Below are 232,416 nucleotides of genomic sequence, written 5' to 3' on the forward strand. Positions count from 1 at the left end.
GAATGCTGTATTTTAAGTGGTTGTATGCTTCTTTTTCTTGAATAACAAATGCATGCAAAACTGCTTTGCCTAGATCAGATCTGTGGTCTATGTGGAGTCTTTCAAGTGTTCTTGGTTGCTGCAATCTATTGGATGTTCGTGGAGAAGCTTGATTCTCTGAGTTACAGCTGTATACCTTTGCTTCTCCGTCTGCTTTTCTCTCTTCCACAGTTGAGGCTGGGTATATTTCTTCAGAGAAATAGCCATGTATATGCATAAATATACTTTAAAAACTTGGCTTTCCTAAACTATTGAGAGTTCTTTCTGCCTCTTGAGGACCGAACTCTGGGAGAGAGGCCCATCTGTCTGCACGAGCATTTAGCTTGTTCAGATCTCTGCATTTTATAAATGCTTCCTACTAAGAAAGCATTTTTTAAGTTACTGCTTGTAACCAGGTAATTTTTGCTGGGAATGGGAAAGGGCTGGGTTTTTTGGTGGGGGTCGGGTGGGTGGGTATTTCCTTGCTGATGCTTTATGCGAGGGTCTGTCCTGAGGCAATAACAATAAGTGGCTGTGAAAACAGCATGTGCTGCTGCTGCTGCCTTTGTGACTGCATGGAAACTTTTCACACGGACGTTTCTCTAGATTGATGCAGAAATGTAAACTGGGGGATTTGAATATAATATTTTTTAAAAGTTCGTGAAATTAAGTTATTAAAATAACAAAAAAGTAACAAGATTTAATTCAATGCTATATAATCCTAGAATTAGCCTTGTTTACAAACCTTTAAAATATATTTTAGAAGTCAAAGTTGACATGTGTAGCTATCTTTTGATTAATAAAAGCTTTCTTAAAGTCCCATACCTTTGGACCATGGCAGCTAATTTTGTAATTCAAGCATTCATATGAACTACCTATGGATATACATTAAACTAATTAACAAAATCTCAGAGTGCCGCCTTTACTTTTCTGGGGTTCTCCTGCAAGAGTATAAACCCACAGGAATGTTCCTTCTTTCTGTTGAATAAAAGTCAGCACTGAGGGAGTTTCTTTTTGTATTCTTCCCAATTTAAATGCATTTCTTTCAAAACAATTGGTCTTGAATGTATTCACTTTGTTACTACCAGTTATCGTTTTTAGAATGTTTTATATGTTTTGTTTTTAGAGCCCCATGTGTTAGTCCCCGTTTAAGTCAGCATTATCTCTCTCATGAATGCGAGGAAACAGTGGAGAATGTCGTCTGCTGTTGCACACTGGAAAACCGCTGAACCCTCCAATCTCGTCTGCATTGCCTGTAGCCACCTAGCAGTGCTAAACAAGCATTAGTCTGGAAGACATGGATCCAGATTTTAGTGCTAGCAAAACCAGTTGCTAATCCTTTGACTTTGGGTAAGTACTAACCTCTTTGAGTCTCTTTTCCAGTCTTCATTATATAAAATGAGCACAGTAATTATTTTCCCTACCTACCTCACAGGGCTGAAGTCAACATCAAGAGATAATATATGTAAGCTATTACAATAAGCAGTTTACAAATGTATCATCTAGGACTGTTGTCCAAGTGATGTGTTTTTGCTTTACTCTCTTTTGTTTTCCCATCTCCCATTGAAAACCAAACAGATCTTTCAGAGTTCTCAGACTTTATCCACAAAAACTGACAGGGTATTTTTTGGGGGTGAGAGAAGTAGCTTAAGTATTTTTTTTTCTTCAGTAATAGGAAACCTTTCCCTGTCAAGCCCCAGATACGAAACTTCTTTCTTTGGATGAGACTTACACCAGACAAAAACATTTGTTGGTATTCTTGTTCTACCATCCAGAAGGAAACCAGCCTTGTCCCCCTCTCAGGAATTGGCAATGTGAAAATCGACTGTATAAAGCACTACTGTCCAAGGATCTACTAGGTTTGGTGGGGAGGGGTGAGATACTGTGCTTTATCATCCCAGGCTCTCTTCCCTTACTGTTCCTACCGCCACTCATTTTGAATGATGTGAAAGGATATAAGAGGAAGAAGACGGTTTTATCCACAGGAATGGCTTCTGTTACTGACTGCTAAAACAATAGCAAAAAAATATTACTTTTCTTGATTTCTGTTTGGTAACCAGTAAGATTTATTTGCATATGGAAGAAAGTAATGTTTTTATCTTTCCACAAATGGGATTCCATCTCAGCTCCATGAGCTGAGAAGTAATACCAATTTCAGAAGAAAACTGGCTAATTTTTTTCTCCAAGGGAAAACCTTGTGTTGTGCTACTATACCACTTTTAAACGGGTATCAGTATCTACTGGTGCAGTGCAATGTATCCCTTTTGTGTGATCTTTCTTGCCATGGTTTTATAACTCCCACCCAGTGATTGGATGGGATTGTGCAAATAGGGTAATTGTGGCTCACCAAGGGGATTAGTCAGTTTTGCCATCCCATTGGGCTTGAAATGAGCTGCCCCAGAGGCAAGAAAGAGGATCCCACCATCGCCAAGGAAGAATAGGCAGGAGCGGAGCACAGCCTTAGAACCCAGGATCCCTGTGCCGAGAAGCTCCTGGAACCAGGAGAGACAGACAGAAAGCTGTAACACTGAAGACTATGAGAAACAGTGGCAGAGAAATGGCAGCAGGAAAGACCAGCAGGAGATGGTGTGGTGGGTTTCCCAGCACACTGACTGAGAAAGATGAGAGCCTCAGGGCAGGGAGCTTGCTGGCAGAGTAAGGTGCTTCCGGGCAGTTGGTGGAGCTAGGTTTGCTGACCATGGAGCTAGAGCTGAGAGCCTTCAGGCCAAGGCTTGCTGACGGATTGGAAGGCCTTGGGGTACTTACCAGCAGAGCTAAAAGAGCTTTGTAACACTTGCCTGAGAGGGCAGAGGCTGAGGGACAGGGAGAGGTGTGCCTGTGGCTTGGCAGCGAAGAGGCCGTCCTGTTGGAAGAGCTGTATCCTGAGCATTCCTGAACCTGAATTATAACCTGTTACTTTCCTAATAAACCCCATAATCGTGAGTGTGGTCTGTGAGTTCTGTATGGCTGTTGCAATGAATTATCAAACTCAGAAGATGAGTAGAGATTGCTGTGGGAGAGACGGCTAGTGTCAAAACTGGTAAAGATAGCAGAGAGAGGAGGCATGTCTGACCTCCACTTCACAGGAATCAGCCTTGGGCTGTTGATCTTGATTCTCCTTCCCCCTTGTGCAGTTACAAGGAGGTCAGGCTCTGCCCCCACACCATTTTTATAACTGGATACCTTGTTGTACATCTTTTAAGAATAACTGTCCTCTTTAATTTCACCTAATTGATTCTACCCAAATAGAGCAACTTTGTTTATTTAAAAGATACCCAGGCTTTTCAAGTATTCAGTTCCATGGGAGTACTTTGCAAATCAATCTGCCTAGGTTGTTGCATCAACTTCTTGAGGGAGTACTCTCATAACTGCTTTTTTTTTATCAATAAACCACAGTTTAAACTCAAATTACTTAAATAGCTTTCTTCTGCCTTTTTTTTTTTTTTTTTTTAGCATGGTTGCAGCAAAGCTAAAATTGAAGCCAGCCTCTGCTTCAGGAAAGAACTCTGAATTTGTAGGCAGGGACCTGGGTTCTGTCCTAGTTCTGTTAACAGATCTGTTTCCTCACATACAAATAGGCATTACCTTCTCCTAAAATGCCTGCTCAGAGGAGCATACGAGATAATATCTATGAAAGTGCTTGGAGAAATATAAAATACAAACTAAATAATTCTGCTGAAATACCTCATAAGCATTTCTCTCTCCCTTGAGTGTGGTTATAGGCAACTGATTACACTTTATCCTAATTTATGTGGTATCTTTTGAATAGATCAGCATACTTAGTTTAAATTAGATGCTCACTTAAAAAAAAATCAGTGAGAATCTCCAGTCTGTCTCCATTACTCTAGGCTTTAAGCCATTTTCTGACAGCTCCAGAAATCTTGGAGAGTCCTGACCCTTTTTATAAGCAAGTGAAAAGCACTAGGGAGCTTGTACATCCCAGGATTCCTGAAAAGTCAAAAGCAAAGAAGGAAAAGACAACTCACTTTGTAAACTCTGAAATTTGACCTTTTGTTACACTGCTTGCTGTAAGTTACCTGCATTGGTAGATGGGAGGCCCTGTCATAAGGAAAACTAAAACTAATAGAAATTTGCTCCTTCAAATAGTCATGAGAGGGTCTGGGCCAAAGGGTTCTCCAAATAGCTTTTGTGGGCAGTCATGAAGATGGTCGCTATGAGTCGGAATGGACTCAACAGCAGTGGGTTATGAAGATGGTAAGATCTCTTAGCCTCCTTGGCAAACAGATACAAGTTATGACATCCAGTGAGAAAACGACATCACAGCAACTAGGCTAGGCATTAGAACACAGGAAATGTATGTTTAAACACCCCATTGTAATGCTGCATAAATTTAGCATCTTTCAGGCACTGTCTTTAGTACCCGCAATTTCAAAGACCACATGTGGTCAATAGAACATCGCCAGATATTTAACTTCAGTTTCTCCTATCTTGCTTTGTGAATGTATCAAGTTTGCTCCCAAGAGACATCTTATTTTGAGAATGAGAGAAGAGTGAGGGTTGTTTTTGCGTGCCGTCCAGTGTATTCTTACAGCAACCCTATAGTACAGTGTAGAACTGTTCCATAGGGTTTCCAAGGAAGGAGCCCTGGTGGTACTGTAGTTAAGCACTTGGTTAGCAGCTGCTCCGAAGGAGAAAGATGTGGCAGTCTGCTTCCTCAAAGATTCCAGCCTTAGAAAACTTAGGGGGCAGTTCTACTCTGTCTTATAGGGTTGCTGTGAGCCAGAATCGACTTGAGGGCAATGGGGTTTTGAATCTTTAAGGAACCACACTGCCACATCTTTCTCCCACATAATGAGGGTAGTACTTTGAAATGTTAAAGTACTAAATAAGATCAAAGTAATGTAAGAAAAACTGAATGAGACTCTCAGATAGTATGGCAAAGTCCACTATCAGTTTTAGCATCTTATTCCATCAGACCTTGTTTGAATGTAGCTGAATTTCTCTCCCGACCAGTCTGGCCAAGTATCAATCTGTGTCAAGGGTCAGAGCCAGGAAGAGTGAGTGTTCATTACTTGATGGGATATATATACATATATATACACACATACTTAAAAAACATATATCTACTTAAAAAAATTTTTTTTTAATTTCGCCCTCCCCCCATGGACGAAGTAAGTAACTGAAAACAGTCTTACAGAAGGGAGTTTTGCTTCATCACTTACTTGATTGCTCCATCACTTCTCAAGCCCTGTATGTCTCAGCTTGGGCAAGCTTACCCATTAGGTCAAACCCTATCATGTTGTTGCGTTTAGGTGCCGTCAAGTGGCTTCCGACTCATAGCGACCCTGTGCACAACAGAACGAAACACTGCCCGGTCCTGAGCCATCCTTACAACGGCTGTCATGTTTGAGCTCATTGTTGCAGCCACTGTGTCAATCCGCCTCGTTGAAGGTCTTCCCTCTTTTCCCCTGACCCTGTACTCTGCCAAGCATGATGTCTTTCTCCAGGGACTGATCCCTCCTGACAACATATCATAGGTTTCTGCAAACAGGATGTCTTTCAGAGTTGTGATGAAGGAGAGTCCAGGGACAAAAAGATCTGGGAGGGAGAAAAATATTTCCCCTTTGTAGCTTGTCAGTCTGGTGCCCGAGAGGCCAAAGTGAGAGCCATTTCAGACGTCTTCAAAAAAAAGTGCAGACTAGGTTTTTCCACTGAAATTCTACCACTCGGGAAAAGAATTTAAAAAATCTTCCAAGTGGCCACGCCAGCACCCAGTACTGGTTTATTTGCCTTTCCCTAGTCCCGTCGACACTTCATTGTTGAAATCACCCTACTGCCCTTCCTGCACCCGCAGACTGTCCCGATGGCAAGCTGGGTCTTTGGCTTCCGCAATTTTCTTGGGGGAAATGGGGCCCCTCCGTTCGAGAACTGCCCTCGGGTAGACTTTGCGCCGAACGAGAGAACAGAGCGTCTAGCGAACCACCACCCTCTGCGCCTCTGCTCCGGGGCCGCAGCGCCCTGGGGCAGGCGGGGCGGGGGCGGGGCTCGCCTCTACGGGCCCTCCCCGCGTCGCTCTACTGCGCATGGCACGTTGCGTCTCTCCCTCCCAGCAACGGGCCTGGCGGCAAAGCGGCCATAAACTCAGGAGGCGGAGCCGAGACGGAGTCTGGACTGAGCGCTAACTCCAGGACCAGGTACGGGCTGGCGGGCCGCCTGGCGCGCTCCAGGGCTCAGCCCCTCCCTGCCCTGATGCGGATTCCATCTCTTCAGGGTCAGGTCTTCGTCACAGCGGCCATCCCGGGCCCAGCCTCGTCCTCCTCCATCCCCGCAAGAAGGGGCCGCAGCCCGAGAGCACAATAGGCCGGGACCGGACCGGGGACACCAGAGCGGGGCTGCCTGGCGGAGAGGCGAGCTCCTGCTTTCCGGGAGCCTGGGGCCCAGGTGTCAGTTTGTCCTAAAGCCAAGAGACGGCAGATTGCAGTGCTCCCCACACCCCAACCACATCCCCAGGCTGGACCGGCCGCAGCTCGAGCCCCGTCAGGACACAGGATCCAGGTCACTCCCCAAATCAGCCAAAGCAAAGAGCTTCTAACAATCGTTTTGTCCTTCAAGAATGTTTAAGTGCCCACAATAGATTTGGGGCGGAGATGGGGGTTAGAGGTCGGGAAGAGAGCGCGAGAGAAGGGTAGTGATTAATAAAATTGTTCATAGTTTTCAGTTTTTAAGGAACCAACCTCTCAGCCCAGCCTTCTGCTAACGTTAACTTGGCTTCTCTCATTCTTTGCTGAAAAAGGAAGAGCCGTTCGAATTGGTCCTTTTTAAAGTGTAGTATCTGTTGAAGTGGAATTATGTTTGAATATGTATTTGTGGCATCACAAGAGTTCTTCATTCACTGATACTTTGTAGAGACACCCAAGACTGTTTCTTGTCTCTGAGAGCTGAAAAAACAGTCTGATCTGAATACCTGCTTCAAGCCAGGAGCCTATTAATTCAGTCCTTAAGAAGGCAGTGTCGCTCCCCCCGCCTCCCCGCCCACCCCGGGTTACTTACAGTGGTCAGATCTCTTCCCCACCCTTTAGCCAGGTTTCTTAAAGGTAGTTTGGAACCCAGACATGAAGGAAGTTTAGGAAACCAGTGACAAAAAGGAAAAAAAAATCGTGGTAAATGAATTCTCTTTCTGTGGCATTTGACACCCAGTTGACAGCATTGGCAAATCAAGTGATGCCTTCTCAGTCATTTTATCTTTGCACACCCAGTGTTGAAACTTCTTCGTAGACTTATCTCTTATCACTCTGTCAGAGTTCTGGAGCTTTGGAACCAAGCTAATCAGTCCTCTACCACTTGGCTGTATGAACTTAGGCATTTAACTTCCTGAGCCTCAATTTCCTGGTCTGTAAAACAGGGATGATAATACTTATTGTGAATTGATTTCTGTCACATAGTAAGCTCACAGTTAATATCTGTTGTTTTAATTATTTCTACTATTAATTTAACAGATAAGTGAGTGCCCTTATTATGTGTTGGGTGTGTTAAACCGAAAACCCAAACCCGTTGCCATAGAGTAGATTCCAAATCATAGCAACCCCATGTATTACAGAGTAGAATTGAGTTCCATAGGATTTTCTTGGCTGTAATCATTAAGGAAGCAGACTGCCAGGCCTTTCTATCATGGTCACTGGGTGGATTTGAGGAACCTCAACCTTTCCAGATTGGGCATATCAGCCCCTGGGAATGCAACGATGAAGGAGATGTATTTCCTGCCCTCAAGAAATCTATTCTAGTGGAGGAGACAGGTAAACAGGCAAATAAGAGTATGGTAGGTGCTGAGGTTTGAATACATGGTATGAGTCGGAATCGACTCGACAGCACTGGGTTCTGGGTAACATAGGCGGGTGGGGGGGTGTCAGGGAGGACTTTGTCTAGCACAGGACACCTGAGTTGAGTACTGAGGGACAGGTCAAAAGTTAGCTAGGTTGCGGGAGGGGGGTTGGAGCAGGCAGAGGGTGCATGAGCTTTGAAGTTTTCCCTCTGTGTTCCTTTTCCTGACTTTCAAGCTCCATCCCCTAAATGTGAACCTCTCCCAAGGCTGGCTTCCCAGCCTTCTGCTTTTCTCTCATCATTTTTGTCTTTAGTGAATTTCTTTCGCTCTAATAGCGTTAACTGCTAACTCCCAAGTCCACCTTGCCATTTCTAACCTCTCTCTTAAGCATCAGTACTACTTTTCTAACTGAATGCTGTGTGCCTGTGTGTGTCCTTGGTGGCACAGTGGTTAAGCACTAGCCTGCTAGCTGAAAGGTTGGCAGTTGAAACCCACCCCCAGTGGCTCAAAGGGAGAAAAGACCTGGCGATCTGCTCCCGTAAAGATTATATGTATATCATTTCCACTTGGGATATATAACTACCTTCTCAACCTTGATAGGATTTTAAAACTCAAACTCATCTTTTCTCCAAAACCAGTTCCACCTCTGAGCTTTCCTGTTTGTCTTTGACACATTGCTATTCTCCCATCACTCTGGCACAAAAAATTAAGGATCACCAGAGTTGTGGAATGGGCTCCTTGATGAAGCAGTGACTCTTCGGCACTGGGTGTTTTCAAGCAGAGACTATAAAACCATATATCCAGGAGTTTGAAAAAGATACTCTTCCAAAGGAAAAGGATGGGCTAGCATTACTGCTGCCATAGGCTCTTATCACCACAAATGTGGTCCACAATAATTGTATTCTAAATGGTTTTTCTTTCTCTGGGTTCTTTTCATCCCCACCCCTTTACAGATTAATATTGTTTAGAATGTCCCCTAGAACAGTGCTTCTCCAGCGTTAGTATGATGGTCCACAGATTAGCTGCATTACCATTACCTGGGAATTTGTTCGAAATATCAATACTATAGGGTTGCTATGAGTTGGAGTTGATTCGACGGCAGTGGGTTTGGTTTTTGGTTTTTAAGGAGCCCTGATGGCACAGAAGTTAAGCTCTTGGCTGCTAAACGAAAGGCTGGCTGTTTGAACCCACCCAGCCACTCTGTGGGAGAGACTTGGTGATTTGCTCCTGTGAAGATTACAGTGTAGAAAACCCAATGGGGCAGTTCTGCTCTGTCATATGGGGTCACCTAACAACAAGAAGACATACCAGGCCCCACTCCAGACCTTCTGAATCAAAATCTTCATTTTAACTAGTTCCTCAAGTGATTTGTATGCACAGTAAGTTTTGAGAGAGACACTGACTTAGACCACTGGTTTGTGTTTGCCACCTTTGTGTTCAAAACCTGCAGTGGCTTCCTACTGCCCATTGACTAAAATCCGTATTTTAGCTTGTATTTAAGCCTATTCATTGTTCTCACATACACAGGGTTCTGCTCCTTTAACTACCCTCATTGTAATTGGAAAGTATATGCAAAATGCTTAACAAACTTCTCAGCATGTTTGGTCAGTCATTCAATATTTTTTGGTGCCTATTTTTACTATGTGGCAGGCATTATTATAGGAGCCGAGGGATACACCTGTGAACAAGACAAAACCCATTGTCATAGAGTCAATTCCGACCCATAACAACCCTGTGGGACAGAGTAGAACTATGGTTTCCAAGGAGTGGCTGATGGTTTTGAACTGCTGACCTTTTGGTTAGCAGCTGTATCTCTGAACCACTGCAGCACCAGGGCTCCGTGAACAAGACAAAACCAAAAACCAAACCTATTGCTGTCGAGTCAATTCCGACTCATAGTGACCCTATAGTATGGGGTAGAACTGCCCCCATAAAGTTTCCAAGGAGTGCCTGGTGGGTTTGAACTGCCCACCTTTTGGTTAGCAGCTGTAGCACTTAACCATTACACCACCAGGGTTTCCAAACAAGAAAAAGTAAGCACTAGATAATCAGTAGCTATTATTACTTCCTGCTTGAAATTCCTATTTTCTTTAGTCTTATTTGACTGTCAAGCCCCACCCCTTCCATGAAACGATGCAGCACCACCCCAGCTCATAGCCATCATTCCCTTTGCTAAACTCTATAAGTAGTACTCGTTCATCTCCTCTTGTTGTGTTACGACTTATCTTATGTGTTCTGCATCCACAACTAGATTGTAAATACTTTACTTTCCAGGAATCTCTTTTACACGTTTTTGTATCCTTCAGGCCAGCATCAGGGCCCTGTCAGATAAGATTCAGTTTGAAACTAGAAAAGTCGTTCAAAATGTACATAGTATATCCCTCTAATTACACCAGATAGAGCTACTCTAAACCATCTCAGATGAATATGTTTTTTTTTAATTAATTAACAAAATTTTATCAGAAATACCAGCATGCAGTTTTTAAAGTAGTGATTCAGAGGGCTAATAATGAAAAGCAGCAGACCCTCCTCTCCACCTGTCTCCATCCCAGGTCTGCTCCCCATTAACCATGGCTGTTCTTAGTTCTTGTGGTGGACTTCCATAATTCTGAACAACATGCAGAGACTTTCTGCTCTTACATGAGGGTTTAACTCACGCTACCTTCTCCTCTCCTCCTCCCAGTTGCCCATAGTTGAATCACTCTATTTTTAGTTATTCTGTTGGTTACCTCTTATTGGTTATCTATTGGCTGCTGTGATGCTGAACAGGTTTCAACAGAGCTTGCAGACTAAGATGGACTAAGAAGAAAGGCCTAGCAATCTACTTCTGAAAATCAGCCAGCAAAAACCCTATGCATCACAACAGTCCGATGTGCAACCAATCCTGGGGACGGCTCAGGACTGGGCAGTGTTTCCTTCAGTTGTACTTGGGGTCAGAGTGAGTTGGGGGAGAGGAGGCTATTCAAAGGTAGCTAACAACAACAATTGGTTACCTTTGTGACTTTAAGTAAAGGTACATTCCATAAATCTCTTACCTGTCAACTTTCAGCATTACCTTTACCTTCTTTGGAAGATGAGGATATTAGCTTCGATGGTCATTCCTCTGTATCTCCTTCCTCCTCTGCTTCCCACCTTCTGCCAGCTGAACCTTTACTTCCATAAATGTAAATTTGATGACATTCACATTCTTTTCTAGAACCATAATTAAGTCTATGTGTTTTGTCTATAGTTCCATTCTACAACTTGAAAGCTGAGAACATTTACATTATAATCTTGTAAGCATTGTTCATTAAAGAGCCAAGTGGTATGTTTCTGTATAGTTCACTGTCTTCTCTGTCATTCAAGATCAAGTGGATTCTTTCACATTCATTGCTCAACTGCTCAAAATTACACCACCTATAAGTTTGTTTCAAATTCAAACTTTTACTTTTTTTTATATGATTTTTTGGGGGGGAGTTTATGTTTGCCTTTCTGTTGTTTTTTTAAGAAACAAGCTACTTTATACTTTGTTCCTGTTGATTTTCATATTTTTCACTCATTTTATATATTTTACAAAATCATTTCATTTTCTTTAGCCCCACCAACTTTGTGTTCTAATTTTGACTGATTTCTCTCTTGTTCTGCTTCATCACTGTCATCCTGAGATTTTTCAATGAACTCATCATTTTTTGTTTTTTTTTTGTGTCTCATATATTTCTTTTCTTAGATTTTAGCCCGATTTGGCTAGAGTACATCCTCAAGTAATTTCATTAAAAACCTTATGTGGGATGTAAGGCTTTTTTTAGTCCTTTCATGTCTGACAATTAAATTATTTTGCTTGCACACTTTATTGGTAACCCATTTGAGTATAGAATTCTAGGTTCAAAATAATTTTCTGTCAGAACCTTGAAGGCCTTGCTCCATTTCTTCTAGCACCTTGTCATGTTTTTAAGAAGTCTAATGTCATTCTGATTCTTGTTTTTCTTCTGCATTTCTTAATATTTCTCCCCTTTGTTTTTATAATACTCCTACAATTGAGATACTATATACCCTTGTTTGATCCTGTATGCCTCTTATGTTTTTTTCTAATATTTTTAAATGTCTGTCATTTTGCTTTGTGATCTGGAAGATTTCTTCGATTCTTATTGAAGTTTTAATTACCGTTATTTATAATTTCAAGAATTCTTTCTTGCTTTCTGATTGTTCTGTTTTGGTTTTATGGAGGCAGTATCTTCTGAGACCTCTGAAGAAATTAAGGTGTTGGTTTTTTTTTCTAAAGTTCTCTTCTCTGAATCGTCTTTGTTTTCTCTGGGGTCAGCTTTTCTGTAAGTTTAGTGTGTGTGTGTTTTAAATGCTATCCTTTTTTTTTTTTTTTTTTAAATAAATGTTTCATGATCGTTGCTATTTGCTTGTGTATAGGAATAAGGGAATAGAAAAGCTGACTAGGAACCCTGTGTACACGACCGGACAACCAGGACTAATCCGCTAGCAAGTGTGGCTATTGGTTGCGTGGACATTAAGTGGGTAATGATGCTAGGGGCTTGTTTTTAGCCCCACTTCTCCCTCCCTGGATTCTGGTTGCTACTGTCTTGATTCAGAGCCCCTGAGGTCTGGTCTGCTGGGCAGATCTGCCCCCTTCCTCTGCTGTATTCCCCTTTGCACACATTCTAGCCTGAGACTTTCTTCTCTCTAGTTCATGGGACAACACTCTTTTGTCCCACTTTGTGCTCCTAGAAATGCACTGAAACTTCATTTGCTAGTGGCCCCTCTCATTCTATTCTCTGATATAAGCTTATTATTTTTTACTCCTTTACTTTAATGATAATGGTAAGACAGACAGATAAGGTAAATTATTGTGCTCAGGTTAAAATCTTGAATCAGCCTGAGTATCTCCCATTTTTAAATCTCTGAAAAAGTTGATTTCAAGGTCTCTCTTAGAAATGTAATCCATTATTATAAGCCTCACCATCAGCAGGGAGAAGGATAACTATGTCCCAGGTATTAGATGGATGCCATTAGCCTCATTTTAGAGATTTTGAAGTTGAGATCCAGAGAACCAAAGTAAGCCTGATCAAGTTACCACAGATGGCGAAAACAAGAGCTAAGGTTCATACTAGGCCTGCATGATTTCAGAGCCTGTGCTTTTTTCTGCTGCACCGTGTTGCCACCCTTAAGTATAAATTCCTGTGACTTCAGATTACTCTTCATGGGCCTTTAGCTATTTTAAGTCTTCCTGGTTGTTCTTACCATTCGTATAGTAACGTTATGTGCTTGCTCTTTTCTAAAGTTTAGCCTTTCCTAAGAGCTTCTATTTTTCTAAATTAATCCTTTGTTTTGACTGTCCTTGAAATGTTTTCAAGTTCTTCATGTGTTCCTGTCATTTTCTTACACAGGACTGAAGCACACATTTGATAACTGTTGTTAAGGAAAGATTACTTTGTACAAGGTTGAAGTAGATTTGGCAGAAGTTCAGAAAAAGCAAAAATTGTTCCTATGCTTGATCCGGAATAACATTTCTTCTGATTGTTCTCATTAGTGGGCACAGTAATAAACAGCATCTTCAGGACATGCTTATTGGAAGCAGAGTGACACATTCCCTAGGACTTTTTCTAATAGTGCCTTTTAATGTAAAATGAAGGCTATTCAAATACAGTTTAGTAAAAGCAGTTTTATTGGAAGCATATAGAGTAAGATTTAGGCCTATAACTACCCATTGACCTGCCTTAATCCACGAATAGATTGAGAATTTTTAGAATAATTCTTTCAGGCACCTCTGTGTTAGGGATCCCCAGGGCCACTCTCAGGCTCAGTAACAGGCTAGGAAGACTTACAGGACTCAGCAGGTACTGTACTCACAGCTATGACTCACTACGATGGAAGAATGCAAGGCAGAATCAGCAAAGGGGTAATGCACGTGGGGCGAAGTCCGGGGGGCCCCAGGGGCAGGCTTCCAAGGGTCCTCTCCCAGTGGGGTCACACAAGACAGGCTTAATTCCCCCAGTAACAAGTTTTGACAAGGCCTGTGAAACATTGCCAACCAGGGAAGCTCTATAGAGACACAGTGCCCGGGGTTTTTATTGGAGTTTGGCTCTTGCTATGTATTTAACTTGACATTTTTAATCAGCTATACATTTTGAGAAACTGTTCCAAGACCCAATCAGAAAACCAGAAACGAGCCAGGAATTTACCATTCTGTCATGTTTTCAGAGGTTCTCAACCCTGACAATGCAAGATTTTTGTTGTTGTCCTTGTTGGGTGGGGTTTCAGGGGAGAGGGCAGATGGGAAATGGTGGTGTCAGCAGCCACTAAAACTTTTTTACAATGTAGTTATGTCCAAGGCCCTCCCCAGACCTGCTGAATTAGAATTCTTGAAGGTAGGAGTCTGGGCATCCATAGGTTTTTATAACCACACAAGTTATTTTTAAACACATCCAGGGCTGAGAACCAACAGTTGAGATCATTAATGAAAGTGTCCATGTATGATGACCTAGAACCAGTTTTTAGGTCTTTTCAGGTAGGTAGTTATATCAGTTTCTACAGTGTTTTCAAATTGCTTTTATTTTTTTCAAGCACATAGGCAATTCCTTCTGCAGATAAAAACACCTACTGTGTTTTATCCACATTAATATTCTCTTTTCTTTATATTGTAGACTACATATGGGTGTGGACTTTGTTTCCTTTTAAATTTCTTTTACATGATGCTCTGTATTTAATGCTGTTAAACAATGTGCATCCCCACAGCCCTTCCCCCCACCCCAATTCAGTCTATATTTATAACATTTCATAGTGAGATAAATGATTCTTCACTGTGGGGGATGGGGCTTCTATAAAAATATCAGGGTGGAGGTGGGGATTAAAACCAAAACCAAACCCAGTGCCGTCGAGTCGATTCCGGCTCATAGCGACCCTATAGGACAGAGTAGAACTGCCCTGTAGAGTTTCCAAGGAGCGCCTGGCAGATTTGAACTGCCAACCCTTGGGCTAGCAGCTGTAGCACTTAACCGCTACGCCACCAGGGTTTCCTGGCTGAGTGGTCTAAGGCGTTGGATTTAGGCTTCAGTCTCTTTGGAGGTGTGGGTTCGAATCCCACCGCTGCCAGACCGGAGGTGGGGATAGGTGTATGCAATTTGATAAATAACTGCAGATGATTTTGAAAGGCCTCCTGTCTCCCCCTTAGATTGAGAACCATTGCTTTGATCTCTGTGAAACAGTTCTTCTAGGAATTCTTAGAACTCTGTGCTCCAGGTTGAACCTCTTCCCCCACCCCACCCCCACTCCTATACCACTACCACAACCCCACTGTACCTCAAAAAAGGGGGGGGGAATATGTGGCAGGTTTTTTTCTAGATTCTTCAAAAGCAGTCTTTATTTTTAGCCATTCCGGTGGGTGTGTAGTGGTATCTCATTGTGGTTTTAATGTGCATTTCCCTGATGACTAGTGATATTGAGCATCATCTCGTGTGCTTATTGCTCACTCATGCATCTCCTTTTGTGATGTGTCTGTTAAAATCACTTGCCCGTTTTTTAAATTCAGTGTTTTGTGTTATTGAATTGTAGGAGTTCTTTATATGCGATACATATAAAGTCCTTTGTCAGATACATATGCCAAATATTTTCTCGTAATCTTCTCATTTTCTTAGTGGTATCTTTCAGAAGCAGACGTTTTTAATTTTGGTGGCATCTACTTTATCATTTTTTTTCTTTTATATTTCATGCTTTTGATGTTCTATTTTAAAAATCTTTGCCTAGCTAAGATATGAGCATTCTCTTTACAAATTTTACAATGTATCTTTTTCCTTTAGTTCTGTGAGCCACTTCACAGTAATTTTTGTGTATGATGTGATGTAAGGGTTGAGGTTTATTTTTTCTATATACATATCAAGTTGTATCCAGACTGTCTCTTCCCTGCTGAATTACTTCGGGCCCTTTGTTGAAAATTAATTGACCGTATACGTGTGGGTCTATCTCTGGATTTTCTGTTCTGTTCCATTGATCCATATGCCTGTCCTTAAACCAAAGTCTTGATTACTGTAGTGTTAAAGTAGGTCTGGAAATCCAGTAGCATAAGTATTCTAACTTTGTTATTTTTCAGAATAATTTCAGCTGTTTTAGGTCCCTTGCATTTCCTTATAAATTTTATAATCAGCTTGTATATTTCTTTTAAAAATCCTGTTGGAATTTTTTAATAGGATTCCATTGAATCTATAGATCAATTTGGAGAGAATTGACATCTTAACAGTATTGAGTCTTCCAATCTGTGACCATGGCTTATGTCTCCATTTATTTAGATCTCCTTTAATTTCTCTTGGAAACCCTGGTGGCATAGTGGTTAAGAGCTATGGCTGCTAACCAAAACGTCAGCAGTTTGAATCCATCAGGCATTCCTTAGAAACTCTATAGGGGCAGTTCTACTCTGCCCTATAGGCCCGCTATGAGCCGGAATTGACTTGATGGCAATGGGTTTGGTTTTTTGGTTGTTTTAATTCGTCTTAGCAGTGCTCTATAATTTTCAGTGTACAGATCTTGTCCATAATTTGTTTACATTATTCCTAACTATTTTATGTTTTTTGTTGATATTATAAATGGTATTTTTTTTAATTTCATTTTCTGATTGTTTATTCCTAGTGTATAGATATATAATTGATTTTTGTATATTGACGTTGTATTCTATGACCTTGCTAAATTCATTTAGATCTAATTTTTTTGTTTGTTTTTTGGTAGAATCTTAGAATTATCTGTGTACATGATCATGTTGTCTGTGAACACAGAGATTTACACCTTCCTTTCCAATCTGTATGTCTCGTATTTCTTTTTCTTGCCTTTTTTGCACTGGCTAGGACTTCTATCTAGTACAATGATGAATATAAGTGATGAGAGCAGATATTTTTGCTTTGTTCCTGTTCTTGGAGGGTGCTCATTCATTCTTTTCACCATTTAGTATGATGCTAGCTGTAAATTTTTCATACATGTCTTTTACCAACTTGAAGATGTTCTCTTCTATCCCTAGTTGGCTAAAAGTTATGTTGTTTTTTGTTTGTTAGTTTTAATCATGAACTGGTGTTGAGTTTTGTCATATGCTTTTTCTCCATCTATTAAGCTGATTGTATGTTTGTTTTATTTCCCTATTTACTTGGTTAATAAGATAAATTACATTCTCACTCATTTTTAAACGTTAAACCAACCTTTCATTCCTGACATAAACCCCATTTGGTCATGATGTATTACGTTTTTAGTTATTTTAGGTATAAATTCTAATTATAAATAATAAATATAAAATAAGATTGGGATGATATGAAAAAGATACACTCAAGAAATGGCAAAAGCTCTCGGGAATGTAAAACCAAAATTTAAAACTTTAGTAGGAAAGGTTAGAAAACAAAGTTGAAGAAATCTTCTATAAAGAGATATGAGATAGGAATGAAACAAGTGTAAAATTAGACATGCATCTTGAAGTACACCTTTAACTATTAGAAGTTCTGTAAAATGAGAACAGAAAAAAGAGGAGACAAAATTTTCAAAGAAATGATACAAGACAAATTCCCAGAACTGGAGGACTCAAATCTCCAGACTAAAAAGGCAGCTGGCCTAGAAAGCAACTAATCCAGATGGGAGTAGCAGAATGGAGGTCTCTGGGGAGGCATTTCCAGGGAAAAACTGCAATTCATGGCTTTGAGTATATGGAAAAACATACTGATAAGGCAAATAGCAGAGATGTAGGTATATTTGGAAAAAAAATGATAGTTACATGGGAAACCAAACAAATGAAAAAATGAGGCAGTTATTAACTCCAGGAAAAAAATGGGTACATGAGAAGGAAGAAATGGTTGTCTCTAACTGCTTCCCTCAGCTGTGAACCATACTTGCATAGTTAATATTAATGTCAATGTGTACTATTGATTAAACCAAATATTATGCCAGGACTGTGTCAGGAGGGTGAAGGGAGGGAAAGTAAGGTGGAGTAAGGTAATGTAGGAGAGCTTAGTCTTCATCTACTGTGGTAGATAGTAGGCAAATGTCTAAAATTGATAAGTGATAGTCATATAAACATTATTTAAGAATGATGGTGATAAAAAGCAGGAAAAAAACAACCAGAATTGAAGGCAATTGCTTCTGGGAAGGGCTTGGTAGAGAGTTGGGTGAAAGGACTGCTATTTCTTGGTTTAGGCTTTTCAATACTGTTTGACATTTTAGATTATGTACATGTATGACTTTAAATATAAAAATTAATTTAAAGAAAGAAAACCATATAATAACAAACTTCTTATAGAGATTACAGCATTACAGAATATAGTTGGCCAAATACATCCAGGTTTATTATCACTGAAAGTTTATCTAAACAAACATTTAGAGTGGTAATGTACAGGTATAATACAGGGCCTTTTGAATGGTAGAACTCCTAGTAAGTTTTAATCAAAAGTTTTTGCTATAAAAAGAGCCTTGACTAACTCAATTTGTTTCTATTTTCCTTTTAGGTTTAAATTTTTGAAATTGAAATAGGTCTACACACTAGGAACTCATGTCTTTTCTTGTAAGTAAACCAGAACGGATTAGGGTGAGTGTCCCTCTTCTTCTGGCTTTACTCTTTTTGTTTTCTGAAAAGCAATGTGTTTTGACAGATACTGTAAGTGGTTTTTTATGTGATGCTTAGAGTTTTACAGAAGTGAAGGCTGTAGAAAGAAAAGTAAGAGGTATTGCAGTCTCTATTCCTGAGAAAAGAGCTTGCAGGCAGAGGCTGACCAGAGACACAGAATATACCCCCAAGCCTGTCTGATAGAGAAGAAGCAACAGGGTGACTTATCTCATGAGTATCAGTCATCCAACTTTAAATGACTCAATGGCCATTTTCAGTGAATGATCTCCCCGTTTCCCTTGTGGATTTGTGTGTTTTTAAAATCAGCATCAAATTGTAATCACTGGAACACTTTTTTCTGAATATAATCATAGATTTTAGTTGAAGATTTTTTTGAACATGAAAAATTTTATTACACCTCAAAATTTTATCAGCTAAAATGACCTCGAAAGCAAATACTGGATTTAGCTTCTTTAAAACTGCTATGATTTCATAAAAGTATCTTATTTTGTTCATTACCAAGTATTTAATTTCTAAATTCAGTAATAAATTATTTAAAAAATTTCTAGCACTCTCTCTTTCAATATTAAAGTGTAAATTATACTTTGTGGTATAGTGCATATGATTTTCTTATATCAAATTTTATTATTTAGGGTGTTATTTCTTCTCTAATTTGGAAAAAATTGACAGAAATGTACAGAGAATAATGTTATAATTCCATTTCATAATCTATATTATGCAGCTTTTTTCTGAATGTGATTTAATCTTTTTTCTTATGTTTACATATATAAGAATTTATATTGAAAAGAGTAAACTTCACTGTTAATTGAAGAGGAAAACTGAACCTCCCCTTTGCCTGAACTCTGCCCAGTGGAAAGAATGCCCCCAAGCCAAACTTTTGATACCAGTCTTTAAGTGAAATACAGTCTTGATTCCACTGCTTTTAAAGATCAGCATCTTTTCTGTTTCAGCCTAGTCTGATTCAGGTGAAACCAGACTACTGAACAGCATGATGGAAATCAAATATTCATTTGAAATAGGCCAGTAAAGTGAACCATAGGTTGGCCATGCTTGTTTGGTCCATGTGTTCAAACTTGGTAGAAAATGTGAGTAGTGATGTCTTTGGACACTGTCATGGATGAAAGAGTATGCAGCTTTTACAAATTAACAGAGGCTTGTGAAAAACTCTTAATTGTCCCTATTTTCTGTATTGTGAATTCTAATATTTTTCAAGTTGGCATTAATGATCCAAAGCATCTGTAATGGAGAGCAATGGAATGAGTAAGATGGAAACAAAAGGCAGTGTTATATATAGGAAGGACAGACACATTCTCTGCTTTTAGGGCCAGTACTGCTTATTTCTCATCTGTCAGATTTAAGATTTAAATTAGGCAAAGAGGAGTAGAGAAAGGAGATATAAATCCATTGTTTTCAGTTGTTGAATTCCAAGATTCTTTTTAAAACTTTTCCATAGAAATGTATCTTAACTGTACTGTGGATCTGGTTTTGTAATTGTGTTTTTGTCTATCTAATGGCTGATACCTAATTTTCTCTAACTTGGGAGAAATACTAATTCTCTTTGGGGTTTTCCTCTTTAGCGGTGGGTCTCGGAAAAGTTCATTGTTGAGGGCTTAAGAGATTTGGAACTATTTGGAGGTAAGTACAGTATGGTATTTAGCCACCATTTCAGGTTAAATATCACTACTCTTTTTTGACTGAATCAGTTTATAAAAATTAGCTGTTCTAAGGGCAAGTGTAAATTGCAGTTGTTGGATTTACTTGGCTCCTTTTTGATTTCTTGGGTTCCCAAAGATTTGAGGAAATCTCTGTACTAATCTGGCAGTTGTTCTTAGCATGTCTTGATTGTTAGAAAGCCAGTATTTACTTAAAGATGTATGTGTTTCTTCTAAGTACTTATCCAGGTGAAATAAGTATTCTTAAAAGAAACAAATTAAGTGTTTAGAAGTCTCTAGTCTTGAAGATTTTGCAGTCAAGACAAAGGGGTAGCAATCATAGAAAAATTCTGGTTTTACTAACCAATCTATTTGAATCATCTTTCCATAGTAGAAATTGAGACTCAAGAAAACTAAGACATCTGTCAGAGCAGAAATATTATTTTCCTGTAGTAAAATCTGTTTAAATGTTGATGTTAGAAGTAAAATAGGTTTGTAACTTTGAAGTTTAACAGGCCCAGGCATTCCCCTTTTAAAGTGAGCCTTTTTGGGATTGTGATCTTATTTTCAGGCAAAGAAATTTCTTTTCTATAAAAGTAATAGTAGTAGGGCCATATTCTTTGTATCTGAGAATCAAGATTCTCTATCCTTAGGATCCTACAGCTAGAGGAATAGATTGCCAGATTGAGCGCATTGGTTAACTGATCCAAAATATTCCCAAATAAAGGTCCATAGGTGGTGTTGATGGTTTGTGCTTCGCTGGTAACCAAAAGATGGGTGGTTCAAATCCACCCAGGTTGCACCATGAAGAAACAAGCCTGGCAATCTGCTTCCCTAAAATTACAGCCAAGAAAACCCTATGGAGCAGTTCTACTGTGTAACACACAGGGTCTCCTAAGTCACAAATCAACAAAAGAAACAAAATCTACAACAAAATATACTAAAGGAGGCTTAAGTAATTGAAAACTCAAATTTGTTCGTATCGATTAGTTTATTTTCCCTAATGCCTCTCAAAGAACTTCTGTGTAGTAGTATTTGTGAACTTTGCCAAAATGTTGTATTTTAGACAAGTGAGGGTTTTTAAAAATGATGAATTCTTTTTGTTCTAAAGAGTAAAAATTAGCTGCATGGTAAAGGAAGGGCTAATGGAACAAAAATACTATATTCTGGTGCTATTCTCATTCTCTTCCTATCATTGATGGGAATAAAATGGTTTTAAAAGTAAACATTGGCATTGATGGGCATTGACTTGGAAGTCTAGTTTACAATAAGTAAGTTACAAATACACTAGTGTATGTGAATTAAATGACTTGGTTTTGATTTCAGTGTCTTGAGTGTAGAAACTCTGGCTGTCTTTTGACAATGTCATAATCTCAAATCGGAGGAGGATGAAGACGTTCTATATTATGTTTACAGCTTGATGAAGCCTATATTATCGAGTCTTATACAACATGCAGTTTGCCTTATACTCTGGAAGAGGGGGTTAGATTTCCTTTAATCTGTTAACCTGACTTCCAATCTTTGACAGACTGTCTCAAGGAACTCCTCCTACTGTTTGTACTAGAAAATTGATGCCCAAAGCAAAAAAAAAAAAAATCCTATCATGAGGCCAGTTGACTCCACTTTGCTGCTTTTCTCCTCTAAACACTACAGTTGGATGCTATAGTGTACCTTAGAGAAAGCATTTTCCTTGACGACTAGATGTCCTGCTATGATTCTGTATAGTTTAAGATATTTGGAACTGTATAGTTGAAGGTATTTGGAAATGTGTAACAGCCCAATACTTTACATTAAAAGTCATCTTCTTTGATGATTTTGATCACTTTTACAGGATGGAGAAAATCAGAAGCATAGATTCAAAATTTGTCTGATTTAAGAACAAAAAGTTATCTTAGCTGTCCTTTGTTCATTTTCACTAAGAGCAGCTGAGTGTCAAAAAACACCTGCTTTATTTGCACTTCAGAATAGAATTTGTCTAACTGGAGGATCAAAGTGTCCTTCATACAAGTGTTGTCATATTAAAACTCTCCCTACCGCCCCCTCGCCCACTTTTTTTAAAATCTGATTTTTAGTCTCCTCACTCCCTGGGAAATGGCCAGCCGTCTCCTAACTTTATAATAAATGTTTTGTTCACAAAGTATAATACTCTGCAGCCAGTGTATTGAAAATAACATTGTGTGCTCATGAAAAGTGAATGTAGAACCAGAATTGTAGCAGTTCAGTTATACCCAGTAGAGCATACCCATAGAGTGGTAGCCTTGCCGAGTTTTGAAGATCTTTAGATTCCCATTAAAAACCCCATCTATCCACTGGTCTCACCCTTTCAGGAGAAAGGAGAATGAAGAAAACTAAAGACACAGGGAAAAGATTAGTCCAAAGGACTAATGGACCACAGCCTCTGGCAGATTGAGTCCAGTACAACTAGATGGTGCCTGGCTCCCACCACTGACTGCTTTGACAGGTCCGGGACAGAGCTGGAGAAAAATGTAGAACAAAATTCTAACTCACAAAAAAAAGCCAGACTTACTGGCCTGACAGAGACAGAAACCCCGAGCGCCCCTGGACACCCTTTTAGCTCAGTAATGAACTCACTCCTGAGGTTCATTCTTTAGGAGAAGATTAGACAAGCCCATTAAAAGAAAAGAGAGAGACTAAAGGGCCACACCAGCCCAGAGGCAAGGACTGGAAGGCAGGAGGGGACAGGAAAGCTGGTAATAGGGAACCTAAGGTCGAGAAGGGAGAGTGTTGACATGTCATGGGGCTGTTAACCAATGTCATAGAACCACACGAATACTAACTGTTTAATGAGAAGCTAGTTTGTTCTGTAAATCATCATCTAAAGTACATTAAAAAAAAAAAAAACCCATCTATATGCAGCATTTTTACTGTGACTCTGTGTGTATGTGTCTATGTCTATATGTAGCACCACAGGCACTTTTTCCTGTAATGACTCAAGTGATTTCTATTAATAAATGTAGTCCTGAGTGCAGTAATTGCTGTTCTGAATGTGGGTATGTCCTCTGCTAAAAAAACAAAATGCCAACAATCAATTTCTCTACTCCAGAGCAGCCTCCGGGTGACACTCGGAGAAAAGTAAGTGACTTTCTAGGCTCTAGCACTATGGCTGTTGCATGGAGTTGACTTTAGTGGAAGTTTGTGTTTTTCGTTGACTTATCATTTTATGTTGCTGCTTATCTCATTGAGCTGTATTTGTAGTATAATTCTTTTATTTGTGAAAACTCAGGTTTCACCTTGGAAAAATTACAGTGTGTAGTTTGAAAAATGAAAAGTCTCATGTACTTAATATCTGTCTCCTGGGAATTAAGGTCCCCTCGCCCTTCCCAACTCTACCAACTACCCACCACCCCTTCCAAAACCAAAGCTTTGATCTCTGTCTAGATCATAAGGCCGGACCTCAAATCTCCCACCTTAAAGGCAAAATGAAAAATTAAAAAGCACAGAACCAGAAGTTTATTTTTTACGTAGGCAAAGTGGCAAGACTCTTGCCCTGCTTCCTACTCTTCTAGTTTATTTTGCCTAAGTAAATGGTACCCAATGTGCACAGTGTACCTAGCTATTTTTGACATGTGAGTCAGCGTCTCCTAAAGAGAGAGGATGAGAACACTAGTCTAAGTAGACTTTCTACTCTTTTCAGAGTAATAGACATTTGCACCTTGTGCAGGCAGCCCAGAGGTTGAGTGAAGGATGATGATGTCAACTAGGAATTTGTGAGAGTAATGTGGCGGCTGTGCTTGTGTACTTTGGTAGTCAGGAGCACCTGTCTATCAGATTAAAATGTTTTATAATCAAGAGACCAAAAAAGTTCCCTACAGAATCAATTAGCTATTTTTCCAGAATATAATGCCAACTACATATCGTTTTTATATTTTCACAGCTACTGACGTTATAAAAAAAGTTATCCTAGGTGAAACCTGCAGGCAGTTGAATGTGTTTGTTTGGTATCATTTCATAAATATTGTTTTTGTATGCTTTGTTGTGTTCTGTTTTAAACTCTTTAAACAAAATTATCATTTTATCATTATCTCTGGATATCAGTAATTTGTGTATTTTTCACATGCTTCAAATGGAATTAAATGTTTTTCATAGGTGGAGAAATTAAGACAGACTTTGATAGAATTAGCTTTTCTTAAGATAATTTGAGATTATATGTTACACTAATAAAATTATGCCATACAGTATTTAAAGAGAATGGGCTAAATATTTCATCCTTTCTGCCTTAATTTTGACCTCTAAATCTGAGCCAGTGTATGAACTAACCTGCTTTTCTATGGCACTATCCAACCGGACCCATCTCTTTGGAAATATTGCCTGAAAATACCCTCCGTGTGTCGCACTTGGCGGACTGCTGGTCCTGGGAATCTAATAGCTGAACCACTTGTGCCTTTCTTGCTATTTTAGTGTTTACTGACTTCATTAAAAAGAAACATTCCTGAAAAGTTCATTTTTTTACTTTAAAATCCCCATATAGCAAACATTTTTATCAGCAGAGACTTACATTGAACAGATACTGAGTTCAGTCGCATAGAAGACCCACCAAGTAGAAAGCCTCCATTTTAGAATCATTTTCGGTGAGCTGGGGACATAGCATTAAAGGACCACAGCAACCACTAAACTGGCTCATTGCATACAATTCCAGATTGCCCATGAACTTAATATTCCCAATTATCTAAAGAATTTTATTTTCTAAAACTAATACTTTTGAGTAGATAGCTGTACTCAAAAAGGATAGTAGAAATGTTTGTCAGATTACCAACTAGTCATATTAGTAATTTAATGAATCATTCCCTACCTAGGCTCCACAAGAATGTGTCTTTGGCATAAAGTCTAACAGACAGGGTGTCTTACATGCATTCCAGGCAATGAAGAGGGCGCTTAAAAAAAACTAAGGAGCCCTGGTGGGGCAGTGGTTAAAGTGATTGGGACTTAGGTGATAAAAAAGTGTCTACCCAGTTTTTCCAAGGGGAGTTATTTAAAGTGCATGTCTTAGTTACCTAGTGCTGCCGTAACAGAAATACCACAAGTGGATGGCTTTAACAAACAGAATTTTATTTTCTCACAGTTTTGGAGGCTAGAAGTCCGAATTCAGGGTGCTGGCTCTAGAGGAATTCTTTCTCTTGGCTCTGGAGGAAGATCCTTGTCTCTTCTGAGCTTCTGCTCCTGGGTGATCTTCATGTGGCTTGGCATGTGTCTTCCCCATCTCTTCTTCCTACTCTCCCTAATCAGCTTGGTTTATACCGCAAAGGGGATTGGCTTAAGATATACCCTACACTGATACGGCCTCATTAACATAATAAAGAAAACTCTATTCTCAAATAGGATTACATCCACAAGTATGTTGTTGTTAGGTACCATCTGGTGGGTCATTTTCCACTCATACAACAGAAGGAAATACTGCCTAGTCCTGCGCCATCCTCATAACTGTTGCTATGTTTGAGCCCATCGTTGCAGCCACTGTGTCAATCCATCTTGTTGAGGGTCTTCCTCTTTTTCACTGACTCTATCAAGCATGATGTCCTTCTATAATTACATTAGATGAAGGTTTGCCATCCTTGCTTTTAAGGAGCATTCTGGCTGTACTTCTTCTAAGAGATTTGATTTTTGTTCTGGCAGTCCATGGTATATTCAGTATTATTGCCCAACACCAAAATTCAAAAGCATCAATTTTTCTTAAGTCTTCCTTAGTCATTGTCCAGCTTTCACATGCATATGAGGCAACTGAGAGTATCATGGCTTGGGTCAGGTGCACCTTAGTCCTTAAAGTGACATCTTTGCTTTTCAACACTAAAGAGGTCTTTTGCAACAGATTTGCCCAATGCAATGCATTGTTTGATTTCTTAACTTCTGCTTCCGTGGGTGTTGATTGTGGATCCAAGCAAAATGAAACCCTTGATTCATTTCAGTATTTTCTCCGTTTATCATAAATGTTGCTTATTGCTCCAGTTGTGAGAATTTTTGTTTTCTTTACGTTGAGGTCTAATCCATACTGAAGACTGTAGTCTTTGGTCTTCGTCAGTAAGTGCTTCAAGTCTTCTTCTCTTTCAGCAAGCAAGCTTGTATCACCTGCATATTGCAGGTGGTTAATGAGTCTTCCTCTAATCCTGATGCCCTGTTCTTCTTCATATAGTCCAGCTTCTCAGATTATTTGCTCAGCATACAGATTGAATAAGTATGGTGAAAGGATATAACCCTGACACACACCTTTCCTGACTTTAAACCGTGCAGTATCTCTTTGTTCTGTTTGAACGACTGCCTCTTGATCTCCGTAGAGGTTCCTCATGAGCACAATTAAATGTTCTAGGATTCCCATTCTTTGCAGTGTTATGCACGACCATACATGTGGGCCTTGCCAGATGGAATACACAGGAATCAAATTGACTACATCTGTGGAAAAAGACGATGGAAAAGCTCAATATCATCAGTCAGAACAAGGCCAGGGGATGACTGCAGAACAGCCCATCAATTGCTCATGCAAGTTCAAGTTGAAACTGAAGAAAACTAAAACAAGTCACAAGAGTAAAGTACGACCTTGAGTATATCCCTCCTGAATTTGAAGACCACTTCAAAAATAGCTTCAACGCATCGAACACTAATGACGGAAGACCAGACTAGTTGTGCAAGGACATCATATGTGAAGAAAACAAGAGGTCATTAAAAAGACAAGAAAGAAAGAAAAGACCAAAATGAATGTCAGAAGAGACTGAAACTTTCTCTTGAACGTCGAGCAGCTAAAGCAAATGGAAGAAATGATAAAGTAAAAGATCTGAACAGATGATTTCAAAAGGGTGGCTCGATAAGACAAAGTGTTATAATAACATGTGCAAAGACATGGAGTTATAAAACCAGAAGGGAAGAATGTAGTCGGCATTTCTCAAGCTGAAAGAACTAAAGAAAAAATTCAAGCCTTAAGTTGCAATATTGAAGGATTCTATGGGCTAAATATTAAACGTGGTAGGAAGCATCAAAAGAAGATGGAAGAAATACACAAAGTTACCATACCAACAAGACTTGGTCAATGTTCAACCATTTCAGGAAGCAGCATATGGTCAGTCACCAAATATACTGAAGGAGGAGGTCCAAGCTGCACTGAAGGCATAAAACAAGGCTCCAGGAATCTGTGGATACCAACTGAGATGTTTCAACAAATGGATGCAGCACTAGAAGTGCTTACCTGTCTGTGCCAAGAAATTTGCAGGACAGCTACCTGGCGAACCCACTGGAAGAGATCCATATTTATGCCTATTCCAAAGAAAAATGATCCAACCAAATGTGGAAATCATCAAACAGTGTCCTTTAATATCACCAAAAAACCCCCCAAACCCATTGCCATTGAGTCGATTCTGACAGATAGCGACCCTATAGTACAGAGTAGAGCAGCCTCCTAGGGTTCCAAGGAACACCTGGTGGATTTGAACTGCTGACCTTTTGGTTAGCAGCCGGAGCTCTTAACACTACGCCACCAGGGTTCCATTAATACCACGCACAAGTAAAATTTTGCTGAAGATGATTCAAAAGTGGCTGCAGCAGTACATTGACAGGGAACTGCCAGAAATTGAAGTCAGATTCAGAAGAGGACGTGAAACCAGGGATATCATTGCTGATGTCAGATAGATCCTGGCTGAAAGCAGACAATACCAGAAAGATGTTTACCTGTGTTTTATTAACTATGCAAAGGCATTTGACTGTGTGAATCATAACAAATTATAGATAAAGAAGGGGTAACAGGCACCAAACAAGTACAAAACCCAGCAGAACAAACTACATTAGCCCTCAAGACTTGAAAATAAGCCTCTGTTCTACAATACCATCTGGGCAATAGTCCTGCCCTCCAGACTCTGGGCGTTGGCCATGCCCTCCAGATGCTGGGTGTAGGCCCCTTGGCCTGGGCTTCAGCCCTGCCTTCCAGGCTCACTGGGATGGCAACTCTGCTCTCTCCGTTTTCGGCAGCCCTATTCTCCTAGAACATCTGAGTGGTGACCTCAACTCCTCAGTCCCCGGGGGCCCCATTCTTCTGCACCTTGGGCATGACAGCCCTGCCCCCTCAGCTTTGGGCAGCGGCCCTATCCTCTTGGCCAAGTTCAATGGCAGCCCCACACTCAGGAATCGAGTCGGTGAAGATCTCAGTCTTGAAACTTAGGAGGATGTGGCTTTACCCTTTGAGACCCCAGTGGCCATGGCCCCACCATTTAAAACCCCAGAGGCCATGGCCCCACCTTTTGTGACCAAGGCAGCTCTGCTTGCCTTGCTCCTTCCAGCAGTTCTGCTGATCTCTGAGCTGCACCAGGGATGGTTCTTTTTTCTTTTCTTTTCTTGGAGGACAACAGATATACTTCCTTTGGCCTGTTTCCTGCCTATAGAAGTCCAAGAGGAAGACAGCATTCTTTCCTTTCTCTCTTTCTCTGTCCCCTTTAGTCTAATCTAAGCTGATGGGTTTTCTGCTGTGGGAGTTGTTAGGTCCATCAGTCACAGGCTTAATCTCCTTAACAAAAGATTGTGTAGCCACATCCTTGGTAAAGATTCTAGGATATGTGACCTTAGTTTGTACAACAGAATTTTCCAAATCTTTCAGCTGTGTTTTCATCTTAAACCAAAAAACCCAAGCCCAGTGCCATCGAGTCGATTCCAACTCATAGCGACCCTATAGGACAGAGCAGAACTGCCCCACAGACTTTCCAAGGAGTGGCTGGTGGATTCGAACTGCTGACCCTTTGGTTAGCAGCTGTAGCGCTTAACCACTACGCCACCAGGGTTTCCGTTTTCATCTTACACAATTCATTTTTAAGTCCATCTCTTTCCTCTTGCATTTTATTATAAGGGAAAAACAAGTGGCCCCTTTAAGATCTTGCTTAGAAATCTCAGCCAAATAGCCAAGTTCAACACTTAAAAATTCTACCTTCCACCAAACACTTGAATGTAATTCAAACACATTCTTTGCCACTGCATAAAAAGCATCCCTCTTCCTCAGGTGTCCAGTCACATGTTCATCGTTTCCTTTTAAAGCCTCACCGGAAGCGTATTTAACGTCCACATTTCTAGCAGCATTCTCTTGCTGGTGGCCTGTGTATCCTCTGAGATGATAGAGACTTTTCTATAACTCTCCTCACTTCCTTCTGAACCCTCATCAGAATTGCGTTTGATGTTTATAATTCTACCCGCAGTCTCTTCAAGGCAATCTAGGCTTTTACTATTAGGCACCTTAGAACTCTTTCAGCTTCTACCCATTACCCAATTCCAAAGCCACTTCCACATTTCAGGTATTTGTTAGAGCAGCACCCCACTCCCAGTACCAAATTGTGTCGTGGTTATCTAGTGCTGCTGTAACAGAAGTACCACAAGTGGGTGACTTTAACACACAAAAATTTATTTTCTCACAGTTTAGGAGGCTAGATATTTGAATTCAGGGTGCTGGCTCTAGGGGAGGGCTTTCTCTGTCAGCTGTGGAGGAAGGCCTTTTAAGGAATTACAACACAAATTTTTGGGAGACACCATTCAGTTCATAACAGTGCATATACTCAGTAGTTTAATTTCAAACTCAGCTGCCCCTCATAGTCTTTCTTTTTTGTTCAAATGAGAGAAATGAGTTTGCCTGGAGATCAAAGGAGAGAAGACCTTCAAGTACAAAGTAGTTATAGATTTGCTTCTTGTTGGGGCCATAATGTTATCGGCCAAAATTCAGTGCTTCCTCATATGTAGGAATCAGATTCTCATCTGTAGTCTCCTAGTAACAGGGGTCTAGCGAGTGTGTTGTATGAGGGCTGGCATTTCCAGTAAGGCCATCATGTCAAACCCTGTCTTGAACCGACTGGTGCATTTGCCCTACCCTCCTCTTTGGTCCATGGGAGTGACAAGGCCATGGGCAGAAAACCTCAATTCAAACTTTTCTTAGAATATTTTTTTTAACACGTATGTGCCAACATTGTTCTAGGTGTTGAATAATAATACATCAATGAACAAAACGGACAAGGCCCTTGCCTTCACATGATGAAGATCATATGCTTGCATTCCAGTGGAAGAGACAGGCCATGGATAAACTGCAGTGATAACTGCCAGGAAGAAAGTAAAGGCGGCGATGTCATAAAGTGACTAGGAACCTACTTGTCTTTGGTAGAACAAACTCTTCTCTGAAGAGATGACATTTAAGTTGAGACCTCAGTGACAAGAAGGAGGCAGCAATGAGAAGATGGCAGGGTGGAGGGGAGTAGGGGTACACTATTCCAAACAAAGGGACAGTGCAAATTCCCTAGGACTGGAGCATGCTTGTTTGTGTAGGTAAAGTGTTGCGAGTGAGGGGAGAGGGACATGGGATGGGTCATAGAGGCAGGCAGGGGCCGAGTCATGTGAATCCTTATCGGCCAGAATAGGAAGTCGGCCTGAAAGCAGCCCCCTGGGTTGTATTGGAAACCCTGATGGCGTAGTGGTTAAGAGTTCTGCTGCTAACCAAAAAGTCAGCAGTTCAAATCAATCAGGCACTCCTTGGAAACCCTATGGGGCAGTCCTACTCTGTCCTATAGGGTCACTATGAGTCGGAATCAACTTGACAGCAATGGGTTTAGTTTTGGGTTTTGGGGTGTTGTACTAGCTGGTGGCATTGATTTTACTGAGGAGTAATTTGATACTTGAGAAAAGTATCTGCAGAGCAAGAATGTGTGCGGGTTTGGAGGTATAAAGTTAAGAAGATAGGAGTCTTCAAGACCAAACTAGCATGCAGCTTGTAAATTGTAAACAAGTGGGGAATTGCCATTTTAGAGCTCTTGGTTTAGAGTTTTTGCTCAAATCACTTCTACTTTTACCCATTTTGTCCCCCATCTGGCTCCTAAACATACAGTCTTTGCATTAAGAGGTCTGTTCAGATCAAGTGTTAGGAAAAGGTGGATCAGCAAGAACACACATACGTGGCTGGTGGGATCATAACGTGGTATAACCATTTTGGAAAACAGTACGGCGTGATCTTGTAACACAGACCATTCATGTACTCTGTGGTCTAGCAAGTCCACTCCTAGGTATGAACCTTAGGGTAACTCTTGCTTTTATGCATCAGGAGTTGCGTTCAAGCATGTTAACACTAGCCCCGTTCATAAGAGCAGAAAACTGAAAAACAGCCCAACTGCCCATCAACACTGGAAGGACAACTAAATTGAGGTATAGTCCCGAGATGAATATTATAACAAACTCTGAAAATGGGTAGACTACAGCTAAATGCAAGAAAATGGATGAATCTTAGAAATATCAAAATTGATTAAATTAGAAATGGACCCTGATTGCTAACTGAGCTCAGTTTTGCTTGACTAGGTTTCTCTTAGTGTCAGTGTCAGAGGTGAGGGAGGCAGAGCCCACCTTGGTTTCTTTCCCCATCTGCAGCATCGACTGTTTTGAAACCAGATATGCTGTAAACGGCAGGGACCCCTAATAGGGTGGCACATTCATTTCACTGGCTTGGGCTTGAGCCCTGTCTGTGCTCGTGTGTACTCAACACGTTGACTTTGGCAAGTCACTTCATCTCCTTGACCTGCAGTTCTGTTACTGAAAAATGGAGATGATATCTGTCCCCTCTACTCCACTGAGTTATGGTGACAGTCATATGCATCGTGGAAGTACCCTGAAAATATGCGATAGTCAAACCACAGGTGCCACAGCACTGTCATTTTTATGGGCTCTTCCGCAGAGTCACATCCCTGGTGGTGGTTCAAGTATTACCTTGTCAGGACATTCTCAACTTATACCCTCTGACTAGTGCTGAGCCAGGAGCCTTTCCTGACGAGAGGACATGATTATGAGTACAACATATGAAATGTGAGCTGGCCTAAGGTCTCTCCATGTCAGTTAGACACAAATCTGAATAAAGAATTCAAAAGAAAGAAAACAACTCTTAGTCCCTAAGTCATACAGATTTAGGTCTGGAAGAAGGAAATCGAGCCTATTAAGCTGAGAGAAGAGTTATTGTTCTATTGGCCTGCCCTGAGCAACTTCCTTCAGGAGCTCAGAGGCCAGAGGTATGACATCCACACCCTAAATGGCTGGACTCCAACTTCACTTGCAGCCTGAGTGGGCAGGAACCAGAGAGCAGGCTGCTTCTGCCAGGATGATGGCTGAGAATTTGACCTGGAGCCCTAGTGGTGCAGTGCCAACCAAAAGGTCGGCATTTCGAATCCACCAGCCATTCCCTGGAAACCCTGTGGAACAGTCCTACTCTGTCCTATAGGGTTTCTGTGAGTCGGAATCAACTGACGGCAATGGGTTTTGGGTTTGGTACCTTGCCTGGAACTCAACATATCAGTTGTTCACTTGGAAGCATCAGGAGTGATGGGTCTCCACTCCTTGTTTGCTAAAGAGGGGACTTCTTATGTCCACATTTTCCCTTCAGCAAGATTCAGTATTTGATCTTTTGGGATCTTGTGAGCAGGACCTAAATCCTAGAGACCCTCCACCTCTTTTTTTTTTTTTTTTTTTCCCAAATATGCCTTTCTCTAGACACCCTTTCCCCAAGAATTTCCTAGTTTTAAGAAAATGAGCCAGTTGTTGGAAAGAATAAGCAAACCAACAGTTAAATGGAACTGTTCCTTGTCCCCTCTTTGCGGATGGCACTAACACTTAACTTGCTCTGATATTATGCTGATTGCTATATTGAACAGCTGATGTTTTACTTTGCATTTCTTTTCAAATAGTGCTGGCAATATTTCTTTGCTCCAGAGTCATGGTTTGTGTGTGTGCTTACATGCCAGTCTCCTTGTGGGTCTGAATGACCACTTCCCCACTCCTACCCTCAGTATGCTCTCATTAACCTATTTTTCTTTTTCTCTAGACCAATGAGGCGAGCTCAGAGTCGATAGCATCCTTCTCTAAACAAGAGATCATGAGTAGCTTTCTGCCAGAGGGAGGGTGTTATGAGCTACTCACCGTTATAGGTAATGTCCAGAGTCTGCTGTTACTCTCACCTTCCAGCGACAGTTGGCTAGTTAGTGGGATTCATGTTGACAAAACTGGCTCTCAGGGGTCTTCTTTGGTTTTCTTCTGCCAAGTATGGGACGAGATCATGCTACCAAGAGAGAAGCTCTTTTGCAGTTTTTTCTTTTTGGCTCTATTCCTCTGGTGACCTCAGCAGTTAGAGTGGTTGGCTGAGAAGTTGCCGATAGAAGTCAAGAGATATTAGCCTTGAAAATAATAGTAAATGTTTTAACTTGACCTTTTTTAAATGTGTATATATGTGTGTGTGTGTGTGTGTGTATATATATATAATATATAAAACCAAATCCTTTCTTCTTTAAGGGAGATAAAAACCGTTGTTGCTGTTGTTCCTGTTTACGGGATCCCTATTTTCTTTCAGGCAAAGGATTCGAGGACCTGATGACAGTGAACCTAGCAAGGTACAGACCAACAGGAGAGTACGTGACAGTACGAAGGATTGACCTAGAAGCTTGTTCCAACGAGATGGTGACATTCTTGCAGGTAATGAAGCATGAGTATGACACTTGGATGGCAGGCTGTCTGTTCTAGCAGTGATTACAGGGCATCTCCCACGTCCGTCCTCAGAGAGCACCTGGCAGGAAACGAAAAAAGACCATATGCTCAGAAGTTAGGAAAGCGTTCAGTGGAGAATCTTGGGAATTTAGTACCAACGGTTCTGTAATGCTGCTCAGCCCAATTTATGTTCCCTTTGCCTCCTTTCTGGGCCATTTATTCACTTATACTAAAAACCTGTTGCCGTCAACTAGATTCCGACTCATAGCAGCCCTATAGGACAGAGCAGAACTGCCCCATAGGGTTTCCAAGGCTATAATCTCTGCGGAAGCAGGCTGCCACATCTTTCTCCCAGAGAGGCCTTTGGTGGGTTCCAACTACTGACCATCTGGTTAGCAGCCAAGTGCTTAACCACTGTGCTACCAGGGCTCCTTTTATTCATTTATAGCCAACACTTACTATTAACTATAATAATAATTAACATGTATTGAGTGCTTCCTGTATGCCAAATACTGTTTTAAATGCCTCATTTAAATTAACTCATTGAATTCCCACAACAGCTTATGATCTAGGCTATTATCATCATCCCCATTTTACAGATGAGACTGAGGCATAGAGAGGCTGGAGGGAACCTGGTTAGGCTGCTCCCAGGGGTCTGAGAGGGGTGTGCAGAAAGCACCAGGTCCCCATGTTATTCATTCTGCCACCTTCATGTGCAGCTCCACGCCTTGTTGCCCCTTCGTTCTGACGTCAACTATACCATTGCTTTCAGGGGGAGCTTCATGTCTCTAAACTGTTCAACCATCCCAATATTGTGCCATATCGAGCCACCTTTATTGCAGACAATGAACTGTGGGTTGTCACATCTTTCATGGCATATGGTAAGTGGGAAAGTACTTCTTCTAGAAGTCATGACAGAGAAGGATGCTAAGAACTTTGTTTTCAGATTGGTTGTATGCTGATTCCCTTCACTGCCTCTCCTCTAGCTCTCCCAAATTGTTTATTTGCAGGTTCTGCAAAGGATCTCATCTGTACACACTTCATGGACGGCATGAATGAACTGGTGATTGCTTACATCCTGCAGGGGGTGCTGAAGGCCCTAGACTACATCCACCACATGGGCTACGTACATAGGTACAGTCCTAAGAGTGTTCATCCTGTGCTAGGGCAGGTGTCTGTGCCCTTGAGCCCTCAAACAGCTGAACGTTTACTCAAAGTAGTGGAGCCAGAGTCTGAAATCAAGGATCCAAACTCTGGCCTTGCCTCTGACTTGATAGATCATTTAGCCTCTCATTGTTGAAGCAACTTTCTCTTTATTGAGCTGCTTGGTTCTGAGTATTGTATGAGAGGAACTTCTGACATGGACCCCTGCCCCCAACTCAGCTTCCCTCCTTGGGATGCCTAGACTGGTGTATCAGCACAGAGTGTGTCCTGTGCCCGAGAGGCCTGGGAAAAACAGATTGCTTAGTTGATGGTGTTGGGCAAGTCAGCTTACTGCAGGGAGATTAATAACACTGGATCCCTACCTAACTCCACATACAGAGGAGGACTCCAGAGGGATTAAGGCCTAAATGTAAAATGTAAAATTATAGACTTAACTAGAAGGAAATGTGAGGAAATATTTTTCTAATCAGAGGCACAGACTAACTTTTAAAAGTCTTAGAAGCACAAAACATAAGGCAAAAAAATTGGTGAATTTGATTACATTAAGACTGAAGCTCTCCATCTAATAAAGGACACCATAAGCAAAGTTAACAGCAGATGAGTTGACAGAGTAGAAGAGGAGGTTTGCTTTGTCTGAAACATAGGAGGTTAGTAACAAGGAGATCTTGCTAATCAACAAGAAAAGGACAGTAAAACAATAAAAAAAACTGAGCAAAGGATATGAATTTTATGAAAGAGGAAACCCAAAAGACTAACAATCATATGAACAGACACTCAAATCCAGGTGTACCTAGGAGCCCACTCAGTGAGGCCATTATCTGCCCGTTCCACGCGGATGTAATCTCCCCTCTGTGGCATTTCAAACTGCACCTGATGCTATTTCCAACTCCCTTCAGAGATCCTTCCCATCATATGGGAAGAGTGAACATCTTAGAACTGCTTTCTAGATCTCTGTACGGAGCAGGAGCATGGCAATAATCAGAGAAAAGTAAATTAAAACAAGATGTCACTTTATACCCATGAGACTGGCAGGAATTAGGAAGCTGGATGAGCCCAGTGCTGGTGAGGCTGCGGGAGCCCTCCGGTCCAGATAATGGAAGACAGACTAGTCAGGGTCACTCCGAACCTCGGACACCCCAAAGAAACCCTCACACAGGCCCAGGAAGGGACACATGCGGATGCCAGGGTTCATATTTGTGGTGGCTAGAGGCAAAGTGAGTATCCTCCCCTGGGAGAGTGATGAGTAAGTGTTAGAGGCACACCCCAGAGTGCAAGGCAACGACAAGAAGAGTAGATAGCAACACAGATCTCGAAAACAGAACTGAGTGAAAAAAGGAAGAATGAGGTGTGTAACAGAGCACTGCTCGTAAGTGTAAAATACACACGTACAAAGCAGTGGTACACTTCACAAGAACACCTGCAAACAAAAAGTACAGATTGAAAGCCTTAGTGGGAGGTAGGGGGAAGAGGGAGTCTGCGAGCATAAAAGGGAGCTTACGAGATATAGATTGTTAAATCTGGTGGTGGGTAAATGAGATCATACTATTTTCTCTCTTTTATATATGTTTGAAAATGTTGATGAAATATCTGCTTATATATACATAATATATATTATCTGTCTACATACACATAATGTGCATATATACAGTGTATAACACACACTGGGCTGGGGGAGTGAGCTGAGTGGATCTAGAGTGTGAAGACCAAAGGCTGATAGTGTGAGGGGCTCCTGCTGCCCATGACGCCCCTCTCCACCTCCCCAGGAGTGTCAAAGCCAGCCACATCCTGATCTCCGTGGATGGGAAGGTCTACCTGTCTGGTTTACGCAGCAACCTCAGCATGATCAGCCATGGGCAGCGGCAGCGTGTGGTCCACGATTTCCCCAAGTACAGTATCAAGGTTCTGCCTTGGCTCAGCCCAGAGGTCCTCCAGCAGGTCTGTGTACTGGGTCCCCAGGAGCTCCCACCCCACCTCAGCTAATGGTTTCCAAGGAAGCCTTCAGAATTGATTGATGGGAGCATTCTCCACTTCTGAGTGGTCTCATACTGGGGGAGGGCTCCTGTCAGCCAGGTGTACCTGGGAGCCCACTCAGTGAGGCCATTTCCTGCCCATCCCAGGTGGATGTACTCTCCCCTCTGTGGCCTTTCAAACTGCACCTGATGCTATTTTAACTCCCTTCAGAGAGGCTTCCTATCTTATGGGAAGAGTGAACATCTTCAAACTGCTTTCTAGATCTTTTATACTGAGCTGGAGCATGGGGCCCAGCTTTCTTCCTGCTTATCACATAACATCACCAAACATTTGTTTCTTTTAAAAGAAAGAGTTACTCTTCAGTAGTATAGGCAAGAAAGGAGCAGTGGTGGCACAGCGGTTAAAGCGATTGACTGCTAACCAAAACGTCAGCAGTTTGAAACCACCAGTGTCTGTGCGGGAGGAAGACATGGCAGTCTGCTTCCTTAGAGACTTACAGCCTCGGAAACCCTGTCGGGTCACTGTGTGTCGGAATCGACTCGACAGCGGTGGATTAGTATAGGCAAGAAAGTCTTTAGCAGCTGCTTCTGTTTTTTTTTTCTCTCAGTCTTTGCTCCGCCCCTTTCTTTTTCTAAGAGCAAAGGCCACATTGAGTCATCTGTGGTTTTTTTCTCCTAATTTAGAATCTTCAGGGTTATGATGCCAAGTCTGACATCTACAGTGTGGGAATCACAGCCTGTGAACTGGCCAATGGCCATGTCCCCTTTAAGGATATGCCTGCCACCCAGGTGAGCCTGCAGCCCCCTGGTTTCCTTCTTGCCTGCCTGTCTTCTTGACTTCCACAAACGTTTGCTGAAGGCCCACCACACTCAGGACATTGGCCAGGGACGCTAAGATGAAGGGCACAGTCCTTTCCTTCAAGAAGCTCTACCCCGTGGGGGAGGTGGTGGTGTAACTCTCCTTCACAGTGTGGTAAATGCTGTGGTAATGGAGCCAGGGGAAGGCAGGCATCCAGCACTCCAGGAGCAGGGCCATTCCTAAGGGTGCAGGGCCTGGAGCAGGGGTGCAAAGGGAAGCCCACACGCCACAGATGTATTTAAAAAGTGTATATCAAGCTAACAGATTTTTATACATTGATAAAGTGTGTTGTGTTCTCCTACCTTGATGAGCATACCTAGAAGGTGAGTTTCTAATTTAGAGTCCTCAGACTTCCATGCCATAACATTCAGGCCAGTACCGTTGGGACCTCCAGCCTGTAGGTTCAGCTTTTCTTCCTGCAAATGGCCACCCCTTGGCTTCCCCTAGGACCTAGGGGTGCACAGCCAGTGGACCAGGCCACCCTTGGGAAGACAGATGCAGGGAAGAGGCTCATCCAGGCTTCATCAGGTCCAGGAAGTGGACTTGAGCTCGTTTGGGCAAGGAATACCTGGGTCCCGGGTACCTGGAGAGTGGTCTAGAACTAGAGGGAGGGAGTGCAGGCTCTGAGTGAGCCCACAGACTGCTTGCCCTGTGGGGAGGGGTGCAGCCAGAGGATGTCCAAAGTAGAGCCCTCTAGAGCAGGGCCTAGGGACGGAGGGCAGTCAGGGGGCCCAAGAAGGGAGGGCAGTCGGGGGGGCTCAGGGAGGATGGACAGTCAGGGGCCCAGGGAGGGAGGGCAGTCAGGGGGGCCTAGGGAAGGAGGGTATTCAGGCGGACCCAGGGAGGGAGGGCATGCAGGGAGGCCCAGGGAGGGAAGGCAGTCGGGGGGCCCAGGGAGGATGCACAGTCAGGGGGCCCAGAAAGGATGGACAGTTAGGGGGGCCCAGGGAGGATGGACAGTCAGGGGGGCCCAGGGAGGGAGAGTGGTCAAGCTAACACTTGAGCTGAGTTTTAAGGACAAATAGGAGCTAACTTGTGTGAAGAGTGGGGGCTAGAAGAAGCCTCTTTAAAATGGGGGGAACAGCATGTGCAGAGACCCAGAGTCTGGAAAGAACAGCATCTGAGGATTGGCACGTAGTCTTAAGTAGCTGAAATCAGGTGCTTGTGGGGGGCTGGTGGGGATGTGGCTGGAGAAGGAGGCAGGGGGAGGTAATGAAGGGCTTTGTATGCAACGGTGGGTGTTGGGTTTCTGTCCCAAAGCATGTGGAGAGTTGCATGTGTGTCTTAAGCACAGGATTAATACTATCAGATACGTATTTTAGGAAGATCACTCCGTCAGGATATATGGATTGGCTTTAGGAGACCAGTTAGAAGGGTGTGGAAACCTAGGTAGGAAATCTAAGTAAGACAGTAACAGAAAGATGCTCTAAAAAGAAAATTAAAAGGCTGATTAGGGTGAATAAGAGGTCGAGATCTAAAAGCAGCACTGCTATCCAATAGAACTTTCCAAGATGGTGGCAGTGTTCTGTATCCACACTGTCCAATATGATGGTGACTAGCCACCTGCAGCTATTGAGCACTTAAATCGTGGCCAATAAGACCAAGGAACTGAATTTAAATCTTATTTTAAATAAATACCACTATATCAGCACAACTCTAGAGAGATTTCCAGGTTTCTGGCTTGGCGATATCCATGACGATAGTCAACACCAAAGGGTAGCTAGTTTTAGCTGTGTTGAGTCTGGGGGCTTTGGAACAGCCCCCCAAGCTTGGCCTGCTCCTAGGTGCACTGCTCCTGTGCAGCCTGCTGCAGTCACAAACCAGATGTGGTGCCACGTGCTGTGTGGACCCCATGGGACCCAACTGGGCATGGTAACCTGGGGCTGGGCTTCAGAGAAAGTCACTTGGCTGCTACTTCCACTTAGGGTGAGGGTTCTGTAAATAAAGGGATTTGATGCCTTAGAGAGGGGGAAAGGAAACTGTGAGCTCTTCCTTCTAGCCACAGTGAAGGGAGGGGAGGACTTTTTTGCAACCCCTCTTCTCCTTCTCTTCAGTTTGGCTTAGGGTGTAGCTACAGAGCCAGTGGCCAGCATTCCTTTAGAAAAGGTGACTTAGTCTACTTCCATCTTTTGTCTACTCCCAAGAGATCATATCTATATACTGGGAGAAGTGTATTTGTGAAGCAGCACTGTAGGCCTTCCAGGGGCCCTCCTCCAGCCCAGGTCCTGGCTCTGTCCTCCCCAGATGCTGCTGGAGAAACTGAACGGCACAGTGCCCTGCCTGCTGGACACCAGCACCATCCCCGCCGAGGAGCTGACCATGAGCACCTCACGCTCGGGAGCCAACTCGGGCCTCAGTGAGAGCCTGGCCCCCAGCACCCCCAGGACCTCCAATGGCGACTCGCCTTCCCACCCCTATCACCGCACATTTTCACCCCACTTCCACCACTTCGTGGAGCAGTGCCTTCAGCGCAACCCGGATGTCAGGTATTTCTGTGTGGTGGAGTTGAGCTTTCCAGGGCACGGTGCGGGGGGAGCCCTGGTGCTAAAGGCAGGCTTTAGAGGCTGTGCCTGCTCTGTGAAGAGCTGGCCCAGGAGTGACCCTGAGCCCCCCACAGCAGGAGGGGTCAGCACAGGGTTTGCTAAGAAGCCAGAATGGATAGCTCTGCCAGTTGTTTCTTGGTGGGCTGAGGGGAGTAGAGGGATACTTGAAGATAAAGTGTAAGCAGCAAGATTTGGGGATTCTGGAGCACGAGAGTGATCTGAGTCTCTCTCCTCCTTTCTCTACAGGCCAAGTGCCAGCACCCTCCTGAACCATTCTTTCTTCAAGCAGGTACAGTAGCACTTTCCCTCGGCTTCCTGTTTTTTCTTGCCTGTGGTTCTTACTACCAACAGTCCCATTAGCTTTGGGTCTTTAGATGTTTGTTCCTCTTCCCTTTGAATTGGGAGAACTTACTGTTTCTGAAGCCCCTTAAAGGCACTGCTCCTTCCTCATAGGGACTCTTGGCTCCGAAAACAGCCCCTCCGTCACCAGGCTGTGGTTCCTTGCCCTGGTGTCCTGGAACCCAGAGCAACAGGATCCATCACCCAACTCTCTCTCTTCCCCCAGATCAAGCGACGTGCCTCAGAGGCTTTGCCTGAATTACTTCGTCCTGTCACCCCCATCACCAGTTTCGAGGGCAGCCAGGCTCAGGATCACAGTGGAATCTTTGGCCTTGTAACAAACCTGGAAGAACTGGAGGTGGATGACTGGGAGTTCTGAGCCTCTGTGGACTGTGCATTCTCCAGGCCAGACATGGGAGCCTCTGCAGGCCTTTCCTGAGGGCTGGCTCCATTCCCACCCTCCTGGATGCAGACTGGGTAGGAAGGACGTGTCTGCCAGGAGAGTTGGCTGCTTTCTGAATGGAGAGAAATTCCTGGAGAGAGATTGCTTCATTGCTCCAAGGCTTTTGAGACACAAGGGAACAACCAGGGTTGGGGGTGGGGGGAATAGAACACTGACATTCCCAGTTCTGCGAGCTCAGATGGCTTCAGAAGGGAGAGATGTTGCTGCTCTGGCCCTGGGGGCTGAAGTCCACATCCAGGGTTTGACTCATCAGCCCAGGGAACTGTGTGACCTCCTCTTCCCATCTCTTGCTCCCCTACCAGCCTAATTCCATTCTTTTCCTGTGCAGCTTGCCCCCTTCCCCTCAGACTTCTCTCTAATGGTGGAAGGGAAGGATATTTTTCCCTTTTAAGCACCAGGTTAAGGCTGGGGCAGTGCATCTTTGTCCCTTGGGACCTGACACCTAAAACCTGGAGCTTTGCTTCCCGTAATCCATCTGTGTAGATCATTCCTTTCCCACCAAGAATCCATCCTAACTCCTACCAGCTGCCTTGGTGCTTTCTCCAAGGGCCCTAATGTCTTACTTGGCTTGAGGGCTGAAGTCCTTATTCTGTGTGTTACATTAATTTGTCAGAACAAATTAAAATCTTCATTGAATCCATGGAAGAGTGGCACTGTGCATCAGCATAGGTCCTACAGCCCTGCTTCCTAGTGTTTGTGCAGACAAGGATTGCCCCACAGGCTCACACTCACCATTCACTCTGCCAGGGGTTCTGCCATCTCAAAGTGGTCCCGGAAGTGCTTGTGGAAATGCAACAGTGTCTTCTTTCATTAGATAGCCTCAGAACATGACAGTTTCTTTTAAACCCCAATAGATTTGTCTCTTAACTGTCTAAAATTTTCAAGTTTATTTTAGCCTGTGGCCACCAAACCACTTTGGGGCTGAAAGGTCTAGGTACTGGAAACTAGCCTCTCCACAGGACCACTGGTTGGGCCACTAGGGGTTGAGGCAGAAGCAGCTCACCTTTGGCAGGAATGGAGGAGGCAGAGGGTTTTGTATTGTAACATGATTTGTGGTGTCTCCTTACTGTTGGTACTAATACTCAAAGAGCAAGTAACGCAAGAACCAGACCTGCCCCCTCTCCTGTCATTCTGGCCAGTGGCCAGGGAGCCTGAGCCTGGATGCACGTCTGTCATGCACTTCTGCCAGGCACTGAGTCTAATGTTGGTCTCCTAGGACCGTGGTGCCTCAGGGGTCTACGCCAGTTTGGCACTTACCCCCCTTACTAGTCAGTCCCTCAGGCTGAGGTGTACTCCTCTTTCACTCAGATTATGGAAGTGCCCCTCCCTCTTCTGTGAAGCTTCTTTGAGTCCTCAAGTGCTGTCACTTTCTCTTTCCTCAGAAATTTTAACTGGCCTAAAAAGAAAAAAAAAAAAAACCTCTTCCTTTGGGCAGTTATAGGGGCTGAGGTGAAGGGAATACCAACCATGGGGCAGTGGGTGGGCAGTGGCAGTGAGTGAGAAGGCCAGGTCACATTTATTTCCAACCCCTCTCCTTCCCCATTCCCAGTTCATTTTTGTTTTTTTAACCTCAGGTTCCCTCTTCTTAACTCTCTATCAGCCCATTTTCTTTCTTTCCTTGCTGCCTTTTTTCACTAGCTGTTAGCTCGGCCTCAGCACCCACACTGTGGATCCTGTGGTAGCTGTCTGCAGTTCAGCCAACAGATGGGTCCTGAGGAGGGTCTACACAGCACCAGCCCCCAGCCCAGCCCAGCTATGCTTCTAGTGCCCCGCCTTTCTTGCATCACAACCAGCCCCTTTGAGAATCTGATCACAGAGCTGGGAACTTCCTTCCTCCCCCTCTCCCCCCGCAAATGCACAGTCTAAGAGGGTTCACACACACACACACCCCATGCAGGGAGTCCTCAGGCCTACAGTTTAGGCAAACCAGGAATCCAGGGAGGAGCACCAGGCTGAAGAAGAAGGCTGTCGGGAGGGGTGCACAGAGTGAGCCAAGGAAGCAGGCTGGGGCTGGGGAAGAAGCCTGCTGCCTCCCTCCCTCTCCTGCCAGACTCTAGAGTCGCTGAGTTGTTCTGTTCCCTGACGAGTGTGTGGGCTAGGGCTCTAGAGCCACCAGTTCTATTTCTGCTAGTGTGGGAACGAGCTATGTTTAGGTCTGTGCTTCTGAGACGGCTTCAGCCGGATTTCAGGCAATGCCAAGCAGTGGCTGGTGCCCAGGAAGGCCCCTGGCCTGCCCGCAGAGCTGCGTCCAGGAGGCCACTGGCTCACCTTCCCCCAGCACAGCTGAGTTCTGCTCGCGCATCAGGGAGTGATGGTCATCAGACCTGTGGGGCAGTGGAGCCTGCCGCCATGAAGCATGGCCAAGGGGCAGGGACTAAAGAGCCACGGGTAGGACTCCTGGTTTCTCACACAGCTCTGCTGCCTCTGCACTAGCTTTGCTACCTCCAACAAGTCGCTTCAAATCTTCAGACCCCTCACGGTTCCCCGTGTTAAATGAGGGTTGGGTGTTCCGGCATTTGCTTATTTGAAGGATGGAAATATCTTTCCCTGAAGGGAGTGCCCTCGGAGCGGCCAGGGGTGACCAATCCCACAAAGCCGAGCCACAGAAGCGCTTTAGGACGTCGGGTCGGGGGAGCACGAGTGCTCTGGAGAGCCAAGGGCAACAGCTCCCGGCGCCCCTGTCTATGGGTCGCAGAAGGCGCTGAGGGGCGGTGGTCGAGTCCCACCAGGCCCCTCGCGTGCAGACCGGCCCCCGGCCAGCGGGCAGCACGAAGGCGACCACACACGGATGGCCCAGGGCCCGGCCTCGCGGCCTCGAACCGGGCGGGGCGGCTCCGCGTGCTGGGGCCGCCGCTGCCATCTTCTTGGCCGGCCGTGCGAGCGCGCGGGGCGGCCCCTGGCGGCGGGAGGACTCCGCGGCCCGAGGGGGTGTGCGAGCCGAGCCGGGGACTCCGGACCGGCCTCCGCGGCCGCCCCAGCAGAGCCCGTCAGTTTGCAGGGCCCACGCAGCGCCGGACAGGGCGGGGACCGCCGGCGGCTGCGCCCGGGAGGGCCCAGCAGGGAAACTGAGGCAGCGAAAAGCCCAGGCACAACCCGCAGGGGCCGCGCCAGGCGCGCTATTTGTCCCACGACCCCAGCTGCCTCATCCTGAACTTGTACCGCCCCGGGGATGCGGCGTGGGGCCCTCCGCTCCAGTCCCTGCCGCCGCCTTCTCCCCGCGTGCAGCTCCCCGGACCCTCCCGCAGCGGAGCGACGGGACGGGCGGCCGGCGAGCGGGGGCCGAGGGCCGGGCCGGGGAGCAGACAAAGGCCGGGACGCCGAGCGAGGGAAGACAAAGCGCAGAGGGGGTCGGCGGCGGCGGCGCGGCCCCGGAGGCGGCTCCGGGCGCGGCGGAGCCAATGGGCGGGCGCGGGGCGGGGGCAACGGGGGCGGCGCCGCGATAAGGCGGCGGCGGCGGCGGCCGCGCGGGACTCCAGGCAGCGGTGGCAGCTCGTGCCCGCGCCCTCCTCGCACCCGCGACGCCCCCGGACACCGACCGCCGCCCCGCGCGCCGCCCCGCGGCCCAGGCCGGAGCCCGGTGAGACCCGCGGGTGGGCCGGGGAGGGCCCTCATCCGCCCCCACGCGGGGCGACGAGCTGGGGGCTGCAAGCGCGGGCTGGGGTCCCAGGCTCGCCGCCGTCTTTCGGGACGAGCCTCCCGGCGGGGCGGGGCCATTCGGTAGGGCCCGTGGGGTCTCGGCTCTGGGGTCCTGTCCCCGCGGGCCCGGGGCCGAGGAGCGGGGAGCGCTGGCGGCGGCTCCGCCGGGCGGGTGGGCGGCGGCCTCCCGCGAGCGCTGTCCAGGAGCTGGGTCGGCCGCCGGAGGGCCCACCGCTCGTCGTCCGACAGTGGCGGGCCGGGGTCAGGCCTGGGCAGCCGATTCCCGCCCGGCCGCCCTCCTCTGATCTCCCGTCAGCCCCCGGCAGGGTTCCCGGCCGGGGGGCGCACACGGCGGCTGCGCGGGGGAGCCCCCCAGCCACTCCCTGCTAACTTTGTTCTTCGTCGCCCGACACATGGTTCCACTCAGGGACCCCTGCCCCTTGGGGAGCAGCGTAGGGGGGGTGGGCAGGCGCAGGGGGAGGTGGGTGAGGGGCGGAAGCAGCAAGACCAAGAGCAACAGGAAATGACTTACGGAAAGTCCCAACCGCAGCCCCCCAGCCCCAGCCTGTAAACACCCCCCACCCTGCAGGCTGGGGAAGGGCTTGTGGGGCCCTCCCAACCGACTTCCCGTTGCAGAACCGAGCGGGTGCTGGATCCCCACCCGGGGTCTCCACCACCTCCAACGAGCCATGTTCCAGGCTGCAGGAGCCGCCCAGGCCACCCCCTCTCATGTAGGTGACCAGCAGGGTGAGAGGGGCCCTGGGCAGGTGTTCCGCCTGGGGGTGAAGGGGAGAGGAACAGTGGATTTACCCGGCACCTTTGCCCTCTTTTGGGAGCCACTGAGGTCGGGCTGGTGACTGCAGCCATGGGCAGGGGAATCCCAGAGCTGACCTGCTCTTGACTGTCCCTGTTTCCCAGGAAGCTAAAAGCAGTGGTGGGAGCAGCACTGTTCAGCGCTCCAAGGTAGGGCCCTGGAGTAGGTGTTGGGGGGAGGACAGATCGGGTGCAGGCCAGGTCCCTGGCTAAGTCTCTACCTCGCAGTCCTTCAGCCTCCGGGCCCAGGTGAAGGAGACCTGTGCTGCTTGCCAGAAGACGGTGTACCCCATGGAGCGGCTGGTGGCAGATAAGCTCATTTTCCACAACTCCTGCTTCTGCTGCCAGCACTGTCATACCAAGCTCAGGTGTGCCCTTGCCCGGCCTGCCCCCGCCCTGGCTTTCCAGCCCTGATCTGACCTGACCCCAGCTGTCCTGCCTCCGCAGCCTGGGCAGCTACGCGGCACTGCACGGAGAGTTTTACTGCAAACCGCACTTCCAGCAGCTGTTTAAGAGCAAAGGCAACTACGATGAGGGGTTTGGCCGGAAGCAGCACAAGGAGCTCTGGGCCCACAAGGAGGTGGACCCCGGCACCAAGACAGCCTGAGGCTCCACTGATCTGTCACTAGTGCCCTAGAGGGCTTCAAAGGGTGGGAAGGAGATTGGAGCTGGGGTAGGGGCAGGATGGGAAGGGTTGAGGCCATCTTGCTCAGGGGAGGGTTATGGGGCAGGGCTCTGCTCCAGGATTCCTTTGTTCTCCCTCAATGGGTAGGGGTTGGGGAACCAGGATTGGGGTCTGCTCACCACCTTGCTTCCTGCTTCTTTCAGCTCCACCCCACCCCATCTTACCCCATGGCCCCCTGGGAGGCCCCCAAGCCCAGTTTCCCTATCGAGGTGCCTTTTCTCCAGCAAGGAGTCAGCATGTCCCCCTCAGGGTCCCAAGCTCCCTCACTGCCACCTGGCACCCTGTGCGGCCCCCATGTCTCCCTATCTACCTCTGCCTTTAGCCTGGTCCTGAGCCAAGGAGACTGGGAGGACAGCGAGAGTGCTACCTGCTGGGCCTCACAAGATGCCCAGCATGGCCGCATGGGGAAGGGATGGGGAAGTAGAGCAGCCTTGCTCCGGTCAAGGCAGGACATGCCCCAGCGGGGCTGCAGACCATCTCGCACCACCCAAGTCAAGAAGCGGAAGCTAAAGCACCCGCCAGGCTGAGAGCCACAGAGACTGGCAGCGGGACTGGCCAGGCTGTGCTCCCCTTCCCTCCACCCCTTCTTTCTGCCGATTTTGACTGTTGTGATCAACCAACCCTGTTTTAAACCTGTTTAAACAGATCCTGACTTTGTATTATGTGGCCTGATAGGGGGCTTTCTGGCAGGAAGGATGTGAACGCCCCGTGGGGAACGAAAGGGGCATAGGGTCCACCCAGAGTCCTCCTGGCCTTGATGGGGGCTGGGGGGCTTTGGGTGTGTGTCAGGGAAACACTAGCCAGCTTGAGAAGGTGGGGTGGGGGTGCTCCTCTTTCCAACCAGGTTTCCATGGTGTCAAACCCAGAGTGGTTTTAAAACTGAAATTCCACTTGGCTTTCAGTTCATATATACACCCCATTCTGAAGAGGAAGAAAAGCATTAGGCCTGACAGCATGAGGGTCAGGCAGTCAGTGAGGGGTAGCACCTGGCCTTGCTGCACGTAGTAATGTAGGGCGCAAGACAGAACCCTCTTGAGTCCTTCCTTGTCTGAGCCTTCTTTGCCCCAGAAATCAGCAAGGAGTAGAGGGAACCAGCAGACTCAGCATTTGCTACCAAAGGTTTTAGTGTCTACCTCCCTGTGTCCCTTATAGTCCCTGTGCCCTGTCACCCTCTGATTGCTGTCATCTTGCCCCTTTTCAAGCTTTGGGGAGTGAGCTAGCCACAGTTCTGCCCCAGTAGTCCAAGGAAAAACTGCCATCTCCTGAAAGCTCAGGCACTGAGGGATAACAGTTACAGCAAACAGGACAAGCTTGGGAGACACCACCCCGCAGTAGAATAGGCAGCGGACTGGACTGTGCTGCCTCAAACTGGTGAAGCTCCAGTTGGGAGGGCTAATAGTCACCTCAGCAAAGAGCCCTGATGGATCCGCCCTCTGGTGCTCCTGGGGGATAGGAATTACCCCCTGAGCTGACAATGGTACCCAGCCAATTCGCCCCAGGACGCTGCTACTTGCAGACATTTCAAATGCTCCTCCGAGGCGCCCAAGCTTGCTTTGAGGCGTCATACCCGGCCCCTTTCAGGTTGACCCTACTCCCAAGCCCCCACCCCAACCGAAAACATTGCCACAGGATCCCTCTGGTATAAATGATCCCTTTTATTGTAAGTAATGCGCGACACTGGCCTGGCTTTGCACTGCAAGCCCTCGGTCAAGATATAGTCAAATAACTATGGCTGCAGAACCTCCTGCACAATCCACGATTCAGACACAGACACAGAGCTGGTGGGGGAGAGAGGTCGGGAGGGGCAGCAGAGAGAGGCCTAGCCCCAGCCCTGGCCTCTGCTGGCTCAACCAAGGCAGACACGCCCATGGAATGATGAGAAAATAGCGGCATGGCCCCTTCCCACAGCAAGCCTGGGGGCTGTTAGGAAGCTGCCCTTCAGAACCTTTGGGCCCAGGCTATTCTAGGGCCCTGTAATTTTTTATCTGGATTATTTAATTAAAAAAATTAAGCAACAGCTTGGTCCTGAGGATGCTGAGCCAGCATGTCCACAGTTTTTGGCACAAAAAAAAATCATGGTTTTTTGTTTTAGAGTGCAGGGTTGGTTGGCTTATTTTCAAATTCATTTTTAGAACACATTTTCTGTAAGGTAAGACCCCAGGGGGTGGGGCTCTGTGGGAGCCTGAACCCAGGACACACAGTCTTCGGCACCACGCTGTCTCCTCTTGGGGAACAGGTACTGGGGTGGGGGTGCAGGCCAAGAAGAGAGCTACCGCCATCAGGGCGGGGTCATGGAGAGGCCGAGCTGCCACAAGGCAGCTGTGGTCGCAGCTGTGGTCGAGAGGAGGGGCCGGTCCCCACCCTGGGCCAGGGCCGAGATGGGAGCAGGGCTTGGGGTGCCTGACAGAAGCCCCTGGAGTAGGGGGTAGAAATGGAGGGGCCCAGGCCCAAGTGGCACCATGCAACACACATTTCTGCAAAACCAGCTGCTTTCATTTTCTCTTCTCTCTCTTGAGGCGTCCATCACCTGTAACAGTCTAGAATTGATATATATAAAAACCATCAAATATGATCTGAGATATAAATTAACAAGTACAAGGCCTCACATTACATGATGTGAAAAGGCTAAAAACAGCGATAGAAACTACATTCATAAAAGTGCATCGTCAACAGACAACGAAGGCTTTGGCTTGTTTGGGTGCCCGTGGGGAAGTGGGCATGGCTGGCGATGAGCTGCCTGGCGCTAATCCTCAGCTCCCTGGAGACACCCTTCCCTGGGCACTGGCTTCTTTTCTCTGTAATGACAACTCCCGAGGAAACTGAGTGTCCAGAGGGAGGAGCTTTAGCAATAGGCACGTTTTTGGAGGGGAGGGGCCGGAAGAAAGGACCACCGCCCAGGCTGAGGTAAATATGGCCAACTCTAAGCTGCTTGGAGATACTGTTTCCCCAACCCCTGTTGCCATCCCTCCCCCAGGGGAGGATCAAGAAGGGCACGAGGCTGAGACCTCATGGGTATGGGCCAGACTGGCTAAGGAGGTGCAGAGCTGTTGGTCTGCACACAGCTGGTAGCACACAGGCTTGCCCTTCTGCCCAATGGAGAGGGCTCCTGGACCAGTGGGGTCATGACTCGCAGCCCACCTGATGCAACCCCCCTGGCTACCTGGATGACGCACTCCGGTTGGGGCAGCCAGCCGGGTCACAGACCCGCCCCATGTTATCCACCTTTCTTTCTGCTCCAGCAGGGTAACGGATGCCAGGCCAGGAACACAGGCCAAGCGTTCCGTCCAGCTCAAGGGCTGAGCCTACAGCTGGTACTCAGAGCCCAAAGGGCACACAAGGGCTCCAGTTTAGAAACTGGGTACAGCATAAGAGTGACTCCAACTTGTAAAACAGACAATTGCATTGACAAAACTGGGTCTCCCCCCTCAGCGGGGGCAATTCCACACCTCAGGCCCCTGCTGGGTGAGGGGGGGGAATGGGGGGAACAGGGGCAGGCAGGACATGCGCCTCCTTCCCTGAATAAGGCAGCATAACATTTGCTTCATTCATCTTTGGTAAAGGACAGGACTGGCAAAGCTGGCCCGGGGGGCCAAGGGGAGAGGGCAGCCCGGCCTCTGCCTTCCGAATGCTGGACTTGATCTCAGGCTTGGGTGGGCTCGAGACACCTGTGGTGGCCTCCAGAAACGAAGTAACACTCTGAATGAAAATAACACTATTCACAACCTGTGTCAGTCCTGCACCCCAGACCTTGAAGCCTCGGTGCTGACTGCGGAGTCTGGACACAGCTCTGAGGCTGGGGCCCATGGTCACCTCACACATGGTTCCTGGCCCCACCCCTCCATGCAGAGCTCAGGACGCTGGAGCCCTCTGGTCTGGCAGGCTGGGGGCTCCCAGTTCTCAAGGCTGCAGCCCCCGCCCTGGCTCTGAGCCCTAGGGCAGAAGAGGCCCAGCAAACGCTGGCTGGACTGCGACTCTAGGGTCCACAGTCTTGCCCGGGAGAAGCAGCAACTTTGCTGAGCCCCCAGCGGCCCCTTGCCCGTGCAGCAGGAAGCGGCCCGCAGCAACGTGGCCTAGAGCTCAGTACACGAGCTGTGCAAAGTGGTGTGTGAGCAGCTCCTCAGCCGAAGGTCTCTGGCGGGCCTCCACGAAAATGCGCCTCAGGAAGTCCCGCCCGTGTTCAGAGATGTGGGAGGGCAGCTGAGGGTTGGTAGGCTGGGTGGCAATCTTGAAGATGGCAGCCATGGCTTCATACTCTGCCCAAGGTGGCTTCTCTGTCAGCATTTCCACCACAGTGCAGCCCAGGCTCCTGGAAAGAGAGAGCCCCATGTCACCCCAAGCTCCCAGCTGCCTGACCCACTGTTATAAAAGGAGGTGACTTTCTCAGAACACACTGAGGCAGGGTGTGCCAAGCTGAGGCTGACACCCCTGTAGAGGGTCCCCAAGGACGCTTGGCCCTCACCCACAGGGGCCTCCTCAACCTACACATCACCATTTACCTGGGTACTTTTTGAGGGACAGAAGAATAGAGAGCCACTTAGCACTAACAGACAGAGCTCCAAGATAACCATCTCAGTTTCCTGTTGCTGTTATGATAATTACCACAATTATCTTACAGTTCTGGAGATAAGAAGTCTAAAATTAGTCACACATGGCTAAAGTCAAGGTGTCAGCAGGAATGGTTCCTTCTGGAGACTCTGAGGGGACTCCGCTGCTTTGCCTTTTCAGGTTTCTAAAGGCCACCTGCACTCCTTGGCTTGTGGCCCCACCCTGTATCACTCCAGCCTCTTGCTTCCATCGTCACATCTCCTATCCCCTACTCTGATCTCTTGTTTACCTTTTATAAGGACCCTTATGATTACCGTACACCCGCCCGGACAACCCAGGATAATCTCCCCATCTCAAGATCCTTAATTTAATCACATCTGCTAAGTCCCTTCTGCCCTATAAGGTTCCAGTCGCAGGTTCCAGGGACTAGTGTGTGGGTACCCTGCGGGACCATCACTCAGCCTACAATAACTCCCCAAGGGAGGAGACGTTCTCCCATCCTCCGGCCCTTTCAGAGGACAGACGTGAAGCACAGCAAATGCTAGCTGCCTGAGTTCTCAGGGGGGCGCAGAAGCCCGCTACTGCTTAGAGACTGCTCCCCGCCACCAGAGTGGGTCCTGCTTCTTGAAAGGATTTAGCAAACATCAGGGATGCTTTCCAGGACTGAAGTTCCCTGCAGTAACAGTTTGCCCCATATGCTCCTGCTGCTGTACACCGCCACCCCTTGCACACCACACAGCCTGGGGGTCCCAGCTCGAGTCCTCGCCTCACTGGCAGGAGGCAGGTTCTTGGTTCTCACTCCCTCCCGCCACAGTGAGGAGCCACCGAGGCTCACTTCTAAGCATCAGACCCACTGCAGCCCAGACAGGGAGATGGGGTCCCAGCACGTCCCCAGCCCCAGCGCTCACCACACGTCTGCCTTCCTTCCGTAGCCCTCACCGCTGATCACCTCAGGGCTCATCCAGTATGGAGTGCCAGTGACTGAGCGCATGCCCGTCCCCGACATGCAGATGGTTTGCAGGCGCTTGCTGGCCCCAAAGTCCCCCAGCTTCACGTTCCCAGCGGAGTCTCGGAGGATGTTGGCTCCTAGGGCATGAAAAGGCAGATGATGCAATCCCAGACCCTCTTGGCATTTTTCTACCATTCTCCTTCCCTCAGTCACTGAGGGCTGCTGGCAAGGGCAGGGGCTACCACTGAAGTAGCCAGGAGCTGCAGACAGCAAACAGTCACGTGAAGGGAAGCCTCAGCCCCACATATGACATGGGCATTACCATGACCAGTATCTGCAGAGCATTTTACAGTTATTTTCCCAAATTGTTCAACTGATCCTCAGACTAACCCCTCAAGGAAGATGGTCATTAGGGCCCCATTTTTCAGAAAGTTCAGAATGGTTAAGTGATTGGCCCAAGACAACCAGACAGTAGCGGTAGACTTGAACCAGATCTTGGGGGCTCCACACAGCCAGACCCCTGCTCACCCTTGATGTCCCGGTGAACAATCATGTTGCTGTGCAGGTAGGACATGCCCTCCAGGATCTGCCGGGTGTACTTGCGAGTCACACTCTCTGTCAGAGCTCCATAGGCCTTCAACTGGTCTTTCACTGAGCCCTGCCAGCCACAAGGAGTCACAGGTGGGGATAGGGGCATTTGCAGTGTGCCAGGCACTTTGCTAGGGGCTGCTGGGCAGCTTGGGAATACATAAGAAACAGTTGTTCCCTCAAGCAACATATGACGCAAACCCAGGAGAAGGGAGGCCCTGTGCTCCAGGTAAAGGCGAGACTTACTGGCCTCAAGCACCAGACCCGCAAGCCACATCCCACCCATCACTGCAGCCAGAAGCAGGGCCTCCTGATGCCAAGTCCTGCCCCGTGTCGCCTCGCCTTGCTCTCCTGAGCCTCTGCGTCTCCTTCGCAGCCCCCAGCCCCGGGTCTGGCCCTCTCCACACGTGTCTGACATGCCTCCGGAGGGCACTGACCCCAGGCATGTACTCCATGAAGATGGTCAGCGTCTTCTCAGCGCGGTCCCGCAGACAGCCGTAGTACTGCACGATGCGCTCATGCTGTAGGTTCTTCAGCAGCTGGATCTCGCACTCCAGGGCACTCACCTCCTGGGGAGGGACAGGTCACCACGGCTCTTAGGGCCCTGGTCTGCCCCACTGGGACCAGCTCTCCGTGCCCTAGTCAGGGACCTCGCAGGGCTTTGCCTTGGGAACTCCAGCAGGAGGAAAAGGGGACGCTCCATTGTCTGGCCCTCAGCCACAATACCAGGCACCCTCAGGTGCTGGTACCCCCGCTGCCCTGAAAAAAGGCTGACAGTGGGGTGGGAGGAGGGGCTGTTGATATTTAGTTGAGGGAACTGTTGGACTCATCCAAACCTGAAGCTCAACTCCAAAGGGAGGGTATGTGGTTCTTCCTTTAGAGCTGGACCCAGTGAATGGAGCCCTGTGGCTCCTTCCTTGGCCCTGGGCTGGAGAAAGACTTCTTTTTGGTGAGGGTAGGCCAGGTTGTGCTCTTCGTGAAACTGGTCATCACCTCCTGGGCTGCTTGGGGCATCAACCCACAGTTCCTCATATCCAGTCCCTTCCCCACCCCAGTGCTTGCTGTTCTCTAGGCCACGGTCCCTTCACCTCAGGGCCAGAGTGGACAGCAAGGGAGCTTGGGAGGAAGGACGACTGGGGAAGCAGGCTGTAGCATCTGAAGCAACTGCTCTGTGCAATGAAAGGGGCATTTTTTGCTAAAAGCGGGGTCTGCCATGGGTAAGGCAGTACCTTGCTTGTCTCAGGACTGTCTGGGTCAAACTGGACCTGCTTGGAGGCAAGTTCACGTCCTGTGTCGACATCATAGCACAAATACACCCGGCCGAAGGCACCCTGGCCCAGGAGCTTCCCCCGGCGCCAATTAATGGGGGCGCTAGGAGCTACATGGGAAGAGACGGGAAAGCAGCGTTACTTCACGTACATCACTTGTCTGCATCCTGCCTCATTCCCCAGAAGCTCTAAGATGGGACCTCTGACTCAAGTCCCCTCCCCCAGCACCATCCTTGATACAGCATCCCCACCCCAGTCTGGAACAGGCCTGGTGCCCCGTTAACCAGACCTTAAGATCAGAGTCCTGAGAAGCAGAGGACTGGCTAAGACCATGGTGAAATGTTCTTCTGCATTCAAATGCCTTTCCTTCCAAAGCCCATAAATAACATGGGATTAAAGACGTTGCTCTTCAGTTTAGACACAGAGAAACTGAAGACCAGACAGAAGAGTGGCCTGTCACACAACAGTGGAGTCAGGCCTAAGGTCCGGGGGGCCTGCTGCCCACACCAAGGCTCTCCAGAGTGCTAAGGATGGACAAAGCAGCCGCTGCTGAGCCTAACAGCCATGGAGCCCCGCACCCCTCCTCCTAGCCGGGTGATTCCTCACACTTGGTTGGCACATTCCTCTCCTGCACAGAGAGGGCGTTCTCGCTATCTGCACTCCGCAGGCGCCCACGGGGGTCCAAGTACTGCACAGCCAGCCCCAGGTTCTCGCCGTTTGTGCTCAGGGAGCGGATGGAGGGCACCAGGGTGAACAAGTTGCCTTGATGGCGCCGTATTCTTGGAAATGTTCTTCTGCCTGAAAGCATGCGTGGGCCAGAGTAGGGCAAGTCAGGCCCCTGGGCACAGGGCAGCATGTGCAAACCAGGCCCTAGCTACAGGTGAGAGATAGCATCAGCTCCAGCCCATCCTCTCTGTCCTCCCACTTGACTCATGCCAGAAAGGCTGCCCACCCTAAGCCCTCTGAGAATTAGGACAAAAGCAGGAATTAGGGAGTAGTAGCCACAGATGGTTCAGGAAGCCCTGCCAAGGAGAACGCAGCCCTCCAGGCTTCAAATCACTTGCAAGCCAATCCATGACTGAAGTCTCTTTTATCCTTGACCACCTGCTCTCAGGCCCTCTGGAGTGGCTCCATTCCACCTGCTGCTGAGGGTTGAAGAGGGAGTTCGAGAGCTGGTGGCCCTACAGCAAGCCTGGGCTCAAATGACAGTTCCCAGAGGCAGCATCTTGGTTTATAAGTATCATCCTCCCTATCTGGTTCTTTTTGGTCCCCAATACGTCATGTCTGGAGCACAATTCCTCAGGAATGAAGGAAAACACGGACTCCAGAGTGCCTGGGCCCATCCCCTTGCAGCCAGCTTTTCTATAGCCAAGCCCCAACCTCGCCCGTTCCTGAGGCAGCCAGCAGAGGGCAGCGTAGAGGTGGGCTCACCATCGTTGTAGTCCTTGTGGTGCACAGACACATGGTAGCGCCGGGGGTAGGTTCCACCTTTGACTCCTTTGTCGTAGAGCTGAGTTTCCCGATCTGAGGAGGAGAGAGGAATCACTGGCTTCTCTGTATGTTAACACCAGTGAGCCACTTAAGCCTCTGGGTCACCTGAGACCTCAGAGCAGCAGACCCAAAGAGAATGAAAATACAGTTCAGTCTCCCCAGCTCAGAGCTGTCAAAAACAGAATGGCTGCTGTAACACCCCAGACACCCTGCACTGCTCACCCAGGATCCAAGGAACTCACCCGAGTATTCCTGTCTGTTGTCTGGGAAGCTCTGGGCTCGGGACATTCGTGATTTACGGAAGGATGGGCTGTGGAGAACAAAAATAAGTCACAAAACAGACTTCAGTGTATTTGCAAAGCACCCCACCAGGCAGAAGGCAGGATGCCCAGATGGACACCCGTGCCTAACTCCCTCCCACATCATTATATGCTAGGAGGCAGAGTGTGACTGAGAGGAACAGCCTCCTACTTCCTCCATCTCTCTTCCCTAGCCTGAGGCTCAAATCCTACTGGCCCCTGAGCAGTCGATTCGGCCTGCTGACTCCACCCTGGCTGCACTCTTGGCCTCTCTTCCCACCTCAGGTTGTGTGACTTTAACAGGTGAAGAGCTGCAAGAAAACCCCTTGCCCAGGGCGGTACCAAAAACAGTAACAACACTTAATATAGAGTCTTTGTAGCTTATGGAGTACTGCTTTCTCATTTCTTTTACAAAGTGAGCTTTTTCTCATTTAATTCTCACAACCACGTGAGGTAGGAAAAATAATAAAAATGAAATAATAGCAGGTACCAATGATTGAACAGCTACTACGCTATTTCTGTTCCTCACAAACATCCAACAGGGTACCTAGTAAGCTCTCCGTTTTACAAGTGGATAAACGGAGGTCCAAAAAGTTTAAGTAATTATTGCCCATAGGTACAGCGAGTAAGCACAGAGCCTGACTTAAATCCAGCTGTGTGACTCCAAAGTCTGTGTTCTTGCCACTAAACTAAGCAGCTTCCTTTCAGACTGATTATCACCATTCTGTTTTGGAGAGGGGAAAACTGAGCAGCAGAGAGGTTTAGGAACTTAGCCAAAGCCACTCAGCTGCTACTGACAGAGCTGGGACTCGATTTAGGTCTAGCTGGCTCCTGATCCCTGATGGGAAGATGAGAACCCTGAGCTCAATTCAGGCCAGGTCCCAAAGAAGTCAGCCCAGATTGCTGGGTTTCACTCCCAAGGAGAAGAAAAGAATTCAAAGAATTCTGCAGGGAGAGAGGAAAAACCTAAGAATGGAGAAGTGGGTAAATTTATCTGTCTTTCCCAGTGTCCACCTGAAGGGTCCTCTCCCTTACACACGAGTACCTTCTGAGAGAGTGTCACAGGTCAGGAACCCTCTGTGACTCCGGGCTGCCCCTCCTTCCCAACTACTAGACTTTCTGAACAGTGCCCCTACCCCTAGTGGAGGGAGGGCTTTGCTCATGGCCACAAAGCTTAGGACATAGTCCAAAGCCAGAGTCAGTCCCTTCCTGGCAGAGCGCTCAGTTTGCAGCGGCCACTCCTGGCACTTTTACCTGTGCCCTCTTGCTCCCCTGGTTGGAGAGCAAGCCCAAAGCAAAGCTACAGATTGTACCAACAAGTAACGACGACTGTATTCTACGGTATCTAGAGGGAAGATAGCACTAATCAATGCTCACATCTGATGGGAAAAAAATAATACAAATTCGGCCAAGGTCACAAGTTCAGTAGTCATGTGAACAATTAATCAGTTGCACAAAGAAAATAAAATTCCCAACCTTACCCCACAGCCTCTGTCCACAGCCCTGATCCCAGCCAGACGTGATCAAACGGTTTTTGGTTGTAACGAGGTTTAGGCGAAAGCTGGCTGTATCAGTGCCGAAACCAGGTCCACATACACCCCTAGTGCTGAGCAACCCAGGTCAGCAGAGCCATGTGTATGTACAGGGCAGCAGCTGCTTCCTCCCAAAGTATGAGAACAGGATTACAGACCAGGCAGGCAGTGTGGTAAGCTAGACAGTCTGGGTATTTGTTTACTGCTTTTTATCTCCTATTCCACCAGAAAAACTTGAAGAAAAAAAAAATGAAAGTAAACTCATGGATAAAAATTTAGTTTTTTCCCCCAAAATACAAAAGGCCTACTGCTCCTCCTTCCAAGTTACAGCAGCAGGGCCAAGCGTATAAGAGCGGCATACATCACATGGAGAGTCAGAACATGTAAAGCACTTAGTAAACGTGAGCTGTTAGTATTATGAGCTGTGATTACATTCATTTAATTAACAGACATAACATTCTCCAGGTGTTTGGGAAATGAAGGGAGGGCTGGGAAGCCCAGCGAGAGGCTTTTTTTCTAGAAGAATGGCATTTAACCCCGGGGCTGTGGACCAGCGTCTAGATCACAGACACACACTAGCTGACTTCCTTAGCCCAGAGGAAGTTCCAGAAATGCCAGTGGACTAGCCCCCAAGCCACCCATGCTCCCATACCTGTCTGCTGACCTGTCCAAGGATTGGCAGCTTCCCGACAAGGAGTTTTCAGCACTGCTCAGAGGATCCAGCATCTGCAAGGCAAGTCATACAATAAAACTCCCAGCCAGGTGACCCAGCCAGGTGACCCAGAGATTTATGGCCCAGTCAGAGCCAGCACAGGGGCTTTTCTGTGAGAATATGAGAGTGAGTGGGAACACTAGTTAGAAAGGTGCCATTCCCCCTCAGTTTGAAAGGCAAATTTCCAGAAGGCAGATAAGAGCCTGGCTGGCATCCCGAGGAGCTCTGACAGGAGAGCAAAGCGGAGATGCTGCTTCTCTTGTTGGCATTTTCTTGGCTCATTAACACTGGTGCTCGGCGCTGGAGATGGTACTACCCTGCAGAGGCTTCCAGGACGTCTGGGTGGGACTGAAATGCTTCTGTTTACACTCTGTAATTTATAATTTACAAAGACAAGTATTGGCATCGTTTTACAGATGAGCCACTGCAGGCCTGGAATGGAGCTGAAGTCATATGGCTAAATTAGTGCACAGCTAGCACCTGAACAAGAGTTTCCCACCCTGGTTTCAATGCAGAGGCAACAGGTACCTACATAAACTGTTTCTCTGAACCGCTTTCAAATGCAGCCACGAAAAAGCCTGCAGAATAGCTCTTTCTCCAACTAATCTCTTGAAGGTCCTCCCCGTCATTTTCCCTCTATCGGGGGTCTTCATTTTATCAGCGTAGTTTTTATCTGAACTCCAAAGTTAAATGTTACACAGGGAACAAGGTGTCAGAAATACAAAAATTCACAAATAAACTGTTTATACAATTAGTTCCCAACTCAAGTACCTCTTTCCATTTAATACTAGGGTCCATAAAAAAAAAAAAATTATACCTACCAACAATTTCAAATGCTTTAGGTCATATTATCATAAAAAACTGCCAATGAAGGCAAATTAATTGCAAAGTGAATTTAAAAATCTTGCTAAGGACACACAGTTTCCCAGAGTGGATTAAACCACTACAGGAAACAATCACTCTCGATCCACCAAGTAGGTATTTGGAAAAGTCAGACCAGTTAACAGAAGACAATGAACTTGACAAGTAAAACATGACAGATGTGATACTCAAGGAAGAATGCCTAAGGTTCAAGAATGGTCCTGGGAAAAACTGCTGAATCCTATGAATGCTTTTGCAAAAAGAAATGAACCTCTTTACAACTGTGCTACAGAAGTCAAAGGGGAAGTGAGGGAAAATACATTGTGCTGACAAACTTTTGTTGGAAAAATTAAACCAAAAAAATTAACATGAAAGATGCTCTGCTCATTCTAAAAATCAGCACATACATGCAGCTATTAGCTGAATGTGATTAAAGAAAAAACAAAATAAATTTAGTTTTGCTTTTCAGGAAAAGTCCCAACTGAACGTTCTTTTACTATATATATATATTTTTCATATATCACTCTGGGCCCTGTTGAGTGGACTTATCTTGAATGGCTCGCTTCCAGGAGTAACTGTCTTCAGCTAAAGAGGCAGGACACCCACTCTACTGGGGGAAGACCTAAGCATTCCCCAGTGGGCACGTTCCTCGGACTCATTCTAAAAGTCTGTCTTCATCAGAAGTTGAATATTCAAATGTCTCCCAGGGTCATAAAAGTAAAGTAAAAACACAGAGGGACAAGGCTAAAGGCAACTGAATTCATTTACAACTCTGTGACCTTACACCAGTCGCCCTAGAACAGCTTATGTCCACAAGTGCTCCAGTTAGAGAAAACAGAAGGATGGCTGGTAAAATCCCCAAGTGAGATTCTGCAGCTAAAAGCACTCCAGGTCACAGTTCCAAACATTTACCTGGGAAGTAGGAGCACAGAAGACAGAAGCAGCAGCTAAAGGACTTCTCATAGCCGATATAGTTTGAATAATGCTGTATGCAGATTAGCAATTGAGGGCAAAGAAAAGTTAGACAAGAATCAGATTTTTGTAAAATCCCCCACATGTTGCTGCTAGCCCTTCTACTGGACATTTTACACTTAGGAAATGTCCTCTTCCCAGAGTCAAATCCCAGAAATTTATAAGAGCAGATCTTTTTCCTTGCAATCAAGGCAAGCTCATTGAAAAGACTTCAGATTGAAGCCACATCTCACCCTTGCTGAGTTCATTAGGTCAAATAGCCATTTTCACCAAGTTGGCCACTGGTTAAAAATTAGCCACTAACATGGGTGAGCCATTGTGGTGGACACATCCTAAGGTGACCATCCAGTGAGTCACACCTTTGTATAATCCCCTCCCCTGAGTACAACTGGAACTTGTGACTTGCTTCTAGCTAACAAAATATAGCAAAGAGATAGAACAATCACTCCTGTGATTATATTCCATTATGTAAGATTCCATCTTTCCTGACTGCAGCAAGAGACTCTCCTGCTGGCCTTGAAAAAGTAAGCTGCCATGTTTGAGAGGGCGATGTGGCAAAGAACTGCAGTGGCCTCTAGGAGCTAGAGTAGCCTTTGGCTAACAGCCAGCAAGAAAATAGGGACAAAAGTCCTACAACCATAAGGAACTGAATTCTGCCAACCACTACATGAGCTTGGAAGAGAATCTCAAGCTCTAGAAGGAAATGGAGCCAGGCCAGCACCTTGACTGCAGCCATGGGTGACCCTGAGTGGAGAACCCAGCTAAGTCATGCCCAGACTCCTGAAGTTGGGTAAGTGTGAAATAATAAATGTATATTGTTTTAAGCAGCTAAATCTGTGGTAATTTATCACAGCAATAGATAAATAATACAGCTGTTTACCATCATAAAAGTTCATCCAAAGTAACAAATTTCACAGTGTAATTTGGATATTGTTTATTCCCTACTTATCATCAAGAAATAGCAAAAGTAAAATATAGCCAATGGAAAACAAACTCCGTCCATTTAGGGTTGGTCATACGCTAAAATTCTGCTGAAATGAAGATGGACGGGTATAAGGAAGTATACAAATAGCAGAGTGGTGTTCTGCAGGGGAACCAGCAAGAGGACCACAGAAGAAGAAAAACTTGTCAAGTGCTTATCCAACACCAAGGTGACTCGGTAGTTTAGATCCTGTCCTTGGCAGGAATTGATATTGGCCCCTTTTAAAAGGGGCTCCTAGAAAGGAATGATCCATATTTAGGCAGGCCTGGTTTATAAAGAGCCACCAGATGGGGTTCAAGCCCCTCGCCTCTGCACCATGCCCACAGAGAAACCCCCGTTGTCACGCTGGTCTGACATACTCCATGGTCACAGCCTGGTCCCCCATACTCACGCACTGCTCGCTGGTCTCTGGGATGAACTCCCCCTCACTGTTGATGCTGGTGTAGGACCCCTGCCGGGCAATGTGCTGCTGCCGCTCAGGCACATAGCCAGGGGGAGGCGAGCTTCGGCCAGGGTTCTGGGAGCCTGCAGCATAGAAACAAGGTTTTTGAGAACAGAGCCCAGGACACATAGCCAGAGAGAGAAAAGCAGGTACAGGGCTGGCTCAGAGACACCAGGCCCTAGAGGTCAGGGATGAGACTCTGATGGGCCACAGCCATGAAAGCCCAGCTCCCCGAGGCAGACAAAGTCCCTTTCTAATCAGAAGCTAACTCTAGAGATGGAGCAGGCACTACAGTATATATGGCCAAGAACCTTGGAACAAACACAAACCAGAATAAATCCTCTTAAATTAATTTAAGTTGGGAATCAGACCAATTTAAAAAAAAAATTTTTTTTTGAATTTTTGAATGTAATCATCCCTTAACAACGTCACTCCTCCCTAATTCCTTCCCCCCTCTTGAGCATCAGTGTCATTCCTCGCTACTTCCTCCCATCCTAGGAAGAACCTAGGAAATGGTCAATGCATCAGCCTAGTCTTCTTGAGCTATGGGTCCCAGCATTTTGAAACTGGGACCCAGGGGAAGGCAACTGGATCTACACATCTCACTCCATCTCTCTCTGCTGCCCTGTTCCTCTAGTCAGTGTCTCCCTTACCTGTCTCTACCTCTGTCAGGTAAGAAGGTCCCCTTGAAGGTCTGGCCAGGAATAAGAGGCTGCTTCCTCCATCTCTCCCAATCCCACCCTTCCTGGCCATCATGAGTAATAATCCTATCTTGCATTGATGTAGTGCTTTACGTTTAGTTGGATGTTCATAGTAATTACCTCATTTGATTTTCAACATCCCTACAAAGAGATTTGGCAAACATTTTCTAGGTGCTTCCTAAGTGCAAGGCATTCTGCAAGGTATTTGTACATTTGTTACTTCACCAAATCCTTTCATCAATCCTGAGGGAAAGTATCTGCTTTACTCAACATGGGAGGAAACCAAGACTCAAGCTTTATATTTCCCAAGAGAAATACAACACAGTTTTAGGAAGCAGGGATTATCTCTATTTTACAGTTACGACAGGAATGCCTCTTATCAACAAAGCCAATTTACTTGGCACTTTCACATTAAGGAGCCCTGGTGGCTCAGTGATTAAGCACTGCGCTGCTAACCGAAAGGCTGGGAGTTTGAATCCACCAGCCACTCTGTGGCTGTCTGCTTCCATAAAGATTTACAGCCTTAGAAACCCTATGGGGCAGTTCTATTCTGTCCTGGTAAGATGGAGTAGTTTATCATTCTAATCTCACCAAATGACATAAGGTGTGCAGAAACACTTTATGGGTCACGAAGCCATGCCTTTTTGTCATAACATATTTTGAATCTGGGAAAATAAGTCTCCCCCTACTCCTAGCTTGGAGCTTTTTCTGACTGTTGCCCTCCATGATCACAGAAGAAGAGAAAGGTGAGGCCAACAGTTTGCATCTTTTTCCCTTTCTAAGCTTACAAGGCAAACCAGAAGGCCCAGTCATTGGAAGGTTCAGAAAAGCTTTGATGATACCTATACACAACTATTTCTGATTGTTCCAAAACTTAAATATAGGGCTCTTATCCTGAGCCCTTTTCCTGTTCTGGAGGGAGAAATTTATCCTGTTATGTACAAAAGCAGAAACACGAGCACCGTCCACTCCCTTATCTCGCACTCCTCACATCTTCCCGACTCCCACCCAGGGAGAATTCCTGACACGTGGGAACAGAGTAGAAGCACCATCCTTCAGCAAAGAAGGCTGTTTTCCTCACTGGTTTCTCCAGTCTAGTTCAGGGGCTGTAGCACAAAAAAGGTTTACGGAAATGAAATTCCAGGCAATATGCTCCGGGGGGATGACTAGGGAAGAAAGAAAGAACCAGTTTCGTAGCTGAAGGTTTGAGGTGACCTGACTCATTCTACCCTGGTAGATGGGAACAACCAACTGCCAAGCCCTTCCTTTCCCTCTCTCTCTCTCTTTTTAAACTTTTATTGTAGTAAAATGTATAGAACAACAAATTTTCCATTTTAACCATTTTAAAGTAGAAGCCCTACACTGAGAGGCCAGCAGAGGCCAGGCAGGGCTCTCTGAACACCCTGGGAGAGAGGGCAGCCTAACATGCTGCTGGTGCTCAGTCAAACTTCCTGAGCCAGGGGTGGCTCCTCCCACTGCTCCAAGAACCTTCAGAAGGAAGAAAAATATCTTAGTTGAAAAGCCAAAGAATGGTGGGGAGGGTTGCTCTTTGAAAGACAGTTTCTAAGAAGGAGGTTAAATTATTCTTTTCAATGTTCTTTAAGAAACTGACTCCTTCTGTCTCCCACATGAAGTCAGTCATTGGGAACGTATGGGTCAGTTCAGTTGTTCAAAAGACATTTTAATGCATTTACCACCAAGAATGCTGAGGCTCAAGAACTCAGGCTCCTTTTGAGGAACACTGACAATGATGTGTCTCAGTACTGTCTTCTTCCCCCAATGGACTCCAGAGCAGAGGCTAGAAACAAAATTGCTGAAAACAGGCATAGAATCTTGCTGCGTTTCCTGCCTCACAACCTCACTCATGCCTTTATCCCAGTTCTGGGGTAAAGAGGTATCTGAGCCATGCAAATTTCAAATGATCTCAAATAATATCCCATGGAAGAAAAATGTCTGTCTGTCCGAGTTTTCTATGCCCTGGCAGAAACTGAAGCTGCACTGAGGATAAGTTTGGGGATATTGTGCCATGAACTAACAGAGCAATGAAATCAGCCCAGGCACTTTTGAGACCATAATTATTTCCAAAAAGGGCAGGCATTGCGGCTCAACACAGTGGCAGAAGGCAAGACTGCTCCCTCAACTGGCTGGGCCATACGCTCCCTCCCTGTGAGTGACCCATACAAGAGGATGGGGGTCTCCACTACAAGCAAGGTTGCCTTTCTGCCAGGAGCAGGAGTTAGGCTAAGGTGGTGATTTCTTGATAGTACAGGGGAAACATGGTGTCACGTTTGTAGTCATTTGTGAGTTGGAGGCCAGTAATGCAAAATGGCATCTGTCTAACAGAGGGCTCTCCTGCAATGACAAGATGGAGGTATGAGGAAACCTGGGCCAAGGATAAAAAAGCTACTCCACTTGCCAGTGTCCCAGATGTCGAAAATCATGTACCTGGCCACTTCCCTTGCCATTGTGGTACAAAATTCCAGTGCCACTGTGAAAAAAAGTTGGTTTCCTCAAGCCCTACCAACCCCTAAAAACACAGCACTATTTAACCCTTTGCTGCCTGTCCCCCACTTCTGGCTCTGGATAACCGGGACCACTTGGCTACCCACCATTTTGGTATTCCACATGTTCTGTGGAAATTCAGTCTGTATGTTGGTAAAATCAACAGAAGCACCTGGGAAAGGCAAACAGGGTGTAGTGAGAAAAATCTAAGCTTTGGAATTAGATGAATGGGGTTCAAATTTGGCTCTGCCACTCATTAGCCCTGTGATTTAAACACCTCAATTTCCTTACCTGCAAAAATAGGGAGACCTGTCTACCTCATAATCTTTTTGGAAATTATAAACGTGGTGGCACAGCTATGCATCTACACAGTACTACCTCGTAGTAGGAACTCAATAGAAATCCATTCACTTCCTTCACTCTATGTGGCAGATACAACAGGTTAGACTGAAGATGCACTCCAACCTACTAGCAAGCTTTCTTGCACTTCAGAAGCTAATCACTTAAAAGCTTTATTTCTAAGATTCCTGTTAGGTTCAGCCAATCAGATATACTTGTGTGAGATTTAGCATGCTTTCTGCTGCTCCTGTTGTTTTCTGGACAGTCATGGAAGGCTTTTGTTTTTTAGCCACAGCATTTGCAGAGGCCCTGCACCAGGTCTCCAGCCTTGTCAAAGCAGACAAACACATGCAGGCATCCCCACGTAACTGGTGTGGACCAGAGCAGGCACAGGATGGTTCTGGAGATCCCAACCACAGCGAGGGCAGTGTGCTTCTGGATCTGGTGGCTTACTGATTCCAGAAGAGGGAAGCAGTTCCCTTGGTAGCCCAGTTCTGTTGTGTTTTAACCTGGAGTCCATTTCTTTCACTCTTCTAGTGATTCCAAAAGCAGAATGTGCACTAAATCTCTCCTTCCTGAAACTGGTTAGAATGGATTCTGTCCTGTGCAACTGAACCCTGATCAGTACACTCGAGTGAAAAGGCATTACATGTTTTACTAGAACAAATAAAAAATACCTCATGTAAGGGACAGATTAGATGGAAAGAAAAACTTTTACTTACTGATGAAATCCCAGATATTGGTCAAATCTATCCTCAGACAGGATGAACTGCCCTCAGTCTGGTACATGGAGTGTCTAGGAAGAGACATCCCTGGGATAAAATATCCATGACCACCTGACTCTCATTCTCTCCTTCACCAGCTGCCACTCAACTCTCCCCTGGTTTTGCAGGTGGGATGGGACTAGTTCCCATGAGGCCAGGAGGACAGACCAGGAGGGCCTGGGGGAAAATAGCAAAGGGTTCTGAGCTTTTATTTCCAGCCAGAGACTTTCACTTTTTCCAATACACATTGCTGCCTGCAGAGAGCCAGCCTTGTTATCTGATGGGCAGTGGGCCAGGGGCTATTGTGCACAGGCCCACAGCTTGGGGCAGGAAAGGGAAGTCTCCCCAAACCAATGGCTATCAGAGGAAGCGAATGGAAAAATCGGGAGCTGGCAGAACTGCTCCAGAGCATTTTCAGTTTTGTTTTTATCTTCATTTCAGAAAGTGGGAGCCAATGAGGCACAAAATAGCAGTCAAGAAAAAGTGAGACTGGGAGCTGAACAGGACAGGATACCAGGTCACAGACTCACAAGTGCTTACATATTTACCAGCAGTGACAGCAGTGAGCTTCGGCCAGACAGGACAAACCACAGTGTTATTCAAAAAAAAAAAAAAAAAAAAAAAAACAAGGCATGGCTTATTCTAGAGCTCTCGGAAGGCAGACACAGGCAAGGACGGCAGGTTCTCTGGGACGCCCTTCCCTGGCATCCTAGCCTCATCGTGCCATGGCGTCCCATCAGACTATGGGTGCCAAAGGGCCTCAACTCAGCACTGGCTAGAGCAAAGGAACAGAGTAGCAGCCATCTGTTCAGAGTGGCCCAGGATTTCCCTTGAAGGCAAGGCCATTTTATCCTGAAGGCAAAAGCCAGGGTTTCAGCTGCCAGCTTTCTGCATTCCTCCTAGAGCCTGTCAGCTCTCTCCTAGCCTCCTAAATCCAGAGAAGCAGAGCCAGAGATAAACTCCCACCCTAGGGTATGCTGCTTCTTTTGCTCTGGACTCTGACTCAAAGCTGAAAGATAGGCTCTCAATCCCAGCCTTTCTCCTAGGAGACTCCTCATCAGGAAGCTGCTGCAGTCAGGAAGTGGCCTCCACAGGGAGTTCTAGGGCTGTGGGCCAGCGTTAACGCGCAGGTCACTGCAAGTACAAAGAGATAGCTTTTTGTTGGCCATCAACTATTTTTGCTCAATCTCTTTCTCTTCTGGGGAGCAGACAGGGGAAGGAATCACATCTTCTTTCTTTCTCAGTAGAAAATCTTAACCAATCATTTTCCAATGCATTCTGCAAAGCTAACGCTAGATTGAGCTGTGCTGAATGGTGCCATTCAACATTTTCAGCCCATAAAGACCCAAAAGCATCTTGTATGTTTCAACTTGCAAAATTACTATTTTATTTTGACATTGCTCCCACCATTAAACAGTTTCTGGTGTCATCTAATATCACAGAAGAATTTAAAAGCAAGGAGGAAAAAAACCTTTGGAACTGAAGGAAGAGGACCACTTTGTTCTGTTGGTCTGGTCGCCGCCTCTGCAGTCCTGGTTTCCAGCCTTTCAAACGTGGACCAGAACTGGAAATGTGTACTACACACAGTTCTCTTTTACTGCCCTGTTGTCACTGTAAGTCATCCCATCCTCTTAAAATTCCTGTTTTTCCCTCAGCCTTGATTTTCCTCCCCTCCTCTTCCAAATCGACTCGACGGCACTGGGTTACTGGGTTCCTCTCAGAGGAAGACGGGCTCCCATCCTCCTCCTCCTCAAGGTATTTTAAGCCCTCTCCCTGGGCTCCCAATTCACCCCCCACAGGAGTCAGCTCCCCCATGGGCCCCTCTCCGCCACCTTCAATCTCTCCTTTTCCTTGTCTTCTCTTTCATATACACGCTTAGATCTCTAGCCTTAAAATACCCTGACCTTGTTTCTGCTGCTCCCTGAAGCAACTAGCCCACCTCTTTTTTTCTTTCACTGCCAAACTCCTTGAAACTGATGGTCTCCACTCATCAGCTACCCACTCCCGAGGGATTGCAACCTGGCTTGCCTCACTGTGGTACTAGCGGCAAGGCCTGGAGAGAGATGGGGTAAGAACAAAGGCACTTAAGAGGATGCACTAGACCAAAAGGGAGTCAGAATGTGGCACAGACAAGTCCAGAAATGGTGTATGAGCTCCACCTTCAAAGGTGGGTAGAATTTCCATAGGCAAAGTTGTGAGGAAGGGCATTTTCATGTAGGGAAATCCCACTGGCCTTACCTGGCAATCTCCCCAAGGGGCCTCTCCTTTGGGGTAATTCATTACCTAGTAGTTTTTCTGTTTTGTTTTTTTAAGCTTGAACTAGTTTAACAGACTAACTGGCGTGACAAAAACTGGAATTCAAGGTATGAGCAATATGATGGAAAAAACAAAGGGTGAACAAGACAGCTGGCTTCAAATATTTGAAAAGGTGTCATACGAAAAAGCTTATCTGTGTTGCTCATGACAGCAGAACTACAGTCAATGGGTAATGTGAGAGAAGGCAGATTTTCAATTCAAAATAAGGAAGAACTTCAAATAAACAGAACCGTCTGAGATTGGATTGGGCTTCCTTGCACTTTTCCTACCATGGACAATGCTGCTGTGGTCACAAAGGACCTGCAGGTCTCACTAAATACTCAAGGGTGTTAATGTGAATGGGGAGGAGGAAGTGGGGGGAGGAGGGGAAGGCCAAACTGCATAAAACCGCAAAGGCTTACAAACCAGCGACTTCTCCTTTGACCCCATTTCTACTGCCCTTCTCTAAGTCCCTCATGCTTTAACCTTGATGCCTCTCTCTTCACTTTCCTTCTACTTCCAGGTGGCCTTATACTGCCAGCATATAGCAAACACTGACATTTGTGGGTAAAAATGACAAGCTCGTATCTCTTACCCTTGGTCCCTTCTTTCTCACTTCACTGGCCCCGTAGAAGGCCTCCTCCCCACATTCTCTTCATTTCCCTCCTACTTCTCTGGTTACTCCTTTCCTGTGTCTTTTGCAGGCTCATCCTCCCCTAACTGGCCACTAAATGTTTGGGCTCTTAAGGCGCAGTCCCAGGCCCTCTTCTCATTCTAGAGTCTCTGCTCAGGCACTCTCATCTGGGCTCATGGCTTCAATTGGAGCAGTTCCAATTTTTTTTTTTCTTTAGCCCTGATTTCTCCCCTCTGAGCTAGAGACTTGTATATCTAAACTGCCCATTTGATAGCTCCTCTTAGTTGTTTCAAAGCCACCTCAAATTCAACATGTCTAAAACATTAGGCCTGTGCCTTCTGGTACCTAAAACATGGCCCTCCTCCAGCATTCCTGTCTTAGTGAAAGACAATGCCATTTATCAGGATTCAAAAATCAGTAACTTACCTCCCTCTCCCTCAACCCCTGCAATTCAATCCAATCCCACAGTGGTTCTTAAGGCTTTTAGTCTTAGAACCCATTTATACTTCAAAAATTGAGAACCCCAAAGAACTTTCATTTATGTGGGTTATATCTATTGATGTTTCCTGTATTAGAAATTAAAACTCAGAAAGTTTTAAAACACCATAATACACAAGCATACATTCCATTAGCTGAGAGAGTGATGACATCACCTGAGGCATGTAAACTCTGGAAAACTCCACCGTATAGTCACGAGAGAATGAGAATCACATATTAGTACTACTATGGAAATAGTTTTGACCTTGCACACCCCCTGAAAGGGCCTCAGGAACCACCCCAGGGCCCCCAGACCACACTTAGAGTACCACTACAAAGCCATGTTCTATCACTTTTACCTTCTAAATGTCTTTCAAATTACACTCAAATCAGCCTACTCTTTCTTCTCTCCACTACAGTCACCAGCCTAATCCAAGCTTTCATCTTTTTTCACCTGAATCAATGCAGTAATCTAATATGGTTCCCTTGTGTCCATTCTTGCCTCCTTCCAATCTCTTTCCATGTTGTAGCCAGAGAGATCTTTCTGAAACACAAATCTGAATATATCACACCCCCTATTCTTCCTCACTTAAAAAGCCCTGAAGTGGCTTTTCACTGGTTTCAGGATAAGGATCAAAATCTTCACTGAGGTCTACAAGGTGAGGCTGTGCCTTCTTCCCCAGCCTCATCTTATCCCACGTGAGCCATCAGAGTGGCTCTCAGCTCTGTTCTTGTTCTCAGGTCTTGGGCCATCAGGATCCATAAACTGGCTGGTAACTTAAAAAAATAAAAAAATAAAAAAAACTTACTCGCTTTCTAATGAGCCCTGGTGGCGCAGTGATTAAGAGCTCAGCTGCTAACCGAAAGGTCAGCAGTTCAAACCCACCAGCCACTCCGTCGGAGAAAGATGTGTCAGTCTGCTTCTGTAAGGATTACAGCCTTGGAAACCCTATGGGGCAGTTCTACTTTGTCCTATAGCGTCACTATGAGTCAGAATCAACTCTACAGCAAAGAGTTTGGTTTTGGTTGCCTTCTTTCTGTTTCTCAGACACATCACAGTCGCCATCAGGCCTTTGCACATGCAACTCCCTCTGTAGAAAACTCTCTTCCTGTATCCCCTGGCCATAATTACCCTCAGGCTTCAGATCAGAGCCTAAGGCTTTTCTGACCCCAGATCAGGTCACACCCTCTGCTATACACTCTCACAGTATAATACGCCTTTTATACTTAAATATTAATTAAATATTAATCACATCACAACAAGTAAACGTCTGTCTTCCCACAGGTTTATAACGTCCACAGGGATAGGGACACTGTCTTTTTGCTTCCCATATTTTTGGCAATTATTTCTTGAATAAATGAATGAATAAAAATGCAGTTTGATGGGGACAGAGGTAAGATAAGCATTATAATGGAAGTCGGAAAAAGGGGCAAACATTTTCAGTGTAGAGAAGGCAAGGTCCCTCAGAAAGTAGCCCCAGGGATCCTTTCTCAGCCTTCTCTCATCCGCCTCCAAATAAATCAGCCAATATGGACCTGAACTTTCCATTACATCTCCACAAACAACCTGAACACCCTCTTCTCTTATCTTTGCCTATGGAAATCCTCCACAAACTCTCAAACAGCTCCTCTTCCAGAATGTATTTCCCAGATCGCTCCAATTAGAAATAAGCTCTCGCATTTCTCGGCTCTATAGAAAGGCTTGCAGGCTCTGCCCACTTCTCCTGCCACAGCAGCCTTACCTTCCAAACCACCTGGGCTTCTCTGAACCCACCACACTCTTCTGTGGCTGTGCCGGGCAGGTGCTCTTTCCTGTGCCTGGAATACCCATCTCTATGCTCGGTAAACCTTACTGTGTCCGCTCTGATGTTCCCGCTTCTGTGGAAGAGATTTTCTACACTCCTGGGCAGAGCTGGTGACTCTGTGCTCCCTTCGGCACCCTCACCCTATACCTGCTGCCAGTGTAGCAGTCCAGCTGGTACATAATGCTTGCTGAATGAAGGCACCAAGATCTAGGTGTGTTGGGCAGGTATGTTGTCCATTCTCCAGAAAACCAGAAACGGCTTCATGGAACTCCTATTCCTCAGCATTCTCCATCAGGAAAATTCCATATATGGCTCCCTACAATATGGGGAAAGGGTTCGACTGGCCCAGCATTTAGCCCCTGCCTCCACATAGAACTCAGGCTCTTACTTACAAGCAGGAGGCCCAATCACTGCCTCACATCAGTCTTCCCTGCTTATTCTACACATGAACAATGCTGTCCTCTCCCAACCCATCAGTCTCCACAAGGGCTCTAGAACAGAGGCCAAGCCAGCAGCTTCCCAGCTCCAAGCCACCTGGATTCCAGGGCCACAGATACTCTGTATAGGGTCTCCTTGCTGGGGTCCTGGCACTCTTCCAACTACTTTACTGTAAACATAGCCACCAATAACCCACAATGTTAGAGAAATATGAAACTCACACACAAAATTTTTCAGCTTGACAACACTTACTACCAATGCTTGCCTGGGTCCCAAAAATTGCTCAATGAAGCAAAGTCAGTGCCTCAGGAACACACTTTTCCTGCAACTCCCTAAGGAGGTATATCACTCATAAACAAGCTCAGCAACAGGTCCAATGCACAGCTCAGGATCTTCAGAGAGCAGTTTAGTTTGATGCAATCCTATCTACATGAACGTGGCTTCCTAGCGGCAGCACAAGTCTCAGTAACATTAGGGCAGTAGGCTCAACACAAACGTGCGATGAAGCCAGATTTTCCTCCTGATACAAATTCTGCAATTTTTGAGAAATGGGCATTCTCCCCAGACTCTAGGAAATGGTATCTAGTGTAATTTTAATACTGGGCTATCTGGTATAACACAGAGACCTGATCTAGACTCCTTTCCTGGGGAAGCCTGGCACCAGCTACAAAGCTTTCTTACTAGTTGGCCAATTGTATATGCTATGCCAACAGTCTCCTGCCCTTCCTAGACAACTTAGCTTGACTCTCCAAGAGTTTCATTGGTCAACATCTTCCATGAAGCATAAGGACACTTCAGGAATCTTAAGTAAAAGGTTAGAGGTCAAAACTCAAGTGCGGATCTGACTTCTAACTTCGTGAGTCCACAGTCCTTTTGGGAAAGAATGCTCAAGAACAGGGTAGCTCAGCCAAAAGGAAAAAAAAAAAAGAATGAGGGTAGACTGCCACTGTCAGTAGAGGTATTCAAGCAGATGTCTGATGAGATCAGGCATCTTTAAAAGGAATTTTATCATGTCATTACATCATGGAATTATAAGCTCCTTGAGGGTCAGGACACTGTCCCAGTCATTTCTATACCTATCCTCCCCAAACAAAGGGAAAGAATATGGAGTAGTAGTCAGTAAACGTTTGATGATTGTTTTTCCATCAACAAATATTTGTTAAATTTTTAAAACGTGGACAGATAAATTAGATGAAAAGAAAAAAAGGGACGAAATACTCACCAACAGAGAGGTGCCTGCTTCTGGGCTCAGAGGGCTGGTAGATAGTATTTATATCCCCTGCAGACTGAGAAGCCTTGATCCGCACCTGCCTGGACACCCCAGAGTGGGGAGAGGAACTGGTCTGCAAGGTAAGAGAAAAAAGCCTGAGACAGGTCTTTAAGCAGGCAGGCCTATAAACGTCCCTCCCCTCTTCCCTAGGACTCCCTCTGCTCTCAGCCACCTTCATGTTACTTAACATATAAGCTCTCCTGCTGCTTTCCGCTAAACCTCATTCCTCAATCTGTCTTGGCAATCACTATTTGCTCAATGTAATTTTTCTGCTTCAGTGACATAGGAGCCCTGAGACCTGGTGCTTCAGTTTAATAGGTGATGACCCAGGTAAGGAGGAATAACAGGTATTCCTGTAATAATCTGCCAAACAGAAAAGAGATCTGTAAATACTTTCTCATAAAATTCTCCAGAGAGCTGGGAAGAATAGCAGGAAATTATTTCAGCAGAGATCACCTGCCGAGTGGGGGTCAGAATGGAGAATGATGGCAACCTACCTACTCAACAAAACACTGGTTGATAAATATGTACTTTAAAAGATAGTCGATATGCTGCTTCTTTCCCAACCATAATCACTCCCTGAAAATTAAGATATGATGATCTCACTTGCTTCACATGACCACAGTTTACATGAGAACCATGTCAGGATAGAGTTCAACCAGCAATGGCACCATCCTGCCAGAGGTCAGGGACCTCAGAGCAGGGTCAGCAGCCTTACCACATCCATCCCCACTTCTGCACTCACCCAGTCAAGCCATAGGTGAACCTGAGAGAGAACATGAAGGAACAAAGGGAGCCCCTTGCACCCAGTGCCATCTAAGAAGACTTAAAACTGAGCCTTAAAGGCGAGCAAAGTGATGTCAAGATGTGATCACAAATAAGCTGAGCAGGACTGAGGGTTGAATGGGAGTTCAGGACTTAGAAACAATTTGGGTCAAAGTTTCTACTTGCGTCTCTATTGCCTCTAACTCCCAGTAAAAAAAAAAAAAAAAAAAAAGCGCGACCTGCACAAACTCTGTATCCTGCCCTTCAGGAAGAAGGCTTCCCGCTCTCAGGGGTGCGTTCAGCTGCCAAGCTGCCTCCTCTAGTCTTCCCAAGCCAGACTTTATCTCACGTAGGGCTGCCCTGACAAACTGTCTTGCTCTAACGGGAAGTCAGAACCAAGGGGAAGTGAATGTTCTTGCTGAAGCCTCAGATGTGCAATAGTTCTCCGCTGAGAGTCAGAAAGGAAAAAACAGCCAAAGCCACACACTGGGGAAGCAGGCTAGCAGAGGGCAAGTGAAGGCCACAGCCCTCCGGTCTGAGAAGAGCTGCGTAATGAACATCATTATTCCTTAAACATAGTGGCAACACAACAAATCTTGACAACATGAACTTGAAATGTATCAAAAACTATACACTCTAAACCCACAAATTTAAAATGTAAAGGCTGAGACTGGAAAGTAGGTTTGAAAGCCAGCACAAGCATAGATTTGTAAAAGGAAAGGTAGAAGTCCTGACAACGGGTTGGAAAGCAAGTGCAGGGAATTAATGACGGTTTCGCAGCAGGCTTCTCACACTTCAAAGCATATATGAATCACGTGGGAGCTTGTTAAATGCAGTCTCTGATTTGGTAGGTCTGGGGTGGGGTTGGGAGCCCTGGTGGTACAGTGGTTAAGCACTCTGCTGCTAACAGAAAGATCTGTGGTTCAACCCCACCTGGCACTCTGCAGGAGAAAGATGTGGCAGTCTGCTTCCGTAAAGCCTTGGAAGCACTATGGGGCAGCTCTACACTGTCTTATAGGGTCACTGTGAGTCAGAACAGGACTTGACAGCAATGGGTTTTGTTTTGTTCTGGGGGTGGGGTTGAGAGTCTGCATTTCTAAGAAGCTCCCAGGTGATGCCGATGCTACTGGTACTGGCACGTGGACCACACTTTGAGTAGCAAGGTCTTAGGAGGTAAGGCTCATACTTCAATTTATACTAATGGTTGTCAGCCCTGATTGTCCATCAGAACTCCCTGTGGGGCTTTTGACACCTCAGACCAACTAAAACCTGGGCTTTGAACTAGTAGGTTCCGATTTGAATCCCTGCTGAGAATTTGCATTTCCACCCCATGTATACTGAATCAGAATCTACAGTTTAACAAGATCCCCAGGTGACTCTTGGGTACGGCAAATTTTGAGAACCACTGCTCTACTAGCTGTTCTCAGAATTAGTCCCTAACCAGCAGCAACATTAGCATCACCTGGGAACTTGTCAGAAATGCAAATTCTCAGCAGGGGTTCGAACTGGAATGAACTGGCTCAAAGCCCTGCTGAAAAGAGTGTCTGCTATTGGTGTTTTTTAAATCTTCCAAGTGATTGTAATGGTCAGCCAAGCCAAGTCAGCCAAACCCTGATTTAAGGAAATAAGTACCATGGCATGGGAAATAAAAATGAGATTACTACAAGGATTCAGGGAAGCTTGAGTAAGACTTAGAAGCAGGGCTTTGAACCGGTTCGATCTGGTTCTCTCATGGCAGACAAAACAAAATCAGAACAGACCCAAATTTTTAAACGTGGGTGAACCAGAATGATAACTGGAACAGGAAAAATTACGGTGGGAGCCCTCTAATGGGAGACTCAGAAGAGGCGTAGTAAGCCCTTTCAGGAGCCTGATGCAGGACACTGGATTATCGGCAGGACTGTGGAAAGTAACACACATTCAAAATGGCGCAGTTGGTCGCCATCTTTGAACAGAGCACCACTGTTCCCAGCTCTGCTGGTCAAGAGATTTGACTGCTATGCAATGTGTACAACTACCCTTTTTTCTTAAGAGGAAGATTAAGTTTCTAGCAGGGCTTCGACCCGTAGTTTTTTCTTCTGTTCTGGTTATCGTTTCAGTTCACTCACATTTAAAAAATTCGGGTCTGTTCTGATTTTGCCTCGTCAGCCATGACTGAACTGGAAGAACCGGTTCAAAGTCCTGAATCAAAATTTGCGATGCATGGGAAAGTATGAATAATGAAAACATATTATTTACCAAATCTCAATTTAGGTGAGCCCCTTGAACACTGGAGTCATTTTTAGAACAAAAAGGAAATAAGAATTTGTATATAGCCATGATAGATGTGGCATCTATTATTCTGAAGTTGTATAGCTTCAAAACAAACTTTTTCTTCAAAGATTTTTAATAAATTCATGGATATTAAAGCTATCAATTTAACTAAATAACCTGGATACTTCCTGAACTATCATAATTACCATGGTCATCCATGCGGATATCTCTTGGTACCACCCTTAAAGCAGAGGACTAGACTGGATGCTACTGGTGACAACAGTGTGCCATTAAGTTTTGACCTTAAGTTCCCATGTACCGAACTAAAGCTATCCTTTTTTTTTCTCCACTGTATAGTTGAATCCACTTGTTCCTTTTGGCCCATACCACCAAATTTTTTATTGAGATAATTTGTGGATTGGCTTTTTATCCTCTTTTTCTGCTATCCCCTACCTCCAGTCACTGCATATCTTTGTGCACATGGTTCCACAGTAATTTTTCATATTGTATCAGCTACATTATACTGCTGCCCACAGTGCTTCGCTGAGGTTTGCACTGAATGATCAAATGCCAACTTCTATTTGCTGTCTTTAGAATGTTCCGCTAAGCTACACACGTCACACCTGTTAGCTATCCTTTCACTCTGCTACAGTCCCTTTATTTTTCCTAGTACCACCTTCCTTCTCCCTCTGTTTTCCACTTCTAAGCAGGACTTCAAACCAGATCTTCCCAGTTCAGTCATGGCCCACAAGGCGAAATCAGACCTGAATGTTTTAAAATGTGGGTGAACTAGAAGGAGAACCAGAACAGGAAAAATCATGGGTTGAAGCCCTGCTAGAAACTTAATCTTCCTCTTAGAAAACAAGGGCTGCATGCACACTGCATAGCAACCAAATCTCTTGACTGGCAGAGTCAGAAACAGTGGTGCCTCGCTCAAAAATGGTGGCAGACCACACCACTCTGAATGTGTGTCACTTCTCACAGTCCTGCTAATAATCCAATCTCCCACATCAGGCTTCTAAAAGGGCTCACGATGCCTCTTCTGAGTCTCCCATTCCAGGGCTTCTGCCCATAATTTTTCCTGTTCTGGTTATTGTTCTAGTTCACCCACCTTTAAAAATTTGGGTTTGTTCCCGATTTCACTTTGTCGGCCATGACAGAACTGGTTTGAACTGATTCAAAGCCCTGTTTCAAAGCCCTACTTCTAAGTCTTCCTGCTTCAAGCTTCCCTGAATCCTTGCAATAACCTAATTTTTGTTTACCATGCCATGCTACCTTCCTGTATTTCCTTAAATCAACGTTTTCAAACCAGGGCTTCAGACCAGTTCGGTTCAGATAGAACCCCTGCTGATAATTTGCATTTTCACCCCCAGATATACTGAATCAGAATCTACATTTTAACAAGATCTCCAAGTGATTGTTATGTATGATAAATTTTGAGAACCATGGCTCTACTAATGGTTCTCAGAATTGGTCCCTAACCAACAGCATTAGGATCTCCTGGAAACTTGTTAGAAATGCAAATTCTCGGCAGGGTTTTGAACCATAATGAACCGGTTTGAAGCTCTGGTTTTAACAGTGAATGAGAGATGAAAGCATCTTTATACATGCAAGCTATTGTTATCTTTGAAATATAAAGTTAATTTGGTGCCCTGGCGGCAAAGTGGTTAAGAGCTCAGGTCGGCAGTTCGACTAAAAACTTATAACAAGGTCAAGAGCAGAGAGATAAAGACTTAGATGCATGTTTAGAGAAGAAGTCTTTAACAGGAATGAGTTAATGATAGTCCAAGGCCTAGAGCAGCAAGAAATACTGAAGATGCTGAAGTATTTTAAAAAGACAGTAGACACCAAGGCTTTGGAGAGTAGAAATGGGAGTTCAGGAATTATAAACAAAATTCTATTTAGACAAAGAGGAGGTTCTGTGATTATCTAACTCCAGGAGTTTCAGATGAGAACAATACTGAGGCCTAAGCTTGGCAGGGGTGAGATGGGAGGGGTGTTAAGCATGAGGAAAGGAAAAAGTGCAGGCACCTTAAGGAACATGCATCTAAAGAAGGCTGGTAAAGGAATCAGAGGTTAGAAAACAGATTGCAAGCGTTCCTATGAAATGGAGGTCCCCAGGAGCCCTTCAGGAGAGGAAATTGCATAAGAGATAATTCCTCACTCCTGATGACCCTTGTAAATTGACTGCCATTTGGTGAGGCAGCAGCTGATAAGTTATAAGAGGCTCTCCAGTCCATGGCTTTTTTTCTCATTGAACAGAAGGAAAAGTTTGCTTCCTGTATGTGTCCTGGGGGAAAGGCAAGGCTGCTGAGGAGTTGTGGGAACTGAGTTTACAAAGCGTGATAGTTTCAAATCTTCGACAGCCTTTGCTAATCAGCATCCCTGTGCTGATCAAGTCTCTCTTACTCAGGTCAAAATCTAAATGAAAGAATATAAACATAAAGCAAAACAATTTTCTCCTTTATCAGGCTCTCTGGTCACCGACACAGTGGGCTGGGATGTGCTTATGTTCTCACCCTGGAAGTGGCTGAGTCACGCACAACGCTGTCAAGAAGCTAAGCAAGCTCCTGAAGGAAAACAAGCTTTGTCTTCAGTTGCCAGGCCACAACAGGGGATACTTACATGGTTTCTGTCCCGGGACAGCAGCAATATCCTAAGGCTTTTCATGCTTGAGCTTCTATCCAAAATGTCAATTGCCTTATCAAGATCATCTTGGTTTTTCAGCAGGATGGAGAGCTATGACACAGGACACAGAAAAAGAAAATCAATCATATAAGCTACAAGTCTATGTCAGAGCTTTAGTTTGCAAAAATAAATAAAAAATAAATACAAGTTTGAAGGAAAAAAAAAATCCTTGAATATTATGGAGTCTTAAAAGATCTTGTTGAAAACATAGAGATAGTTTCTTATCCTTTTTTTTTAAAGCATTCAATTCAATAATTTTTAGTAAATTTACAGAGTTACACAACCATTACCACAATTCAATTTTAAAACATTTCCATCACTCCAAAAAGATCCCTTGTGCCCATTTACAGTCATTCCCCTCCTACCCACCCCAGCCCCAGGCAACCACTAATCTACTCTCTGTCTCTATGGATTAGCCATTTCTGGACATTTCATGTAAATAGAATCATACAATATGTGGTCTTTTGTGTCTGGCTTCTTTCACTTAGCTTAATGTTTCTGAGTTCATCCATGTTGTGGCACAAATCAGTGCTTCAGTTTGAGATATTTTCCGAAAAGAGCTTCCTCTCTAAATATACTCTTTACTCCAAAACATCAAATCCCAGACAGTTATAGCCTCCATATTTCTACCCAAATTCAGCAGCAGGGAAAGACACAGGAGGCCCATAAAACAAAACAAGACTAAATGGACACACCAGCCCAGGGCCAAGGATGGGAAGGCAGAAGGGACAGGAAAGCTGGTAATGGGGAACCCAAGGTCAAGAAGGGGAGAATGTTGACATGTCATGGGGTTGGCAACCAACGTCCCAAAACAGTATGTATATTGTTTAATGAGAAACTAATTTGCTCTGTAAACCTTCATCTAAAGCACAATTAAAGAAAAAAAAAAAAAAGACAGAGGAGGGGTGGGAGTTGGCAGGGGAGGAAAACAGCTTATTCAAACAAGAATGCAAATGTGGACATAGCAGAGCTTAATATCTTAATATTTATAGGCAAAAATCCATGACTAGGACTCCTAAAACTACCTCCTCTGCTTTTATTCTATCCAAGTATTAAAGAGAAGGTCTGTAGGGTAAAGACAAGTCTCATTTCAAAGCAGACAACATTAGCATTTAAAGATATGACAGAATGTTTTGTCTAAGACCTAGCAAACATCAGATTTAAAATGTTTGTGGCAAACACAAAATTAAGCAAAAGCAAAACTAATTTCTTCAGTTCCCCATTTATAATACAAGTTGATGAGCACTCTAAATCAAAGACTGGGAGAAGCGAATGTAGGATGATGTTCAAAACAAAATCTCAAGACAATCCACGGAATGGGAGAAAATTTTGCAGATCATATAGGATAAGAGTCTAGTATTCAGAATATATAAAGAATTCTTACAACTCAATAAAAGACAAATAACCCAATTTAAAAACTGTCAAAGCTTTGAATAGACATTTCTTCAAAGAAGATAGACAAATGGTCAATAAGCACATGAAAATATGTTCAACATCATTAGTTATTAGAGAAATGCAAATCAAAACCACAATGACATATCGTTTCACATTGACTAGAATAGGTATAATTTAAAAACAAAAACAAAATAACAAGTGTTGCCTAGGATGTGCAGAAATTGCAACCTTCACACATTGCTGGTGGGAATGTAAAATGGTGCGGCTGCTGTGGAAAACTCCGGCAGTTACTCAAAAAGTTAAACATAGAGTTACCATAAAAGAAATATGACCCAGTAATTCTACTCCTAGGCATATACTCAAGAAAACATATGTTCATATAAAAACTTATACACAAATGTTCAATAATAACCAAAAAGGGGAAATAAACCAAACGTCCACTAGCTGCTGAATGGATAAACAAAATGTGGTATATCCATACAATGGAATATTACTCAGTCATAAAAAGGAATGAAGTACTGATACATGCTACAACATGGATGCACTCAGAAGACATATGCTTGGTGAAAGAAGCCACACAAAAAAGGCCATTTTATGATTCGATTTATATGAAATGTCCAGAATAGGCAAATCCATAGACAGAAAGTAGATTACTGATTGCCAGGGGATAGGGGAAGAAGGAATGGGGAGTGATTGCTAATTGTTCCAGGGTTTTTCTTTGGAATGATAAAAATGTTCTGGAATTAGTAGCGTTGATTATACTATGAATATACTAAAACCACTGAATCGTACACTTTAAAATGATGAATGTTACGGTATATGAACCATATCTTAATAAAGCTATTATTAAAAAATAAAACAACACCTCAATAGCTCTCCCATTTGGGGTTCTAAAATCCTGATAGGGCAGGGTTTAGAGGGCAAAGAAAAAAGGACCTAAGAGATTTTAAATTAATAAAATATAAATCAGTCAACTCCTGATCATTGACATTAGTGGAATATGGAAAGATATGCATGATCTAAAATAATAACAATAAATTTGGCTTTAGAATTAATTTCTGCATAAACGTTTGAATAAAGGAATGCCCATATTCTGGGCAGTCATTTTTCTGGCAAAAGAGTTTGAAAATATGTATGCCACATTTTGTTTATCCACTCAACTGCTGATGGACTCTTGGGTTATTTCCACCTTTTGGTTATTGTGAATAATGCTGCAACGAACATTGGTGTACAAGAATCTGTTTGAGTCCCTGCTTTTCAAGTCTTTTGTATATATACCTAAGAGTGGATTTGCTGGGTTATATGGTAATTCTATGTTTAGCTTTTTGGGGAACTGGCATACTGTTTTCCACAGCAGCTGCACCATTTTACGATCCCACCAGCAACGGGTGAAGGTTCCCATTTCTCCACAACTTTGCCAACACTTGTTATTTTCCGTTTTTCTGATAATAGCCATCCTAGTGGAGGTGAAGTGGTTTTGATTTACATCTCCCTATTTTTTTTTTTTAATGACAAATGACGTTAAACATCTTTTCACATGCTTATTTGTCATTTGTATATCACCTTTGGTGAAATGTCTATTCAAGTCCTTTGCCTATTTTTTAATTGGGTTGTTTTTCTCTTTGTTGTTTAGTTACAGAAGTTGTTTATATATTCTGGATATTAAACTCTTATCAGATACATGGTCTCCAAATATTTTCTCCCTGTCTATAGGCTGTCTCTTCATTTCACCCATAAAGACCTTTGAAGAACAAAAGTTTTAAATTTTGATGAAATCCAATTCCTCTATTTTGTTTTTAGTTACTCTTGCTTTTGGTGTCATATCTAAGAATCCATGGTCAAAACCTACGTCCCAAAGCTTTACTCCAATCATTTGTTCTAAGAGTTTTACAGGTGGAATTCTTAATGGAAATATTACCTGAAAGAGAAAAGAGTACTAAATCTTCCAGAAATGTCTCTACTAACTAAAAAACTTCTTTAATGCTGATTAGCCAGCTGACTTTAACCTCACTTCCCTATGTAGTCACTGAAGCTTGAGCTGTACGATGTACAATTTTAAAAAGTTCCGTGGATTTGACATTTATATTTTTGGGGTTTTCATATCCTATACCTAAAATGTATTAGTTTATATGCTTTAAAATACTTATGTCTGTATTATGTATTAACTATAGAGTTAGTGATTTATTTTCCAAATTTGCTATATTTCTAAAATTTACCCAAAAAACAAAAGATCAGATGGTTTTGTTTTAGTGAGCTATGTGGTGGTATATTCAACTGTAATTGTATATTTTGTAGGAAAGGGATCAGGGGGTGTTTAGTCAAAAAATCTCAAAGTCTGGCTTGCAAATTTCAGCCTCAAACTATGGAGAAAATTTTTAAACCCCTCAACCAATAAAATAAAATTAGATAGTGAGGATCTACTATCTGTAAGATTATTTTGTTGCTCAATTTTCTTGTCTTGCCTCCCAATTCAATTCCTTCAAGGAACACCCTCTTTACTAGGAATAAATAAATACATTGTCCTGCAGACTAATGCAAAGCACCAGCCTAAGAAGACTGTCGCCACTACTGCCTTTCTTGGAAACTCTATGGGGCAGTTCTACCCTGTCCTATAGGGTTGCTATGAGTCGGAATAGACTCGACAGCAATGGTTTTTTTTGTTTTTTTTTAAGTGCCTTTCTTGGAGCTGGGAAAGTACCTGAGTAACCTATATTCAAAAGAATTCCTTCTTGGGGACGTCCAAAGTAGGAATAAATAAGAACTGTTTTGAGGGGGGTTTAAAGAAATCATCAGAGATAGTAGACAACTGTCAACTTCAGTTAAGGGAAGAACAACACACGATACATGGGAAGTCAGCATAACTGGAGCAAAGCAAAAGCACAGAAATTCCCTAGACACATCCAAACACTTTGAGGGACCGAGTAGCTGGGGCTGGAGCTTGGGGACCATAGTCTCAGGGAACATCTGGCATAACATAGTTCATAAAGAAAATATTCTACATCCTATTTTGGTTAGTAGCATCTGGGGTCTTAAAAGCTTGCAAACGGCCACTAAGATACATCTATTAGTCCCATCCCACCCAGAGCAAAGCAAATGAAGAAAACCAAAGACACAAGGAAAATAATAGCTCAAAGGACTAAAGGACCACATGAACCAGCAATTCCACCAGCCTAAGACCAGAAAAAAAAAAAAAATTTTTTTTTTTTTTAAGACCAGAAGAACTAGATGGTGTCAGGCTACCACCAGTGACCGCTCTGACAAAGATCACAACAGAGATTCCCAGACAAAGCAGGAGACAAATGTAGAACAGAATTCAAATTCGCAAAAAAAGACCAGACTTACTGATCTGACAGATACTGGGGGAACCCCTGAAACTATGGCCTCCAGACAGTCTGCTAACCCAGAACTAAAACCATTCCCGATGCCCACTTTTCAGACAAAGATTAGACAGGCCTATAAAACAAAAATAACACACATGAGGAACGTTCCTCTTAGTTCAATCAAATATAAGGACCAAATGGGCAGCTCCTGTCCAAACGCAGGACGAGAAGGCAGGAAGGAACACGAACTAGATGAATGGACACAGGGAACCCAGAATGGAAAGGGGGAACATACTGCCATATTGTGGGGATTACAACCAATGTCACATAACAATATGAGTATAAATTTTTGAATGAGAAATTAACTTACCTGTAAACTTTCACCTAAAGCACAATTAAAAAAAAAAAAATCATTGGAATACGTGCCAACTTTCAAGACAAAGAAGTTACAATCAGGAGTTAAGCTCTCAGAGCAGAATCCAGCATTCACGACTGTCATTAGTGGATCTACCCACCAGTTTTCCACATCTCCTCCAGCCCCTGCTAACCCCTCTGCTCCTTATTAAGAGACCGTACAAAATGTAAAGACAGTATAAGCCTAGTATAAGCCCTGGTACCACACCTGATTCCACCACAGAGTATCAGTGCTGCCTGCACTGAATGACTAGGGGTAATGGAAACAGCTGTGTAATCTCCCACGTAGTGAAAGCCGGAACTCCCACAATTGTTGAATTAAGATGGGGTCCAGAAAATGAATACCTACAGATGCTATTAGAGAAACAAACTAAAAAGTCCTCAGTTAGGCACAGAGAAACAAAGTGGGCAGCTGTCCCCTCTTGTACCTGCACCATCCATCAACTTCCTTACCTCATTGTTCATGTAATGTAGCTCAAGAGGCTGCCCAAATACCGTTGCCACCTTGTGCTCCACATCTTCGTATCTCACGGGCCGGCTGAATGGTATAATTCTGAAAAGGAGCAGGAAGCTAGGTTAAATGCATATTTAAAATGTATATCAGCCATATTTAATGTTAATGTTAATGCATATTTAAAATGTATATCAGAAGCTACGGCTTCTGAGTGATATCTTCCCTTTCTTAACATATGATTTTCTTTTTGTGCGTCATTCAGCCTACCTTTCTCTGTATTTTTTTTTTCTTTTCTTATCTACTTTTACCCTTTCACCTTTCTTCTGAGCATCCCTCAGATTTGTCAGTAGTATCCACAAGTATTGCTCAGTCCCAAGCATTTAATTTGTTCTACCACTTCAGCTTGGACCTTTCAGCCAATGGCACTTCAGTATCATAGCTGGCCACTTGGATTTAAAAACTATGTCCCAAATACTCCTGTTAGGAAATGACTAAAAAGCCTGGGGATTTCAGCAGTCCTGAAAACACGTTCTCAACTCCTGAGTGACTTAACTCCAGGATTCAAAAGGTCTTTTCTGTTGTTCATTTTCGAGATTCCACAGGAATCTCAATGCTGATTATGCTCAGAATCAAGATTCCTAAAATCAGACTTATCAGAGTTAGAGGAATTCCCCTGGAGTTGGTTATAAGGCTCATCAGCTTTTTTACCAGGTGACGTACCTAGCATGTAAGTAGTATTGATATTGAGACTTTTCTAGAGATTAGATCAATTCAAAGAAAACAGCTTCTATTAATTTGGACAGAGTAAAAACTTGTCCAAAAAGATATTAAAATATGATTTGTTATGGAAGGGGGGGACAAATGAAAAAAGATTGGCAAAATGTTAATAATGCTGAAGCTGGGTAACAGGTCCATGGCAGTTCAGTATAATATTCTCCCTACTTTTATATGTGTTTGAGATTTTCATAATAAAAAGCTTGAGTAAATCTAATAGGTTCAACTATATGAGACTGCTGATAGTCAACCATTTTTGATGTGCAAAAATGGCAATTTCGTATGGGTTCAACTCAGTACTCTAAAATTTAATAAAAACAAAAATAAGCAAAGAGATAAGTGAAACAGAAGACAGTATTAGAAAGATAGATATATATAAACTTGGACTACACTACAAGTAGTGGTCAGACAATTGCCTATTCATTTTTAAAAAGTACACAAAATAAACTCAAATTGACTAAAGATCTGAATATTAAAAAAAACACGTTTTTAAATACTAGAAGAAAACACAGGATTAAAAAAAATTGGAGTGGGAAGGTCTTCCTAAGCATAATATGAAATACTTAAGTCAAAATGGAAGAAGACAGGTTTGGCAACTAAAATGAAAACTTCTGATGATAAAATAAACCACTGACAAAGTTAAAAAATACAAACATCAAACCTGGAGAAAATATTTGCAAAAATGAATAAGAAGAAGACAAATAATAGAAAAACAGGCAAAGGATATGATGAGAGAATTCACAGGAGAGTTACGAATGGCTAATAAACCCATGAAAAGATGTTCAACGTGATCAGGAAGATGAAAATTAGAACACCTCGTCCTAGGCCGGATGGAGTCAGACTAGCCTGTGGTGGAGTAGCAGCACTCAGCCATTGAGCCTCTGTACTTTCTTGCCCTCCTCCATGCTGAGAGGGAGAAGTGTTTGATTCTTTTATATCTTCCTTTCTCCCCAGAGTGGGAAGTGGCATAACCAGAGGAAGAAGCAATAAGCCACAGGAAAGAGGGATCTAAGCCACTGGATTTTAATGAAATATGACCAGATAATTTCTTTCATGTTCTTCTGTAAGAGATTCACTTAAATCAACGGGCTGCATAAAAGCCTTCATCATCTTGAACTGCACTATTCAATATGGTAGCCATCAGCCATATGTGGCTATTTAAATTAAAATTATATTAAATTAAAAGGTCAGTTCTTCAGTCACACTAGCCACATTTCAAGTGTTCACTAGCCATGTGGGCTAGTGGTTACCGTACTGGAGAGCACAGATACGGAATATTTCCATTATAGCAGAAAGTTCTACTGGATAATGCTGATAGAATATTACTATAAACCATAATCTGGCCTTCATGCAAAGCCTAACATCTCAAAGATAATTCCTCCATAACTTTTTCTTCATCAATCACCACCTTTCATTTTTGGAAATTATACTGCTAGCTATATTAGTTTGCCTCCACCAGGCAAATCTATCCATACTGTAACCCTTAAATTTTTTCTCTTAAATCAATTGTCCCAAATAGTGATACTGTTAGGTGCTGTAGAGATATGGGTGTTTTCTGAAGTCTTTTGAAAGAATGGTGTTATGAATAATAGCTAACATAAGGCTAATTTCCAAAATGTGAAGATAACTCATATCTCCATTTTCCCACTTCATCATTCTGACACCAGCCAGCCACATGGCACTTTCCCTCTCTGACCTTAACCACCTAGAGATGAGTATCGCCAAGTTAGGACTCTGTCCTTCCAGGCCCTGGCAAACAGGCAAACACCATTCTCTCTGTTGGTTCTCATTCATGCCGATGGGTTCAATAATTTGCTAGAATGACTCATAAAACCCGTGGAACTATTACCTATACTTACAGTTACCCATTTATTATAACCAGAAAAGATACACGCAAAGAGACACCATCAGGCAAGGTCTGGAAGAGGTCCCGGTACAGGGCCTTCACTGTTCCCAGTGACACGCCACCCTCTCCAGTGCATGGATATTCTCACCGACCCAGGAGGCCTCCGAAGATCCAAGGTCCTGGGTCCCCTGGTCATTGGGACCTCAGTGAATATGCATGACTTGGGCCTTTATGCATAGTTAAGGACTGATCCTATAACAAATATGCACAACTGCATGAGGTTCCCCCTCCCTTCCTGAAGTTAGTCTACCAGGTGTGGGTCCTGTGCAGCCTCTACTTGCCCAGCTATTTTGGAAAACAAAGGCATCAGACTGCTCGAGTTATTTTCAGAAACCTGAGTCAAAGAGCCAAACCAAGTTCTTTGTCCCACAAATGGCTTTCCATTGATTACTAAGAGTAAATTATACTCCCTTAATCAAGGCTTCAGCATCAGCTCAAAAGGGACCACCCCTTCTGGATAAAATATGAAGAGACCCCTCCGAAGTCCCGACCACACTGCTGGAAAAGGATCAGGCTCAAAGATAAGTTCTCCTGCATTTGGTCTGGCAATGGGCCATTCAAAACCCTCTCAAGCAGTCCAAAGGTCTGGTCAAGATCAGAAACCATGACTTCCAGATTTGATAAGATCTAAGCTGCTGCCATCACATCATCTAAATAACAGGCATTTCTAGGCCAGTGCTTCAAAGAGGGGTCTAACACCTGTGACAACCACCCTGTCAATGTCTGGAGTCAAGGTTTTCAAAAGGAAGGAGATCCTAATCTACAATCCTCTTCTTCTGCCCTCCTGGTGCTGAGAGGGAGGAGGGGCAGGGTCCTCACTCTTTCAAAGGAAAAGTCAGCCCAGCAGAATGGATACCTGGCATAGGTGAATGGGAAAAGTCACTACTTCTTTACTCTTCTTTCTGTAAATTCTGATTCTACAAGGCCTACAAATATTTAACTAGATACTACTCAAATTTCTTGTTAAAAGTAAAGAAAGCCCACAACGACACTCTCTACAAAATCCTAAGACATAAAACCAGAGCTGTCTGGCACAGAGCAGCTTGAACTTGGCATCCCTACACCAAAGTCCTTTATAAAGTCCTCAATTCTTCAAATAGTACACAAACAGTGAAATGCCATGCCTCGTAGAAACAGCTCCATAAAAAGAGAACGCACAGTTTTCAAAACCTTGATACCAACTCTCTGCTGCTCAGGGCTTCAGAAGGCCCTTCCTGCCTGACCACCTTAAATATTTGTGGTTTTGATCTGGCAGCTTCTCTGAAACCAAACACATATACTTTCTCAGTGTTAGTCTGCTCACTGTAACTGCACACCACTTTGGGAACAGGGAATTCAGGAGAGCGTAACTGCATAATTAGGCTCCAACACAATTGAGCTTTTGATATTCTATCTGCTTCTGAAAACTACTGATTCAAGTCTAGCCATCCCTCCTAAACCTACATTTAAGTCAAGTCCGAAGTATAAAAAGCAGTAACAATGAGGTGACAATTTAACTTCCTTGCCGCTGGCAGGACACAGGATGAGCAGGTGGGGACATAGCTCAGAAGACATTCCTTCCTCCAGGCCTGGAACAGCCCTAGAGCCCACGGCAGCAGCAGGACCCTGGCTCACCAGACCACACTTTCCACAGTGTATCCACTGGGCAGCCTGTGACAACCTTGCAGGATGTGAGTGTATTTTTTTAAGGAAGAACAGCAGTCATAGATCTCCTCTGGAGCTGGCTTCAAAGGGGGCTGAAAGTTGCCAGCAGCAGAGCACTACCAGTACAGAGAATATCTGGAGGTAATAAGGTTCTTTGGTGGGACTCTTAAAGTAGGAGGCCCTCATCCTCACAGGTCCACTCTCAGACTCCCCAGATACTCAAAGCAAAGGAAGAAGTGCAGGAGGGTGTTAACAGCAGAGAAAGGCAAAGAGTGGGAAATAAATACTAAAGACATTTATGTGCACAAGTAAGGAGCCCTGGTGGTGCAGTGGTTAAGCACTTGTCTGCTAACCAAAAGGCTGGCAGTTCACACCCACCAGCCCACCCCACAGGAGAAAGATGAAGCAGTCTGCTTCCATAAAGATTTACAACCTTCGAAACCCTGTGGGGCAGTTCTACTCTGTCCTACAGGGTCATCATGAGTTGGAATCGACTCGACAGCAATGGGTTTAGTTTCGTTTAGGTGCACATGTGCCAGGCACGCACACATGCACACACACACAGGATCCCAAATATCCCATGACCAGAGCTCTGTGTGTTTTTAAAAAGTTTTTCCTTAAATAACTTGAGAAATTAAGGACAGTCATATTTTTCTCCACTGAGAACTTCTAACCTTGACTTCCTATAAAAACCTAAAATACTGAAAATGGAGAAAGGACATAAAAGTTTTGTAATATTACTTTCACTTCCCTAAGGAGGCAAGATGCAGAATACAGATGAAAAATTCCCTCTTTCTATATCCTCAAAGGATAAGAAATCTTTCACAAATGATGGCTTGATCCAGCTTCCTACACCCTAGGGATATGATAAAGACACTTCCAATTCACCAACCTGGCCTGTAAAGCAGACAAAGTCAAGGTTATTCTACCAGGGATGGGAATGGTATCACGTCACAGGAGAATCCTGATTGCCCTCTAATGCCCACAGATGGCAGAGTGTCCAGGTGTCTGAGTAGAGCTGGAGGCTGGCTTCCCTGCCCAGCATAATGGCATTACGCTGATTAGTAAAACATCAGCAGAATACAGCAGAAAGTAAGACATTAGCAGTTGAAATGACTTCCAATTCTCAGAGCAGAAACGGATTCACTTGGTACATCCAGCCAAGAGTGAAACTCCTCTTTATACCCAATCAACCCATTATGCACAGGGATTACTACAGGGAAATGGCTTTCACGACCTTGATGCTTTCTGAGAACTTCAGCACACATGAACACAACCACTGATCAGAAGGCAGACTTACCGCCTCTCCCCGTTGTGCTCAAACTTGATTCTGACGTCACTCTGCCAAAAAGAATGATAGACAGGTTAGAGATTTCTCCGGCATGTGCTGCTCCTGCCATTCCCAGGTAAGCCTTGGGCTATCCTTTAGCAGCAGGAGGCAAACATCCCCAGTGGCTCACACTCTGGCTTCTCTACCCTGATAGGCATTCCTTTCCAACAAGTTGCAGCCTTCCAGTTCTAACCTCAGGGCCAACAAAGTCTTAGAACAAGATCTCTAGGGGGCTGCCCTTGCTCATGCTGCTCCGCTCTAACATGCCATTTCTAGCTCCACACACTATTTCCACAACGGGCTCTGGAGTTTCCCCCATCACATCACCTCCGAGCCAGGATACCTTTCCTTCTTGGCTGATGTGAATGAATAGAAAAAGAAATCTTGGCATTGATATGACTTAGGCAAGTTACTTATCCTCTATTCTGTAGGCAAGTTACTTATCCTCTACTCTATAGGCAAGTAACTTATCCTCTTAGTTTTTCCATCTGCAAGGTGAGGCTAAAAATACCTAATTTACAGAGTTGCTATGAGAACTAAATGAGACAAAGTAAAATACCTGATATAGAGTAGATGTATAATAAATGGCTGCTGCTGCTCCTGCAGCTGTTGCTGCTACTGTTAGGACTACTACTGGTTTCCAGGATCCTCCTAAGGTTACCTCAGTGGGGGTAAAGCAGGACCCCGGACAAAATAACCTCATACACTGTCCCCAACCTTATCCAAAACGTCCATCATGGGTAGCTTGTAACCTCTATGAGGGCCAGGATCATATCTATCTTGTTTCTATTCTCCCAGTACAAAGCAAAAGGAATGGCATATTAATGTTTGTGCTTAATAATACTTGCTAAAAGAATGAATAAACTGAAGAACAGAACTCAGTGTAAACATTGGAAATAAGGAGAAGTAAAAGTGTTAGAACGTTAAAAAGCAAATTGGGGATGGAGAGAGATTGCAAAGGTGCAAATCCACAACTTGAGGGAGTTAAAGAACGCCAGAAAAAGGGAACAGATATTACAGAAGAAAAGAACAGGTAAAGAAGACTGTCAAGAGACCAGCAACTAGAGATGGAAGAGAGAAAGCTCACAGTCAATGAATGAAAGCTGGGAAAGAGAAATGCATCAACTGTGGCTTGGAAGAAAGAAGAGGGTGCAAGAGTATCTCAAGGTGAGGAACACATAGCAGACAGAGCAGATGACAGAAAAAGGCGAGAGCTGGAATGGAGGATGGATGCATAATAGACTCCCTTTTCTCAAGAGATTAGCGGGCTGGAATTCTCTTCAGGCCCAGAAAAGGTGTCCACTGAATTCGATCAGTAATTCTAATCTATACTTTTAAAAATTACTGACTATATATTTCAAAAATATTTACTGTGAAGAATGCAAATCTCTTTGACGTCCAGCTTAATAGAAGGCAGCTGGATTTTCATATCTGCTTCTGCATTCAATCTATTGTGATATCAAAGGTTATGCAGCCTCTCCTCTGGAAAACTTCATTGTACATTCTTGACAGAATGAGAGTGCAAAAGGCAGATAATATCTTAGTATTACTATGAAAATAGTATGGACCTCATGAACCCCCTGAAAGGGTCTTGGAAACCCCCTAGGGATCCTCAGAACACACTTTGAGAATCAACAAACTAGAATACAAGAGCTGAAAGGAAATTTTCCAACCTCTAACCCTGCTATTTTAAAAACAAGGAAATTAGGGCTCAAAGAGCTTAGTGTCCCTGAAAAGTTCACATACTAAACAGTGGACAGCAAGGTTCCCCTGAGGAATAGGCCTACAATGTGATGGCTCATCCTTTTATATGGACCACTTTATCCATTAGTAAACACATCAGCATAGCTAACATTTACTGGGCATTTACTAGGTACTAGGCATTGTCCTGAGCATGTTACATATATTAATTAAATCAATCCTCACAACAGATACTGTATTATCTCTATTTTACAGAAAAAAGCTGAGTTACAATGAGGTTAAGTTCCCTAAAGTCACATGGCTTATAAGGGCACAGCTAGGATTTGAACCCTGGAAGCCTAGCTCTTAACTACCATGCTATGTTACAACTGGTTTCACACAGGCAAATGAGGCTTATTTTACCCACAGAAGCAGGGCTTCCATAAGAGCGCTGAAAGAAGAAAACTATCAAAGCATGTTTTGTGACCTTATTTTTTTGGAACTCATGGTGGAAGAGATGGAAAGCTCCCCATATCTGGGGTAAGTAATGGAGCACAGCCAGGAAACTGGGTGCCAGTCAGGCAGCAGGCTATAAGGCCTGGGGAACCAGCAGTGGGGCCTATGACTGAGGTTGTGGGTGGATGGAGATGGAGGAGGTAGAATGGGGGGCAGCACGTCACCATCTTGTGTGAATTCTACGTGAGTCTATGTGTATGTGTGTGTACATACTCAGGAAGGCAGGGCAGTGCTGTGGAGGAAGTTATTGTGTAGGCTCAAGGAATACACAATTGGCCAGCAGTTTTTCACTATCTCCTTCTTCTCCTTTCCCCTGAAATGCTAAACAGTCACCATGGCAAAGGCCCTCCAAAGCACTGTGCCTGAGAAATGCTGCTCAGCTCTGACATGCCATTTATAGCTTCATACACTCTATCTCCCCAACTGGCTCTGGCATCTCCCAAATACTAACTGCACTTTGTAGCCCTGTGTGTTCCCGCAGTGGGGTTACCACATCCTTCCAACTGTTCCTGCCCATAGCTGAGCACGCTTTGGTGTAGCTCTCATTCATAAACTGGAACATTGCATTTAAACACACCTATGAGTCGGAATCGACTCGACGGCACTGGGTTTTTGCTGGGTGAAGGAACCTGAAGAAGCCCTGGTAGTGCGGTGGTTAAGTCCTCAGCTGCTAACTGAAAGATCAGTGGTTTGAACCCACCAGCTGCTTCAGAGGAGAAAGATGTGGCAGCTGCTTCCATAAAGAATACAGCCTTGGAAACCCTATGGGACAGGTCTACTCTGTCCTACAAGGTTACAAGGTTGCTATGAATCAGAATAGGATTGATGGCAATGAGTTTTTGGTTTTTTTAATGAAGGAACCCCCCCTCCCCACACATACCCAGTCCATTCCTGGGGCTGAAGAAACTAAATTTATTTCATGGTGAGTCATAATCCAAGCACTATTCTATGTGACTTTAGTCAGAAAAGGGATTAAACTTTCCTTCCAAAGCACAAATCACTCCTACCCAAAATTAACCAAGCCTGTGAGCAGTTAAACAGTGTAAACAGAGATGCCTAGGGCACCAAATCCCCTCTCTGACATGGTGACAACTTTTCCAGTGCAGGATGCAGGCCCACGATTGGCTTCCCTGTGCCATGTAGTATGCCCAAATCCACCTAGTTCCTAAATCTCAGTCTCCCCTGTCAGACTGACCATAACAAGCAATGGATAAAGAAAGTTCCGAAAAAGATAACTTGATCAGCTCCTTCCTGCCAACCTTCTCCTTGACCTTTTTGAGGTGTTTTGCACTGGCAAGCAAGTCCTCTTTCATGAGGTTCTCTCCTCTACTGACTTCTGTGACTCCATCCCAGCCCAGGGAACCACTCTAACCACTTCTGCTTCTTTGTTCGTTCCTCTTCTTCATGCCCTCTCCCAACCCTCCCCCAACATGTGACCATTCCTCAGTGTTTGGACTTTTGGCCTTTAGATTGAGAAATCCTTCTCTCCACACTTTCTCCCCAGGGGGATAAACTTAATCTGTCCACCTCTAAATTGAAGATTCTCAGATCTCTATGTCCAGCCCCAATCTCAATCAAGATTTCATCTGCCTGCCACATATTTGAGGCAGCTGTGTAGTTTTAAAGAATGCAGCTCTAGAGTCAAACTGCTTGGCTTCAAATCCTGGTGCTACTTTCCTAACTATGACCTTGAGCATGTTACTTAACTTCGCTGTGACTCAGTCTTCTCAGCTGTAAAGTGAAAATAATGGTAGTATGTATCGTACGCAGTTATCAAAAGGATTAAATGATTTAATTTGGGTAAAGAGATTAGAATGTTCTTGTGTGCCGTTGAGTCAATTTGGACTCATAGTGACCCTACAGGACAGAACAGAACTACCTCACAGGGTTTCCTAGGCTATCATCATTATGGGAGCAGATTGCCAAGTCTTTTCTCCCTTGAAGCCGCTGATAGGTTTGAATCGCCAGTCTCTAGGTTAGTAGCCAAGCACTTAACCACTTAACCACTGACAGGGGTCCTTAAAGGGATTAGAATGGTACCTGACATTTAATAAGTGCTCAGTAAATACTTTAGCCAAAACTCTTGGGGCCAAAAAGTGTTTCAGAATGCAAATCTTTTTGTATTTAGAGGGTAATATGGTGCACCTTCTCCACAGCACGTGAGGTCCCCGGGGTGTCTGGGGCAGCACTCCCCTAGCAGAGACAAAGTGCTCACAAGGACTCCACGCACACCCCTGGACTTCGCAGCCTCTCCCAGTTAGTTGGGGGCCCTGTGGCTAGCTCTGACAACAGATCTTCCATCAATCTGGGTCCCTAAGTGAATGTGCAGAGTAGCTTCCTCCCCTCCCTTACACTGGACAGGTAACACAATCAAGAAATAAACTTTTATTTTGTTAAAGTCACTGAGATGTTATTTGTTAACACAAGTTAGTTATCCTAGCTATCCTCATCTTTCACTGAAAATTGTGACTCTTCACAATGAGTGGAATAAAGACTATAAATAGTTGTGTCAATTCAGGCAAAGTTTTGTTGCCAAATGAGTCTGCTACAAATTTACAAAACAAAACTTTTAGTTTGCAGTATTTTTTTGGACTTCAGAATTGCAAATAAGGTGTTGTGGACCCACAAAAACCACACACACACTCAGAGTTTTTTCACTGTGACTTCAAACTCAATCTATCCACATGTGTCTGCATCAACCACCCCCTAGTCTCCCTCCTCAGCGACACTATTTCTAATGCTAGTTCCACTTTCTTTACTACACAGGCCCAAGCCTCCGAGTTCTGCTTGATTCTTTCCTTCCTTTCCCCCTCAGAGCTAGATAGCAAGTTCAATTCTCCCTTCCAAGCAAGGTGTGAGACCTTGCTCTCCATTCTCCCCATCACCACCTTCATTGAGCCCGTTTCCCCTCACTCCTGGATTCCTAAATCAGCCTCTGTACCTCTCAGCTTCTTCCTTCCAACCCACTCATGTCCCTTCCTTGTAAGTAACCAGTGACACCCATGACCTATAGAATAAAGTCTAAATCCTCAGCTGTCATTCAGAGTCCGCTGGAATGTAGGCTCATTCAGTTGACCTAACCATCTCACACTGTTCCCAACAGGAATCCTCCTCTCCAGCCAGATCAATGTCCACCCTATTTCTTGAACTATGCCATATTCATTCCTTCCCCTAGGTCTTTAACATTCTGTTTTCCAACCTGGAGTGCCATCCTTCCTCCTTTCCACCTAACTTAAACTTTTACAAGGTCCCCAAGTGGTGCAAACGGTTTGCACTTGACTGGTAACCAAAAGGTTGGTGGTCTGAATCCACCCAGCCGTACCATGAAAGAAAAGGCCTAGCAATCTGCTTTCCTAAAGAGTACAGCCAAGAAAATCCTATGGAGCAGTTCTACTGTGTAACACATGGGGTCGCCATGAGTCAAAATCTACTCAACAGCACAAGACAACACCAACAGCAAACTTTTACACATCCTTCATAGCCTGGTTCAGGTGCCACCTCCTCCAGAAGTGAACCATAATGCCTTCAGCCCAAGCTCATTCCTGTTTCCTGAACTCCCACAGCACTATCTGTACCGTACATTTAGGCACAACCGCATCCCACCTTAGTTTTTTTTTTTTTTTTGCATGTATGTATTTCTCATTTCCTATTTCCTGGGATGCAGAGAACATGACTTATATTTCTTTTGTGTGTCTAAGGAGCTTGACTATAGGCACATGTTAAACTGAATGAAGAGGTACTACAGCTTCTGAGAAAAAAGTTCCTGTTCAGAAACTCAGGTTTAGGCGGGTTCAAGTCCCCTGGCCCACCACAGCAAATTTGGTGAGAGGAATATTTACAGCCATGCCCAGAAAGAGGCAGTACAGGCCTTCAGGTTGCACTACAGATTTGAGAACTTAGCAGGGCCAAAAGGAATAACCAACAATGATTAAGCAGAAATATGACCTTCTCAAAGTCTAGAGTTGACAGTTGAACATGTAACCCAAGAGGTCTCTCAAGAGTCTGTTTAGACAAAGGTTGTGAACTAATTCGACCTAGCAAAGGTCTTAGCCATTATCCTTCATACCCTCTCCCTGATGCAGTATTGCTCCTGCTACCCCGTATTTACTATATACTCCCATCTTTGGAGTCCTTACTTTGCCAAAGATAGTAAATAAATGAGAAAGGGAAAAAAGGGCAACTGAAAAAAAAAAAAAAAGATTTTATTTGTAAACATGACTCAGAAAAGCCCTAAGAGATCACAGGAAGAGATGATTATAAAGTAACTTTCTTACAAAATATAATGCCAGGCTTCTATGTTGCTTTTAACATGTTTTATTTTCAAAGTAGCTAGCCCATAACAACCTTGAAAGAGAAGGGAGGTCCTGAAGAGTCAGGTCTATCACAGTAAAAGCAAAAGGCAGTCTGCTCAATCCCTGACTCTGCTTGGGGAACAGCTCCTGGAATTCTGTTCCTCTAGAACTGACAGCCAAGGCCCTGCTCTGCCTGTGACTGCAATGAAGAAAGCAGCTTCTCCATTTTGAATCACCCACCAGTGACCATCTGGAGGGTGAGACCCAGACTCTGGGGTCTGTTCAAAGCCTCTACCTACTATTCTGATAAGATTCAAGGGAAAGAGGGATCAGTGGAAATAAGGATTATATTTCTTCCTCCACTGGAATTTTGAAAAATTAGGCTAGCTTCAGAAGTTTGCAAAGGGCCATCAGATAGACAGTAAGGACAATCCAGTGAAGGTAGAAAAAGCTTAACCCCTTCAGTTCCATGCCCTAGTTGGAAGTATTCACCAGAGCTCATACCCACAAAACCAGAACATCATAGGAGTGATGTTAACACCACTACTTGACATTTGTACATTCGTTTTACAATGTACAAAGTGCTTTACATTCTGCCGTTGACCTTACAAGAACCTTAAGAGGTAGACTCAGTGGGTATTACTATGTCTATATTTCAGGTGCAAAACTATAGTTCAGAAAGGTTATATGACTTACACATGGTAAAATTACTGTGTACAAAAGTCACAAGATCTGGGTTTGCTTCCTGGCTCTACTCAATACCTTTGCGTAAGAGCTTTATAAATCTTAAAGTATTATTCACATGCTATTTTTTATAGTTGTTGTACACCACAAGAGTGAAAGTAAAACCCTATATTAATGGATACTAACAACTCAGTGATTCCTAGGCCAGTGTTCTCCTCACTACACGAAACTGTCCAATCTACAGAGGACTAACATCCACTGATAAAGCACTGAGATGATGACTGCTAAAGGGATGTTGCACATCGTGGCCGGCAAAACCAACCATAGCTCTTAGCCATACCCAGGATGTATCAAACATCAAGGAATAGTCAGTCAGCTCTCACCACAATGCAGGCTCCCAGGGAGCTAGTGTATAGGAGAGAAAATATAGAGAACACAGATCCTACCTCTTAGCACATAGTTTATGGCTGGCACCTCATTGCCCATGTACTTCCATAGCTGCTCAGAACGCTTACTTGTTCTCAACTGTATTCTCTTTTTCAGTTAGTTTACTCAGAGAAAAGGAAAGCCTTGCTAAGCAGAGCTATTAAATTAGGTTTTCCAGTCCTCAACCCCCAAACAATTCCGTCAATGAACCTACAGCTCCTCTGGCTTTCTTGCTGTGCCAAGCTTCAGCCCCCAAGGTTGTGCCAATCTCAACTATGCCTTGTAGCCAGCATTGCCATTCTTACACTGAAAGGCTGTTTACCTCTGCCAGCGCCATGTCAGCCTTGATAAACAACCTTCCTTGCTAGCCAAAATACTTGGTTACTTTCAAATAGGACTCTGCGATTTGAATCTTTAGTCGAACTTAATGCCCAATTTGGCATCTCTTAGACATTTAAACTAGGTTTTGATCTTTCATTCCTCTTCTTAAGCATGGCCTTCTGGTGGAAGAACTGGTAATGGAGAAAATGGTTTCATCTTATCCCAGGCCTAAGCTAAAATAAACAACAATAATAATAAATGTGAATTTACTCTGTAAATTGTGAAGCCCTATGCTAATGGATTATCAACATCTCTGGACTCCTAGGCCAGGCTCTTTTTATTACACTAAGCTGTAAACAGCCCCCTAGATGCATATGCCCCACCCCACATTCACTCAGACTTGTTCCCTCTTCCTGCTTTCAGGCTCTTGCTGAAGAATACCACTCCTGGTCAGAAGCTGGACTTCTACCACACTTCTCAGAAGATACCATTCTACCACCTTGACTTCATTACTGAGAAAAGCTATTATGACATTTTCATTGCCCTTTTATGCAAAAAATAGAAAAATTAATTTTTTTTCTATTTTTTATCCAAAGTCAGCATAAAATTTGACCTTCAATTTCTAAAAAGCTATGTTTAGAAGTTCTACAGCTTCATATTTCCCCCAGATCCTCCCTTCCCCCAGAACAGAATCCTTAGACAGGATTCCCACCGATGAGTTTATCACAATGCCTAGAAATTCAATGCCTGTGTGAAAGGAATGAATGTACCAAGGAATCTCCAAGCATATACTTAATTTCTTGCCCCCAAAAAATCAATAGTCCCTTATATTTAGTACATAAAGCTATACTGACCAATACAATAGCCACTAGCCACATGTGACTTTTTAACTAAAATTAAAGAAAATTTAAAAGTGAGTTCCTTAGTTGTTCAATAGCCACATATGGCTAGTGGCTACCATATTGGATAGCACAGATACAGAACATTTCCATCATCACAGAAAGGTTACAGAACATTTCCATCATCACAGAAAGGTTACTGGGCAGCACTGAGGGAAGCTGCTTGTAACACTGTTGTGAGAAATGGTGACTAGAGGCACAGAACATATAGGTCATGAGTAACCAGCGCTCCCTACATACTCTCTAAAACAACTTATCTGGGAAATTAATTCTACACTTTTCCAGCACTAGTATCAAGATTAAAAAGCACATTTCAGCTTTAAGGGGTGATTTGGTTCCTTACCAAAAATTTCTTTTTCTCACTGGCCCCTGCACATGAGCCTGTTGTTACTGTGGGGCTGTTCAGAAGGGCTGGGCTGCTGCTGTTGTGTTTTTTCTTTAAAAACAAAAAGACTGAGGTTAATTTATATCCTCCATGCAACAGGAAAAGTTTGACGCTATTCATGTAAATTGTGGGTTCACAGAGCCAGTACCTCTTGATAGGATTATTTCCTAACCAGTAATCAATCCTTTTCACAGCCTTCTTCCTTCATAACCACTTTACTCCAATGACATAGCAGCAGGCACAGTAAAAATCAGGACTTCTCTTATAATAGATTTTAGGCTCTACGCAGAAGGATTTCTAAATGATAGCCCCCCCTTCAAGGAGCTACTGGGAACCACTCCATCCCCCCTCTTCCCAACCTGGTCCCTCTGAGCCTTCCAACTCAAGAAAGCTTCCCCTATTTACCCACTAGCTGATATCCACACTAACAGTCCAGTTTGGAGAAAGATCAGCTGACTGGAGCGCATTAGCAAGCACACTCCACATAGGAAGACAGGAAGGAAAGTGAGGTCATTAGGCTCAAGCCTGGGGGAGGGGACTCACTTCTGGTAAGAATGCTCCTTCCAAAAGCAGCTTTGAATGCAAACCAGTTGCAGCAAGAACACACACAATTAGACAGAATAATATATTAAAATAATACAAGAATAGGCCCTAGTCTGTTGTTCCCCCAGTTCTATAAGGTAACCATAAAAATGAAAGCAACTCCTGAAACTAATCCTTCTATTATAACAAGAAACAAAAGAACTCGGGGCCCTTAATATTCCAAAAGGCAGGAAATACTCTGGAGTTACATCTTGTAGACCCCAGACAGAAAACCTTCTAGGGGGTTATACCTTCTCCAAGAACTAAGGGTACTTCTGAAGAACTGGTGGACAAGGTGCAAAGGAGGAAAGAGGGGGTTGCTGAGAACAAAGAGAACCACAAAGGAGAATGTCATGGAAAAAATTTCATCAAACGTGCCCAAATGACACAGTGCTGGAAACCCACTGGTAAGGAAAACGCTCCTTCATTCACTCCTTTCTGCAGGCCTAAGTGCCTAGGAGACAGGGAGGCAGATGACACTAGAGGCGAGAAGATTCTCAAGAGCACACAAGTTAACTGTTACCTAAAATATGCACTGTTTTCCTAAAGAAGCAGACAACTCCAATAAAGCAGGTACTCTCAAATTACCTGAGTTCATAAGGGGAAACAGCTATAAACAACACAAAATCACTCATCGTTGCCTTTCGGATACATTAGGTGACCTTTTAATTAGTAAATACTTTTCCCTCCCTAGTTATATTCTATGTAAGCTAATACCAAAATTAACTTTTCTTAAGTATGTATGACTGAAGGTAGCTAAAAACCTTCTGAGTTAGGGATTGTGAATCTGGATGAAATATTCGCCGAGTAATCAGTAAAGAAAAAGAATAAAAGAATTATATGAATACCGTCTCCACAATAAACAAAGGAATTATTCTTATTCGCCAGAGATGAGAGCTATCAGGGTTAGATGCACAAGGTTCTGGACTCCAGATCACAGACCCACACCTTGGTTGGTACGTATCAGTTAGCATTTAACAAACTGTGAAAGAAAGGGGCCAACAGCATCCAAGCCTGCTATTAAAGTACCCCTGGCTTCTCAAATATTTCCCATTTGAAAACCCCTCCCCAACAAATCTAGCTAGCACACACACCTGCCTATTTGGGTGACCCGTGTCCTTGTTCTTCATGGTCTCATATCCAGGCAGCCGGGTACGTCGGGTCATCTGGAGGGCCACCAGATCCTTCATGATCGAGTCCAATGCTTCTTGTTCATCTGCAATAAAAGAGAACACATGGGCTAAGATACTTAAACACATACCAGCAAAAGTACTTTCACAAATTATGCAACTAATACTCAGGAATTCCGCCCAAGTGAAATGACAGACCCTGTAACTGTAATGGCATGCATTTGATGCCTCTGAAAAGTAGATAACTGAGGTCAGGCTACCTCAATTTGAATTTTAAATGGATTCCTAACAGCTCCCCGATCAGATTTCTGGTACCAGTAGTTACTAATTGATGTGAGCGTGCGTGCACACTCACATAGTCGAATGCTCAAGCAGAGCAACAGGTCCAGTGCGAGAGAAACCCAATGAGGAAAAAGAGACGAGAAGCTGGTGTGATGAACAACTCAGCACAGCATGGTACAGTACTGAATGAAGAGATGAGCTGGTAGAGAGCTGATTATGGGATAGAGTCAGCACAAACCTGTTCTTAAACCATCATATGTAGGAAAGCACATTTTAAAAGGTATCAAACAAGGAGCTTACATAGCTGCTTTGAAGAGAAGTTATTTTACAGGCCTAGCCTCCGAATCCCCACAAACCATTACAGGTTTATAGGCCCTCTGCTTCCCAGAGGGAAGTCAAAAGGTAGTTCTATTGTTTTTCTTCCCTAACTGACCAAGCAATGCGTTGTCTCTGCCTTACTGGCATTACTTTCAATCTCTGCTTCTTGAAATAGCATACAGTATTAGAGTTCTCACGTACTGAGGACAGCTGGCCAAAACCCAGAACCCAAACCAGCCCAACGCAATGTTTTGCACATTTTTCCCAGGTTCTTCAAAAGGTCTTCATCCACCCAAAGAGCGCCGAACATACTTGAAAAAATAAATTAACTCTTCTTTTTTGCATTAATAAGTGTTGAAAATAATCTGCTGAACATGAAGGATGAGTTGTTACACTTTGCTGTGGTGACAAGTGAGTCACTTGGGGCACACCTTAAAAGAAGAAAATACTGAAGACTCCACCCAAGGAGAGTGCCTATCTCCTGCCCTTTATCATTGCCCTGGGAAATACTCTAATACTCCTTGGAAAAAAGAACAGCATGAAGTATAAGAAGCAGAATCACTCCATTCTCTTCTTCCATGCTCTCTGCCTCTCCCCACTTCCTAGACCAAATGTCCTCAGGTGTCCCCTTTGCCCTTTGAGGTAGTACAGGAAAGGAAGGAGAAGGGTGCATACAAAGAGATTTTTGCTTGTTAAGAAAAGTGAAATTAAATTTAAATCTTGCAGGAAAAGCAATAGTAGTTTCCCATGTAATTCCACTTCAAAATGTGAGAGTCAGAGTTGTTACCAAAAGCGCATAGTAAAGGAAAAAATGAATGAGGAAGAAGTGCGTACTTACAGAAAGACAGTTGTCAAAATTAAAACACATACATCCCATCAGTTATATTTTCTATCAGTTTCCCTACAGACTCCTTAAACAAAGGGAACTTGCTTATTGTTTTTTAACTTCTCAACCAAGGTTTAAAAACTAGAGTGTAGCATCTAAACTAGGAAGATTGGCTTATATTTTAAATTGGCTTATATATATTATTAAGTATAATACATATATTAAATTAGTTGGGCCAACTGTAACAGGAAATTGGATAAATAGAGGATTATGACTAGGTAGGTGTTTTCTAAGGTGCATCCAGCAAACTAGGAGGAGAATGCACAGCATTTTCAGTACAAATGTACCTACTCTTAGAATTGAGGATTTCAGTTGTTGGATATTAAACCAGACACACACACACAAACACACACACAGAACCACCTTTCAAATCAAATCGACAAGTGTGGCTGGAGAAACCATTTCTAATTCTGGAGAAGATGATGCTATTATAAGAGCTGGTTTATCAGGTTGACAAATTCTGTTTCCAGGAAGCTAACCAATTCCTGGCATTACTTAATGGATAAACTTGTTTGGTAGTTTCAGTGCTGAGAACACACTAGAGGAATGGTTTGGCACTATCTCCTGAAATCAGGGACAACTGACACAAGTGAAGCGCTTAGAGAATCTGATTTTGTGCCAAAGTAGAATACACTGCTAGAGGCAGATAGGTTCTTAAACGATACTTCAAACTGAGAATGTGGATAAAGACAGGAAGTAAATCAAGTGGCTCCTTTAGGCATTTCTTCCTGGACTGAGATTTTAACCAAATTAGCAGCACTGTTTCAGTGGCATTCCTTAAAAATAAAAAAACAAATAAACAAACGAAACCTTTTCAAACAAATAGCCGCTTTCTCAGAGTGCGATAGTTAAGAAAACAAACTCTGGAGTCAGAAGAGAGCTGGGTTTAAGTACTGAATCAAATTATGTGCTAGCTGTGAGGCCTTCAGCAAATCACCTATTCTCCCTAAGCCTCAATTTCTCAATTTGTAAAATGGGGATAATAAGAGTAAAACTAACAGAGCTCTTGTGAGGGTTAAAGGGGAAAAAAAAATACTTATAAATCATTTTTTTCGTGGTCCTTTAACACTTAGTAAGATGAGCCCTGGTGGTGCAATAGTTACGTGCCCACCTGCTAACCAAAAGGTCAACCCACCAGTCACTGTGGGAGAAAGGCTTGGTGACCTGCTCCTGTAAAGATTAAAGCCAAGAAAATCCTATGGGGCAGTTCTACTCTGCCACACAGGGTCACTGTGAGCTGGAATTGACTCATTGTACACAACGACAGCACTTAGTAATGCTAAAAAATGCTGGTTATTATTATCTATAGAAAAAGACTGGCAGCCACACAATCTACCCTAATACATAATTTTACTCCTGGATTTTTATTAATCATTAGCAATCATCATTTACTGAACACATATCATATATTATACATTAGAAAAAATTTAGAAGAAGCTTGAGGGTATTCAAACTCTAGGAATAAAAGAACAAAAACATGAGATATATACATAGACTGAATCAGGCAATATACAAACCAGAATACACAAACACAAATGTATAAAAATATATCTTTTTAAACTGTGAGCAGCAAGAGTTATACAGATGATCTTACAAGATACATTAACAGAGTAATGATTCTTTCAGAAAAGCAAGCTGTTCCAGTTACACTTTTGGTGTTGTTAGCGGCCAAGGAGTTGGCTCCAGACTCATGGTGACCCCACACACAAGGCAACAAAATGCTGCCCTAGTCCTGTGCCATCCCCAGGATTGGCTGCAGATCAGACATTGTGATCCATGAGAGTTTAAATAAAAAACTGGAGAAGGAGAAAGGACATAAGGAGTAAGTAAGGGAGAAAGGGGGAAGAAAAGAGGGTCAGGGATTGATCCTTAGTGAGTTAGCCTAATCAAGTACAGTGAGGAGAAGGGAAGCCAGCAAAGGAGCCTTTAAAAGGATTGGAAAAAAACAAAAGAGTGACACCACAGAAGCCCAGACCAAAGAAGGGCAGCTGCAGGGGTAGGCTGGCAGATCCAATAGAGAGGTAGAGGTAAAAACAAAATTTTAAAGAGAATTAAGAAGCTGGAGATCTTTCTTTTTTTTTTTTAATTAAAAGAAAATTGGAAGTAGTGGAAATCAGCAATTCAATTGTAAGCTTTACATGTGAACAAGGTGAGGCAGGGTAAGTTGTGTGCTATAGCCTCAAAAAGATTTCCTGAGTATGAGGGTGGGCTGCCATACTAATCAGAACTGGGAAGATGCACAAAGAGAAAGAATTCTTGAGATTCAGAGGTTAAGAATCTAGGGGAGGAGTATTCACAGAAAATAGAAAAGAGCTATGAAACAAAGATTAGGGTTCAGGCTTAAAAAGTAGAAGCTCTAAGGGAGTTTTAAGCAGACAGCGATCCATAATTATTCAGCAGCAAGTATTTTTTCTTCCCCTGATACCCTGACTTATGGTATGGGGGCTGCCAGGCAACTCCCTCCACTCTTTAGCTCCAGGAGGAAGTCACTCTTCCAGACTGAGCTATTACTTCTTTCTAAAAGCAGGGTCTACAGCACTTCCCATTTATGAATTCCCTTGGCTAAAAACCCAAAACAGCTTCCAGAAGCACCATGTCCTCCAATAAACATAGTTGTCTTGCGTGATGTCCGTTTACTACGTCAGACACTCTTTTCCACATATACAAATCCACAAAGGTTTTCACTAAGTAACGATGTTATTTCTTTCTCTTGCCAATTCTCTACCCAGTTCTGCCAGATCGGCTGAGCCGCTCACTCAGGATATCCTGTGCTTCAGAGTGTACCTGAGTCAGGTTTTAATACCTTTCTCTTCACAACATTTTACACACTTCCACTGCCTCCACCCTGTCCATACCCGTGTAAACATCATTTTAGAGCAAGTCTGACCAAACGATAAATGCCTGATGCTCAACTCACAAGAAACTTTTCTCCTTTGAGGACACGGTTGAACCTTTTCTAGGTCTCAAAGTCAAATTCTGCAGTCTATTTTTTAAATAGTTCCTGTTTCTAGGATACAATAGGCATTCAATAGTAATTGATGGCTCAAAATTTAAAAATATATATATATTTTTTACAAAATAAGTCACTGCTTCCTCATAAGAATCAATATACATTACCACTATATTTTAACATTTACAAAATTAACCTAAAGGACTGGAGACAATAGGATTATGTATGTCAACCCCAAAACTACAGAACTGATCTCTCCCCGCTGTGCCCCTTTACACGCTTTTGACAAAGTACCTACAAGACCTCATTGCACGTGTTTTCATGTTTTTGGTTCACCTTACCTAACTTTAACTTCTGGAGGACAGGATAAGGTAAGTACAGGGCCAAACACTTTGCCTAGCACATAGGAGGCACATATGAAGAACCTGATAAATGGGTAGAGACTCAATGAATAGCTTACATAGACAGGACCAGGAAAACTGCTTCTTATCCTCTATATATTCCCCTAAGTAATGCTCAGTTGGATAGATATTTATTTTTTACAAATGCCTAAAATTCTGTTTTAAAATCCACCTGCCATTTTTAAAATATCAGAAATCTAGTCATGACATGGCTATGCTGATTCATTAAATTGTAGTCCAAGTTTCAATAAAAACAGTTACTAACTACTGAGTCTACACAGGCCAACTTCAAATTCTAGACACACTGAATTGAGACTAGTCTAAAGCAACTCCCAACATCACTGGAGCCCTAGAGATGCAAGGCATCTGCTGGTCACAATGATTCTTACTTAAAACCAAGGTATTAAACTAGAACCAGACCTCCTTAATCCTGTACTCAGTTCACCATAGTCAAGTTTCCTGTAACACTTCCAAATTGTTACATTTTTTCAGTAACAATTCTCACTAAGTTTCAGACTGCATACCTACAAAGTCCAAACAAACACTAGTGAATTAGTCTCCAGTGGTATTAACAGCCTTCACCCCTATAACTACTAAAGCTGGGAGAGAATTCTAGTGTGACCAAGAAGAAATGACCAGCCAATCCTAATTTTTTTTTAATAGCCACATAGACAAAAAGAGAATATTTCCCATTATTTACAGGGATAAGCGTAGTTTCCACTAGAAATTTACTGGGACTAACTGCCAACATAAAATCTGATCTGTTTTCATTACAAATCCAAGTTGTCAAACAGGCTTGAGTTTAGGGCTTAGAACAGCTCAGGAAAATATGACTGTTAACCAAAGAACCTGCAGCGCAGGGACTCAGAATTACTAGTTTTAGTCCTTTCCTCACTAGGCTGAAGTTGAACAAATGTAACTAAAATATCACAAAGTCTATGTTTCTTTTTCATCAACTCCTTGAGTTTATTTAGAGCTACGTGACTAACAAGAACATAGAGTTAGCAACTAAAGCAAGCCAACCCGGGAATTTGAAGTTCTATCATTTACATGACCAAAACGGAGATAGTATTTAAGAGTGTGTATATTTAATATTATTTATGTGTGTGTGTATGTATACATATATCCTTGCTGAGTCCGTAATAAAGCAAATTAAACGGAGCCAGGTATCTGGGAGAATTCAATATTAGCTGCAATCATGCATCAAGGACATCTACAAAAAAGAAAGAGGAGAAAAGGGGCAAAGTGCTGAAGGAAGCCAGGACAGTGATTCTTAACCCAGCTTGCCTAATGGACTGCACTCACCTGGCAAGTTGATTCCCCTCTCACTGTTTCAGTTTCTTCATGTAAAACTGACATGGGGAGTGAATGAATGTGAAGACACTGAGTTCCTAATCCTTTTTTTCTTTAGGGATGGAGATTCTACTATATAGTTCCTTTCATCCCCATTATCGACTTTTCATATACTCATACATTTAAACTTTCTGAAAACATCTTGAAATGCGAAAACAGGCTCACATCTTTTTTCATGTTAGGCCATGAAATGTAGCCAACACATTCTGGGCTCTCTAACTGGTTTAGCAGTCAGTAAGTGGGGAGTGGGAGGTCTGCACACCCTCGAGTATTTCACACATAACATCAAAAACAGGCTGCCTCCACCGGACAGAGAGGAAAACAACTTACTAGTACCTATTTCACAATGTTGTCATCAGTTGCCATCGAGTCGATTCCGACTCATGAAGACCCCATGTGTAAGTTCCCAAATCATTTCAAAGATTTAGTTCAATCACCAAATTCCATAATGCAAGATAAATGTTGTGGATAAATGCTGTGGTCTGTAGAAGAGACAAGAATTCCTGTGCCCCATTTATAGTAAATAATAGATAAATATTTGGTGAATTATTTATTTAAATACCAGGCCTTAGTGAGTTCCTTTTATGCCTATTCTCATAGGAGAGGAGCCCTGGGGGCACAGTGGTTAAGAGATCTGCTGCTAACCAAAGGGTTGGCAGTTCAAATCCACCAGCCGCTCCTTAAAACCCTATGGGACAGTTCTACTCTGTCTTATAGGGTCGATATGAGTTGGAATCGACTCCATGGCAATGGGCTTTGTTTTTCTGGGGGTAGAAGGCCTCGAAGGAGAACTTGCCCCAGAAAAGTAGGCATTTCTGAAATAAAGCATGGGAAGGAAACAGTAAGCCCAGCAAATGAACAAACCCTTCCCATACTGTACGAGGGGCAGTATGAAATAGAACAAGGCAACTCATTCAGAGCCACTGCAGAGATGGCCCACAAAAGACTATCTGGCCAGTGTGACAGAGCATACACTTAACCTCCTATAAAAATGACTCGACCTTGCTAGGAGGCAAAGCCAACATGAATGTTCCCTCTTCAAAAGGGACACTTCACAGAAGCAATGAACAGCTTTGCAAACGATCATTTCACTGAAGTTGACCCCTCTATTACTTAGGGCAATACCAAATATTTTTAATAACTTGTGACTTCTTTTGTAGGCAACAGCATCACAACAGCCGTCCCAACAAGAAGCGAAGTACATCTAAAGTATTGCTTGCTTCTTAATCTAGTCCAATAGTCATTTGTTAAGTTACCAGAAAGGACATGAAATACAATTCAGTTCAAATGTTACGTGTGGAAGACAGTAAAAACTTTTCTTAGATTCCATCTTCACAGCAGAACTTGCAAGTATAGATAAAAAGGAAATACCTTCATGGAGATTCTTTTGTGCAGCCAATGTTTCAAAAGTTACATAACTTCAGTGATATGGCAAGATAAAAATAACGGGTGTAAAACACTGAAACTGGATTTTTCAAAAAGTAGGATATGAGTTATAACTGGCAGCACTCGACCAGTGCCTAACCTCCAGCAATCTGCGTGCTGCACGCATTTCTCAACAGCGCCGCTGATAGCAGGGATTCGCGCTGCGATCGCCTCCCAGCCTGTCTCCCCACACGCCCTCCCCCTGCGCTGGGGCGCGCACAGGGCTCCAGAGCAAGCCCCGGGAGCGCTCACAGGCCGGCCTGTGTGAGCAAAGGGAAGGAAATGACACAGGCAGGAAAAAAAAGCAAATCAAGGAAAAGACACAACAGCAGCTGGGCCTGCACCAGCCTCCAGCCCGGGCCCACACTGCGATCTCGCTCCCCCACCCTCGGGCTCGCGCTCCGGCTCGCCCGGGCCAGCGCGGGCTGCCTGCCCCACCGAGCCCGAGCCCGGGCTCCCCGCCGCCCTTCCCCGGGATGCGCCCGCCGCGCGGCCCGGAAGGAGAGCTGCCAAGTGGGCTCGGCCGGCCGGGCCGCCCCGGCGGGTTGGGGCGCCAGAACCCCCGCCCGGGCCGCCGACCCGCGAGCGAGCGAGCGAGCGGGCAGGCGGGCGGGCGGCCGGCGGGCGGCAGCCGGGGCCGGGCGGGCGGTCCATGCCTGTCAGGCGGCGGCCCAGGGTCCTCCTCCCCCCGGGTCGGGCGGGGCGGGGCGACGCGGAGCAGCGCGGGCACAGGCCGGGGCGGTGGCGACACTCACCCATGGTGGCGATGGCGGAGGCGGCTCGGACCCAGGAGTGTCACCTCCGCAGCCGGGGCTGCATGCCGGGGGCCCGGGCGGCGGGGACGGCAGCGGGCCTGGCTCCGCGCGGGGGGCGCGGGCTGCGCTCGGGGCCCCCGCCGCCTCCCCAGGCTCCGGCTCCGGCTCCGCCCGCGGCCGGGCGCTGTGGCATGGGCAGGGCGGCCCGCTACATCCCCGGCGCTCCTCGGCTCGACCCAGCCCGGCCTCGGCGGCGGCGCTCGGCCCGCCTGGCCGCAAGTCCCTCAGTCCCGCAGTCGCTCAGTCGGGCCACCGTTCTCCACCTCAGGAACGCTCCGAAAAACAAACCGCTGGTCGCGCAGCTCGCCCCCTGTCTGTCACTCACCCCAGCGCTCGCCAATCCCAGGCAGCCGCTGGACCTTCGCACCGCCCCCACTCACTTCACCGCCCAATAACTAGGAGGAAGTCCTCTGCTCCGCCCCTGCCTCTCGGGGCTCCCTCCCAACACCCTCACTCTCAACCGCCAGCTAATCATCAGCACCACACGATGAGCCAGTCCCGCCTACTCTCGCAGGATGCCAATGGGCGAAGCCAAGGCGGTTTCCTAGGACCGTCTCCCTCCGTCAATCATCGAGACAGCGCCCGACTCCTTCCTCTGCCAACCAATCACATAGAAGGCTCGGAGCACCCGCCTCTTCGCATCCCTCTCCCAGTCTCCGGGAGGTGTTGGTTGCTCCAATCACGGCTCGAGCGTGAGGCTCCGCCCACATTCCCACATCCCGTCAGTCACTGACCTGTCGGCGGGCGCGCGGGCTGGCGCGGTTCCCCACCGGCTACTTTGGGGCTGGAGCTAGGGGAAGGAGGCTGAAGGGGCCCTCGGGCCTCATGCCCTCCAGGTCCTCCGCGGCCGCCGCGGCCCTGACGCTTCCCGAGGCCGGCGCCCCGCCCCTCCCTGTGCCTAGCACCCGGCGCGTAATAACTGGGGAGGCTTCTGGCTCTGTGGCTACCCTTGCCACCCCATCCCCTGGTTTGTCTTCCGATCCAGACGTAGCTCTTGCCCGGAGGCAGGGGCGACCTCGCCACTGTCCCCCTTTTCCTGGATCTCATACCTCCAGGACCACACCCTCCAGCCTACGTTTCTCAAGCCCGAGAGGCTGGGATAGTGCAGGAATGTGGGTGCTTGGAAATCTGTGAGTCCAAGCTGCTGGCCAGGGTGCAACCAGTAAGTGGCAAAGCCAGAGGGTCTTTCGGAAAATAACTATTTTTTCCTGGTCACAAAAGCAACACAAGGTCTTTGTAGAAAAAAATTTTTAAGTAAATAAACTATTTTTTTAAAAAGATAATTTTAAAAATAGATTTCCTACCTAGATATACAGCATTTGACAAAAATGGTTTCATAGTCTGCTTACATTTTATTATAGTGTGTTCTTCCATGTCACTAAATATTGTTCCAAAACAATTGTACTGGCTGCATGATATTTCAAAATAGAGAGTGACCATAATTTTCCCCAATCCCTCATTCAACATTTCATAATCACAGTCAATATGGCTCCCTTCTTCTGGTCCCAGTTCCAATGTAATCTGAATCAGATGCCAGAATAATCATGCCCAGGTGCCATTTTCAGCTGTCAGCTAAGAACCTGTAGTGGTGGCTTTACCTTGAGTGTCAATTCCCTTAGAATTATCTTGGTCCCCTCTCTTCACACACATACTCAGTCACCTTGTCTTGTTAATTTTTTTCCCCCCAACAAGATTTTATGTCTGTCATCTTCCCACTTGATTCGATGCCTACTATTGTAGTTCCTTACCTATAATAATCTCTCTTATCTGGGAAGGGGAGATAGAGTAAAAGGGAGAGAAAATAAATATGTGTCAGTCATTTACTATATGCCAGGCATTTCATCTCATTCAATGCTTCTAATAACTCTGAGGCAAGTAATAATATTGGCATTTACATGATGAAAGTGAAGCTCAGCAATCAAGTAACATGGCTAAGGTCACAGTGAAGCCAGGATTCATACCAGGTCTGACTCCCAAAGACCATGTTCTTGCATTAGGCCAATGTTTCTCAACCTTCATTATCACCTCCCCTGCTAAAGAAAAAAAAAAAAAATTAAAGTTACTTAATTAAATTTAAATTCTTTTTAACAAGATAAATACTAAAGAGTAAGATTTTGTCAGGTAGGGATGAGCTTTTAGAGAGCTACACCCCATTGAAATATGTAAGATTTTTTCATCCCTTAAAATCAGTCTTCACCCTGTTGCGGGATGACATAGTCCTCACTGAGAATGTGTGCACTAGGCCAATGCTAGAGGTCACAATCTGCAAGCCCAGGCCCAGATCAGACCCTTAAATTTATTGACTTGCAAGATAAATATAAAAAAATGACAGACATTTATGCCAGTGGTAATCTAGTAGCCACTCCAAGACTTATTTGGCAGCTTCTCTTGGAATGTCTTATACTCATCTCCAATTTAACATGTTCAACACAGAACTCTTGGTTCCCCCCCCCCCCAAAACACACACACACAAAACCATAAAAAATCTGCTTCTCTATTTCCCAATTGTTAAACTACAGGCTTAGGAGGAGTCTTCCTTGATTCTTCTCTTTCCCTGTTGTGGCTGTGGTGTGCTGTAGAGTTGATTCTGACTCACAGTGACACTATGTGACATTGTAGAACTGCCCCACAGAGCTTCCTAAGCTGTAATCTTTACAGAAGCAGATCACTGGGCATTTCTCCTGTGGAGCCACTGGTGGGTTTGAACTGCTAACCTTTCTGTGAGCAGTCAAGTGCTTAACCATTGTACCACCAGGGCTCCCTTCTCTTTCCCTAATACCTCATATATCCAATCATTCAACAGAACTTTTCAGCTCTAGTTTCTAAACACATCCCAAATCCAACCACTTCTCACTCTACCATCACCACCCTAGCCCAACCTGTCATTGTCTCTCTCCTGGATGACTGTGTAGCCTCTTAACTGGTCTCCCTGTCTCCTCTTTGGCCGTCCAACAAATGATTCTCACACAGCAGCCAAAGTGATCCTTGTAAAATGTAATTAAGATTATGTTACTCTCACCTAAATATAAAATCTAAAATGATAAAGTTCATGGAAGAAAAAAATAGGAACAACACTAGGAGCCCTAATACATAGCATAAACAGTGTACAAAACATTACTAGAACTGCAAAAGCAGCAAAAAAGGAATTAGATAACTGGGAGTTCCTAACAGTTAAACACCTATGCTCACCCAAAGACTTCACCAAAAGAGTAAAAAGATTACCTACAGACTGGGAAAAAAGTTCTTAGCTATGATATTTCCAGTCAATGCCTGATCTCTAAAATCTACATGTTACTGCGAAAACTCAGCAACAAAAAGACAACCCAATTAAAAAATGGGCAAAGAATATGAACAGGCACTTCACTAAAGAAGACATTCAGGTAGCTAACAGATACATGAGGAAATGCTCACGATCATTAGCCATAAGGGAAATGCAAATCAAAACTACAATGAGATTTCATCTCACTCCAACAAGGCTGGCATTAATCCAAAAAACAAAATAATAAATGTTGGAGAGGTTGTGGAGAGACTGGAACACTTATACACAGCTACTGGGAATGTAAAATAGTACAACCACTTTGGAAATTGATTTGGTGCTTCCATAAAGAGCTAGAAATAGAACTACCGTAAGAGCCAGCAATCCCACTCCTTGGAATATATCTTAGAGAAATAAGAGCCTTTACACGAACAGATATATGCATGCCCATGTTCACTGCAGCACTGTTTACAATAGCAAAATGATGGAAGCAACCAAGGTGCCCATCAATGGATAAATAAATTATGGTATATTCACACAGTGGAATACTATGCATCGATAAAGAACTATGATGAATCTGTGAAACATGTCATAACATGGAGGAACCTGGAAGGCATTATGCTGAGTGAAATTAGTTGCAAAACGACAAATATTGTATGAGACCACTATTATAAGAACTCAAGAAATAGTTTAAGCGGAGAAGAAAATATTCTTTGATGGTTATGAGAGGGGGGAGGTAGAGTGGGGATTTACTAATTAGATAGCAGACAGGAACTAATTTAGGTAAAAGGATGGACAACACACAATACAGGAGAGGTTAGCACAACTGGACTATACCAAAAATAAAGAAGTTTCCTGAATAAATTGAACACTTCGAAGGCCAGAGTAGCAGGGGCGGGGGTTTGGGGACCGTGGTTTCAGGGGACATCTAGGTCAATTGGAATGATAAAAACTATTAAGAAAACATTCTCAATCCCATTTTGGAGAGTGGCATCTGGAGTCTTAAATGCTAGCAAGCAGCCATCTAAGGTGCAACAATTTGTCTCAACCCACCTGGAGCAAAGGAGAATGAAAAATACCAAAGACACAAGGTAAGTATGAGCCCAAGAGTCAGACTACAAAGACTGCATCAGCCTGAGACCATAAGAACTAGATGGTGCCCAGCTACAACCGATGACTGCCATGACAGGGAAGCACAACAGAGAATCCCTGAAGGAGCAGGAGAGCGTGGGATGCAGACCCCAAATTCTCGTAAAAAGAACAGACTTAATGGTCTGACTGAGACCAGAGCGGCCCCAGAGGTCGTGGTCCCCAGACCTTCTGTTAGCCCAAGACAGGAACCATTCTCGAAGCCAACTCTGCAGACAGGGATTGGACTGGACTATAAGATAGAAAATAATACTGGTGAGAAGTGGGCTTCTTGGATAAAGTAGACACATGAGACTACCCGGGCAGCTCCTGTCTAGAGGGGAGATGTGAAGGCCGAGGGGGACAGAAGCTGGCTGAATGAACACAGAAACACAGGGTAGAGGGAAGGAATGTGCTGTCTCATCAGGGGGAAAGCAACTAGGAGTATATAGCAAGGTGTATATAAGTTTTTGTATGAGAAACTGACTTGATTTGTAAACTTACACTTAAAGCACAATAAAAAAAAAATCATGTTAATCTCCTACTGTCAACCCTCCAATAGCTTCCCATCATACTTAGACTAAAACCCAAACCCTCTGTCATAGCCCACCAGGCCCAACAGAAGCTGGCCCTAGCCATCCTCTCTGACATCGTTCCTACCACTCTCTCCCTCAATCATTGTCCTCCAGCCGCAGTGACCTCATTATTCTTTGAAACTACCAAGCTTTTTTTCACCTCAGGGCCTTTGTACTTGCTGTTTCCTCTGCCTGGAATGCTCTTCCCCAAGGTGTTCCCATGACTCATTCTGTACTTTATTCAAGTCTCTGCTCACACGTCAAATCTTAAGAGAAGTCTTTCCTAACTACCCCATCCAAAATAGCCTCTCTCCCCTCCATCATTCTGTATCCCCATATTCTCTCTTATTTTCATTCATAGTATCTGAAATTATGTATTTGGTTACTTGTTTGTCTTTATTCCAATTAGAACAAACATCAACTGCATAGGAACGGCAACGTCCTAGTCATTGCTGTATCATCAGCACTTAGAATAATACCTTCCATAGAACAGATGCTCCACTGAAACACGTTGAATAAATGAATGAATTATTCCAGAACTGCAATACAACTACCTAAGTCTGTAGCTGAAGAGCCTTATGGCTTTCCTTCTACCTTTCCAGCCACTGCCTTCTTTGTGAGTCTTGTTTCCATTGTCTATCCCTTACCCAGCCATGTTTCAGTAATCCTATGTGCTGAGGACTCCTGAATCTGAACTACATGTCTAATTTGGGTCTTTGTTCTGTGCTTCAGAGGCATCACCTCTTGGGATAGTATCCCACAAGCACCTCAAATTCTACATGTCTGTGGTGCGATGGCTTGCTTTTGTGTGGCCTTTCTCACCATGGTCTTGTAACTCCCACCAAAGCAATTGGGTGGGACGGTGCAAATAAAATAATTGTGGCCCGCTAAGGGGATTGGTCAGTTTTGCCATCCCGCTAGGCTTAAGAATGAGCCATTCCAGAGATAAGGAAAGGATCTCACCACCATCAAGGAAGAAGGGCCAAGAGTGGAGCACATACTTTGAACTAAGGATCCCTGCACTGAGAAGCTCCTGGTACCTGGAGACAGAGAGAGAGCTGAAACACTGAAGACTGTGAGAAGTGGTAGCAGAGAAACAGCAACAGGAGAGACCAGCAGGTGACAGCGTGGTGGGCTTCCCAGCCCATGAAGAGAGAAAGCTGAGTGCCTTTGGGCAGGAGGCTTGCTGGCAAAGTAGGGTGTCTCCGGGCACTTGGTGAAGGGAGCTAGGTTTGCCGATCCATTGAGCTAGAGCTGAGTGCCTTCTGGCAGGGGCTTACTGGCGGAGTGGGAGGCCTCTGGGCGCTTATCAGCAGAGCTAAAAGAGCTTTGTAATGCTTGTTTGAGTAGGGCAGAGGCCAAGGGGCCAGAGAGAGGTATGCCTGCGGCACGGCTAAGAAGAGGCTGTCCTGATGGAAGAACTATGTCCTGAGCATTCCTGAACCTGAACTGTAACCTGTCACTTCCTTAATAAACGCCATAATCATGAGTATTGTCTGTTAGTTCTGTGTGGCCATTATAATGATTATCAAACCCAGCACAGAAGTAGACAGTGTCATGGGAGGCACAGTTGGTGTCAGAATTGGTAAAAATGGTGGAGAGAGGAGGCATGTGTGAACTCTGCCTCGTAGGAGTCAGCCTTGGGTTGTTGATCTTGATTATCCTTCCCCCTTACGAAGTTAGAGGAGATCAGATGCCTCCACTGCACCATTTTTACAACATTCAAACCCAAACATCGTTTTCCTCTATAGTTCTAGATTTCCTCTGTCCATCCAGTTCCCCAAGTTGGATACCTTTGAGTTATCAGAGAACACTTCCTCTCTATTGATGTTCCTCCACAGTCAATCTTGACCATGTCTCCTATCTGTCCACGCTTCCCTGTCCCTAGCTCCACCATCCTAGTTCAAACCACCAAAACTTCTTACTTGGAATCTGACACCTAATCCTGTCATACCCCACTCAAAAACTGTATAGTTTCCCATTGCCCTAAGGATAAAGTCAAATATGTGACTGTAGCTAAGAAGGCCCTTCAGGACTCAGTCCATTCCTTCTTTTCCAGCCACAAGTCTTTCCATTTCCTACTTCCACTGACCGCATCATTCAAATTCTTTGCTCCATTCATTCTGAACCACAGGCAATTCCTCAAATATGCCTCTCTTGCCTCTACACCTCTGGATGTGCTATTTCCTGTTTGGAACTTTCTCCTCTTCCACTCCTTCCCCCCAGCCCATTCTGTCAGGGAAGAGCTAAGTTTAAACATCATTCCCTTCAGAAAGCTTTCCCGGCAACTCAAACCTGGGTTAATGTCCTCTGATGTGCTCTCAAGCACCTAGTACTTTCCTCAGTAAAGCACTTGTTCTCCTCTATTGTAATTGCCTTTAAGAAAGTAAGCTTAAAGGCAGAAGCTGTATCTGACTCAAATTAGTGTGCCTAGCATCTTGCATGTTGTTGTTGTGTGCCATCCACTGGATTGAGAATCACAGCAACCCTGTAGGGAGAGTAGAACTGCCCCATAAGGTTTCTTAGGCTGAAATCTTCATGCGAGCTGATCGCCAGGTCTTTTCTTCCATGGAGCTGCTATTGGGTTCAAACCGTCAACATTTTGGTTAGCAGCTGAGCACTTAACCATTGTGCCACCAGGGCTCCCTGCATAGTACATTCAAAAAATACACAAATATTTGTTGAATAAGGGAACCTCAAATGGGGATGTTAGCACTTGAATGTAATTTTTCGGTATTGAATGTAATGAGCCCTTCTAGCTATTTTATCTTCTCTTTCTATGTCACTTTCTCCCCACAATTCATTCTCCTGTGTGAAGCCTCTCAGCTGGGCTATGCCCTTCTCAAGGCCTTCCCCTTGGTTTGTACTGAGTAGATGCCCTGGTTAAGCACCTGAGCCCATCTAACCCCAAGAATCATGACCTGCCCCAGGACTCAGGGCCTCAGGGAGTACCAGTTCCATCAGGTGACCCAAACACACACCAGGCTGCACACTTTGCAACTTTTTTCCCCCTCAACAACATGGGGACATTTGGACACCACAGGGGGCAGTGCATACAAATGAATAAATTCTCTTAGAGATAGCTCAATGGATTTGGTATAAAAAATAAACCAACAAACCTATTACCTGATTTGATAAGAAAAATTCTAATTCAGAGGTAAAGTAGAACATATTCACATTATCAGTTTAGCTGGTTAGTTTACCTGAGTTGTCAAGGGATAATGTACACCTCATTGAAGAATTTTGCAACCATAATGTCTTATAAATTATCAACATTTACTTCTAAACAAACAAACAAAAAACCGCCTTTTCATTTTGAAATTCCACTTCTATAAATTTATCTTAAAGGCTTCTTGGCTCAAGTAGACACATGAGACTATGTGAGCAGCTCCTGTCTGGAGGTGAGATGAGAAGGCAGAGGGGGACAGGAGCTGGTTGAATGGACACGGGAATACAGGGTGGAGAGGAGTGTGCTGTCTCATTAGCGGGAGAGCAGCTAGGAATACATAGCAAGGTGTATGTAAGTTTTTGTATGACAGACTGACTTCATTTGTAAACTTTCACTTAAAGCACAACAAAAAAAAAAGGGGGGGGGGAATGTTCACTGCAGCGTCTTTTGTAAGACAGACAATCCAAACCAATCCAAATGTCCATTGATAAGAGGCTAATTCAATAAATTATGATACATCAATATAATAAAATACTATGTAGCTGCTGAAAAGAATGAAGTGGACTTCTCTGTACTGGTACCAAAAGGTGTCTAGGATATATTGTGCAGTAAAAACAAAACAACAACACCGAAAAAAAAACTAGATTATAAAGCAGAAATGTATACAGTGATCATATTTAAGAAAAAAATTTCATTCATATTTAACGGGGAAAAGGCCAACATTTATTGAACACTTGCTGTTACTGGGCACTATTTTAAGTGTTTAACATTTATTAACTTATTTCTCAAAACAACCCTATGAAATAGGTAGGATTAATACCCCCATTTAACAGATGAGGAAACAGGTACAGAGAAGTTAAATTCTTGTCCAAGGTTGGTAGTCATTGGCAGAGCCAGAATTTGTTCCTTAGCAGATTGGTTCCAGAGAACAGAATGAGAAAAATATAGGGTAGGTTGTTAACAGTGGTTATTTCTTGTGAGATAGGATCAGGTGGGACTTCAATTTGTTATATATCTCCTTAAGGTTTGACTTTTTTTAAAAACTATCAACAAATGTTACCTGTTTGGCATAGACCAGAAAAAAAAAAAGATTAAAAAGAAGAAAAAATAAAAACTGCTATCCTATTCACTGGCTGGGCATGGAATATAGTGATTTCAGCGAAGACTAACATGGGATCTATCACAGTACTTTCTAAGCACAGGGGATGCTTAGAGTTTGAAGCTTTACTGACTGCTTTAAGTTTTGGGGCGGGGGGGGAAAGTAATAATTTCCACAGCTGGATGGAGGCAGAGCCCCCACTGTCCCTGTTCCATTCAGCCGGGGCTGTGGCCGAGGGATGGTGGCTACACACCACGCCAGTGCTTCTAGTAAGAGTCAAAGCTGTGGACAGAGCCTGTCACAGATACCGCCATTCCACCGAAAGGATGCCTGAAAGTGAGCCCCAGACCTTGAGACTTGTGTTGCTAAGACAGTGACCAAAGATAAGGCAAAGTCAACCCCATAGTGACCTCATTCCTCTGACTTTAACGTGAGCCTAACTGCCAAGCGCTCAGCTGCTGTCTCCCTAGTTGGGCAATAACACGGCTATTAAAAAAAATTTTTTTCCCTGATAAAAGTATATGATTATAGAAAATAAAACTCAGTCATAACATTACCATCCACAGATAATCAGTTTTGATATTTTGATACATTTCCTTTGAGTCTTTTTTAAAAAGTCGTATATATAATGTTATATATGTGTATCTCAGAGCCCTGGTGGCACAATAGTTAAGAACTTGGCTGCTAACAAAAAGGTGGGCAGTTCAAATCCACCAGCAACTCCTTGGAAACCCTAGGGGGCAGTTCTGCTCTGTCCTATAGGGTCGCTATGAGTTAGCATCAACTCGAGGGCAACGAGTTTGTTTGGTTTGGATACATACAGTTTTGTACCTTTTTTCCACTTAACATTATATTGTAAACATTTCCTCTGGTCTGAAATATTCTTTGAAAAATAATTTTTAGTGGCAGTGTAATACCCCATCATATGGATATAGCCATTCTTTAAAACCTGTGTAGCTAAGGTTCTCCTTACCAGATCTAGAGGCAACAGAACAGGCAGGCTCATGTAAGGTTTTATTTTCACCTTTCCCATAAAAGACTGCAGGCCACCACCAGGGGTCAGTGCAGAGCCATCATCACAGGAGCCCCACTATGCAGTACTGCAAGCATGCCTTGATTGTAAGAAAACTGGTTACATGAGAGTCCATATTAACAAATCCTATCAGACTAAACCAGTTGCCCTAGAGTTGATTCCAACTCATGGTGACCCCATGTGAGTCACAGTAGAACTATGCTCCACAGGGTTTTCAAGGCTGTGACCTTTCAAAAGCAGATCCATAGGCTTTTCTTCCAAGGCACATCTGGGTGGACTTGAACCTCCAAACCATCAACCTTTCAGTTATCAGCCGAGCTTGTTAACTGCATCACAGAGGAGGACTATCACACAAGCAACCAAGTTCCTTTCCAGAGCAAGCTCCCTTAAAAAAAAAAAAAAAAAACCTTAGTACAGGTTAAATTATCTGATTTCGTCGAATTAATTTATATTCAACCCTTTCAAAACAGCCATTTTATAAACCAAAGTTTATCAGTATAAGATGCAGTATTAGACCTGTTCTCATTTGCTTGGTATGAGGTCATTTGTGCAGAAAACACTCAGCCTGCCTAGTTAATATGTTTGTTGTGAAAATCAAATCAAATAACATATGAAAGTATCTTATAAATTATGAAGCAGCATATATTACTGCTTTAAGCAACTTTAAGTTGGCCTGTATTAAAGATAGGCTATTGCTGAAGACTACAGGTAATTTTTAATTGGGATATTTGGATGAGTCATCAGCTACAAGAAATCCCAGGCAGTACTATGATTATGAAATGTAGTATAGGAGTATAGGGCATGATCATGATTATTTCACTGGTTTTACCCTAGTCCTCGCTCTCCAGCTGTTAAGTCCCTGTGGAATTAATAATCTTTTTTTTTTTCAGAGCTAAAGTTGTTATTTGCAGCCAATTTGGTTTTAGTTCCTTTCCATGCTCACTTACCTGAGGCTCCTTCAGGAAAATTACCCTGAGCTCAGAAATGGCTCCAACAACTTATAAGTAGGTGAATGACAGGGATCAAAAAGCCCCTGATGCCTCTAGCCTGACATGCCAGATGGTCTCTGGCACAGATGTTTAGTGCTTCTGGCTTCTCTTAATCCAGAAGTGACTATTAGGAGCAAAAGGCACCAAGGGCCCTATTTCCCTCCTGGCCAGGCTTCTGACTCAGCCCTTTGCCCTTCCCTCTGTTCTTATTTCCTCTCCAGTTCCCAGTGCCTGTCATGTGGCATCAGGGATGAAAATGAGCTAGGGTTGAGCATCCTGGGGGCCAAGGATCATTCAAACCTAGCTTCAAGTAGCCCTTCCTGAGAACAGCCCAACCTGCTAAAAGGCTCACTCTGACCAATCTCAGAACACACAGGGGCCCCAGCAAAGCAGGGCCCAGAGAGTCCCTCATCGTTGGCCCTTGATTTCCTACTGGGTTGGCACATAAAGCTCTCTGGTGAGGAAGGGCACAGTGGCCACACAAAGAAAACAAGGAAGCTCACACTGTCCTGTAACAGGCCCAGAGAAGGGCAGTCCTGGGTCTTTCTTTCCTCTGAGGTCCTATGTCTTGGGGCAGCATCTAAGACAGGGCACCAGTTGAACAGCTTGTGCTCTAGGTAACTACAGTTCCTGGTAGGTGTACATAGTAAGTGTTTAAAAAATATTACTGCACGTATGAATGGCAGGTTTAGGCCATTAGAGCAGCATTAAACCACAGAGTACCTGAAAAGAGCTACATTTCTATGGCCAATCAAAAAAAAATAAACAAGAGTCTCAGGATTGAAATTGTAGGATTAAGCCTATAAACTTGAAAGGAAGTCAAGAGGGTCTCAATAGCTGGAAACAAACCCAGAAAAACCCAAGGGCCATATAACAGTAATGCAGCAATCATTAACAATCACTTATTCTTTAAGAGCAGTTTCCAGTACACGGGCCCGCAGGGCATCCACAAGCTCATCCCTGTAAGGGTCAACCTCCCGCAATCAGAGCCTGACCAGCTGGCACCACCCTGCATGAGGGCAGGGAGGCTCATCCAGAAGGGCTGAGTCACCAGCAGATCTGACAATGAGGCCCCATGGACGTGTGGAGAGTCCTTTGCCCTCAGGGCCGCAGATCCCGGCCTTATGCCTCCTAACCTGTAAGGCTGCTCTACTGCTGCAGTCTCAGAGGCACTGCGGAAGCCCTTGCTCCATGATGGGCTGCCATTTGCCTAGGAAGGAGCCTGGAGCACATACAGCCAGGTTACTCAATGTTGTCGTAGACTTGGATCACGTCCTCGTGGCTGCCAAGAGCCTGGATGAGATGGGCGGCCCGCTCCAGGTCATGGTCAGCCAGCTGCACCTTGATGTTGGGGATGAACTCTAGCATACAGGACACAGAACACAAGCCCAGGGAGTCCAGCTTCTTCCTCACTTGATGCAGTGAAGAGGCATCACAAATAAACTGGAAATAAAGGGAGATCAGCAGGTGAGGAGCCAGGAGGTAACAAGTCTGAAAGAAGCTACTGTAATAGATTACTGAGTTTAAGCTCTTAACTGGCAGGACATCTTTTTCAATTTTCTGAATCCTTCTCATCAATCTCAGCAGAGTAGGCCTTACCCGATATTCGCTTAATAAATGTCTGTGCAGTGTGTGAGCTTTTTGTCTGACGTGTACCTAGGGTGCAGGAAGAAGGAAATCGAGAGAAGCATGCCTTCACGTGTCTAGTAAGGCCCTCTTGGAACCTGCCAAACACATAGGCTTTGTACTCACTTTAAAAATGTTTTTTTCCTCTTCGTCTTCAGTTTCTATAACATCCTCAGCTCCTGCTTCGATTGCCAGCTCCAGGGCGCGCTCTAGGTTCACAGCTTTCTTCTCTCTGTCTTCCACGCCAACCACGACCACTCCCTTTTTGTCAAAGGAGTGACGAGCTCCTTCTGCCATCATTCCTCTGACAGGAAAGGAAATGGGCCTTTAGACACTCCTCCACCAAGCACAACATTCTAACCCTGTCTCTGTCCCACCCAGCCTCTGGAGGATGCACAGATATGGAGCTGCTTTCTTCCTGGAGAAGACAAAGTTACTTTTGGGCAAGAGGCTAGTCCATGAATATCCCTATTCTCTATTTTCTGCCCTGATTGGAGTTTGGAGGATGCAAAGACTTTGCTCAGGATTTCCTTGTGCCATTAAGACTCTAGTCCCAGTGGCATATTTTAACACCTGGACATGATATGGCTACAGATGGGATAACAGGACAAAGATCCCCTTCTATACCAGATGAACAAGTCTTCTGTATCCTTCCTAGTCTAGAACCCATCAGAGAAATTAAATTATACCATTTGGATTCTGTTAAGGATTAAGTGTGCTTAAAAATGGAAACACCATTAGGAAGCAACAGTGCTTCCTTTGCACAGAATTAGAGCCTATAGGCTTCATCCCCCGCCCCCCCCATACCTCCCCTACACATTCACATACCCATTCTTGTTCAGGATACGTCTGATGTCCGAAAGGCACTTGGAGCCACTGTTAGATAACACCTCAATGAGCAGAGAAGAGCCACCAGGGCCTCGACCCCCATAAAGCAAATAAATGTCCTTGGTTCTCTGCAATAAACAACACAAACACATCTTCCCATTTCCTGATTCCCTCTAGCATGCCAGTCCTTAACTGCAGGTACCACAAAGTTGACTCCCTCAATGGCTGGCTTAATGCCTCGGCTTTCAAGTCTTTATTTTTGTCCCCACCCTCTGAAAGGAGGCCCTTGGGACCAACTTTTGAGGTCATTGCAAGTACAACCTCCTACTTGGAAGTGAATGTTCCCCTGGTCCCTGAACAACTAATCAGGCTCCCAGCTTTGCTTTCTCTCCTAACCAGCTGAATGCCACATCTACCCTCAGTCACCCTCACCAAGACTCCCCCTCCTACACCTCCTTCTGCAGGAAACCCACCTATGAAGTCTCAGCTCTGCCTCCATCTGTTCATCTATCTGCTTTGCTTCTACCCCGGGGCTGCTGAGTACTGCTGTGGGAAAAATCACACACCTGGGCCTTATCATAAATGCTGCTAAAAATAGCATGGTCACAAAATTCAAATTAACAATCAAAAAGTCTGGTGACCAACCTCGTTTGGATCCTCCATGCCTTCTCCTCATCCCTTGTCCCTGCATCTAGATCTTCACCACTCTCTCCAACCACCCTGCTCTGCTGTCTTCCCAGGAACTCTCAATTGATGATGTCTCCCTTCCTCTATCACAAAGGAAATAAAGGGCCACCAGGCAAGGGATGACCTTCTTTCTGTCTCCATCACCTTATCTGCACATGCTGGTTAGGGCATAAGCTCTGGACTCTGTCTGGTTTCAAGTCTGTCATTTTCTATGTAACCCTGGACAAATCACCTTACCTTTCTGTGCCTCAGTTTCAACTTAAAATTGTTTTACAGATTCAATAATATACATACAATTCTTATCCAAGTGCTTGGCCCAGAGTAAGCGCTCAGTAACCATTAACTGTTAAGATGACTGCTTCCTCAGACTCTTCCTACTTGTCCCAGAAGTGTCCTATCATCTGGGTTTGAAGGCAATTCCTACACCAGGATTCTGCATCCTTGTCCCTCCCACCATCCCTATCACCTGGACCCTTTCTTTTTCTATTGTCTTTTCTCCTTCAGGCATACACATCTAGAAATGAAAAACAAATCATTCCTCAACCTAGTATCAGGGCTTTCCCCATACTGTGCCCTTTCTTCTACCCATCTCCTCACAAATGGGCTGAGCAGTCCCAAGGCTGATGGCTCGGGACACTGTTCATCCATCCTATTCCTGACTGTGCTCCTGCAACCAATGGCCAAGGACATAGAGCCCCCAGAGCCTCTGGGTTGAAGGTGTCAACCTCATTGCAAATCTTTTGATAATTAAAGGAGTGTTTGGTAGCCTTCCAGACAGGGACCCTGTGGGGACTGTGATCAATAACAAGAACGTCGAACTAAAAATGACACACCTCCATTTTCAGCGATGCCTCAATCGTTGACTTGGGCATGTGCTTGCTGCGACACACCTCTAAGATGTTGGCCAGGTTGCTGTTGACCTCAGGGTTGGGACCTCCCTCTGAGATAAGGAGAAAAGAGTAGGTGAAAATATCTCATTACAGCTTGAAATAATTAAGGGATTGTCAGTTCCTTTCCCCATCACTTGTCTGTCCATTCATCGTACTGTGTCGCTTGCATGTTGCTGTGATGCTGGAAGCTACGCCACCAGTAATTAAAAAAAGAGCAGGGTCATCCCTGGTGCACAGGTTTTAGCTGAGCTTCTTGACTAAGACTAGGGTGAAGGATCTGAAAAAATAAAAACAATCTATTTCTAAAAAGACTGGCGTGAAAACTTTGGGAACAGCAGCAGAACAGTGCCGTAAGATGAGCCCCTCAGGTGAGAAGGCACTCGAAATATGACTGGGGAAAAGCTGCCTCCTCAAAGGACAGTTGACCTTAATGATGTGAATGGAGTAAAGCTTTTGGGACATTCATTTGCTGATGTGGCACAACTCAAAATGAGAAAAAAAATCCATTAATAATAGGAACATGGAATGTACAAAGTATGAATCTAGGAAAATCAGAAGTCATCAAAAATGAAATGGAACGCATAAAGATTGACACACTAGGCATTAGTGAGCTGAAATGGACTGGTATTGGCCATTTTGAGTTGGACAATCATAGGGTCTACTATGCCAGGAATACAAATTGAAGAGGAATGGCATCGCATTCATCATCAAAAAGAATATTTCAAGATCTATACTGATGTACAATGCTGTCACTGAAAGGAAAATATCCATACACCTACAAGAAAGACTAGTTAATACAACTATTATTCAAATTTACCCACCAACCATTAATGCCAGAGATGAGGAAACTGATGATTTTTACCAACTTCTGCAGTCTGAAATTGATCAAACATGCAATCAGGATGCATTGATAAGTACTGGTGATTGGAAAGCAAAAGTTGCAAAAAGAACAAGGATTGGTAGTTGGAAAATATGGCCTTGGTGACAGAAACAATGCTGGAGATAGCAATATAGTTTTGTTTTTTTTTTTAATTGTGCTTTGTCTTAGCTATCTAGTGCTGTTATAACAGAAATATCGCAAGTGGATGGCTTTAACAAAGAAAAATTTATTTCCTCACAGTAAAGTAGGCTAAAAGTCCAAATTCAGGGCGTTGGCTCCAGGCGAAGGCTTTCCGTCTCAGTCAGCTCTGGACAAAGGTCCTTGTCCTCAATTTTCCCCCAGTCGAAGAGCTTCTCAGGCGCGGGGACCCTGGGTCCAAAGGATACACTCTGCTCCTGGTACTGGTTTCTTGGTGGTATGAAGTCTCTGTCTCTCTGCTTGCTTCTTTCTTTTGTATCTCAAGAGATGGCCTCAAGACACAATCCAATCTTGTAGATTGACTCCTGCCTCACTTACACAACTGCCTTCCAACCTCCCTCGTTAACATCATAGAGGCAGGATTTACAACATATAGGAAAATCACACAATATCAGGAATCATGGCCTGGCTAAATTGATACACACATTTTGGGGGGGACATAATTCAATCCATGACATGCTTTAAGTGAAAGTTTACACTTTGTTAGTTTCTCATACAAATATTTATACACACATTGTTCAGCAATATAGAATTTTGCAAGACCAACAACGTACTCATTGCAAACACCTTTTTTAAAAAACACAAACAGTGACTATACACGTGGACCTCGCTGGATGGAATACAAAAGAATCAAATCGACTATATCTGTGCAAAGAGACGACAGAAGAAGCTAAATATCATCAGTTAGAACAAGGCTATGGGCCGACTGCAGAACAGACCATCAATTGCTTATAAGCATGTTCAAGTTGAAGTTAAAGAAAATTAAAACAAGTCTACAAGAGCCAAAGTACCACCTTGAGTATATCCCACCCGAATTTAGAGAGCATCTCAAGAACAGATAGGACGCACTGAACACTAATGACCAAAGACCAGAAGAGTTGTAGAAGAAAGCAAAAGGTCATAAGACAGGAAAGAAAGAAAACACCAAAATGCATATCAGAAGAGACTCTGAAACTTGCTTCTGAACACAGAATAGCTAATACAAATGGAAGAAATGACGACGTAGAAGAGCTGAACAGAAGATTTCAAAGGGTGGCTCAAGAAGACAAAGTGTTATAATGAAATGTGAGAAGGCCTGGACCTAGAAAACCCAAAGAGAAGAACACACTCGTCATTTCTCAAGCTGAAAGAACTGAAGGAAAAATTCAAGCCTCAAGTTGCAATAGTGAAGGATTCTATGGGCAAAATACTGAGCGATACAGGAAGCATCAAAAGAAGATGGAAAGAATACACAGAGTCACTGTACCAGAAAGAACTGGTCGACATTCAACCATCTCAGGGGTAGTGTATAATCAAGAACCGATGGTACTAAAGGAAGAATTCCAAGCTGCACTGAAATCTCTGGTGAAAAACAACGATCCAGGAATTGACAAATTACCAATTGAGATATTTCAACAAATGGATGCAATGTTGGAAATGCTCACTCGTCTATGCCAAGAAATTTGGAACACAGCTACCTAACCAACCGACTGGAAGAGATCCATATTTGTGCTCTGATTCAACAGAATGCAGAAATTATCAAACAATATCATTAATGTTATATGCAATTAAAATTTTGCTGGAGATTATTCAAACATGGCTGTAGCAGTACATCAACAGAGAACTGCCAGAAATTTCTGCTGGATTCAGAAGAAGAGAAGGTGGAACCGGGGTTATCATTGTTGATGTCAGATGGATCTTAGCTGAAAGCAGAGACTACCAGAAAGATGTCTACCTGTATTTTACTGACTACACAAAGGTATTTGACTGTGTGGGTGTAACAAATTATAGATAACACTGCAAAGAACGGGAATTCCAGAACACTTAATTGTGCTCATGAGGAACCTATACATAGACCAAGAGGCAGTAGTTCAAACAGAACAAGGGGATACTGCATGGTTTAAAATCTGGAAAGGTGTGCATCAGGGTTATATCTTTTCACTATACCCATTCAATCTGCATGCTGAGCAAATAATCCGAGAAGCTAGACTATATGAAGAAGAATGCAGCATCAGGATTGGAGGAAGACTCATTAACACCCTGCATTAAGCAGATGACACAGACTTGCTTGCTGAAAGTGAAGAGGACTTGAAGTACTTACCAATGAAGATCAAAGACCATAGCCTTCAGTATGGATTGCACCTCAACATAAAGAAAACAAAAATTCTCACAACTGGACCGATAAACATCATCATGATAAACAGAGAAAAGACAGAAGTTGTCAAGGATTTCATTTTACTTGGGTCCACAATCAACACCTATGGAAGCAGCAGCCAGGAAATCAAAAGACACATTGCACCGGGCAAATCTGCTGCAAAGGACCTCTTCAAAGTGTTGAAGAGCAAAGATGTCATCTTGAAGACTAAGGTGCACCTGACCCAAACCATGGTATTTTCAATCGCATCATATGCATGTGAAAGCTGGACAACAAATACGGAAGACTGAAGAAGGATTAATGCCTTTGAATTATGGTATTGGCAAAAAATATCGAATGTGCCATGGACTGCCAGAATAATGAACAAATCTGTCCTGGAAGAAGTGCAGCCAGAATGTTCCTTAGAAGTGAGAATGGCGAGACTTCACCTCAGGTACTTTGGACATGCAATCAAGAGGGATCAGTCCCTGGAGAAGGACATCATGCTTGGTTAAGTAGAGGGTCAGTGAAAAAAGAGGAAGACCTTCAATGAGATGGAGTGACACAGTGGCTGCAACAATGGGCTCAATCATAGCAACGATTGTGAGGATGGCACAGGACTGGGCAGTGTTTCATTCTGTTTTATACGGGGTTGTTTTGAGTCAGAACTGACTCGACAGCATCTAACAACAATAATGTCCCTTTTCTTAATCCCACATCCCCCCAAGGCACGGTGGTGGTGCAATAGTTAAGCACTCAGCTACTAACTGAAATGTCAGTGGGTCAAAACTACTAGCCACTCCACAGGAGAAAGATGTGGCAGTGTGGTTTCATAAAGGTTACAGCTTTGGCAACCGTATAGGGCAGTTCCACTGTCCTATAGGGTCGCCATGAGTCAAAATGGACTCGATGGCAATGGGTTTGGTTTGGGTTTTTGGTTTTACCTAACGCCCCAGTCAAAACAGTGGCAGGTTGCCACACCACTTATCTGTCAGTTAGTTTAGAAAGTTGTATCCAGTGTTTATGCAGGATAGTATTTTGGAAGTTTCTCCTTTACTTTAAAGGATGCGTATCTTTCCGTTAGGTTTCAGCAAGCAACACTTCGCTGTCAGATGAAGAGGGAAGGGATGTAGATGGTACCAATGTCTCCTTGACTTATTAATACTCCCTGCTCTGACTCCACTACTTTGTGTATAATTACTGAAATGCTCACACGACATTCTAATCATGCTCACTGTCTCTGAGGTAGGGCTTTGTCTCATCATCTTTGTATTACCAGTGCCTGGCACAGAATAAACACACAATAGTGTTGGTCAAACTCAATATCAAGAATTTAAATAGAAGAAACCAAGTGAAAAGTTTTAGGGGTAAATGAACACTTAGTGAATGTCTATTATGTGCCAGAAACTACCTGAAGGTGGGCATTATCCCTGTTTTACAGATAAAGACACTGAAACTCAGCAAGGTTAAGCCACGTTCTCAAGGTCATACTGTTAACGACAGAAATGAAATCTTCCTCATTCCAAAGTCCATGCTTTTTACAGGACTTTTCCTCCACTCATACAGGTGTCTGACACTAAACGCAAACTCAAACAAACAAACAAGCAAAAAAAAAAAACCTCTTTTTTAGGGTGATTACACAACTGAGAAAAGACATAGAACCAAACTTATCTTTTAAGGGTGTGTGTCCCAGGAAGCCCTAATGAACCAAACTAGGGTCTAGGCAAGTAACAGCTTTACTCAATGTCCCTGGCCCCACCTATATGCTACCAGAGGTGGCTGCAGAGGGTTTGGGTAACCTTTTCAGGAGAGGTACACATCTGACCTTACTCCTAAGGTCTGTTTCTATGAAATATCTAGCTACAGACTGGGATGAAGTCACATTTACCATCTTATCTTTCTAAAAGCAGTTTCCTCTCTGAAAGCTGGCAGATGGTTAGTCTTGAAAGGGTGAATGGGTACAGCCCATGTAGGTAGCTGTTTTGAGGGTTTATGAGGTGGACATTGATGGGCACTGGGGAAAGAAAAGGGAATAACGACTAGGTAATGGGTGAGAAAGAGCCTTGGGGATGCAGTGGTTAAGAGTTGTGGACTGCTAACCAAAAGGTCAGCAGTTCGAATCCATCAGCCGCTCCTTGGAAACCATATGGGGCAGTTCCACTCTGTTCTATAGGGTCGCTATGAGTCGGAATCGACTCGACGGCAGTGGGTTTGGTTTTGGTTTAACTGGGTGAACCCTGGGGCATGGCCTGGGGCACAGAGAAGGCACGGAGAGGGTAGCGGTGACCAGTACCCACCTGAAGTGGGTGGCTGTTAGGCTCTCACCTTTAATCGCCAGGCGGATGCTCAGCGACAGCCTGGAAAAGATGCGGCTCCTTTCGGCGTCCTTGGGGCCCTTGACATGCCGGACTTTGGACCACTTGTTGTGCCCGGCGAGGGCCGCCGCAGTGAGGTGCAGCGTCCTGCCGGGAGCTGGGCAGCTGCCCCGGCGCTCGGGCTGGCAGGGCGGGGGAAGCCGCGGAAAAGCCGCCGGGGCCCTGGGGCCTCGCGCCCGCATGAAGCGGACAGCAGCCCTGCCCAGGCTGGCGGCAGCCCAGACCGCCATCGGGGAAGACCCTGGGCTGCAGCCTGCAAATAACAGAGGCCAAGGGCAGCCTGTCCTGCCCGCGGGCCCGGAGTCCACGGCCGCCTCGGCCAGTCACCGGAGGCCCGAAGGCTCAGGTTTGCCGGGGACAGGTGGACCGCAGTCGCCCCTTCACCGTCCCGCGGCAGCCTGGGGCGGGGCCCCTCGGCGGTGCAGCATACTTCCTTTCCCGGGTCCGTTCCAAAAACACGTCCCCACGGCCGGCAAAGTCTGTTCCGCCGCCGCACTGTACTCGTTCCCAGGTGGAGAAGGGACACCGTGCTCGATCCTTCCCGGTTGCCTGGGGGGGCTCCAGACGTTATTTCCCACAATGATCTAGGATGAGTTTATACTAGAGCTCGTATCTAAGGTATGAAACTGATACAGCTTACCAATTTTTTCCCAACTTTGAGCAGGTCCGGAATGATCAATGCTTTGTTGTTGTTTCAATGGGATATGCAGTTCAATCTCCTCGTTTTACAGGTAAAGAAAAGAAACTGCTGCCCAGAGATGTGATTTGTCCCCCATTTGCCTAATCATTTAGTCTCTGAACTTTTTCTTCCCTATCTCTAAATAAGGATGCTACTGCTTATTTCACCAACACAGGAGGATTGAAAATACAAAATAAGTCCTTGGCACTTTAAAGTAATAAAGTCTTGTCTAAATGGCAGTATAGTGATTAAGTCCCCAAATGCAAAAGATGGCTTGAGGCACATTTGAGTGAGACACCCCATTCAGGAGAGGGAGGATGATCAGAAAAGCATTCTGTTTTAATGTTGTTTTCTTTTACATATTGATGTCTCTGTTTCGCTATTTTCAGTGTTCTAGCTTTATTTTTGTGACTTCCCTGTCTGAGTTGATACCTGGTTGTTCAGTCCTGTGTTCTGGTCTTGGGTAACAACTGATTCTCTAACTGGAGGACTCTCTTCAGTCTTTCTTTTTTTCTTTCTTCCTTCCTTGCTTTCATCTCTTTAGTATTTCTTGTAATTTTGGTTTGGTTTTTACAAATTTATTTAACTTCTGTTTTGTCTGGTAATGCCCTAATTTCACCATCATATTTGAGAGACAGCTTTGTTGGATATATAATTCTTGGCTGGCAATTTTTTTCTTCAAGGCTGTATATATGTCATCCCATTGCCTTCTTGCCTGCATGGTTTCTACTGAGTAGCAGAGCTTAGTCTTACTGACTCTCCTTTGTAGATGACTTGTCATTTATCCCTAGCTGCTCTTAAAATTCTCTCTTTACCTTTGGTTTTGGCAAGTTTAGTTTTAATATGTCTTCTTGACTTTCTTTTGGGATCTACTCCATGTGGGGTTCAATGAGCTTCTTGGATAAATACTGGCTCATCTTTCACAGTATCAGAGAAGTTTTCTGCCAACAAATCTTCAACAATTCTATTTTCCGTTATCCCCACCTGTTCTGGTACTCCAATCACTCGTAAGTCATTCCTCTTGATAGAGTCCCACATAATTCTTAGGGTTTCTTCATTTTTTTTAATTCTTTAACCTGATTTTTTGTCATATAGATTGGTGTCAAGTGCTTTATCTTCAGTCTCACTAATTCTGACTTCCATTGCCTCAATTCTGCTCCTATGACTTTCTATTGAGTTGTCTAATTCTGCAATTTTGTTGTTAATCTTTTGCTGTCTCTCTATGGATTCTTGCAGCCTGTTAAACTTGTCATTATGCTCTTGTATAACCTTGTTAAGTTCCTCTGTTGCTTTGTCTGTGTGTTCCTTGGCTTGGTCAGCGTTTTGCCTGATCTCCTTCCTGATCTCTTGAAGAGCTCTGTATATTAATCTTTGGAATTTTACCTCCAAGATCTTATCTTCCTCCAGGAGGTCTCTTAGTTCTTTCTTTTGGTTGCCTGCTGAATCCATCATGGTCTGCCTCTTTATGTGATTTGATATTGACTGTCTCTGAGCCATCAATAAGTTATTATATTTATTTATTTTATGTTTGCTTACTGTGTCCTAGCTTCTTGTTTTGTTTTGATATGCCCGAATAGGCTGGTCATGTGAGCTACTTTGATTATTGGCATCTTTGAAGCTCTCATGTCCTGTCACCAGGTGGTTAGAGCTACTACTAGGTATGTGAGCTCAGGAGTCCACTTACTTTTCTTGTGTGGATTCAGCTCAGGCACCCAAGTCGCTGGTCACCGAATGTATGGTGCAGGCTCTCACCTACAGTCCTAGACAGGCAGGGCTATGTAGCAGTGATTGGGGCAGGCATAGGTATCTGGCTGCTGTAGAGGATTATGTGCTGAGCAAGGTAGGGGGCTGATGGCTGCCCCTGAGTGCCTGGGTGGAAGGCAGCCTGTCCCCAAGAATGCATAGGTAGATGGGTTTTGCAGCCGGACTTTGGGCACCCAGTGCTGTTGGCTGTAAGGACTGGGAGGCATCACCTATTCTTGGATCCCTGTCCAGGGTGGCTAGGTGGAGTAGGTGGAGCCACCAGTCCTCAAGCTCTTGATGTGGGTAGGTGAGGACCCTGCATAATGTGTAGGTCAGTGTCAAATGTCACAGATCTGCCACTCCACCTTAGCTATTGCAGTTGAAAATAGGCTTCAGGTATATTCCCTGTTGTACTATGCCGATGAGGGCCTACGCTGTTGAAATGGACCCACACAGGTTTAGGCAGGGTCGAAAGTCTGTAGGCCCCTTGTGCCTGTGCCTAGGCAAAAGGGTTGTGCCTACCCTGAAGTCCCAGTTTAGGGGAGCTGGTAAATTATTTTTTCCTGTTTGTTACTTGTATGTTAATTTGTTCCCTCTCCAAAACTGGGAGAATGGCTCAGGCATGCAAGGGGGTCCCGCTTCCAGCCCAAAGGGTGCGGCAATCACTGAAGCTGGACCAGGACCACAGCAGGTGGGAAGGAGGTGGGTAAATGGGAGAGAGGTACTTCCCAGAGGGGGAACATTTTTTTTTGATCCCGCCTAGTAGGTTAGATACTTGCACTTAACTTTCACAGATCTAGCACTGCTTTCCCCTGGTTCTGCAGGGTTGTGCAGACTCTGCTGCTGGTTTCTCCCAGTGTGGAAAACACGTCCCTAGCACTACTGCTTGCCTCAGCCTGCGCATGCCGGCCAGGTCAGGTCTGGCAAATCCTCACTGCTTCTCTACTGTCTCTCCCTCCCCCTGCTGCTCAGTCTGACTCCTTGACTTTGTCTTTGATGTTCAGGGCTCCTAGATTGTCATATATAATCAATTCACTTGTTTTTTGGGGTCTTTGTTGTAAGAGGGACCACAAGAAGTATCTGAGTACTCCACCATCTTGGCCCCACCTCAGAATCAGAAGAGCATTCTGTAGCCAACTAAATTTCCCTCTCCATTTTCCTCTGCTCTCCCCAAAGAGAAAATGAGGTCATCAGCAAGAGAAGATGGAGAAGAAATAAAGTGGCAGCTGCTGAAAAACTTCCCGGTGGCTCCCCATGCTGATGAAATTAAATCCAAACTACTTGCTGTGTTAGGTGGGGAAGCAGGACAGTGTGAAGCTTGAACTCATGGCCTCTGGAGTTAGACTGTTGGGCTCAAACCGGGGTTGGCCTACTTACAAGTGTAACCTTGGGCAAGTTCCTTCACTTTCCTATGGTTCAGTTTCCTTCCCTGTAGAATGGCCTTGCAAGGATTAAATGGGACAATGGATGCAAAATACAAGTGCTTATATAAGCACTTCTGTAATCTTGACCTACTCCTTTTCCAGTCTCATGTCTGAACACTATACTCCATTTGGAAGAAGCTACACACTATACTCTGAGTATGTGTTCTCTATCATCTCTTTGCCTTTAAGCTGTTCTCCCTGCTGAAATTTTTACCATGCTTCAAGACCCAATTCAACTGTCACCTCCTTGGTGAAGCATTCTGAGTCCTTTGAATGTTTAGTTCTAACTAGTAGTTCACTTTTGAAATATTTATTATTAATTTTTCCCTTCTTTTATCCAGGCTACTTAAAACGACACGATGGCACTAGTTTTTTTTTTTTTTTTTTACTTAGTGATGAGTCCAGCACTCCTCTCCTGTACTTTGCAGATTAGAAACACCTGATTCCCCCTAGTACTTCTCCCAATTCCTATACTGATGTCAAACCTGTATCTTTGCTAGTCTCTTTTCCACCTTACATCACCTGGCTAATTTGTTTTTCCTACAAGATTCAGCTCAGGCATCATTTCCCATCAGAGGGAAACATCAAGTTCTCCGATTGGGCTCATAGGCTCTATTCTGTGCTCACATAGCCCTTCCTGTATGTCTGTACACTAGCACTTACCTTTTTCTATCAAAATGTTTGTCTGTCCCAGTCATGATACTAACTTCTTTTTGGCAATTACCAATAATGCTCCTATAAACATTCAAATACAAACTTTTGTATGCACATGCATTTCCATTTCTCTCGGGTATATTCCTAGGAGCAAAATTGCTGGGCCATATGGTAACTCTGGAGTCCTGGTGGCACAGTGGTTAAGAGCTTGGCTGCTAACAAAAAGGTCGAAAGTTTGAATTCACCAGCCGCTCCTTGGAAACCCCGTGGGGGAGTTCCATTCTGTCCTGTAGGGTCACTATAAGTTGGAATTGACTCGAAGGCAACAGGTTTGGGTTTTGTTTTTATGGTAACTCTGTGTTTAAACCTTTGAGGAACTGATAGTTTTCCAAAGTGGCTGCATCATTTTAAATCCCCACCTGCGGTGTGTGAGGAGTCCAATTTCTCCACATCCTCACCAACACGTTATTTCTTTTTGATTATAGCTGTTGCCATTGTAATAGGTGTGAAGCGGTATCTCATTGTGGTTTTGGCTTGTATTTCCCTAATGACTGATGATCTTGAGCAACTTATCATGTGCTTACTAGTCATCCATATATACTTCTTATAATTTAAAAATATAGTTTAAAATAAATGCTACTTTGAAAAGCAAGAAGCAAATTAATGGAATTTATAATCACAAATAAATGTAGAGGCCAAAACAAGGTTTGAGTTTGTCCTACCCCAATCAGCCTGAACTCACCAGGGGCAAACGTGTAGTCCAAAAAAGTCAGGCTTATTGACTCACTGTGACAAGGAGGACTGCGCATCAGAGGGCAGTGGGTATCTCACCCAAACAACGGGAAAAGTAGATACTATAGGATTTGGGAGAAGGATGGAGGTTAGGGGAAATATAAATAAAATAGAGTTTTGATAGGCTCAAAGGAATACAGACCTGTATGAAAAAGGGGTCACTATCTGATTTGTGAAGTGGACCCATGGTTCGGTTCCTCGGAAAATACTAAGTTAAATGTGGAATGTTTTCAGAACCCTTTACCGGAAGCTCTTTGCCTAGGTTGGAAATCAAGGCTGCTTCCATTTGTCACTGTGCTTGAGATCCTCCAAGCAAGAGTGTAATGCTTCACTTGAAAGATTAGATAGGAACCTTAGTGGGCAGTGAGTTGATATTAATGCAGGAGGAACAACTCAGAAAAGGAGGGCGAGAATGGTTGCACAGTTCAAAGAATGTAATTAATGTCACAGAATTGTATGTGTAGAAACTGTTGGTGTATGTTTTTGCTGTGTGTATTCTCAACAATAAAATGAAAAAATTTTAAAGAGAGTGTAATGTTTCATTCTTACTGATGTAATTTTGAACAGTACTTTCTGGAGCCTATGAGTTTAGAGAACAAAGTTTCTTAGTGAGTGAAGGAAAAAGTCATCACTCAGAGAAAGGGGTTATTATGGCACTTTACAGCTCAGTATATCCTTGGGAGAAATATTGTTGCCTGTTAACTCTGCAGCTGGTTTTGTGGCTATTTATCTGTGATGAATGGCGGGGTAGCTTCTCACCTTCTCAGTCTAATATTTTCTTTCCCAAAATAAATTCACAGGAGCTTCAACCATCTCTAGAGGCCTGGTTGTCAGGATCATCAAAATCACTTAAAAACTAACAACAGGACTTGGGGGCTAAAGACTGACTGAAGGTATCATTTTATAAGGCTTAACCATGTGTTGTCCATACTAACAGTCCTCAGTGAATGGGATGACACTCATTATTCCAGATACTCTGTTAATTTGTGGTATGGTGAAACATTGCTATTTATTTCCTTTTCCCAGGCACACAGGAAGCCCACAATTCTTGACCTTCCTTGCAGTTAGGTTGGAACTACGTGACTAAGCTTGGCAGATAGGAGCAGAGTGAGTAAACCACTTCCAGGCCTAGCCTCAAAAATATCTCTCTCCTCTCCAAAGCAACCTTGGAGGCCACGTGTCCTGGAAGGAATAGCTACAATACGGAGGAGGGCTGACCAACTTCCAGAGGGCTTTGTGTAGGCAACAAATGAACTTTTATCACGTTGAGTCCTCTCAGATTTGGGGGCTCATTTGTTACTGCAGCATAATCTCGCCTTCTGGGTGAACGCAGTCAGTACCAATCTCCCAGCTTTCCCCTTACATACCAGAGAGCAGGAGTCATGTATTTCTCATAGAATACAAGTGGTCAGACCATACACCACTGTCCCAACAAAGGTATCAGGTGCTTATTTTGCCACCTGAAGTTTAAACTCTCATAAAGTTCTCGCTTCTCTTCACAGCCCCTGTGCCACCGCCAGCTCCACGGCCCCCTGACACAATGGTAGGCACTTGCTAAATACTGGCTAACCGAACCAATCACAATTTGCCTTCCTTTTCTTAAAATGGCTCAACAAGAGCAAAGCATAAGAATAAACATAAATGGTGGCAGTATTCCATTTAGGACCCACAGCATTTGAATAGCAGCAGGGATAGGGACTCCTTCCCCACCCTACCATTTCAGGCATAGGTTTAGGGAACTGGCTTAGACTTGGAAACTTCTAGTAAGATAGCGGCCCAGTATCCAAACCCAAAGATCTGGGAGTTATCATTTTTTTATCACCCTTCACAGTCAAGAGATTATCAAATCTTGATTATTCTCTCTCTTACTTAAATCTCTTCCATTTTGCCCTGTCTTCTCCATCCCTGCTGCTCTTGCCTTGATTTAAGCTTTTATCTTCTCTCACCTTGACTATCATAATAGGTAAATTGATTCCTGTCTTAACCCCTTTCAGAAGCACTTTCTTCACTGCCTATCTTTCGATACTGATCATGATTTCCCTCTATGTAAATTCTCCTGTCTTAGACCCTCCCTGATCTGGCTCCAGTTTACTTCCCTAGGCGTATTTCCCACCACTCCTCCACAAAACATACCACCATGTTGTTCTTGCTTCTATAAGTCTGTACATGGATATTCTCTCTGCCTTAAATGCCACTCCCTATTCCAGGGAACTCCTACTCAGCCTTCAAAACCCACCTAAAGCATCCTTCATCTTATGAAGCATTCCCTGGCCCTCTTGGGAGCCACCCAGGTAGAGGTGATCGCCCTTTCTTCAGGGCCACTGCCATGTCTGAACATGCCCCTACTATTGCACGCACTGCCAGCATTTGTGTGAATGTCTCCTCTGCTAGACTACGAGCAACCATGGCCCCTGGGACAGAGCAGGTGCTCTGGGTTAACCGAATAACAAGTGAATGCTCCAACAGGAGAGGAGAAGCAATGAATCAGGCTGTCAGATGACTGTGAAGGGCAAGGGGAGTGCCTAATCAATCCAGCCAGTGATGAACAAAGAGTTTCTGACTCTGGTATGTGACCACAGTGGCAGAATGGGAAGAACTGAATTCATCACAAGAAGAAATTCAGTCAATTTATAATGTTCAAGTTTTATTACAAAGTATGACGGGCAGAAAATACGGTACTTCTTATACAGGAGGCTGAAACAGAATGAAAGGGTGAAAATTAGGTTTCACGTTCTCGGGAAGCAAGAAATCAAGTCATAGACCTAACAACACTCCACTTTCAGGTGCCTCTGAAGTAGCCTTCAATGGAGACTCCCATCGTGGTTTCACAGCACAGCATTCAAATTTTATTACAAGCCCTGTCTGTGTACAATCAGTCCTGCGAAAATAATATTTAAAAAAGAAAAACGGTTACAGTATAGTTGTGCAAGGGGCAGCTCCCTTTCCACCTGAACATAGGGTGCCATAAAACCTATAGTAAGAGCATGAAAGTTTAAATATTTAACAAGAAAGTAAGTTCAGACACACCAGATTAAAAGGGACAGAATTTGATTGGCTGGAGCTTAACATTTCAGAGAACAAGAAATGTCCATTTTCTACACAGGGGTTTATACAATCATGCTACAAAGTCACACTCAGGAGAATGGGGAGGGAAAGTCATGACAGAGCAGGTCATAAAAGACAAGACCCAAAGCAAACGATTCATACTTGATGAAAGCAATTCAGAGCGTCAAGCTCAGCAAGTTTCATATCACACTGTACACCATGAGCAACCCAAGGTGAGGGCATTTCTTTTAAATAGTAGCTATCGCAAGTTCATATATTCACCAGGTTGTCCCAAGGAGGGTGCATGTTCCAGCTGTTATACAGACTGCCAACATCTTTCTTCTTGAGTTCTTATTTGTTTCTGGTTTGAGACACCAGTCCAAGCCTCTCTGGAAAGGCACCTGCATGTTACCATATTTTAAAAACAGCATCCAGAAAGTAGCCTGAGAGGACCTGGCCCATCCCGTGTGGCCACACATTTGACTTTTACCATTAGCAGCAATGACAACTGGGGGAGGAAAAGGGGGTGCAGGTGGGAGAGGTGGGTAAGGCTCTGTGACGTAAGATACTCTCAGCAGCTGGCCCAGCCAGTAGAGAAGATAGCTCTCTGGGAGCCTGGCCAGGGTTCACGATGACTTTGCTCTGCTCAGGTTTTCTCCCAGGGAAAACTCAATTTAAGTGCCAAGCACAGCCCTCCTTCCTAAACCTGGAGTGCAGAGACAGCGCAAAGTCTGCTTCAAGACCTCGACTTCAATGGCCTCCCCTACCCCAGGCTTCCATATTCTCAGACTGAGGAAGGTAGAGGGGTGACACTGGGTTGGTCCTCCCATGTTTGGTGAACGCTGCAGCTCCTACATGTCTTTACAACCTAGGGACTCAAGCCCCAGGTTACAGTGGGGAGAGAGTTCTACATTACAAAGGGAGCAAGAAGCTAAGCGGAAAAGAAGAGAAGAGAAAAAGGAGAAGGAGAAAGTCAGCACGGCCATTTACAACCTCTACCGCTTCAATATAAACCTACAACCAAGAAGGGCCATCGTCTGGGATGGCCATGGGACTCCAAAAGCCTACAGAATTTTACCAAACATCACCTACAGCTACACTGCTGCAGGAAGGGGATCCCTCTGCCCCCAGCTGTTGTCCAATCCCTAGTTACCTAGCATCATGGATGCCCAGTTAACGGTCCAAGAAGGCTGGTCCAGGCTGACGGCAGTCTTGCTTCACAGCTAGGCAATGGCAAGTCTGAATGCTTCCTTGCCTCAGACCTTTACTGCCCTCTAATAGTCCTCCTTTGAGCTAAAGAAACACCACTGATCTTCTCCTACATCTTAAAATCTCCTCCTAAAAATCAGGCCATAACTACCACCAAAATCTTGTAGGATTCTCTCTTTTTTTCTGGTTCTTCCCAAATCTTAGTCAGCTTTCCAGAAGCTAACCCTGGTTCTGATGAGAAATTCTCACCTAGGTATCAAGTATCTTGCCTCTTCAATTCCTAACTGGAGGGCAATTCCTCCCTGGAAGGAGAGGGTTAAACTCTCCTGAGTGTAGAGACTCAGGGCCCCTGAATGACTCATTCCCACTCACCAGCTCTCTGACAGCAGAGACCTGAGGCCTCATTTACTCAGTACCTCCACTTCTCCTCAGAGCAGACCAAGAAAACAGAAAGGTAGCTCTAGACCAAGAGTAGGTCAAAGGGCCACCACCAGCTGAGCCAGAGCCCAGAGGTGTCACTGTGGGTGTTCCTCGCAAAGTCCTAACAGCTGTTCTCCTCACACCGAGGATCCAGAGCCTCCCGTTCATTCTGTCAATTTGACAAGAGAAAAACCTGCTTTGAAAACTGCAATAGATCTGTGCTTCTTGGAGCATGGCTGACTAAGAGGCTTCCTAAATCCTGAAACCACAGAAATCACATCCTCAGTCATGAAGCCACCTGGTCTGTGGAGCAGATGGAGAGTAAGGGGGTAGGGCTTCCAAATACCAGCAAATGGGAGTATCTGTGTCTGCTTAGGGAGGCCCCAGGTGGGATGGCAGAAGGAGGACCAGGCTGCAAGGATGACAGGGCTGGGAGGCCACAGGGCAAGGAAAAAAAACTTGCCGGTTTTCAGGGTAAATAGCTACCTTATCAAATATATTCTAATTACTATTATTGACTACTTCTTTCCCCCCAGGTTGTTTTTGGGTTCCAGTTGACAAATCTCACCATTCAGACCAGGTTTAAGTGCAGATCAGGACAGGAACCTCAACTCAGAACTTGGCAGAGTCAAGTGCTGCCTTGGCAGGACCAGACCCTTCCACTGCTCTGCCCACCATGTCAGACCCTTTTCCACAGGAAGGAACGCACAGCCCCCGAGAGCAAGCAACTATCAAGTGAGACTTGCTACCCTTTCGAATGGACCCTGTAACAACGATCAAAAACAACTAGAAGCAGAGGAGGGTGCTGACAAAGAATTGCTCGCTTTACGTCTCCAAATGACCCTGCGTAAGTCCAGAGGTCAAGGAGGATGGTCCCAACATCAGAATCCCAACATCAGAACAAGAAAGTTAAAAGGTAGAAGGAAAAGCACCCTGACTGAAAAAAAGAGCCTATTTCTTTAGAACAAGCCCCCGTGTGGTAAAGCAAAGAGCTATGACGTTTAAGATACAAATACATCTGCTTCTGAAAAGGAAGAGTCAACCAAAACAGTCTAAGGGCCCAGAAGAATGAGGTGAAGTGTTTTGTTTCTCAAGAGCTGCTGAGAGCCTAAGTGGACAAAACCATCAGCTTTAGTGCCTGCTACTCTCCTTAGCTCGGATAAGCAGCTTAGAGGGTCTCAGACACCTCTAAGAACTTGGCAGAGCCAAGAAAACTACCACCCCTCCCCACCACCCCACAGTGCTTCCCAGGCTGCCCCAAGGACTGACCCAACAGGAGAATCACACACAAGCCTCCTCCAAGCAACTCATTCACATAACGGAAACAGACACCTGCGGCCTATACATCAACACAGACAATTGCAGCCTAGAAGGCCGATACTGCTCAGAACCTAAATGGTGGGTGGGGGGAGGGGGTTGACGGTGTAGGCGGAGCCCTTAACTGACTGACCCCCCGGCCTAAGATTCTTTTCTAGCTACCTATTCACCTGGTGGTCTGGGATCATCACAGCTGATGAGCCCACTCCTTACAAGAGCTGAGTCTCCCACACTCTATAATGGGGATCTTGTTCAAAGTTAAAAGTACAGACTGTTCCTCTCAAGCAGGACTCTCACCTCAGAGCACTCTGTCCATAGAGTGGCCTGTATTCCACAAATCAAGTCACAGTAAATGAAACTAAGGGAAAGGGCTAACTTCAGCTTATAGATCGTTTTTGCCAATCATTCAGAAGAGGAAATGGAATGGCCTAGGGCTTACGGTTTGAGTGAAAAACAAACTGTGAAACTACATACTGAAAGCATGCTCCAAGCCCAGCTTTCCTGAAGCTATTCCTCTCTAAAGACGAACTCCAAGCAGCTGGTCTACCTCAGCTCTAACACGCTCCCAAGGGGTTGGACAGAGGTATTTCAGGGTGTAACAGAAGGCATCCCTACATCTATTTTGGAGCCCAGAATGCCCTTGAGAAGAGCCAGGATGAGAAAAGTTGTGAGGAGTAGGCCGACTTCAGAGCACCAAGGCGGTTTGGGACTCCCAGTCAGGTACAAACCACTCAGGCAGTGATTCAAGAAGGCAAACTGCTCATGGGGTCAGGGCCCAGTGCCAGCTCCAGGCACCAAGGGAAGAGAAGAGGGTGCCAGTAGGGAGAAATATGAAACAAAGGAAGAAACCAGGGAGAGTAAAACTCTTTTCATAAAAAAATTAGCTTGGTAGATAAAAAATATACAAAGTTGAAATTTGTTAAAGACACTGATAGCAGGAGGAAAGACAACTTCATACTTGGTATTTGTTCCCACTTTAAGTGCTGACATGGATGAGGACAAGGACAGGACATGGGTTGCTGCCTTGGGCAGCAGACAGACAGTGACATATAGGGCAGATGAAGACAAACATAGCCAGTGCCTCTGATGCTCGTGAACACAACAGCTGACAAACAAACACACAGATTTTTAATTGAGAAACCAAAGGAGAAGAGGAAAGGAAAGATATCTTAAAACTCAGCCTTGGGGCTGAGGAGGTTCCACACAGCACTGAGTCCAGCCCAGAGAGTGATGGGGTGACTGGCCAGGAACTCCTAGAACAGCTTCTGGTAACAGTGGGTGCAAAGCTACGAAAGACATACTGGCCACTGGAAACATTTTCTTCTTACTTTGGGGGTGGAACAGAGGTGGGAAACACACGAGCCCCTGCCTCATGGGCCTGGTGCCACCAGCACTACACTCTGAGGATCTCCAGGCAGTTGTTGTAGCAGATGGCAATCCAGTCAGGCTGTGTTGATGCCCACTGCACGTTGTTAATCTCTCCTTCAGCTGTGTAGGCCAGGATAGGGTCCTCGATGGCCCGCGGCATTTGCTGGATGTCCCAGATAAGAGCCTGATGGTCATCCGCTAGGGACAAAGAAGACCAGCAAGCAAGGTCACAACTCAGGCAGTGAGGATAATGATCTTGTATTTGGGGAGTGAGTCACAGTTTATGAAGCATTTGTTCACCAAAACCCCTGTGAGGGAGGTTTTATTTTAAGTTCCCATTTATAGATGAGGAACCCGGGGTTTGGAAATGTTCAGGCAATTGTCCAAAACCACACAGCCATGCAGCTAGTGAGGGGCAGACCCAGGACTCACGTTTCAGGGTCCCATTCACTGCACCAGGGCTATGATGGTCCAATAGGATGTAGGTGGGCCACTCGCCTCTAAGTTATGCATCAGCAAAGGACCATGGGATAAAAACAATCCCCAGTTGCAGCCACTTACGACGCTTGAGTAGTTAAAGACCTCTCCCTTATGAGCCAATATTTAATGTGTGGTTTGTTTTCTTTTTCCTGTTTTATAGACATTTATTCTTCAATGCAGTGTTATACAGATGACTAAGATCAATAAAGTGCTGTGTGGAAATGTGCTATTAAAAAAATTTTTTTCCCCAAGAAAAGCGGTATAGGAAACACCAGAAGAAAGCTAATCATCTTAAAAATATATATATACATACACATATACACATACATATATACCCACTGCCATTGAGTCGATTCCAACTCATAACGACCTTATGGGACAAAGTAGAACTGCCCCACAGGGTTTCCAAGGAGCGGCAGGTGGATTCAAACTGCTGACCTTTTGGTTAGCAGCCAATCTCTTACCGACTGCACCACCAGGAGTGTGTGTGTGTATATGTCTGTCTGTCTGTCTGTCTGTCTGCGTGCGTGCACGCGCATGCATGCATGTCCCCTACCTGTCTGCCAGTTTGTTGAACTGTGGGCGTTTGTGTGTTGCTGTGATGCTGGAAGCTATAACACCAGTATTCAGATACCAACAGGGTCACCCATAGTGGACAGGTTTCAGCTAAGCTTCCAGACTAAGACAGGCTAGAAAGAAGGATCCAGCAGTCTACTTTTGAAAAGAATTAACCAGTGAAAACCTTATGAATAGCAGCAGAACACTGTCGGATATAGTGCCAGAAGATGAGCCCCTCAGGTTGGAAGGCACTCAAAATACGATTGGGGAAGAGTTGCCTCCTCACAGCACAGATGACCTTAACGACATGGATAGAGTTAAGCTTTTGGGACCTTCATTTGCTGAGGTGGCACAACTCAAAATGAGAAGAAACAGTTGCAAACATCCATTAATAATGGGAACCTGGAATGTACGAAGTATGAATTTAGGAAAATTGGAAATCATCAAAAATGAAATGGAACACATAAAGACTGGTATCTTAGACATCAGTGAGCTGAAATGGACTGATATTGGTCGTATTGAATCAGCAATCATATGGTCTACTATGCTGGGAACGACAACTTGTAAGAGGAATGGCACTGCATTCATCATCAAAAAGAACATTTCAAGAGCTATCCTGAAGTACAACGCTATCAGTGATAGGATAATATCCATGCACCTATAAGGAAGACCAGTTAATATGACTATTTTTCAAATTTACACACCAACCACTAAGGCCAAAGATGAAGAAACTGAAGATCTTTATCAACTTCTGCAATCTGAAATTGACTGAACATGCAGTCAGGATGCACTGATAATTACTGGTGATTGGAATTTGAAAGTTGGAAACAAACAAGAAAGATTGGCAGTTGGAAAATATGGCCTTGGTGATAGAAATGATGCCGGAGATCACCATCACTGAATTTTGCAAGACCAACAACTTCATTGCAAACACCTTTTTCACCAAGATAAATGGCGACTATACATGTGGACCCCCGCTGTCTGTCGGTTTGTCACACTGTGGGGGTGCTGAAAGCACTCACTCATCTATGCCAGGAAATTTGGAAGACAGCTACCTGGACAACCGACCAGAAGAGATCTATATTTACGCCATTCTCAAGAAAGGTGATCCAACTGAATGCGGAAATTATCGAACAATATCATTAATATCACACACAAGCAAAATTTTGCTGAGAATCATTCAAAGGTGGCTGCAGCAGTGTCTTAACAGGGAACTGCCAGAAATTCAGGCTGGATTTAGAAGAGGATGTGGAACCAGGGGTTTCACTGCTGATGTCAGATGGATCCTGGCTGAAAGCAGAGAATACCAGAAGGATGTTTACCTGTGTTTTATTGACTATGCAAAGGTATTCAACTATGTGGATCATAACAAATTATGGATAACATTGTGAAGAATGTGAATTCTAGAACATTCCATCGCACTGGTGAGGAACCTGTACAGAGATCAAGCAGCAGCTGTTCAGACAGAACAAGGGAATACTGCATGGTTTAAAGTTAGGCAGGTGTGCATCAGGGTTATATCCTTTCACCATACCTATTCAATCTGTATGCTGAGCAAATAATCTGAGAAGCTGGACTATATGAAGAAGAATGGGGCATCCGGATTGGAGAAAGACTCATTAACAACCCGCAATATACACATGACGCAACCTTGCTTGCTGAAAATGAAGAGGACTCAAAGCACTTACAGATGAAGATCGAAGACCACACCCTTCAGTACAGATTACACCTCGACACACACACACAAAAAAATCATCTCGACTGGACCAATAAACAAGCAAGATCATGATAGATGGAGAAAAGATTGAGGTTGTCAAGGATTTCATTTTAATTGGATCCACAATCAACATCCATGGAAGCAACAGTCAAGAAATCAAAAGATGCACTGCATTGGGAAAATCTGCTGCAAAAGTCCTCTTTAAAGTGTCGAAAAGCAAAGACATCACCTTGAGGACTAAGGTGCACCTGATCCAAGCCACGGTGTTTTCAATCGCCTCTTATGCATGCGAAAGCTGGACGTGAATAAGGAAGCCTGAAGAAGTACTGACGCCTTTGAATTGCAGTGGTGGTGAAGAATACTGAATACGCTACTGCCAAAAGAAGGAACAAATCTGTCTTGGAAGAAGTACAACCAGTGTGCTCCTCAGAAGCAAGGATGGCGAGACTATGACTCACATACTTTGGACATGTTATCAGGAGGGATCAGTCCTAGAGAAGGACATCATGCTTGGTAAAGTAGAGGGTCAGAGAAAAAGGGGAAGACCCTGAATGAGATGGATTGACACAGTGGCTGCAATAGTGGGCTCAAGCAAAGTAACAATTGTGAGGACAGCACAGGACCGGGCAGTGTTTTCTCCCGTTGTGCACAGGGTCACTATGAGTCGAAACCGACTCGACTGCACCTAACAACATCAACAACAACAACATATATGTATATATACAACAAAGTGAGAACTGTGTTAATATTAGAATCGCAAGACTATGGGTTGTTTCTTTTCTCTAGTTTCAAAATTACCTGTAACGTGGCCATGTTATATTTATAATCAAACTAATAAATCTTAATTTGAAAGAAGAAGAAGAAAAAAAAAAGGCAATAGACCTCAGAGCCACAGTGTCCTCCAATTCACGACCCATCGTGATGTGAAAACCTGTCTCTGATACAAAGCAAATCTGAAAACACTAGACCCTAAAAGGTCAGGCTGATTATGGGCAACACTGGCCTCCTGCCAAGGCTGCACCACCTGGTTAAGACGTGATACCCTCCTTCTGGGACAATCTGTGTCCAGGGAGACCCAGGGAACTGTTTTAAACACTCAGCACCTGGAAAGCACTAAGTTCCTTTTCTTCAATGCTCAACGAAGCACAAGCTTCACCAATATCTCCTTCAACGGAAGTGACAACACAGGTGCAGCACACACCAGCAGTGAGCCAGGCAGAGACAGCTGGCCAGGAGCAGGAAATGTGGCTTCTCTGGGGCCTAGTGAAGCTCTCCGTGAACAATGCTGACGCCTTTCTTTTTTCCCTCTCTCACCCCTCACTATTCACACCCCCAGAAAAAAGGGGCCAGTAACAAAGAAGTCAGACCACAGCCTGAGGCATGGAAGGCCGCACCTAGCTGCTCCTCCATGAAACGTTCAGGCAAGAGCAGAGGGCCCAAAACAAGAAAAGCTTCATGCCTTTCAAATTAATGCTAAAATGGCAGAAAGCTGCCACACTCCATTGCTTCTCTGCTCCATAATGAAGTGGGAGATGAGGACGCTCCTGACTCATGAGAGGGGAAAGTGCGTTGGCGGGAACCTGATGCACTGAAAAAGGAGAACACTATGGGAACAGAGGAGAAGCCCATCTGTGTACCAGACGGTGTGTGCACACACGTGTACACAGAAGAAAAGGACTGGAAGGAGACACACCTGTTGTTAGAGACAGGCGTGATGTGAGAGTGGGACAGGCAGGAGAAAGGGTGACTTTCACCTTCCTATTCTAATCATGGAAACCCTGGTGGCTTACTGGTTAAATACTACGGCTGCTAACCAAAAGGTCAGCGGTTCGAATCCACCAGGCGCTCCTTGGAAACTCTATGGGGCAGTTCTACTCTGACCTATAGGGTCGCTATGAGTCGGAATCGACTCGATGGCAACGGGTTTAGTTTTTTTTTTTTTGGTATTCTAATCATATCTGCATTATTTTAATTTTTAATAAGACAGTATTTCTAGTATAGGAACACAGTGATGACTGGAGTATTTTTAGGGGGCACTCTCTTTGGTTTGGCAAATGTTGAAATGGAAACTACAGATCACATGCCCTTGGCTGGACAGGGCTATGCAAGACCCTTCAAGACATCCAGCGCTCACTGCGCGTTCACTACAGTGAAGCCTGAAAGGGCCCAGAAAGATGTCAATCCTGGCAGTCCCAAAGATTCTTTTATATCCAAGAGGAGCCCTGCCCCATCTTCTTGGATCTGAGCCCCCGTGCCTAGATTTAGGGGACTGTGTGAGGCACTATGTAAACAGTACATGGAGGATGCTCTGATACCCACTGAGGATACAAGGTCTTCTGGAAATCTGGACTGCTTTAATTCCACAAGTGTGGGAAGGCTCTCAATTGAGTTACTTGGTGTAAAGCTCTCAAACCGTCCCACACACACCCACGTGGTTACCATCCTACACACACACCCACGTGGTTACCGTCCCACACACACCCACGTGGTTACCGTCCCACACACACCCACGTGGTTACCTGCAGTACAGATGTGGCAGGATGAATGTGGGGCCCAAGCAATGCCGTTGACACATGCTCGATGGTTGTTTAACCTGGCGACGGGCGTGCAGGGAACTCGGACATCCAGGATCACCACCTGCAGAAATAACAAGCAAAAGGCCCAGGAAACCTCAGTGTGTAACAGAAAAACAAGAAACACAGAACACTAAACATGGAAAATATTTTTTAAAGCATACTTTTCCACTTGTAAAGAATATTAGAGACATGGGATCTTGGTCCCAAAAGTAGCTACAGGGTTGAGGAAAAAGAAAACAGCAAGGACCCAGGCAGTTGACTGTCTGTGAAGCAACACAGGGCCTTCAAGAAGGGAGAAGCAGGAGCAGGTAACAGGAGTATGGATAATCCATTGTGTGGTTTGTCCAAGTCCTCTTAGGTACACGAGTGGCTAAGAGGAGTATGGATAATCCATTCTGTGTTATTATCCAAGTCCTGTTAGGTACACGTGTGGGTAAAGTGAGTTTACATGATCCATTGTGCGTGATTATTCAAGTCCAGGTAGGTACATGTAATAAGAATTCTGTGTGTGCTTAGCTCGGTGATGGCGGCAGTATAGGTGCTGGTGATGGTGGTAGTACATGCTACCCCAAAAGCAGAATATGGTGTGTAAGTGCTGGCTTCACCACAGCAAAGTTAATCACTGCATCACCTCCATCTCCACCCATAATTCACCACTTTTATCAAGTGATGGCTGCAGAGAGACTTGCCATTTCTGTTTGCTAAAGATGGAAGATTCTGTCCAGACTACAGAAGGGGAAACTGCCTGTTCTCTACTCAGAACTGTAAGTAAATATGATTTAGGTCACTCTTTAGATATTGCTTTTTTTGGCTCCAAGTCCAACTCTCCAAGTATTAGAAGTTCTAAACACACAGTCCTTGTTCTAGATCAGGCCTTCTCAATCTTGGTGCTACTGACATTCTGGACTGGATCATTCTTTGTTGCGGGGGGGCTGTCCTGTGTGTTGTAGGATGTTTAGCAGCATCTGCGGCCTCTACCCGTTAGATGCCAATACCCAAACCAAAAACCAAACCCATTGCTGTCGAGTCGATTGTGACTCGTAGCAACCCTATAGGACAGAGTAGAACTGCCCCACACAGTTTCCAAGGAGTGCCTGGTGGATTCGAACTGCTGACCCTTTCGTTAGCTGCCACAGCACTTAACCAAGATGCCAGTGGTCTCCCCTAGCTGTGACAACCAAAAACGTCTCCACATACTGCCAAATGTACCCCATGGAACAAAACTGTCCCTAGTTGAGAACCACCACTCTAGATATATAAGCAGTACCTATGTTAGCCTGAAGGGGAAGGCTCACCTCCATTCCATCCATGGCCATGGTGGCCAGGTAGTTAGGGTCCTGCTTATTCCAGCAGAGACGCAGCAGTGGGTGATGCTGTGGGTCTTCATAAATGATGGTGCTGTGTTCCAGATGGCGGAGGTCAAACATGCGCACGGAGCCATCAGCGCCCACGGAGGCAAACATGTCCCTGCCACCCCCGGCCCGGCTAAATGCAATATCATAGACCTGTGAGTGAATAAGAAGCTCCCGTCAGGTTCAGATTCATCACCTCCTTTCCCTGTAGCAGGAGAATCTGTCAGCTCCAGTTCATCTAAATTCCAGCTAAGGACAGAGAAGGAGGCAAATGAAACCCAAACAGTATTTGTGGGCACTAGAACCCAAGAGCTTTACCATCAGTGTATTTCCAAAGAGTGAAGATTATCCTGCTATAGAAATAGGCAGGATTCTTCCCACATTCCTGCTTTCCAATCTTCTTCCTCCAACCCCTATGATAAAACTAGGACACATGCCCTGCTGACCAACAGAGCACAGGTAATTCTTAGTAAGTATTCTGCCTGCTTAGACAGGCTCAGCAGAAGCCAGAGCTGCGGCTGTCTTCTGCTGTACTACAGGATTGAGACATTTCTCTCCTGGGCTTCAGTGGCTTTCACTTGTGTGCCATCAGAGGCAGGTCCATGACCATGCTAAGGCTGACATCAACAATTTGAGGAAGAGAAGCCCCTCTCCTTCCTCAGTGTTCCTGTGGCCACTTAATAGTAGCCAAGTTGGTTCTGATGTCAAACCTGGACCTGAGACTCATCTGCAAGAAAGGAGCAACAACAGTGTTGAATCATCAGAGGCTGAGGGGTTCCTATATTCACAAATAGGTTTGGCATCATTCTCTTGTCCTAAGACATGTTCTGTTTCTTCAAGTTTGTTTGTAATCAAGTTTGGTTTTGAATTATGTTTTCTGCATTGATTACTTGCTGCAAACACTGTACACCCTTAACACCTATGAGAAAACAGAGGCAGAGAGCTTCAGAAAAAGAAACGGACTGAGAGAGACAAACAAAGCCAGAGCCAGACAAGCAGAGCAGGAGTCAGATGGAAAGAGAAACAAATACTAAACAAAACTTGTCTTCAGGGCCACGGATGACAGCTGATTCTAGGGAGACATGAGTGGAATCCCTTGCTCGATACCATGCCTCCAGCCTTCTTGAGGTTCTGCCCACTCAGGAACACTGCAAATGAGCATCTATTTCTAGTCAACCTTACAAGCTCCTTTTGTTTCTGACTGTAAAGAAATGGCACTGCTCTTTCTATGGTAGAAATCAGGAGGGATCCAAAAGAGCGCTGGGCCTGTCATCACCAAGGTGGCATATAGGCTTGACGAGCCTCAACAGCCAATGCTTTGTTCAGCCCTGGACAACTTCAGTGCTGAGGCATTTTTATCAACATGTGGACCCCACAGTGCCAGGCACCCAATAGTCAGGAAGAGATTATATATGTGACAAACCCATGAATATGTAAATGAGGGGCTTGTAGGACCTCCTAGGAACAGAGATACCACAAGCAGGATCACTAAGTAACAAGATGCCCACGGACGATGAGGCTGAGAGCGTAAAGTCGCCTCAGCTTTAAACGACAGCACCTTCATCTGGGCTTCACTGGTATGTTCCATTGTAAATGAAGGGAAGGGGTAACCTCCAAATAAACTAAACCCTCCACTACAATAATCCGCCAGGCAGCAGAGAGAGCCCCAAACAAGTCTTTACTTTGACAGAGAGGTGGACTAAGGAAAGTCAAAGGCACTAGTGGCACTACTAGTTCTCACAGAGCATCCAGCAACGGGTTCATTTCAAGGCACGGTGGCTGGTCTGGGGCCTGTTTGCTCTGAGATCGTTCCTGGCCCTTGCCCCTGCTCTTCTGTGCATCACAGGAGAGCTGACTCCTCCAATCTGTGTTTGGCAGGGTCCCAGGTCTGTGAGCTGCTTCTGGTTGGGTTCAGCCAGTGGGGGGGACTAATGGGAAACTGGATTGTGGGAGGGAAGGGAGAAGCTAAGGTATTTCTCCTCCCCTTTATCTGTTCCCAGAGCCCTGGTGGTGTAGTGGTTAAGAGCTACAGTGAGTATCACCACTAACCAAAAGGCTGGCAGTTTCACTCTACCAAATGATTCTTGGAAACCCTATGGGGCAGCTACTCTGTCCTACAGAGTCGCTACGAGTTGGAATTGATGGCAATGGTGTTTTTTCTTTTTTGGCTTATCTGTTCCTGAAAGCATCTCTGGCGATGGCTGTGACTCCTCCATGGTTCTAGCTTTTGTCAGGTAAAGCAGCCCTTGAGCTCCCTCTGGCCTACAGGCAGTAGCAGCTTCTGCTGTTCAAAGTAACTGAATTACCTCACTGTTCCCTGTGTGGCTTCTCGGTTTGACCATCATCTGTGTAACCAATACCCTGGATGAAATCCTCTCAGTCTGAAAACTTCGATTAGTTCTTGCTTTCTGGGTTCTTCCAGTTCCTGACAAAGAACTGCAGGCTAAGTTGTCACAGAACTCAAATGTAGCAACCTGTTTCAATTGATGCCAAGAGGGTTTCCAGAAGTTCCTTACTGGTCCTCTCTGCAGGACAAACTCTTCCTCTGACCTTTGGTTTAGCCACAGCCAAGTCCAGTGGTCTTGTAACAGATTCTACCCTTAGGAGTACGTAAAGCCAAAAACAGCCCCTTGCTCAGAGTGATAACCTGGTCACCAACCTCCTACTCTGTGACAACCTCAAGTTCTGACCTAAGGTCAAAACATTTTTTTATCTGTACAAATATTTCATATCCCCAGCTATAAAGGACAAGAGAGAAAAAGAAAAGCAAGTTCTATCTCCAGGAAATCAGAGTACCAGGAACCTGCAATAGCTCTAAGAGAAAAAGACTGCATGACCATTTTCCCAATCACCCAGAAGAATGCTTTCATTTAAACAAAATCACAAATAGCTCCCCTCAGCTCTCTCAATAAACACAGAAGAAACATGGCCATCAAAATAAAACGTGTTAAAAATACAAGGATTAAATGAACATGCTAGAATTTCATAAAACATTTTTAGAGAAAGATTGATGAACTAGGTTTGTCTATCACAAAATTTTCCCTCTTCCTGCCTTCCTGTCCAAAAAACCTAGTATGTTCCAAGACAAGCATTACTCTAAGATTTTTTTTTTTTAATGACACCAGCTCCCAGTTAGCCTATTATTGAAAAACAGCAGTCTCTGGCATGAAAAGAGCAATGGCAGACTACAGAATCAGCTGTTTATATCAGCCAAAACAATGCATTCATTCACAGTGGTGTTCCACTGTTCTGACACATTATTTTTGATTCGTATTATATTATGAAAACAGTGGGAGAAGAGTCTGCCCTCACACACGGAAGGCCCGGAAAGCATGTGAGGAAAGGAGAAAAGGCAGAACATCATTACCTCTTTGTCATGGGCGATCAGCTGGGTCTTCACATGGCCAGACACAAGGTTCACTCGCCCCAGCACCTGCCCTGTCTCCAGACCCCAGATGGTACAAGTTGTATCAATGCTGGAGGTACCTGAAAGCAACCAGTGCGCGTCAGTGGCTGGCGGGAGGGAGGTTCCCATGCAGGCTTCCCTCCTTGTGCCTACTCATCTGTCCAACCCAGGGGGTAACATGCCACAAACACTTCTGAGTGTAGAGAATAGTGTGAGAGCCATAAGAGTAGTCAAGCATTCAATCTGCACCCTAGCACCTTAGACTTTGTGGCTGGAAAGACAAGATGTACACACATGGAAAGGTCAACTCCATATGAGGAATTAACAGCCACTAGGATTTTTTTTTTTTTTTTTAGGATGTTTAGCCTGCTCTTTCCTACTTGGTCCTGTTCTAGGATGATTCTCGTACCTCTGGTCACTGGTTAAAAACTGGCCAAGGTTCTAACTGAGACAATGTGTCATTCCTCCTTCTAACTGGAATGCTTCCTCCCTAATTCCCTTACCTAAAAGATAAGGATCCACCTCATTCCAGTCAAAGGAGGTCAGAGGAGCACAGAAGTCAGAGTTCTTATTATTGTTTAGCAAACATTCCAGCCTGGTCTCTGTTTCACCAACCTGAAGAAACAAGAGTTTTACAAGGTCAGCCAGTCGTAGCCTCACAGAAAGTCTTTAAAGTCCTGTCTAAACAGCATCTTAGTAATATAACACATGGGAGGTGGGGGTGAATAATAAATAATAAATCCCAGAGGAACTCCCCGAATGCTGCTACTTTTTAAACCTTCTCCTCTGCCCAGCTTTGCTTTCCAAATTCCCATCCCCAGATCTTTCTAGAGGAGAGGTCTTCTCACCTCACTCAGCCTGGACCCTACGCACCTTGCTTGGCTGGGCACGACCTCCAGGCTGTAGGAGATGCTGCTGACCATGAGCTCAGCTAAGAGTGGAGGTGAGGCTCCAGGCTCCACTCATGTATTACTAGAATCAGTAGCCCGGCATTTTGTTTAATTTACTCAAAAATACCTTAGCTATAAACAGAAGAGGCCTCCATACCCCACTTCCACAGCAGGCTGTCATCTTTACTTCAGGTTAAATGAGACTCTGGCTTCCAGAGCTGACTCTGTAGCCAGCAGTATGACTTCAAGGAACCCTGGTGAGACTTAGGAGAAGATCTGCTGAGCCAAACAAGGTCAGTGCAGACACACTACCACTTCTTCTCCAGTGCTGCCACAACACAGAAGTACTCACTGCCTCCGACCCCGGTTTATTCAGGAAACCAGGCTGCTAACAACAGGAGACACTGAGAAAGCCCACTGGTCTGGCCGCGAACCATGTTTTCTGCTTACCCTCCACACACGGAGATAGTCGCCACTTGTGGCCAGGAGGTCTGGATAGACGCCTTTTGTGTCAGGGATCCACATGAGCTTTGTGGTGGGGTATGGATGGTCAAAGGTATTTCGGCAAATAAACTCGGAGCTCTCTTCATCTAAACCAACAAGCTGGACCTGTAACACACCAAAGTTGAGCCACATAAACATCTGTTTTCCTGGGGCATTTTCAAATATAGCCGATTCTCATTACTCGTAGTTACACGTAACAACGCCACTGAGAAGACTCAGTTAGTAAATACTGAGCCATTACCCCTAGGAGAAATGCAGAGTTAGGTTCCTGCCAGCCTCTGGTCACAACACTGTCATCAAGCAATCAATACATAACTTTGTTTCATGTGTGTTTCTACTGAAAGATACCTTATTTAATATACATTTCTTACAAATAATTACATGCAGTGGTTCTTTATATTAAAACACTAATCAAGAAGGGTTAAACATTTTCCTAAACCCAGGATAGTATGACCATAAATTTCTTTGGCTTTCAGCCTCACAACAATGCTGTCCACTACGTTTTTTAATCAGTCGTGATCTCATGAGTCCACAAATCTCTTGAGTATCTAGATCTTTACATACACAGTATTTTCTTATGATAAAGTCTAAGTGGACCTGTTAGGTAAGGAGTATGATTCCATTATTTTGTTACTGAAATTAAGGTATCTCTTATGGCTTCTATTACACTTGTTTTCCTAACATCCACTCATGAACATAAAGTTATAAAACACAGTCATCCAGAGTACGCAGTTTATTAGGACAGAGTCAAACTGAGTTACCTTTTATGTATTTCAGTATAAAATTTGAGAACAGATAGCCAAACCGAAGGCTGTCAGGATTTTCTACAGACTTACAGTGCCCTGAACAAAGTGCAAAGTTTCTCTGGAATACTGTAGGGTGTGCCTAATTCTTTTATACATCACCTTTCTACATTAAAATCTGGGTAAAGGACTTCGGGTGGGCCGTGCTTCAACAGATGCTATAGTTAAGAAAGGTGCCAAATAAAATCTCACATATCACAAAAGAATTTTGCTGGCAACTAGAGTCCAGCATATTATGTATTTCTCTGACCTGAAATTCATCTCTTTCTAAAATTGGTTGTTTTTGTCAACATTTCAAGATTACACCATTTATGTAAGAAAGTCTTGCTCCACCTGAATGCTTCAATTATGCAACCTAGTTTCACTTCTCAAATTCTTCATGTGTTTGCACAGACTTAACGTTTTATCCTCAGCCAAATTGACTCTAGTACTTTTGTTTCAAGTTGCCAATCCAGTATTGAAGGGAGTAAGGACTGGTTGTCACTGTTCAATTTTTCATGTGTATACTCAGAATTTTTAAATTTAACAATGAAAGATAATGTAAGCTCTTTGTGAATATTCACATAAAACTAAAAGGTAAAGACTCCCATGACCCTCATCCCCAATTGTACTTGCTGACCCCCAAACCACTGTTTGATGCTCATCTTTCCAAATGTTTCTCCTGTATTTGTATAAATGTGTACATAGGGTTTAAAAAATATATAATATATACACACACAGACATGTGCACGCGCGCGCGCACACACACACACACAGTCTTAATCATCTAGTGCTGCTGTAAAAGAAATACCACAAGTGGATGGCTTTAACAAACAGAATTTTATTCTCTCACAGTCTAGGAGGCTAGAAGTCCAAATTCAGGGCGCCAGCTTTAGGGGAAGGCTTTCTCTGTTGATTCTGGGGGAAGATCCTTGTCATCAATCTTCTCTTGGTCTAGGAGCTTCTCAGCACAGGGATCCCGGGTCCAAAGAACATGCTTCGCTCTCAGTGCTTCTTTCTTGGTGGCATGAGGTCCCATCTCTCTGCTTGCTTCTCTCTCCTTGTATCTTTTGTAAGATAAAAGGTGATGCAGGCCACATCCCAGGGAAGCTCCCCTTCCATCAGATTCAGGGCTGTGACCTGAATGAGGGTGTTGTATCCTACCCTAATCTTCTTTAACATAACCTAATCATGCCTCATTAACCACAGGCAGAGATTAGGATTTGTAACACGTAGGAAAATTACATCAGATCACAAAATGGAGGACAACGACAAAATGCCGGGAATGCATTGTACTTTCAATTAGATAAGAACAGCTAGCTGTAGGACAAACTCCCAGATGTGGAACTACTGGGTCAAAGGAGAAATCTATTTTAAATTCTGAGTGACTGCTACTTGCCCTCTGCAGAGAAGCTATGTAAGTTTATATGCCCACCAATAATGTATATTACCAATTTTTTTGTTGTTGTTAATCTGACTGAAATTTTATTATGCTTTTTTCTTATGAGGTTGAGCTCTCCATATATTTAAAGGGTAATTTACATACCTATTTCTGGAAAATGTTCACACCTGTTGCCCTTTTTCTACTGGGTGACCGTACATCTTTACATATTAAAGAAATTTGCTCTTAATCTAGGACATTACATATATTTTTGCAGTTTACCATTTATCTTTTGACTTTGTGGGGTTGGTTGGTTTTGCCACACAGAAATTTTATTTTATTTTTATCTGGCCTAGTTTATCTCTATTTTTATGGTCTTGCAGTCTAGTTGTCTCTACTTTCATTTACCCACTCTGTGATTACAAAATTCACCCATGTTTTACAGTTGTGCTAATTTTTTTAATTTATTTGAAATTGTGGTACAAGGTATGAGGTAGTCTCCATATCACTTGTTATATGATCGATTTTCTTTACTCATAACATCCTATTATCACAAATTATGTATTTGAGCTCATTTCTGGACTCTCTTCTGTTCTACTCATCTGTCCTTACAGTATCAAACTGTCTTAATTATCAGAGCTTTACAGCATGTTTTAATGTCTGGTGGGGTAGTTCCCCACTTTCCTCATTACTCTTTCTTTTCAGGGTTTTTCTGACAATGTTTGCACATTTGTAAATTCATTTGTAAAAGAAATCAGTTTGCCTGGTTCTAAAAAAAAAAATCAGGATCACATTAAGTTTATAAATAAGTTTAGGGACACTGAGTCTTACTAAGGAGAGAGTATACTGTTTCCTTTATTCAAGTCTTGCATTGTGTCACTCAGCAGCATTGTTTCCTATACAAATCATACACATTCTTAAGTATATCCCCAGGTATTTATAGTGGCACAATCTACAATAGTTGTAGATTTGTACACCTTGATTCATTGTCTTCTGGAACTAAATGTGGCTAGCCTAATTTCCTCTTCCCCTTTTAAAGAAGACTTGATCTTATTGCTTGGGTGCCCAAAAGATTCTTTTCTCATCTTTAAACTATAGAAACTTACTAGGATGTGTTTTAGTGTCAACTGTTCTGTGTCAATATTTCTTGACCTAGAGTTTAAATTCATCACATTGAAACTTTATTTTTGTGAAATTTTCTTTAATTACATATTTGAATTTGTTTTCATTTCTCTCGTTCTCTTCTTCAGAGACGCCAATTATGCCTAAGTTAGATCTCCTTTATTTTCTACATCTATCGTTTTCTAATTGTTTTTAAATGTTTATTTCCATTTCATTTTCTCAATCTTTCCCTATCCCTTACAATATTTTCAGCAGTTTTTATTCATTTTTCTGCTGTTCCCACCATGACTTTCAATTCTGTGCTATGCCAGTTCATCTTCCATTTTCAGGAGAAAATCTGTCATTTTGCCTCATTTTATCAGATCTCTTGTATCTCTGCTTAGAGCTATTAATTTTCTTAAGTTCTTTGGATTTATGGTGGCAGGACATTACGCTAAACCATAATTTTCAACTGACATGAAAACGTTTTTGTAGTGTGGGTACTTTACCTGCCATTGTTTCCCATTTCTTCCCTCCTTTCTTACAATATCTTTCTATAGCTACTGTGTTAAGTCCCTTTTAAATAAGGCAAGTTCCTCCTGGATGATCTGAAGGAGGTTCCCGTAGGAGAGAGGCCAAGTTGGCAGAAGCACTTGAAGCCTTTGTGTCTCCCCCAGCCAACAGCAATCAGGAGCTGCCAAGCTGCTCACAGGCCAATCTCTCTTCCAACCTCCCTCATCTAATGCTTCCAGTAAAGATGGCATGGCTATGTGTCTCTTTGGACAGCTTCGCTCCCCTCCTACCCAAGGTGTCAAAGAGGGCCTGGGGAAGCTCCTGCTGCCAGGCTGTGCACTCTCTTCCCACTGTCTCAATCAAAGGACTATTGAGTTTGCCCGTCAGAAATGTGTCACCTATTTTGGAGAACTACACTCTTCTGATTTGGAATCTGGAGTCACAGATGTCCTTTCTTGGCATCTTCCTATATCCATTTGATTTTTTTTTTTTTTAAGTAATATTTTATTGTGTTTTTGGTGAAAGTTTACATAACAAATTAGGTTTCCATTTGACAATTTCTACCCATATTGTTCAGTAACTTTAGTTATGTTTATCACAATGTGACAATATCCTCTTTAATTGTATTCTGGCTATTCCATTTACGGTACTCTTTTTTTTTTTTTTAGTCTCCTTGCCCCTCTACCAGCTCATCTTTGCTTTAGAGTAATCGTTGACCTTTTGGTCTCATTTGGATTTTTTAAATAGCCCATTTGATCTTCATTATATTGCCATCCTTCCTCGTATATTATGGGAACATAAAGAAAAATCAGATCTGATGTTAATCATCTTATTTTTGATATTTAGGCTACTCCTCTGCCTTTTTTCTCCATGATCTTCCCTGTCCTCCTGCTAAACATCAATTTCTTTTTTTTTTTAAATAATTTTTATTGTGCTTTAAGTGAAAGTTCACAAATCAAGTCAGTCTCTTACACAAAAACCCACATACACCTTGCTACACACTCTTTTTAATGAGACAGTCCGCTGTCTCCCTCCACTCTCTCTTTTCGTGTCCTTTTTGCCAGCTTCTAACCCCCTCTACCCTCTCATCTCCCCTCCAGGCAGGAGATGCCAACATAGTCTCAAGAGTCCACCTGATCCAAGAAGCTCACTCCTCACCAGCATCCCTCTCCAACCCATTGTCCAGTCCAATCCATGTCTGAAGAGTTGGCTTCGAGAATGGTTCCTGTTCTGGGGCAACAGAAGGTTTGGTGGCCATGAACATCGGGGTCCTTCCAGTCTCAGTCAGACCATTAAGTCTGGTCTTATGAGAATTTGGGGTCTGCATCCCACTGCTCTCCTGCTCCCTCAGGGGTTCTCTGTTGTTAAATATCGATTTCTTACCTCCACTGTCTTTCTGTAACCATTGTTTCATAACACTTTACTCCAAAATGTGAAATAAATACTGTTGAAGAGAAAAGGAGGAGCCCTGGTGGTGCAGTTAAGTGCTTGGCTGCTAACCGAAAGGCCGGCAGTTCAAACCTACCGACCGTTACATGGGAGAAAGATGTGGCAGTCTGCTTCCGTAAAGATTACAGCCTTGGAAGCCCTATGGGGCAGTTCTATTCTATTAGATTGCTATGAGTTGGAATCGACTCGATGGCAATAGGTAACGAGTGGGTAAAAGAGAAAAGAAGGAGCTCTGGTGGCTTAGTCCACTTGGCTGCTACCCAAAACGTCAGTGGTTCAAACTCATCAGCAACTCTGCCGGGGAAAGATGTGGCAGTCTGCTTCTGTACAGGTTACAGCCTTGGAAACCCTATGGGGCAGGTCTATTCTGTCCTGCAGTGTTGTTATGGGTCAGAATTGACTTGATGGCACACAACAACAACAACAAGAAAGAGAAGCTCTGGTGGTATAATAGCTAAGTGCTCAGCTATTAACTGAAAGGTTGACAGTTTGAACCCACCTTGCAGCTCCACAAAAGAAAAGACCTGGCGATCTGCTCCAGTAAAGATTACAGCCTAGAAAACTATGGGGCAGTTCTACTCTGTCCTATAGGGTTGCTATGAGTCAGAACCAACTTAATGGCACCTAACCACAAAGAGAAAAGGCTGTGGAGTAAAAAGCTTTTTTACTTATTTTTAAATTGTATTACTACCTCAGATGACTCCTGAGGCACATATATGCAAAAACAATTCATCCCTTGAGGCATGACCACATCTTCACTTTCACTTTTATTAGTTTCATGAATAACACCATAAATTACTGTTCATATTACCTAGGACTTATATTAAAAAAAAAAAAAAAGTGCCATGTCTATGCTGTTAGACTATAAGCTCCTTGGGAGAAGCCACTATTCCACTTCAATGCAGACAGCACTAGTATCAGAAAACGAAGTGGAACATGTGTGTGTGTAATTTTTTTAAAGTCTCCAAGTTACCTGAATCAATGTAGTACTTCAGTCAGTGGAACTTTTCCCCACAACTGCTAATGTAACAAAAATCAACTAAAGCCACCTTCTGAGAGCATAAAGCTGCTCCTCCTGGCCTTTTCCATTTGTCCTCAGCCAATGCCCACACACACTGAGGTCCTGCCTTGCTAAAGTCTGAGATGAATTCAGCACTGCACCCTTCAGCTCCTGGCTCGGAGGTTGGCCAGTCAGCTCCGGCAGTGAGGCCTCAGGCAGGCCAGACTATCTACAGAAAGAACACGGCATCTCCAGTAAGTGCGCGGGAACAAGATTAGGTCAAAATGCAATAAAGTGGTCCCATGGGGGAATTTGTTCTCTCACTATGTAGAAAAAAGGGGGAAGTTAAAAACCGTAAGAGTTTTGTATGTTAAAGCTCCCTGCTGACAGTCCTGCCAGGGAGATGAATTTGGATGGAGCACTGCAAAATTACAGATATCTATCAAAAATACCAATGTGTACAAAAATGCTTTCTCTTTATTGCTACCAATATCACATCTGCTAAAAAAGGTTACAGAAGGTCACCAAGTATCACTGTGCCTAAAAGAGTGATGTATTCAACACATTTGTTGAATTAATGAGCAAATGAATGAGAACCTGGAACGGCTGCTACAAACACTAAGAGCTGAAAAATTATATACCAGAGACAAAATAATTAGGCACTGTGTATATAAAGTAACTGCGCATTAAAAATCTCAGAGGAATCAACACAGCTGACAAGGCAAACATTTATCACGTGTATTTTAAGTGCAGGGTAGTGATACCCAGATTCATTACCAGTATTCTTCAAAAAGCATGAGGAACACCTAGTTGCTCTCAGAACGCATAAATGTTCTCTAGATGCTAAATGTCAGAGCACAAGTAGTCAGCTCACTAAATACTAGTGCAAAATAAATCCCAGTCATCCTATCAACTTCATTCAAAACCAAACTCTGAAACACGCAATTAAGTGGAACAGAAGCCCAGGAACTGCTACCATCCTTTCCCCTAAAAGAATGGAAATGTGACCTGCCTTGAGACCATAGATACTATCAAAACTCAGGAGGAATATAAGAGTCATTGTGTCTAAACCAGGTAGGACAGGAGAAAATGGGCGACAACTAGCACATCATAGTACTTACAGTCAGAAGTACAAGCTGCCAGGCCACAAAATGAGTTGGTCAAAAGGGATCAAGGGAATTTTTCCCCAGGGTCTTTAAAACCTTTCAAAGACAGGGGATGAACACGATGACCTTTCTGACCTAAGGTCCTGATTCCCCTGTGGAAAATACGAAGTCAAATCCACTTAACCAAACCAAACCAGTTGCTGTTGAGTCTATCCCGACTCATGGCGATCCCATGTATGCAAAGTAGAACTGCGCTCCATAGGGTTTTCAAGGCTGTGACCTTTCGGAAGCAGATCATCAGGCCCTTCTTCCGAGGCACCTCTGGGTTGGTTCGACCCTCCAATCTTTCGGTTAGTAATCAAGTGCTTAACCGTTGTGCCACCCAGGGACCAAATCCACCTAACACCCATATAATTCTCCTCGATTATATTCCAATTCCAGGTACAGTAATGATTATGAGGCCCTGGTGGTTTGGTGGCAGAATGCTCACCTTCCATCAGGGAGACCAGGTTCGATTCCTGACTAACGAACCTCATGTGTAGCCTCACCCATCTGTCAGTGGAGACCTGTATGTTGCTATGATGCTTAACAGGTTTCAGCAGAGCTTCTAGACTAAGATGGACTGGAAGAAAGCCCTGGCTATCTACTTCCAAAAAATCAGTCAATGAAAACCCTGTGGATCACAATGATCCGATCTGCAACCAGTCACGGGGATACACCAAGACCAACGTGACAGCAGTTAACCACAAAAAGGACGATGATCACGTTGTGATACCTAGCATTTCTACATTGCTTACTGTGTGCCAAAGTTCCTCGGTCCATTAACTCCTTCTGACAACCCTCTAAGAGAGATGCGTTTATTATTAATTACTCTCACTTTACAGGCAAGGAAACTGAGGCACAGGTTAACTTGCCCAAGGTCACACACCGCTGGGACATGGCCGGATTGAGAACCGAGCCCAGTCTATTTCAAAGAGGCAATACAGTTATGGAGCTTTTTTCAGGGGTGAACCTGGATGGAAGGGCAGAACCAATGTCAGGAGCACGTAGCCACAAAAAGACTGGATTCCTGCCTCTGGCCAGCAGATGCCAAGGTAACGCCAGGGCAATGTTCTTAGCGTGCTGCCTGGACCATCTGTTTCTGAATCACCCGAATGCCTGCTAATTTCAAGGGTGGAGCCCAGGAATACATAAACCTCAGGGAATTCTCAACTGCCTAAAATTTAGAGAACCAATGCTCCAGCACCATTGCTGCTGAGACCACACAAAAAAGAACATGAGACACAACAACTGATAACAGGGCTTTTTTTTTAAAATCAGATATAGTGGATAGAATCTGTTTCTTTACTTTGCAATGATTTTCAAATTTATTCAGATTACAGAACACCTGGAAGTCACTGTTGTTCCTGAAACACTAACAGATCTAATTCCATTGAACAACTAGGAGCAATTCTACTATAGGAAAACATGGTTATATTAACACAAAATTTATAAAATTACAATGCTGTTTTCTTATCGTAATGCCTCTACACCAAGGGAAAAAAAAAAAGGCTATTTCTGAGCTTCTTCATCAGTATCTATTTGCTATAAGGTTGCTATGAGTCAGAATCGACTCGATGGCACTGGCTTTGGTTTTTTTTTGGCTATGTGCCCATTAAGTTTGTCCTCTGCTGGCAATCACTATCCATGGCAAGTAGGAACTAAAAGTCCGAAAATTCCAACCAATAAATTTTCAAATTTCTCTAAATGAAGCCAGCCACCTCCATGGCAGGGCTTCTCCAAAACTTAGGTCAAACTGTTGAAGGTAAGACAGTACACAATTCTGGCGAAGCCAGCACAACTTGCTCAAGGCAAGGTCATGTAAACTCCACGGACACATCGAAACTCCCCGAGGGACTGAATTGCTGGGCTGAGGGCTGTGGGGACCATGGTCTTGGGGAACATCTAGCTCAACCGGCATAACATAGTTTATAAAGAAAATGTTCTACATTCTACTTTGGTGAGTAGCGTCTGGTGTCTTAAAAGCTTGTCATCAGCCACCCAAGATACTCCACTGGTCTCACCCTGTCAGAAGCAAGGGAGAATGAAGAAAACTAAATACACAAGGGAAAGATTAGTCCAAAGGGCTAATGGACCATAACTACTACAGCCTCCACCAGACTGAGTCCAGTACAACTAGATAGTGCCCAGCTACCACCAGTGACTGCACTGACAGGGATCGTAATAGAGCAGCCCAGACAGAGCTGGAGAAAAATGTAGAATAAAATTCTAACTCACAAAAAAAGACCAGACTTGCTGGCCTGACAGAGAGTATGGCCCACAGCCACCCTTTTAGCCCAGTAATAAAGTCACTCCTGCGGTTCACCCTTCAGCCAAAGATTAGACAGGCCCAAAAAACAAAACAACACTAAAGGGGCAAATCAGCCCAGAGACAAGGACTAGAAGGCAGGAGGGGACAGGAAAGCTGCTAATAGGGAACCCAAGGTCAAGAAGGGAGAGTGTTGACATGTCATGGGGTTGGTAACCAATGTCATAAAACAATATGTGCCCTAACCATTTAATGAGAAGCTAGTTTGTTCTGTAAACCTTCATCTAAAGTACAATTTAAAAAAAGAGGAAATTAACCTTTCAGCTCAGAAAAAAAAACTTAGTCCAAGAAAACCAAAAAAAAAAACCCCAAACCCACTGCCGCTGAGTCGATTCCGACTCATAGCAACCCTACAGGACTAAATAGAACTGCCCCATAGAGTTTCCAAGGAGCCCCTGGTGGATTTGAACTGCCGACCTTTCAGACAGCAGCCATAGCTCTTAACGACTATGCCACCAGGGTTTCCTCTTAGTCCAAGAAGCACTACTTTAAAGTGTGATTTACTGCCCCTACGCACAGATCCTCTACAGTAAGGTTTCTTAACTTGGGGGTGGGGGGCGGGTCCATGAACTTGGATCAGAAAATTATATTTTCATCAATCTCTAGCTGAAATTAAGCATTTCTTTTAATTACAAATGGAGGCAGTCACCCACAGCAGCATTAGCAATATCCGTGACTTTGTCACCAATAGAAATCATTGATTTTTTCATATCACATTATATTTGTGAAATATATTATGAAAAGTTGTTTACCTTCATAACCATTTCAAAATTACAATAACAATTACACTAGATGATACAATTTAATGAGTTAATTTAAAAGCACATATTACTTTATCACCACTTTTCAAAAGTTTTGATAACTATAGTTCAATATAATTGGCTTCCTTTGTAATCCTATATATGTTTACGCATTTGAAAACATCATTCTGAGAAGCAGACTATAGACTTTAGATCGTCAAAGGTGTCCATGGCACACACATACACAACACACACACACAAAAGCTAAGAACCCTGAACTACAGATAGATGGAGACACAAAAATAATTTGCCTAGAAAAACCCAAAAAAACCAAACCCACTGCCGTCGAGTCAATTCCGACTCATAGTGACCCTATAGGACAGAGTAGAACTGCCCCGTAGAGTTTCCAAAGAGCACCTGGCAGATCTGAACTGCCGACCCTTGGGTTAGCAGCTGTAGTACTTAACCACTACACCACCAGGGTTTCCATAATATGCCTACATCACATAAATGAGTTCAAATATAAAGCCAAAAAACCAAACCAGTTACTAGCGAGTCGGCTCTGATTCATGACGACCTCACGTTGCCAGACTCCAACCACTAATAGCAGCTGAATGCATTGTTTGTCCCACTCAGGGACTCAGAGTTAAAACACAGTCAACTGCTTATTCTGTTACTACTGGGATTATTAGTTTGCATTTTACTACTAAGGCAACATTGCTTGTGTGCCCAACACAAAGAAGGAGCTCCATACGGTTGCTGAATGGAAGGCCGAATGTGGGGGCAGAGTTCCCAAAACTGAGATTTAACACCAATTATTCCACAGATTCTTTGGTAACCTAACTGTGACTCAGTTTTCCCTCTCTTAGAAATGAGACTATGACTTCTTACCCAAATTAACCCTGGAAATACTTGCAAGAAAAAAATTATCAATTTGTGTGAAAAGACTCATATGCCCTTTGGAAGTCATATTTTACCTTTTTTTTTTTTAACATGTACCCTTAACAATAGTTCTAGTGGTCTTAATTTTAATAATCTGGTTTCCACACCAGGGCTTTAAATTCCATTTCCAGCTCTGCCATCCACTATGCTCCATAAGGAATAAAAATCACCAGAGAAAAGGAAATAAAGCTATGTCTTGCTCCCGATTCTCCGTTTTCTGTGGCCAGTGGGTGGGCTTCGAGATCAGTTTGTACTCCTTGAGATTTGTAAATTGTTCACGTGCAATATCTGAGCAAAGTCCATTGTTTTCAACGTTTTCTCAAAGGGGACTCCCAAGTAGTTATGACCTACTCTAAAGAAACAGATGTGCTCCTGAAAAACTACACACAAAAGAAATATAAACATTTCAAATGCTTTTTACAAGACCATCACATGTAAAAAGAAACCTCCTTCCTACAACAAACTGTGGGTCAGAAATACAACTGCCCTGTGCAATGCCCCACAGCTAATCAAGGGACCAGACAGGACCTGACCCTAGACAGCGTGACTTTTTCCCTCTGCGCCATGCCTGTCACTCTCCACGTAATTTTAGTTTTCTGGTGTTCATGGTTTAAGCGGGAGCTCTGGCTCTAAATATCAACAGCCAAGGCTTTCAGTTGCTCTGATCACTATCAATCACAACTTTTACTCTGATACAATAAAAGGAAGAGCTTAAAGAATAAAGGAAAGAAAATTCCTTATGCAACAACTTCAGAAAATAAATGTATGCTGCACTGCCAGCGTAAAAGTTTCCCCTACTACCAACGCTTCTATGAAGGACTCTCAAATTGATGGATGCCCAGAAAGACTTACTACTCAAGGTTACACATCTGTATTAGCAGGAAAGGAGCCAAGGAAAGACAAGGCAAAGTATCATCCTTCTCTATTTAGGAAACAATGACGGGATCATGGCCATGGGCCAAGACTTTCAAAAAGACATCGCTTTGGAAGGAATGGCTATCAGGCAGCAATAGCGATGGCACTCCTGGCAGAAGGGCCAGGGGAACCATGAATAGTATCTGGGGATGGGAGTGGGGGGAGGGGGAAGTCTGTGCCAGAAGTGAAGGGCTACCAACTCTAACGCCTGCATTTTCCCTCACAGCCATTAATTCCTCCCACCCCCGCCCCCCAAACTGAAGCAATGCGGCAGGAGGGGAGGGGGTTGAAAAAGATAAACGGTGTAGCCTTGGCGTGGAAGCTCGGGTTTCAGATCTGTTTCGGCCATGAAATAGCTGCCTAGCTCAGCAAGTCACGATATTGTGCTTCAGTTTCCCCATCAGTAAAACGGAGGTAACTACACTCCCGACTACACGGGAATCTGCCAGGATTAAATGAGACAACGAGTGCAAAACCCTCAGCACCGGGCAAGACACACAGGAACCGCTCCAGGACGCCAAGGCAAGTCCGCAGGAGGGCTCTGGGGTCTGGGCTCCGGCCCGGAAAGGGCGCTCCCGGGGCCCGCTCCCCGCCAGCTGGGCTCCGAGCCCCTGCCCGGCCCACCTTGTTGTTGTACTCCTCCACGAAGCTGCCCAGCGCCAGGCGAAAGCGCTTGTCAGGCCGCACGCTCCAGTTCATGGCGTAGACCGTCCAGGGCGCTTCATACTTGTAGATCTCCTTCCGTTTGCCGTGCAGGGACATGGTGGCGGCGGCTGGGCCGCAGTGCGGGCCGGGTCCGCAGTCGGAGGCAGCGGGCGGGGCGCGAGTTGGGCGGGGAGCCGAGCCTGGGACCGAGGGGTCTGAAGGGAGGCGGGGCAGGCAGGGACAGCCTAGCCCGGAAGCGGGGCCGCGGCGACAGACAACGGCGGCCTGGCCCGACCCCCACTTTCAAACCAGCTTCGGCACCGACAAAAACCACCTTCCGTTTGGGACACCGCCCCGCCCACTCGGAACGGAAGCCACGCGACCCCCGCAGCGTCGCCGGCCGTTGGCTGCCTGACACGTCCGTTCGAACAGTTCCTTCGCCTGATTGGTTATTGTGCCCGGAGGTTTTGACACCTCCTCACTACGTCACTCCAATTTCTCGCCCCTCCCAATCATGGGGCGGGGCTTTCGCAGACCCGAAGGCCATTGGCTGATACAAATGTCAGTCCGAGAGATAACGGTGCACTGCTGGTGAATGGGGGCGTGGGTGATATAGAGTTCAACGTGCCGGGCAGCAGGTCTCCAAGTTCTAGGTCAAGTCTCTGAGAATGAAACCTCTTGCGTGACCTGCTCTGACCTCCCCTCTGCTGCTTCTATTCTGAGCGGCCTCCCCAAGCTGTCGAGTAAAATTAAAATTCTGCAATAATGGGGGGCCTTGCGGCCAGGCAACTTGGCCCGCGCCAAACAGGAGTCACCCTCCCTTCCCACTCGTCCCAACGCCCCTTTGAACCCGGGCAGCGTTTTCCCAGTGTCTAAAGGAAAGGCCTCCAGCACGCCTTTTGCAGACCGACCGGTGGCTTAGTTAGGACCACGCCGGGTTCAGTGAGGCCTGCCTGCGCTTTCCTGCAATTCCAGAAAAATCTCCGAATTGAATTCTCCGGTTGGTCCTCAATTAGCAGCAACGTGACCAGCTTGGCTCTAAGCTTCTGTCTATGTCCATCCCTTCCCCGCAGCGCATCCCAAGGCGTATGTCAATCAAGCCTTAAATTTATCTGCGCTGTGAGTTTGAAATGGAGAAAATGCAGGTCTCGAATCTGGGTAACAACTTTTTATACTTTACATGGTTTCCAATTCTTTGCTTTCAACAAAATTGAAGGATTGTAGTGGATTGTTAGATGATATCATTAAATATAATTTTTAACGGTCGATGTGATTTTTAACAGACAACTTGGAAAGAATTGAAAGAATTAAGTGACGTTTTAATAAATCCCTTCCAGTCCCATCTTATTTGTGTGAGCAAGTTTTCTCTGTGCTTAAGTTTAATAAAAAAAAGAAAAATACAAACAAAACTGTTGCTGAACTTTGTCTTATCCTCTTAAAAAATGATATTCATCCACAGATAAATGAACTAATTGGGGGAAAAAATCCCCATGCAATCTCTTTAAGAGGTGCATTTCCAATAAAATGTTAATTTTTATAAAAATGTGAATATATATTTGTTGTTTTAAACAACTCGGTACTACTAATAAAGCCTTAGTAAGTTTACAAAATTTAATTTTAAAATTTCAGTTTATATACATATTTGTGTTGCAAGCAGATATGATAGGATGCTCAATAATAGACTTTGAAGCATGAAAATAAATTACATGGTGCATAAAATGGGGATGGTGGCTAGAATGGAATTACGAGTTTGAAGAGAAAAAGGAATGATGTTGAAAAAGGTTTGTTCTTGTGTCTTTAAAATGGCCCATGGTGGCTCTCAAGTCACTAAGCTATTTGGATGCAAATGGATCAATATAAATGAGGGACAAAACAGTACAGTTGTGTCAATATTTACAACCCAATGGAAATTACATCCTTTGCGACAATTTAAACTTACCAATGAAACAATTCAGATGTCAACTTCAAAAGATGTCAGATTTCCTTTAGAGAATATTTGTGCAAAATAACTGAAGACCAGTGATGAGGACCTTTTTGAACAATAGCCCTTTGCAGCTAACTGCACAGGCTGTCAGGCCAGACTATCTGGGTTGAAATTGTTTTGTTAAAAAATTTAGGTGCCATCAAGTTGATTTTCTACTCATAACGACCCCATGTGACATAGTAGGACAGCCTGGTGGCACAGTGGTTAAAGTGCTCGGCCCCTGAAAGGTCAGTAGTTTGAACTCACTAGCTGCTCTTCAGGAGAAAAATGTGGCAGTCTTCTTCGGTAAAGATTACAGCCTTGGAAACCCTATGGGGCAGTTGTACTCTGTCCTGCAGGGTGGCTATGAGTTGGAATCAACTCGACAGCAACAGGTTTGTTATTGTTGTTAATCTTTATAAGAGCAGATCACCAAGTCTTTCTCCCGTGGAGCAGATGGGTTGGTTCAAACTGCCAACTTTTCAATTAGCAGCTGAGCACTTAACTACTGTGCCACCAGGGCTGCTGCTCCTTGGGTTGAAGTTATGTCCTCCTTTTCCTACTGTGTTGGGCAAGATTCTTTTTATTTTTTAATTGAAGTATAATTTACACATAGAAGTGTACATATTTTTTAACGACATGAACACACATTCATGTAACCAGCACCCAGATCAAGAAACAGAACAACATCAGCACCCAGAAGTCCCCCTCATACTCAGGTAAGTTTCTGATTACTGATTCCACATCTCTAAAATGGGAATAATTATACTGACCCCATAAGGTTGTTGGGAGAATTAGATGAATGAATATCTTCAGAGCAGTCAGCGTGGTGCCCAGCACGGGGTGAGTGCCACGGGAGTGTTGGCTGTTGTCATGATTCCAGTTGGCCACCAAGCCAGCACCTCTCTGCTTCCCTTCGCCCTAGCCTGGCTATGCTCCAAGGGCTCCTGGGCTCAGCGGAGCCACGTTCAGGTCCCCAACATGGTAGATTTGGAGGATGAACCCCCAGCTCTTTGTGAAAAGGGCTTGGGGAAAACCACAGATGTTGGAGTCATGGCACAGTCAAGGACCTGATGACCCTCATGTAAGTTTACATACCTGGCTAAACAGGAAATGTGCTGAATTTATTAACTGTGTGGCACTCCACTGCCCAGAAGGGGCCCAAAGGTCATCACAGAACTGTTAGGGGTGGAGCAGCTGAGGGCTGGAGCTCTGTGAATTGGCATGTCTACCACAGAGGGCACCTTCACCTCCAGCTGGGTCAGAGGCTCTCGGCAGGAGGCCTGATCGATCCTGGGCCGTGGTTGCTGGGCCACGTACAGGGGCTGTTTCTGAGTTGAGGGATAATCCTGCCGAGCCCAGAGCAAGACTCTCACACAGATCAGAAACTTCTCTTTACCTCACTGACCCCTCACTCCTGTAAGTTACCTGCACATCAGAGTCACCCCCCCTCCCAATCCTTCACCAGGCTTGCTGTCTAAACAGAGCCCTGGGGGAGGGTGGGAAAAGTCCAGAGTCTCTTCACCGTGCCCTCTTGGGTCACCTGGGTTACCAGTATGAACCTACTCTAGGGGAATGATTTTCAGAGGCCCATTTTGGAGGCTGTCTGCCTCCCCGAGGATCCTCAACTCTCACCCACCTTCAGTCCTCTCATGGTGTCTTTTATCTTGGGATTCAGTAGCTTTAACACCCTGCAAATCCAGGATCTGAGCCATATCTCTGGAACTCCAGCTGCTTGGGGACAGAGCCAAGGTGTTCAGGGAGGGAGGGGAAGCGGGGACCACAGACAAGTCCCTGTCCGTCTGTGTCCCACAGAGGTGAGGCCAAGGGTGACAGGAGCCCCTGGGGCTGCTCCTGTTCCAAGGATGGTGTCAGGGGGTTGTCCATTGCCACAACCAGGTGATGCATCCTGGAGGAGGCATTCCTGTGCATCAGCCTACATTGGTCCAAGTCACCACAGCCTGGGGTCTGGGAGGGGCAAGAAAGAGGCATGCAGTGTGAAGAGCCTCCCAGGCCAGGCTATGGGTTAAGCCACCCCAACTTCAGGGGTGGGGGCTGGCTGGAGGTGTGCCTGCTCCTTCACAGCACAGGGTCCTGTTACCTTTGCCCCAGCTGGGGGTCTGTGGTCACTTTCTGGACTTTGCCACTGCCCCGTCCAGGCTGCCCTGTCATGGTTCAAGCCATAAAGGGGGACAACAGAAGCCACAGCTGCTCTAGGAGCACAGAGGCCCTGAGCCTGAAGCCACATTGGAACGAGTTGGGGGTGTGGGAAAGCAAGTAGCTACCTCCAGGAAAGCCCCTGGGGGTCCCTCACCTGCTCACCTGTGCAGGAGGCAGATGGCCCTGGGCCAGCCTGGGACCTGGTCTTGGAGTTGCTGAGGTCACAGGAAACAAGGCCAGGTCCTTGGAGGCAGGGGCTCCCAGGATATAGCTGGGGTGGCCCTGTGGCAGAGGCTGCTGAAGGAGCTTCAGGATGTGACTGAGGTCTGAGGCCATGCGGAACTCTAGCCTGCCAGACGGAGCCCCGCAGTCAGGGTCAGGGTCAGGGTCAGGGTGGGGGAGAGCAGTTCAGGGCCTGAGGCCAGCTCTCAGTTTGGGGTTACGGCAGCTTGGGGCCTACTCGAAGCCATTTCCCACTGGGATCTGCAGCCTTTGCCCAAACTCCGCTTAGCATGTCCCTGACTCTGGTAACAACAATGAACAGGCCCCATGCACACATTGTTCAGTCCTCATAGTGACATTTTGACATGGCTATTCTGATTATCCCCATTTCACAAAAGAGCAAACTGAGGCTCCAAGTGGTTAAGTAACTTGCCCATACTCTAGCTGGTGCGCTGCAGAGCCAGAATTTGAACTCAAGACCATCCTGCTCCAAATTCCCACCATCCACAGGCCATGCCCTTTTCCAAGGGCCCATGGAATTTATGTTTCTGCACATGATTGCGGCCCCACCCCCCAAGAAGCCTTCCTTGGCACAGTCTAGGGTTTTCCAAGGGAAGGCATCCAAAGAATTGTCCTTAGTAACATACGGATGGGGAGACCTGCCACTAAATGGGGCCCGCCATGCTAAAAACCACTGGGTACCTGATGATGTCACTGAGCCACCAGGAGGGGGCACCCGTGCCCAGCTAGCTGCTGGGCCCGCCCTCTGCAGCTCCCCCAGCCTAAGCCCTCAGGGCACTCACCTGTTTAGCTGGGCCTGGAGCTGTTCCAGCCTGGAGCCTAGCTCACGAGGCCAACCGTCCGAGCCTCCCTGAGGGTTTCGGGGGCTGTGCCTTGGGGGCACTTGCTGCAGCAACTCAGGCCAGATGCCAGATGTGTCTGAGGTGCTCAGAGATGGGGCTACAACTGCAGGAGGGACGGGGAGTCTGAGCTCCTGTCCCACTGGCCCACAGGATTGTCTGTACTCAACAGAGCCCAGGCTCCTCCTCCTCCCCACCATGGATGCACACCCCGGGAAGGAAGGGAATCTCCTTACCTGGGTACCCTGGAGCCAGAAGTCCTGCCCCCATGGAGGTCTGACTTCCAGGGCCCAAGGGGCTATGGCCCCCGGAGGGGGGCCGGGGCCCCTGTCTGCTCAGGCTGGCTAGGCGGGGGCTCACAGCCCTGGCCTCACTGCCCAGGAGGCTGCAGCCCAGAGGGTTCCCTGGTGCCTTGGTGTGGAGCCCCATGGCACTGGCCGGTATCCAACCCTGAGGAGAGTGCTCGGCACCCAGCCAGCCCTCGCTCTCATGCTCTGAGGACACAAGCCATCAGTGTTGGGACCCGGAGCCCAGGAGGGACCCCTTCTCCATTCATGGGGAGGCAGAGGGAAAGGACATAAGCAGGGACAGGAGGCTGGGCAGACACTGGAAGGGGTTGGGGCAGGGACTGGCTTTGCTCACCTGATTGGTTGTCATTGAGGAGGGAGCCTTGGTGGACTTGGCTGCCCAGAGCCTGCTGGGGTGATGACTGGAGACCCCCGTCTGCCTTGTAGGGAACAAAAGCATCAAGGGACAGGTATCAAAGCTGAAGGGGGCCTCTTTTTTCTTTCCCTACCTCCCCATAGGACCCTTGTGATAAATAGATAAGAATGGGTGCCAGGTGGCTGGGCACTGCAGCAATGCCCTGGGCAGCTTCCTGCAGACGCTCTTCTGTGTGGGTGGCAGCCAGGTTGCCAAGGGTTTGGTGACACTGACTTTGCGCTCAGTAGCCATGTGCAGACCCCACAGAGATCTTGGGAGAGGCTGCCTTGAGCAGCAAGATTTGGGGGTATAAGGCAGAGGAGCTATTCTTCCAGCCCTGTCCTTCCCTGAAGACCCAAGTGCCCCTTCCTCTGCATGGGCCAATGGGGGCTTTCCTTGGAGAAGGCTGGGCCTGGAACCCCAATACACTCAGGAGGAGCCTTCAGCAGCACCCTTGGCAGCCCACCCTCCTGGCACCATGAAACTTGGGGGCACCTGGGGGCTGCGGAGTTATCAGCCACCAAGATCATGTCCCTCCTATCCAGTGTCCAGCTACTGAGCCACTGGATCCTTACTAGGTGTCTCCTGTGCAGGTGAGGTGGGAAGGGATAACACTGGGGGTGGAGGAGATGAGCAGAGGAGGCAGGGTGGAAGGGCCGTCCACAGCAGGAAAACTCACCTCAGCCCCACCCTCCAGAAGCTGGGCGTGGGCCTGGGCTGGCACAGCCACTCCTCCTGAGGTTGGAGGTTGGGGGTGGGAGGGCATGGGGACAGGGGTGGGCCAGAGGGAGGTACAGAGACGCCCAGTGCTGGGGTCTCAGCCACTGTCCCCCTGCCTGGTGGATCCTCCCCACTAGCTGGTTTCACCCCTCCCCATTCATGAAGCCGCTCCTGACAACCAAAGCCCCCAGCGCACTCCCAGCATCCGTACTGGCTGTCCCACTCTATGGCAACTCTGAGCAGCACAGAAATTTGGTCTCTCCTGTATACCCTTGTGACTTATTTGGTTATTTAACTTATGTGGCTATTTTTCCTGAGTTGTCATGACCTCTTCCACTGACAAGGAGAGACAGTTTTGTCATTGCTTCTTTCCACCCTCTGTACCTGGCATCATGAGCCTCTTGGGGGCAGACACCCTCCATTCCAGCTCGGAACAATGTGCTGGCAAGAGCATGGGCTTTGGAGTTGGACAAACCTGAGCTCACATTTTGGCTCTGCCATTTACTGGCTGTGTAACTTCGGGGCAATTTACTTATCTTCTCTGACCCTCAGTTTCCTCATCTGGAAAATGGAATAATAATATCCATTTGCAAGGCAAGGAGTACCTGAGATAATGTAAAACAAGTCCTTAGCCCAGAGCTTAGTGCCTAGTTGGTACTCAATAAGTGGTAGCTATCATCGTACTTGTTTAGCATGGTGTTGGTCACAGTAGGCACAGAAAAGATAATGGCAAAGAGTGCAGGATAGGGTTTGAGGGAGGGTGATGGTCTGTCAGGTGCAGCTCTCAGCAGGCTGTTGAACATCCCCTGCAGTGCCCTCCAGCCCCAAGTCACCACCTGCCCTGGCCCGCAGGCTCACTCACGTCCCGAAGGTTGAAGGTGACCTCCAGCTTACTCCAGAAGCTGTCCGCGAAGGCAGGGTACATGTCCAGCACCTCCAGCAGGTCTGCCCGCTGGATCTTGTGCAGGTCGCAGTAGGTCAGCGCCCGCACGTCTGCACTGGACTTGCCCGGCTGGGCATGGAGGCTAATGGGCTCCCCGAAGATGTCGTTCTTCCCTGCCAGCCAGAGGGGGCGAGGGTTCCTCCAGGGCCTGGCTCCAAGCTCCCTCCTGAAGACCCTCCCTGAGGGCCCCTTCACCTCAGGGATTCTCCCAGGCTGGGGCCTGGTGCTCAGAATCCAGCTCTGGGGATGAGGATTGGTGTGCTGGCTAGGGATGGGAGGGGTGTGGCCTTCCTCTGTCCTCTGAGCTCCACAGAGATGGGCTCAGAGACCCTCCACCCCTAGCATGTGGGTCCTCTTGCAGTCTCCAGGCCCCTCAGGACCACTCTTTATCATAATCCCTCCTCCTTTGTCTATGCTCTTTAGCACTGCCCCTACCCCCACCCAGGGGACAGTGGGGAGATAGGGACGCCAAAGGCTCCCTGCTCAACACCCTCCCCCTATCTCTGCTGAATTGTAGGGCACAGTGTAGGGAGCCCTGGGCCAGGAGCACCCAGCTCCCCTGAGGCAGGGCCAGAAGCTTCTGTTTCTTGTGCCCCGTTCCTCATTGTGGGACCAGGTAAGGAGCATGGCCCTGGTGGGGTAGAGTAAAAAAAAAAATTTTACTTTTTTTTTTTTATGGCCCTGGTGGGGAGAGCCCGGCAAATCACTCTTTTCTCTGGAGGCCAGTGTCTTTATCTCCAGTGGCATCTGCCCTGTCACATCTGCCTTGCCTGGCCCTCTGGGCTCCTAATAGCAGCAGATGAAGCGATGCTCTGAAAGCACCTTGAATAGCACTGGACTAGGACAATGGGAGGCATTGGGAGGGTGGATGACACTGAGAGACATAGGTGGATACTCAAAGTATTGGGCCCTACTGGTGCCAGGCACTGTGCTGATCACAGGATGTAAACATGGATAAAGCACTGTCCCAGCTGCAAGGAGGCCCCCAAAATCCTGGGAGACAGGCACGTAAGCAACCAATAGCATTACCTATACAGCCTCAGAGCAGGGGAGAACCAAGAGCTGTGGGGTCACAGAGGAGGGAGGGGCTCATTCTGCCAGGGGTGGCTGGGGGTAGGGAGGGCTGGGGGATATTTAACAGAGAAAGTAAAATGGGGGCTGTGCCCAGAGAATTGAAGAGGATTGGGAGCCCAGGGGAGTCCCTGAGTGGTGCAAACAGTTAATGCTGGGCTGCTAATCAAAAGGTTGGAAGTTCTTCATGAACAACTGCCTCCTTTGTCATGAGACTAGAAGAACTGGATGATGGCCAGCTACCATTACCGAACATTTTGATCAAAGATTCTATAGCAGAATCCTGATCACAAGAGGAAAAATGATGAGAGGGGGAGGGACGGAGGGTGGGAGAGGGGTATTCACTAATTAGATAGTAGGTAAGAACTACTTTAGGTGAAGGGAAATACAACACACAATACAGGCGAGGTCAGCACAACTGGACTAAACCAAAAGCAAAGAAGTTTCCTGAATAAACTGAATGTTTCAAAGGCCAGCATAGCAGGGGCGGGGGTTTGCAGACCATGGTTTCAGGGACATCTAAGTCAATTGGCATAATAAAATCTATTAAGAGAACATTCTGCATCCCAATTTGGAGAGTGGCGTCTGGGGTCTTAAACGCTAGCAAGCACCCATCTAAGACGCATCAATTGGTCTCAACCCACCTGGACCAAAGGAGGATGAAGAACACCAAGGACACAAGAAAATTAAGAGCCCAAGAGACAGAAAGGGCCACAAAAACCAGAGACTACATCAGCCTGAGACCAGAAGAACTAGATGGTGCCTGGCTACAACCGATGGCTGCCCTGACAGGGAACACAAGAAAGAATCCCCGAGGGAGCAGTAGAGCAGTGGGACGCAGACCCCAAATTCTCGTAAAAAGACCAGACTTCTCGTAAAAAGACCAGGTCTGACTGAGACTAGAAGGATCCCAGTGGTCATGGCCCCCAGACCTTCTGTTGCCCCAGGACAGGAACCATTCCCAAAGCCAACTCTTCAGACAGGGATTGGACTGGACATTGGGATGGAGAGGGATGCTGGTGAGGAGTGAGCTTCTTGGATCAGGTGGACTCTTGAGACTATGTTGGCATCCCCTGCCTGGAGGGGAGATGAGAGGGTAGAGGGAGTTAGAAGCTGGCGAAATGGACACGAAAAGAAAGAGTGGAGGGGAGGGAGCAGGCTGTCTCATTAGGAAGAGAGCAGTTGGGAGTATGTAGCAAGATGTATAAGTTTTTGTGTGAGAGACTGACTTGATTTGTAAACTTTCACTTAAAGCACAATAAAAATAAAAAAAAAAAGGAGGGAAATGTAGAACAAAATTTCAAATACTCGTGGACTTCAGACTTTCTGGAGCCATTACCATGGTGGCTGAAGGAACCCCTGAAACTATTGCCCTGAGATAATCTTTAAACCATAAACCAAAAATATCTCCCAAAGACTTCTTAAAAACCAAACAATAGCTTAAGTAGGAAAAACTCTCTGCCTTGAGCATTATGCTGTCTTATGAACCATCTATATGAAATTGAAGTGACAACAACAACTCAAAGGATTAGATAGGAACCTTAGGGGGCAATGAGTTTAAGTTAATGGGGAGGAACAACTCAGAAAAGGAGGGTGAGAATTATTGCACAACTTGAAGAATGTAATCAATGTCACTGAACTGTACATGCAGAAATGGTTGAATTGGTGTATGTTTTCCTGTGTATATTCTCAACAACAACAAAATAAAAGGTTGGAGGTTTTGGTCCACCCACAGGCATCTCAGAAGAAAGGCCTGAAGATCTACTTCTGAAAAATCAGCCATTGAAAACCTAGGGAGCACAGTTCTACTCTAATACACATGGGGCACCATGAGTTGGACTCAACTGAACAGCAATTTTTTTTTTTTTTTTTTTGTGGTGGGGAGCCCAGGCTAAAGGCATTCTGAGCAGAAGAAACAATGTGTGGTCAGTGCTGTATGGTTAGGGCAAGCGGTGGAGAGCCCAGGGCCCGGGGTGCCATGGACCATGATTAATTCGACCTCCTTTCCCCACAGGGAAGTGCAGCCCCTCAGCCTGGCAACAGTGCCCAAGGGGCATGAATAGTTTGCACAGGCAGAGGGATGGGGTGCAGGCCAGGGCATGTCCCCCAGGAGAACAGGACCAAAGATCAGAGGCCGTCAGACCTGGATGGGTCCTCAGCATCATCCAGCCCAGCCTCCTCATTCAAAGAATTGGGGACAGAGGCCCAGAAAAGGAAGGAACTTGCCAGGGTCACATATGAAACCCAGAAGCTTGAAATCGGGGCAACATTATAAAGTGATGGGTTTCCAGTAAATGCAAGACTATGATCTAATGTCCATTTCCACTGAGGACAAAATGAGAAGATTTCATGTCTGTGACTGAAACTTAAATTGGACCAGCTCCTTAATTATTGATAATAACTATTATCCCTGCCACGTGGATGGCAATTCTAAGGTAGGCTGGGAGGCAGGGGAGGTCTCATCGAGGAGCCCATGCTTGAGTCCAGCCTTGAAGGATGACCAGGGTGGGCCAGGCAGAGGTGCGGGGTGGGGTGCTCCAGGCAGAGTGAACAGCATGTGCAAAGGCATGGAGGTGTGACAGAGACAGATTCGGAGAACTCTAAGTAGTCCCAGTGGCGCAATGATTAAGTTCCCAGCTGCTAACTGAAAGGCTAATTGCTCAATCCCCCCAGTGGTTCTGCAGGAGAAAGACTTAGTGATCTGCACCCATAAAGATTCCAAATCCAGACCAAACCCATTGCATTTGAGTCCATTCCAGCTCATATCGCCCTTACAGCCTAGGAAATCCTATGGTGCAGCTCTGCTCTGTCACATGTGGTCACTATGAGTCAAAAATCGAGTCAACAGCACCTAAGTACAACAAGTAGTTTTTGTGGCTGGAGCATGCAGTACCAGGCGGAGGGTGGCAGGACTGAAGGTGGCCATGCATAGAGGTTTACATTTTCTCCCATGGGCCCTAGGGAACCATGGAAGGATTTCGAGTCAAAGAGGAGTGTGTACAGACGTGAAATCCAGGTCACTGGCAGAAGGTGGAAGATGGAGCATAGCAGGTAGACCAGATGCAGGGATGCTGGACAGGAGCTCCTGACACTGACCAGGCAGGGGCATGGTGAGGGCTGGATTGGGCAGGGACAAGGACACAGAAGTGTGGGGCAGAGACATATTAATGAGGGGAACAGGCAGGGCTTTGTGACTGGATGGTGGGGGTGGGGCAGTAAGAGAGAGGGAGAGGAAGGCCCCCTTGGTTGACAGCGGATGATTCACAGTGATGCAGACACCAAAGGAGCTTGTTTTGCGGGAAGATTGCAGGTTGGGATATGTTGAGTTTGTTCTGCCTATGGAATATAAGGGTGGCCATGCCCAGGAAGGAATGGAATATTCCAGCCTGACACAGAGGAGACACTGGGGCCAGGACAGAGCTTTGGGGGTTCTAGTGGTACAGGTGGAGGCTGAGGCTGAGGAAGCAAGGAGCTGGCCCAGGTGAGATGTAAGGTAAGGAGAGAGCAGAGTGGACAGGGGGCTGTGGAGACCAAGGGAGGCCAAGGCTCAAGTTGGGGTAGGGTACAGCACAGAGGACCCTGTGAGGCTCAGAGAGACGAAGCAACATGTCCAAGGACACACAGCTGGGAAGCGGCAAAGGCTACATGTGACCTAAATCTGTCTGGCCCCTGCCCAGTGCTCATATCCTTCCTCCAAAGTGTCCAGTTGTCCCTGCAGCTGCACTGAATGTGACTGGGGCATCCAGGCTGGGCACCACCCTCCACCCAAGACAGATCATTGGCCTGTCACTCTGAGGTCCCCAAGAGTGGGAGGTAGGAGCCTGCCTGGGCTTCTGAGTCAGATACATGGCCCTGGAATCCCTGCTTGGCCACTTGCCAGCATGACCTCTCTGAGCCTCGACTTCCCTATCAGGGGAATGGGACCTATGACAGAGCGTTGTTTTAAGGATTCAGAGAGCCCGGTATAAAGTTCTCCGCTTAGTGCTCGGCACGTGACAGCATTAGAAACGGGGTCGGCCAGGCAAGGCGTCCCTCACCCCACCCACCTAAGATGGCAACAACCACGTCGTCCCGCAAGATCTCGATAGAGCCGCGGGAGATGAAGTAGAGCGTGGAGAGCACGTCGCCCAGGTGCACCAGCGTGTCCCCAGGCGGCGCGTGCGTCGTCTTGAACTTGATGGCGAGCGCGCGCAGGCAGCCCTTGCTGGCGCCGCGGAAGGCCGGGCAGTGCTGCAGCAGCGCGCGGTGCAGGTGCAGGCAGATGTCGGCCTGCAGGCACTCGGGGAAGCCCTTCAGCACCTGCGAGGCGGGCGGGCAGGTCCAGCTGGCGCCGCCGTGGCGGGGCAGCGGGGCAGGGAGCTCGGGGGCCGTCCTGCGCCCGCGGGATCTTGACCTCCCCGGGACCGGAGCTGGGTCGCTCGTCCCTCCCAGGCAGGGCACGGGGGCTCACCGCGTTCATGTCGATGCCGTTGGTGTAGGACCAGGCGTGCTGGAAGTACTCTTCGAGGCGCTGCCGCAGCGGGTTGGGGATCTGATGGAAGCGGATGAACTCCTTGACGCGCAGCATCTGCGTGTGGTAGCGCGCGGTGCCCGAGTACAGGCGCTGGATGATGGCCGACACATTGCCGAAGATGCTGGCGTACATGAGGGCTGGGGGCGGGAAGGGGGAGGGGAATGAGCTCCAGCCGCGTCCTCCTGCGTCCCCAACCCCGGGGCCTGCCTCAGGCCTCTCTCCCTGGGAGCTGGCAGCCTCCTGGTCAGGGACCCCTCTGTTCAGGCAGTCAGAGGTGGCCCAGAACAGTACCAGACCCATGGGGGACAAAGTCTCCTGGGGCTTTCTGCCCTCCTCCCTCTGCCCCCTGTTTCTAGAATGGCACCTTCCTGGGTTCAGAGGCCAAACTCCTGAGAAGAAAGAACTAGGGTGGTGAACTATTTTTGTTCAGATTTGTTTTCTTCTTCAAGTCGTAAAAGCACAATAAAGGGACAACTCTGGGTCTCTTGTTTTCACCATTTCTTTTTCTGTGCTGTTTTCGTTCTTCTGGGGTTTCACATCTCTAAATACTCCGAACATAACAACTTAGTCTATGTGTAAAATTCCACACTGCCTTGCGTGTTTTTAAACCAGGTGTCTTGGAAGGCAGGCAACGGAGTGCAGGGACTGAGAGTACAACTAGCCCCTGGAGTTGGCCACCTGGGCTGGAACTGGGACCCTAAGTCTCCTGGGTGCGTAAACCTCTGGTGAGTTAGGACGTTGGTTCCCTGATCTGTAAACTGGGACTCATAATACAGCCCTCATGGGGTTGTGATAGGAATAAAATGTAGGCCTTTATAAAGCACTTGGAAACCCCGGTGGTGCAGTGGTTAAGAGCTACGGCTACTAATCAAAAGGCCGGCAGTTCGAATCCATCAGGCACTCCTTTGAAATCCTATAGGGTAGTTCTACTCTGTCCTATACGGTCGCTATGAGTTGGAATCAACTTGATGACAATGAGTATAAACCACTTAGCAGAGTGTCTGGCAGGGCTGACTTCATGGGTCTATGACCTGTGCAGTCCACACAGGGCCCCTCACTCAGAAGAGCCCTGTGCTTGGTTGAATGCTCTGCTGTCACTGTCTTGAACATTTTTAATAACTTTTTAACACGGGCCCCACATTTTCATTTTACACTGTTGTCGTGTGCCATAGAATCAATTCCGACTCTTTTGCACTGGACCTTACAAATTATGTGCTGGTTCTGGCGCCTGGCATATAGCAAAGGCTGTATACATATTACATTCCATGTATAATGGGTGTACTCACATGAACACATTCATTGTGCTGCATGGAGAATCAGTGTACCACATACATTGTTCCCGTATATTACGTTATATCCTTTACCCCTTTACCAGTTGCTTCCAGTGAATTCCAACTCATGGCAAATCCCATGTGTGTCTGAGTAGAACTATGCTCCATAGTGTTTCCAAGGACTGATTTTTTGGAATTAGATTGCCAGGCCTTTTTTCTGAGGTCCCTCTGGGTAGACATGGACCTCCAACCTTTCAGTTAACAGCCAAACATGCTAACCATTTATATATACTCCTAAATCCCATTACAATATTAAAAAAGAAAATCCCATGGGTAAGACCCATGGCAGACATGTCATGAGGTGGCACTCACAGCCGATGAGCATGACGCAGATGGAGAAGACCTTCTCAGAGTTGGTATTGGGCGAGACATTACCAAAGCCCACACTGGTGAGGCTGCTGAAGGTGAAGTAGAGGGCCGTGACATACTTGTCCTGGACCGAGGGGCCCGAGGCTGGGTCGCTGCGGTTGTAGTGCTTGCCGAGCTGGATGCCCAGGCTGTCCAGCCAGCCGATGTTGGGCTTCAGGTAGGGCCGCTCCACATTGCCGATGGCGTACCAGATACAGGCCAGCCAGTGCGCAATGAGTGCGAAGGTGCACATGAGCAGGAAGAGCACAGCCGCCCCGTACTCAGAGTAGCGGTCCAGTTTCCGCGCCACGCGCACCAGCCGCAGCAGCCGCGCTGTCTTCAGCAGTCCAATCAGGGTTGTGGTCTGGAGGGGCAGGGAGGGGCTGGGGGTCAGCCCTTGATAAGGGTGTGCTCAGGCCAGAGTTTATTCACTTGTGCATACAGTCACACAGTCATTCAACAGACACTGGTGGAGACCCTGCTCTGGGCCAGGTACTTGGCAGTGGGGCCCAGTGCAGGACCTTAAGGAGCTCTCAGCCTAAAGCTCAGAAAAGGGCTATGGTTGCTAGGCCAGAAGTCTGGTGGGAGCATGGCAGAAGAAGGGTCAGGTCTGCAGGGGCAGGTCAGAAGAGGCTTCAGAGAGGAGGGCACGCTCTCTGCAGGGAGACATAGGGAGAGGCAGCAGCAGAAGCAAAGGCGTGCAGGTATGAGAAGCCAGGTGGTTTGCTGCAGTCTGGGGTACAGAGTGGAAGATGGGGAAGCAGTGAAACATGAGCCTGGGAAGGTGGGCAGGGGCCATACCTCTGGGCCCCCGGGTCCAGAAAGAGCTTGGGGAGCCACTGAAGGTTCTGTGGTGGGGGGGAGTGACAGGGGCAGAGATAAGTGATCTGGATCTGAAACTCCCCCTGGCTGCTGTGTGGGGGAACCAAGGTTGAGAGTGTGGCATCAGGGCAGGAGGTGGTAAGAAGGCCACTCAGTGTCCAGGTAGGAGCGGTGAGGTTGAGGGCAGGGAGGAAGACTTGGGGGTGGGGTGGGGTGAGGAGCAGAGAAGGCAGGGTCCATTGGAAGATCAGTAGAGTTGACTTGAATGGAAAGCTGAACCCGAGAAGGTGGGGCAGGAGGACATGGGACTGGAAACTATGAGAAGAGCATGAAAATGCCTCACGTCAGTTATGGGAAGTGGAATGGGTACAGCGGAGAGGCTGGGGGCAAGAACAGCACGTTCGGATTAGAAGTCAGCATCAGGGGCTGGGACTGCAGGAGTGCCCGTCCCAGGAGGGGCAGAGATCTGAGGCAGAGAGCTGCCTGCTAGGGGTCTGCACCTCTCACCAGGGCCTGCTCTGAGAGACGAGCAGAGGGATGGAACCCAGGTCTGGAGGCACAGCATCGCCCGGCCTTTCTCCAGGGCTAAGATGAGACAGGTGTGGTGGCCTGAGTCTCCCCTTCTGCCTCCACTTGCTTTGGCAAAGGTGCCAAGTGCCTGTTACTCTCTGCACCCAAGGAGGCCTTGAGGCTTGGGCCCAGGGGACGGCCATGCCAGCTCACCTCATCAGAGCCGGTGCGGAAGATAAGCAGGTCGAAGGGGATGGCGGCCACCATGTCGATAAGGAACCAGCCCTTGAAGTAGTGGATGGCGATGCGGCGGGGGTGGCTGACCACCTCGTCATTGGTGTTGACATAGGTGGTGCGGAAGTTGATAACTATGTCCACGACGAACATAATATCCACAATAAGGTCCACCATGGTGAGCGGACTGCAGGTGTAGCCGCAGTCCCCGCGCTGGGACTCGTCCTGGTCACTGAGCAGGAAGGCGGCTGAGTAGGGCGTGAAGACAGCTGTGTAGATGACCAGCAGCAAGATGAGCCAGTCCCACACGGCCTTGAAGGGGCTGTAGTGCAGGATGGTCCCGCGGTGGATGCGCGGTGCCTGCAGCTTGTACTCTGGCAGCACATCGGCGCCCAGGGATAGGACCTGGGGGTGGGTGCCATGGGTGGTCAGTGGGGGCAGCCACCACTGGGAAGAGTGAGGAGGTAGGGGCGAGGCAGATGAAGGAGGCAGCAGGAGAAGGTGGAAAACAAGGGCTCTGAAGGGCAGAGGGGATGAGGTAAAGACGGGAGGCCTGAGGAGGCAAGTTCATAAGAAGATGTGTAGGGAGGAAGGACAGAGAGAGGCGGTAGAAGCCAGGAGGTGGGGTGCAGCTCTGTCCCACAGTGACTCCAGGTTGGAGCTCACAAGCTCCCTCAGGAACAGGCCACTGTGGAGACAGGGCTGGGCGAAGGGAGTGGGGAGGGCAAGGGAGGGCCAGGCCCAGGGCTGGCTGTGAGCATGTTCCAGAGAAGAGCCCAGATTGAGACTGAGGGGGTGGCTGGGTGGGCCTAGCCTCTCTGGAGGGCTTGGAAGGCTCCTTGTGGTCAGGGTTCCTGATGGGCACAGGTCACCCCCAGAATAACCTCTTCATTCCTAAGGGCCCTGAGGAGCCTGAACCAGTGAGGGCCCTCCCTGGAGCAACTCCCAGAACCTTCCATGGAAAGAGTCAAATTTGAGGGCATATAGCCAGTTTGGGCCTTTGATGGGTCCTGGGTGTCAGGAAAACTCAACTACTTCACATATGTCCAAGGGGATTTGTATCAGTACATTCAGCTGAGTACCCTTCCACCTCAGCCCCTGCCTCAGAGGATCCCAACATAGGATTTCCAGACCCAGCCCAACATGCCCAGGCTCTGCCCAGCTGCCAATGCAGAAAACAGCCAGGGCATTAAGAAAGGCATGGGGTTTGAATCCCAGCTCTGCCATTTGCTATGTGTGTGCCTTTGGGCAAGTTGTAACCTCTGTGTGGCTCAGTTCCCTCATCTGCAAAATGGGATAACAAAGGATAGCAAACTTCATTGCCACTGTTGTGATTAAATGAGATGATGAATCTAGATAGCTCGTGGTTAATCTGTATGGTAATTCCTCTTCCCATCCTTCTGCTTCCTCATCTTGCATCAGACACTGCCCAAACAAGGCTGGGGTCTGAGGGGCATCCCACTGACCACACTCCTGCCAGGATGGGGCCCAATGGGCAGTCCTGGTTTAAACAACTCTGCAATGTAAGGCTCTGATCTTGCAAACCAGGTCAATTTGCAGATGGGGTCACAACAAGGAAGACCCACTAAAGGATTGTTTTCAACCAGGAGGTCCATGGTCTGACATCCCAACCCAGGCAGAGGCCACAGTTGTCTTCTCTCTGTGGTGATGTCCTACTCAGCCTTCAGGCCTGGAAAGCCCTCCCTGATCTGAAGACTTGGTGCCTCTTTTCCGATTTTCTTCCTGCCCCTGACCACAGTCATTTTACTCATGGGAATCAGTCTGGATGTTGGACTTTCCCCTGGCCTCTAGGGGGCTGGACCAGCTGGATCCCTCTGCTAGCTGAGGCCCCAGAGGAGCCCGAGCCCAGGGACTGGGAGGGGACTAATCCTGGAGCCCTACCACAGCCCCAAATGCCCTGCCCTGCTGTCTGCACCTGGGTAACCTTCTCGGTGACATTCTGGGTCCGCTCCACCACTTTGTGGGGTGCAATGATCTCGATCTCGGTGGTGGATCCTGAGCGGTGTTTTTCCAGGTTGAACTCCACGAAGTTGAGTGTGAACTGCGGGATCTGGCTGATGGTCCTGTACTTGACTCTGCCCGTGCCAGGCCCCTGTCCACCCGACCTGCTTTGAGAGCCCTCTGAAACCAGGCCAGGGTCAGAGCGGCCAGGGCCAGGGAACCAAATGTTCTGCCTGGTGCCCCCCACTGGCCCCCCCCCCACCTGCACCCCACCTCACCGGAGCCCAGGAAGCTCTGGGACAGCAGGCGCTGGGACAGGCTGTGGCTCCTGCTCTTGGCCAGGAGCTGGGCCAGGTCTTCAAAGTTAAGGATGAACATGATGACAGCCCCGTCCTCGTTCTTCACGGGCACCACATCCACCAGGCACCGGAAGCTGGAGGCTGCAAACATGTTAGGGGGGCGATCACTGAAAGGGTCCCCTCCTGCAGTGGTCTGGCCAGGGGCAGTCGGTGGGGGGAGGGAAGTTTGGGGTAAGGTCAGGTGAAGGGCAGCCATGGGGGTGAGGAGGCCTGGGCAGTGACCAGGGCTGTTGGCAACAGTGTGTGAGGCTGCCCAGTAGGTGCCCCACCCACAGGGCAGAGGTGGAAGAGCAGCTAAGCTGCTCATTAGAAGATAATGCAGCTTCAGGTCCAAGTCCACATTCACTCAGGGCTTAGCCTCGAGGCTTGCTTCTGCTATAATTAAAGCCGAGCAGATGGGGTGGATTAACAGAGCGGAGGGCAAAGGCAGGCATGTTCCCCCCATAGCTCAGAGCTAGCCCTGCGCTCAGCCCCTAGGTTCTTAGCCCACAAAGTCCCCTGCATGCCTGACGCTGGAGGGACCACATGGAGAATACACTGTGTGCTGAGCACCAAGCCAGTTTGCACATTAGGCCTCAAGGGACCCTGGGGGCAGGCAGAGACACCCATTCTATAGATGAGAGTCTGAGGCTCTTAGGAGCTGACTTGTTGAGCTGGGAGCGGACACAGAGCCTAGGCTGGAGGGGGAACCCTGGGCTCTCACACACAATGACTTGGAGCGGCAAGGGACAGGTCTGGAAGCTAAGGGTGCTGGAGTGACAGCCAGGCTGCTGCTTGGGCCCTGGGAGGGACCTGGGGTCCAAGGCAGAGGCTGTAGGACTCAGGGTTGGGGATCAGGATGGGCAGGACAGTGGCCTGGGATCTGGAGAGGGAGGAAGGAGGCTGCTAGGGGGCAGGACAGCCCCTCCCACTGCTCTCCCCCTTCTCCATGTGGCCCAGCCCCAGCTGTACCACCCCCCTTCCCCATCCACCTCTGAGGCCACAGCCTCCGCCCTCTCTCCCTGCACCAGAGTCCCACCCCTTATGAGCTAAAACTGCAACATACCCTCAGAGCCCAGCCTGTGAGTGCCAGGTTCCTGCCTAGGACTGGGTGGGTGGGTGCCCTGTGAGCCCCTTCTTCACGGTATGGGGGTCCCATGCCTCCCATCTCAAGCCCTGGTAGGGGTCAAGCCAAAAAGGCAAGAGCCTAAGGAGCAGGGGCCTCAGTGAGCATGCAAATCGGACGGCAGGGCCCTCAGGGCAGGTTTGGGTCTGTCTCATTTGGCAGTGTCCCAGCACCTGTCCCAGGTGTGTTTGTTGATTAATTGAATGAAAGACAGCTTTGTAAATAAGCTGAGGCACATAATACTCCAGCAGGGGGAGAATTGCTACTTTGGGGACCACTATTACTTTCCCCCAGATTCTCCATTTAATGCTCTCAGCCCCTCCTCATAGCCATCAGTGCCGGGGTGCAGCTAAGCCGCCCCCACCCTCCTTCCCACTCTCCTACCCAGGAGCAGGAATCTCCTGGATCAGATTCCCGGACTCCCAGGCACCAGACAGCCATCTGCCAGCTGCTGCATTGGGCCCCGGGGGAGACATCCACACCGAGCAAGGAGGGGCTGCTGCCTGGCTTGACCTATTCCTGGGCTCCATTGGGGTGGGGGGGTGGCTTTACTCACTCTTACCAGGGAGCATTGCAAAGCTTGGGCACCAGGACCTAGCAAGGACGCCTCCTTGGCCAGTGGCCTGTGACACTGCCCCCTGGCCAGACTCTATCCTCCATCTCTCTGGCCCTGCAGAGAATGGCCTGGCAGGAGGCAGGGGAAAGCAGGGCTGGGCAGAGGGGCAGGGACTGCGGGCTCTCTATGCTGCTGGGGGCTGCCAAGCCTGGTCTTAGAGTAGCTGTATCCATCCACTGATTCTACTGCTGGAAAACTGAGGATGGCAGTGGACCAAACACCAGCCCATCACAGCGGTGAGGGTTGGCAAAGGAGAAAGTATGTGGCCCTCATGGCCATCCTTGCTGCCTGTTGGGTGGGCAGAGAGAGGCAGTAAGACTTTGGAAGCAAGTCCAGAGCATTCTTTCCCCAGCTCCCTAGTCGTCCTTACCCATCATGGCTCAGAGCCCCATAATTGTGTCCAGGTGGCCAGAAGTCAGTGAGTGTGGCACCCTAGGTTGTTCCCAGGAGTGGCCATGTCTGGTCTCTGCTCCCTTCTCCCTTCTGGGGGCTCCTCCTGATTCTCTACTTCTCTGACCAAAGGCAGCAAGTTTGTCTGCCCCCTGGGATACCCCACTTCTCTCTGCTCCTCTCTCCCTCTCAAATGTGTTTCTTCCTTTTCTCATGGCTTACTCCTCCCCGCCCCCACCTCCCCCACCCTGCCCTCCCTGCTCTGGCTCTCACACCCTCCTCTACACAGCCTCCATGTTGTCCTTCCTGTGTCTTTATGCACACCCCTCCAGCATTGTGCTGAACCTCAGGGAGGAGATGGTGCTACAAAAAGCTGCCACCAAGAGGATGGATACTCTAAACCATCTCCCAACGTGGTCTTCCCGGCATTCTTGGGTGAGTATGCAGAAATCAAAGAGTGGGGGCAGACAGTAGCCCCTGGCCTCAGCCCTTGCCTCTGGAGCTGAGGACTGGAAGCCCCAGGCCTCCTCCAGTCTGGCTTAGGGCAATCCCTGGTTTGGGATCGTAAGAGAAGACAACCCAGTGAGGCAAGCAGGGCTGGGCCTGTCTGGCAGGAACCCAGTGGGCGTGGGAGTAAGGGTGGGAGGATCTGAGTACTCTTTAGCCCTCCCTCCACTCTCTCACTGGTTTAGTCCTGGGCCCGTGCCCGTTCCTCCTTATCTCTCTGTTAGGTTCCTGCTTTTCCTAGAAAAGGCAAGGAGAGCGAAAACCAGTTTCTCAGGGGTCTCTGAGCCCTGTCTCATGGGGTGACTTTTGCCAAGTGTCCTGAGCTCCCTGAACCTAGCTTTATGCAGCTATACAACATGGAGACATATGGACACAGACCTACTACTCTGACTTGGAGAATTGCCAATGGATTACCCCTTTAGAGGAAAAGACGATTATAAAAAAATCAGCTAGAGTTCTGTTCAGGACCCCTTCCTAGCTCTTTAGAGTCAGTGGTGGGGAGAGAAGGTATTGATTTGAGGCTAGAAGAAATCACCATGGAGTTACTCCTCAGTAGGACTATAAGATGTATGTAAACCCAGAACCCAGTGACAAGAGTCGATTTTGACTCATAGCAACCCTATATATAAGATGTATGTAAACATGATTAAAAAAACAAAGGATCATGTGGTCAGAGTGGGGCATAAGGTGAACATAAGTTACCTGAGCACTACATCCTTCCCTTAGAGTAATGGGACACCAGCAGGGTTCTAAAGGCTTGAGTCGTGACCTTAGGGGGCCAACGCCCAGCCTTGACCTGTGCCCCCTGCTCAGGCACATGCAGCGTGCTGAAGGGACCCCCCCCCAAGGATCCCCAACCTGACATCCCTAGGAGTCTGGGTTTAGCCTTACCCCTCTGGGGCCCAGGAAGAGCTCTGGGGCCAAGGACAGTGACAGAGAGGACCTGTTGTCCCCCTCATTTCCTGCTGTCCCATCCTGTTCCCCTGGAACCCCTTTTCACTCCACTGACTGTCACCTCCTCATTGCCATGATAGGAGGAGGTGAGGTCACAGCTTTTAAAAATATTCCGACTTCATTAACCCTGTGGCTGCTGCCAAGCTAAACCAGATTCTTCCTAATCCCCTAATCACTGTCCCTGCCGGCTGCACTCTCCACCTGCTACTCACTTGGGTGGCACTAGTCGGGCCAGTCCTGGTCATGGCAACAGCCAGGACCTGCCCAAGAAGTGCCCCAAGGGCCTGTGAACCCACACACATACATGCTCACATACATGTTCATGTTCACAGAGACCATACACACACACACCAGGCTCCTGGAACCCAGGCTCTCAGTACCCCTCCCCTCCCAACCCAAAGGAGCCTGCCCTCTATCTGCACAGGTTGCCCTTATGCCTGCCTTCCCTGGTGGGGATGGGGAGGTCCCTCTTCTGGGGGCTTCCTTCTCCAAAAGTTGCGCCTCCAAGACAGAGGCAGTGGGGGTCCTTTCTTCTCTCTTGGGCTTACTTAGAACAGACATCACCGAAGGAGGAATCCAGAAACTTGGGTTCCAGTGCCAGCTTGGACTCTAGCAGTGGGACCTTGGGCAAGTCCATTTTCCTTCGGCCTCCACTTTCTCATCCATGAAATGAAGGCATTTATCTAAGCCAGTGGTTCCTAAATGTGGCAGAATATCAGAACCACCAGAAAGATTTTTTCCAAATACACCTGGTTAGGCCTCATCTCACACCTTGAGTTAGTCTCTGGGGAAGGTGTGTTTTGGAAAATATGCCCCAGGTAATTCTGATGCAGAACTAGGTTTGGGGGCCATTGATCTCGATGATTTCAAAGGGACTTTCAGGCATTGATCCTATTTCTCACCCATATACCACCCTGCCCCTGTCCAGTGGGAACCCTGAGGTCTTGGGGGAAGGGTCTCATGGGGCTGCTGAACTCTGTCCTCAGCCCCTGCCCTATGAGGGGTCCTACTGCTTCTGTTCTGCTTGCAGTGAGCTTGTGCTGGCAGTAACAACACAATCTCCCTCTGGATGAGCCTGCAGGTTGGGACAAACACAGACCCCATCTCCCCAAGGAGCTGGGGCTGGGTTTGCCAGACCAGCCTCTGTTTCCTAACCAGCAGCCCCAACGCCTTGCCTGGCCACAGAAGCCTTGAGGGGATGACTCCTCCCCTAATCCTCAGAGCAGACAGGGAGAAGGGAAGGTTAATTTCCATCCCAGCTGCCTGACAGCTGGGGCTGACAGTGACAGAGTGGGCAGCAGGAGACTGGGGACATGGGGGAGGGATGAGAGAATGAGAGGCCCTGCCCCAGACCAGGACCAGTCACTCGGTAGCTTCCTGGAATCCAGCCTGTAGAAAGCATGGCATCCAGGGCCCATCACTTTACTTTACGGATGAGGAAACTGAGGCCCAGCATGAGGAGGGGCTTTGTTTAGGCCTTTTGGTCCCTGGGTCTGTGCCCTCCCCAAGGCCACCCTGGCTGGACAAGACAGGGTCCAGCCTGCCCTACAGAACCTCATGCAGAGGGTGCCTCACCATCCTTGCGGTAGTAGAGGATATCCACCTTGCACTCCTCGGCCCCCAGCAGGGCCTGTGCCAGGCGGGACATGGCACTGCGCGGGGTGTTAGGGCCTGTGAGGAAGTCGCAGGTGCACGGCCGCTGCATCACCTCCACGCGGGAATAGCCAAAGAGTTCACAGAAGCCGTCATTGCAGTAAATGATGGCGCAGTTCTCCATCTGAGCGTTGGCAATCAGGAACTTACGACCTGAGGTGGAGGGTGGGGTGGAAGGATGATGGCAGCCAGTGTTGGGGGTCAGGGAGGTAAAGATCTTGGGGAGTTTTAGGAGTAGTGAGGGGGAATCTGGTTGGGGGCAGAGCAGTAACCAGAATGGGAGAAGGCAGAGGGTGGGAACAGCAAGGAGGCTAGGGTCATAGAAGAAGGTCATGGGGACACCTGGGGGTAATGAGGGAAGCCTTTAGGAGGGGGAGCAGGACAGGGACCTAAGAAGTGGGAGAGGAGAAGTCCTCAGGTCTGGGGATTGTGGGAAGGAAGACCAGGGTGATCAGGATCAGTAAGGCAGGGTGAGAGAAGGTTCAAGGCCTTCAGGAAGCAGTGAGGAGGGAGTGATGTGACCAGGTGGATGGGGACCAGGCCTGGTGAGAGCTCCTGGGAAGACCAGGTGGCCAGGGACATGGGGAGAAAAGGAAGGAGTCAAGGAAACCTCTGGCTTGGGGCACCAGGAGGCACCTGGAGTGGGGGAGAGGGGCTGCAGCTCTGCTCCTCCTGTTCCAGGCTGGGACAAGGAGATGGCGTTTGAGGTAAGTGGGGCCCGCTGGAGGAGAAGGTGTTTGGGGACATCAAAGAATTTCCTCATCCAGCATCTGGGAAGCCCCCCCGCCCCAATTCGAAGTTTGGAAAGGGGTCCAGCCCCTCCTAACACCCTCCCAGTACTTGAGATCGTGCCCCCATCCCAACAAACATACTCACTCTGCCCCTCGAATTTGCGGATGATGGTGTCCAGGTAAGTGTTTTGGGGCGCGACGTGACCTCTGCGGACCGGCATCCTTCGGCGGCGGTCCCTGCCCGGGTCCACCAGGGGCCCGGCTCCCCGCGTCTCCTCCTGTCCTCAGGCTCGGCGGAGTCCGGCTCTGGGTGGGCGCCGCCCCAGGGGAGGGCCGCCGGGCTCCGTGCCCCGCCCGCCTGCCTTGGCCCTCCCCGCCCTCCCCGGTCCGCCGCTCGCCGCACCTCCTCCCAACCTAGCCCGACCGGGAACTGTCCGCGCCACGGTGCTGAAACAAGAGGTGTGGGCGGCGGCGGCGGCGGCTGCGGGGAGGCCGGGCGGGGTGGGGGCAACTTCTCCTGGACTGGACCGGGCAGGGGCGGGTCCTGACTCGTAGGGGGCGGGGCGGTGGTCCTGGGCCTGGAATGAGGCAGGGCTTCTCTGAGAAGCTTCTGCTTTTGTCCCAAAGGCTGGCCTCAGCCCCTCATGACCCCTCCCCAAGCAGGGGAGCAGGCGGGCAGAAGGGGCTGTTGGGGAGACTCAGGTCTTTTGCTCTCTCCGATTCTGACTGCTGGGCCCATTAGGCCTCCTGCCCGCCCTTGAGGAGTGCCCTCCAGCTGAACCCCAGTGCCCACACAATGCTCCCTCCAGGGAAGATGGGGAATGAGTACACGTGAAGGCATGTAAGAAATATGCAATAAAATGCCTTCACCAGAAGCCTGAGAGCTCTTAGCATAGCCAGGCCTGCTTGAAAGGAAAACAGATTTAAAACCACCTGCTAGTGAGTGACCACTGAAAAAAGTGGCTGAGCGATGATTGAACATGAGCACAATCCAAGGAGCAGATGGGGACAGGGCAAGATTTATCTAAGGAAGTTTCTTGAAGAGGAGAAGGGACCACTGTTCGCTGAGCATCTCATGGGCTTGAAGTTTTACAGAGGGTCTGATGACCAGTTTGGGCCAGACCTTCAAGGGTAAGCATTTAAGTGGGGTATGCACCTTAGGTAAAGGCCAATGAGAGGGGGTCAGTGCAGAGGGACTGAGCTGTGGGTAGGAGAGGCGAGGTTGGAGGAAAGAGGTAATTGATAAAGACCCTCAAATGCCATTTTCAACATCTAGATTTAATTGATGATAAACTTGGTAAAAGCCAAGTTTTTAGGCAGTTAGACATAAAGGAAATAGTCTGGTGAAATAAAATTTACAGTGTGAGTGGGGGAGGGAAAGTGGACAAGGAGGCTCAGTGAAGTTTTTGCTGGAGTCCTGGTGAGAGGCTTGGAGTCCCGGTCTGGGTGTGCCTTTGCCTCGAAGAGCCACAATGCCTTGTGGGGACCTCGCTGGCCACTGTGGTAGGGGGATGGAAGGACTACAAGTGCGGCCTTCTGGGGGGCAGAGGTGTCCTGGTTGCCCCTGTGTGTGGAAGGGCAGACTGGCTGTGGAGGAAAGGTGGGGCTGTTTCTCGTGTGCTCAGTGCTGTGGGTGTCAAGCCCTGCGGGGGGACTTGGGCAGGGGGATGTTCATTCATTCACGTATTCACTCATTCATACATTCTCCAAGTCCCCACTACGGGCCCTGGCCTGGGCGGGCCCCAGGTGTTACACGGGGAGCACACTCCTGACACATGCCCTGCCCTTCCAGAGTTAACAATAATGAGCAGATAGAGACATTATGCCACAGCAAAGTAAGATCAGTGACAGAGACATCAGATGAGGATGCTGTGGAGCGTGGAGCCTGCTGTGCTTGGGCTCAGCTAGGACTCAGAAAAACAAACAAACAAACAAACCAGTTGCCCTAGAGCTGATTCTGACTGATGGTGATCCCATGTGTTTCAGAGTAGAATTGCACATAGGGTGAGACCTTTCAAAAGCAGTTTGCTAGGCCTCTGTTCTGAGGCACTTTTGGGTGTATTAAATTGCTAACCTTTCGCTTACCTATTTGCACCACCCAGGACATCCTGTATCTCAAAACCTGGGCAAAGGTAGAGTCTACAGAGGTTCCAGCCTGGGACCTGGCTTTTGGGCTGACCCTTAATCTAGAGGGTGCTAGTCCTATCTTTTGGCCACCCTCCTGCCAGCTCAAATGCAGCCCTGGTGCCCCTTCTCTGTGAGTACTGGCTATGATACTACCTCCCTTCAAAGCACCCTCCCCAGGTTCCTTAGTCCAGACCTGGTGAGTCTCCAAATATTGGTTGTGGCATGGCTGTGGCAGGCAGACCCTGACTGGAGCATTCCCCCTCCCTTCCCAGGTTTATCCCTAGAGCGCTCACTCCCAGATGTCCTCCTGCAGCCTTCCCTTCCCACCCCCTCCCTCACTGAGCCTGGAAAGGTGCTGTTTGCCCTATGCTCGCTTCCCGGGGCAACGGGCCAGGCAGCAGGTGTGTGTGTTGAACAGGGCCATCTCCGGAGTGGAGTGGCTGGGATGAGCTTGTTTAAATATTAAAGAAGTCAATCATTAATCAGGCCTGGCTCAGTGCCCAGCTACCCACTGTCTCCACTCAGGAGGGCCTGGGCTAGGACAAGGAGGGCCACAGGGCAGTTTATGAGGCTACTTGCATCTTGGTGGCCACAAGGAGCCTTTTGGGGCTGGATTAGGCAGCCTGACCCCAGGGCGGGCCAGAGGATCAGTAGAGTGGTGTGTTGGCCAGTGTAAAGAACACAGTGCTCACAAACTGGGCACCAGTGATTCCGAAAGGAATGTCTGGTTCTACACCAGCATGTTTTATAAGGGACAGAAACAATGTATTTTTTCTAAACAGAGAAGACTCCTGGGGCACTGTAGCCCCAGCTTGGCCCCATGGCTGGGGCTCCTGAAGAAAATAGTGCTGTGTGAAGAACTAGTCCTGAGAATACATTGGGTGGGAGCTGGTTTAGAAGACACAACCGCTGAGTTAACAAAACTGTGGTCCCTGAGCCCGTGGGGGAAGACAGCCGGGCTGACACCCAGGGTGTGCATGAAGTCACACAGTTGTTTGTGTGCATGGCCTAGCATTCATGAGTTTGTAAACACAACTGCAACCCCACGTGGGCCCAGTTCTGCCCAGCTGCACCCACTCACAGGCTGTCCCTTCCCCTGTCCTCTAGCCCTCTCTGGTTTGGCCACCCTCCTCCTGCCCCTCCCAGCCTTACCAGTTTCACTGGTATCTAGTTCAGGCCCCACCAGTCAGCTGTCATCCATGGGGGCTTCTTGCTGTACTGTGTGAAAATCTTGATGGTCAGGCTGATTGAGCACACCAGCAGGAGGACACAGAGGCCCAGCAATATCCACTGGCCCCGGGCAGCCTTGTTGGGCTCCATGGCCATGCCCAGGAAGTAAGCCTCAGTGTCCTGGGCTGTTGACAGAGTGTATAGCCTGCGGCCCAGTATTAGAACCATGAGGAACATGACAAGGCTCAAGACCAGCAGCACCCATTGCCCCATCTTGGCCTGGTCACTGTCCAGCTCCAGACCCAGGAATGTGCTCTTCTCTTTTTCTGTGGAAGAAATGGAGGCTCATAGAGCAGTTGGAACCAGGGAGGGGGCTCTGGGGATCCCTGGGGATATCAGGTAGAATTTGACTTCTGCTGGCCTTCTCCCTCAGCCTTAGATACCTACTACCAAGCCACAGTTGAGAGCATTGCCCTAGAAAGAGGGTGAGAAAGAGGAGTAGAAGGAAGGGGAGAAGGAGATGGACACAGATAGGGCTTCACACCCCATGGAACCAAGCAGTGGCTCCATGCAAGGGTCAAGAGACAAGATGTTGATCCTGTGCTCGGATGCCAGCCTGCCAGTCTAGCTGGTAAAACAGTGCCCAAGGAAGCAATGGAGTCAGGGGCTGGGGCTGTGGTCTTGGCTGAAGCTGCATCAGGTCTGGTATAGGTGGGGTCACAGCAGTGCTGTGCTGGTTCAATCCAGGTCGTAGATGGGCTGGGGATTAAGGTGAGGTTGGGGCAAGGGCTGGAGCTGGACCAAAGCTGGGACCAGGGCCAGATAATCAAACCTTCAAAGGAACAGCTGAATTCTGGCCAGCCCAGGACCTCCCCCTGCCGCACATTCTCGGTGACCAGCCAGTTCATCAGGGGCTTGAAGTAGGTCATGAGGGCCTTTGTAGACACGTGGGACTCCCCGGTCAGCATCTTCAGGACTTCTGGCCAGGGCTTGCTTGAACCCAGCTTTAGAGCATCCCTGGAAGAGAAAGTACAGCTGTGCAGCACCCTCGACCCTGGCCCAAGACTTTGCTAGCTCAGCATGTGAATACAATCACAGGCTTTGAAGTAAGTCTGGCCTAGGTTTGAATCCTGACTCTGTCACAAGCTGTGTGACCTTGGGAAAATAACCTCTCTAAACTTAAAAAAAAAAAAAAAAAATTTTTTTTTAAGCTTCAGTTTCCGTATCCATAAAATGGGAGATAATAACTGTACGTACCTCATAGGGTTGTTGTGATGATTAAATAAACACAATAGTGGAAGCATAGTAGACAGGCAAGAAATAATAGCGGCTAATAAAAAACCCACCGCTGTCAAGTCTATTCCGGCTCACAGTGACCCTATAGGCTAGAGTATTTACGGAAGCAGACCCCCGTGGAGCAGCTGGTAGGCTCAAACTGCCAGTGTTTTGGTTTAGCATCCCAGCGCTTTAACCACTGTGCCACCAGGGCTACTCTGAACTCGTTGCCACTGAGTCAATTCTGACCCACGATGACCCTATAGGAAAGAGTAGAACTGCTCCATAGGATTTCCAAGGAGCGGCTTGTGGATTCGAACTGCCGTCCTTTTTGTTAGCAGCTGTAGCTCTCAGTAATTCTTAACTACTGGGCTGCCAGGGCTCCCCTGGTCTAATCTCACAAGGACCTGCCTCCTTTGACTGTTGGGGGTCACAGAGTAAAAGAGTGTGTTCTGGAGTCAGTTCTGGGTTCAAATCATAGCTTTGCCACTTGCTACATGAGTGACATGCAATCACTTCACCTCTCAGCTTCAGTTTCATCATTTGTAAAATGTGAATAATATTTTTGCAATTATGAGCTACTAAAATGTACCCCCCCCAAAGAAATGCCCATCAGACAGCCCAGCCTGTAGAGTAAGTTCAAGCCTCTCCCCCTCTAGGTTTGTTTCAGGACCAAAAACCAACTCCACAGAGGCAGGCATGGGAAGGATGAGCTAGATACCAAGTGCAGGAAAAAAGACTGGAGGGTCAAAGTGGACCACACACTGACCAGAAGCCTGCTGAGAGGCCCGTGTGAAAACAACCTGGATCAACCTAAAAACCAGATCTGAAAACCTCTAAGAAGAGACAGGAAAAGCAGAGTGCACCCAGGGGAGAGGACAGGCAAGCACATTACAAAAAAATTAATAAATAAAGGGATTAAGTCAGGAGACTGAGGCTGAGGCAGGATTCCAGTACTGGCTTCCCACCTGGGATGTTCTGATTTCCTGGCATGTATGTGTGCATGTGTGATTTAGCAGGAGGGACTAAAACCATCTGACCACAGGGGCTACACAAGAGGAAATGGGCTTCCATTATTGCAGGAGAGAATGCAATCTGACATGAATAAGAACTTCCACTGGAATGTAAGCTCTGCTCAGGGTACCCAGGGTAGCCAGCTGTAGGGAGGGGCCTGGTGGCAGGGCTTCGGCCAGGGAGGGAGGGGATGCTGAGGACAAATGAGGGAGGAGGGCACTCACTCTAGGAGCTTTCCAGCCATCTTGGAGTTATAGATGTTACACCGGTGCAGCGGACCCATGTGGCCGGCGGCTCTGCACAGTGCTTCATGGAGCTGGAACTGGAGCACCACGCTGAGAAAGTACCTGGTAGAAGAGTGTAAGGGCAGGCTGGGAAGTGGGTATCAGGGGTGGGAAGCCTGGAGCCAAATGCGGCTGGGCAGCCCTGACATCCAGAGGCTGTGGGGCAGTGGACCCAGGTCAACAGTCACAGCCTGGGGAAGAGGACAGGGCCTCCCTTGGCCATAGCAGGTCTTTGCCACCCAGCAGCTCCTGGGGCAAGGCCCTACCTCTGGAAGATCTCTTCTCCAGCCTTCTGAACCACAGTTACCTCAACCCTGGCCTTTCTCTCTCCTGCCCTCCCCTAGGGGGCAGCAGAGATGCTATGGAATATTCCCATTGGCCCTACCCTCCACACAGGATCTGGTGTAAAAGCCCAAAGGATTCCTGGGCCTGGGTCCCAGAAGGGTGTGCATCCCAACAAGATAAGGTGGGCAGGGGTGCAGGGGCATATTTGAAACTAGGGCCTTCTTGGAAACCCTGCCCCCCCACTCCGATGCCCCCCACCCCCAATTCCCAAAGCTGGTTCTGCCAACAGGTCCCAGATCTGTACCTTAAGTAGGGAATGCTGGCAGAAATGTGGTACTTGGCACCTGGATCAAAGTCCTCTTCTGACCGAGGAATGGGGGGGCACAGGCCCTGGTACTTCAACCTACAGAAGGAAAAACAAGAGGTTTAATAGTGCTGCTTTGCACTGTTCTCAGAGCCTTTTCCTTTCCCAACCACTTGCTCCTAAAATCCTAAACTAGTCGCTGTCAAGTCCATTCTGACTCATGGTGACCCCATGTGTGTCAGAGTAGAGCTGTGCTCATTGGGTTTTCAATGACTGATTTTTCAGAAGTAGATCACCAGGCCTTTCTTCCAAGGTGCCTCTGGGTGGACTCAAACCACCAAACTTTTGGTTAGCAGCTGAGCATGTTAATGGTTTGTACCACCCAGGGACTTCCCAAGCACTTGCACGTCTATCTAAATGACCTGAGGAGTCAATCACAAAAGGACAAATATTATATCATCCCACTCACAGGAAATATCTAGAATAGGCAAATGCATAGAGACCAAAGTTTACTAGTGGTTACCCCAGGCCTGGGTAGGTGGGAGGGGGAAAGAGGGAGTCATTGCCTAGGAGGCACTGAGCTTCTGTTAAGGGTGATGGGAAAATTTGGAAGCAGACAGTGGGGATGGGAGGTGATGTGGGCACTTTTCACTCAAGAGCAGTGCCTCAGGACTACTGGGGAGCCAGTTCTGATGTGGGACATGTTGGGGATGCTAAGCCAGAGGCAGGTGTGTGGGTGTGTCGGGGGCCGTAGGCAAGGGGGCAGTGAGTGTACTTGTCTCCCATGGGGTCTTTTGGAGGGAAAGAGCTCAGGCCCCAAACACCCCTTTTTCTGGCCCCCACTCCTTCTTGTGGGGATAGAGAGGGAGAGTCTGCCTGTTGGTCGGTGTTTTGTTCTTGGAGAAGCCCAGTTGTGATCACCACATGAGATTCCCAGCAACCCAGGGAAGGGGCAGGGCCACCACAAGGACCCCTTTTTCGCAGGTGAGGGGACTGAGGCTTAGAGAAGTTAAGCAACCTGCTCAGTGCTGGTACCAGATTCAAAATGAGACCTCATGCATGACCACTGGCTCTACGGCTTTTCCACTCAGTGCACAGGCCTTTGTCTGGTGACAGCCAACAACCAGCACTAGCCTGGAACTTCCCTGGGCCTCCGGGCCCCCCGGCATTGCACGTCTAGCTCTGCACTCCAAGGAGAGACCAGCAGCAATGTACAGCAGTGGGTGCTTCCCTGGGGGCTGACCTGAAAGCGCTGTCCACCCCAGGAGAAGGCCCAAGGCACAAGGGCAGAGGCACAAGGGAGGGGCCTGAGAATGCAGGGACAGAGGCTCACCTCAGGCGCCACCACTCCTGGGTATAGATGTCCTTATGGATGGTGCCATCAAATACCTTCCAGCGGTACAGGTCCACCAGGTAGCCAAAGGGGATGAAGGCAATCTTCTCCAGGGCAATGCCCATCAGGAAATTGACCTCGTCCTCTGTGGATAGGGCAGGGGCAGTCAGGGGTGGCTCCAGTGTACCAGGTTCCTTCAGTCTTACCAGGAGAGCTGCGGTCCCACTCCACCCTAGTTCCAGCCCCAGGCTCAGGCTGCCCTCCCTACTGTCCCATGGCCCTCCTCACTTGAGTCCTGGAACACTAAGCTGAGCAAGCCTATGTTGAGCAGGTACTTGTGGGAGGAGGCTGAGAGGGTGATCGCTGACCCCACAGCCTCTTCAAAGGCTGGGTTGGCACCTTCTCGGAAGATCACAGAAAGGCTCTTGTACTGCAGAAAGTACTGAATATGGCCCATTAGGTGGAAGACGGAGAGCAGGTCTTCTATGCTCACCTCGGTACACTTCTTTATCCTAGGGTTAAAGGGCAGGGTTCAAGGAACATGGGGATGCTGTGGGAACAGTAGGAGACTTCTCCATTCAGACTCTCCTAAGGGATTGGGAGGGTTGGGCTGGAGACCAGAAGGCCTTGGTCACTGCAGACCCCCATATCCAACCAGTGACTGAGCCCTTACCCTGCCCCTTCCATTCGCCTCTCCCTCTCTTCCCTGCCCCATCTCTTCCGTGCCCATCCCTTGCACACAGCCCCTAGGACAGGCAGATAGATGGAGAGTGGAAGGAGCAGAGGAGCAGGGGAGGTGGTGGGAGTGTGGTGCTGGCTACAGGGCCTTGATGGTGGATAGTGAGCACCTGAAGTCGTGACCATTGTAGAAGTCCCAGGCAGAAGCATGGCACATCACCTCCCGCCCATCAGCTGGCTTCTCCAGCATCGACTTGCTCCAGAATTCCATTGGGGCAGGCAGTAGCCCAAGGGAGGTGAAGAATTTTTCAGCCTCTTGGAACATTTTGTGGGGCTTCCAGCGCTGTGGAAAGAGGGGGTGTATGGGGCCCTGTCTGACGGCCCCGGGCTCGGAGCAGGCAGGGGCAGTCGGAGGCCCAGCACTGACCTGGCCTTTCATGATCTTCGTGATGTCCTCCAGGGGTTTCTCCGGGAAGGGCAAGACCAGGTCTAAGATGTTGACCCAGGACTGAGCCCACATGTCCCCTGGGAGGAGAGTAGAGGGGTTAAAAAAAAAAAAAAAAACCCGAACCCAGTGCCGTCGAGTGGATTCCAACACATAGAGCCCTCTCCCCTTATTGGTATTCAGCGCCTGCTTGGAGGCCTGCCCTAGCCTCTGTCCCAGCCCTGTGCCAGCCCAGTTTTTACCCAGGAGGTGGGCGGGGATGGGCCCCTTCAGGTCGATGAGCTGGGGCCCATAATGGCGGTACAAGGCACGGCGCACGTAGGCATGCAGGTTCAGGTACAGCGGCTGAAGCTCCTGGAACAACAGCTCCAGGTCGCCTTCCAGGGTGCTGGTCTCATTCTCAGAGTCATACTTTGAGCGCCACAAGGCCCCCATGTCTTTGTAACCTAGAACAGGAGAAGGGACTGAACAAGACACTCACCACCCCAGGCTTTAGCTCTAGCCTAGCAGGTAGGAAACACAGACACCTTCTAGAAAAGCCACTTCACCTCCCTGATCCTCAGCATCTTCATCTGTAAAACGGAAATAGTACCTCCCAGGGCTATTGACTGTGGTGGATCTTATGAGGGATGGAAAAGCATTGAACAAAGTCAATAATTCTGGCTCCTTGCTGTGCCTGCTAAGCTCTGCAACTTCTCCACGAGCCCCACCCCACCCATAGCCCTTTGGTCACCCTGGCTTCCTTCAGGTCTTTCAAAACCCCAGCCCACTCCCCTAGCACAGATTCTGTCTGGGGTGCACTTTTACTTCTTGCTTGCCTGGCTCTTATCCACCTCCAGGCTTTGGGTGAATGTCAAAGGGGCCTTCCCTGACCACTTACCTGAAGCATTTTCCTATTCCCTCTCTCAGTAGTCCCTTCTCTCAACACTGGGCCCAAATGGTGATTAGATATGGGTGTTTACTTGAAGAGCGTCTGTCTCCCCCATTAGACTCTCAGCCCTATTGAGGGCAGCCGCCACCACATTTTCTCACCTGGGTTTCCTCAGGCCCTCCCCATTGCCAGCACTTAGCACTATTTTTTCAATGACACAAAGATCGAGCTGCCCTTGCCTTGCCCAACTGCAGGCTCCTGGATCCTGTCTCCCCGGTCCTACTACCCCCACCTGGCCTGTAGACTCAGCTTGGCTCCCTTCATAAATGTTGCTCTGGGGCCTGTGCAACGTCCTGTCTGCTCAGGCCAGGCCTCACCATTGAGGTTTGCGGCCTTGTTGCTGAGTTGCACATAGCGCTCGAAGAAGGTGCGGAGTGGGCGGCCTGCAGCGTCCCGCCAGCCCTGCCACGCCCACAGCAGCTCTTTCTGGTCCCGGGAGGTGGCCATCACTTCTTCAAGGTCTGTGCCCAGAAAAGAAGTCAAAGTGGGACTCCTGCTACCACCTGCCTTGTGCCTTCACCCACCCAGGCTTCCCCACTCCAACAAGTGAAGAAGGAGAATGGGAGCTGGGAGGCCCATGGAAGGGACTGTGGTAGGACAGGGACAGGGGCAGGGTCCACGCCTCTCACCAGGCTCCAGGTACAGGCAGGGCCCCTCTTCAAGGCACACCTCCGCCATACTGTACATCGTCTTCATGTAGGCCAGGAGCTGGTTGTACTGGGGATGCAGGTGTCACCCAGGGCAGGCCTGCTCCCTTGCGTCCACCCTCAGCACTAGCCCCACCTTCCTTAGGCTTCTGCTCCCCTCCCCCACAACCAGCCTCCCTCCTGCTCCAGACTAGGACTTCCCCACCAGCCCCTGGGGAGGGGTGCCTAGAGGCCTGGTATTCTGTCCTCACCTCCTGGAGTTCTTCCACAGGCAGAACTGCCTTGCCCATGTTTTGGACCTTTCTCAGCATGCGCTTTATGACTGGGTCCTGGAATGTGGTGATGTTAAACAGGCGGGCTTGGGTGCCAAAGTATAGGATATGCTGGGATCTCTCCATGTCTTTGAGCAGCTGGGAAGAAGAGTCACCACTTCTGTCATGAGGGCTTGGAGTGGGTGAGGGCCCACCTTGAAATCCCGAGAGCACCCCCCCCACCAGTCAGAAGCATTGAAGATTTGCAAGGAGGGAGGAGGGAGGAAACCTGGGTCCCAAAAGCAAGGAGGTGACAGTCCAAAGGTGAAAGAAGCAAGAGATCCTTGCCCCAGAGAGAGTTTAGGGGCCACCAAGAGGCTTGGAGATTGCAGCCTGCTTTGGCATGTCCTTTGGAGCGTCCCTCTCTCCTCTGCCTCTGGATAGAGGACAGAAGGTGCGATCCCCCACTTCCCCCAAGACCACTGAGAAGATCAAGGAGAGGTGGGGCTAGGGTGAAGGAGGTACCACACCATCTCCTCTCGGTTTTTCTTGGTGATGTTGGTGACATAGTTCCAGGTAGCCTCCATGAAGTTGTTCCATACAAACTGGGCTGTTTGTTCATAATTCTGAAGGAATTCCTTTGCTTCACTCTCGTTGTAGGACATATCTGTGAGAAGGAGATGGACATCATGCTGTCCAAGGAGGTATCTGCCCCTGGCCAGTCCCCTTGTCTGGTCCAATGCTTCTTCGGGCCCCAGACTCACCTGGGCTCTGAGTATCCCCAGTCCTGAGCCATGACAAGAGCTGTCCGTAACAGAGGAGCACAAGCAGGAAAGGTCGAGGGCAAGTCCATCTTCTGCCCATGACCAAGAGAACAGCGGAGCTGGGTCAGCCTATTGTCCAATCAGGATCTGACTCCATATTGTGACATCAGGGGCCAAAGGGCTAGCCATAGAATGTCAGAACTGGAAAGCCCCTGCCCACCTCCTGATCCAACTTTCCCCATTTTACAGGTGAGAAGACTGAGGTCCAGAATGGTCAAGCCATGTATTCTGGTTCGCACAGCTAGTTAATGGCAGAGCCAAGAAAACCCAGGCTGTTGACTTTTAGGCCAGAGCTTTTTCCACTCCACTTGGTCACTTCTCCCAGGGGTTGGTGCCATCCTTGGATCTTGGCCAAAGAATGATGAGGCTCCTCCCTCAACAGGCTGGAATCACCTCTGAGTAGGTGGGTGGGTGGATGGGTGGGTGGCTGGGTGGGTGGGTGGGGGGTGGTGGATGGATGGATGGATGGATGGATGGATGGATGGATGGAGGGATGGATGGAGGGATGGATGGATGGATGGAGGGAGGGATGAACATGATATCACTGGGCCTTTGGACTTTGGAAACAGTTCTTTCTTCATGTTCTTCTTACTTGATCTCCTATGTTCACATTTTTGGCCTTTTTCTCTCTCATGCGTGTGATCATCTGCAGGGCTGTGAAGGGCCCTTCCTCCCTTCCTCTCACCCTTACACCTACTTCCTTGGAGAGATCCTGATCCTACCAGTTTGCAGTCAGGAGGAGGCACATAGGTAGAGGGCTGTATGGGGCGTGCAGATGTGTGGTCAGTTTGGCCCAATCGCAGGGTGTGGCTGGCACCTTTCATTCAGGAAGCATGTCCATGAGTACCTGAGCCTGGTTTGAGCATCAGCTGGCAAGACCCCTGCTCTCAGCTGGCCTTTTCTGACTCCCCAGTAACTGACACATACAGCCTGGTAAGACTCCAGTTCCATCTGTCCCAACTCGGGAATTCTTCCTCAGACACACTCTCTTCTACACCAAGACTACCTCTACACTCATCTTCCTCAGGCCAGTTCTACCCACATCTTCACACACTCTCCACCCCTCCACATGAGCTAACACCATGACCAGAGAAACTGACCAAATAATCCTTGAAATATAATCTGTTATGGCCAAAATACATTTAAAACACAAGGAAAAAAAAATCTGTGACACTTCTTGTTAAGTCAATCAATGGAGCTCATAGGGAAGCCCCCCTCCTGCTGTAAACACACGGACATGCTTGATAAACTGTATTATTTTTTTAAAAATGCAAAATACAGAACTGAGCTGGAAATCAAGAAAGGGGCCTCTCCAGATACTTGAAATGAAGAGTAGGGGTTGAAGGTCCATGGCCCACATGGAAGGTTGAAGTATATCTATGTCCGAAGGACTGCAGTATGGTGCCTGCTTGGGGATATGTGATCATGGTTGGAAGTGTTGTTGTTAGGTGCCATTGAGTCGGTTCCGATTCATAGCGACCCCATGCACAACAGAACGAAACACTGCCCGGTCCTGCACCATTCTTAATCGTTGTTATGCTTGAGCCCATTGTTGCAGCCACTGTGTCAATCCACCTGGTTGAGGGTCTTCCTCTTTCCCACTGACCCTGTACTTTGCCAAGCATGCTGTCCTTCTCCATGGACTGATCCCTCCTGACAACACGTCCAAAGTATGTAAGACACAGTCTCGCCATCCTTGCTTCTAAGTAGCATTGTGGTTGTACTTCTTCCAAGACGGATTTGTTTGTTCTTCTGGCAGTCCATGGTATATTCAATATTCTTCTCCAACACCACAATTCAAAGGTGTCAATTCTTCTTCGGTCTTTCTTATTCATTGTCCAAATTTCGCATGCATATGATGCGACTGAAAATACCATGGCCTTGGGTCAGGCGCACCTTAGTCTTCAAAGTGACATCTTTGCTCTTCAACGCTTTAAAGAGGTCCTTTGCAGCAGATTTACCCAATGCAATGTGTCTTTTGCTTTCTTGACTGCTGCTTCCATGGCTGTTGATTGTGGATCCAAGTAAAATGAAATCCTTGACAACTTCAATCTTTTCTCTGTTTATCATGATGCTGCCCATTGGTCCAGCTGTGAGGATTTTTGTTTTTGTTTATGTTGTGGTGCAATCCATACTGAAGGCTGTGGCCTTTGATCTTCATTAGTAAGTCCTTCAAGTCCTCTTCCCTTTCAGCAAGCAAGGTTGTGTCCTCTGCATAACCCAGGTTGTTAATGAGTCTTCCTCCAATCCTGATGCCCCGTTCTTCTTCACGTAGTCCAGCTTCTCAGTTTATTTGTTCAGCATACAGACTGAATAGGTATGGTGAAAGAATCCAACCCTGGTGCACACCTTTCCTGACTTTAAACCAATCAGTATCCCCTTGTTCTGTCCGAACACCTACCTCTTGATCTATGTAAAGTTTCCTTATAAGCACAATTAAGTGTTCTGGAATTCCCATTCTTCGCAATGTTATCCATAATGCCTTTGCATAGTCAATAAAAGACAGGTAAACATCCTTCTGGTATTCTCTGCTTTTGGCCAGGATCCAGCTGACATCAGCAATGATATCTCTGGTTCCACGTCCTCTTCTGAAAACGGCCTGAATTTCTGGCAGTTCCCTGTTGATAGACTGCTGCAGCCGTTTTTGAATGATCTTCAGCAAAATTTTCCTTGCGTGCGATATTAATGATATTGTTTTATAATTTCCACATTTGGTTGGATCACCTTTCTTGGGAAGAGGCATAAATATGGATCTCTTCCAGTCAGTTGGCCAGGAAGCTGTCTTCCATATTTCTTGGTGTAGATGAGTGAACACCTCCAGCACTGCATCTGTTTGTTGAAACATCTCAATTGATATTCCATCGATTCCTGGAGCCTTGTTTTTCGCCAATGCCTTCAGAGCAGCTTGGACTTCTCACTTCAGTACCATCGGTTCCTGATCATATGCCACCTCTTGAAATGGTTGAACATCGACTAATTCTCCTTGGAAGTGACACATCCATAAAGCTGGGAGCAGGGAGACGGCTTCTTCTCTAAGGGGACCCTGTAAGAGGCAACCATGCAACTGATCCTGGGGACATCTTCACAACCTGATGCATGCATGGGACCCTGCAGAAAGCTGTTCCCGCTGAACATGGCTCATAGGTCAACCCTACCAAGTGCAAGAGAAAATCCAGTGCTATCGGGGACAATAAAAATAGCCAACCCCCCCGCTGGGCACTTTCCAGCTTCTAGGGACCATCTGAGGGCTTTAGCATATGAATCCTCATAAAAAACATGAAGTAGGTACTATGATCAACATCCCCATTTTACAGATGAGGAAAGAGAATAAAGACTGAAAGTGGGACTCAAATCCACATGGCTTGCTTCCCAGAGCCTATGCTAAACTAAAGACACGATGAACGGCAGCAGAACACACCTGGGAAAGGACAAATCTCAGAGTAATCTGAAAGGGGCTTTAAATACAGGGAAGGAAGGGAATCTGCGAAGCAAGTACAGGCTCTTGTGAAAACACAGGAAGTGTGAAAAAGGAACAGAGATGCCAGATATGAAAATGTAGTTATTAAATTGGAAAAACAAAACCCTCAATAGGCAGATTGAGAAGCAGAAGAATTGGGACCTGAGAAGACACAGCTGGGGCAATCACCTGGAGCTGAAGATAGAGAGAGAAAGAGATGAGAAATATGAGCAAGAATTAGGAGATATGGAAGACAAAACGGAAAGCTCCAACCAGGTATAATAGGAGTCCCTGAAGTAGAGCCTGGAGAGGATGGGGAGAGGTAACATTTAAAGAGATGATGGGTGAGCATTTTCAGAACAGAAGACAGATGCGAACAAGCTTGTTGTCCTTCCATAAGAAAACAGGCTTGGTGCAGGGAGATATCATAGAAAGTTACTGGAAGGCAAGTCGGGTGATATGAGTTTTCCATCTAGCTCTGTCACTGAACCATTCTGGACCTTTCTCTCCATCTATCACATGACGGGGCTGGTCTTGGCTTGATCTTCCAGTTCTCTTAGTCTGTGACTTGGGGATGTTTGAAGTGTGGGATGGATATTAATCTCTATCAGGAGATGATGCATTCATTATAAAGACAGAAAACTATGTGCTAAGAATTTCTACATTATCTCATTTAATCTTCACAACAATCATGAGAGGGGTTTATAAGAACCATTTTATAGGTGTGAAAATGGAGGCTTAGAAAATTAAATTGATCAAGGCACATAGGTAGTAAAGTGGGGAGGTGGGATCTGACTCAGGTCCAACTCCAAAGCCACTTGACTCACTCGCGTTGGAGCCAGGGTGGGGAGGGGGGCAGGGAATTTGGCGCAGTTGTCCAGCAACCAAAACAACCTTTGGCCATGTGGGTAAGAACTGGTCACTGAGGAGCGCTCAGCAGATGCAGCCTGGGAAAGAGCTCAGACCTCAGGGCCACCTTAAAAAATGCCAGTTGGCTCCCTCTTCCTCCTCTCGTCACCCCCTCTTTCTCCACCGCCTTCCAGGTAGACCCAGCCTCTCCTCTCCCTCAGCCAAGAAGGCAAAAACAGGAGTCTTTGAACAATTCTAATATTTCAAGAGGTCTACTGGATAAGGCTGGTCAGGCCAACCCCAATGTGAAGTGTCTCTGCTCTTAATCTGAAGCTCATTGCATTCAGTGTTGAACATTGGTAATGTCCTGTTGTGTATAGCTCCGATAAGCAGCAGGAACCTCTGTGGCTCATAAATGCAGGAAAGGGAATAACATAACAATTGAGCTTTGTTTGGCAAAGATCTTTTAAAACACCAAGCTGGGGAGGGGGGCTGGCTAAAGATGTCTTTGGTGGTAGAATCATTCAGAGGACATGTTTATAAACTCCATTGCACTACAAAATTGTAAACAATTTCCACCCTCTTGTGTATCCAAAAAACCTCAATTCTACATCCTGCCACATCGAACAGGCCTGCACAACTGAACATGCATGCAACACACACAGACATAGACATACACACATACACACACACAGGCACACAAACCCAGAGACACACGTATACACACACAGACATATACAGACACACACACACAGGCACACAAACCCAGAGACACACGTATACACACACAGACATATACAGACACACACACACAGGCACACAAACCCAGAGACACACGTATACACACACAGACATATACAGACACACACACACAGGCACACAAATGCATACACACAAACATACACATAAACAGACACATGCACATACACACAGACACATATATACACACACAGGCACACAAATGCATACACATACACATAAACAGACACACACACATATAGGGACACATAAGACATACACACAGACACACACAGACATACACACATATAGACATGTAAACCCATAGACACAGACACACAAACTGAAAGACACACAGACACACATATACACACACAGGCACACAAATGCATACACATACACATAAACAGACACACACACATATAGGGACACATAAGACATACACACAGACACACACAGACATACACACATATAGACATGTAAACCCATAGACACAGACACACAAACTGAAAGACACACAAGGACACACAAAAACACAGACACACATGAGGTGGCCAGAGGACTCAAGGATATTGGGGGGATGGGCCTAGCACCCAAACCACAACCCAGTGCCATGGAGTTGCAAGGCACCAGCAAAGCCAGGAGGAGGCTCAGAGCTGATGGGGCAGCCCCTGACAGAGGCGCCAGGATGGCCAAGGGAGAAAACTGACCAGCTTCCATTTGACCAGGTTCTAGGTTTGGTGTTTAAATATTTGAAAAGTAGATTAGTTCTGTTAATTAATTAATTAGTTCTGTTAATTATGGTGTATTTGCAGTGGGATTCCATTTAAAATATGTGCAGAGAAAAAAAAAAAAAGGCTAGAAAGATACACACCAAAGTGTCAACAGTGCTTGTCTCTTGGTGTTGAAATGAAGGGCTTTTATTTTGTTTTGCTTTCTCTGTAGCTTCTGAATTTTCTAAAATGGCATGTAGATAAAAGTTATAAAAATGCCCCTCAAAGTGACTCCCTCAAACCCGTATCCGCCTTCAAAGGGGAAGGCTCCTTCCCCATGAGGCATGTGTGCTGGGAGGTGGGCAGGGGCAGCCCTGGCAGGTAACCCCTGCACAGCATGGCCACCACCAGGGTTCAGCAGCAGGAGGGGGAGGCTTCTCCAGCTGGGGCACAGGAGGAACCCTGGCAGTAGGATCGCTGCCAAGGGCCTGGCCCTGGGGCTCCGGGGGCAGTGTTAGAGTGTCTCTGTTGGGAAGAAGGCTGTCCACTCATGCAAGGGAACTTGGAGCTGCTGCTGGCCTTGCGGGGAGGGGTAGACAGGAGCCTGTGGTGACCCCTGGGCCAGTTCTACACCCATAACAAATCAGGCAGGTCCAGGGCACTCTCCTCCAGGCAACCAGGGAACAGTTAGGGCCTTCCCTCTGGGGGACCTGGCCATCTATGGGGACAGCTGGGGCAGAGAGCCAAAGTGGGGCCAAGCCTGGGGCAGGAGAGGGGCTCTGAGGTATGGGGACATGTCTGTTCCCACTTTGCTTCCCAGAGTCTCCTGGGTCGGTGCTCAGGTGGGCAGGACACTGGACTGCTGCCTGGGCTGGAGGGAAGCCAGGCTTGGGGGCTGCTCGGTGCTGGGAATAGAGCTCTGGGGGTTCTCCAGGTTCTTCTCTGCAGGGGGATGATGGAAGAAACCCAGGAAAGCGACCCACCCACCGACTGCCAGGAGGTGGGAGAGCAGCCCCGTCCCTGGCTCCCCCCCGCCACCCGCCCAACCAGTGAGACACAGACTCAGACAGGGAGGGCAGAACATTTAATTGTATTCACAGAGAGACTCGGTGAGGGCTCTGCGTTAGGTGGCTAGTGCCTAGAGACTGGGGGTGAGGACAGAGGTGGCTCAAGGTCAGGAGGACAGGCCCAGGACAGAGGCAGACATGGAGGGCTCAGGGCTGGGAGGAGGGTGGGCTGGTGAGTCCTGGCGCCCCTCACCCCCATCTCAGCTGGCCCCGTTGTCCTCTCAGGAGTGTCTCAGCTCCACCTCGGAGCCGAACTGGGGCCCTCGGTGTGGATGGCGGAGGCTCTGGTGGCGGATGCTGAAGAGCCGCTGGGTCAGCCCCAATGTGGCCACCAGTAGGGCGACGCCCAGGAAGAGTAGCACCCACTGGCCCACTCGGGCCTGGTGTGCTTCCAGTTCCAGGCCCAGAAAGTTGACTCGGCCGCTGCCCGTGAAGGAGGCTTCTGAATGAGCTGGGCGGGAAGCAAGGAGAGTAGGGTGGTGGGCAGGGCGGTAGGCAGGGCTGGGGGCCGCTAGCTTGGCTTCCCTGCCCTTGCTCTGAGGCCAGGCTGCAACCTGTCTGAGCTGGGGAGGGGTCCAGGCCTGGGGCTGGAGGTAGGGTGGGTGGTGGTGGTACCAGAGTTTGGCGTCCAGTTGTACTGGGGCCAGCCCAGCTTCTCCCCATGCCGCCCGTTCTCAGTGAGGAGCCAGTCCAGCAGTGGCTTGAAGTAGTTCATCATGGCCGTAGCCGACATGTTGGGCTGCCCGGTGATCAGTCTCATGGCTTCCGGCCATGGCTTACTGAAGCCCAGCTTCATGGCATCCCTGGCGAAACACCGCAGGGAGGGAAACCGAGTCAGGAGGACAGATAAGAAGCCTCCACTGCCCCTCATGCCCCAGTCCAATGCCCACCCTCCACGCCCCTCCTCCAGCCTACACTTTCGTTTGAGATTTGGAGGGCCTGGGTGGGTTTCGGGGTGGGAATGGGGGAGGATGACCTGGCCTAGGGAAGCCCTAGTCCCCCCACTGGAGATGGCACATCAAGGCTGGGAAGTGGCAGATGCTCCCAGAATAGCTCCTAGTGGGCTCCTCAGGGCTGCAGGGTGTGGGTCAGAGGTGGAAGGTATTCAGAAGACTCACGCCAGGCGCTTCCCTGCCTCCTTGGACTGGTAGATGTCACACTTGTACAGGGGGCCCTGATGGCCAGCCGCCTGGCACAGTGCCTCATGGAACTGGAACTGGATCACAAAGCTGACAAAGTACCTGTGGCGGAGGGAAGGCCACTGAGCCCCAGCTCTTCTCCCTGTGACAGTCCCCCGGGGCACGACAGAGCCAGCCGCCCCAACTCCCGCTACAGTCAGGATGTCAGGGCAAGCCCATGTGGACCCTCCCCACCACCACCCGTGAAGCTGCCTCCTCATCTCGGGAAGGCCTGCTCTGAAGGGCTCCACGGATTAGTCACGTGTGGGTTGTGGTCAGGACAGGGCTCTTCAAAGATTTGGCAGGCTGCTTTGGAGGCAGTGAGGCCTCCGATGCAAACAGGGGCTTAATGTTGCGGAAAGGGCCTCAGGTATCTGGAAGCCAGCCCAGAAGACCCTCTTTTGCCCAAGGCAGCAGGGATTCCCTAGTAGTAATCTGCTGGTCCAGGCTGGAGCAACCCCTCAAAGCCTGGAGAGGTTTTAAAGAATGTCCCAAACCACTGACAGGGAACACAGCAGAGAATCCCTGATGGAGCAGGAGAAAAGCGGGATGCAGAACTCAAATTCTAGTAGAAAGATCAGACTTAATAGTCTGAGGCTAGAGGGACCCCAGAGGACATGGTCCCAGATACTCTGTTAGCCCAAAACTAAAACTATTCCCAAAGCCAACTCTTTAAACAAAGATTAGACTGGACTATAAGACATAAAGTGATACTGGTGAGGAGTGTGCTTCATAGCTCAAGTAGACACATGAGACTATGTAGGCAGCTCCTGTCTGGAGGCAAGATGAGAAGGCGGGGGGACAGGAGCTGGTTGAATGGACATGGGCAATACAGGTTGGAGAGGAGTGTGCTGTCACATTATACGGAGAGAAACCAGGGTCACATAACAATGTGTGTATAAGTTTTTGTATGAGAAACTGACTTGAACTGTAAACTTTCACTTAAAGCACGATTAAAAGAAAGAAAAGAAAAAGAATGTCCCAAACCAGAGGCTAAGGCCTCCCTCTTTGAAAGCTGGGCACAAGCCACATGCCACTGGCATCGCCTGAAAGTGCTTTGCTAAGGCTGCTGGGCAGAATTTGGAATGTGTTTTTCGGTAGGTGCCAAGTCTCCTTTGCCCGCCCCTGCCTGGAGAACTGTCAAATGCTTGAATGCTAACCATCACGTAGGCAGGGCTTCTATGTGAAAGCGAGGACCAACTTGGAACCCCGGAAACCATTCTCAAAGGAGTGGGTAGGGCCCTTTCTCACGGGTCATCCCTGGCACACTGTCCAGGTCAGGCCTGTTCAGAGGTGCCCAGTGAGGAGTCTACTTGGACCCTGCCCACTGCTGCCATCTGGAGCTTCTGAGCAGGCCTCTCCCACCCTGACCTCCAGGGGACAGAATTCACCCATAATTTATTAGGGTTTGACTGTGTGCTGACATTGTGCCAGATAATGGGAGGGAAGGGTAGGCATGATGGTCATGAGCTCTCCCTGGTCTTCCAAGAAAGGGCTAGAGGCCGCCATAGCTCACCTGGGGCCACCCTCGATGCCCTCTGCACCTTACCTCATGGGAAGCCTGGCCTACTCCCTCAGACCCATGCCTCCCAGGTGGGCTCCAGATCCTGAAATCACCCTCAGACGAGTGCTTAGAAGGAAGAAAAGGGGCTGGCCTGGGCACATTCACACTAAGGCTGTGAGACTCATAGACCCAGTGTGTTTACACATTCCTCTGAAAAGAGTAATAAAGGCTGAAATAGCTGCCATTTCCCTGGCACACTCTGTGTTAGGCATTATGCTAACACAGACAATCCTGTGCCATGGGCATTGTTAGCCCCTTTCTCGGGTGAGGAAACTGATTCTCACAGAGACTGAGGAATTTGCTCAAGAAAACCAAGTAGTATAGGTAAGATTTGAACCCAGTTCCATCTGACCCCAAACCTGTGACTGGAGCTGTACCCCTGACAACACTGGGTCTCTAATCCAAAGTTTTAGTGTATAGAAGGCTCTTTCAAGTACAATCAAAATAATATTATAGGCAATATGTTCAATATCCAGGAAAGTACTCACAATCTTACTTAAAAAACAAACAAAACAGTGCTCGGGTCATGATGCAGCCGTGTGCGGTGGTTAATGGCAACTACCCAGCCATGGCCTTGTAGCCATTAGCAAGTTTTTATAGGTTGAGTTTCTGTTTTCAACTGTTTGGATGGATGTTTAAGGCTCTCATTATATGGAAAGAATGTTTAAAGAAACAGCTGTCTGCCTTGGTAGCCAGTGAGTGGGCCCATGCTCCCCCAGGGCCTCCTGACCAGGTGAGCAGTCCCTGATGGGGCAGATACAGGGTTTAAATGATAAGCTTCAGGAACTGCCGCCTCCCCCCATGGTATGCCCTCCTCCCTTCTCCATTACCTGATGTAAGGCACACTCGAAGGAATGTGGAACTTGGCCCCTGGGTCAAAGTCGCCTTGAGACCTGGACACAGGGGGGCAGAGGCCCTGGTACTTCAGCCTATTGAGGGAGAAGATCCATTGGAGGGAGTGGTCGGAGAGAACCAAGCTGGGAGGAGTTGGCATTTTTTACTTGAAGGATGGCCCCTGCACCTGGGCTCCAGTGGACGTTCCAGACTCCTATGTGCTGTGTCTCTGTGTACAACCAACCCCTTATGTACCCCAACAATTACACATGCTTGCACGCACACACACACGCTGATCCATATGCATGCACACAAATACATGCACAGACGTCACATACGCACAATTCAGCAGATACAATTACCACACAGACATAGGTACCTACATACTCACACACACTCTCACACACACACACACACACAAACACACACACACACACACACACACACACAAATATAGGCTCACACTGGCCCGTCCAGATACTCACAGGCACACAGACATCCAAGAAGAATCACCTCCAAGAGCCTCCCCTCAACCCCAGGAGCATTCTCGAACCTGAGGCTCCACCACTCCTGGTTGTAGTTTTCCTTGTTGATGCTTCCGTCAAATACCCTCCAGCGCCACTGGTCGACCAGGTAGCTGAAGGGGATAAAGGTGACCTTGTCCAGTGCCATCTTCATTAGAAAGTTGATGTCGTGCTCTGCCAAGGGAAGGGAGCCCAGCCATCAGATCGACTCCTGCCTCCTGGTAGCTCTGCTTGTGTATGATGGGTGGAGGGGGAGGCTCTACCTCTTTAGGTCCTGCCACTCCACTTGCCTCTTGGGTGGTCTGTGTATTCCATCCTCCCAGGCTCACCCTGCTGGTGGTCCCCTTACTCTCCACTACCCTGTCCCAAATCTCTTCCCCTGGGCCACTCAATTCCCCCTTTCCCACCTCCCAATCTTGATCACCCTTTCCTGGTCCTTGAGTCCACCTGGAACCTCTCATTCCTCTCTTACCGTAGCCACCACCCTCGCTACTCAGCAGGTTGATGCTGTATAGGTGCTGGGGCGTAGATACTGAAAGGGCCAGCACATCCCCAATGGCCTCGTGAAAGCCAGGGTTGGCACCCTCCCGTAAGGCCAAAGGCAAGTCCTTGTATTGCATGAAATACTGTATGTGGCCCATCTCATGGTGGGCTACCACCAGGTCTTCCATGTCCACAGTGGTGCACTGCTTAATCCTGAAAACACAAGATGCGGGGGAGGGGGGGTGCACATGTTGGAAGAGGGACAGTGAGGAGCCCAGCTGACCTTACTGAATACAGAGCAGACCCCATCACTGCTTAGTGCAGGGAACCCAGCACTATGGGAAGGAAAATGAAAAGGAGATGGGGAGTGAGCCTAATACAGAGGGAGTCTAGGGCTGGAAGCCCCTAAAGAGATCATTCAGGCCATTCCTCTGCCTCCAGCTTTCCTGAATAACTCCAGGCCACACGGCCATGTCGCTTTGTAACTGCAAAGCACTTGCTCTAGGGGCATTGGACAACTCAGTTGTGTTCAGTGCAGTACTTTATAGAATGTGTCCTGTGATTTCCCAAGTACACAGGTTTTCTCTCTCTAAAGACATAGGCTTCCTGAAGAAACAATAGTGTCTGAGCTCTTCTGCATCTCATCCAGCCCAATACCAGCAAGTCTGTTCACTCTGAGTTCTTATGGCCAGGACTGAAACGACATTTGCAGAGCTTCCAAGCCAGAAGGTTCCACCTCCCTCTTGTTGGTCTTTCCTCGTCCTCTTTTTTGAGCCAGTTTCAATGGCAAGAAATTCTTCTTAGATCTACCCAGTTTGGGTCCACCCCACTTTTTTGTCATTCTCATCAGGGAAAGGAGTAAGAGCTTCCCAGAAAGCTGGTCATAATGAAGTTGGGGTCTGTCAACCTTCTCCTCTGGCTCCCTATTCAAGGGAGGATCCCTAAAGAGCTCTCACCCTCCTTGAACCTGTCTACCCCCAGCCCTATAGCTACAGTCCTCATGCTTTTGGGAACTGATCTCTGTATCTACTTCTCTCCTAAGAGACACTTCATCAGCTATGGTAGACCGTCTTTGATGCTTCTCCCAAGAGGTGGGGTCTTTTTCCCTTCCCTTGAATTTGGGTTTGTCTTATGACTTGCTTTAAATTAATCAATAAAATGCTTAAACTTTAAGCAGCCTAGCTGCTTCTACTTTTGCTCTGTGAGATGCCAGATGCCATGTAAGAAATAAGATTGCCTGAGACTGTCATATTGTGAGGAAGCCCAATCTAGCCACATGGATAGGTTGCCTGGAGAGAGAAATGTCTGTCCAACCCCCAGCTGTGCCATCCACCCCAGCCCAGGCATCTGACATGGGAGTGAAGAAGCCAACTTGAACATTCTGGGCCCTGCACAAGAAGAAAAGATGAGGAACCCACCCAATAGCCAGAGCCAAGGCTCCAAACAGATGGCCCCAGTTGAGCCATCCTAGCCATCTCTAGCCATTAGAGCCACCCCAGCTGAGGTCTCAGTCACTGGGGAGCAAGGTCAAGCCATTTCCACTGTATACTGCCTGAATTTCTGACGCATAAAATCATGAACGTGATAAAACAATTGTTTTACACCACTGTTTTGGAGTGGTTTGTTATATAGCAAGAGATAACTGAAACACTATCCTTGGGTGAAGTAACCTTCGGAACCTCTATTGGTCGTGAGGATGGATCTGTGCTAAGTGTCCACTGTCCTCATGCACCTCCCTGTGTCAAGGCACATGCACACAGGGGGTGGGCCAGCTGTAAGCAGGAGTTGCCCTGGAATGGGAGGTGACTGGACAGCTCACATAGTGCTTAAACCCAGGATTGGGGACTTGAGCCCTGACCAACGGTCCAAGGTGGTCAGCTCTTGAGGAGACCCTCATTTGGTAGAAGGGATTTTCCTGCCAGAAGCCAATGGCTGAGCTGGGGCCAGGCCCAACTCTCTTGACCCTCACTCCCAAGCTCTGGCCCCTGCATCCCTTCTCTCTGCTCATCCTGGCTGAGGGAGCTGCAATGGAGCCTTGACTTGGCTCACCTCCTTACCCATTGGGCTCAGCATAAGGTCCCCAGCTCCAGCCGGACATACCTGAAGTCCTTGCCATTGTAGAAGTCCCAGGCAGAAGCATGGCATACCACCTCCCGCCCATCTGTTGGCTTCTCCAGCATCGACTTGTTCCAGAACAATGGGGGAACTGGCAGCAGCCCCAAGGAGGTGAAGAAGTTGTCAGCTTCCTCAAACATCCTTTTAGGTGTCCAGCCCTACAAGCAGACGGTGTGTTGCCAATACTGGGGGCCATGAGGATAGAGTGTGTGCCTTAGGGAGGGAAACTACTGGGAGGGGGAACTCTTGAATCCCAGAGCCCCCTCCCTCCCTGGCAGGGGCCTCCCTCCCCTAGTGCCCTGGGGCTGCCCATGGAGGAATAAGAGTGGGAGGAGAGGACCCTGGGTGCAGACCTGCTTTATCATAGCCTCAGTGGCATCCATCTTGGGGGCTGAAGGGAAGGGCACTACCAAGTCATAGATGTTGGACCAGGTCTGAGCCCACATATTCCCTAGAGGTGGGTGGAGGAGAGACGGTGAGAGAGGAGAGATAGATGTTACCTCTTAGGCTCATCACCACCATTCCGGAAGAAGAAACCACCCTGCTAATCCTAATAGTGCCTCCTGAGCAAGTACTGTTTGCAAACTGTGCTAGGCATTAGATATATATCATTTTTAATCTGAATATCAAAGCTGCAAGGTTGATGACTGTATTGGCTTACAGATGAGAACCTTGTGGGTCTTCAGGGAATCAAGGTAGTTTCACTGTACTGGGAGCAGTGAAGGTCAATGTGACGAACACCTGCTTACAAGGAAGCTCTGGTCCCTGGAACATCTATGCACATGCAATAGCAACTTATTATGTAGATTAACTGGTAATATTCACTGCAACCAGGTACTGTTATGATTCCCATTGCTGCAGTAGAGGAAATTGAAGCTTGTAGAGTCAAGAAACTGGCCCTTGGGCCCAAGGCCTCTAATCAACAGGGTTGGGATTTAAAGGCAGGCAAGTATTTGCCTCCAGAGCCCGCCCTCTTGACCAACTACTCTGCTGTGTCCCCTCCGCATGGCTGAGGTTGGTTAATGCAGATCACCTGTCAGTGACTCTGGCAAGAACCACCTGTCTCCTTCAGAAAAGGCTGATGCCCCTGAGTTTAGCGTAAGAGAGCCCAGTTCTCCAGGATTGGAGAAAAGGAAGACAATAAAAAAAAAAAATAAGTAAAAAGATTCAGGAGTATATTTGGAGTAGAGATTCTTTCATAGCCAAGGGGGATTAAGCTTGAATTTATATCAAGTTGGAGTTTAAAGCTTAAAACAGTGAGAGGGAGACAGAGAATGAGCACAAGCACATGAGTGAGCCAGTGAGTGGCCACTCCTCTTTGGCTGATAGCCAGGGGGCTGAGTCCTAGCCCAAGCTCTGCCCCAGCTCCCTGAGCCACCCTGAGCATGTTGCTCCCCTTCTTGGGGTCTTTGTTCCTTAGTCATTGAGCTAATGTCCACCCTGATGTTCTTTGGTCCCACCAAAGAAGGATCAAGGAAGGTTAGCCTTTGGCTACAAAAACTCTCCAGGCTATGCAGAAAACTAGACTCAAAGCTGGACCATCTTGCCATAGGTTCTGGCTCTCCCTTACAATTTGTAAATGGTCTGTGGCCCCTGGCTTGCCTCTCCACTCACAGCACTCTGGGTGTTGTAACTCCCTGGAAAGCATTTCCCATGGACCAACAGGAACAGAAAACTGGTAGCCTCTACTTTGGTCCAGTCCTTACCACTCCTTATTACTATCTTTCACTGCCTATTTCACGCATTCAATCACCTGCCTCAGGCGTTTGTATTTACAATCCCTGAAAAATGAGGATGCAAAAGTTGAGGTGTATCTACCTTCTCGAGATTCTTCCTTGTTCTACTAGCTCCCTTAGCCCGAATGCTGGGTCTGTGCCCCCCCTCCCCAGGCCCCCATTTTCCATCTCTCAAAACCTCTCATCTTTCAGGAATCTGCTCAAATACCACCTCTGGGTGAAGCCTTTCCAGCTTCCCCCACAGCACCCTCCTCACCCTCCTGTAGCACATTGCCTCAAGTTATGGTGGCAGACGAGGTCTCCCCTGACAAGGCTGTGAACACTTTTGTAATCCTCCCCCCATCCATGGTGACCTGCACAGTGTGGAGCTGTAGCAAATGTGGTATCAAATGCGAGCAAGGGCTCTTCTCCTCCCAGCCGTGGCAACGTTCTCTCTTCGCTCAGTCTTTTACTCTCTCAATCAGAACTGCCATCTGCAGCCCTTTACCAGCCTGTTCTCTGTCCCCTGGCCAGCTCTGTCCTGACCTTCACCCAGGGCCCAGGACTTGCTCTCACCCAGCAGATGGGCAGGAATAGGGCCCTCCAGGTTGATGCGCTCGGGCCCATAGTGACGATGTAGGGCGCGGCGCACGTAGGCGTGTAGGTTCAGGTATAGTGGCTGAAGCTCCTGGAAGAGCAACTCCAGGTCGTGTTCTAGCAATGGCGTCTCGTACATAGCTCTCCACGAGTCTCCTGTGTCTTTGTAGCCTGCAGAGGGGATAGAGCCTGTCTCTTGGAACACCTACCTGCCTCCTCAAGAGCCTACTTTCCCCCAGCATTAGGGACTCAGAGGAACTCTCTGAGGGACCCCAGAGGGACCGGGATCCAGACAACAGGTGTTGTTGGCAAGTGAGACTCACCATTGAGCTTTGCAGCCTTGTTGCTCAGTTCCACATATTTGGGAAAAAAAGGAAGGATTGCTCTGCCCACCTTGTCTCGCCAGGCCTCCCATGCCCATAACAACTCTTCATAGTTCCGGGATGTGGCCAACAGCTTCGTCAGGTCTGGAGGGGGAAGGGTGTTGCAAAGCTTGAATCCCCAGCCCTGGCTCACCTCCTGCCTCCTCACAAGGTGAACCCAGCTATAGACTTTCAGAGCTAGAATAAAACTGATGTGATCACGTGGACGTGTCTGTACAGGCAGCAAGTCTAGCGAAAAGGGAGAAAGGGTGGGAGCGACATCTGCTGGGAGTTTACACCATGTCAGGCCTGAGCTGGGTGCTGCACATATGTGCTCTCAGGCAGCTGTAGGACTTCAACAACCTGTGAGACACACACTGTCCCTCTCTCATGAGAGCAGTTTGGTAATGTGGCTGGGTCCTCTAGCAAGGAAGGGGCAGAACTGGGGTGCAGACCAAAGGCTCAAGACTCCAGAGTCGCTGCTGCCCCACTTGTTTGTTCCTGCGTACCACCCCTCTGTCTCTAGGGGGAAATGGCCTGGAGGCCAAAAGACCTTCTTCTGGTCCTATCACTAACCACCAGTAGGTCACTGGGCCACTCTTTTCCTGTCTGTAAGACGAGGATGGGGCTGGTGGCACAATGATTAAGAACTTGGTTGCTAACCAAAAGGTCGGGAGTTTGAAGCCACCAGCTGCTCCTTAGAAACCCTATGGGACAGTTCTACTCTGTCCTGTAGGGTTGTTATGAGTCAGAATCAACTCCACAGCAACGGGTTTGGTTGGTTTTGGAAGATGGGAATGATATTGGCCCCCACAAGGTCCCTAGGTGGCACAAATAGTTTACGCTCAACTGCAAACCTAAAGGTTGGCAGTTCGAACCCACCCAGCGGTCCCAAAGAAAAGGCCTGGCAATCTGCTTCTGTAAAGATTACAGCCAAGAAAATCGTATGGAGAAGTTCTACTCTGTAACACATGCGGTTGCCATGAATCGAAATTGACTCAATGGCAACCACCACCACCACCACCAACATTGGCCCTCACAGGGGTGTGCAGATCAAATTGGAGTGTAGGGTCCCTGAGCAGGGATATGCCTCGTTTATCTCTGTGTCATCCCCCTCCCCAGCTCCAGAGCATCCAAAAATTGATATTGAGCTGGACTGAATAAAAGAACAATTGTGGAGACTGTGAAAGTATAAAGAACCAAGCATCCTCAGGGAGGTAGAAGTTCTGGGTTTTCATCCTGCCGAAGCTGCTCACTAAGTGTGTGGCCTCCTGGACTATAACATGGAGCTAAAACCTGCTTCCCAGAGCTGGGGTGAGGATCAAGTGAGATCGGGATGTCAATTATGGAGGTTCTCGCAGACATAAGGGATGGCTTCCCTTTGCCCTGGCCCTGCCTGAGACAGAAGAATGCGGAAGGCATTCGGTGCTATCCAGGCTCTCGCTATTTGACTCGTACTCTCGTCCTATTTCGGAACATGCTACATGATATCTATTCATTTTTCACCGAGAAAGTGAAATCAGATTAATTTTGCCTGGGGAGAATTTATTTTGAGGATTTCATATCCGTCCCCTGGTGATGTGAGTCTCTGGTTTTTGTGGGTCCTTCTTTTTTTTTTTTTTCTTATTTTTATTTTTACTACGTGGTAGTGTGGCAGGATGGACCAGTTCTGAATTAAGGGGCTGGCCAGTGAGGGGATGGACATCAAACTGTCTTTAATGCTCTTCTCCATAAGTGCACGTGCACACACGCACACACGCACATACACACACACACCTCTCCCCACACTTGTGTGCTTGCCCACATATACAACCTACACACTCAACTCCTGTTCTGGGAAAACAGTTTCTCTTTCCTGTTTATTTTCCATTTCCCTTCCTATTCGTCATTGTTCTAACGTGGGAGCTGGATGGAGAGCCAGAAAGAGACCACTTCTGAGTGGAGATTCCGCCAGGAGAAATGTTTACACCTCTAGCTCCCGACCTTGGAAGTGTCTGTGTGCAGGGACTTGGATGTCGAGGGCTAGCTCTTTCAAAGGGGTGAAGGTCAAAAGAGCTTGCTGGTGTGGAGGGAGGCAGAGGTGGCAGCCAAGAGCCAGTGTGCTGGCACCCAGCAGGAAGTGGCGTGGAGGGAGTGGAGTGGGAAGAGCATAGGCTGCAGAGTCGGGAGGCTAGGTTCTGTGTGTCTAGTGGCTGGCTTACCTGTCCTGTCTGGGTGGGGGTGGGGGTCAGAGAGAGCCAGGGCAGGCGGAAGACAAGAATAGGAAGGCAGGTGGATGGGAAGGTGCCCAGGGTTAAGTCTCCACTGGGGTTCCCTAACTGGGAGTGTAAGCCCCTGAAATCTACCACTCTGAGGGGCAGAGTGTGGAGACACCTGCCTCCAGCAGAAGAACGGGAGTGGAATATCCTGCAGGAGACCAGAGGAAGAGGGGCTGACCCAAGGGAGGTGCCACACATTGGAGCTCAGTGCTGCAGAGAAGCTGTTGGCACTGGTGGAGAAGAGGGCTGGCTTGGGTGAGCTAATCCCACGAGTTAGGAGGAACCCACCTACCAGCACCTCCAGCACTAGGTACCCCAGCCTCCAGATTCTCTCTCATCCCCCAGGTGTGCTCACCAGGCTCTAGTTGTAGACAAGTGCCATTTAGATGGCACACGGAGGCCATACTGTAAGTGGTTTCCATGTCCAGCAGGATCTGGTTGTACTGGAGAGAAGAGAGGCAGTGAGCTGCAGCTCTTGGCTCCTGCCCCCTCTGCTGCCTGCCCTGCCGCTGTCCCCCCATCTAGAAGAGCTAGCGGCAGGGTAGAGTAACTCTGTAGGTGTATGTCGGCTTGGCATCTGCAGCATTTCAATAAATCAAGGAAGAGGAAGCAGCATGAAGGCCAGGCCCTGTGCTGGACTCACTCCCTGAAGCTAGGCCCTGACACTGACCTTGGATCCTCCACCCCTGCTACCCCCAAATTAGACACCTGCTCCAGCTCCTCAGTAGGCAGCACCGCCCGATCCAGGTCCTGAACTTTCTTCATGATCCGCTTGGTGGTTTCGTTCTGGAAGTTGGTCACATCAAACTGCTTGGCCTGGGTGCCATACCTCAGGGTGTGGTTTGCCAACTGCATATTCTTTTGCAGCTGAGGGCACAGGAGGATGGTGTCATGAGGCCCAGGATCTGTGGAGAGGCCTCTGAGCAGGAGGCGCTGTTATGGGCAGTGGGGGTGGGTGCTGATGGGACTGGGAGTGGGCGTGAGGGGGATAGTTTGCAGATGGCTGCCTTTGCCTAAAAGACTGTCTTCAGCCTGGACTGTGTGATAACGTCCCAAGGCAATAAATGCCCTTGACAGATGCAAACAGTCAAGGGAGACCTATCCTGGCAGGCTGGAGAAAGGGAGGCCCACTGTGTGTCTTAAAGACTGCTAGGAATGAGTCAGCTTGGTATTAGTTCTGTGATCTCAGAGTCTGGGCTCGGGGTCCTATCCGTAAAATGGGAATAACAGCATCAGTTTCGCAAGGCTGTTGACGAATAAACAAGGCAACACATGTCAGCACCAAGGAACAGTATCCAGCACACAGTAGGTCTTCAAAAAATGTTAGTTCTCTGTGTCTGGGCTGCAGCTCATCTTGCTATCACTTGTGTTCAACCAAACAGGTAGGGAAGGAGCGCAGAGGGGCAACGTGGCCCTCACTATGGTGGCAAGCAGTTTTTCAATCTTTAGAAAACGACTTTAGCATCACTTATTTATGTACAAATTATTTTGTTACTAACAAGAGCTTAGTATCGAGAGAAAAATCATTCAGGCGTTGAGCATATGCCCACCCAACTGTAAACCTGAGTACTGCTTTAAATAGTCCCTTTGGAATTTTCGCAAATTCTGGCAGCCATTCCCCAATCCCCCACCAACTCTCTGAAGTGATATGAGGGGAAGGACAGGAGGAGCCCCCAGCCCAGGTTCTCTTCTGTTTTGGAAGTATGGTCCCTGGGGATCGGGGGGTGGTGGGGCGCAGCCAAGGCACCTGGGAGTGGGAGTGTGTGTGTGTGGCGTGTGGTGTGTGAGCTTGTGTGTGTGCGTCTGTGTGCATGTGGTCTGTATGCGTGTGTGTGTGTGTATATGTCTGTGTGTGAGTGCATGCATGTGTGTGCATGTGTGTGGTGTGGAGGTGATTCCCACCAGAATCTTGCTGGCCTCTTGGGTGATGTTGGTATTGTAGTTCCAATTGGCCTCAGCATATTCATTCCACACGACTTGGGCTGTCTTGTCATATTCCTCCACAAACTTCTGGGCCTCAGCCTCATCTGTGACCAAGTCTGTGGGACAGAGTGGAGAAAAATAGACAAGCCTCCCCTTCTCTTCCTTGCTCTCCACCTCTTCCCTGGACCCGTCCTGCCACCCTAGCCTCTCCCGCTCGCCCTTCCCCAGCCCTGCCCCTCTCCCAGACTGCTGGTCCCACTTGGGCTCTGGGTTGTTGGGCTGGTTGTGGCCTGGCCAGTTGTGGCCTGGCTGGTTGTGGCCTGGCTTGTTGTGGCCTGGCTGGTTGTGGTCTGGCTGGTTGTGGCCTGGCTGGTTGTGGCCTGGCTGGTTGTGGTCTGGCTGGTTGTGGTCTGGCTGGTTGTGGTCTGGCTGGTTGTGGTCTGGCTGATTATCCCACGGGTGATTGCTGTCTGGCTGGTTGTCACCTGGCCGGGGACTGGCAGAGGGTGCCGGCAGCACAGCAGCAGGAGGAGGAGGCTGGGCAGTCCTGGAGGAGCCCAACCTTGGCCCATGGTCGCAGAAGAGCAGAGCCCTGCAGCTACCAGCCCCTGGCCAATAAGAATGGAGCCTGCAGTGTGACCTCATAGAGCCATGTGCAGCCAGTGGGCCCCCGGGGGCCCTCAGATCCTTGAAGAGACATGCCCAAGCCCACTCCAGGGCCCTGCTGGCACACAGCTCAGCTGGGAGGAGCTGGCCGAGGCCCTGGAGACTTGCCTTAGTGCCCACCCCACCTCACCCCAGGCTTTACCAATGCCCTCTGGGTAATTGTCGGGCAGTGGCGGGCGCCACTGATATTCTGGCCAGCCCAGGACTTCGCCGTTGCGCTGGTTCTGTTCCTGCAGCCACTGGCTGACCGGCTGGAAGTAGTTGAGCAGTGGTTGGGCATCCAGGGCATCTGAGCCGATCATGTCCTTCAGCAGCTCCTGCCAGGGCCTTGAGGAGCCCGCCTGAAGCAGCTCTCTGGGGCAGAGTGGGCGCCGCAGGCACAGGGAGCTCAGGCTGAAGCCTGATACTGGCCCATCCTTCCACCCCCATTGGACTGCAAGAAGGGTGTCAGGGAACGTTTGTCTATTCCCATGCCAGCCAGAAGTCTCTCTCAAGAAATACTTGGTGATAGAAAGGAAGAAGGAAAGAAAGAGGCTGGGAGGGAGGGAGGGAACCCTGCATCAGCCCAGCACTGTGATATCCCAACCCAGCACAGGCAGTTGCTTTCCAAACCCACCGTCTGCCCACCTCCCCTGCTTCTCTCCTTCCCTGCCCACCTGCCCCCCTTCCCAGCACACACCGGAGTTTGTTCCCTGCCTGGGTGGACTGGTAGATGTCACACTGGTACAGGGGGCCCTGGTGGGCTGCCTCCTTGCACAGGGCTTGATGGAACTGGAATTGCAGGACAAAACTCACAAAGTACCTGCAGGCATAGAGTGGGCATTAGGGGCGTACAGGGCCAGGAGCTGGGGTCCCTACCCAGCTACCATTCAGCTTCCCACAGGGCAGAGGCGGGACCAGGATCTGTCTTGAGGAAGAAGGGAGAACCAAGCCTGGCTCTGGACAGAGGAGAGAGGGCTACCTTGAATCCAGGCCCTTGCAGGGGGCAGGGAAGGCAGTATTAGAAAAAGCATGGGGACAAGCCATGAAATGGGGCTGTCAGGACCACAGGAGAAGGGGGACGGAAATTGTGGCAGAGTTGGGGGTGCCAATAGTACCTGATGTATGGTGTCATGTTTGGGACATGAAACTTAGCTCCAGCATCAAAGTGGGTTTCATTTCGGACAACTGGAGGGCAGATCCCCTGATACTTGGTTCTAGAAGAGGGTGGTTAAACTATTTTACAACGGAGAGGTCACACATAGGCTGGCAGATTTAGCTTTTCCAGAAAAGGCTACGAGATGGTTATTCCCATGGGCCATCCCTTTCCCACGCTGGTGAATTGGGGAAGACTTCCTGGAGAAGGGGATTTTAAGCAGGAAAGAAGAACATGGTGAGTAAAAGGAGGGAGACCACGTCATTAGAGAGAGTTGGCTAGGGCTGCCTGGGGTAGGAGGCTCCTGGTTGCCCAGGTGGGTGGGGAGAGCCAAGAGGGCCTTCCTGTTCCTCTTTGCTCACCGGAGATACCACCAGTCAAAGTTGTAGAGGGAAGGGGGGGTGCGCCCACTAAAGACCCCCCATCGCCACTGGTCCACCAAGTAGCCAAAGGGCAGGAAGGCAATTTTTTCCAGCGCCATCTTTAGCAGGTAATTGATGTCACTTTCTGTTGGGAAATGAGAAGAGAGAGGTCAGAGGAAGCGGTCCCGCTAGGTGAGGTTGGGCCACGGGGGAGCTTGCGGTAGGGTGGGCCACAGAGGAACCTGGGCAGACACTTGGGAGAGGGCAATTGGAGTGTTGAGTTGGGGCTCAGGGTGAGCTGGGAAGCTCTGGGTGGATCCCCACCCTGCCTGAGCTGGGACAGATGTGAGTGGGGGCGTGTGGGTCCTACTGTGGGGTAGACGGGTTTGGGTGGGGCTGGGCTGGGCCCTCTCGCCCCCCCATACCTGTGTCATTGGTGACTTGGTCCAGAAGGCCGATTTTGTGCAGATGTGCAGGAGTGGAGACCGAGAGTGCCAGCACATCCCCGATGGCCTCATGGAAGCCGGGGTTGGCGCCTTCGCGCAGGGACACGGGCTGGTCCTTGTACTGCAGGTAGTACTGCACGTGGCCCATCTCGTGGTGCACCGTTGATAGCTGGTCCATCGTGACCCGTGTGCACTGCTTGATCCTGGGTGGGGAGGGTCAAGGGTGAGGGAAAAAGGGCTGGGCAGGGGCCAAAGCCCTGGGGGGAGCCTGGCACCTGAGGGTTAGGACCAAGGGGCACTGCCCTGGGGCTCAGAGGAGCTGCTGGAAGGATGAAGGTTCTTTTCCCTGCCCCACCCACCATCACACAGGCCTCCTCTGTGTTCCAAGGCACAGAGGTGACTATCCGCCAAGGCTGCTGAGAAGGTGGCCTAAAGGGTCTCTATGCCCACGGCCCTGGAAAAGCCCCGGCACCTAGCCAGGGGCTTGGAGGGGATTGGGCTGGAAGCCTGCTTCTCTGTTCCCAGGCTGCCCTGCCCTTCCCTAGACCCTCCCTCTCCCATGTCTGGACCTGAAGTCCTTCCTGTTGTAGAAGTCCCAGGCAGAGGCGTGGCACACCACCTCCCGCCCATCGCTCGGCTTCTCCAGCATGGAGTGTGCCCAGAACTCAGGTGGCATGGGCAGGAGGCCCAGGGAGGTGAAGAACTCCTCTGCCACCCGAAACATGTGCGTAGTGTTCCAGCCCTAGTGGGGGGTGGTGGGCACAAGTCAGGGGCCAGCTGCCGGGAGCCCACTCTGGCTGCCCAGGGGAGATCTGGGGTCCCCCACCAGGTCAGCTCCCTGCCTGTGAAGGACATCTCTGCTCCGTGTCCTCCCTCCCCAGAGACAGGGCCTTGAACTGACCACAGCCGAGATGGAAGCAGATGTGGGTCATACCCCACCCCTGGGAGGCACTGAGGGAGGGCTGGAGCCTTACTGAGGAGACAGACCCCAGTTCTCCTTGCCCAGGCCACTGGGACATACAGCCCAAGGTGCTTCTTTGTACAAAAGGAGGGCCCAAGGCCCCTACTCAACCCCGCTGTCATCATGTGGCCCCATCCTGACCCTCTTCCTGTCCTGACTCCCTCTTGTTCCCACCCCAGGCCTGACTCAAGAAATTACCTTCTGCACCATAGTACTGGTAACATCCAGGTTGGGCTTGTCTGGGAAAGGCACCACCATGTCGTAGATGTTTTCCCAGCTCTGGGCCCACATGTTTCCTAAATGGACAAGGAAAGCCAGTCAGGTTGGCCCCTGCCGGGCCAGCGCCTGCTGCCCCATGACTTTCACCAAGCAACACCCAGGGCCCCATCACCACGTCTCTGGGGCAGTCTAGGGCAGCCAGCCCCACTTGACTGGCTTAGGGGCAGGAGCCTCACATGAGTCCAACCCCACATCCCTTGAGTGCTCCGAGCTCCTCGGGGCTAGTGGATCCACAAGAGAGCCCGGGTGATGCTGCTAGGGTCATTTCTGGCAATGTGCAGTCCCTGCCTCCCAGCCCTGAGGGCTACGGGCTCCATTCTGTGGTCATCAGCTAGGGCTATTAGTCCTTCTCCATTGGACCTGGAGTCAGAAGCTTCGTTTAAATCTTGGTGCTGACATTTACTAGCTCTCTGATCTCTGCCAAGTTACCTTCACACCCTAAGCCTCAGGGTCCCTGTCTGTAAAGTTGGAAGAATAATTGCAATCAAAGGGATAGCCTGCTTCATGGTGGTATTGGGAGCGCTCCACAGGCTCAGGCACCGGGAAGTGACTAACACAGTGTGAGAGATGATGATGGCGATCCACCGTCCCTACCCTGGGCATCCTCCTGGGCCCAGGCTTCGCCGGGACATGCTTACCCAGCAGATGTGCAGGGATGGGTCCCCTGAGGTTGATGAACTTGTCCCCGTATCGGCGGTGCAGTGCACGGCGGACGTAGGCATGGAGGTTCAGGTAGAGAGGCTCTAACTGATGGTAGAGGTACTCCAGATCCTCCACAAAGGTGGGTGATTCATACCAGGAGCGCCAGTAGTCCCCTGTGTCGGAGAAGCCTAGCAGTGGGGAGCAAGAGGGCAGTTAAGGCCTCAGGTTCTGGCACCTCCACCTCCCCACCACTCCTTTGCCGTTCTCCAGGCTCCAGGCCTGTGTGTCTGCCAGCTAGCTGGGGTGGGTGGCTTGGGCGTCTTCCAGTCTCCAATTTTCTGTAACTAGGGATTGCTTCAGGCTCCAGCTAAATAGATCCGGAGAGCAGTAGAGGTAAAGATGAGTGCTGGGCCTGGGGAGCAGCACCAGGAGTGCCAGGCAGAAGAGCACGATGTGAAGGCAGGGCAGCACCACGTGGCAAACAGAATGGGTTAAAGTCCAGTTCCACCATTCACTGTGCAGCCTTGGGCAACTCCTTAACCTCTCTGGCCAGTATATACAACTCAGTCTAACAGCTCCTCTGGGCAGTGTGGCTCAGCAGAGACAGCCGGTGGGAGAGCACCTTGCCAGCTGGGAAGGACTACACCCACACAAGAGGTGCTGCTCCCAGACCAGGAGAGGCACGCTTACCATCCTGCTTGTAGGCCTCGTTGCTGAGGGCGGTAAAGTCCTGGTACAGGGGTTTCAGCGGGATGCCCACAGCATCATGCCAGCCCTCCCAGGCAAAGAGTAGCATGGTGTAGCTCCTCGAGGAGGCCAGGATGTTGGTGAGCTCTGAGACACAGGCAGGCAGGGCTGGTTAGGAGACTTCCACGTGGAAGTCCTCAACGCCTTCTCAGCCCTCACAGGGGCACCACACTTCCTTTCCGTTTCCACCTCATCCTCAACATCACGATACCCTCTAAGCCAAGGGCAACCTATAAGCTGGGCAGGATAGGCTGGGAGCTATACAAAGCAAGTACCCGGGCAGGGTCCCTGTCCCAGGGAGATGATGATCTAAGGTGGTTGACACAGGAAGAGAACACCCAGAGGGCCAAAACCCAGACCCTCTGTGGCTCATTGCATGGAGTGGCTGACCTCAATGCTGCCTGGTAAATGGGGTTGAGGGGGAGCAGGAGAGTATAAGGGAAGCCATGAGGAGTCCAAGGCCTGTGGAAGGTTCCTGGGGAGAAAGGGGAAACCAGGCAGCCAGGAGGAAGACTAGTGAAGGGAGAGGCCAAGGCACATGGGGGCGGGTTCCTGAAGTCAATTCACCAGGGGAAGCAGGGGTGTGGGGCATCTGCACAGCCTAGTCCCCACTGGAGGCCAATGACTTTGGGGTTTACCAACTTTCGCCACAGGCCTCCCAACAAACATGCTATCTTCCTGGGTGCATCAGGGTGATAGGGAAGGGCTGGGAAATCCCAGCAGAGAGACAGAGGGACAGGGCCGTACCTGGGTCCAGTGACCAGCAGGTGGCAGTCTTGTTGGGGAAGCAGACCTTGGATGTGGAGTAAATTCTGCTCATGTTGCTTAGCAGAGAGTTGTACTGGGGAGTCAGAGTTGAAAAAACGTTAGTGATGAACGGCCCAGCAGAGATCTCTCACCACCGCCTCCTCTTTTTGCTAAAAGGAAAAGCAGGCCTAGAGAAGAGGGGGTGGCTTGGACACCACCCTGGTTGCTACCCTGCAGTGAGGGCAAATTCCTCTCATTCGTTGGCCTTGGTGCCTGTCTCAGTCCTTCAAGACCTTTCCAAGGGAGCCCACAAACCAAAGCGGCCTCTGGAGAAATTTTGGAGCCCACCGTTTCATCTTTTACTTGAATTTTCCATTCCTCTCCACAGTACTTGCTTTAATGTAAAGTAACCCCCCACTCCATCTCCAAGGAATATCATGCTTCAGGAAGCCTTTCTACATTTAGCATCCCCTTTTATTCCCTGCCAGGCTGCCCCCCAGTGGGGGATGCAGGTGAGGCAGTCTCCCCCCAGTTCTGCTGCCACCCCTCAGGCCCAGTGTGTCCACCTGCTGCCGCTTCGCCAGGGCCAGGTTGGCAGGGCCCAGGATGCGGATGGAGCGGATGACCCTGCGTAGCTGTGGGTTGGTGAAGTTTTGCCAGATGTTGTCATACAGCTCCTTGGCCTTGTAGCCCCAGGCCTCATCGAAGTCCTGGCTTATCAGGGCTGTCTCCTCCTGTGGGCACCAGGAGGGGACAAGAGGGCACAGGGAGGTCATGTGGAGGCCATGTAGGGGAGGCCACCCGGCTGGGGGAGGGGAGGAAGGCCTCTGCCTTGTGGGAGCACCTGTCCAGGAGATGGGAGATTCTGGGGTTTGGGGAGCAGCATCCCTCCTCCTGGGCCCTCCAGGTCAGGACCTGCAGGATCTGCCTCAGGGGAGCAAAGGAGAGAAATTGGGGCCAGGAGACAGGCAGAGCAAGGAGACAGTGATGAGTAGCAGCTGGAACAGTGCTCCGAAAGGAGAGGGGAGCTGTCAGAAAGGATGAGGGCCCCGGGGCACGCAGCGCCCTCAGGTACAGCTGCCGCTGACCCAGCCCCATGTCATCCCTGAGATCTGTCATCTGCGGGGGGACTTGGTCTCGGAGGAGCCGGCCTCCATTCAATTCATGTATTGGGCACGCACTCTGTGCCCAGCACCGTGCAGACACCCACCGGTCTGATCTGGTAGGAGTGGGCGTGGGTGTAGGCGGGGACGGCCCGTGTGTCCCAGTCCCGGGTAGCCCCCTACACTCAGGGGTCGGGGGAGCGTCCCCGGCGGTGACTCCCCGCCCCCCGCGCCCCACTGCCGGCCTGTGATTGGCCGTCCCGGTCCCGCCCCCGCACCCCGGGCCCCGGCGCCCACCTGGCGCTGCGCGTTCTCCTCGGTGATGTTGGTGTCGTACGCCCAGTTGGCGACTGTGTTTAGGAACCGCACCTGCTCGGCGCTCGAGTTGAAGCTCTGAGCGAATAGCTGCGCCCCGGCCTCGTCCGTAGAAAAGTTTCCCGGCTGCAGCGCGGGGTCGAGCGCCAGAGTGGCCGGCGGCGGCCGCAGCAGCAGCAGCAGCAGCGGCAGGAGCGGCGGCGGCCCTGGGCTACCCGGAACGGCCCCCATGGTGCGGGCGCGGGTGCGCTGTGCGGAGAGGTGCGCGTCCGGCGGTGCCCCCTCTCCGCCGCGCCGCCTGCGGGTTATAAAACCCCTTCGCCGACACACCTCCTCCCCGCCGCTGCGCTTCCTCCCGGCTCCAAAGTCCCCGGGCCGCGCGGCCTAACGGAGCGGGGCGGGGACCGGGGCTTCCTGGCCCGCCCCGGGCAGGGGCGCCGTCCCGGGGAGGGGCCGCGTGGCCCGGGGAGATGCGCCCGGGGCGGCGCGCTGGAGCTTAGGTCAGGCTCTCACAGAGGACTCCAAGCCAAGGGACCTTGTCCCTGCCATCACTGAGCCCACCGCGCTCTGGCTTTCCATCTTCCCGGTCTTCCCTCCCCAGGCCTCTCTGGGCTACAGAGTGACCAGGGGGGCTGGGGGTGTCAGCCGGCGCTGCGAGTGCGGCAGGAAGAGGGTTAATAATCCGTTCCAGGTCCAGTTCCCACACCTGGCTGTCCTGATGGGTGCGGTCTGCGCGGGCTGGGGGAGTTTAGGCTTCAGGGCCCGCGCCTTGGAGAGGGGCTGCCAGAAGCCCAAAGCAGCCTTGTCACCTGGGGACTTGCGGGGGTGGGTGTGGGGGTGGGGGGCTGCCAGAAAAGGGAGGGGGCTGCTCTGGGGGAAGGGCAACAGGAGGCACAGGAGAGCTGGCACATCCGCCCTCCTCCCACGTGGGGATGCGAGCTGTCAGTCGCTGGAAGAAGTAATCACACATTATCCCAACAGAGCCATAGAACCTCAGACTTGCAGAATTTCAGAGCTCCGAGAAGCCCTAGAGGTTACAACAAGCCCTTTGTTTTAGAGATGAAGAAATTAAGATTCAGTCAGGTTGAACGGTTTGCTCCAAGTCACTTCAGGTCTCCACACACCCTCCTCCCCATCCAGTTCTTCCCTGTCTCACTCCACATGTCCCGCAGTGACAAGGGAGGGAGGGACAGTGGCATCCTCTGGAAGCACAAGGTGGTTGTGGAGGCTGAGAGGCTTCCCCACTATTGAGCCTGTCCCCCAAAGGTGAGAGAACCCTTTACCCTAGCAGATGACTTCCAACATGGGTGTGGAAGGGGGGACGATGGGAGACATGAAGGCTGGGCAGAGAGAGCAGGGACAGGGACAGAGCCAGTGACAGCTGACCCTGGGGAGGCCCCAGCCCACTAGCTGCTTGGGACCTTAGGGATCACTTCGGTCCCTGGGTATCTGTGTGTGAGATGGCATCTGGGGGTCCCAGGGACATGTGTGGCACCACACTGAAAGGAGTGTGTGCAGGAGGCTGTGTGACCCCACGTACCCCTGTGAGATCCTGCTGAGCTGTCAGATGACATGCCTGGGGAGACATGTATGAAGGAGGGTGGCGGTAGAGGTGAGGAGGAAAGTGAGGAGAAGAAGAAGGTGGCAGCCACCCCCGGCATTGTCAGTGTTGTCATTAACCACTGGAGGGGGAGAGGAGGGACTTGGGGAGGGGCTGGCTTTTGCCACCTCCATCCTGCCTGTGCTTTTCTCTCACATCTGTCCCCCATGGGCTTTGCTTAGAAAGCCAGTGGACACCAGGGAACACAGGTGCACTCAGGGCTAGCTAAGTGGATGCCGTGGGCCCGGGCTCCCTTCCTCAGTGCCACCTGGCTCTCAAGTCAGCCAGCCTAACAGCTTGGTTTTCCAGGCTTTGAGGGGGGAAAATGAGTCGCTGCCCTCTGGGAGGATGCAGTCTGTCCACTGGGGGGCCCCCTCCACTCCTTTCCCATTCCTAAGGAGGCTTGGCAGTGGGAGGGGATTTTTGAAAGTGGCTCTCAGGCTGTGGTCTGGCAGGCCTGGGAGGAGGGGGAAAGCAGGAGAGGGAGCCCTTCGGCATTGTCAGCAAAGAAACTGAGAGCAGGGGACAGGGAAGGCAGGATGAAGGCAGGATGAAGGCAGGATGAAGGCAGGATGAAGGCAGGTTTCAGCCCGAGGAACCACAGCTAGGAGGGGGCTGCAACAGGTATCTCATGCCATGGGCTCATTCTCAAGCCTAACAGTATGGAGACTGAGTTCAGCTTTGAATAGCCTCAGTTTCACTGAAACATCATGAAACAAAAAGGCTAGACGGGGTTAGAGAGATAATCTAA

At 47.1% G+C, this 232,416-nt stretch overlaps 8 protein-coding genes across 37 annotated transcripts; 2 read left to right on the forward strand and 6 right to left on the reverse strand.

Moving 5' to 3' along the window:
* The first annotated feature begins 6,064 nt into the window (after positions 1-6,064).
* On the forward strand, positions 6,065-41,471 carry STRADA (STE20 related adaptor alpha). Of its 11 annotated transcripts, XM_023553802.2 has the most exons (14): positions 6,081-6,173; positions 6,250-6,534; positions 18,250-18,329; positions 19,946-20,003; positions 23,085-23,113; positions 32,838-32,940; positions 33,360-33,481; positions 34,266-34,374; positions 34,504-34,627; positions 36,421-36,592; positions 37,312-37,416; positions 39,731-39,972; positions 40,276-40,318; positions 40,595-41,471. In XM_023553802.2, the coding sequence occupies exons 3-14, from the start codon at positions 18,294-18,296 to the stop codon at positions 40,745-40,747; spliced, it is 1,296 nt and encodes a 431-aa protein (XP_023409570.1). In that variant the 5' UTR covers positions 6,081-6,173; positions 6,250-6,534; positions 18,250-18,293; the 3' UTR covers positions 40,748-41,471. The 11 variants fall into 11 exon arrangements, with proteins under 11 accessions (XP_003414568.2, XP_010592864.1, XP_010592866.1 ...); XM_003414520.3 differs by lacking the exon at positions 6,250-6,534 and having other exon boundaries at positions 6,065-6,173; XM_010594562.3 differs by lacking the exon at positions 6,250-6,534 and having other exon boundaries at positions 6,065-6,173; positions 18,250-18,305.
* A 2,850-nt stretch (positions 41,472-44,321) lies between these two features.
* LIMD2 (LIM domain containing 2) lies at positions 44,322-46,611 on the forward strand. The gene is made up of 5 exons (XM_064270950.1): positions 44,322-44,408; positions 45,104-45,198; positions 45,386-45,430; positions 45,509-45,648; positions 45,728-46,611. Exons 2-5 carry the CDS (start codon positions 45,157-45,159, stop codon positions 45,885-45,887), a joined length of 387 nt encoding a protein of 128 aa, XP_064127020.1. The 5' UTR covers positions 44,322-44,408; positions 45,104-45,156; the 3' UTR covers positions 45,888-46,611.
* Positions 46,612-47,605: 994 nt separating this feature from the next.
* On the reverse strand, positions 47,606-108,182 carry MAP3K3 (mitogen-activated protein kinase kinase kinase 3). Of its 7 annotated transcripts, none has more exons than XM_010594557.3 (17): positions 108,060-108,181; positions 99,654-99,775; positions 97,936-98,028; positions 88,745-88,785; positions 83,120-83,219; positions 77,475-77,588; positions 71,784-71,904; positions 60,556-60,689; positions 57,302-57,363; positions 55,049-55,116; positions 54,747-54,839; positions 53,922-54,113; positions 53,277-53,425; positions 52,485-52,616; positions 51,988-52,117; positions 51,419-51,596; positions 47,606-50,271 (listed from the first exon to the last, which is right to left on the reverse strand). In XM_010594557.3, exons 1-17 carry the CDS (start codon positions 108,061-108,063, stop codon positions 50,043-50,045), a joined length of 1,962 nt encoding a protein of 653 aa, XP_010592859.2. In that variant the 5' UTR covers positions 108,064-108,181; the 3' UTR covers positions 47,606-50,042. The 7 variants fall into 7 exon arrangements, with proteins under 7 accessions (XP_010592859.2, XP_010592858.2, XP_010592860.2 ...); XM_010594556.2 differs by having other exon boundaries at positions 57,290-57,363; XM_010594558.3 differs by lacking the exon at positions 108,060-108,181 and adding an exon at positions 107,251-107,620 and having other exon boundaries at positions 57,290-57,363.
* A 1,271-nt stretch (positions 108,183-109,453) lies between these two features.
* LOC100668464 (translational activator of cytochrome c oxidase 1) lies at positions 109,454-129,374 on the reverse strand. Of its 8 annotated transcripts, XM_064270943.1 has the most exons (8): positions 128,916-129,374; positions 123,343-123,449; positions 121,823-121,950; positions 121,121-121,298; positions 120,505-121,024; positions 118,320-118,764; positions 110,015-110,152; positions 109,454-109,886 (listed from the first exon to the last, which is right to left on the reverse strand). In XM_064270943.1, exons 1-5 carry the CDS (start codon positions 129,193-129,195, stop codon positions 120,611-120,613), a joined length of 1,107 nt encoding a protein of 368 aa, XP_064127013.1. In that variant the 5' UTR covers positions 129,196-129,374; the 3' UTR covers positions 109,454-109,886; positions 110,015-110,152; positions 118,320-118,764; positions 120,505-120,610. The 8 variants fall into 8 exon arrangements, with proteins under 8 accessions (XP_064127013.1, XP_064127014.1, XP_064127012.1 ...); XM_064270944.1 differs by having other exon boundaries at positions 109,454-110,152; positions 118,607-118,764; XM_064270942.1 differs by having other exon boundaries at positions 109,454-110,152.
* Positions 129,375-136,875: 7,501 nt separating this feature from the next.
* Positions 136,876-166,362, reverse strand: DCAF7 (DDB1 and CUL4 associated factor 7). 3 transcript variants are annotated; one of them, XR_010318326.1, is made up of 8 exons: positions 166,021-166,362; positions 153,046-153,204; positions 152,209-152,320; positions 151,667-151,785; positions 148,243-148,452; positions 146,891-147,008; positions 141,577-141,814; positions 136,876-136,951 (listed from the first exon to the last, which is right to left on the reverse strand). XR_010318326.1 is itself a non-coding variant. In XM_003414322.4 (7 exons), the coding sequence occupies exons 1-7, from the start codon at positions 166,156-166,158 to the stop codon at positions 141,642-141,644; spliced, it is 1,029 nt and encodes a 342-aa protein (XP_003414370.1). In that variant the 5' UTR covers positions 166,159-166,362; the 3' UTR covers positions 136,876-141,641. The 3 variants fall into 3 exon arrangements, 1 of the variants encoding a protein (XP_003414370.1); XR_010318325.1 differs by having other exon boundaries at positions 136,876-137,135; XM_003414322.4 differs by having other exon boundaries at positions 136,876-141,814.
* A 3,275-nt stretch (positions 166,363-169,637) lies between these two features.
* KCNH6 (potassium voltage-gated channel subfamily H member 6) lies at positions 169,638-190,938 on the reverse strand. 3 transcript variants are annotated; one of them, XM_064270937.1, is made up of 14 exons: positions 190,863-190,938; positions 189,909-190,139; positions 184,681-184,842; positions 184,377-184,582; positions 182,420-182,845; positions 181,084-181,238; positions 180,839-180,924; positions 179,133-179,332; positions 178,729-178,981; positions 173,531-173,724; positions 171,889-171,973; positions 171,190-171,352; positions 170,327-170,513; positions 169,638-169,972 (listed from the first exon to the last, which is right to left on the reverse strand). In XM_064270937.1, the coding sequence occupies exons 1-14, from the start codon at positions 190,936-190,938 to the stop codon at positions 169,688-169,690; spliced, it is 2,709 nt and encodes a 902-aa protein (XP_064127007.1). In that variant the 3' UTR covers positions 169,638-169,687. The 3 variants fall into 3 exon arrangements, with proteins under 3 accessions (XP_064127007.1, XP_064127005.1, XP_064127006.1); XM_064270935.1 differs by adding an exon at positions 171,483-171,577 and having other exon boundaries at positions 171,876-171,973; positions 180,839-181,238; XM_064270936.1 differs by having other exon boundaries at positions 180,839-181,238.
* Positions 190,939-194,011: 3,073 nt separating this feature from the next.
* Positions 194,012-202,325, reverse strand: LOC100661555 (angiotensin-converting enzyme-like protein Ace3). The gene is made up of 14 exons (XM_023553436.2): positions 202,226-202,325; positions 201,992-202,128; positions 201,462-201,620; positions 201,193-201,280; positions 200,881-201,024; positions 199,875-200,078; positions 199,615-199,712; positions 199,358-199,530; positions 198,798-199,021; positions 198,510-198,654; positions 197,177-197,275; positions 196,528-196,650; positions 194,847-195,031; positions 194,012-194,340 (listed from the first exon to the last, which is right to left on the reverse strand). Exons 1-14 carry the CDS (start codon positions 202,323-202,325, stop codon positions 194,012-194,014), a joined length of 2,208 nt encoding a protein of 735 aa, XP_023409204.2.
* A 7,005-nt stretch (positions 202,326-209,330) lies between these two features.
* Positions 209,331-230,296, reverse strand: LOC100667696 (angiotensin-converting enzyme). 3 transcript variants are annotated; one of them, XM_064270951.1, is made up of 25 exons: positions 230,048-230,296; positions 229,214-229,381; positions 228,648-228,741; positions 227,844-227,987; positions 227,150-227,341; positions 226,431-226,528; positions 225,841-226,013; positions 225,251-225,474; positions 224,826-224,970; positions 224,426-224,524; positions 224,008-224,130; positions 223,471-223,682; positions 222,642-222,778; positions 221,448-221,606; positions 221,095-221,182; positions 218,443-218,586; positions 218,099-218,290; positions 216,161-216,258; positions 215,793-215,965; positions 213,682-213,905; positions 213,239-213,383; positions 212,682-212,780; positions 210,228-210,350; positions 209,725-209,912; positions 209,331-209,560 (listed from the first exon to the last, which is right to left on the reverse strand). In XM_064270951.1, the coding sequence occupies exons 1-25, from the start codon at positions 230,294-230,296 to the stop codon at positions 209,331-209,333; spliced, it is 3,921 nt and encodes a 1,306-aa protein (XP_064127021.1). The 3 variants fall into 3 exon arrangements, with proteins under 3 accessions (XP_064127021.1, XP_064127022.1, XP_064127023.1); XM_064270952.1 differs by lacking the exons at positions 223,471-223,682; positions 224,008-224,130; positions 224,426-224,524; ... (7 more) ...; positions 229,214-229,381; positions 230,048-230,296 and adding exons at positions 222,922-222,928; positions 223,043-223,234; XM_064270953.1 differs by lacking the exons at positions 210,228-210,350; positions 223,471-223,682; positions 224,008-224,130; ... (8 more) ...; positions 229,214-229,381; positions 230,048-230,296 and adding exons at positions 222,922-222,928; positions 223,043-223,234.
* Between the last annotated feature and the right edge of the window lie 2,120 nt (positions 230,297-232,416).

This window comes from Loxodonta africana, chromosome 18 (genome assembly GCF_030014295.1).
Source record: "Loxodonta africana isolate mLoxAfr1 chromosome 18, mLoxAfr1.hap2, whole genome shotgun sequence".
NCBI lineage: Eukaryota > Metazoa > Chordata > Mammalia > Proboscidea > Elephantidae > Loxodonta > Loxodonta africana.

Bases quoted from the DNA above. Each gene is read 5' to 3' on its own strand.
- STRADA (XM_003414520.3), top strand. From the start codon at position 18,294: ATGTCTTTTCTTGTAAGTAAACCAGAACGGATTAGG. The intron at 33,482-34,265 runs GTAATGAAGCAT...CATTGCTTTCAG, and splicing joins AGATGGTGACATTCTTGCAG to GGGGAGCTTCATGTCTCTAA. The intron at 34,628-36,420 runs GTACAGTCCTAA...CCACCTCCCCAG, and splicing joins CACATGGGCTACGTACATAG to GAGTGTCAAAGCCAGCCACA.
- LIMD2 (XM_064270950.1), top strand. From the start codon at position 45,157: ATGTTCCAGGCTGCAGGAGCCGCCCAGGCCACCCCCTCTCAT. The intron at 45,431-45,508 runs GTAGGGCCCTGG...TCTACCTCGCAG, and splicing joins GCACTGTTCAGCGCTCCAAG to TCCTTCAGCCTCCGGGCCCA. The intron at 45,649-45,727 runs GTGTGCCCTTGC...CTGCCTCCGCAG, and splicing joins CACTGTCATACCAAGCTCAG to CCTGGGCAGCTACGCGGCAC.
- MAP3K3 (XM_010594556.2), bottom strand. The intron at 71,905-77,474 runs GTAAGTATCCCC...CTTACCTTGCAG, and splicing joins TGTCCCGGGACAGAAACCAT to ACCAGTTCCTCTCCCCACTC. The intron at 54,114-54,746 runs GTGAGCCCACCT...GCATGCTTTCAG, and splicing joins CCACAAGGACTACAACGATG to GCAGAAGAACATTTCCAAGA.
- LOC100668464 (XM_064270946.1), bottom strand. From the start codon at position 129,195: ATGGCGGTCTGGGCTGCCGCCAGCCTGGGCAGGGCTGCTGTCCGCTTC. The intron at 121,951-123,342 runs GTGTGTCATTTT...TGTTTATTGCAG, and splicing joins AGGCATCGCTGAAAATGGAG to AGAACCAAGGACATTTATTT. The intron at 121,299-121,822 runs GTATGTGAATGT...CTTTCCTGTCAG, and splicing joins CGTATCCTGAACAAGAATGG to AGGAATGATGGCAGAAGGAG.
- DCAF7 (XM_003414322.4), bottom strand. From the start codon at position 166,158: ATGTCCCTGCACGGCAAACGGAAGGAGATCTACAAGTATGAAGCGCCC. The intron at 153,205-166,020 runs GTGGGCCGGGCA...GGTGTGTTACAG, and splicing joins TGGAGGAGTACAACAACAAG to GTCCAGCTTGTTGGTTTAGA. The intron at 152,321-153,045 runs GTAAGCAGAAAA...TTGTTTCTTCAG, and splicing joins ACTATCTCCGTGTGTGGAGG to GTTGGTGAAACAGAGACCAG.
- KCNH6 (XM_064270935.1), bottom strand. From the start codon at position 190,938: ATGCCGGTCCGCAGAGGTCACGTCGCGCCCCAAAACACTTACCTGGAC. The intron at 171,353-171,482 runs GTAAGGAGATTC...TCCCTCCTGCAG, and splicing joins TCTGGCTCCAGGGTACCCAG to TTGTAGCCCCATCTCTGAGC. The intron at 170,514-171,189 runs GTGAGTGCCCTG...TCCGTCTGGCAG, and splicing joins CTCCAGGCCCAGCTAAACAG to GCTAGAGTTCCGCATGGCCT.
- LOC100661555 (XM_023553436.2), bottom strand. From the start codon at position 202,325: ATGGGCAGAAGATGGACTTGCCCTCGACCTTTCCTGCTTGTGCTCCTC. The intron at 199,022-199,357 runs GTGCTCACTATC...CTTTAACCCTAG, and splicing joins TACAATGGTCACGACTTCAG to GATAAAGAAGTGTACCGAGG. The intron at 194,341-194,846 runs GTTTGATTATCT...TTTCTTCCACAG, and splicing joins ATTCAGCTGTTCCTTTGAAG to AAAAAGAGAAGAGCACATTC.
- LOC100667696 (XM_064270951.1), bottom strand. From the start codon at position 230,296: ATGGGGGCCGTTCCGGGTAGCCCAGGGCCGCCGCCGCTCCTGCCGCTG. The intron at 224,525-224,825 runs GTGAGCAAAGAG...ACCCTCTTCTAG, and splicing joins TTTGACTGGTGGTATCTCCG to AACCAAGTATCAGGGGATCT. The intron at 213,384-213,681 runs GTAAGAGAGGAA...TTCCCTTGGCAG, and splicing joins TAGCGAGGGTGGTGGCTACG to AGCACGACATCAACTTTCTA.